General features: G+C 40.5%; 4 protein-coding genes across 5 annotated transcripts; 3 read left to right on the top strand and 1 right to left on the bottom strand.

The window, feature by feature from the left end:
* Positions 1 to 13619: 13619 nt before the first annotated feature.
* On the top strand, positions 13620 to 94851 carry flt3 (fms related receptor tyrosine kinase 3). Of its 2 annotated transcripts, XM_073043814.1 has the most exons (25): positions 13620 to 13757; positions 28134 to 28246; positions 29904 to 29994; positions 30171 to 30315; positions 32158 to 32273; positions 35422 to 35530; positions 37373 to 37527; positions 41186 to 41337; positions 41435 to 41585; positions 44619 to 44784; positions 48067 to 48173; positions 54520 to 54622; positions 57584 to 57768; positions 57917 to 58014; positions 62460 to 62592; positions 65290 to 65394; positions 71497 to 71607; positions 71692 to 71845; positions 76289 to 76425; positions 79879 to 79997; positions 80088 to 80210; positions 87706 to 87817; positions 87904 to 88003; positions 89501 to 89606; positions 90317 to 94851. In XM_073043814.1, exons 1-25 carry the CDS (start codon positions 13706 to 13708, stop codon positions 90452 to 90454), a joined length of 3081 nt encoding a protein of 1026 aa, XP_072899915.1. In that variant the 5' UTR covers positions 13620 to 13705; the 3' UTR covers positions 90455 to 94851. The 2 variants fall into 2 exon arrangements, with proteins under 2 accessions (XP_072899915.1, XP_072899916.1); XM_073043815.1 differs by lacking the exon at positions 29904 to 29994 and having other exon boundaries at positions 13645 to 13757.
* Positions 94852 to 120526: 25675 nt separating this feature from the next.
* On the top strand, positions 120527 to 137622 carry urad (ureidoimidazoline (2-oxo-4-hydroxy-4-carboxy-5-) decarboxylase). Its single transcript, XM_073043813.1, has 2 exons — positions 120527 to 120729; positions 137135 to 137622. Exons 1-2 carry the CDS (start codon positions 120555 to 120557, stop codon positions 137485 to 137487), a joined length of 528 nt encoding a protein of 175 aa, XP_072899914.1. The 5' UTR covers positions 120527 to 120554; the 3' UTR covers positions 137488 to 137622.
* A 36918-nt stretch (positions 137623 to 174540) lies between these two features.
* On the top strand, positions 174541 to 182842 carry LOC140726869 (homeobox protein CDX-1-like). Its single transcript, XM_073043812.1, has 3 exons — positions 174541 to 175301; positions 179843 to 179988; positions 181021 to 182842. The coding sequence occupies exons 1-3, from the start codon at positions 174875 to 174877 to the stop codon at positions 181213 to 181215; spliced, it is 768 nt and encodes a 255-aa protein (XP_072899913.1). The 5' UTR covers positions 174541 to 174874; the 3' UTR covers positions 181216 to 182842.
* Positions 182843 to 204881: 22039 nt separating this feature from the next.
* pdx1 (pancreatic and duodenal homeobox 1) lies at positions 204882 to 209708 on the bottom strand. The gene is made up of 2 exons (XM_073041879.1): positions 209216 to 209708; positions 204882 to 205929 (listed from the first exon to the last, which is right to left on the bottom strand). Exons 1-2 carry the CDS (start codon positions 209616 to 209618, stop codon positions 205514 to 205516), a joined length of 819 nt encoding a protein of 272 aa, XP_072897980.1. The 5' UTR covers positions 209619 to 209708; the 3' UTR covers positions 204882 to 205513.
* Positions 209709 to 227911: the final 18203 nt, after the last annotated feature.

Raw genomic sequence — 227911 nt, 5'->3', positions numbered from 1 at the left:
CATGAAATACAGATTGTGGTGGAATACAATCCTGCTGCTGTTGGCTCACATTGCTGCAAGGCTACCTGGATACGTGATGTCAATCTGTTAGAAATAAAACTAAATTACCTTCATGAAACTAGCTAAATGATAACATACTGAGGCCATTTAATACCTTTGGAAATGCAGATTAATAATAGATTATAAGATCATAAGACATAGGAGCAGATTAGGCCATTTGGCCGATCAAGTCTGCTCTGCCATTCAATCATGGCTGATCCTTTTCTCCCCCTCCTCAGCCCCATTCCCCAGCCTTCTCCCCGTGACCGTTGATGCCATGTCCAATCAAGAACCTGTCAAGCTCTGCCTTAAGTACACCTATCGACCTGGCCTCCACAGCTGCCTATGGTAACAAGTTCCACCAATTCACCACCCTCTAGCTAAAGAAATTTCTCCGCATCTCTGTTTAAAATGGATGCCCCTCTATCCTGAGGCTGTGCCTTCTTGTCCTAGAGTCCCCCACTATGGGAAACATCCTTTCCACGTCTACTCTGTCTAGGCCTTTCAATATTCGAAAGGTTTCAAAGAGATCCCCCCCCCCCATCCTTCTAAATTCCAGTAAGTACAGACCCAGAGCCATCAAATGTTTTTCATATGACCCTTTCACTCCCAGAATCATCCTTGTGAACCTCCTCTGAAGCCTCTTTAATGCCAGCACATCTTTTCTTAGATGAGGAGTCCAAAATTGTTCACAATACTCATGGTGAGGCCTTACCAGTGCCTTATAATGCCTCAGCATTACATCCCTGCCCTTGTATTCTGGACCACTTGAAATGAATACCAACATTGCATTTGCCTTCTTCACCACCAGTTCAACCTGCAAATGAACCTTCAGGGCGTTTTGCACAAGGACTCACAAGTCCCTTTGCATCTCAGATTTTTGGATTTTCTCTCCATTTAGAAACTAGTCTGCACATTTATTTCTACTACCAAAGTGCATGACCATGCTTTTTCCAATATTGTATTTTATTTGCCACTTTTTTGCCCATTCTCCTAATCTGTCCAAGTCCTTCTGCACCCTACCTGTTTCCTCAACACTACCTGCCTCTCCACCAACTTTTGTATCATCTGCAAATTTGGCAACAAAGTCATCTACTCCACCATCTAAATCATTGAAATACAGCATAAAAAGAAGAGCTCCCAACACTGATCCCTGTGGAACACCACTAGCCAACCAGACAAGGATCATTTTATTCCTACTTGCTCCCTCCTACCAATCAGCTAATGCTCTAACCATGTTAGTAACTTTCCTGTAATACCATGGGCTCCTAACTTGGTAAGCAGCCTCATGTGTGATACCTTGTCAAAGGCATCCATAAAGTCCAAATATACAACATCCAAACATCCCCTTTATCTATCCTTCTTGAAATTTCAAAGAATTTCAACAGGTTCGTCAAGCAAGATTTTTCCTGAAGGAAACCATGTTGACTTTGTCCCATCTTGTCCTGTGTCACCAAGTACGCCAATAACCTCATCCTTAACAACTGACTCAAACATCTTCCCAACCAGTGAGGGTGAGACTAACTGGTCTATAAAATCCTTTCTGCTGCCTTTCTCCTTTCTTAAAGAGTGGGGTGATATTTGCAATTTTTCAGTCCTCTGGCACCATGCCAGAGTCCAATAATTTTTGGAAGATCTCTACTGCTACCTCTTTAGAACCCTAGTGTGCATTTCATCTGGTCCGTGTGACTTACATACCCTTAGGTCTTTAAGCTTTTTAAGCACCTCCCTTGTAATAGTAACTGCACTACCCTTTCTTCACACACTACAACATCTGGCACACTGCTGGTGTCTTCCACAGTGAAGACTGATGCAAAATACTCATTTAGTTCATCTGCCATCTCTTTGTCCCCCGTTATTATTTCTCCAGCCTCATTTTCTAGTGGTCCTATATCCATTCTCATCTCTTTTTTTTACATGCTTGACAAAGCTTTTAATATCCACTTTGATATTGTTTGCTAGCTTAGAAACATAGAACACCTACAGCACAATACAGGCCCCTCGGCCCACATGGTTGTGCCGAACATGTCCCTACCTTAGAAATTACTAGGGTTACCCATAGCCCTTTATTTTTCTAAGCTCCGTGTACCTATCCAAAAGACTCTTGAAAGATCCTATCATTTCCACCTCCACCACTGTTGCCGGCAGACCATTCCACACACTCACCACTCTGCGTAAAAAAACTTAACCCTGACATCTCCTCTGTACCTATTCTCAAGCACCTTAAACCTATGCCTTCTTGTGGCAGCCATTTCAGCCCTGGGAAAAAGCCTCTGACTATCCACACAATCGATGCCTCTCATCATCTTATACACCTCTTTCAGGTCACCTCTCATCCTCCATCGCTCCAAGGAGAAAAGACCGAGTTCACTCAACCGGTTTTCATAAGGCATGCTCCCCAATCCAGGCAATATCCTTGTAAATCTCTTCTGCACCCTTTCTATGGTTTCCACATCCTTCCTGTAGTGAGGCGACCAGAACTGAGCACAGTACTCCAAGTGGGGTCTGACCAGGGTCCGATGTAGCTGCAACATTACCTCTCGGCTCCTAAATTCAATTCCACGATTGATGAAGGCCAATTCACTGTACGCCTTTTTAACCACATAGCCAACCTGCACAGCTGCTTTGAGCGTCCTATTGACTCAGACCCCAAGATCCCTCTGATCTTCCACACTGCCAAGAGTCTTAACATCAATATTATATTCTGCCATCATATTTGACCTACCAAAATGAACCACTTCACACTTATCTGGGTTGAATTCCATCTGCCACTTCTCAGCCCAGTTTTGCATCCTATCAATATCCTTCTGTAACCTCTGGCAGCCCTCCACACTATCCACAACACCCCCAACCTTTGTATCATCTTACTTACTTACTAAGTTACAAACTTACTAACTCATCCCTTCATTTCCTCATCCAGGTCATTTATAAAAATCACGAAGAGTAAGGGTCCAAGAATAGATCCGTGAGACACACCACTGGTCACCAACCTCCATGCAGAATATGACCCATCTACAGCCACTCTTTGCCTTCTGTGGGCAAGCCATTTCTGGATCCCATGCCTCCTTACTTTCTCAATAAGCCTTGCATGGGGTACCTTATCAAATGCCTTGCTAAAATCCATATACACTACATCTACAGCTCTTCCTTCATCAATGTGTTTAGTCACATCCTCAAAAAATTCAATCAGGCTCATAAGGCATGACCTACCTTTGACAAAGCCATGTTGACTATTCCTAAGTATACCTCATAATTCATAAATCCTGCCTCTCAGGATCTTCTCCATCAGTTTACTGAAGTAAGACTCACTGGTCTATAATTTCCTGGACTACCTCTATTCCCGTTTTTGAATAAGGGAACAAGATATGCAACCCTCCAATCCTCGGGAACCTCGCCTGTCCTCATTGATGATGCAAAGATCATCGCCAGAGGCTCAGCAATCTCCTCCCTCGCCTCCCACAGTAGCCTGGGGTACATCTCATCTGGTCCTGGTGACTCATCCAACTTGATTCTTTCCAAAAGCTCCAGCACATCCTCTTTCTTAATAGCTACATGCTCAAGCTTTTCAGTCCACTGCAAGTCATCACTACAATCACCAAGATCGTTTTCTGTAGTGAATAATGAAATATAGTATTCATTAAGCACCTCCAATATTTCTTCCGGTTCCATACACACTTTCCCACTGTCACACTTGATAGGTATTATTCTTTCACGTCTTATCCTCTTGCTCTTCGCACACTTGTAGAATGTTTTGTGGTTTTCCTTAATCCTGCCCACCAAGGCCTTCTCATGGCCCCTTCTGGCTCTCCTAATTTCTCTTTTAAACTCCTTTCTGTTAGTCTTATAATCTTCTGGATCTCTAATCTTACCCAGCTCTCTGAACCTTTTGTAAGCTTTTCTTTTCTTCTTAACCAGATTTATTACAGCCTTTGTACACCACGGTCCCTGTACCCTACCATAACTTCCCTGTCTCATTGGAACGTAGCTATGCAGAACTCCGTACAAATATCCCCTGAACATTTGCAACATTCCTTCTGTACATTCCCCTGAGAGCATCTGTTCCCAATTTAAGCTTCCAAGTTCCTGCCTGATAGCCTCATAATTCCCCTTACTCCAATTAAACACTTTTCTAACTTGTCTGTTCCTATCTCTCTTCAATGCTATTGTAAAGGAGATAGAATTGTGATCACTATCTCCAAAATGCTCTTCCACTGAGAGATCTGACACCTGACCCAGTTTCATTTCCTAACACCAAATCAAGTACAGCCTCTCCCCTTGTAGGCTTATCTACATATTGTGTTAAGAAACCTTCCTGAACACACCTAACAAACTCCACCCCATCTAAAACCCTTTGCTCTAGCGAGATGTCAATCGATATTTGGGAAATTAAAATCTCCCATCATGTCAACTCTGTTATTATTACACCTTTCCAGGATCTGTTTCCCTATCTGCTCCTCGATATTCCTCTTACTATTGAGCGGCATATTAAAAACACCCAGTAAATTTATTGACCCCTTCCTGTTCCTAATTTCCACCCACAGAGACTCCATAGACAATCCCTCCGTGACATCCACCTTTTCTGCAGCTGTGACATTATCTCTGATCAACAGTGCCACACCCCCACCTCTTTTGCCTCCCTTCCTGTTCTTTCTGAAACATCTAATGCCCGGTATTTGAAGTAGCCATTCCTCTCTCTGAGCCATCCAAGTCTCTGTAATGGCCAGCACCACAATATAGCTCTAAGCTCATCCGCTTTGTTCACAATACTATTTGCATTAAAATAGACACATTGCAAACTGTCGGTCTGAGCATGTCCCTTCTCTATCACCTGCCTATCCCTTCTCACACACCGTCTCCAAGCTTTCTCTGTTTGTGAGCCAACTGCCTCTTCCGCAGTCTCTGCAGTTTGGTTCCCACCCCCCAACAATTCTAGTTTAAACTCTCCCGAGTAGCCTTAGCAAACCTCCCCGCCAGGATATTGGTCCCCCTGGGATTCAAGTGCAACCTGTCCTTCTTGTACAGGTCACACCTGCCCCAAAAATAGGTCCTATTGATCCAGAAATCTGAATCCTTGCCCCCTGCTCCAATTCCTCAGCCAGGCATTTATCCTCCACCTCATTCTATTCCTATACTCATTGTTGCATGGCACAGCCAGTAATCCTGAGATTACTACCTTTGAGGTCCTGCATCTCAGCTTCTTTCCTAACTCCCTGTAGTCTGTTTTCAGGACCTCCTCCCTTTTCCTACCTATGTCATTTGTACCAATATGTACCATGACCTCTGGCTGTTCTCCCTCCCACTGCAGGATATCGTGAACACAGTCTGAAACATCATGGACCCTGGCACCTGGGAGGCAAACTACAATCAGAGTTTCTTTCCTGTATCCACAGAATTGCCTGTCTGACCCCCTAACTATAGAGTCCCCTATCACTACTGCCTTCCTCTCCCCTTCCCTACCCTTCTGAGCCACAGGGCCAGACTCTGTGCCAGAGGCACGGCCACTGTTGCTTCCCCCAGGTAGGCTGTGTCCCCCAACAGTACTCAAACAGGAGTACTGTACTTATTGTTCAGGGGGACAGCCGCAGGGGTAATCTCTAGTACCTGACTCTTCCCCTTCCCTCTCCTGACTGTTACCCACTTGTCTGTGTCCTGTGGCCCTGGTGTGACCATCTGCCTGTAACACCTTTCATTGAGCTGCAACTCCAGTTCCCTAACGCAGTCCCTTAGGAGCTGCAGCAGCTCGACACACCGCTGCACGGACAAGCGTGCTTTCATAATTAATCTTTTCCCTCCTAATGATTCTTTTAGTTGCTCTCTTTCCACTAATTTTTGTTTTGCTGTATGCCCTCTCTTTTGCTTTTACATTAGCTTTGACTTCCCTTGTCAGCTGCGGTTGTAGTATTTTGCCATTTGAATATTTCTTCATTCTTGGAATACATCTATCCTGCACCTACCTCATTTTTCCCAAAACTCACACCATTGTTGCTCTGCTGTCATCCCTGCCAGCATCTCATTCCAATTAACTTTAGCCAACTCCTCTCTCATAACACTAATTTCCTTTACTCCACTGAAAGCAGCAGTAAAAGCATCAAACCCCCACTGCCCACTATACAAGCAACAACAAAGCTCCTAAAGAGACCATGATCTGGAATCCATCAAAAACTACTGTCCATCCCAACACTCTGACATCTCAGACAGACTCTCTCTCTCTCTCTCTCTCTCACACTCGTGAGAGACAGGGAGATGGTTCCTGTAACAACAAGAGGGGAGACCAGCATCTCGCTGTTTCAGTGTTACAATCTGCCACGTCGCTTGTCCAAGTTCCTTGACTCAAGGACCAACAAACTCTTTTTGGAGCAATTTTTGGATTTAGCACATTTATGTTTAGCAAATGATTTCAGCCATCAATCTTCAAATCTGAATACAAATTGTAAATTTAACATACAGCTCTGAACAATAGGTTCCTAAGAGCCTTGAATCACAGCCCAGACAATGCTAATTAAAATTCATTTCAATGTCTTTGTTGTGGGTGCAAATCAGGAGGTGTGAAGTCTGTGTGTAGTTTCACAGAAAGCATTGTGGATGCATTGCAAATACAGAATTCTCCTTTGATGCTTAGCACATAAAATATTGAGCCCCACATTGGGCCAGCCAGACCTTTTAACTGAAAGTGCCTCAATATGATGCCTGCTGTATCTTGTTTTGCTGAATAAAGATGCTGCTTCATATCTACCAGTACCTTTATTTGATATGCCAAGGATGCGACCTAGGAGATTAGCTCACCTTCGGAGTCTCAGGATCTCATAGCTCTGGAGATGGGCGGACCGAAGGTCGGTGCCTCTGCAGGAATTCGGGTATTTCCTGGGAGAAGGAGTATCGAAAGCAGCAAGCTGGCTGCTGGCTGTGTGCCCAGAGACCCAAGTTCTTTGGACACAGAGCTCGGAAAAGGTGACGCAATGGACTTTTAACATCATAAATCAGTGAGTTGTTTGTTATGTCTCCCCTTTCGCTGTGAAACAGGACACCTCTTTTTCCCTTATTGGGGGGGAGGGGGGACAGAGACACACACACACGTATGTCAAAAGACCGGGTGAGTGAGTAGTCTTTGGGGTACTGCAAGTCTGTGTCTTCGCTGATGCTTTGCTGCACACTTGAGTGCTTGGTGGTGGGTGCTGATGCTTTTTTTTTGCCTGTGGAGGAGGTGTGATTGTTGCTTTGCTGCCACTTACACGTGGGAGGGGGCGTCTTTGGGGTTCTAACATTTAACTGTCAATCATTCTTTGGGGGGCACTCCTCTGTTTTCGTGGATGGTTGCGAAGAAAAAGTGTTTCAGGATGTATATTGTATACATTTCTCTGAAATTAAATGTAACTTTGAAACCTTTCTTCAGTGACTTCATTCATGCAACAACACTCTCGCAAGAGGTAGAGATATTGTTTCTTCTTCAACTGGAAGAAGTTGCCTGGGTCTGAAGAAATCTCTGACCCTTCAGTTCTCCAACTGGAAAAATGCCAATATAAGTTTGTCTTGTTGTTTAAGAATGTTTGCCTTGGGAAAGGTCTATAGGCAACTGGGTGAATAAAATTACATGCATCTTTTTATCACACCCTCAAGTAAGAAGAAGAGCTTACGAAAGGTTCAAAAAACTAGGTAATGATATGAATCTAGAAGATTATAAGGCTAGCAGGAAGGAGCTTAAGAATGAAATTAGGAGAGCCAGAAGGGGCCATGAGAAGGCCTTGGTGGGCAGGATTAAGGAAAACCCCAAAACATTCTACAAGTGTGCGAAGAGCAAGAGGATAAGACATGAAAGAATAGGACCAATCAAGTGTGACAGTGGGAAAGTGTGCATGGAACAGGAGGAAATAGTGGAGGTACTTAATGAATACTTCAGTATTCACTACGGAAAAGGATCTTGGCGATTGTAGGGATGACTCGCAGTGGACTGAAAAGTTTGAGAATGTAGATATTAAGAAAGAGGATGTGCTGGAACTTTTGGAAATCATCAAGTTGGATAAGTCACCGGGACTGGATGGGATGTACCCCAGGCTACTGTGGGAAGCGAGGGAGGAGATTGCTGAGCCTCTGGCAATGACCTTTGCATCATCAACGAGGATGGGAGAGGTTCCGGAAGATTGGAGAGTTGCAGATGTTGTTCCCTTATTCAAGAAAGGGAGTAGGGATAGCCCAGGAAATTATAGGCCAGTGAGTCTTACTTCAGTGGTTGGTATGTTGATGGAGAAGATCCTGAAAGGCAGGATTTATGAACATTTGGAGAGACATAATATGATTAGGAATAGTCAGCATAGCTTTGTCAAAGGCAGGTCGCGCCTTACGAGCCTGATTGAATTTTTTGAGGATGTGACTAAGCACATTGATGAAGGTAGAGCCATAGATGTAGTGTATATGGATTTTAGCAAGGCATTTGATAAGGTACCCAATGCAAGGCTTATTGAGAAAGTAAGGAAGCATGGAAACCAAGGGAATATTGCTCAGTGAATCCAGAACTGGCTTGCTCACAGAAGGCGAAGAGTGGTTGTAGACTTGTCATATTCTGCATGGAGGCCAGTGACCAGTGGTGTGCCTCAGGGATCTGTTTTGGGACCCCTGCTCTTTGTGATTTTTATAAATGACCTGGTTGAGGAAGTGGAGGGATGGGTTAGTAAATTTGCTGATGACACAAACATTGGGAGTGTTGTAGATAGTGTGGAGGGCTGTCAGAGTTTACAACGGGACATTGATAGGTTGCAAAACTGAGCTGAGAAGTGGCAGATGGAGTTCAACCCAGATAAGTGTGAAGTGGTTCATTTGGTAGGTCAAATATGATGGCAGAATATAGCATTAGTGGTAGGACTCTTGGCAGCGTGAAGGATCAGAGGGATTTTGGGGTCTGAGTCCATAGGACACTTAAAGCTGCTATGCAGGTTGACTCTGTGGTTAAGAAGGCATATGGTGCATTGGCCTTCATCAATCGTGGGATTGAGTTTCAGAGCTGAGAGGTAATGTTGCAGCTGTATAGGACCCTGGTCAGACCCCACTTGGAGTACTGTGCCCAATTCTGGTCGCCTCATATAGGAAGGACGTGGAATCCATGGAAAGGGTGCAGAGGAGATTTACAAAGATGTTGCCTGAATTGGGGAGCATGCCTTATGAGAATAGGTTGCATGAACTCAGCCTTTTCTCCTTGGAGCGACGGAGGATGGGAGGTGACTTGATAGAGGTGTACAAGATAATGAGAGGCATTGATCATGTGGATAATCAGAGGCTTTTCCCCTGGGCTGAAATGGCTAGCACGAGAGGGCATAGTTTTAAAGTGCTTGGAAGTAGGTACAGAGGTGATGTCAGGGGTAGGTTTTTTCTGCAGAGAGTGGTGAGTGCATGGAATGGGCTGCCAGCGGTGGTGGTGTTGGCAGAAATGATAGGGTTTTTTAAAAGTCTCCTGGATGGCAACATGGAGCTTAGAAAAATAGAAGGCTATGGGTAAAGCCTAGGTAGTTGTAAGGTAGGGACATGTTCAGCACAGCTTTGTGGGTCAAAGGGCTTGTATTGTGCTGTATGTTTTCTATGTTTCTAAGTTCATAAATGCACTTTTTAAGTAATGTGGTGTATAAAACTTTTGATTATCTGAAACTTCCATGTACTGAAGCTGTCAATCAGTACACTGTAAAAGATCATTTGACTATCACATCTATATGTGTGCTTACTTCCCATAAGAGTACTCCTCATTAACTAGATTACTAAAATGGTTTAGGTAAGTATGGCTACTCAGCTACTTTAGGTAAATATAGCTATTTACATTAATCCTATTTACCCTTTGTAACTGCAATGATGCAAGGTGTCATGCCCCAATGGTGTACCTGGTGAAAACCTGTGACAACTAAATAATAGGAGTGGTCAAGAACATTGTCAAGTTCCTACTGCTGCAGTCAGAGGTTCCCGCCTGCTTTCAAAGGGAAACAATCATACCAGTGCCCAAGAGGAGAAGGGTGACCTACCTCAATGACTATCAACCAGTTGCTCTCAACTTTAATGTGATTAAGTGCTTTGAGAGGTTGGTCATGGCCAAATTTAACTCCTGTCTAAACAAGAATCTAGACCCACTTCAATTTGCCTATCACCACAACAGATCTACAGTGGATGCAATCTCACTGGCTCACCACTTAGTCTAAGACTTAGTCTTAGACCACATGGACAATAGCAATATCTACATCAGGCTACTATTTACTGATTACAGCTCAGTGTTCTACACAATCATACCCTCAGAACTAATCAACAAGCTCTGAGTCCTGAGTCTCTGTACCTCACCCTGCAACTGAATCCCTGACTTCCTCATCAGAAGATTATACTCAGTGCAGATCCTCCTCACTGATAATCAACACTGATGCACCTTAAAGACGTTTGCTTAGTCCACTGCTCTACCGTCTCTATACTCATGACTGTGGGGTTGGGCACTCCTCAAATGCCATCTATAAATCTGGCAATGACACAACTATTTTTAGCAAAATTTCAGATGGTGATGAGTGGTCATACAGGAGAGAGGTAGATCAGCTGGTTGAGTAGCGTCACAACAACAACCTTGCATGCAATGTCAGTAAGACAGAAGAATTGATTGTAGACCAGGAAGGAGAAGTTGAAGGAATACACACCAGTCCTCATCAAGGGATCAGCAAAGGAAAGGGTGAGCAGTTTCAAGTTCTTAAGTGTCAACATTTTTGATGATCTATCCTGGGCCCGAGATATTGATGCAATTACAAAGAAGGCACGACAATGGCTATATTTTATTAGGAGGTTGAGGAGATTTTGTAAGACACCAAAGACTCCAGCAAATTTCTACAGGTATACCAGTGGAGAGCATTCTAACTGGTTGCATCACCATCTCATATGAAAGAACCTCTGCATAGGATCAGAATAAGCGGTAGAAAGTTGCAAACTCGGCCAGCTGCATCATTGGTACTAGCCTCCCCAGCATCAAAAAAATCTTCAAAAGGTGATTCCTCAAAAAACTGCATCCATTATCACCCAGGACATGCCCTCCCTTCTCATTGCTACTATTAAGGAGGAGGCACAAGAGCCTGAAGCCTCATGTTCAACATTTTAGAAGCAGCTTCTTCTCCTCCACCATCAGATTTCTGAACGGACAATGAATTTGTGTACACTACCTCACTGTTCTGGCTTCCTTTCTTTTTTGCTCCCTTTTGCACGACTTATTTAATTTTATATATATATATATATTTCTTATTGAAATTTACATTTTCATTATGTATTGCACTGTACTGCTGCTGCAAAACAGATTTCACAACATATGCCAATGATATTAAACCTGATTCTGATGTATTGCTTCTCAATACAATATATTCACGTCTGTTATAACTTAGGCTACCAATCCAAAAAGTAGAGGAAATTAGCTTTCCATGTGTCCTCAGAAACTATGGGATGAACTTCAAATAAATATTGCAACTATGTTGCAGAGCGAAGTTAGAAAGTTGTAAAATAACAAGTTTGTTAATTGCAGTATTTGCTGCATTAAAAAGGCATCTTACAGTTTTTACTGGTTACAAAAATTACATTTAATAAACAAAAAGAGAATGAATATATGTTGTTGGCGTCATGGGGTAATTGGCAGTAGACAGAATTAGCAGCTTTAAGTTCCTGGTATTAACATATTGGATGCAATCATAAGGAAAGTATGCCAGTGTCTGGAGGTTAAGGAGTTACGACTTAACCCAGCAAACCTCTACAGAACATGCATGTTCCAGTGTGGTTGCAGCATGGTCTGGTATGGCTATTCAAATGTACAGGAACTCAAGAAGCTGCAGAGAATAGTGGACTCTGGCCAATACATTATGGGCACATTTTAAAAAAATTTTTTAACTGAGAAAAAAGATTATCAGCCCTTCCCCCCCTCTCCCCTAACATATCCCTATAGAAAGAAAGAAAAAAAAAGAAGAAAGAATGCCTGGATATCGGAAGATCCCCACATGCTCCATGGAGTTCATAATAGCTTTAATATATATATTTGTTTCTTTTCCCAAATAACCAGTAATTTTATCTTCGGAGCACCTATATATTTAGTCCTATCATTTGTAAATAAGGGCGTCAGATTTTCAGAAATGTTTCATATTTATCTCTTAAATTATAAGTAATTTTTTCAAGTGGAATACAGCTAAAGATTTTGTTCTTCCAACGATCTATACTTAAGTATGAATCCGATTTCCAAGTAACTGCAATAGCCTTTTTGGCTACTGCCAATGCAATTTTTATGAATTCTTTCTGATATTTATTCAATTTGGGTTTCGGTTTTATTCCTTCAATATCGCCTAGTAAAAATAGTATTGGGTTATGTGGAAGTTGTGTTCCAGTAATTTGTTCCAATAAAACTCTTAAATTTGTCCAAAAAGGTTGAATTTTAAAACAAGACCAAGTAGAATGTAAAAAAGTACCAATTTCTTGATTACATCGGAAGCATTGATCAGATAAATTTGGGTTTATTTAATTTATTTTTTGTGGTGTAATATATAATTGATGTAAAAAATTATATTGCACTAATCTTAGCCGGATATTTGTTGTATTTGTCATACTCTTGACCAACTTGTTTCTTCAATTTTAATATTCAAGTCAGTTTCCCATTTTTGTCTTGACTTATGAATTCCTTGTTTAATTGCCTGTTTTTGAATCAAACTATACATACAAGAAATAATTTTTTTAATTTTTCCTTTTTGAATTAAAGTTTCTATTTCATTAGGTTTCGGCAATAACATTGTTTGACGCAGTTTATCTCTTAAATAAGCCCTTAATTGAAAATAACAAAAAAGAGTGTTGTTTGATAATCATGGGCACATCTCACCCCACCATCGGTAGTATCTATAGGAGGCGCTGCCTCAAGAAGGCAATATCCGTCATCAAAGATCCCCACCATCCAGGCCAGGCCATCTTTTTGCCCCTACCACTGGGCATTAGGTACAGAAGTCTCTGGTGCCACATCACTGGGTCTGCATTGAGTGGGAACTATAAAAAATGCAAAATTAAGTGTAACAGCTACATAGAAAATGCAGTGCAGATGTGCTTTCAGGCTTTGTATCGGGGCAGGAAGGTTTTTTGAATTTATTAAACTAGTCAGTACATTAAATATCCTGCAGGTAAGGAAACCTGGCATCTTCACCCCTTCTCTGGTTTATGTTTTACTTTCCTCCATTTCTTTGCTATGACCTGACTGGTTTATCAAGGTACTTGGCTTTACCACCAGCAGTATTGCTCACTACCATAAATTAATGGATTATAAAAAGCATCTTTTCTTTTTAATATACAAACGTTTGTAATTATGGAAAAATGGTTCCATAGATTCGCTTTAAAGCATAAATTATGAACCATGATGTGTGCGTTCTGTGACATTAATTCTATCATGAAACTTATGTGGCATAAAAATACTCACTTTCACCACTTTGGATATATTGCCAGATGAGCCATTGCAAATTTAGAAGTAACAAATGGTTTTTAACGTACAGTGTTGCCCTTTGCTGGTTCCTGTTTAGTGACGTATTACAGGCTTAAGCTACGGCAATATTATTTTGCGAGCAGTGCACTCGTAACCGTGGAGTATATGGAACACAAGAATCCTTTTATGTCGTGTTTTCATAAATTTTTTTGAAGCGGTAGAAATACAATTAATATGGAATTACTATCCGAGACGCCAATCAAGTCCAGTATTCTTCTTATTCTGGGTACGTATAAGCTTAATATACTTGTTTTAAAAAAATATTTAGACTCGTTGATAAACATTTGATGTGCTCATTTTAAAATTGTTTAGCATTTTTTCTAACTTTTAATGTTAACGAGGTTAGATGCTATTGTGATATTAAATCAAATTTCAAAAGTATTACATGCATTAAAACAACGCGAACCTTGATTTTTATTGAAATTATGTATTACTGATTTATGTAAATAAGCCACTAGCTCACCAAACCCACGTGCGTGCAAACTGCTCTTAACATGAGTAAACCTAATTGGCACTTGAGTTAGAAAAAACGTTTTCGCCGCAGCTGAGCTATGTTCTGTTATGTTATAATTACGTCGCTTTTGTTCAAATAAGCATCGCCTTTTTATTTAAAGGTTATTTTCAGTTTTCTAAAACACAAAGTCATTCTCGTGAAAAGAAACGGTAATATTTGTAAAATTTCCATGAAACTAACCTGTTGAAGAATTGCATCTGTAACAATCCCTGGGAAATTATCTGTAATAGTCCCTTTATTAGATCATAATCAGACCAGCCTTTTGGAAAATACCACAAAATGGATCAAAACACCCAGCGACTACGCACTGTTTCGGACATCGAATTCTTTCTATCGGCGCACCGTTATATTTTATAATTGTTTTGTACAGATGAGCTAATATGAACATAGTAACACCAAAATATTGTTTTAAATTTCCTCTCTTTTTTCATTTGGATGGGCATTTTACTTCCTGACTACAGACTTCGGGAGAAAAGTTTACGGTTGCGAAGTTTCCAAATTCGCACTACCCGCGGAATTGGATTTGCACGGAGCTGGTAGTTTACATGTGGTCCCGCAGACACCACTTCTGTTAACCTAATATTTTCACTTCTGTTTAAATTATACGTGATGCATTTAAAGAAAATGTATTTCCGGAACAAATTTGCCATGCAATGTGGTGGTTTGAAACCGAAATCCATCGATGTTTCTTCAGAATATCAAGCACTTCCCGAGAATAACGTAAGGAAATCAAGGTAAACAGCATGTCGAGAAGATGAAACTGCGAACATGCCGTGAAATTAAGTCTCTCGCAATGCCGTTCTGCGCGCAGGATAGGGACTCCGCGAGCGTCCTTTGATTTATTTCAGTAGTACTTGGGTGTTTTGCTTGCAATCAAACACGTGGGAGAGAAACGGAAAGAAGACATAAATATACACGAAAGTACAAGTGATATTTTCCCCTCGTCCTTAAACTGTCCTTTGTCCGTGCAGTGATCCGGAAAACAGTACAAACATTAAACCAAAAACAAGCAAACCCCACCTTTAGATTTAGCTAACCAATCGCGATATTTAACTTTCTAGCAGACGACTGCGTGGGTACTATTGTAATAATGCAAATAACTGCCTCGTGTAAATGAAACCTCAGTCAAAATTTGAATTCAAATACGCAATTGATCATAATCTGAGCAACACGCACAGAATGACTGAGAAACTCAGCAGGCCAGGCAGCATCTATGGAAAAGAGTACAGTCGACGTTTCGGCCCATACCCTTTGGCAGGCTGGTCTGCCCTGCTGAGTTCCTCCAGCATCTTGTTGCTTGGATTTCCAGCATCCGCAGATTTTCTCGTTTGTTATCATAATATGATTAGGCATCCTGTTGGTAATAAAATAACGCAATTTTGGCTCGAAAGTTACTTTGGTCCGAAGACAGGAAAATTCTTCCACAGTATGTAATAATAACGATAATAATAAAGCCAATACCCTACATTTTCAGGCCAAGCATATAACCTGAGTTGTATAGGAACCCTACATTTTCTAAACACCATGCCGTATGGCACTGGATATCTATTACTTTTTAGGACAATTTAATTTGATACAATTTCATAATTTTGCAAAAAGGGAACTCACCTAGGAGCAGACAAAACTTCAAACCACTAATCTTGAAACAGGTGAAAAAAAAAGCTATAAATTAAAATATTCAGTTATCGGACAACATCAATAAACAAACTATTCGAAGGATGAAATATTCTTGTGGAAATTCTGAAGACTAAAATGGAGTATTTTAGCAAATAGACTAACTTTTTATTTGAACTTTTTAAAAAGAGCATCACAATATTTCGGAGACTAAGATAGGCCTAAAAATACTTCCTCCTAGAAGCATATAGCATGTCCGGCCGCCTTTGTTCCAATACGCATTTTTAGATGCCTAATGTAAAAACCCAAGACCCAAACTAGCTGGCGGAGCTCGCCACAACCACCGCTCTCTTCAACGCCCAGTGCTGAAAACACAATACAGGAGGAATCCGGAATCTTTGCTTGACAAGTGCAAAAAGAAGCTTGGCGGATATTTTTTTTGCTAGCTTTGCAAAACCGGGATGCCCTGGAACAGCGTCGTTGGTCCAAGTGCAGCCCTCCCAGCGCAGGTTGAAGCGATCACCGGCAGCGGCTCTGAGCACAGTGAATTCGCTAAGATTCTCAGGCTGAAGACTAACCCGTACTTTCACCCACTGAGAGCTGACCCCTCTGCTGCTTGTCCCCTCCAATTACTCTTCTTCTCATTTCTGATCCTAACCAGTCCTTCGCAGACCCGTTTAGGGGCTGCTGGTGGCGAATATCCTGTCTGATCCTTTACTTCGGGTATCGCGTTCCTTCATTAACCCGTATCCCACGGTTCACAATTAATAATTTTATAAAATCGAAGCAAGTTGTACGGAAGGAGCCAAGGCACTAATTATATTCTTCCAAAGTTGTGCGAAAACGGCACGGTGCACCCTTGTTAGAGATATGACAATGGTTAACAGAAAATTATCGAGGATTTTTGACCAAACCCCAAATATAATATTTGTAAAAGTCGTAGCCAATTCTCAATTCAGTTTTGTTTTGGCATAGAGGCAGAATTAGATCATTTGGTCCATTGAATCTGCTCCGTCATTCCATCATGGCTGACTCGTGATCCTTCTCATCGCCATTCTCCCGTCATCTGTCCGTAACCTTTGATGCCCTGACTAATCAGGAATCTGTTAACCTCCTCTTTAAATATACTGCATGACTTGGTCCCCACAGCCGTCTGTGGCAATAAATTCACACAACCAACACCTGACGAAGGGTCTCGGCCCGAAACGTCGACATCGCTTCTCCCTACGCTTCTCGCAGCTCCACAGCTGCCTAGCCTGCTGTGTTCCACCAGCATTTTGTGTTTGTTGTTGCTTTTTATTATAATTCGCTTGTGATGAACTGAATAAAATGTATCAAACTCGCCCGACTTTCGGCTTGCATTGTCACTGAGGAATGTTGCCAAGTCAGAGAGTCTGATGCATGTGTCAAGCATTGAAGACTGGTTGAAAGAGAAACGCAAATGTGGTGGACGTTGGCTTGCCGTCTGCAGTCGGGAGAAATATTGGTCTATTATTTTGAGAAAGTGATAACAGGGTGCATAAGTAAACATAATATGATTAGTCAGAATGAAAGGAAGCTGCTTCATAAATCTATTAGAATTTTTGAGGATGTGATTGGCAAGCTAGATAAAGAGGAACTGAAGTGTTTGGAATATATAGATCTTCCAAAGGTATAGAATAAGATGGCACTTTTGTGCCAAAACCTCTTAGTGGGTGGTGGCAGTAGTAGTGGATATCCTTGTTTATAAAGAATTGGATTACAGAAAACAGGGGTATGGGATGGGTCTCGGCTGGAAGCGTTGACTGTTTCTTCATTTCTATCAATGCTGCCTGACTTCATGAGTTCATCCAGCATTTTGTGTACGTTGCTGTGGAATTAATAGGTACTTTCTCAATTGATAGAGTATAAGTAGTGATCTATTGATAGGGTCATTAGTTGAGTGTCATCTGGTGGCATCCACTAGTCTTGTGAGACCATGGATCTGCGCCTGGAATGGAATGGCCTGAGCAAGGTTGTAAGGAAGACCAGCAACTGCCCATGCAGTGAGTCTCCCCTCTCCACGCCACCGATGTTGTCCAAAGGAAGGGCAAGGGCCAATACAACTTGGCATCGGTGTTTTTGCAGGAGTTGCGAAAATGAGGTTGAAGGCAACATTGGACTACCTTAGGGACTCCAGCTCTGGATTTATCCTCAGGGTTTACTCCTGAAGCCTTTCCCATGAGTGGGTATGGTCGCAAGGCAGCAGAGGTTTGAAATCAGAGTTTTCCCTCACTTAAGCGGACTGCCTTCCCAGGCTGACCAGCTCCATCTACCCAAAGCACTGGTTTTAAGGCATCAGGACCCGCCTTCGTCCCTTCTCCTGTCAGTAGAAACAGTTCAGCTGGGTTTAGAGGCTAAGCCACATGAGAAGGTGAGGAGCTGGACTTGGATGTCTATTTGAGGCTATTTGAGTTGCATGCCATGAGGAGCACTTTTAGGTAGTGAGAGCTTGTCCCCACTACCACTCCTCGGCTATTTATGTTTTTACTGAATGCATACAGCACTGTGCAAAAGGCTGCCCAAGACCATTGCACAGTTCTGTAGTAATTTTATGCATTGCACTGTACTGCTGCTGCTGCAAAAAAGACAAATTTCATGATATACATTATGATGATAAACCTGATTCTGACTTGGGTTTTTTTTTTGTGGACTGAGAGTGGGAAGGGTGCAGTGAGAGGGAAATCATGGTTGAGAAAAGGGGAATGGAGAGGTGATGGAGTGGGACATGACAATATGGTGTCACAGAGACCCATCTGTAAAGATCAGAAAAAAACAATTGTTTGAAATCCAAGGACCTTGCCAGGTGTCTCAGGGTCGGGTGTGTCTGCGCCTGTGTCAGTCCCCCCCACCGCCCCGGTACTTCTTTGCTACCTGCCCCACATTCCTCTCGAGGTGCTCTACCCTTGCTATTCCCAACATTCTTTGCTCCCGCCAGATTTACAAACTCGCTCTTTGTTCCGCATTGACAAATACAGTACTGTGCAAAAGTCTCAGGCGCTCTGGCTATATATATGTGCCCAAGATTTCTGCACAGTACTGTAGATGAAGGTAAAACTCCCAACTTTCCCCAAGGATTGCTCCCTCCATGATTCCCTTGTCCATTCACCCCTCCTGACTAATCTCAATCCTGACACATATCCCTGCAAGTGGCCAAAGTACTACTCTTGCCTAGTCACCTCCTCCCTCACCTCCATTCAGGCCCCCAGACAATCTTTCCAGGTGAGGCAACGTTTCACCTATGAATCTGTTGGGGTTGTCCATTGTGTCCAGTGCACCCGGTGTGGCCTCCTCTACATTGGTGAGACTTGTTTGGAACTTGGGAGACTGCTTAGTTAAGTGTCTCTGCTCTACCTGCCAAAAGCAAATCTTCCTGGTGGCCCAATAATTTAATTCCCATTCCTGTTCCAAGCTGTCAGTTAATGGCCTCCTCTTGTGCCACGATGAGGCTTCCCTCAGGGTGGAGGAGCAACACCTTATATTCCATCTGGGTAGCCTCCAAGTTGATGGCTTGAATATCGATTTCTCCTATCACTTAAACAAATTGCTCCCCCTTGCCTCTTCTTCTATTCCCCACTCTGGCCTCTTACACCTTCTCACCTGTCTATCACCTACGCCTGGTGCTCCTCCTGCTTCTCTTCCTCCTATGGTCCACTCTCTTCTATCAGACTCATTCCTCTCCAGCCCTTCATCTTTCCTACTCACCTGGCTTCATCTATCCCACCTTCTAGCTATCCTATTTTCTCTCCCCTACCTTTTTATTCTGGCATCTTCCCTCTTCCCTTCCAGTCCTGAAGAAGGGTCTTGGCTCAAAACATCAACTGCTTCTCCATTTCCACGGATGCTTCCTGATCTGCTGAATTCCTCCAGCATTTTGGGTGATTTGATTCAGGGAAAGTTGCTGTCTAGGCACCATGCCGCTAAGCTCTGTATCTCCTTCTTCTAAGCTGTCTTGTTGTTTGGCATCCACCCACTGCAGTAATGGCATTTGCAAACTTGTAAATCGAGATAAAGCAGGATCTGGCCACACTGTATGTAATCAGTATATCGAGGGTAAAGCCAAGGGTTGGGAACGCAGTTTTGCTGAGCACCAGTATTGAGGATTATTGTGGCAGAGATATTGCTGTGATGTTGCTGTCTATTCTTACGGATTAAACTATGAGGAAGATGCAGGTTGTAAGATGTAAGTGGCCAAGGTGATGACAGAATAGTCATAGTTTGTAGAAATGTGAGATAGTTCACTTTCATAAAACAGTAGGAAAAAAAAGAACATTTAAATGGACAGTAACTACTTTGCAGTTGGATTCATGTCCTTGTAAATGAATCACAGAAAGTTAGGCTGATGCAGCCAACAGGAAAATCAAAACTTTGCATCTGATGGGAATCTGAAATAAATATTCCCAGGGTTTCTAATTTTTATAAAATTTTTTGGAACAGCTAGGACATGAGAGCCTTTGTGGCAAGTAGATTGGATGCACCTTTAACAAATCTCCCTACAAATGTTCTGAGAATATCATATACTGCTTTGGTCTCCTTATCTCAGTGAGTTTATATTTGCCTTAGGCACAGAGCAACAATGGTTTATCAGATTTATTCCTGGCATAGGATGGTTGTTGCATTAAGATATTGAGTATAACAGACTTAGATGAAGGAGAAACAGACTCATTGTATGATTCTGAAAGGGTGGATGATGAGAGAGGATGGAAAGTTTTGAACTGCAGTGTATGTTCTTACAGTATACAATAAGGACAGGGAAAATTTCTCTAAAAAGTGTTTTGAAGATCTTTGGAATTCTCCATCTCAGATGGCTACAGAGGTTCAATCACTGTGTATACTCCAAGCTGAGGCAGATATATCTTATAAAAAAAACCAAGATAATCGAGATTAGGTTAGAAAAAGCGGAGTCTATGTTATTTTTGAATGGCAGAGAAGGCATAAGGGGGAGTGTGGCTTTTGCTTCACCAGTTTAGTATGTTTTTATGTTAGCATAGACAGAACCAACTGAACATCCATTGATCTAAATCAAAATTAGTCAGGCTCAGCATACCATTTTCCAATATGCACATGTTAAAGTGAAAGGATTTGAGCCTCTCAGTTAATAACTCAAGAGGGTGTCACTGGTGTTACACCAGAATGACAATAGATTGGTATCCAACCCAAAAATCTGCAACATAAGCCAAATGATGTCTTCACGTAACATCCGATCTTGTCTTTAAATAGTACAAAACAAATTACTACTAACATGCTGAAAGATAACCATTAATCATCAGGTACCTAAGATCTTCATTGAATGTGAAGGTTAAGACTACATTTCATTTAAGTGCCATAGTACTGATGCAACAAATAGTAACTCTGAGGTTAAATCAATGTTATGACTGTGAAATAGCATTACTATGCAAATGCAATTTAACTGGAACTAGGATGTGAACTGTCCCCAGAAACACTGTAGTTAATGGTCTTACAGTGTTTATTATTGTTTGACTTCCTCAGTAATAGGTCAAAAAATTAGCCGTGGACCCCTTTAGATTCCTTAAATATTTGTCAAGTCCACTTGGAATTAAAGTAAATTATTAGAAAGTGAACCCTCATCTCCTTGTTTAAACAGTTAAATGTAAATGCTGTGATAACACTGCCTACATGTATTTAAGTTTTTTGCCACTTCAGAAGAGAGTTGGATTTTCAGCCAGTTTGTATGAAAAGGGCACTGTCTGGATATATACAACATTAAAGTCAATAAAGAGCGATTAGTAATTACAGTACAAATGCAGGCAGCTTGCTGGACATTGAAAGCTGAATATAGGTATTTAAGCACTATTAAATACCTACTACCTTCCCTTTTCTAGCCCACTTCTTATTTCCATGGCCTCTCAGTCTGTCACAGACTTCCCCCTTTCCCTATTCTCTCTCGCTTTTTTCAGTATCTCAAAGCTTGCTTTATCTATCCCCAGATCTGATGAAAGCTCACCAATCTGAAACAAAAGCAGTTTCTCTGTTTCTGAATGCTGCAGACCAGCCAACTGTTTACAGATTTTTCTGTTTTATTTTCATTTCTTTTTTTTTTGTTAGTGGAAAAGGGTATACCAGACATTGGAATTTAATTAGAATCAAAAGCCAAGAGTGATTTCCCCTTCCTAAGTCTACAGAGATAAATTACCCTTTTTAAAGACGTGTTCCAGATATTCTTTAAGCTATTTGAAGGAACAACCTAACCTATTGTAAATAACAAGTGAAAATGGTCTGAACCAGAAATCCAGAATGAATGGAGATCCTGACAGAAGCTGCAAATATTCTGTGTGAACATAATTTTGACTTCATTTCCAGGAAGCTCCAGTTCTAGTCTGGTTCAATGAGAATGACCAAAGGTGCAAGAGTTATTTAATCTCAATCTCAATCTCTCTCTCTCTCTCTCTCTCTCTCTCCCTCTCTCTCCCTCTCTCTCTCTCTCACACACACACACACACTAAAAGAAACGAAACAGACTACAGACACATGAAAGTTGAAATGCATTCTGTGATGATTGGTAGTAAGAGGACATTTTGCAACTTACTAATAACCATAACAGCCATGGATTCTTTAGTACTATCAAGACCATCTATGTGTCTAAAGCTTGTTCTGCAGAAAGTAAACAATGGAGGAAAGCTTCTTAACAATAGGAGGCAGTGGTACCTGCTGGAAAGAGCATTTTTGAAGAACTTTGCAACAAGACTCTATCCTTGGTGCATATGTTCTTGTTTCTATTCCACACAAACTACCTAACCAACTCTTGCCGCTACCCAAACCAACAAGAGATGGAGAAGAATGTGAATCAACTGCCAAACAGCAAGAGCAAATAGTATCCCCACTGAAATCTGCAATTTTAGTAGACAAATTCCTAGGCGCATCTCCACATCTGAAGAGGACAGGAAGTGCCAGGAGACCCTAGATAGAGTAATGGTGAGCTTCTATACGAGAAGGTACAATGCAAATGCATCAACCTCAGAGGGGTTTCCCTGCTCCCTGCTACAGGGAAAGTCTGGGCCAATCTCCATCTCAAGTTCTTACCAAGGGCTAAAGAATTGCCTCTTGAATGAGTTTGTGGATTCCACCTATGCATAGCGTTAATGAATATATATGCACTGCACAGCAATTCCTAGAGGTGTAAGGAGCAGTATATGCTGTGCATGCCCCTTTACTGACTGCATGAAAGCCTTTAATTCTCCCAGTTGAGATTGTATATGTAGTGTCCTTCTCTTTACCACACGTCCTCTACGTGATAATATAGAAATCATAATTTTCAGTGTAGGCTGGTATCATGCAAAATTGCTTTATTACCACCAAGCCATCTCAGTCTGTCTTGTTCCAATATTGCACCTCTATCTATAGAACAAAATGGAAACTGTTCAATTTACTTGGCTTCACTCTAAATCCAAAGCCATTCTAACCTTGGTCGCTCAGCTGAAAGATGCAGACAGCACTTGCGCACACTTGGAGGCCAAATTACAAGTTGTCACCCACAAATTCACTGAGGCAAGTGAGAGACTGAGCCTTGCACTAAAGGCAGACATTGAGAGTGAAAGCCACAATCAAGTTCATTCTGCCAGGGAGCCATTTGAGGTAAAGAGCGTTTGAAGATCAGGATCTTAGGTTCATGGCCTATCAGATAGCAATGATACTGTCCTCTCATATATTTCTGATACATGGACAGCCCCAGCAGATACCTCAAATCCCAGGAGATACATCACCAATGTCTTCTCTGCAAAACCTCCATATTCCTTAGCAGACACCGATATCAACATGTTCTCTCAGCTCAATGCACCTGCCTTGGATGAGCAGACTAGGTCATTTCCATGGGTGACATCAGATGTGCAAAATTGGCACAATCCAGGATTTGAGTAATTATAAGGAGGACTAGAGAAGTAATACAAGGATGTTTTAAAACCTCCTGAAGAAATGTAACATCCTCCCTCAGTTGTGGGAATCTTTGGTTCGATGGTTGTTAACAGTGGTGAAGGATCATTTGTCATGATACCATGAACCTTACACACTTTCACCTAGAGTTCAAAAAGCTCAGAAAAAGAGACCACTACATCCCAAACTACACACCTGTCTATTTCATCAATACCTCTGTTCCTCTTTCCACAGATGCTGCCTGGCTTGCACCATTTTTACTCCAGAACCCTTAAAACATATCTATTTATAAAACATGTGTGAAAAGATATTAGCTTCAGGAACAGTTATGTTTTCTGGTTAAATCTTTTATGCTCTGCATGCAGTTTTACCTTGGTTTGAGGTTATTGTTAAAACATACAGAGAATAAAGATGCTACAGGAAGAGCTGAATACTGTAGGTAACGGATATTTTTCCATCATTACATAAGACTACTGACTAGTGGTTCAAAACAACACTGCACAATCCCCATGCAAAATTACCTCATCTGGCATTAACCATAGGAGCAGGGCATATAGACAGTTGGCTGTTGGTAAACCAGGCATATGCTTTGAAGCATTAATGGTTAAGGCAACATCAAATCCCTCTAATTCAAAAAACATATGTGATGACTTGTGCATTACTTTGAGATATTAAAATTAGAAAATGAAATCATATGTGTTTTGCTAAATGTAGCAACTTGAGAGGAATCCACTGAAACAGAAAGCATTCCAGAGGAGCTAATGAAGTAGGAGAATGATTGCCACGGTAGTGACCAAAATCTGTTAAAGTTTCTGCAAAAGGTCCACAGATGCTGGAGAATGAAACACAACCAAGAAGTAGTGAAAGTGCTCGATAAGTCGGGCTGCATCTGCATTAACCTGAAATATCAGTTTTGTTCCTCACTCTATCAATGAGGTCTTGATGAGCATGCCAAGCTTTTCTGCTTTGTAACTCACACAGAATCTACAAACTGGGTAAATTGTCCATTATCTGCACAACTGTCCCTATATTTGCCTCTTAAGCGAAAGGTCATTTGTTTCATTGGGCCAAAAAATCATTGCTGGCCACTCCAAAGTCAAGGTAATCAGTTTATTTTTCTGCTGCATCTTAAATTAATGACTCTTAGAATTCCTTCATAATAATACAGGGCATTTGCTCTAATCTGTTTGATTCTTAAAATTCCTTCATAATCTGTCATTTGCCTTGATAAGAGAAGCAAGTAGCTTCCGGTAGAAGTGGTAGAGGCAGGTTCGATTTTGTCATTTTAAAAAATTGGATAGGTATATGGACAGGAAAGGAATGGAGGATTATTGGCTGAGTGCAGGTTGGTGGGACTAGGTGAGAGTAAGTGTTCGGCACAGACTAGAAGGGCCGAGATGGCCTGTTTCCGTGCTGTAATTGTTATATGGTTATAAGTGTGTCTATATGCTATTTAGGAATGGGAAGCACATGATACTGTATTTTCAAAACAAAGAACATAGATTTAAGTTGATTGCAAAAGAATCAAGGGTGATGTGCGGAAAATTATTTTCCAAGCAGTGGGTAGTCTTGAGCTAGATGTCACTTGCTGTAAAGGTGATGGAAACATTTAATTGAAGCTTTTGAAGAGAAATTGGTTCAGCAAGAGAATTGCAGGATTGCAGAAAACAAACTGGAGAATGGATGAACTGGTTTTCTCTGCGCAACACAATTCTCTGCTATGGCTCTACAACTCGCTCATCAAGGTCACAAACTGGACTTCGAACCCATGTGAACATTTTGGTTACATACTATTGAAATCTGGATCCCTCTTTGCATTCCTCTGATGTGGCCATCTGTGAAAGGCAGACACATTTTCATTTTAGGGGTGAACTTCTCATTTCACTAATGCTGACTGCAACTTGGAAACCATCAGAGATTTGTATTGGAACAGATCTTTGACAGTATCCAAATAAACATACAAGATATGATCAGGAGTAAGCTACTTGCTACCTAAAATCTGCACTGCCATTTTTATTAAGACCATATATAACTATTATGCATTTATACATCAATTACACATTTCTTTCTTGTTATCTTCAAAGGCTCGGCTTCTCTGAGAGAAAATATCTAGTGATTCCTAATTATAGATTATCCAACATGGAGGTAACCTCTTCACATCCACCCTCAGGATCTTGGAATGAATTAACATCTCACTCTTCAAAAATTCCAGTAGATAAAAACCTCAATTGCCCACAATTTTAACTATTATTCCAATGAACTTTCTCTGACTGCTTCTAGTGCATGGACTGAAAAAATACTGTACTCTAGTTGTGGGCTCACAAATGTCCTATATAACTAAGCATAAATTTGAGCAATAGCAATAAATATTCAATTCCCCTGGCAACAAACAATAATATTGTATTAGTTTCCTTATTACCTGCAAAAGTTTCTCCTGGACATGAATTCCCTTTGTGTCCCCTTCACAATTTAGTTGTTTCTGTACAAAAGTCTTGGACACACATATATAACCAGGGTGCCTAAGACTTTTGCACTGTAGAGAATTTTACACTTAGCCATACTGTATTTCACTTGGCAGATCTTTGTCCACTCTCCTAACTTATCTCGTCTTCTCTGGCCTTCTTTTGTCTTCTTCATACCTTACCTCCAGTTTAAAAAATTGTTATTTCTCCTACTACTGTTGATTCTTATTGAACACTCCCTGCAAGCTGGACAAAGTAATCTGACATAATTGAAAAGTTTGCATGTTGTATACCCACTTTAACTAAAATTTTAAAATGATAGCTATGGAGTAACTCTCTTTGGATTATACTGTGAATCTGCTAGTAAAGCTGTTGCTTGTTGGTTATTAACCCCAGTATGCTGCAAAGAAATGGTTCTATCTCCAAGCATGAAGACACTCTCCTCTTTCTTATAGGAAAATCTAAGTTGTCACTTTCTCAAAGATAACTGCTGGCATGGACCTAATGGTACCTTGAATCATTTGTTTTGTCGCTGTGTTTATGTATATATGTTTTACCTGTGAAATATGCTCTGTGGGGTGGCTGCAATGTCTTTGGGTCCCTTCTTGGTGAATTTAAGTAAATTATCCTTATTCCATTCTCGTAGTTGCTATCGAGTGGCAAATATCAACATCCTAGAAAAAAGAATAAAATTATCAGATCCAGAATCAGAATTCCTATCACTGACATTTGTTGAAAAAGTGTTGTTTTGTGGCAGCAGTATAGTTTAATACATTAAAAAATGTGGCAAATTTGCAACTTGTTGCAAATAAGCTTCTAAATTGAGAAATCCAATTTGAAGCTGACAGTAATAATTTACCTTAAGATACAATAAGAAATATAAAATTAGTGCAAAAGGGAGCTAAATAGTGAGGTATTGTTCGTGGACCATTCATAAATCTGACAGTAGAGGGGAAGAACCTGTTCCTAAAAAAATGAGCATGTGGCATCAAGTTCTTGTACCTCCTCCTGATGGTAGTAATAAGAAGAGGGCAGTCCTGGGTAGTGGGGGTCCTTAATAATGGAAGCCATCTTTCTGAGGCATTGCCCTTTGAAGATGTCCTTCATAGTGGGTTGAGTATATCTCCTATTATTTATCAGTGAAGAAATTTTGTCACAGAACTAACTAAATTCATCTTGCAGATATAGTAGAGTTCATAAGTACACAGACGATTTATGTCACAAGTTGCTTCTCTGATATCATGACCACTGAAATTCAAACCAATACTCAGAGCAACTTGATGTTGACCAAAATCAATCACTTTCAGTGTTGTTCACTGGAGTAAATCTTCCAGAGCTGCACAAAATCATTTAACATTGAGGAGTTGGTAATTATTACTGGCAGCTTCAAAATGGATTTCTCAATGTAGAAGCTTTCTGCAACAAGATCCTCAATGTAAATTTGCCAATTATGTTGCTTGGTATTGCACAATCAATAGCACCTGAAATGCAGATCAAATGGTAATGAGGGTTCCTAATCAATATTGTAATTGCAAATTTTGTTGTCAATAAATGAACAAATTTCATTTGATTGCCATTCCCCACCTAAGACTTTGTTGTACTATGAGTTGGAAATATATGTCTGCTTATGTACTGAAGCTATACATTAGCTTCACTCACCTAATGTACTGAGCTGAAATTTCTTGATTTATCTCGGTTACTTCTAGCTTCATATCCAAGACATCTCAGCTTGGTTTGTGTATATTTTGTCCTCCAGCTTTGGAGGAAATGGGGATAGGAGATTGTGGTAGGCATTGGTTTGGCAATGGAACCTTTTCCCTATTAGTTGGTTCTGTCAAATGATTTCTTCCTCATTTTTTATGGAGTTTTGATGATCAATGGAGAAAACATCTCCTAAACAAGGGGTTCCCAACCTGGGGTCCATTGACTGTCTCGGATAATGGAAGGACCCAAGGCATAAAGAAAAGTTTGGGATCCCTTATTTAAATGGAACTTTTGTAAATTGTTCAGAATCAGATTCTGATTTATTATCACTAACTTGAGATCATGGAAACTTTACAAGGTGTAAATGTGGGAAAGTACTTAAGAACAATTTTACTTTCCACAGTTCTTAATGTTGCACTTCCTGTGATTTCTGAACAAAGAGTGAAGAAACAATCATCTCATACAAAATGCATTTTGATCGATCTTACCGATATGGATCATCTAGAAGCATCACAGGTATTAACCAAGTTAAATCATTGTGTTCATTGCAATATAAGTTATTTTTCTTCTGTTTTTAATTTGGTTTTCTTTTCAATTTATGAAGTGACGTGTATCACAGTTGACCATAGTCCTCTTAACTTCAAAAGAATTGCTATAATTCTAAAGTAATTCAATTGAAGTTACCAATTAAACAATTAAGGCATGAGGCATTACAGATAACACTGAATCTTATTCTGAACTAATGTTCACCTTAGGCATTTTACAATAGTGATCATAGGCTATCTATCAGAGAGTATTGATTAAGTTTGATTCAGTCACACAAAAGTAGAAACTTTGTTACTGCCTAAGCCAATGCTAATGCCAATGCCTATGTTATTTTCCTGCAACCTACGATGAAACCAAACACTTTTCAGATTATCTCCTACATTGACAGTTAATTTATAAAGAGACTATCAACCAGATCCAATACAAGGCTCAGAATTAAGTAAAGTGATTACTTGAAATCTAAGTTGCTGATAACTACTGATGTTTTGAAAGGATGCCACCAGTAACCACTTTAATTTTTCAAAACACGCGTGAAGGTTCAGTCTTTAATGTATATAGAAAATTATTTTTGAAACAAATCTCTTTGTCTCCTTGCCTTGCCTATATATTTCTGCAATGACCTTGGCAGAAAAAGGTCGCTTAATCAAGTACTGTCCAAATTTACGACTTGAATTGGTGAAAACTTTGCATAATTCTGATCCTGAGAAGGAACTGACAAGAAGGCAGGATATCTTGATGAGACCGAAACAGAGAGCAACTGTGCTGGTGGAGAGGAGTTGCTGGGGGAGCAGACACCTTTCTCTTTAATATAGAGAGGACTCCCTCCCTGCAATTGTTTGATTTTGCTCTTTGCATTTATTTTCATGCTACTAAATAAATAAAAGCTTGTAAAGTCTTCCACAGTTAACTTTATTAATTCAGTACAACAATGGCAAAAGCAATACCAATACTACATACAATCTTCAGATGGCAATTGAATCTAGCTGATGATATCCCAGAACATGAATGAGTCCATCATGGAAAACAAAAAAAAATTGGAATCAACATTTGTGGAACAGCCTGGTCAGTGGTTTGAAGGAATATAGCTGAAACAAAAAACATTATTTTTCTGCCTTACTTGTCCCATTTTTATTTTGCCTCTTCCAGGGGATAATTTGGCTGCAGTAAAAAGGAATTTATGGTCTTGTTGTGATGCTCCAGATAACATGAATTTGGGAAAACTTGAGTGATGTCCTTTTCCAATCTAATGTTTTCTTATGCTCTTATGCTGGCATGATGAATATTAAAAGTCTCTGGTGTTAGGAAATAGTTGTATGTTGTATCAAATGGAAACCATGTTGTCTAAACCACAAGATTTAATGGATGTAGAAAGCAATTCAGCCTATCTGATATCATTCCTCCAGAAGAAACTTTAATGCTTCATTTGAAAAAAACTTGCTGTTTTTGAAGTAATTTCTTATATTTGTTTATTTTTCATTTCCTATCTATAAGCCCACTCTATGTGCTGAACATTAAGTATTACTGATTATATTTTCAGCATTCCTTAGTGTTACAAATTCACTAAAGTTACACCAGGAAATTATATAGATTAAAAGTATATATGAAGCATTCAACTTATTTTTTGTAGATATTTTCTGATGAAAATCAGACCCAAACTCAAAGCTTTTGTGATGGCAAAAAATCAACAAGAAGAAAATCTTTGGTGAATAAAGCCAATGGTATGAATTCAGATATTTGTGATTCAAAATTATTTTCTTTGTCCAATATTAACTAGTAATATTTATAGTACATATCAGCATGTTTCTTCTATGACATATTTTAACAAAATAACTTTATTTCAAATTTGCCATTTATTTCCTTTTTACAAATTACTTTAGTATGCAATATGGTTTAGAATTTCAGGTTGATACTGCAGAAGTTAATGTTTTGGATGATATAACCCTAAAAGCCATCATGAATACTACTGGGAACATGTCTTGTCATTGGAGATTTAAGAATAGCAGAATTCCATGTAATATGAAGAACAACACATTGTACAGGTATTTTCCTTAATTTGCTTTTATACATTAAATGTTGTTGTGTGACATTCTTCATTTGTAAATGAGCTAAGCAAAATTTAGAAGAAAGATTTCTTCCTGCAGTGTGATTCAGAGGAATAGGAATAAGCCATTCATTGATTCCTTTGATTTAATGGGATTTGTAGTTGAATCTGTTTTACTTTTGATATATGTTATTTTGGTCCATTTGCCCTGCACTCAAGTGTACTTGAGCCACTGAATAACAAGGATAATCCAATGGTGACATAACTGATGAATCTAAATCATAACATAAGCAAATGGAGGCAGGATACATGCATAGAAAGCCACGCAGAAGCAAAATCTGAGATGAAGCAGACCACCGGCCTGCTGAAATGAAGCTTCCATTCCTAGGATTTCTCTATGGGAGGCCACAGTATTAAGCAGGACAAGTGCTGAAACTTGTGATAACCGGGATATGTTAGACAACTTTGCTGATATGAGCAGGTAAAAGAGGAAAGAGCAACATCTATACACTTTATCTATGGAGTCTTGTGAGCTGTTTTGGGCCCCTCATCTAAGAAAAGATATTGAAAGGCCTCGATTGATTAGTGTGGAGATGTTTCCTATAAAGGGGGAGTCTAAGACTAGAGGACAGAGCCCCAGAAGAGGGATGTCCCCTTAGAAAAGAGATGAGGAGGAATTTATTTAGCCAATGTGAGGTGAATCTGTGGAAGTCATTGGCACAGATGGCTGTGGAGGCATAGTCATTGGATATATTTAAAGTGGAGGTTGATAGGTTCATGATTTGTAACGTTACAGGGAGAAAGCAGGAGAATGGGGTTGAGAGAGAAAATAAATCAACCTTGATGGAATGGTGGAGCAGACTCGATCAGCTAAGTGGCCTAGTTCTGCTCCTATGACTTATGGTCTTATCTGAGCACAATTTCTTCAATGGCAATTCCAGATCCCCATTCACCAACAGTCCCATGCATTGTTTCCTCTGTCATAAGATCTGCTTGGCTAAAATGCTGAAATAAAATCCAAAACAAAATTAAAATTCCACCAAAACATGGAGAATAGCAAACCAACACTAATGAATAAATCTTGTTCAATTTGGTAAAGTTTGCTGCCAGTGCTATCCTAATAGTTGCAATATGGTTTATGAAAGACAGCTGCCTTACTGTAACAGAAACTACTGATAGATTTAGAAGACCATTTGGATTAGAAATGGACTTAGGAAGCCTCAGTATGGACTGGACCATTTAACCATGGGAGGGTAATTTGGGTAGATGAGGGGCCTTGCAAGACAAGGGATGTTAGAGGTGTGGTAGAGCAAGATGAATTGTATTCCTGAGAGGGAATGTCAAATTTGTGTCCCTAGAACCACAGCTATTCCTCAGTGATCCCCATAACCTCAGGAAGACAGGTTTCTCCATTGTTACTGTACTTTAAATCTTAGCTACATTTGTCCTTTGAAAGAAGCCAGATACTTGATAGGAAATCCAAGTTGATTTTTTGATCAAAATGAATAAAATTTGTTGAGTAAATGCAATAGAATGTACAGTACTTCTCTGAAATCAAAGCATTTGATAGGTATGGTGCTGGTCATAGTTTTGGTGATTCATCTTCATTTACTGTGTAGTTCTTGCACCTGCATTTTTAAATTTTAAATGATAAGCTAACTTGTTTGGCTATATTTACAATTGTATTGCTTTTCAGTAGCAACTTAATCATTTTCTGATTTTAAGTTATTACCCGAAGAGAAGAGGTAAGTACATACGGGATTAGTAATGCACAACAAAGAACAATCTCTAATTACTTTTCCTGTTGCTAAATTGATCTGATTCTTATTTTTCTTTTCAGTCAAGTTACGAGTTTTACAATTTTGCAAATCAGGGAAAGGCACTCTGGTGTATATTCTCTTACAGTCAAAAACGGAAATAGAAATTGGACAATTAATTTTAAAGTTGTTGTTAGAGGTAAGTAATGAAATAATGAAGTATAATTTCCAACATGTGAGGAAGTAATGGTCGCCATTTATCCACAGACCCGTATCAATAATATTCAACTTCACAGGTTTTTTCCTAATATTAGGGTACAATTGAGGAGGGAATACATATTAACATCTCTATTGTAAGAAAGTGTGAAATTGAAGTCACACTTTACGTTGAATATAAAACCTACGGTGACATTATTTAAAATATTCAAAATGTAACTGAGAAGATTAGCAGCATCCTTAGTGTTTTCCCTACCTGGACAATTAGAGAAGGGAAAATGTCAGAAATATGTATTTGTGGTAAGCAGGTTGTAAATTAAAGGCTTGTATTTGGGTTTAAGCTGTTCACCTAAGGTAACATTCTAGTTCAGTACTGAAGGAGAGCTGCATTGTGGGATGTTTTGCATTTGAATGAGGCATTAATTGAGGTTTGATATGCTTATTCAAGAAACAGATAATGGGGAATGAAATTGGATCTTCTATGGGTTAAGACCATAAGACATAGGAGCAGAGACAAGCCACTCAAGCCTGTCGAGACTGTTCTGCCATTCCATCATGGCTGATTGATTATCCCTCTCAACCCCATTATCCTGTCTTTTCCCAGTAACATTTAACACCCTCACTAATTAAGAATCTATCAATCTCTGCTTCAAATATACTCAATGACCTGGCCTCCACAGCTGTCCATGGCAATGAATTCCACAGATTCACCATTCTCTGGCTAAAGAAATTCCTACTCATCTCTGTTCTAAATGGACGTCCCTCTATTCTGACTGTGCCTTCTGGTCTTAGACTCACCCACTGTAGGAAACATCTTCTCCATATCCACTCTATCTAGGATTTTCAATATTCAATAGGTTTCAATGAGATGCCTTCCCCCCCCCCCCACCCATTCTTCTAAACTCCAGTGAGTCCAGGATCCATTCCAGACTCTAGTGATCTCTGCTCCTGTGATGTGAGTCATGGTGGCTGCCACACTGATGAAGACATTAGCCCTGGCATACAAATGCCAACTGGTGATATACATAACCAGAGAATCGTGATACTACGTGACTGAAGAACTCACAATCATGGAGGCACGCCTTATAGAATGCAGATGACTCTCAAGAGTAGAGACTTTGGATTGTGACAGCTGCTGTGTCGGTTTGTTTAGCCGTACCTTGGAGCACGGCCTCCTGCATGAGCAAAGGCACTGACTGTGTAAAGTGAGTGTGAGGCCAAATGCTGCACTGCACAGAGAAATCAGCAGGTTCGTGCTCTACAAAACAAAAATGGCCACAGCTCACCTGATAACCTACGGGGGTGGGGGGGGGGGGGGGGAGGTAGTTTGTTGCACTTTCAAAATGCTCATAATTAACAGCATTGATGCAGCAGTCTGACCTGTGCTGTAGAACCCAGAAACTGGGTGTTGGCACTACAGCATAGAAGCAGGCCCTCTGGCCTATCTAGTCCATGCTGAGCTGTTATTCTGCCTAGTTCCATCAACCTTCACTTGGACTATAGCCTTTCATACCTCTCCCATCCATTCACTTCTCCAAACGTCTCTTAAATATTGAAATCAAACCCGTATCCACCACCTCTACAGTCAGCTGGTTCTGCTCATGCTGAAAATTTTGGTCTCAAAGCAGAATTCCAACCTCCTGCAGTATGTACCATGGACCTTGATAGGGAATGAACGTTTTCAGGTAGCATTCCCATTACACCACTTTGGTTTCATTTACCTGTCAATTTGACCATCGACGTTCTCATGTCAGCATCATTCAGAGAGGCTCATTTGTAACTCTGCTTAGCTGGAACTAATTATGTGCAGGTGTGCCTCATTGAGTGACAACTGATAAGGTGGCTGCATGTGAAATTTGACCATCAGGTTCCCAGACCAGCGTGGATAATTTCACTCACCTCAATGCTGAATTGATTCGACAACCTATGGGCTCACTTTCAAGGACTCCAAACTCATGTTCTCCATATTATTTACTGTATATACTATGTATTTATTATTATTATTATTATTATTATTATTATTTGTTTTTATTGTTAATTGCACAGTTTGAAAAATTTTGCATATTGATTGCCTGTTGTATTTCTTTGTTCTACCATGAATGCCTGCAAGAAAATGATTACATATACATATTTCAACAATAAATTTACTTTGAACCTTGAATGATTCTGCTTCTTCCTCATCACTGTCTTCGCCTGCACTTCCTTTCTCATCTTCCTTCACTGCCTGGCTAAGCTTTATCTCTCGGTGATACGAAATTAAACCAAGATAATATTGTGACTTGGGGAGAAGGGTGAAAAGGAGGAATGAAAGTTGAGACATTGTCGTTCATAACCTCTTTAGGTTGGAAATGAAAAGAGATTGTGATTGGAGATGAGATGGAACATGAGAAAGAGAATTAACATTAGGTTATAGCATCATCTTTAATGCTTTAAAGCTTAAAGTGTCATAGTTCTATTGGCGGCCTTCCCTGTACTGATCAGCACTGCTTTCTCTATAAGAGTATGTGGGCATGTTTGCATAGTTCTCCCTCTATTGTTTGTTGGTGAGACATCCTGTCATTCAGACTTGGATTGTTTTCTTTGGAGTGTTGAAGGTTGAGGGTTGATCAAAAAATGAGGGGCATAGATGGAGTATGTTTTCAAGAGTGAAAATATCATATATAGAGGGCATAGCTTTAGGGTGAGGGGGGAAATTCAAAGGAAATTAATAAGGAAAGGTTTTTAAAAAGACAATGATAGGTGCCTGGAACATGCTGCCGGGGAAATATGTTTGGGAGACACTCAGACTGACACATGAACAGGCAGAGAAAGAAGGGATATGGACCATGTGCAAGCAGGTGGGATTAGCATAGACTGGCACAATTGTTCCAGACATCAAGGGATTATTTCTGTGCTGTCCCGTTCGCTGTTTTGTGTTAAATGTTAGCATGATGGAGTCCCAGAGTCATACACTACAGAAACATCATGTCCATGCCAGTCAGCAACTGCCCATTTATAAAAGGTTGTCATCAGAGTTATTAAGTATATGGTTCTTGGTGTAAATTTTCACAGCAATTTGCAATATTAAAAACACTTGTTCTTAATTGTCTATAAAAGTATTAATTTTGTTATCCTACAATTTCATTTGACAGCAAAACCCAAGAAGCCAAAGTTGACAATGACACTAACGTCACCTATATTGCATTGCACAACAGAAAATTACTTTGTCCCTCAGCTTTCTTGGAGACTTAACTGCACAAGGTACTCTTCACTTTCATGTTTATCTCTTGCCATCTTCAATTGATCACTTTGTGGAATGCACGATTTGTCAACTTATAGGTACCAGGCTTCAATTTACTTGTGTTTCAAATAAAAAACAGGAGACGTAAGAAGAGATTGAATGGGATGAAATGTACAATTCACCATGTAGTAGGACCAGGAAGTTATTACATAGAACATGATACAGTGCAGCACAAGACCCAAGATGTTGAACTGAACTTCTAACCTTCCCTCCTTCAGAACTCTCCATTTTTTCTTTCACCTTATAAATGCCCCTGATGTATCTGCCTCTAAAACTACCCCCCAGCAGTGCAATCCACATGCCCACCAGACACTATGTTGGAAACCTGCCTTTGAAAAGTTCCCTTGTACTTTCCTCTAATCACCTTAAAATTAAGCCTCCTGGTATTAGCCACATATGCCAGGGGAAAATGGCATTGGCTGTCCATTCTATCTATGCCTTCTATCATCTTATACACCTCTATCGTTACCTCTTGTCAAGTGAAAAGCCCTAGCTTGCTCCATCTGTCCTCATAAGACATGCTCTCTAATCCAGGCAGCATCCTAGTAAATCTCCTCTGCACCCTCTGGAAAGCTTCCTCATCCTCCCCATAATGAGAGGACTAGAACTGAATACAATGATCCAAGTGTGGTCTAACTAGAGTTTTATGGGGCTGCAACATTCCTCATGGCTCTTGAACTCAATCCCCTGACTAATGAAGGTAAACACACCATACGCTTTCCTAATCACCCTAACAACCTGCCTGACAACTTTGAAGAATCTATAGATGTGGGCCCCAGGATTCCTTTCTTCCTCCATACTGGTTAAATTCCTGTCATTAACCCTGTACTCTGTACTCTGAAGTTCAATCTTCCAAAGTGTATCACTTCACACTTATCCAGATCTGTCACCAGCTCTGCATCCTATCAATTCCCTGTTGTAATCTATCACAACATTCTACACTATCCATTCTACACATCTAACCTTTGTATTATCTGCAAACTTGCTAACCCAACCTACCACTCCCTCATCCAGGTCACTTATAAAAATCACAAAGAGCAGGGACCCCAGAACAGATCCCTGCAGAACATTACTAGTCGCTGATCTCCAGGCAGAATACTCTTCAAGTAAATGACAAAACTTTGGTGCCACACAGCTTCCACTTAGTGATTCAGCTCCAGAAACACTAATTGAACGGTGCTCTATGTCTTTTGCAGGGACTTGAAAGTTTATGAAGCTTGTATCTTAATAAATTTATTTAAGTATACTAAGTTTCAAGTCACAGATTAGAATGCACAAAGGAAACAATTACATACCATACTACGTTCATACTGCTCTCAGACGGGTTTAGACAAATATTAAGAACGTAAAGTTTCAACATCTTTTCCTACTCTCCTGCTATGACATTGCAGTTGCGCTTTGTTAAGGATTTCAACAGCCCTTCTGCTTCTATTACAACTCACAATGGAAAGAATTCCATCAGAAATTATCTCCCAATGTCATTTTCTGAGCTTTCTTTGCTCTTCCACCAGAGTTACTAGGAATAACTTGGTGGGCTGATCCCTACAGAAACCAGCAATGTTTGTAGAATGAGTCAGATAGAAATGCTTTATAAAGGCAGAAAAGCTATTTCTAATGGTGGGGTTGCAAAGGGATTCAAGAGTCTCAACTGTTCAGTAAATTTCATTTATGAGGAAAATTTAATAAGACAAAATGCTTTAACATAGTTCTATAATTGTTCACTTTGTTATAGTACAATGCTCCCATAAACTTTAGGAGGATTTGGTAGATCTGTGCATTAACAATACATTTTGATATTACAGTTCTTCACTTATTCACGGTGATAAACATCATGAATCCATTGGATCATTTGGAGTGACAAGACTAACCAAACTGATTGATGCAATCAGTCAAGATATTGGATGTTGTTGTGCAAGTAATATCCAGGGGTCAGAGTGTTCAAGCCTTCACATCCTAGGTAATTATAATCAATTGTCCACATCAATAATAGATATTGAGAGTGGATTTTTTTGAGTCAAAAATGCCATTATATTTTATAGAACAATGTTGAAAATAGCTGTCTCTTTCTTTCTGATATTTTATTTAATGTTCAGCATCTTACAGTCTTGCCGGCTGGTGGTATAGCAGCATCAGCACTGGACTTGCAGGCAAATCAGCCCCAAGTTCAAATCTGGCCAGCTCCTTGCATGCTTTCCATGCGTGCTGGGCTGAGCGTCGACCTAGCGACTTGGCCTCATAAAAAAAAGTCAAAATGCTGTGGAAACAGCAAGAATACTGGCTGATGCGCCACAAGGCACGAAAATGAACAACGATGTTACAGACTGAGCCTAAAATTCATGGAACTCGAAATGCCAAAGAACTCATTTAGTGACAGGAGTGAACATGGAATTTATTGTCTTTTTATTTAGAGATACAAGCCCTACCTGACCAACGAGGCACAACACTAGCCCAATCACAGGACAGTTTACAATGACTAATTACCCTAACCGGTTTGCATTTGGGAGGAAACTGGAACGCCCAAGGAAAACTCATGTGGTCATGGGGAAAACGTACAAACTTCTAATGGAAGGCGGCAAAATTGAACTCCAAAGCCCCTAGCTGTAACAGCATCATGCATACTGCTATGTTACCAGGGCGCCTAATGGAACTCAGTTACATGATATTCCATCCCATATACTCTGACATTTTAAACTCAGGTGATCGGGTTTCGAATCGGGGGTTGATCACTTCCGTAAATCTTCTTCTCGCAACACTACTTCACGATGACGGGTTAGCAGGGATTTGCATGGTAGGATTAGGTAGGAGCCGAAACACAAACCCTTGAATAATCATTAGGGATGCATGCAATTATGCACATTTTTAAAATGCACCTCCAAAAAATATTCAGGTTTTAATTTTTGTGCACTGACTCTCATTGCCTCAAATTTAAAATTCTCATCATTGCATTTAATTACTCCCATATCTTATTTCTGTAATTCATTCATAGAAATGTAACATTTAGGGAGGACAAGCTAAACAAGGGAATATACAATAAATGGTAAGTTACAAAGGAGCAAGAATCCTATAGTAATATTATTGCACAAAATTGCATCAAGATAAGTTTTAAATATTTATGTTGCTGTTTGGGGAAGAAAATATTTAAAGAAAAAAATTGCAGTGATTATAATTATTAAAAACCTCTATTGAATAGTATTGTTAACAAACTGCCTGTCAATCATGTCAATGACTGTTGATAGTAAATGATTACACAACCATGTTTTAGAATTCCATCGTATGAATGTTGCTTTATTAATAAAGCAAGGTTGTTGCTTTTCTAGTTCAACACCTGACAGTCGTTATTTATTTGGCTTACCCAAAGAGCAAAGCTATAGCAACAGAAAATTCTGGATGTTAACAGCGGAATTACTAACAGCAAAAAAATAAAGGTTAAAGTTTCAAGTGTGTCTTTAATTATTGCTAAATAGCATTGTGTAATTCCCTGACAGTGCTAGGAAATTCAGTGCTCACATTTTAACAAAGCTGATCAATCAAATTAATATATTCAATTTCGGGGCTATTGTAACTTGGAAAACTTTATTTAAACACACATATTCTGGCTGATGATGCAGAGGCACAGCTGTTAAATGCTGTTAGCAGGGGGCCTAGTTTATTATGAACGTTTAGCCTCGTTGCTGTGCCGTACAGAAGTTACACACCAGTAACCATTACCCCGAGTAGGTTGCCAGCTCCACCGGTGTGAATATGCAACACCCTGAGCTTCACGAGTTAAGAGGTCTAGAGACTGGGAAGATGTTCAAGATGGCTGTTTCTTGGCCACCACAACTCACTTCAAAAATCAATGGTTTTCCCGCCAAAGCACAGCGCAAACGTTTCAAGTTATACCAAATTGTCCTTCAAAATTGCAATTGGGATCATATATTCCTCACATGTATGACCAAAACAAATAGGCTGCATCCTGTGCATTCTGATTGCTTAACAGAAAGCCCCTGTGAGACTTGTGACAGTAAAATTTCAGTCTGTGCACCTACTACTGTCATTCAGAATGTGGTGATTGATTCAAAAAGCTGCCATTTATCAAAACAACCATACTCAAATTATCAGTCAGTGGTCTTTATCTTCTGAACAATTTGTTCTGATCATAAAAGATGATCACCATATTGTTTAAGTAATATTACATGATGTAGAACATAGAACAGTACAGCACAGGAACAGGCACCTCAGCCCATAATTAAATTAGCAATCTAATGTCAACCTAAAGTAATTGCTTCTGCCTACACAATGTTCATATCCTTCCATTTCCCTTACGTTCATGTGCCTATCTAAACATTTCTTAAAAATCCCTAATGTATCTATCTGCCTCTACCACCCTCCCCAGGTGGAGCAATCCACGCACATATGGCTCCCTGGGTAAAAAAAAATCTTGCCCCTCACATCTCCTTTGAAATTACCCCCTCTCACCTTAAATCCATACCTATAATCTTGTTAGAATGTGTAGATGTGTAGTCTATAAGCTTATTTGAAATTTTGCAGAGGGTAACTCTAAATTGATGTTTCCAATTGTTTGGAGTCAGAACCCAGGTAATTACATATATACTGAATATATTATTCCTCTATACCATTTACTACTTTACAACCACTTCCCTCTCTAAAATCATAATCACTTCCCTTTCTGCCCCCACTTCTCTTTTCTGAGACTACCCCCCACTTCTGCCTCTTAAGACAATACTGCTTCCCCTCTTGAGGTTACCCTCCTTCTGTCTCTGAGAGGACAAGCATATTCCTTCTTTTCTGAACAGCAATTCCCAACACAGTTTGGACAATTTCATACTATTACCAAGTACACAACCAAAAGACCAATAAAACCAATTGGCACACCGAAACAAACGATACTTACAAAGGGGCAGTACACGATGGTGTGGCTGGTGGAGCAGCTGACTCACATTTGTCACAGCCTTGTTTCAATCCTAATCTCCAGTGCTGTTTGTTGCAGGTTTCTTTTAGATGCTTCTTGTTTGTTTTCACATCATAAAAATGTGCAGATTGGTTCTAGATGGTGCCACTTTGTTGGCAGCTAACAGCAATGTATTTTCATACCTGAGATGAAACTTTTTGAACCTGACAATGTCAGTGGAAACAACTGCAGGAAATAACATATTTCTAAGCCATTTAGATGAACTAGATCACTTTGCACTAAAATTGACTGAAAAGGAGCAGTGGCCAGTTTAAAGTGGAGAGGGAGAGTGGTGAGACAGGAGCCTGAGGTGATTGGTGCAGTGAGGAAGGATCACTCCAGGTTGGGGGAGGGGAGAGATGGGTGGAGCTGGGAGATATTAGCAGCAGGCCAAAAGAGGGGCAAAAAACAGAGGCAATTTGACAACTGCTAAAGGAGGATAAGCTGGAACACAAAGGGCTACCAGTACTGAACTCTGATAAGTAAAAAAGGTGCACATTGGTAGATAGAATGGAACCATTGGGGGAGAGGTGAATGGCAGATGGAAGGAAGGGGAGGAGTGGGTGGGTATCCTCTTTGTGAATTGCGTATGCAGTTTTAAATTCAGTAATGTGATGCTTGTTACATCACTGCCTATAGTAAACTTTCTGTGTTTGAATTGTAGATCTTAATACCACAGCAGATAACAGAAGTTCAGTCACGTATGTTTACTTGAAAGTTGGAGACCCATTTCTGATAGAATGTAGAGCTTTATATCGCAATTACAAATTCAAAATATTCTGGAAAAATGACACAAAAGCAGGAAATACAACAGAGGTATGACGCCTACTTGAAATTGTGCATTTCCTTAGTGTGTATTAAGTTTTATTCAATAAACTTCAGCATTGTTGTTATTATTTCAATACTGATACAGGTCTTGAAGAAACAAAATGTATTATCTCGAAGAGATGGATACAGAAGACAAGAATTTGTGTTTATTAACTCAGTAAGCTTGAAAGACAGTGGATCATATACATGTTCTTCAACACAGCATCCAAGCAAGACAATCAACTTAATGGTATTTGGTAAGTTTGTTTCTTAGCTGAGCACTGGAATATTTGGAATTGTGAAGTGATACAATGGGCTAAATCTTAATAACAGCAGCAAGCATCTCCAATGCAATCAAGTAACCCAAAGTGCTTAGCAGGAGGGTTATCAAAGAAAATTTGACAAATATACTGAGTGATCAAAATACCTATCAGGACAGATATCAAAATCTTTGACAAAGAGGTTGGATTTAAAGTATGTTTGGAAAGAAGGATGGTTCAAATATATAATAGAGGTGTTGATAAGTGTTTCAGTAGCAGAGAAGCAAATAATTGGGCATAAGAACATAAGTGACAGAAACAGGAGTAGTCTATTCAGCCCTTCTTGTCTACCTGGCTACTTAGTCTGGTCATGAATGATGTTTTACACATCACTTGATTCGGTTAATTTCCAGAAATCTGTAAGCCTCTGTCATAGAGTCAAATAGTCAAACATCGTTTATAAACTGAAGGGATTATTTCCAGCTTGTTCTGACTCTGTGAAATGAAGAAAAATGAATACAGATGTTAGATTTTTGAAGTAGAAAGTGCAGGAAATACTCAGCAAGTCAGGCAGCATCTGCAGAAGCTGAAGTGGTTAATGTTTTAGATCAAAAGCCCTTTGGGAACAGAAATATAACACTAACTTGAAATTTATGTTTCTGGAAAAGTGAAAAAATTACTTTACAAAGCAGGTAGGGGAAGAAATATGTTGCTTCTATGTATTTATTTATTGTCTGTATTTGTGTTATGCATCCTCTCTCTGGGTTAAGGTAACTTATTATGGGGTTTGGGTGGCAGTAGAAATAAGTGAATATTTATTTACCTGTTCACCTGCTTGGCAGCATAGAGACGGGGTGAGTAGGGAGCGTATACCTTTTGTTGACTGGCTTGTCTTCATTTAACCTTCAACCAATTACGCTTGTCTTTAACTGCTCATCTTTGTTTGAATTTGATCCAATTATGTTCATCTTACTCATCTTTTTTTACGTGAATTACAGAAGAGTTGAATGATTTTAATTGTTGGTTTGTAATAAAGGATTAAATGCACTTTTCAACTTGGAATTTGGTTAGTTGGAAGTGCGTCATACAATGCAATACTCCCTCATTTAGCTTCTCAGCGACTTTAAGTTTGTTTTCAAGTAGTCACTATAGAATAGATAGAATAAACAGAATGTTTGAGGTTGAGCAAGGTCAGGGTTGCTAAAAGCATGAGTAGTATTTGATGGATTAATAGCAGATAACTCTTTAAGCAGAAACAGGTAATTCTGATGCAGAGAGAGAAAGTGATTGAATTTGGATTTAATACTGAATTTAATAACCTTGGTTTCATCAGATCTCTCAATAATTCAAGTACGACATCCCTCCTCTATGAACCAATGTAATTTTGCCCCCCCCCCCCCCCCGTTTGCGTGCTGAATCTGGATATTTACTTGCACCAGTTCATATAAGAGGACACCTAACTCCTTCCGAATACCAAGGCCTTTCAGTTTCTCACCATATAATAAAATACTTTACCTTTCTATTTTAAAGTCAATAGTTTGATCACTAGAGTATTAAATGGGCTAGGGGTGGATTGCAGAGATGAGATGTGTTTGGAGAGAATAGGCATGAAGTGGGCAGAAACAAGTGAAAGATATTCTATAGCTTAGCAGGGTCTAGTGATCATAAAAGTTACATTTTAAAAAAAGACATTGACACCTTTGGTTGGCCACTGTGTCCGAATGTGTCACTATCTTACATGGAAATAGTGTGACAGAGGCCATAAGAGAAGTTGCAATGCAAAACGTCTGGAACAGGAAACACATTTGCCTCAAGGCTACCCTCTTCTGGTTTTAATGTAGGCAAAATAAAAAGCAGGTGACAAGCTGATTTGTGGAATGTAGCATTATGTTGTAATGACACTGATTGCATCATTCTATTTTTAACAACAGCTAATACCTGAACAAAGGTATTAAAGGCAAAGTCTGTGCAGTGAGAAAATTAGTCACTCTTGAGGAGCAAGAAAGCTTACTGTTACACTGCCCTAAAGTAACCTCGTTCGCCCACTTGTCAATATCTGATACCCTGTTTCATTCCTGAATTGAAAATCACCATTTTCTAACCCCATTGACTGCCATCTTCTCCACTGTCAATGAGTAGTTCAACAGCCAGTGGATCTCCTACCATCTACAATTAGATCTAATCAGTGCAATTGGGCCACATCTTATACCACCATTCAACTTCTCACCAACCTACAACAATCAGACCATCTGCCACATTCACAGTTTCCAATGTTATTGCCTCCTTTTTATTATTCCATAAGTTTGTCTCATCACTTTAGTTACACATGCTTTATTTTTATTTTAGTTATGGTAGTTTTGTATTATTGTATTTTAATTATAAATGTCTGTACTGATTTCATGTTTCATAACACATTTCATAATATATTTGATAACCAGCTATGGCACCACTCATTTACCTTGGCCACAGAATCAGAAGAGTGAAAGAACTTCGGCAGTATAATTTTAGGACTCTAATAAAACAATTTGCCTGCAAAGTTGCCAGAGAGAGCCCCTTTCATATTTTAATACTATTAAAATATGGAAGAGCTATATATATAAACTTTTTACAAATTACATTTAGGTGTTTATAAAAATATAAATATTTGATGGGACAGTTTGAACTATTAAACATTTTAAATGGTATTATGGGATGCTATCAGTGAGCCAAAATAAAACAAGTATTTTGAGGAAGGACAATGCCAAGTAACTTCCTCTTGTTTTATGTTTGCATGTGGACCATCCAAATTAGAACACTTGCTCAACTGAAGCACAGGAATGGTTTCATTAGAAAAGGAAAGTCAGAGGATGCATATTTTCTTCTAAATTGTACTGTAACTAACTATATTTTTATTATTTAATATACTATACGTTACTGATATTAACAGTATGTGAGTACATTTTATTTCCATTTTTATATGTTAATATATGTAGAGGCTTCAAAAAATAAGGTGTGATAAAGCAATAAATATGTCACCTGTTCTTTTCGCAGAGGAAGGCTTTATAAATTCATCAACTGTAAATGAAGTTTATAGTATTGGTAAAGATGAAAACTTCTGCTTTGAAGCCAAACTTAATGCATTTCCACTTATAAGATGCCAGTGGTATTTTTCCAAAAAAGTCTTCCCATGTGAACCTACAAATTTATTTGGAAACAGGTACAGTTTTTAGAATTTGCCGGATGGTGTAGAGAAAATTGATGTTTTCTAGAATATTTATCACCATACATATTGTCTTTAAGTATTCTGTGTTAAAGCTGGTCATAATTCAAGTTGTGCAACTGACTTTTAAATGCTAGTTGCCTCCATCATTTGCAGCTTCTATACTCTGCTTCTGAACCATCTAGATACTGCTTTTTCATGCCAGAATTACTCTTAATCAACAGCCGCTTTCAACTCACCTCTGGAATATTGATTATGGGGAGCATAGTGACAGTATACCATTGAATGTCAAGGGTAGGTGCTGGGTTCTCTCATTGTTAATGACTATTGCTTTGCACTTTAGTGGTGTGAATTTTGCTTGCCACTTAACAGTTTGTGCCTGAACATTGATGCCTTAGTGCATGCTGGCATGAACTGTTTCATTTGCTGAAACAGAATTCAACATCATGTAGTCATCTGCAAACCTCCCCACTTGTTGAAAGAAAAATCATGCTGATGAAACAACTGTGGATGTTTATGCATCTGAAGGGATAATGCAAAACTCTTGCAGAGATGTCCTGGGTCTGGTACAAATCACCCACAGCAGCCATCTTCCCTGATTTAACTTATGGCTTCAGCCAATGAGGTGTTTTCCCTTTGGTGCCTACTGTGGTGAACTACATATACCTGTCTGGACATTCCCCCCCCCCCCCCCCCCCCACCCGCTGACTGCTCCTGTGGCTCCTCCCACTGACCGTGGCTCCTCCCACAGACCCCGGTATGAAGGCGATTGGAGCCACAGACCCTTCCTCAGTCTCCAGGATGTTGTGTGATGGTCACTTGCTGCTTGTACTTTCTTCCAGCCAATAAAAGCCTACCTTAACCCACGTCTCAAGAGTTATTGATGGTGCATCACCTACCTTACTAAGGCTCCTTGACGTCATGCCAAAGACAGCCACTTTCAACTTTAGAATTCAGTTCATTAATGTGGACTAATACTCTGTTAAGATGTCAAGTGAGATGTTCTGGTTAAACTCACACTTATTTTTGTTTAGCATATATCTAGTCTGGTATTGTTAGGTATGCACAGTATACTCCTGTCTTCATTTCTCATTGAACCATAGTTAATCCCATGCTTTAAGAGTAATGGCAGAGTGAGGGATGTGCTAATCCATATGATAGTAGATTGTGCAACTGTTTCTGCTAATTTTAATTGACACTTGATTTTGATCTCCCAGAACTGCTCTGAGTCTGTTTCATTTAGTACACTTGTGTTGTCAACCAAGTAGAGGATGAACAGATATTAGATATAAAATTAACATATCATGGACAGAGGCACCTGCCTCAAATAAATTGGAGAGGCAATGTCGATTATGGAGCATGCTATGTCATTCACTTTGTTAGCTGTTTGAACATATTGGCAACTCAGTGTTTTGCTAGACCATTTCTAGGTGGGCCAGAGTCCAATTTTCTGCCTGGCCAGATAAGGACTTCATATTTCCTGCCCTGAAGGAAATGTTCTACCCACAAAACTCAGCTGCGGCAAGTCGTTCACACAATCTATTCTTAACTTTAGAATACGTTGTTCGCGTTTATACTTATATTGAAGATTTGACCATAGCTATTTATTATTAGAGCATAGAACGTTGAACAGTACAACACAATGAGGCCCTTTGGCCCACAATGTTATGCTGATCTTTTAACCTTCCCTACCACATAGCCCTCCATTTTTCTTCCATCCATGCACTTATCTATGAGTCTCTTAATGTACCTGCCTCTACCCATCTGTATGGCCTTGGTTTGTGTTTCCATGGATCCATCACCTCAACTGTGGCTTGAGTAGAAGAACTTAATGCCGCCAGGGGAAAGGCAATGGTGCCTTCATTCTGCACAACATCGTGCAAGATATGTTAAGATGAACTCTTAGTGCATTTCATCTGACAGGCCAGAAAATGTGTGCCATACATTTCAGTATGCATCCCCTAAATGTTCCTCACAATGGATCAGTGCTACTGTGTGGAATCACCAACTGCACACTGGGAAACTAACTGAAAGCAGCTGGTTTCTGCTATTTAACAATCCCCAAAGTGTCCAAACGTTTGATAATTTTAATGTTATTATTAGCATACAGGGAAATCTATTGTACATCTTATGTGCAATAACTGCTTCTAAGAATAAAATTGAAAATTTTGCTACAGTATTATAGGTACCCTTACTGGCAGAGAGCGCTAAATGTGTTGTAGTATACAGACCTATGTGGGGTGATTGATATGTTCGTGGCCTAAGGTAGGAGTCAATTTTAGAAAACCTAACACATTTATTTTTCAACCTAGTCATCTCCTACATTTACACACTTAGTCCAGCGGTCGTGGTGCATACGGATCTTGGACCTCCAGAAAGTGTCCACAGATGGGTGATTGATAAGTTCATGGCCTAAGGTAGAAGGAGATGAGTTATACAGTTCTTGTTACATGCACATGCAGGTCAACTCTTTGAGTGATTATGCAGAAAGTTTGAAGTTAATAACTCATCTCCTTCTACTTTAGGCCACAAACTTATCAATCACCCTGATGAGTTATTAACTTCAAACTTTCTATAATCGCTCGGTGTTGAACTGCATGTGCATGTAACGGGAGCTTTATAACTCATCTCCTTCTACCTTAGGCCACAAACTTATCAATCACCCTGATGAGTTATTAACTTCAAACTTTCTATAATCGCTCGGTGTTGAACTGCATGTGCATGTAACGAGAGCTGTATAACTCATCTCCTTCTACCTTAGGCCACAAACTTATCAATCACCCCCCCGTTGTGGACACTTTCTGGAAGTCCAAGTTCCATATGCACCACAACCGCTGGACTAAGTGTGTAAATGTAGGAGGAGACTATGTTGAAAAATAAACGTGCTAAGTCTTCTAAAATTGACTCCTTCTACCTTAGGCCACAAACTTATCAATCACTCCATATTAATGGATAAAAATGCTCTTTGCACCATTAGGGAAAGAAGCAGAGTTTGCAATGAATTTCGGGATTGAATCACATCGGACTTTGTTGTCAATCTCCTATTGTACAATAGTTTTAATAGAGATGTAGCCATAGATTGATTAATTTCATAGGTTAGAGAATATTAGCACAAATGAAGATCTATAATGGTATAATAATACGATGTATGAATTGACTTTGTACAGCTCTAAATTTCTAATTTATTTTAAACTTTTTAATTTTTAGATATTTTTCTGCTTTGAATCTGTTCATACATTGCACAATATTTTCATTCTCTTCTTTTTCATGATTTCCTAGCTTTTCTGCAAGATTTTGTGATCATGGACATAAACCTGGAATCTATGAATTATTTGCCGAAAATGAGGAAGCAGAATTTCAGACATCTTTTACCTTATATATAAAGAGTAAGTTAAAACTACAAAAATGCTGGCCTGTGGTGTTGTGGCATCCGCCTCAGAATTTGAGGCAAATGGACTTAAGATCGAATCTGGCTGGCTCCTTGCATGCTTTCCATCTGTGATGGTTTGAGCATCGAGCTGGCAACTCAGCTTTGTAAGAACCGTCAAATGCTACAGAAACAGTAAAAATGCCGCCTGAGCTGGCAACTCAGTCTTGTAAGAACAGTTAAGTGCAACAGAAACGGCAAAAAATGCCACTCAATATGGCACAAGTTGTGATAAGGAACTACAAACAAAAATCTACAGAGCCAAATGCATAAATTTTATTTGTAAGCTGACAAGATGAAACAATAATTTGATATTTCAAACAACCTTTGTGATCACCCAAAGCACTGGATGAAATATAAAATGTAGATTTTTTTTGTTAAGAGAAGGTCATTGTTCAGAATCAAAATCAGAATCTGGTTTAATATCATTGACGTATATCATGAACTTTGTTGTTTTGCAGCAGCAATACATTAAAAAAAACTATAAATTTCAGTAAGAAAAATACATTAAAATTAATTAAATATGTAGTTCAAAAAGAGAGCAAAAATAGTGAGGTAGTGTTCTTGGGTTGATTCAATGTTCATTTAGAAACGGAGGGGAAGAAGCTGTTCTTAAGATATTGAGTACTTGTCTTCAGGCTCCTGTACCTCCTCCCTGATGATGACAATGGGATGAGGAAATGTCCCGGGAAGTAGGAATGTAATGTTTCAATTCTATAGCAAATTGCTGAGGTCACATCTGGAATACTGTGTACAGTATTGATCTCCTTACTTCAGTTGATTGTCCTGTGAGGAAAGGTTAGATAAGCTAGGCTACACCACAGTGACATAGCTAGCCGAGACCTTACCTGACAGCAGCAAATTCATAAGCTCAATCCTGTCAAAAGGAACTATCTCTGTATTGTTTGCAAAATCTCACTGTGACCATATGGGTTTCATGTGGGTGTTCTGGTTTCCTCCCATACCCCAAAGACATGTGGATTGGTAGGCAGTTTTGACACAGTAAATTACCCTTAGTGTGTAGGTGAGTTGGTAGAGTCCTGGGTGGGGTGGTGGTAGCTGAAGAGACTGTGAGGAGAATAGATCAGTGTAAATGTCCCACTGGGGGTGGTGGATGCTTAATGGGTGAAAGGGCCTATTCCTATGATGTGACGCCCTATTACACTCAGGTTTTTAACAAGAGTTGGCAATTATATTGGTATGAAGGTGAAGTTGTCTCAGGTGGAACAAGAAAATAAATAAGATACAGGTCTATATATGAACAGTGGCACATACTCAAACAGCTGGTCCATGGCACTCAGCAGGTATTTATCCTAATTAGAAAAAGTGAGAAAGAGGGGCAGGGATAACGTTAAATTGAAAAGTAGGGCATGCAAAATGGCAGGGGCTAGTGGTTGACCAGAAGACTGGGAAGGGTTAAGGATTCCAGAGAGAAAGATCAGAAAGTTCATCAGAAGGAAGAAGATTGATATTGTGAGAAAACCTGCATAGAATAACCAAAACAAACAGTAAGAATCTCTATAGATATATAAAAAGGAAGAAAGCAATTGAGACATGTATGGGATCTCTATAGAGAACAGGACTGGTGAATTAATCATATGACACAAAGAACTGACAGATTTGTTAAATCAATTTTTTAGATCACTCTTCCAATGGAGGACACTGCATTTCTCTAAGATAATGGGTAGGTTAATTTCAAATAAAAGTGAAGAATTTGTTAAAATCCAGGGTGGACAAATTGCTGGGTCCTGTTGGCCTACACCAGTGGCTGCAGAGATGGTGGATCCATTGATCAAACTTCCCAAAACTCTTCAAATTTCAGGAGGATACTAGAAAGTTGGAAAACATCTATTGTGACTCCAATATTTAAACAGAAGAAGACAGAAGTTAGGGAACTATAGACAAGTTAATTTAACATTTATTGTCAGAAGATGAGAGTCAATAGAGTCAATAATCAAAGAGAGAATAACCAATCAATTAGGGGAAATCAATAAATCAAACATGGTTAAGACAGCTTTATGAAAGGTAAAATGTGTTAGACCAATTTGCTCAGATTCTTTCAGGATGTGACAGGGAAAGTTGATAAAGGGGAACCTGTAGATGTAGTCTATTTAGGCTATTGAAAAGGCATTTGATAGGTGCCATTTTAAAAGCTGCTACATAAATTGAGAGCCAACATACAGGGAGAAGTCAAGGAGTCATAGAGTCATAGAAAATTACAGCACAGAAGTAGGCCCTTCAGCCCATCCAATCTGTGCTGAGCCATTTTAACTGCCTAGTCCCCTTGACCTGCACCTGGATCATTACCCTCCATACCCCTCCCAACCAAGTACCTATCCAAATTTTCCCAAACATGTGAAATTTAAATCCCATCCACTACTTGTGCTTGCAGTTTGCTCCACATTCTCATCACCCTTTGAGTGAAGTGATTTCCCCCCCATGTTTCCCTTAAACATTTCACTTTTCACCCTTAACCCATAACCTTTAGCTGTAATCTCACCTAACCTCAGTGGAAAAAGCCTGCATGAATTTATCCTGTCCATACCCCACATAATTTTGTATTTCCCTATCAAATCTCCCTTTGATCTTCTTTGTTCTAGGGAATAAAGTTCAAACCTATTGAATCTATGCTTATACTTAGTCCTCCAGTCCCAGAAGCACCCTAGTAAATTTTCTATGTAGTTTTTCAGTCTAATTTACATCTTTCCTGTAGGTGGGTGACCAAAACTGCACACAGTAGTCCACATTAGACCTCACCAATGTCTTATACAACTATAATATAACGTCCCAACTCCTGTACTCAATACTTTGATCTATGAAGGCCAATATGCCAAAGCTTGCTTAATGACCTAATCTACCTGTGACATTACTTTCAATGAATTATGGACCTGGGTGGCAGGCTGGAGATACAATTCTGTCAAAGAAAGTTTAAGACACTCCTTCCTTGCACTAACATTCAGGTTATACTTGGCCAAGGTGTAGCACCTGCCTACCTTGCTGATCAGGGTCATGTGAAGCCATGGGAGCAGGCAGTGGATGGTTGTATGAGCAGTTGGCACATATTGTAAGTCCTGGTTATGTGATCACTGATACCAGGCAGACAATCTCTGAAGAGTATTGATAATGGCTGAGGTCATCTGTCTTGTAAAGACACTGCCCAGAAGAAGACAATAGGAAACCACTTCTTTAGAAAAATTTGCCACATACAATCATGGTCAATGACCATGATCACCTATGACATCTTGACTGTCAAGTGAAAGAACCTTATTGACCAACCTCCAATACGGGACCTGGTCAAATGCCTTGCTGAAGTCCATGTAGGCAACATCCACTGCCTTGCCTTCATCAACTTTCCTGGTAACTTCCTCGAAAAACTCGAAAAGATTGGCTAGACATGATTTACCTCACACATAGCCACGCTGACTATCTCTATCAGTCACTGCCTATCCAAGTACTCATATATCCGTTCTCTTGGAATGCTTTCCAATAACTGTCCCACTACTGGTGTCAGGCTCACTGCCTTATAATTTCCTGGTTTATTCTTAGAGACTTCCTTACACAGCCGAACATTAGTTACCCTCAATCCTCTGGTACCTCACCTGTCACTAAGAATGAATTAGATATCTCTGCTAGGGCCCCTGTAATTTCTGCACTTACCTCCCTGAGGATCCAAGGGAGCACTTTGTCAGGCTCTGGGAATTTGTCCATTCAGATTTGCCTCAAGACAGCAAACATCTCCTCCTCTGTAATCTGTATAGGGTCTAAGAACTCATGGCTGCTTTGCCTCACTTCTATAGACTCTGTGTCCATCTCCTAAGTTGATACAGATGCAAAAATTGCATTTAAGATCTCCCTCATCTTTTTGGCTCCATGTATCTTTTTAGACCATGGCCTATGGCCGCTCACCCTCCCATTTAAGAATGCTGAGGACTTGATTCAAGATGTCCCAGACCCTGGTACCTGGGGGGCAACGTACCATCTGGGAATCTTGTTCTCGTCCACTGAACTTCCTTTCTTTTACCCTATCTAATGAATGCCCTATCATCACAGCATGCCCCTTCCCTCCCCTTCCCTTCTGGGCCACAGAGCCAGACTCAGTGCCAGAGACCTGACCACTGTGACTCTCCTCTCCTAGGTCATACCCCCCCAACATTATCCAAAGTGGTATTGCTGTTGTTCAGGGGGAAGGCTACAGGTGTAGTCTGCATTGACTTTAACCCCTTTCACCCTTGTGACTGTCACCCAGTTTCCTGCATCCTAGACCTTGGGTGTAACTACCTCTCTATATATTGGCCACTGCATCAAAGGTTATGGGGAGAAGGCCAGGGAGTGGGATTGAGGAGGGGAAAAATAAGGATCAGCCATGATTGAATGGCGGAGCAGACTCGATGGGCCAAATGGCTTAATTCTGTTCTAAGTCTTATATATCCTGTCTATCACCCCTGAAACCTCCCATGATTCCACTTACCAAAGTACATGACAGGACACTTACCCACATTAACCTCCATTGGACAGATTTTGGCCTATCCAAATTGACTGTAATGTAGAAAACAAAGAGCTGGAATAAATATGTGTTTTGTAAAGTTTGCAAGTTTGCCGATGATCCAGAAATAAGTGAAGGGCATACTGTGATGAGGACATTGAGATTCTGCAACACAATTTGGATAGGCCAAAATCTGTCCAATGGAGATAAATGTGGGGAAGTGTCATGTCATGCAGTTTTGTAAGATGAATCAAAAAAACAGATTATAGTCTAAATAGAAAGAAAATGAAGTCAGGAAGGATCTAGATGTTCTAAGTATGTGTCATAAAATGTTGACAGGCTGGTTCAACAAGTAGTTTAAAAAGTCAACAGCATGTTTGATCTTTATTGTGAAGGGGTTAGAGTTTAAGAATAGGCAAGATTTGTTACATTTGTGTGAGATGTGTTGTGACTGGAATACCGTGCATAGTATTCTTATCTAAAATCAATATAATCATGTTGGAACCAGTCCAAAAGAGATTTATCAGGCTGATTCCTGATATGATACAATTGCCTCATCAAAAAGAAGCTGGGCAGTTTAAAATTGTATTCCTTGGAGTTTAGAAGGATGAGGTGTGACCTTCTTTGAACAAGTAAGATCTTCAGAGAGCCTGACAGGATAGATATTGACATGTTTTCACTATTAGGAGACTCACAAACAACCCAACATAAGTACAAAATAAAGGGTTGGCCATTTAAAACTGAAATGCATAGAAACCTCTAGAATTTTCTGTTACTGTGGGTGGTGGAGGCCAGATCACTCAAAAAAGTGTGGTGGATTTAGATAAATATTTGAAAGATCTGTGAATTAAGGGATGTGGGGTACTAGCACAGAAGAGTTGAGGGTAGCATAAATCACCCAGGAGCATGGTGGGGCTGGCTTGAGAGGCCTGGTGGCCTACTCCTGCTCCTATTTTCTTGTGTTCCTATGCATGTATACTTCATAATTTAGAAAATTAACACATTTTTGTAGACACTGCAGTGTAGATCCACTGTAACATAACGATTAGTGCAACATGTTACAATGCCAGCTATAAAATTGATTGGGGAAATCAACTGGGATCCAATTCCCACTGCTGCCTGTAAGGAACTTGGACATTCTCCCCAGTTCCACGTGGGTTTCCTCGTGGTGCTCTGGTTTCAACCTAAAGATATACAGGTTAGTAAGTTGAGGGCTTGCTATGTTGGTGCCAGAAGCGTGTCCACAACATTTCATTCATCTTTTGAAACTGGAAAGCATAGAACATTTTTATTGTGGAAACACATCTGTGGTGACAGTAATTTACTTCTGAAATATTATATTTAATTGAATCTGTAATAATACTTGTTGTGGAAGTGGCTTCATATTTACTTAAGTTCACTACATGGGTGTCCTGAATGGGCACCAGAGTCAGGATAAAAAGCTACAACAAAGATTGAATCTTTCAGTGAAATTAATTTACTTGGTGCCCTACTCATTATGTAATAAATTCTGTGCTCTGGAATCACTAATATGAGTTACTGACAACAAATTGTCTTAGTTCTTGTGACCATATGAGTTGGACTATGTCTGTTTAAGGACTAATTGAACTTTACCTATGTTCAATGGGTCACTTTTACTGCTATTCAAATCTAAACAAATTGTGTGTACATCTATAATACTCAGTATTCAATGAACTGAAATGTACAAGATGGCAATTTTATCTGTAAGATAGGTTATTATTGCTACGGGTAGTAAAAATGAAGCTGATAATTTAAAATATTCATTAAATATGACTAAATTCATGAATTGCACTTTTTACAGCAAAACCATCTGTGGATCTTTTAATGACAAAAACACATATTTCATGCATGTCTACAAGTCATCCTCCAGCCAGATTAAATTGGAGAAAATGCACTGGAGAGCTGTAAGTATAAGAAATAACAGCCACCCGATGCTACTATTAAAATAGCAAACTGGAAATTACTCCATTAACTGAATTAATTTCAGACCTGATAATTTTCATTAAGTTCCCACAGCAATTGTATATTTTGCTTAACCTGACTTCACTTCCAATAGGCATATTTTAGTATATTGTGAGGTGCATTGATTAGAAAGATAGACATCAGTGAGCAAGCGATAAAGAAAAGTCCAGGGCAATGGTGGAGCTCAGCAGGTCAGGCAAAATCTATGGAAAGGAATAAAGATTTGAAGTTTCAGACTGAGACTTAGGACTCCTGAAGATAGATAGTGAAACGGGGAAGGGGAGTCACTTGCTCCGAGAAGCAGTCTCACCCTTTGGCTCATTGGTTGGCATCCGTCTGTCTTGAAGGACAATGGATGATGATGATCATCATAAGCTTGGGCGGAAGGTACGGAGATACTGAGATGCCCAGTCGTCCACCTTTTGGCCTCACCAGTGTAGTCCAAAGGAAAGCTTATGAAGCAATACATTTGGCTTCAGCTTGGCTGCAGGAGCTGTCGGAAGGATGTTCAAAGACATCGAGCCGACTTTAGGGGCTGCACTCTGGATTTGCTGTCTGGTTTCACTCCCATAGCCTTTGTCTCTCCCAAGGCTGCCCTCAAGGCAGTGGGGCTATTTACCCATAGCTGGGGATCCAGTTCATGAGCACCAGGGCAAGTCCACACAATGGTGGGCCTGTGTGCTATGTGTGCAGGGGCCAAACCCTCTCCCTGTCCTCTGGAGTTCAGCCTGAGTCTGAAAGGAGTTCAGTTCTGTGTGTCGCTAGCATGGAGGCACTACATGAGGCTTGCTGTTGGAGAGGCTGTGTCCTGGCAGACAGAGACTTACACATCAGCTCTCCTTCTCATGAGACTGCTAGCCAATGGTGGAAGCTGAAAGTGAGAGCGACAAGCACTACCTACTACACTACCAACTGGATGCATCACAACAACCATTTTGACTCCTTTAGATTATATAATGCAAAATTAATCAAATAATAGATCCAGGAACAGGCCAAATATAAAGGTCTGTCACATCAGAGAACCCTCAACCCTTACACTTTATTTTATTTTCTGTAACAAGAAAAGGGTAATTTATTTGTTCAATCTATAACCCAAGTCTTAAATCTTTACAGTTAGGGAACTACGAACTAGTTACAAAAAATGCTGGAGGAACTCAACATCTCCAGCATCTGCAGATTTTCTCTTGTTTACAAACTAGTTAGTCTGAAATCAGTTTCTAGGGCTTGTTTAGGAAGCAGTCACTGCTCACTTAGTTGTGCCAACCTGGATTTATAATGAGGAAATTATGCTGGACAAACCTGCTAGGGATTTTTTGTTGAGGTTGTAGCTAGCAAAATAGGTAAAAGAAACTAGAGGGCACAATATATTTGGATTTGTAGAAGCTTTTGATGAGGTGCTATATAAGAATATTAAACAAAGTTGAAGTATAAGGGACTGGAAGTAATGTACTCGCATGGATTGACCTGCTGCTGCAGTGATCATTGCCGTTACAGTGGCTCATTTCAATCTGATTCAATGATTTGGATGAGGAGACCAAATGTACAAATGCATGTTTACTGATGTTACTTGGTATGGTTAATAATGTCAGTTGAGAGGAAACTTCAAAGAGACTTTGAGCAGAAATACATAGTCTAAGTGATTGAGTTAGGACAAGGCAGGTGGAATATATTGTGAAAAAGATGTGAAGTCATGCACTTTGTTAGGAAAAAATGTATAAAAGTAGAATATTTTAAAATTGTAAAAATGATAAAATGTTGTGTCCAAAAGTTCTGGCTGTCCTCGTTCACAAATCACAAAGTTAATCTGCTGTTTCATCAAGCAATTAAAAAAACAAAAAAAAAGTTTTTCAAGATGATTTCAGTGAAGATCCCAGTCTCTTTATTTAATAATGGATATACTTGCCACTGTGAAGAATGATGTACTTACCAAAGAGTAACAAATGTTCACCAGAATAATTTAGAACCTGCTTCTCTCCAATATTGCTACCAAATCACCATTTCTATGATTGGATGAAGCAGAGTATATGACAATCCTATCAGCGCTGCTGCTAATATATATGTTATTGGACACATGACCAATAATAGTCCATGCTTGTCAAAAGTATTCAGTAGGAAACCAAAAGACAAAATTCTTTACTGATTGTGAAAGCAATCAGCTAGTGTATGTTGTGAAAGAGATGGTAACTGAGCAGCAAGAGATGTTTTCTCATCTCACCACTTTTCTTCTTTTGTGCCCTTTGCTGGAGTTTTCTATCCTACTAAGTTTATTTTTACCTTTATGTATTTAGATAAAAATGTCAGTCTTATTCCTTTCACCAAGAATCACTGATTATTTCTACTACTTTCTTTACTTTTTCTTAACTCTGTTTTATTCTCTGATCTTCGGTTGCTGTACTGCTGGGAAATATTCTTCTGTCAGGCTATTCCAGTTAAACCAATTTGAGTTACATTTTATCAGATGCTCTCATTTACCTTTATATATTTGATTTGTTGTGGAACATCCTCTAACCCTCTATACCAATACTCGTGCATTATGAACAAGGCGCTGGAAAAAGTTGATGCAATTTTTAAAAATATTTTTATAGTCCTAAATGCATTTTGATAATGTTATTCAATGAAGAAGTCAAGTACTGCAAATAAGTCTCAATATTACCAGCATAGCGTGCTTCTTCTATTTTTAGCTAATTTTATTTAAATTCTTATGACTTGTAACACTTTGCTGAAACAAGTTAAATAAAAATGCTTTGAAGTGTAATCATATGATTAAATGTCTTCTGTCAGAAGACATTTCAGACACTTGGATGGTACGTAAAGCTGATATATCGGTATAATTAAATATATTAAGTATGTATATGATTCTGCAATATAGTTTTCTAATTTGGACTTATTTTGTTGTGTTTCAGTTGTATTGAAGGTGAACCTGTCACAGAAGGTATTCAGACTGATCAGTCAGAAGGAGAAGAATTTGGCTCCAATATCACAACAAGTGTACTGGACACACGCACCATGGTGGGTGGGTGTGTGATGAGGTGCTGTGCAGAAAATGTCGTAGGTTCAACCTGCAGGGAAATTTTCCTTCCAAAGCAAGGTAATGTTATAGGATGTACAAGGAATAACAATGCTGGTACTACAGGATTGTTGGAATTGTATGGTGCAGAAGTATGTAGATCTTCCAACTGATTGAGTTGATGTTAATTTAATATCTTAATACAAATACATACTCTTTTCTCCCCCAGATATGAAATTCCTGCAATCTTCTTTCTACATCACAGCTGGAATTTTTATTCCATCTACGATTCTGTTAATCATTTTCATATTCTACAGATATAAGAAGGTAAATAATATCCATATTATTAGTTATTGTTTCATGTGCATTGTGAAAAGGTTGTTCAGATCACAGACAGTTTAAATCCACTTAACAAGCTGATCTGGGGGTTTAGGAGACCTGTCTCAAAATGTTTATCAAGTGGTTTCCATTTCCTGATTCGTAAAATATGTTCAAAGTGCGGCTTCGAGGGAATTAAAAAATATGTGGGCCAGACATTGTTGAAATTTACTGGAAACGCTGATTAGAACTGACAGCTTTCAGATATTGAAACTGCAAGAAATCCTGGAGATCCTGGAGTACCATGGAAGGGCTGTGAAGCCTGGATATCCAGAACTTAGTGACAGATTTGAAAATCGGATTTGCCATGTTTTGATTCTTTGCCTGGTCATACCTGCCCACAAAATGAAATCCCATTGGTTTCAATCAGGATTTGCGATCTGCTCTCAGTGTACACATCAGATGCCTGGGAAATACAGGCCTTATTTGGTGACAAAACATAGCTTTCAATTGTTTGTTAAGCAAACACAAGGAAATCTGCAGATGCTGGAAATTCAAGCAACACACACAAAATGCTGATGGAACACAGCAGGCCAGGCAGCATGTACAGGGAGAAGCGCTGTTGACATTTCAGGCTGAGACCCGACGCAGACTGGGAGACTGTTTTGCTGAAAACCTACGCTTCGTCCACCAGAGAAAGCAGGACCACCCAGTGGCCACACATTTTAATTCCACGTCCCATTCCCATTCTGATATGTCAAACCATGGCCTCCTCTACTGTCAAAATGAATCCAAACTCAGGTTGGAGGCTGGGTAGCTTCCAACCTGATGGCATGAGCATTGACTTCTCTAACTTCTGTTAATGCCCCTCCTCCCCTTCTTACCCCATCCCTGATATATTTAGTTTTTCTCCCCCCTCCTTTTTTTCCTCTCTTTCTGCACATCACTCTGCCCATTCTCCATCTCCCTCTGGTGCTCCCCCCTCCCCCTTTCTTTCTTCCTAGGCCTCCCATCCCATGATCCTTTCCCTTCTCCAGCTCTGTATCCCTTTTGCCAATCACCTTTCCGGCTCTCAGCTTCACCCCACCCCCTCCAGTCTTCTCCTATCATTTCGCATTTCCTCCTCCCCCTCCTACTTTCAAATCTCTTACTATCTTTCCTATCAGTTAGTCCTGACGAAGGGTCTCGGCCCGAAACGTCGACAGCGCTTCTCCTTATAGATGCTGCCTGGCCTGCTGTGTTCCACCAGCATTTTGTGTGTGTTGTTTCAATTGTTTGTTACATGTTCCTACTTAGCAATTGAAATGTCATGTGAAGTATGTAGATATAATTATAATGAAGACAAAATTTGCTGGAAATGGAGCGTGCATAATATGTGCAAAGGAAAAGAGTTAATGTGTCAGGTCAAAGACCTTCAGAATTGGGAAGGAGAGAAAATAAGTTAATATTAATTTGAAGACAGGGAAGGATTGGATGAATTGAATATAAACTATAAATTAGGTAATATGGTTGTGGTGAACTACATATACCTGTCTGGACACGCCCCCTGATGACTGCTCCTGTGGCTCCTCCCACAGACCCCTGTATAAAGGTGATGGAGGTCTGAGCCCGGCCTCTCAGTCTTCAGGATGTAGTATGGTGGTCACTCACTGCTCGTTCCTTCTTCCAGTCAATAAAAGCCGATACCTCGCTTTTACATCTCAGAGTGAGTTATTGATGGTGCATCAATGGTCAAAAGATTAAAATGGTCATTTAGAGAGAGAGCAATGAAGTGAAGACAGTTACAGAGTGAGAAGACAGACAAAGGTTGTGAACAGAGCTGTGAGAAATACCCAGTGGATCAGGCTGTGCAAAAGGGGAGAGGTAAACTATTGGATGACTTGGCCTGTTCTGATACACACAGAGAAAGCAAATTACCTGTAGCGGTAGAATTCTGTATTGAGTTTAGAAAGGGAGCAATGAGGTTTTCTTCCTCAAGCTTGCACTGGTCTCTTATATATAAGAGTACAGGAGGTGATAGATAGGTTAGAGTGGAGTGGGACAGAGACTTCATGTGACAGGAAGCAAGAAGGTCAGGGTTACCCTTGCGAACTGAATGCAGGTTCTCTGCAAGGAAGTGGCTGAATCTGCACTTTCCAGTGTAGCAGAGACCCTACAGTATTAGGAAAATTTGAATGCAATACCCCAGATTAGAAGAAGTGCAATCACAATATCAATCATAAAGACTGTTCAGCTGCCGGGTAATGGGAAAGGAGGAGGTGAAAAGAGAGGTATTTCAATGACAGTGATTCTGTGAGAAAGCCATAAGAAGGGAAAGGTATAGTGGAGATGGAAGAGTGGACCAGGGAATTGCAGAGAGAATGGTTCCTTCAAAATGCTGTGACGGAAAGTGTGATTAAGATGTGTCTGGTGATGAAATCTCGTTAGAAGGTGACAGAACTTGTGAAGGATGGTCCTTTGAATGCAGAGGATGGTTGTGTGGAAGGTGAAGATCAGGAGAACACTCTGTCCGAAAGGAGAGGGTAAAGAATAGAGTGCAGAGAGTACTGTAGATGAGATGCATTATTGCAAACTGTCCTAGCGGGGAAGCCATTATTCAGAAAGAAAGAAGGCTTCTGAGAAGTACCTTTTTGGAAAATTTCATCAATGGAGCAAATACAACAAAGACAGAAGAAATGGGAAATTGAAATGGTGTTCTTACAGAAGTCAAGATAGGGCAAAAAGTGGTCAAGGTAGCTGTAGAGGTAAGCAGGCATGTAATGAGTACTTGTCAGTGCTCTGTGCCTTGAGATGAAGATAGAGATCCAGAAAGAGAAGGGAAAAGTCAGAGATGAATGGGGTGAAAGTGAGAACAGGGAGAAAATTGATGATATTTTTGAATTCTATACAAGTGCAGAAAGCAGAGCTAATACAGTCATTAGTGTACCAGAAAAGGTAGTGAATGAGAGGTCTCAGGCAGAACAGCAATAAATATAAAAACTATTAAATGTATCCCACAGAAAAGCAATATAGGCTCATGTGAGTCCCACATGCCTTTGCAAACATTTGGAGTAGCAGTAACTTGAAATTGGGCAAACAAAATTGTTCAAAGGAAATAGCCTTTTAAGTACTGTAGGTCTGAAACACTAAGTCTTTTAGTGACTGATTAAGATAAAAATTATATATTCTATTGCCAAGGATGTACATTAGAGGGCAAATTGTCATATTAACAAATACGTTTGTATATTCAAGAACTCCGTTCAAAAATTTCACTGCCCTTAAAGAAATAATCTGAGATATTCACAATGAAGATGAGAAATAAATCACCTGTACTTAGAAGTCATCTTAAAAATCACTTGTGTGTTAAATTTAAATAATATACAGTATGGTTTTTAATAGCTATCCATAGAGTTTCTATTCATATCGAATGCACACCCTTGAATATGCTTAATATTAAACCAGATAATTAATAATTAAACAGAGGTGAATGCAGCTTTAAAAACAATAAATGCCATGAAGTGTCTTATTGAAATGATTTATATCGATCTTGATTTTTAAATGATAAGATTTATCAGAAAATGCCCAAATGAAAAAAAAATTAATATCAATCAAAGACTACAGGAGTTGTTTAAACACACAAGCTAAACAGATTCCAGGTGGTGCAAAAGAAAATATCTTCATGTTTTTTATTATATATAATAATTCAGAGAATATTTATATCGCAAATTTCTGAAATATTAATATTAAGAACAAACATTTTAGCACAGGAGAGACTGCCTGACTTTGATTGCTTGCAATAGATCTAGACAAACTCAGAGAGTGATTTTTTTCAAGGGGGATTCTATTTTTCTGCTTTATTTCCTTGTCTGTTTTTCTGGTTTCTTTGAACATTCCTCTGGTTTCCACGAAAAGATTTTAAACTTGCCTGAGAAGCAATATATTTTGGTGCAGAAGAGGCCCTCTGAATATAATATTGACTTCTTGGTTAAGAATTTGACTTCTGGCATAATAGGATCTGCATCTGTATAAATCTATCTGGCGCTTGTCTGAAAAATCAGCAATGTACTTCCCAAACAATTAAATTCCCATGTTTGTCAGTGGAGGGGAGTGTTGAGTGCAGACTGCACGTACGTTGGAAAAGGCAAAATCAGTAGAGCAGGCATTGTCTTTGTACCTTCAGGCACAGCTATGTACATCACATGGAACAAGTTCACTTGTTCCATTCCTTAGATTCCATTATAATAAAAGAAGAAAATAAAGAGCAATCCTATCCTCATGAAAAGAGATTAATACTCTTTTCAGTGGGTGCTCTTTTCAAATAGGAAATTATAATAGAATAGAAAGTTCCAATCTAGTGTTCCACACGGTGTTTATATTTCTTTAGTTATGTAATTAATTCTTCTTCAGTACATCTGCTTTTAGTAATAAAGAGAAATTTATAGTTGAAATAATGATTATTCTGGTCTTCATTTAAGCATCCTGGCTATGAAGGACAACTTCAGATGATACATCAAATTGGATCTTCTGAGAATGAATATCATTATGTAGATTTTAGCCAAGTTTCATATGATGTGAAATGGGAATTTCCTCGAGAAAACTTAGAACTAGGTGAGTAATCAGTTCCAAAATCTAAAAACAAAATATGTACTTCCTCTAGAATACCATAGATGAGCATGAACTAAGCAACTTCTTAAAATTTAATATCTTCAATGTGATACAATCTGTTCCTTCATATTTTGCTGAATGCATACAGTAAAAGAAACATTATTACATTATCTTTCAAAATATTTCTTATTAGAAAGCTAAATTTGTTTAAATTCAAAACATAATGCAGCAGTATTGACAATCTAGGACTAACAGCATAAACTGTTCAACCTGCTTAGCAGTATTGATGGGAATTGTGTTAAGAAGGTCATGTTTGTTCATAATTTGATAATTGCTTCCTATAAGGGCAAGAACAATAAACCTTATTAGTAATTCATTGTAAATATATAAAAAAACAGAAAATGCTTGGGATACTCAGCAGGTTAAGCAGCACGTTTGGAGGAAGAAACAGATTTAGCATTTCAGGTCAATGACTGTTTATTAGAACTAGAGAAGTGATTAAACAAGTGAAACTGAAGTTGCAAAGTGGGATAGGGCAGGAGAGAACCATCTGTGATTGTATGGAGACTGATGTTGTCCAGATAATGGAACTGGTTTTGGGGACATCTAAGAGAGGAAAATGAATGTAGGTTAATCAGAGCTGATGTGTCTGGGGAAGAGTAAATAGAAAGAGATGAATTAGGGCTTTTCATACTGAAACTTTGATACATGGAACACAACAGTTGCTGGAAAGATGAAATGGGAGAAAACTGGTTTAATATTAAAGGCTGTACCAGGAAAGACTGCTTATCCCAAGTTGTTAAAGTAGTATGGAGGCCCAAAGGGTACAGTAGGTCTAGGCTGCTGATCTTTAATCTTACAATGGGCCTGAATGAAAAAAAACATAGACAGTCAAATCTGGAGAGTTCTGGCTGTAAGTGGGATGATGGTGAATTAAAGTGGCAGATAATTGGAAGCTCAGACTCATCCTTGCTAACTGAGCAGAGGTGTTCAGCAAAGTGGCTGCTCAATCTGCGCTTGGTTTGTCAAATACAAAGAGCAACGCCTTGATCACCAAATCCAATGTATTCAATTGGAAGAGTTGTGCATGAATTGCTGTTTCACCTGCAGCAACCGTTAGCTACATGGATGGTGGGGGTGTGGGTGGGATGGGAGATGGAAGAGGTGAAGAAGCAGTTGGAGGTTTTGTGGTGAAAATGCCACGAGAAAGAATGATTGTTGGAGATGAAAGAGCACATCAGGGAGTTGCAAGATGAACAATACCCGAAGAGTGCGATGTGGAATGGAGTGGAGAAGATGGCTGGTGGAAACTATGGAAGATAGACTGTCAAATATGGAGGCTTCTGGAACTGAAACTGACAGAAAGAGAACCTTAACTTTGGTGTGGCTGAGTGGAGAGGGATGAAAGTTGAAATATAGGAAAGAGAGATACAATTGAGAGCCCTGTCTACTATGACTGAGGGGATGTCTTGGTTCAGGAAAAAGGATGACACCTCAATAGAGATGATGCAGTCCTGATTACACTTCTTCCTCTTTTGCTTCCTGTGAGCTCAGTTTCTCCATTCCCCCCACATCTGGCATCATGACAGGCATTTCTGGCTGCACTTACTGCTGCTTGGTGGAAACAACTAACAAAATCAAGAACCACTCCCACCCCTGTCATTCTTAATTCTCCCCCTCCCATCTTCTACACTAAAGATGAAGTTTTGATCTCTCAGTTTGTCTTATCACAGCCCTTGCACTTTATTTGTCTAGCTGCACTGCACTTTCGCTGTAACTGCTACACTACATTCTGCATTCTGATTTATCTTCTTGTACTATCTTGATGAATGGATTGATCTGTCTAGATGGTACACAAATAAAAGCTTTTCACTGTATTTCAGTATTTGTGACATTAGTAAACCAATTACCAATCTTTCTCCACATCGGTATTTCTGAGATATCTTCATTGAAGTCAATGGGCCAGGGAAAACAGTCTCTGAGGGACAGAGAGGGTTTGGAAAAGGTTTAAGAGTGGACAGGCAGCACACAGTGGCTGGGACTGGGGAGAAACCTGACCTTGGGCAGTGAACATTGGGGAATCAGGCTGGAGGTAATGTTTGTTTGGATGGTGTGATTGTGATAGGGCAAGAATAAAGGCAAATAATTTACTTACCTAATAATTGCTCTAATCTGGCATTGTCATAGTCAAACCATGTTGTCCTGGCTGTGCCCAGTGATAGACAACATGGTCCAAATTGCCTTGCAGTAATCCACTTCTAGTGTAGGATTTTTGATTGTTATAAAAAAGGATATGAAAGTTGCTGTCATTGTGTTTCATTCTTTTAAATAAATGTGTCAATTTCCTATGGTATATCACAGAAAGAATGTATTATGCAATTCTCGGTAATTATGTATTCAAAATGTGTTTATTTTTAATACAAAATTAGTGTAATCTAAAATAAAATACTGTAACTATGCAGCAGGTCAAATAGAATCTTCAAAAGAAAGAAAAATAATGTTTTTTTTGTATTTATTTAACAGATATTCAGAACCACAAATCCAATTTCTTATATACAAAAATAATCATTTTTATTTAATATCATTGGCCAGTATATATGTGTGTGTGTGTATGTATATATATACAGTATACAGTATATACAGTATATAACTGTAAACAAAATTGGGTCCATTTCTTTGCTAATCGACTTTGTCCTGCAGGGAATGTACTTGGCTCAGGTGCATTTGGAAAAGTCATCGAAGCTACAGCGTATGGAATTAGTAAAGTAGATGTTCCTGTTAAAGTAGCTGTGAAGATGTTAAAGGGTATGTTCAGTTTATAATTCGGTATACAGTACAAGTAAGATCTTTATGCTCAAGAAACCATTCAAAAAAGAAATGTGCATGGGATTATCCACTCACATGCATTTATTTATGAAATTTATTTGATTATTTTTAGCTTATATATGTTCATGTAATAAATAAACTATAACATAATACCATTGAGAGAAGCATTATGTCTTATGTTAACAAGTTAACATGAAGTTAATACAACCATGTCTTCTTGTTTTTGTATCTTGCATTTGGAATATTATTTTTTTATCATGATTAAGTTTGCCAAGATCATTTTATAGAGTTATGAATAAAACTCAATGGACCTGATATATCTACATGATATCTTGCTCGACATAACAAATTTACTTTAAAATTTTAAGAAGAAGAAATAATTTGTACAATAATGAACACAATTAGAACAAAAATAGTTCATTGTAGTGCAAAGTAGTCATTGTGCTACTAAACAGTAGTGATTAGGGTTTTGTTGGTTGGTTCAAGAAGCAAATAAGACCATAAGATATAGGAGCAGAAGTAGGCCATTCATCCCATTGAATCTGCTCCACTATTCAATCATGGGCTAATCCAATTCTTCTAGTCATCCCCACTCCCTTGCCTTCTCCCCATACCCTTAGGTGCCCTGACTAATCAAGAACCCATCAATCTCTGTCTTAATTGCACCCAATGGCTTGGCCTCCACAGTCACTCATGGGAACAAATTCCACAGCTTTACCACCCTCTGACTAAAGTAATTTCACCGCGTCTCTGTTCTAAATGGACATCCTTCATTCCTGAAGTTGTGCCCTCTTGTCCTAGACTCCCCTACCATGGGAAATAACTTCACCATATCTAATCTGTTCAGGCCTTTTAACATCCTCTCTCATTCTCCTGAATTGCAGGAGAACCCTTTCATTCCTGGAATCATTCTGGTGAATCTTCTCTAAACCCTCTCCAATGTCAGTATATACTTTCTAAAATAAGGAGCCCAAAACTGCTCACAATACTCCAAGTGTGGTCTCATGAGTGCCTTATAGAGCCTCAACATCACATCCCTGCTTTTGTATTCTGTATCTCTAGAAATGAATGCCGACATTGCATTTGCCTTCTTCATCACCGACTCATCCTGGAGGTTAACCTTTAGAGTATCCTGCACAAGGACTTCCAAGTCCTTTTGCATCTCTGCATTTTGAATTCTCTCCCCCATCTAAATAATAGTCTGCCCGTTTATTTGTTCCACCAAAGTGCATGACCATACACTTTCCAACATTGTATTTCATTTGCCACTTCTTTGCCCATTCCCCTAAACTATTTATGTCTCTCTACAGGCTCTCTGTTTCCTCAACACTACCTGCTCCTCCACCTATCTTTGTATCATCAGCAAATTTAGCCACAAATCCATTAATCTCATAGTCCAAATCATTGACATACATCGTAAAAAGCAGCGGTCCCAACACTGACCCCTGTGGATCTCCACTGGTAACTGGCAGCCAGTCAAAGTAGGATCCCTTTATTCCCACTCCCTATTTTCTGCCAATCAGCTAATGCCCCACCCATGCTAGTAACTCCCCTGTAATTCCATGGGCTCTTATCTTGCTAAGCAGTCTTGTGCAGCACCTTGTCAAAGGCTTTCTGAAAATCCAAGCACACCACATCTACTACAACTCCTTTGTCTACACTGCTTGTAATTTCCTCAAAAAATTGCAGGAAAAAATACCACTGTGAAGAGTGATGCAAAATACGCATTCAGTTCCTCTGCCATCTCTGCGTCTCTTTACAATATCTCCAGCATCATTTTCTGTTAGTCCTATATCTACCCTCAAATCTCTTTTACCCTTTATATACTTAAAAAAAGCTTTTAGTATCTTCTTGGATATCAGTTGCCAGCTTCCTTTCATAATTCATCTTTTCCTCCTAATGACCTTCTTAGTTTCCTTCTGCAAGTTTTTAAAAGATTCCCAGTCCTCTATCTTCCCACTAGCTTTGGCTTCCTTGTATGCCCTCTCTTTTGCTTTTGCTTTGGCTCTGACTTCACTTGTCAGCCACGGCAGCATCCTTCTTCCATTCAAAAATTTCGTCTTGCACTTCCCTAATTTTTCGCAGGAACTCCAGCCATTGCTGCTCTGCTGTCCTTCCTGCTAGTGTCCTTTTCCAGACAACCTTGGCCAGTTCCCCACTCATGCCATTGTAATTTCCTTTATGGCATGATGGTTGATGGGACATAGCTGGTGGTGTAGGACTTGGGGCTTCTGTACTTCCTGCCTGATGTTCGCTGCATAGCCTGGAATGTGGAAATCTTTAATGATGGATGTTGCCTTCTTGAGGAAGTGCCTCCTGTAGATAAAAGCCATGGTGGGGAGGGAATATGCCTGTGTTGTATTGTCATTTAAATATGAAGTAAAAGGACTGAGCTATTTCCAAGATTTACAGATTACTATAATGACACCAATTTATCAAAATAGATATAGAAGGGGTACCTGACCCTGGCAGGGTACCTGGCCAAGTACTAATGCCCTGTGCTGTTCAGTTGGCTGGAGTGTTCACTGAGAACTTTTAACCTTTTACTTTGGCAATCTGAGGTACCCGCCTGCTTCATTTATACCGACTCCTAAGAAGAATGTATTAACCTACCTCAATGGCTATCATCCAGTAGCACTTACATCCAAGGTGATGGGGTGTCAGGGAGGGAGGGGTAGTACCTCTGGTGGGGGAACATGTCACATCCTTTTTCAGGCGGTTTGTCCACCTTTGGTCCCCACCTGGCACTCAGCTCTCACCTGTGGCTCCCCGTGGCTGTTTGCATGTGACAACGGCCACACCCCGGGCAACGGCTTCGACAAGCCGGCTAAACCAGGCGAGGGTAGCCGACGGGTCTCAAACCCTCGGTGAGATAGGGAGTTACCTATCCCAGCATGTGAAGACAGACTCCGGCAGATTGAGCTGATGAGACCAATGGAAGGCCCAATGGTCAAGAAGGCAGTCTCTGCAAGCGTCGTGGAATGTGTAGAGCATGACAAGACACAGAAGACATCCTGGTCATCCACTGCACCTAGTCCCATCTCCAGCCGTCTTGATTCTTGTCTTGCCATTGGATCCAGATGGGAATTGGGAAGAGAGAGTGAGGCTGACGCTGCATAACTCTCCCTCACTGAAATCCAAATCAAGCACTAGTCTCGACACCATCAAATAATAATGGTGTCGAGGTCTTCATCAATGACAATGGACGAACAACAACAACAACATCCACAGAAATTAAGAGTTTTGAGAGGTTGGTGATGAAACATATTAATTCCTGTCTGATAAGCAACTGGAATCCGTTCTAATTTGCCTACCGTACAGTATTAATAGTAAAGCGAACCAGAGCAACAGGTCCACAGCAAATGCTATCTCATTGACTCTTCACTCAACCCTGGAACATCTGGACAGCAAAGATGCATACATTAGGATGCTCTTTATTGACTACAACTTGGCATTCAGTACTATCATCCTCTCAAAACTAATCAATAAGCTTCAAGACCATTGGCCTCAATACATCCTTGTACAACTGAATCCTTGATTTCCTCACTTGCAGACTCCAGTCAGTTCGGACTGGCTACAACATCTCCTCCACAATCTCTGTCAGCACAGGTGCACCACAAGGCTGTGTGTTTTGCCCCTGCTCTACTCACTTTATACTTACGACAGCATGGCTAAATACAGCTCCAATGTCATATCTAAGTTTGCTGATGACACCACTGTTGTTGGCCAAATCAAAGGTGGTGACAAATCAGCATGTAGGAGGGAGACTGAAAATCTGGCTGAGTGGTGCCATAACAACAACCTCTTACTGAATGTCAGCAAGACCAAGGAGCTGATTATTGACTTCAGGATAAGGAAACCAAATGCCCATGAGCCACTCTTCATCAGAGGATCAGGGGCAGAGAAGGTCAGCAACTTTAAATTCCTCAGAGCTATCTTTTTAGAGGACCTGTCCTGGGCCCAGCATGTAAGGGCAATTACGAAGAAAGCACAGCATCACCTTTACTTCCTTAGGAGTCTGCGACGATTAGGTATGATATCTAAAACATTGACAAATTTGTATAGATGTGTAGTGAAGAGTATATTGACTTGCTGCATTGCAGCCTGGTCTGGAAACACCAATGCCCTTGAAGAGAAAATCCTACAAAAAGAAGTGGATACAACCCAGTCCATCACTTGTAAAGTATTTCCCACCACTGCATGAAATGTCGTCGCTGGAAATCAGCATCCATCAACTCAAAATCCCCACCACCCAGGTGGTGGTGGTCTTTTCTCACCATTGTCATCAGGAAGAAGGTACAGAAGCCTCAAGACTCACACCACCAGGTTCAGGAACAGTCATTACCCCTCAACCATCAGGCTTTTGAACTAAAGGGCATAGCTTCACTAAACTTCACTTGCCCCAACATTGAAATGTTCCCACAACCTATAGACTCTCTTTCAAGGATACTTCATCACATTGCTTATTTATTTATTATTATTATTCCTTTCCTTTCGTATTCGCACAGTTTGTTGTCTTTTACTAGTTGAACACCCAAGTTGGTGTTTTCTTCTGCTGATTCTATTATGGTTATTATTTTATTATGGATTTATTGAGTATGCCCACAAGAAAATGGGTTGTCTATGTTGACATATATGTACTTTGATAATAAATGTAGTTTGAACTTTGAACTTGAATACATTTATCCATTTGGTTTGATAACTCATAAGTAGCAATTTTATAAATGATTCATTTTGAAACTTTGACCATACAAATTCAAGTTCAAGTTTAATTATCGTTCATCGTTGCCCATGACTACAGCCAAACAAAACGATGTTACTCCAAAGCCAAAATGCAATAAACAATGCCAACAGTCAAACACAGAACAATGCACATATAGCACATATCAGACAGCAGTAAATACTGTCACACGCAAAAAAAAAGTCCAAGTCCATGAATGTTGCAGCAGTCTGCAGTCAAATACAACACATCTTATCTTTTGCTGAGTGAACACTGGAGAGCAGGAGTGACTCCAGCATGAACACTGCGACACACTGCCTCTGGCATACCAGTGGAGCACACTGACTCTGATCCCTCTCTCTTGGGTGGCTGCAAACAAGCAACATTGCAGTTTGAGGCCCAGTCTTCGCCATGACCAAGGCCACGCATCTCCCCACCGTTTGCCAATAAACCAATGAACTGGACTTGAAGTACTCATCTCCATCAGGGATTTGCAAACACAGAAAAAGTGACTAAGATGATCACACAGTGTTAGACTACACAACTCCTTCGTGCACAGACTCCTTTCTGTCACAGGCAGCATCACAGTCTGAACCATTTCCAGCTCCTTCATTTTCTCTACCAACAAGGAACTCAATGCTGGGGTAAATTTTTAAAGTCCAGCAAGGTCTTGCAAGACAATAACACCTTTGGTTGACCCCGTAGAAGCTTCTGTTTCCAAGCATATCACCATTTTACCAATAGTTGGAGGCCACAACAGAAATAGTGCAAGTTTTGAAACCTTCCTTTCTGTGAGTTAATTTCACTAGTGGGGCACTAATGAAAACATTACACTTAGGTTGAGTTCACTTGCATCAGAGCAATTGGCATTGGTGCATTATTCATTTTAGCAACAAACTAGCAAGGACCATATTAGACTATTGACTATTTGAATATAGCAACACTATTAGAAAACTATCTTAATACCTTCCATCTGGTCAGTTGTTTATTGTCATTTGGGGCTGAGAATGATACCAGTTTTGTGGGTTTGAGGTGGTCAGTGCTGTGGGATCATCATACTGTTCCATGTAGAGCAGGAAATGCTTGGCTAGTGGAAGCTTCTGTACTGCTTATGCCATTGTTCTCGGAGTCCATATGCCTTTGAAGTTCTCTGCAGTTTTAGACACTTTTTCTCCTTTCATTGAGCAATCGTAGGTAAGTGATTCCCATGTACTGAAGACAATGTCACAAGTTTTCAAGGAGTGTTTGTCAATGGCCTTGAAGCATTTACAATAACAGCTTAGAACACACACACACACACTTACTTCATGATCTAAATTAAAACAATAGACTCACAAATATTTTCATTCTTCATTTAAAAGAGAAGTGCGAATCTTCTGAAAAAGATGCCTTGATGTCTGAATTGAAGATGATGATTCACATGGGGAATCATGAGAACATTGTGAATCTTTTGGGAGCTTGCACTCACTCAGGTAAGTAACTGCATCCTAAGTATTGACACTATACATATATCTAAATTATACTACTTACGTATGTTTTAATTTGTACTGTTTCAGGTCCAGTTTATTTAATCTTTGAATATTGTTGCTACGGAGACCTTCTTAATTACTTAAGAAACAACCGGGAAAAATTCCATAGGACGTTAACAGATGTCTTCACACTTAACAACTTCAGCTTCTATCACAACCTTCACAATGACCCGCAGTTAAGGTAAAATGCATTTTTACTGAAATTATCTGGTCTATGGCGTTATTTTCTAGAGTCTTTTTAAATTTCTTCAATGTCTGTTAACAAATGGCATTAGATGCTTTTAAAAATATTTTAAATTAGATGTAATCACATTGTTGATCTGCTGTCTATAGGTGTTAACTTAGCTCACAAAATGTAATTTTCTGAGTTAAGTTTTAGGTTCAATTTCTACTTCAAATCTCGCATAACATTTCAGGCTGAGAGAATGCTGAGGGAGTGTCAGAGATGTTATGTGTTTGATATAAAACAAAATCCATTCTGTTAGTTTATACACCACAGACCTTGGACTGACTCCACCTCCTGTTATGCCTGAACATTGTCATTCAATCCAGTTCTCACCCTTCTACAGCTGTCATCCTGCACTCTCAAAGTGTGCCCCTGGTCTGCTGTGCCAGCTCATAATTGTGAGAGGTATTTGAGTGGACACTGCATTAGTCAGGCCTTCTTGGATAAGTGTGTGGAGTAGTCGTGAAATGAATGCAAGTGGGGGTGCGGTGGGTGAGTGAGGGTGAAGGGTATGCTGAGACAGTGGGTGAGTGCAATAATAGGGTCATGGTCACTGTATGTTTCTGGGACAGTGAGGCTGGGATCTCACTGAGTTGAGGCTTACATTGTGTGCGAGTATGTGAGCATGCACGCGCATGTGGGGGCAGAATGTCACCGTCACAACATTACCTCATGGGCCTCAGCTCTAAGCTCTGCAATTCTGCACAACATCACTAGTTCTGCAACCATCTAATTCCTGTATACCTTGCAATGTGTCTTCTGTTGTCCCTCAATTACTTTTGTATCCAAGATACGGTTTCCAAAGTTCAAAGTAAAATTTATTATCGGAGTGCATACATGTCACCATATACAACACTGAGATTCCTGAGTCCTGCAAGCATACTCAGCAAATCCATAGAACAGTAACTGTAAACAGGATCAATGAACAAAAAACTGTACAAATGCAAATATAAATAAATAGCAATAAATAATGAATATGAAATAACAAGATAGAGTCCTTAAAGTGAGATCATCAGTTGTGGGAACACTAGAAATAGAATGAGTGTGGTTATCCCCTTTTGTTCAAGAGCCTGATGGTTGAGGGGTAGTAACTGTTCTTGAACCTGGTGGTGTGAGTCCTGAGGCTCTTGTATCTTCTGTCTGATGACAGCAACAGGAAAAGAGCATGGTCTGGTTGGTGAGGATCTTTGATGATGGATGCTGCTTTTCTATGACGTTTCTTGTAGATATGCTACTCATTGGAAAGGCTTTACCAGTAACATACTGGGCTGAATTCACTACCTTTTGTAGGATTTTCCGTCAAAAGGCATTGGTGTTCCCATACCAGGCCGTAATGCAGCCAGTCAGCACACTTTCCACCACAAATCTATAGAAGTTTATTAAGGTTATTGATGATATGCCGAATTTCTGCGGGCTCCCCTGAGGAAGTAGAGGTGCTGTCATGCTTTCTTTGCAATTGCGTTTATATGATGGGCCCAGGACAGGTCCTTTGAGATGGTGACACCCAGGAATTTAAAGTTACTGACCCTCTCCACCTCTGCTCCTCCGATGATTACTCACTCATGGACCCCTGGATTCCCTCTTCTGTAAACTTGGTCCTTGGTTTTGCCAACACTGAGTTGTTGTTATGACACCACTCAGCCAGATTTTCAGTCTCCTTCCTGTATACTGATTCATCACCTCCTTCGATACAGCTCACAACAGCAATGTCATCAGCAAACGTAAATATGGTGTTGGAGCTGTACTTAGCCACACAGCCATAGGCACTAAGCAAGTAGAGCAGGGGGCTGAGCACACATCCCTGTGGTGCACCCTGTGGTGACGGGTCTGCAGTTGCGGAAATCCAGGATCTAATTGCACTGGGGTTTACTGATTAGTTTTGAGGGGATAATGGTGTTAAATGCTCTTCACTGAACCCTAGAATACTGGAGAGTGAAGATGCGGACATGAGACTACAGCTCTGCATTTGATAGTATCATCCCTCAAAGCTAATCAATGATCTCTAAGACTTAGGCCTAAATACCTCCTTGTGCAACTGGACCCTCAATTTCCTTTCTTACAGATTTGGATCGTCAACATCTCTTCCACAATCACCATCAGCACAGGTGCACCACAAGACTTTATACTCCTCCCCCTGCTCTGCCCACTTTATAGTTATGGCAGTGAGGCTAAGTAGAGATCCAATGTCATATTTAAGTTTGCTGACAACATCACTATTGTTGGCCAAATCAAATGTGGTGACAAATCAGCATATAGGAGGGAGATGGAAAATCTGGCAGAGTGGTGTCATAACAACAACCTCTCACTCATTGTCAGCAAGACCAAGGCATTGACTATTGACTTAAGGAGGAGGAAACCAAAGGACCATGAGCCAGTCCTCATCGGGGGACCAGAAGTGGAGAAGATCCGTTACTTTATATTCATTGGTGTTATAATTTCAGAGGATCTGTCCTGGGTCCAGCATGTACAAAAGTGCCATTACAAAGAAGACACATGCTTTTACTTCCTTAGATATTTGCAAAGATTCCTCATGTCTTTAAAACATTCATAACCATTTCAAAGTAAATTTTATTATTAAAGTATGTATAAATTAAAATTACCTTGAGATTCGTCTGCTTACAGGCAGTCACAAAACAAGAAACCCGAAAGAACCCAATTTAAAAAAAGAACAACACCCAATACTCAGAGAGAAAAAAAAATCAAATCAAATTATGCATGCAATAAAGCAAGCATCAGCATTCAGAACAAAATTCAGTCCATAAACCCGAAGCCGGGAGCAGCTGGAGGAGGCCTCAGTCTCAGTACGTCACACAGAGGCATCCTTAGATGCACACTGGAGAGTGTAGTCACTGGCTGCATCACAGCCTGGTATGGAAACACCAATACCCTCGAATAGAAAAGCCTACAAAAGTAACTACCCAGTCCATCACAGGTAAAGCTCCCCCCCGCAACTGAACATATCTACAAGGAGTGCTGTCGCAAGATAGCAGCATGTATCATCAAGGAACCCCACCATTCAGGCCATGCTCTCTTCTCGCTGCTGCCATCAGGAAGGAGGTACAGGAGCCTTAGGCCCAACACTACCAGGTTCGGGAAAGGTTAATACCCATCAACCATTAGGCTCTTGAACGAGAGTGGATAAGTTCACTCACCCCAACACTGAACTGTTTCCACAACCAGTGAGCTTGCTTTCAAGGACTCTACAACCTAAGTTCTCAATAAATATTTATTTGTTTGTTTATTTATTTATAATTTTGTTCTTTTTTAAACATTTGCACAATTTGCTGTCTTTTGTATGTCGGTTGTTTGTCCATCTTTGCTTGTGCGCAGCTTTTCATTGATTTGTATTTACTGTGAATGCCTGCAAGAAAATGTACCCCAGGTAGTATGTGTTGACATGTATGTACTTCGGTAATAAATATGAATGAATTTGAAATTTATTAAAAACATCTCTGTTGTTTGCAGAGGACAGGCCCTGAGATTGCACTACTACCTGAGACCCCCCTTCCCTTCTTCTTATTCCCCACCCTCACCTTTTATCCCTTCTCACATACCGATCACCTGCACCTGGTGCCCCTCCTCCTTCCTTTTCTCCTATCGTCCACTCTGCTCACTTACCTTCCTCTCCAGCCCTTTACCTTTCCTACCCAACTGGCTTCACCTATCACCTTCCAGCTATCCTTCTTCCTCCCCCCCCCCCACCTTTTTATTCTGCTGTCTTCCCCCTTGCTTTTGTGCCCTGAAGAAGGGTCTCAGCCTGAAACGTCAACTGTTTGTTCATTTCCTTGGATGCTGCCTGATCTGCTGAGTTCCTCCAGCATTTTGTGTGTGTTGCTACTAGCAGAAAGACTAGGTGCAATGAAAGAAGTTGAACACAGGCTCTTTGGGAGGGAAGATGTGAGATATTAGAATAATAATCAGAGAAACATGGAGGAATGGGTGTGGGATGAGATTAGCATATGGAGAGAGATACATATATGGAGAGCATCAGGGGAGAGATTAGCTGCAATGTGATATCAGAGAGAGGTGAAGAGAAGAGAGTAAAAGCAGCTTGTGTGCATGTGTACATACATGAGTATTTGTTTGTGTGTGTTTCTGTATGAGAAAGTTTAAGTCCATTGTAAGGAAATATATCTGATGAATCTGTAAGGTGGGGAAGGAATGAACTCTAAATATAATGTGAAATCACTTTGCTTGAAGTTGTGAGATTACATTTTGGTTACAGTACCAGTCAGCAGTGTTGCTTCTGATGAAGACCTCCCTTGCCAGTATTACTTTCAGATAAGTCCGGAAGGCCAATATTGCCCCTGTGAATACAAGACATCCCTTCTGCAAAAGATGTGATCCACGTATCTGTCTGGGTATTATGATAATACCTTTATTTCATATTTTGATTAGGTACGATAGTGGAAATTTTCTGCAAAATGGATCATATATACCAATAAACAGAAAGACTGGTACAGATACCTTCTCACATACAAGTGAACATGATTTGTTATTCAGTGAGAATGAACTAACTAGTCCCAGCAATTCAGGTAAGAAGTTCTGCATGCAGGAAACAAACATGCTCCTGATTCTTTGGCACTGTGTATAAAATATAGAAAATTAATATGTGTGTGAACAGTATCTTTGTTTTGTGTAGATGGAATAAAAACATTGTTGAGGTCAGTGCTCTGTATATTAAAACAATATTAAGTTCTCAATTCCTAGATGCCCATGTGTAATGATATACATAAAAGACATCTTTGACTACGACTCAGTAAAGATGTTCAGCTGGGGAGTAAGTCACACTCTGGTTTTTTTTCCATGGCTGAAATGTGGTAGAATATAGTAATGCACGAAGCCAGCTTTTTAGATGTCTGGCGATTGGTAGTCAGGAATATCTAATACAGAGCAGTGGCTTATGCAGCAGAGTTCAAGAGAAAGAAAGACCTTGATATCAAATCAGAAATGGAGTACTTTTAATAATTCTAAATGGTTGCAAGTATGATAATGTGCAAAGTATTGAAAAAGATGATATTGATAAAGAAATTTGCATTGATTATTATTACTGTCTTAAAATAATCATAATCAGTTTGTGGCTACCATGCCTTGATTATTGCATTATAATACATTTAAATGTGGAACAAAATTTTGACAGGAGGCATAAACTCTTCTTGGGATTCCAGCCTGGTACAGGTGTCGATTTTAACTGACATTTCGATGACAAACTCCACTATTTTCATCAGGGATGATACCTAGGTGTGTCTAGTCCAGTGGGATATATACTCAGCTCCTGTTGGCCTGATTGGTTAGTCCTCAAACAGTCAGTTTTCTGTTGTTCCACCTTGTTTAACATCATATTTCAGTTCTTACTTAGAGTGAGACCTTCATCTTTGTTAAAATTCTTATTCTCTAGCCTTTTTTCAATAGCTTCCTTCACCAGGCGATCCCAAAAGCCATTGGCGCAGCACAGTAATTTTGTGTCATTGAAATCAATCCTGTAGTCATTGTGTAATCAATGTTCTGCTACCACCAATTTCTCTGGGCAACCTAACCCAAAATGCTTCCTATGCTTCTTGATGCGGGTTTTCACCGTGCACAATGAATACAGGATTGACTTCAACACCACAAAACTACTGTGCTGCGCCAATGGCTTTTGGGACTGCCTGGGAAAGAAGCCATTGAAATAAGTCAAGGGAATAAGAACTCTAACAAAGAGGAAGGTCTCGCTCTCATTTAAGAACAGGAATACGATTTTAAACAATGTAGAACAATCAGGAGGGATGGACGACAGAGTATATATACCATTGCAGCATAGTGGGCCATTGAAGAGTTTATGCGTCATATAAGCTGGGACAGCACTTCCTGTCTGACAGGAGATCCGAACTCCATACCTAAGAGCCTAAGACCATAAGGCACATTCAGCCCATCGAGTCTGATCTGCCCTTTGATCATGGCTGATTTATTTTTCCCTCTCAACCCTATTCTCTCCATAACCTTTGACACCCTTACTAATCAACCTGCGTTTTAAATGTACTCAATTACTTGGCTTCCATAGTCTGTGGTAAAGAATTCCACAGAGTCACCATCCCTCTGGTGAAAGAAATTCTTCCTATCCTCTGTTCTAAAGGGATATCTTTGTATTCTGAGGCTGTGCCCTCTGGTCCTGGACTTTCCCACTAAATGAAATATCCTCTCCACTTGAACTCTGTCTGGGCCTCTCAATATTTGCTAAGTTTCAATGAATGTAGCTGTGGTTTGTGCTATGCTTTAGAGTGCTGCTGCCTGTAAGAAATTTAGTATGTTTAGGGTTAGGATTAGTAAATTGTGTTGGCACCAAAAGCATGACGATACATGCAGGCTGTTTCCGGCACATCCTCAGACTCAATGACACATTTCACTGTATGTTTTGATGTGCATGTGACAAATAAAGCTGTTAAAGCTAAGCTAATCTTTGAGATTCCCCCCTGACTCATCTTAACTCCAGTGAATACAAGCCCAGAGTCATCAAATACTCCTTATGCTTTAAGCCTTTCATTCCTTGAATCATTCTTGTAAACCTGCTCTGGACCCTCTCCAATACCAGCACATGCTTTCTTAAATAAGGGGCCCAAAATTGTTCACAATATGCCAAATGTGGTCTGACCAATACCTTATAAAGCCCCAGCATCACATCCTTGCTTTCTTTTATTATAGTTAGCTCAAAATGAATGCTAACATTCCATTTGCCTTCCTTACTACCGACTCGAATTGCAAGTTAACCTTCAGGGAATTCTGCACTAGGACTCCCAAGTCCCTTTGCATTTTTGATTCCTGAATTCATTCACCGTTTACAAAAACTGCATCTCTGTCTGTTCTACGAAAGTGCATGATCATACACTTAACTACACTGGATTCCATCAATTCAATCATACAGATTATTAACATACAAATAATTTCTTCTGGGGCTTCCAGCCAGGTACAGGTATTGATTTTAACCGATGTTTCAATGATAAATTCCATCATCTTCACCAGGGATTATGCCTAGGCACATCTAGTCCAGTGGTATATACCCCCATTGTTTGTCCCTCCTGATTGGTTAGTCCTCAACCAATCAGCTTTCCGTTGTCCCACCTTGTTTACAATCAAATTCCAGTTCTTAATTAGAGCGAGACCTTTCTAACCAATCAGGAGGGACGGATGACAGGGGTGTATATATACACTGCTGGATTAGACATGCTGAGGCATCATCCCTGATGAAGAAGGTGGAGTTTGTCATTAAAGTCAATACCTGTACCAGGCTGGAAGCACACAAAGAGACTATTCGCCAAATACACTGGGATAACACTAGATTAATTTTGATTAACATATACCATAAAAAGTATCAAACCCAATACCAACCTCTGTTTTAATGTCATTAGTCACTGGTAGCCAACCAGAAAAGGCCCCTTTTATTCCCACTCTTTGCCTTCTGCCAGTCAGCCAATCACCTGTCAATGCTCATATCTTTCCTGTAACACCATTGGCTCTCATGTTGTTTAGCTGCCTCATGTGCGGCACTTTGTTAAATACATTCTGAAAATCTAAGTAAACAACATTCACTGACTCTTTTTTTCTATTTTGCCTGTCATTTCTTCAAAATAAATTAATTATTGTCTGGAACTAATTTTTATTCAAGCTCTGTACAAATATCAGAGAAAGTATTCTAAATTCAGTAACTATTCCTCCAGTACTATAAATATTATAATAACACATTCAGATGCAATTTTTTAAAAAAAGCTATTTTAAACAACTAATACTGACTCAAATAAAAGAGGAAACGCCTATGTTCTCAAATAGCTTAATGCTGTTAGTTTATCTGCTTTGAAATACGAGTAGTTATGGTACATAACAGAAGTGATATAAATTTTCAAACAAAGAACAAATACACTTTTGTTCCCAGGAAAGAGCATTTAACAGACTGTACGACTTACCACTTAGTCATAATTGTGACATCATTACAATTTTGGGCATTTTTTCCTCTATAGCTGTATATCAGAATACCAATAAATATGAAGATGATGATCTACACGTCCTTACTTTTGAAGATCTTCTCAGCTTTTCATACCAAGTTGCCAAAGGGATGGAATTCCTCACTTCACAAAGTGTAAGCTTACTTAAACCGACTTTGCGTTGAGCATTTAAAGTTTTTCCATATGAAATTAATACAATTAAGTTAATCACTGGTTCTTTGTAGTGTATTCACAGGGATCTGGCAGCTAGAAATGTGTTAGTGACACACGGGAAGGTAGCAAAAATATGTGACTTTGGATTGGCAAGGGACATCATGCAAGATTCTAATTATGTCATCAGAGGCAATGTAAGTCAATATTAATGTTCTTTGTTCCCTTACCCAATCTCACATCCACACATGCTGGGAATGATTTTAAAACTAGATAACAATGTATACCTGACAAGAGAACCATTTGCCTGTTTATATTTATTGCAATTCTCCTTCCCAATTTTCACCTTAGCCCAAGTGAAGAGCAGGAGCTGTTTAATGGAGAATGAATCTGCAGTTGTCTTTTTTAAACAAGAGGAAAAGTTCAAAAATATTTATTTTCCCTCCAACAGCAGTTGGTAGCTGGCAAATGAGAGCACAAACTGTACTTTTCCACTCCATAACAAACATGAAATGTTAATCATTGTCTCTGGCTACTGTTGAAAATATGATCTAACTCTGCACATGCTCAACTTTTTTGTCTGCTCACCTTTTTACAGATAAAATTAAGGAATATTTCTGGGGAAACATTTATTTATACATACTTTTATTGAATGCATGCAATTTTTGGGTATCTGGCAAAGATGGAAAATACTAGAAATGCATACTGGATCCATCAATTTTAATGAAATCAATTAATGGTGCTGATATGACTCTTCATCAGTTCTGCTAAGCTTTCAAGGAATTAAATAAATTGATTCTCACCTCCGAAGCCACGTGAATTTGTCTTTCCTAAGCTTGTCTTTCACAAGCGACACACACAAAATGCTGGAGGAACTCAGCAGGCCAGGCAGCACCTATGGAAAAGAGTAAACAGTTAATGCTTCGGGCCGAGACCCTTCTTTCCAGCAGCTTCAGATTCTCTCGTGTTTGTGATGTCTTTCACAAGCATCAGTTCTTCTCACCACTTATTTTATTAGGTCTGTTGTGATATTTTACCAACTCCTGTGATGTACGTGTGTCTCTCACATTCTATCCTTCTGCTAAACCTGTTTCTATCTGTCGCTGTTTTCTTAACTTTTCTATCCTTTGTTCCTGGATCCACTCCAACCTTTTCATTTCCTTATTGTTTGACTGAACGATAGTCAGTATTTCTGGCTTGACACTTCATTTTTTTCTGTATGGATCTCTTGTTCATGTAGCATGTAGATTTCCTTCAATGGTCAGTCTCACCCTTGATCTTTTCTCTTATCTCTTATAACCATATAACAATTACAGCACAGAAACAGGCCATCTCGGTCCTTCTAGTCCGTGCTGAACGCTTACTCTCACCTAGTCCCACTGACCTGCACTCAGCCCATAACCCTCCATTCCTTTCCTGTCCATATACCTATCCAATTTTACTTTAAATGACAATATCAAACCTGCCTCTACCATTTCTACTGGAAGCTCGTTCCACACAGCTACCACTCTCTGAGTAAAGAAATTCTCCCTCGTGTTACCCTTAAACTTTTGCCCCCTAACTCTCAACTCATGTCCTCTTGTTTGAATCTCCCCTACTCTCAATGGAAAAAGCCTACCCATGTCAACCCTATCTATCCCCCTCATAATTTTAAATACCTCTATCAAGTCCCCCCTCAACCTTCTACACTCCAAAGAATAAAGACCTAACTTGTTCAATCTTTGCCTGTAACTTAGGTGCTGAGACCCAGGTAACATTCTAGTAAATCTTCTCTGTACTCTCTCTATTTTGTTGACATCTTTCCTATAATTCAGTGACCAGAACTGTACACAATACTCCAAATTCGGCCTTACCAATGCCTTGTACAATTTTAACATAACATCCCAACTCCTATACTCAATGCTCTGATTTATAAAGACCAGCATACCAAAAGCTTTCTTCACCACTCTATCCACATGAGATTCCACCTTCAGGGAACTATGCACCATTATTCCTAGATCACTCTGTTCTACTGCATTCTTCAATGCCCTTCCATTTACCATGTATGGATTATTCCTACCAAAACGTAGCACCTCACACTTATCAGCATTAAACTCCATCTGCCATCGTTCAGCCCACTCTTCTAACTGGCCTAAATCTCTCTGCAAACTTTGAAAACCTACTTCATTATCCACAACGCCACCTACCTTAGTATCATCTGCATACTTACTAATCCAATTTACCACCCCATCATCCAGATCATTAATGTATATGACAAACAACATTGGACCCAGTACAGATCCCTGAGGCACACCACTAGTCACTGGCCTCCAACCTGACAAACAGTTATCCACCACTACTCTCTGGCATCTCCCATCCAGCCACTGTTGAATCCATTTTACTACTTCAATATTAATATCCAATGATCGAACCTTCCCAACTAACCTTCCGTGCGGAACCTTGTCAAAGGCTTTACTGAAGTCCATATAGACAACATCTACTACTTTACCCTCATCAACTTTCCTCGTAACCTCTTCAAAAAATTCAATAGGATTTGTCAAACATGACCTTCCACGCACAAATCCATGTTGACTGTTCCTAATCAGACCCTGTCTATCCAGATAACTATGTATATCATCTCTAAGAATACTTTCCATTGTTGTTGTTGTTGTTCGTCCTTCGGAGTCGAAGACGACCACGACTTCTGACAGGTGGACGGTTTGTGATTGGTGAGGCCAATCCGGGCCCCTGAAAGCTCACCCACATGTAGGACACATGAGGGTAGGTGCTGCAGTGGAAGTGGAGGTAGCTTGAGCCTTGCGTGTGGCGCGTTTCCTCTGAGCCTCTGCGGTGCGTCTGATTTCTGCTGCATATGCTCCTTTAGTGGTCCTGCTCCACCAGGTTGGGCGGTCCACAGCAAGCGATTCCCAGCTACTGGGATTGATGTTGAAGTCTTTGAGGGACACGACTCCAAACTTTCCATTAATTTACCCACCACTGACGTCAAACTGACAGGCCTGTAATTGCTAGGTTTACTCTTAGAAACCTTTTTAAACAATGGAACCACATGAGCAATACACCAATCCTCCAGCACCATCCCCATTTCTTTTTTCTTTTTTTTTGTGATCTTTTTTATTGAAGTTCATCATCAAACAAACATTTCCATAAGATGTATTTCAGACATTGTACATATATATCATATAATCATATATATCACAAATCTCCACAAAGTATTTATCTGAGATATACACTTATAGAAAAGAGTGGAATGAAAAAACAAGCAAAAGGAAAGAACTATAATGAAAGAAGGAACACTGTTCAGTTTTGAAATGCTTAAAGAGAAACACTTAATAGAAAAAAGATTTTTATCGGTATTTACAGATGTGACAATATGTTAATAAGATGCTTAGAAATGTAACTAAGGCAAGTACATGCTTAATAGAACTATTTAGAAAAGCATATAATTCAGATAATGGTAGTAGAATCATTTCAAGCATGTATAAGGGGTTGTCAAATCTTAAAACACATTCGACTTCATACATTAAAACAAAATGGGAGAAGGAAGGAGGGATAATTATATCTGAGGAAGAATGGACAACAATATGGAGGTATCAATGGAAGTGTACCAGTTCACAGAAATGGAGGGAGTTTGGATGGAAAAACTTGATAAGATATTTTATTACACCCTCTCAGAAATCCCATTATGATAGTAACCCTGTTTGCTGGAGAAATGGTGGAAATCAAAATGCAAATAATTATCATATTTTTTGGGACTGCCCTGTTATCAAAAACTATTGGAGGGGGATACATAATGCCCTACAAGGCATCTTTAAATGTGAAATACCCTTAGAGAGTAAGACCATATATTTTGAATATATACCTCAAGAATGGTTTAAAAGAGACCATCCCCATTTCTAATGACATTTGAAATATTTCTGTCAGAGCCCCTGCTATTTCTACATTAACCTCCCTCAAGGTCCTAGGGAATATCCTGTCAGGATCCGGAGATTTATCCACTTTTATATTCCTTAAAAGTGCCAGTACTTCCTCCTCTTTAATCGTCATAGTTTCCATAACTTCCCTACTTGTTTCTCTTACATTACACAATTCAATATCCTTCTCCTTAGTGAATACCGAAGAAAAGAAATTGTTCGAAATCTCCCCCATCTCATTCGGCTCCACACATAGCTGTCCACTCTGATTCTCTAAGGGACCAATTTTATCCCTCACTATCCTTTTGCTATTAATATAACTGTGGAAACCCTTTGGATTTATTTTCACCTTACTTGCCAAAGCAACCTTGTTTCTTCTTTTAGCTTTTCTAATTTCTTTCTTAAGATTCTTCTTACATTCTTTATATTCTTTGAGCACCTCATTTACTCCATGCTGCCTATATTTATTGTAGATATCTCTCTTTTTCCTAACCAAGTTTCCAGTATCCTTTGAAAACCATGACTCTCTCAAACTTTTAACCTTTCCTTTCAAACTAACAGGAACATAAAGATTCTGTACCCTCAAAATTTCACCTTTAAATGACCGCCATTTATCTATTACATCCTTCCCATAAAACAAATTGTCCCAATCCACTCTTTCTAAATCCTTTCACATCTCCTCAAAGTTAACCTTTCTCCAATCAAATATCTCAACCCTGGGTCCAGTCCTATCCTTCTCCATAATTATATTGAAACTAATGGCATTGTGATCACTAGACCCGAAGTGCTCTCCAACACATACCTCCATCACCTGTCCTATTTCATTCCCTAACAGAAGATCCAACACTGCCCCTTCTCTAGTTGGTACCTCTATGTATTGCTGCAAAAAACTATCCTGCACACATTTTACAAACTCCAAACCATCCATTCCTTTTACAGTCTGGGCTTCCCAGTCAATGTGTGGAAAATTAAAATCTCCCACAATCACAACCCTGTACTTACTACAAATATCTGCTATCTCCTTGCAAATTTGCTCCTCCAATTCTTGCTCCCCATTAGGTGGTCTTTAATACACCCCTATAAGTGTTACTACACCTTTCCCATTCCTCAATTCCACCCAAATAGCCTCCCTAGACAAGCCCTCTAATCTATCCTGCCAGAGCACCGCTGCTATCACTTTTGCTTACCTTTCAAAATGGACATAAAGCATCTCGTGACACTACTCGAAGCTGAGCAGGGATCCAACATTCATCTCTCAGCTGCTGCCACAAAATGCATACTCGTGGCACAATTATCTCATTGATATCTATGGAGTCTTGCCATGTTGACAAGTGCATTTCTAGGAACTGTAATACATATGTGAAAGACACAATGCAACTGCAAGTTCCTTCTATATTTCTCAGTGAACATCATTCATCACAGCTGATCTGCACTCTCTAATGTCCTGTTTCTTTCCAAACGCTTCCCTTATGTGTCTTTATGATTACTTTCACACATATACTAACAGACCCACCACAATGCTACGCATGAGAAGTAGAGATCTCTTCTATTCAGATGAACAGGTTGAAGAAGGAAGGCATTTTAGACATAACCTTTTTAACCATGTTTTATTTCTGTCCTTATTACATTATTACAATAAAATGACAATCTGGAAAGCTGGCATGTGAAAGTTAGCAGCTTCTTTCCAGCATAAACTGAGGACGGTGTACAATGGTCCACTATGCTTTAAACATTGTGAGTGGATATATTTTACATGACCAAATTACAAAGACAGTTTCCATTTAAACATTGACTTCAGAAGCATAAGCTAATATGACATATATAGCATTAGTAAACTATCCTCTCTATTATATTACTATCTCTTTTAAATTACATAATATGCGATCTTGCCCAATGAAAGATTGGTTGCAAGCTGGCTACTTTAAGCACAGTGCCCATTTGAATTGACTTCATAACTTACATCCTTCATATCCATGAGGAATAAATATCTTTACGTCTCCATCTAATGTGCAATGTGCAATTTATAGTCATTTGTAATAAATAGTATGTACGTAAGACAGTCAATATAACATAGAAATACAACTGTATCAGCATGAATTAATCAGTCTGATAGCCTGGGGGGAAGAAGCTGTCCTGGAGCTTGTTGGTCCCGGCTTTTATGTTGTGGTACCGTTGCCCAGATCGGAGCAGCTGGAACAGTTTGTGGTCGGGGTGACTCGGGTCCCCAATGATCCTTCGGGCGCCTTTTTACACACCTGTCTTTGTAAATGTCCTGAATAGTGGGAAGTTCACATCTACAGATGCACTGGCCTGTCCACACCATTCTCTGCAGAGACCTGCGATTAAGGGGGGTACATTTCCCATACCAGGCGGTGATGCAGCCAGTCAGGATCAGAATCAGAATCAGACTTTAGTCGCCAAATACCTATGCACATACAAGGAATTTACTTCCGGCAGATGTTGTCTCTCTGCTCATATCAATAATAATGATAAATATAAATGAAAATATAGATTATACATACAGGTAGTGCAATCCAAGTAATAGTTAGCCGACAGTTAACCGGCAGTTAACTGTTCAGCAAAGTGACCGCAGTAGGGAAAAAACTTCTCCAGTGCCTTAAACTTCTCCAGTGCCTATATTTGCTCTCAGTTGTGCCCCTGTAGAAAGTTCTTAGGATGTGAGGACTCATGCCAAACTTCTTCAACCATCTGAGGTGAAAGAGGCACTGTTGTGCTTTTTTCACCACACAGCCGGTATGCGCAGACCTTGTGAGTTCCTCTATGATGTGTATGCCAAGGAACTTAAAGATGTTCACCCTCTCAACCCCAGATCCATTGATGTCAATAGGGTTAGCAGTGAGATGAGGATTTGGACTATAACCTTGCCAATACAGTGAGTGTAAACAATTGATGGGAACTAGCATCACACACTTTGTAGGTTGACAGACTGCCAATATAAACCACCTATAATATTAAATCACTTTTTTCTCTGTCCACAGATGTTACCTGAATATTTCTAACATTCTAATTAATTGCAGATTTGCAGAAGGTACTGCATTCTATACCTCACAGTTCCAGCATGTTTATTCTTTTCCACTCAGTCATTTCCTTCTATTTACTTTCCTACACACATTAATTTCCCTTTTCTAATTAGGACTGTCTGTCACCTAGACAACCTTATTCTAGTTTCTACCATAGATACCCTCTCCGCCTTGGACACTAATTTGCTCTCTTCCAACTCTCTCAAAAGTGTTTTCTCATTTTTTCAGTCTGATGCAGGCTCTCAATCCTGATACACTAATTCTTGTTCCTTTTACACAGAGGCTGCCTGACCTACCGAGTCACAGCAGTATTTTCATTTATTTGTTCTTATTGTTATTTAGAGATACAGTGCAGAATCGGCCATTCTGGCCCTTTGAGTTGCAATGCCCAGCAACCCCCAATTAACCTTATCCTAGTTACTGGGCAATTTGCAATGACTACTAACTGGTACGTCTTTGGACTGTGGGAGGAAACTGCAACACCCAGAGAAAGCCCACAGATTCCACAAGGAGGATGTGTACAAACTCCTTACAGAAGATCCTGGGATTGAACTTGGAACTTCAAGCTTTAGTAGTGTCGTGCCTAGCATACAGAAAAAAAATCTGTTTTTATTCAAGGAAGCATTGATGTGCCCTGCAGAGAGATCTGATTATCATACCTTTCATTATACTGGGAAAAAGTTACTAAGGTAGCTTATTATCATGTTAATTGTTTAATTTTATTTCTCTGTTATATGCAGGCACGTTTACCTGTCAAGTGGATGGCTCCTGAAAGCTTGTTTGAAGGCAGTTACACAACCAGTAGTGATGTCTGGTCATATGGAATCTTACTATGGGAAATATTCTCACTTGGTAATCATGGATTCTTTTGTCCATTTGTTTTCCCAAGATTTTTGCTTAATTTTCTTGCCTTAATGCCCCATATTGAATATCTTCAGGTGTCAATCCATATCCTGGAATCCAAGTAGATTCGAACTTTTACAAGTTAATTAAGAGTGGATTTAAGATGGAGCAACCATTTTATGCAACAGAAGCAATGTAAGTCTTTTTATACTCAGTTTTGCATAAGAACTTAATTTGTAGGAATCACTCTGGCTACACACTTCTGAAAGAGTAAGAAGATCACAACAATTTGAAGAGCTCGAGGAGAGCAAGCTTTGTGCATCATCGTTGAGGCTATCTATTTCTAATATGTTGGTCCTTACCACGATGAGGACACTCTCAGGTTGGAGGAGCAACACCTCATATTCCGACTGGGTAGCCTCTAACCTAATGGCATGAACATTGATTTCTCTTATTCCCAGTAATTTCTCACTCCCCTTCCCCCCTCCTCTCTTTTTTCCATTCTCCCCTCTCATCCTTCCTCTTCTCCTCACCTGCCTATCACCTCCCTCTGGTGCCCCTCCTCCTTTTCCTTCTCTCATGACCTTTTCCTCTCATTCACATTCTTTCTTTTACAGCCCTTTACCTTTTCTACCTATCACCTCCCAGATTCTCACTTCATCCCTCCTCCCACAGCCCCTACCTTCCTGCTATCAACTCCTTCCTCTCCATGTTATTATTCTGGCTTCCTCCCTTCCTTTCCAGTCCTGATGAAGAGTCTTGGCCCAAAACAGTAACTCTTTATTACTTTCCATAGATGTTGCCTGACCTGCTGAGTTTCTCCAGAATTTTTTGTGTGTTGCCATCTCTAACTCTATAATGTTGCTTCAGTTTATCTGTAGCTCAAATCTTCCTTCAATCTTTGTTTACTAAACCTTGAGTTATATGCATTCCTGTCTAATATCCTTCTAGATATTAAAGCTACCATAATATCTATTGTCAAAGTCATAACTTGCATCAAGTCCTCTTCACTCACCATTCTGTGTTTCTGAGCTATATTGGTTGTGTGCAAAGCAATAGCTCATTTTAGTATTCTCCACTCCTATTTTCAGTTACCCATACCTTTAAGTTCCCTTCTTCCCTGACATCCATGTCCTTCACCAATCCTAGCCTCTTGATCAATTAAGTAAAAAGCATAAATCATTAATGTTAATGAGTACACTGGCATAAGACAAAGGTTCCATGCAGTGTAAGTCTAGTCAATGCAAAACCTAGTTTTTCACTTCTGCATATGACTGTCAAGTGAAAGCCAAATACAAGCGAAGAAACAAATCCAAAATGCAGGAAAATAAACTGAAATGCCCACAATTCTGAAACTGGATGCTGCTTGGTACAAAATGTAATTGAAGCATTTCCTTACAAGTTAAGCTGCTCAGACAGCTCCAGCTTTTGATCATATTTTAGCAAATACTGCAGGACCAATCTAAAGAATGTTAAGTATCCTTCAGATGAAGAAAATCAATAAATAATTGTTGTGTTGCAATGTGTAGCAATAGAACCTCATATCTTAGCATCTCACCAGTACAAACTTGCAAATGCAAACATTTTAATTTGAATATTTTGTATATAGGATTCAAGGACTCCATTTATCTTGGTGCAATGTTTTTAATTTTTTTTCTCAAGTTCCTAATATCCTTCTCCATGTTTCCACAGCTACAATGTGATACAATCCTGCTGGGCTCTTGATCCAGGGAAAAGGCTCACATTTTCAGACTTGGTTTCTATTTTTGAAAAGCATCTTGCAGATGCCGAAGTAGCAGTAAGTGAGCTTAGACCTTCTGGGGCAATTTTTGGCATAGTTATTGTATTTGATTAGAAGGGTTTTGTAATCACCTAAAATAATGAACTTATATAGCCCCAGAACATCACTGGTCATTTTACTAGTCAGTAACTAACTAGTTAATTAGTCACTGTTCTTACATAAACAAACTTGCAACCTGTTTGTCCATGGTCAGGTTTCACATCTGGTAAGTAATAAGCGCTGAGCTTGAGCAAAAGCTTGAGCTTTTGTGTCTTCTACCTGAGAAGACAGAATGGGGTCTGTGATTATGTTGGCAGCTTTCCTGGGGCAGTTGAAAGTGTAGGTGGAGCCAATGCAGAAGGAACTTATACTTTATGAAAGTGTTAGTGAAGACAATATGTTGAAGTACAACATTTTGTCTCCCAAGTGGGCAGTAATTTTATTAGATCAAGATCTAAAAACTTGCTGTTGTTAAATTGGCTTATTATTTCCCCAATAGAGTCATAATCTAAAATGTTATGTTTTTAGTTTAGTGTGAATGGGGCTTGTGCTGTGTTATTGTTCATTCAATTTGTAAGAGTTCTTGATCTCCTAATCTGATTATAATTCACATTGTGAAATGCTATAACCTCACACATGTATTATGAATTGAGATCTTTTTACATAAATAGATTCTATTGACAGTATAATTTTACACTAACTTACAATTTTGCTTTATTAATGTTCAGCTTTACCACAACAATATGGAGTGCAAATGCAATTCAAACTATAAAAACCTACCCATTAATTCCCAGAAGAGTGTCCTGAACCAGTCTGCATCATCACTGAATGGAAACATTCTACTGGATCAAGACATCAAAGACTAGTCTTTCTTCTATACTGACCAATAAGAAATGGGTAGCTTCACTGGATTCAGTGTATTTTTATCTTTAAACTAATCATGAATTTCAAAGCTGCTAACATGTAATGCTTCAAGCTATTTGATTTTTGTTGTGTTGCAACTAAATTGTTCTGGAAAGTAGAGTTGTCACAAATTTGCATTCAGATTCATTTTATTATCACACGTACATCAAAATATCTGATGAAATGCGCCACTTGCATCAACAGCCAACACAGCCTGAGGATGTGCTAGGGCATCCCGCAAGTGTCGCCATTCTGGGGTCAACAAATTACACACAGAATACTCAGCAAAACAGCACAGAACACAACAAGCAACAACACAACAACAGCAAAAGAAGCCCCATTCCTACCTCCCACCCAGCCACCCATGCACCTACACAGTCCTCCAACCCAGAACAGGTTATCTCCAGTCCCCTTGCATGTTCCCCTTTGTATTACAAACTAGTAGGTTTAATATCTTTCCCAAAATTAAGTGGATTTTAAGTCATGAAAGCTGACAGAATTTATAATGGAAAACTGAAAGCTGAGATATTTTTGAGCTGCTTACTTGAGGAGTTAGATTTTAAAGAATATTTTAAAGGCAAAGAGAGCAAAATAAAACCCAAGAAAGAGGTGAATGAACTAGGGTTTTTTTACGGTTCATCATACTGATATAAAGATACAAAATCTGGAAAAACTCAGCAGGTCAGAGCCATATGTGGAAAGAGAAACAGAGTAAATGTTTCAGGTTGAAGACCCATCATCAGACACTCTGTTTATAATTTAGAGCGTGGATGACTGAAGGTACAGGTGCCATGGAAGGGTTCGGTGCACTGGGCTATGTGGAGAAGTGCAGGCAGCAGGAATGTATGTAGAAACCCTGAAATGTTATAGGGCTGGAAGAAGTTACAGGGATAGAAAGAAATGAGGGTATGGAGTATTTTGTAAAAATAACAACACTACTAGGGTACATAGAAGAACTTCTTGTTTCCTTTCCATAGAAATTAATAGAAGTGAGTAAAATCCATAATGGAGAATATTTTGCATGTTCTGTGAGACAAATTAGGGTAAACACATGTGTTTATGTTATAGTCAGAGTAATGTCATTCTTTCTCTCTTTATCATATTATTTGTTTAATCCAGTCATTAGATGTTGGTCTTATTGACAGAGGCTTCAATTAATCCCATCCTTAATTGATTTTCAGCAGAGTGGCTTCCTAAACTAACTCAGAGGTAAATTCAAAGTCAAGCACATTGCTGTGGATCTATACCGGCACAGAAAGCAATAGATTTCCATTTTTTGATGTTTTAGAGAGTTGCTGCAATCTTAAGCAAAAAAAAAATACTGCTGGTTGAACTCAGCAAGTCAGGCAGCAACTGTGGAGGGAAATGGACAGACATCATTTTGAGCTGAGACCTTTTACTTGGGCTTCTTCCAGCATCGTTCTTGGTGTTTTAGATGACTTCTGAAGTTATAAGTGTCTTGTCATGCATTGTATACAAGCAATTATTATGAAGTATTTAACTCATGACTATGTGTTGAACAAAAGGACATGTTCAGTCAGCTGATTGTATTCAGAGCTATTAAAGTTAAAATCTGTGATACTGGGACGATAGTGAGTAATAGGCTGCACATCTTGCAAGCTTTAGACTGTGGCATCAGGAAAGGCAAAATGCAGAAATTTCAAGTTAATGTTAATTATGTCTCCAAAATATAGAGTTCATTCTTTGGATTATTAAATTAGGTTTGATGGTTTCTTTCCATCATGCATTTTTTAACTTTTTTCATTTTTATGTCTTTTCTGACACTTTCTAACATTACCCAGCCAAGCAAACAAGTAGGTGATTAATCCGCTGCTATTATGGAAGCCAATGAAGTTAAAAGGAGCTGAGAGTTTCTCATATTCCATGTGGCAAATGGCTGTTCTTCAGGCAACACCTTTCTCTAATGACAGCCAATATCAGATGCGCAAAGGGGAAATCAGCAGGTGACAAGCCATGACCCCAATATGACACTGAGGGAGTGCTCTAAATGAGAAGTCGGTGTTGCACTATTGATCAATATAAATATGTAAAATATACAGTATTAGAAGCAAGACAGTAGCTAGGGAAAGAGGAGGACCCATTGGGGACCCAAAGGAAAGTCTTTTGAGTGAAGCCAGGGGACGTGTGAGTCCTGAGTGAACACTTTGTATGAGGAATGTTTGGCACCTCTTGGACTGTATTCCCAGGAGTTGAGGAGAATGAGGGGGGGAATCTCATAGAAACATTCCGAATGTTAAAAGGCCTGAACAGATTAGATATGGCAAAGTTATTTCCCATGGTAGGGGATTGTAGGACAAGAGGGCACGACTTCAGGATTGAAGGACGTCCATTTGGAACTGAGATACGGAGAAATTGCTTTAGTCAGAGGATGGTAAATCTGTGGAATTTGTTGCCACGAGCGACTGTGGAGGTCAAGTCATTGGGTGTATTTAAGGCAGAGATAGATAGGTTCTTGATTAACCAGGACATCAAAGTGTATGGGGTGAAAGCAGGGGAATGGGGATGACTGGAAGAACTGGATCAGCCCATGATTGAATGGCAGAGCAGACTGAATGGGCCAAATGGTCTACTTCTGCTCCTATATCTTATGGTCTTATGGTCTGATCAGAAGAAGACATTAGATAGACTATGCTTGGAATATTATGTGTATAGGAGCAATGTCAATGCTAGAAAGAGTGTAGAAAAAATTCACCAGGACGTTGCTTAAAGTGAGAGATTTAGAAACGAGTTAAGAAAAGAAAGAAGCTGGACTTGATCTTATTGGAGCAAAGTGGCTGAGGAGTGATCACATAGTGCGTTACAAAATTGTGAGAGGCGTAGGCAGGGTAGATACTCGTAGTCTCTTTCAATGGACAGGGGAGCTTAAAACTAGATGACACAAGTTTAAGGTGAGTAGGGAATGATTTAAAGAAAATCAGCTTTTCTCACAGAGAGTGGTGGGTATATGAAACAAGCTGCCAGAGGAGGTTATAGAGGCAGGTGCAGTCATAACATTAAAAAAAAACATTTGGACAGGTACACAGATGGGAAAGTAATAGAGTGCAGGAAAATGGGATTAGTGTATTTAGGCATCTTGGTCAACATGAACTAGTTGAACCAAAGGCCTGATGTGTGCTGACATACTCTATGGCTATATGTTTTCTAATATTCTTTACTTTTGAATTTTTGCTTCTGTATTTTAGAATTAGTAAAAATTGTATTTATATTACTATGTGATCATGTTCTCTGGAAGCATTTCACCATTGGGGTATGTATCAGTACTACTCATTAAGCACACTTCATTACAGGCTTACTGAGTAACACCAAACATTAGTAGTCAAGGCTGGCACAATAGCACCATTTTATTTGGAGGTGCAGTCCAAAGAAAGACAACTTTGGATTATTGGAATCAAAAGTAAAACACAATATTTTTACCAAGCTGGTCAGTTGCTTACTGATTCTGAAGATTTTGTAAGAAATGGATATGGCAAATTTGCCAAGAGTTTTGATCCCAGATTTACATTTGAGTTCAAAACCCATATGTACGGAACATAACAATTTTGCACTGGACCTTACTGATTTATATATCTGGTTTGCTTATATTAAAAATAAGCATTATAAAACAGAATATCATTGAAAGTAATCTCTTGTCTTTGTACAAATTGTTTCCAATACGTCTCTACTAGCAGTTTTAGATTTAGGATCCTTGTAATTAAACAGTGCTGCTGGTTTCCCCTACTGCTAACTTCCTCATTTTGAGTCTGCGACTTGCTATATCTGAAATACAATGTAAGTTTTCTAGTATTCTGAGTTTATGGAAGGATTGTTCAGTGTGCAGCCAGATTCTTTTCTGTAGAAAGAGGAAGGAAACTGAAGGGAGAAAAATATCAATGTTGTTTCCATGTCCATCTGAGCAGCTGGCTACTGTTCAGCATGCTAAGCCTGTATGATGAGAGCTTATGGGCATGAAAGTGCAACGTACTGCTTGGGCACTGAAGTAAAAGGAATTAATTATTGAGATTTGCAGTACAGGTGAAACATGCCATACTGTTGGAATATATCTGGCTTTAATTACTAAGTGTGAAATGGGGAAATAATTATTCCTACACTCCTCAGCTTGATGTGCTCCCATCTTGAAAAAGCAGAAAACCTACTTACCTACACATCATAGCTGCAAGGATGATTAGAAGCTATAACATGATATACTGCTGCTGTAACATCTTGAAAATAACTTTTAATGACTCCATTTCCATCTTCTTGTTCATTATTATATTTATACTAATGGCTATTTGAAAATTGTATTTTTAATAGAGCACTTCTCTTTATATTACATTTGAATAAAATTTGATGTAAAACTTCATCTGTCGTCTTAATGCATTTGTTTTATTTACCAGCATTAAAGTCATACACCTTTAACAAGTTTTTGGATCTTTAAATATGTCTTTCTTTTATACTGTTATTTTCACCAGCACAGTTTTGGCAGCAGTTGTGCAGATGGCTTTGCTACAGATTGTGGTGTAATTTTACATAGCAAATCGAGCCTCAGAGCAAAGCATTATGAGGCGTTGTTAGATACGAGCAAAGTTACATCGTTAGAACTAATCAAAGTATCAAGAAGACACTCTAGACTTGGCAAAGAGGAAATTGGTTGTGTTTGTTGGAGGCCATCACAAACGTGACCTGTACCTTATAAAGTCTTTGAGTATACATCAGGAAATCTGCAGATGCTGGAAATTCAAACAACACACACAAAATGCTGGTGGAACACAGCAGGCCAGGCAGCATCTATAAGGAGAAGCACTGTCGATGTTTCGGGCTGAGACTCTTTGTCCTTGTATTTCAGAAGTGTGACTCATAACCAGATACATATGCACATAAGCTGCCTTTGACTTCTTTAAAGCCATAGTGTTTGCAGAACTGATTCAATTAAATTTCTGGCCAACAATCCCAGGATACTGGTGGTGCAAGACGTAGTAATGGTAATGCCAAAACATGTCAATTGTAGACGATTGGACTGTTTGTCTGACATGGGTCTATGCCTGGCACTTTTGTGGCACAACACTGCAAAAGTCTTTTGGTTTTGTGTCTTAGGTCCAGGCATCAATGATCTTAAGGTTAGAAGTGGGAATTTTTGATGATGCACAGTTTTCGACTCTCAACTATTTAGCAAATAAAAATTTCCAAGGTTGCATGCAACATTACTTAGAGAATGTTTGTGCTTGCATGGATTGAGGGCACTGTGGCAGAGAGTAATATTACTGTCTCATAGCTTAATGAATGCAAGTTTGATTTTGACCCTGGGTACTGTCAATGTGGAGTTGGAATGTTCATTTTGTGACTTCATGGGTTTTCTCCTACAGCCCTAAGATTTGCTGTTTGGTAGGTTAATTGACCACTGTAAATTGCCCCGAGTGAGGGTGACTAGAAGGAAGATCAGGGTGAGAGGAAATTGATGGGAATGTGAGAGGAAAAGTGATATTAGTGTAGATGGATGCCTGATAGTTGAACACAGAACACTACACACACTACAGGCTCTTTGGCCCACCTTATAACTTACTCTAAGATTAATCTAACCTTTCCCTCATACAGAGCCCTCCATGTTTTCTATCATCAGTGTACTTATCTAGGAGTTTCTTAAATGCCCCTAATGTATCTGCCTCTACCACTACCTCTGGCAGGGCGTTTCACGTATCCACCACTCTGTGTAAAAAGCTTTCCTCTGATACCAACAACCCCCCCATACTTTCCTCCAATCACCTTAAAATTATGTCCCCTCGAATCAGCCATTCCCCCCCCCCCCAGGAGAAAGCCTCTGGCTGTCCACTTGATCTATGCCTCTTATCATCCTGTACACCTGTATCAAGTCAACTGTCATCTTCCTTTGCTCCAGAGTGAAAAGCCTCAGCTCACTCAACCATTGGTGGAGATCTAATGAAGCGAAAAGTTCACTTCCAGTGCCCCATGACACTGCTTTATGTGTGCCAGACATTGACCAACTCAGATAAGGAAGAGTTCAATCATTTATGATTGACATATGTTATGGCATTACCACTGCCAAGCCTTGCACCAGCTGGGGTTATTGACCAAAAACTTAAATGAATCAGGTATGTAAATACCGTGGCTATAAAATACATCAGAAGTTGCTTATGCATTCAGTTATGAGTGACTCATCTGACACTCAAAGGGCTTTCAGTTATCTAGAAGGTACAAGTTAGGCTTATGATGGATTGTTTTTCATTTGCCTGGATGAGTGCTGCTCTAACAACTTTCAAAAAGGAGAGAGCAGCCTGCTTGATCTGTTCCCCACCCATCATTCATTCTCTCCTCCACCAGTGCACCATGTGTGCAATGTACAACGTGCTGTGCATTTACTTGCACAGCAAGTAAATGTGTACCTCTCAAACCCTTAACCTTTAACACCAGGAAGGACAAAGTCAGCAAACACACCACCCACATGCATCCTTTAAACTTTCCCACCATCCTGATCCTGGCTAAGAAATGTATAGCCGACCCTTCATTATCAGTCAGTCAAAAAATGATGGTCTTGGCAGCTGTGCCTAGATTCTAAAAAAAGATGAGTATGCAAAACAAAACAAGGGAGTGAAGGTAAGTTGAAGGGCAATTCAATTTCCTTACTTTGATCATCATTCTCACACACACACACAATTTTACCTTCAGTAAAATGTCACCTATCTGGTATTGACTTAATGAGCCAAAGGCCTTACTGTGGGATTGTGTAACAATTATATAAGAATAGTACAAGTCTTGTTCAGAATAAGAAGGGCCAAACCTATAGGGTGTATTTTCTAAATTATTAATGTTTTTGTAATTCCACCACTGCTTGTTGACTGAAATCTTCCAATGAGGGGCCAGGGAACAGCTTTCCTGTCGGTCATGCAGATGGCTTCTGGCAGAATTGCCTCTGTAGCTACCTCAAGGCACAACAGACATCATCCTCGCAATCCCTTCCATTTGCTTCTGGTGCCCTCTTCAGAGTACTGACATGTCATTTAGCAAGGCTTAAATTCAGAACTGCATTCAAATATTCTCAGGAAACAGACCATAGGTTTATGCACAAGATACATACAACCGATTTAGATTAAATCAGCTGAATTTCATTTTAGTAAAAGAAAACAGGCCTCATCAAAATACTGTAAAATCATTGAGCACAATGGACTATTTCAAATTAAACATTCTGCTAACAAAAATCGAATGTGAGGGAGATGAATGGAATGTGGGAAGAACATAAAAAGGGGTGATGTAGAATTAGTGTAATCCTTTATAACGTGGCTGATAGTTGGTGCAGATGCTATGACAAAGGGCATGTACCCTATGACTCCATATGAGAATTGTACCATCCAGATAAAACTTCTTCTGAGAAATAAAGCACTTTATTATAAATAGGCTGAAATCTCAAGACGAGGAAAAGAAGCACAAAGAAAACTACCGGTAAATGCTAGATAATACTTAACTTACTCTGTTCAAAGAGACTGCCAATAAAATTTGTGGTACACCTACAATCCAGTTCTGGCACTTGAGAAATAATGATATTCAAGGAGTGGATGCTGTACAGAGCACCAGAGCTGAGCAAAAATAGAAAATGAGGTTTTCAACCTGGAGAAAATGTATTACAGAGATGATAAGATGAAAGAGGGCCATGCATTTATAAAGCACTTTCATAATTATTTCTGAAATGCTTGTAAATTACTGTCATAACAGGGAAACTTAATGTATGTAACAAGATTGTTAAGGATATGAAGTGAATCTCACTTTAAAGTTCAAAGTAAATTTATTATCAAAGTACATATATGTCACCATATACACTATCTTGCATTTTTGGCAGGCTTTTACAAGAAAATAAAGAAATACCATATAATTTATGAAGCATAGTTTTATGAAAAACTACACACAAACAATGACTGATTCAGGAGCCTGATAGTTGTAGCGTAATAGTTGTTCCTGAACCTGGAGGTGTGGGAACTATGGCACCTGTAACTCCCGCCCGATGGTAACAGTGAGAAGAGAGCATAGCCTGGATGGTGGGTGTCCTTGATGATGGATGCTACTTTCTTGTGGCAGCACTCCTTGTAAATGTGCTCAATGGTGGGGAGGGCTTTGCCTGTGGTGGACTGGGCTGTGTCACCACTTCATGTTTACTGTTTAAAGTGAAAAGGATCCAGACCACCTTTTTTTACAATGTATAAAAAACTGCAAAGGCAAGAATTTTTGAGCCACTTTTGAAAAACTTTGATATTAGTATCGGGTCATAGTTTGATCTGTGTGGATCTTTCATTTAGATGTGTTGTTGAAACACATGGGCCTTAAACATTAAGTTCTGATTGACAGGAGAGATACAGAGATGCTCTAGGTGGGGTGTCTAGAACCAGGGGTTACTGTCCAAAATAAGAAGTTGTCCATTCAGGATAGTGATAAAAAGACATTTCTTCACCCAAAGTATAATGTTTCATTGGAATTCTCTACCCTAGAAGCTGTGGAGGCTGAGTTACTGAGTATACTCATTAAAGGGACTGATAACTTCTTTATATGTTAAGGAACTCATACAGTTTGTGTGGGAAGTAGCACTGATATAAAGAATCATAAATGACCATGAATGGTGGAGCAGGCAAAAGGGTTCAGTAGTGTTCTCCTGCTTCTATTCCTATGCTATTAAGTGTGAACCGCACCACCCACCACTTTGTCCTATATGACCATGTGGATCCCTTCCCTGTGATTGGTTGGGTACTATGGGGGGTGTGGTCAGTGCTGAGACCCCAAGTACGTTCAACTTTTTTAATTGAATCTGCTGAAAGGATTGAGAATTTTGTAGCCAAAATTGATACAAAGTTAAGTGGGAAAGCAAGTTGTAAGGAAGGTGTAAAGATTCTGCAAAGAGTATTAAAAAGGTTAAATAAAGAGGTAATGATTAGGCAGATGGCAGGTAATATGCGGAAATATGAGGCTGACATCTTTTGTAGGAAGAATAGAAATATGCAGCGAGAATCTAAAGAATATTGTGGTATAGGGTTCTGGTAATCTTGCGGATAAAGCACAGGAAATTAGCATATGGGTACAGCTAATCATTAGGAAGGTAAGTAGGACATTATTACAAGTCAGATGAAATATGTAAGACTTTCTACACAAACACAAGAAAATCTGCAGATGCTGGAAATCCAAGCAACATGCACAAAATGCTGGAGGAACTCAGCAGACCAGGCAGCATATATGGAAAAGAGTACAGTTGAAGTTTTGGGCCAAGACCCTTCATCAGGACTTTCTACAGCTGTGCGTGGTGCTGGTGAGACCACTCCTGGAGTTCTGTGTAAAGGTTTTATTCTTCCTTTTTAAGGAGCCTGTATTAGCACTGGAGTCAGATTAGAGAAACTTCACTTGGTGGTTTTCTGGGATGAAGGGGTTGCATTATGGGGAAGGGTTGACAGTTTGGATCTCTATTCATTGAGGTTTAGAAGAACGAAAGATGATTTTCCATGGAACAACAGATCATAGAGAGGTACAACAGGGAAAGAAGCCCTTCAGCCCACCAAACCCGTGCTGACTCATTTACGCTAATCCTACACTAAACTCCCAGCATTCCCATCAGCTCCCCCAGTTTCTACCACTGACACCCTAGGGTCAATGTCCAAAAGGCAATTAACTTAGCAACTTGCACGTACTTGAGCTGTGGAAAGAAGCCAGAACTTCAGGAGAAAGCTCATATGGTCACAGGAAGAATGTGCGAAACACAGAGAAATGAAAATCTGAATCTTTTCAAATAGGGAACACAAAGTCAGGATTGAATCCAGATCTCTAGCTCTGTGAGGCAGCGTTTCTGCCTACTGCACCACTGTACCGCCACTTTTACATACACACAAAGAGAGATACAGCACAGAAAAGGCCCTTCTGCCTCTGAGTCTACAAAGATCATCAACAAGCTCACAAAATTCTGTTGCCGTTTGACAAGGCGAATGCTGAGAAGGTATTTTCCATCATGAGGAAAGATATATCTAGAGCACATTGTTTCAGAATAAAAGTCTCACACTTAGGACAGAGATTTAATGATAAAGATTAGCTTTATTCGTCACATGTACATCAGAACATTGAAATATCAAATGCTCCGTTTGCATCAATAAACAACACAGTTCAAGGCAGTGCAGGGGTCAGCCTGCAAGTGTCACCGTGTTTCCTGCGCCAACACAGCGTGCCCACAACTTACTAAGTCATACTAACCTGGACATCTTTGGAACGTGGGAAGAAACAGGAGCACCAAGAGGAAATCTATGCAGTCACGGAGAGAATGTTAGAACTATTTATAGATGGCGATGGGAATTGAACCCCGTTTTATAATTTCCCACTCTAAGGTGCTACAGAGAAGTATGGGGGATGTAGGTGAGACAAGACTGAACCAAGGGGGATAGAATGGAGTCGAGGTATGAGGGCATGAGTTCAGTGGGGCAGCAGCAGGCAAAGACAATGGGCCTACCTGGACAGTCAGGTTTGTGGGTAGGAAGTAGAAGGAAGCAGTGTGGGATAAAGGAACAATTAGTTTGGTGGCAGTGGGTGGGAGTTCTCCAGAACTGATAAGGTCAGTGATGGTGTCTGATTCAATTTTCTGATGGGCTGCTAATCAAGGTGTAGGTATGAGGAGGTTTCTGAGAGTTGACGCCTGGCCTCAGCAAGATAGAGGTTAGTCCACCACACCAAAGCACCCTTTGTCTCCGGGTCTGATGGTAAGGCTGAGACTGGTGAAGAGACAGTGAAAGGCAGTGTGTTCAGAGGAGGTAAGATTCAGGAAGAGAGAGGAGTGCTGAAGTTGAGCCTGTTGATGTCTCACCAGCAATTAGATGCCTCTCTCCCAGATGAGCTAAACCTTTTCTACACTCGATTTGATGTTGCCAACACTGATAAGCACCTGAAGAGAGCCACTGATGCAACTTGCAGCTTGGTCATCTCTGAGGCCGAAGTACACAGGTGTTTCCAATGGGTGAAGAGTTGCAAGGCTATGGGACCAGACGGCATCCTTGGGCGGGTACTCAGTGTGCGCAGCACAACTGGCAGGTGTGTTTACAGACATTTTTAATCTCTCCCCTTCCCAGTGTAGAGTGCCCACCTGCTTCAAAACATCCACATTGTTCTTGTATCTAAAAAGACCAAGGTAACATGTCTGAACGACTGGCATCCTGTGCAATCACCTCAATAATAAGCAAATGCTTTGAGAGGCTGGTCAAGAATTACATTTGCAGCATGCTGCCACCCACACTGGACCCTCTACATTCACCTACTGACTCAACTGATCGACAGATGATGCGATAGCCACAGCTCTACATACCATCCTTACACATCTGGAGAAGAGGGATGCTTATGTGAGAATGCTGTTCTTGGACCACAGTTCATCATTCAACATCATAATTCCCTCCAGGCTCGACAGGAAGCTCAGAGACCTCGGCCTTCATCCTGCCTTGTGTAGTTGGATCCTGGACTTCCTGTCAGATCACCGGCAGGTGGTAAGAGTGGGCTCCCTCACCTCTGCCCCTCTGACCCTCAACACAGGTGCCCCTCGGGGCTGTGTCCTAAGTCCCCTCCTTTACTCTCTGTATACCCATGACTGTGTTGCCACACACAGCTCCAATTTGCTAATTAAATTTCCTGATGACACTACACCGATTGGCCTAATCTCAAACCTACAGAGAGGAAGTCATCACCCTGACACAGTGGTGTCAAGAAAACAACCTCAATGTCGCAAAAACAAAGGAGCTGGTTGTGGATTACAGGAGGAATGGAGACGGGCTAACCCCTATTGACATGAATAGATCTGGAGTTGAGAGGGTGAACAGCTTTAAGTTCCTTGGCATAAACATTACCAAGGATCTCACGTGGTCTGTACATACTAGCCGTGTGGTGAAAAAGTACAACAGCACCTCTTTCATCTCAGATGGTTGAAGAAGTTTGGTATGGGCCCCCAGATCCTAAGAACTTTCTACAGGGGCACATTTGAGAGCATCCTGACTGGCTGCATCACTGCCTGGTATGGGAACTGTACCTCCCTCAATCGCAGGACTCTGCAGGGAGTGGTGTGGACAGCCCAATGTGAACTTCCCGCAATTCAGGACGTTTACAAAGACAGGTGTGTAAAAAGGGCCCGAAGGATCATTGGGGACCCGAGTCACTCCAACCACAAACTGTTCCAGCTGCTACCATCCGGGAAACGGTACCGCGGCATAAAAGCCAGGACCAACAGGCTCTGGGACAGCTTCTTCCTCCAGGCCATCAGACTGATTAATTCATGCTGATACAATTGTATTTCAATGTTATATTGACTGTCCTGTTGTACATAATGTTTATTATAAATTACTATAATTTCCACATTGTACATTTAGATGGAGATATAATGTAAAGATTTTACTCCTCATGTATATGAATGATGTAAGAAGTAAAGTCAGTTCAATTCAATAGAGATGAAAAGATTCAAGAACCAACATGGGGTGTCTAAGAAGTGAAGGAGGGTTGGAGACAGAAGAAGGGATTATCGGAGTGGTGTGGGAAATACTTGCAGAGGAAGTGGACTTGGGGATGGAGATGATGGCAGAAGAACTCAGCATTGTGGCAGGCACGGAAGTCACTGAGGTGCGGTGAAGGGGACAAAGGTAAGCCCCTTGCTGAGGACAGAACGTTCAACCTCAGAGAGGGGAAAGTCAGTGGAAGTGGTGAAGACTCCGCAGGGATGAGAGCTGGGATTAAAGTAGGGAGGAGAGTTGGAGGCGTCAGAGGAGGGGGGAGAGGTGGGTGTTTAGGAAAGGTAGGGTGGGAGGAAGATAGAGGCTCCAAAGACCCAAGAGGTGATGGTGGATCCTGAGGAACCTGGGATAGGAGAGTGGTGATGAGAGAAAGGGAGTCCAGGGGCCCAGTGGCAGAAAGGATGGCCTTGGCCTGGGGGTGTTAAAATTAAAGTACAAGTTAAATGCCAAAAGATTAGAGGTAAGAAAGTAAAAGAACAAGGGGTACTCAGGAACTGTAGCAAGGGATGTGGTAAAGGTATGCTGACTCATAAAAGGTTGTTCAACCATATGAGGAAACATGAAAAGGAAAGTGAGAACACAAAGAAGGAACTCACTGAAGTTCTGCTAACCAGTTAAACCTAGAAAGGTTGGAAAAGATTGCATTAAGGAAACACCTGTGTATGATGGATGGAGTTAGGCACGTCAGACAAAAATATGGAGAAGCATGTTTTGAACGGTATCTTTTTGTAGAATTGATTAATTGCATTTTCTTTTGTAAAGATGTAAATTGTTTTAATTGACGCTCCAGTTTCAGTGTGCCATGATTGGACAAAGGGTGATACCCGCTGCTGAGCACAACTGCTTTGCTTGGAGAGTCTCAAAACATGGATAATTTGAATCATGGCATCCAAATTCAATCCGAAAGGTCAAGCAGGAGGATGATGTCTGCTTGGATTTCCAGAAGGCATTCAATAAAGTTAAGATAGAGGCAAGAAAGGTGTTTCCTTTGGTGAGAGAGGCTAGAACTAGAGGACATAGCCCAGAATCTGGGGAAATAGATTTAGGACAGAGATGAGGAGAAACTGCTTTTTCTAGAGAGTAGTGAATCTGTGGAATTCTCTTCCCAGGGAAGCAGTAAAAGCTACTTCATTAAATGTATTTAAGACATGGTTCAATGGATACTTGCATGAAAGGGAATGAATGGTTATAGGGAAAAGGCAGGTTGGTGGAGCTGAGTCTCTGTCCAGATCTGCCATGGTCTAATTGAATGGTGGAACAGGCTCAAGGAGCCATATGGCCTCCTCCTCATCCTATTTCTTATGTTATTACATCTGACTGAACCAAGCAATTATCTTCAGGTGCTTGAAAGGGTAGATTAAGGCATAACTTTTCTCTCGGATGAAAGTTCCAGAGTCAATAGCAGAACCTCAAAAGTAAGGAGTTGGGTACTCAGGCCTGTAATGAGAAATTTCTTCATGCAAGTGATGTAACTTTGAACCCAGGGGAGATGTGAGGACTGTGTTGCTCAGTATTGTAGAGAACAGAGGCATCTGAGGTAGCATAGAAAAATGGTGCTGAAGTAAAAGATCAGCCATGCACTTAATCAACACTGGAGCAGACACCCGGTGGTGGGTGGGATAGGTGAAAGAAGGAAAGGAGAAGCAAGTATACCTCTCCTGCTTCTACTTTTATTCTTCTGTGCCTATTCCTGCTACTGAGAGTAATTGTCTGACCATGATTCCTGACTGGAATGAAAGTAGGCTTATTGCTGGTAATACAAGAGGGACTGCAGATGCTGGAAATCTTGAGCAACACACACAAGTTGTTGGAGGAACTCAGCAGGCCAGGCAGCATCTATGGTGGTAAATAAACAATCAATGTTTTGAGCTGTAGCCTTTCATCAGGAATGAAGTCTCCTCTCCTAATCTTCTTTATAACTAGTTTTGCAACCTTACTAAAGGCACAATTGTGTAAAGTATAGAAGAGAGAAACTATGCATTGGACTGAGAGAGGTTGCCAGGAAGTCTGTTTCACACACTTACAATGTTCCATCTAATTCTATTCAGATGTCCAAGTATTCCTTTAGTGCATTCATTTATATCTTCTCTCTATTGCTTCAGTTATTCCATGAGATAGTTCTTCATACTAATGGTTTTCTTGGGTGAAAAACATTCTCCTAAGTTTTCCTTTTGGATTCATCAATGGTTATCTCATGCTTTATATGAAAGTAAGGAATAAGCAAGGTAGCTCCTTAAAATTCATTTGGATTATGACTAAACATCTTGCATAAACTCTGTTTTCATCCCTTAACCTCTTGATTTCCTTAGTGACTAAATTAAAATCAGTTTCAGTGTTGGATATACTCATGAATGGACATTCAGAGTTTACTGGGTTAGACAATTACAAGATCTGTGATTCACAGTGCATTGGGTGAAGAAATGTCTTCTCTCAGTCTCAAATGGCTGATTAGTTTATCTATGTCAAGGATACCTAGTTCTATACTTTCCAGGCAAACAATAGGCCAGGGCCACTGCTTGGAATCATCAGCCCCAGTGCCCATGCACTTACCAAAGCCAGTTGTTAAGGGGCTACATAGTTCACTGTTCATTCACGCCTCCACCTAGTGAAGGAAGCCCATATGGAAATTAAACCTCAGGTACAAATTCCCACCTAGAATGCTTCTCATTGAACTACAGAATGGTTAGAGCATTGAAGGAAGCCTTTCAGCCCATCACATTTGTATCAACTCTACCAACGCCACTCTCTAGTACTTTTCCCCATAGCCTTACAAATTTAACTTCAACATATATGTACCCAGCTTCTTCTTGAAGGCCGCCCTGGATATTACCTCTACCGGCAGCATATTCTGTGTTCCGACCACAGGATAAGTAAAAATAAGTTCTTCCTTGTGTCACTCTTCCTCTTTGTTTTATACCTGTGACCAGTAGTCCTTGGTTTTCTCAACAAAGTGAACAGCTTCCCTGTATCCTCTCTGTCCGGAACCTCGTCACCTTATATTCAGTGCTTCCATTAAGGCTCCTTATTAACTTCTCTTCACTGAAGAAAACAAGCTTCGTCTTTCTAATTAATTCTTGTAACTGTGGTCTCTCATTTCCTGCAGATTTTCTCATAAACCTTTTCTGGTTCCAAGAGTGTTGTCACATCCTTCCTTAAACTCGGTGACCAGACCATAATTGGACACATCAGTGCAACTGATGCAGCATCAGCTCCTTGTTTATAGAAATTATACAACACTTGATAAAGTACAGATATGCATAGGCTTCATTAATCAGCTTCTTAACCTACTCAACTGCTTTCAATGATTTGCTCCCCTAAGTTTCCCTGTCCTGTGTCTCTTTCAGAACATATTTTCTCTTCCTTTTTTGCCTCTTATTCTTGCTTCTCCTTACTCTTGACTGAGACAAAGCTGAAAGCAGATTTGTTCCTTCTCAAGACAAAACATAGGTATCCACTTTTTTGTATATTTGTATCTCTTGTATCCTTAGATATCCGGTCTCCTGTATATTTCACACAGTACTGCCTTTAGCAAGGATGTAGAAGTAGTTATAAAGACAAAGCATAGGTGTCCCTGAATCAGAAGACCTTCCTCCTTGTCAAAGGTTAGATAGTTAAGATTTGGTGACTCTCCTTTGGTGAATTGTTTATTGCTCTTAGAATGCAAACAGTGCAAGAAGCCTGTGCTTAGTGCAATGGGAGAAAGAGGTGGAGCATGGAACATAGAACAGTACAGCACAGGCACAGGCCCTTTGGCCCACAATGCTGTGCCAGACCAAATAAATTAGTAATCAATTGGCCAGCTAAGCTAATTCCTTATGCCTACACAATGCCCGTGTCCTTCCAGTTTCCTCACATTTATGTGCCTATGTCAATGTCTCTTAAAAGTCTGTCATGTATCTGCCTCTACCACTATTCTATGTAAAAAGCTTGCCTCTCACGATTCCTTTAAAATTACCCCCTCTCATCTTAAATGCATGCCCTCTAGTTTTAGATATTTCAACCCTGGGGAAAAGATACTGGCAGTCTACCCTTACTGTGCATCTTGTAATTTCTTAAACTTTTATCAGATCCTCCCTCAGCTTTTGGCCACTTCAGAGAAAACAACACAAGTTTTTCAACCCAAACCCTCTCATGATAGCACATGCCCTCTAATCCAGGCAATACCCTGGTAAACCTCTTCTGCACCTTTTCTAAAGCCTCGACATCTTTCCTATAGTGGGGTAACCAGAACTGTATGCAATAATCTAGATGTGACCGAACAAGAGTTTAGCAACATAATCTCCTGACTTTTGAACTCAGTGCCTCAATTAACAAAGGCAAGCATGCAAAATGCCTTCTTAACATCCCTATCGACCTGCATAGCCACTTTCAGGGAGCCATGTACTTGGATACCAAGAGTCATCTGCTCACCAATACTGCAAAGGATTTTGCCCATAACAGTGTACTGTCTCTTTACATTTGATCTACAAGGTGTAATACTTCACATTTGGTTGGGTTAAACTCTACCTGCCATTTCTCTGCCCATATCTGCAAATGGTCTATATCCTACTGTATTATTTGCCAGTCATCTGCACTATCCACAACACTACCAATCTTTGTATCGTCTGCAAACTTTCTAACCCATCTATGTACATTTTCATCCAAGTTATTTATATAAATCTCAACTGCAAAGGTCCCAGTACAGATGCCTGCAGACCTTCAGCTAGAGTAAGTCCCTTCGACCACCACACCATCTTCTATGACCAAGCCAATTCTGAATCCAGATGGCCAATTCATCGTTGAGCCCATTCACCTTAATCATCTGGATGAGCCTCCCATGAAGGACCCTGTTAAATGCCTTAATAAAATCCATGAAGACAACATCCATCAGTCACCTTTACCACTTAGTCAAAAAACTCTATCACATTAGTATGATCAGACACCTGAGAAGGTGTAGTTCACTCAGGTTTGCTGATTGAGTAGAAAAGGCAATGACTCATGGCAGTTTGGAGCTTTAAACAGCAGCCAATCAGAGTTTGGGATTGATTGGCAAGAACAAATTAAAGTAAGGCAGGGACAGGCAGAATGACCATCATTGGAGTGGTCAGAGTTGGAGTGGGAATTTTGAGGCTTCTTCACTTTGAGACTTTGGCAAGGAGAAGATTCAGCAAGAGAAGGCAAAAAAAAGCTGTAGTAGAGATTTTTCTAGCTGTGGTGATAGGGGATTCGTTAGTTAGGGGAATGGAAAGGAAGCTCTGTGCATGAGAATGAGATTCCCATGTGGTATGTTGCCTCTCAGGTGCCAGGGTCCGGGAAGGATTGCTTGTGCTGCAAAAATGGACTTTAAACCAGAGTTAAAGGGGGATGGAAACCAGCGTGCCAGAACAGTGGTTGTGAAGCCAGATGTTGTTGAGACCTCAGATAAAGTCAGGAACCAAAAGATGGACCCTGATGCGACAAGTGTCCTGAGCTGTGTATTTTTCAATGTAAGGAGTATCACAGGAAAGGCAGATGAGCTCAGATCATGGACCAACACCTGGAATTATGATATTGTAGGCATGAGTGAGACCTTGTTGCAGGAAGGGCAGAACTGGCATCTGAATATTCTGGGGTTCCATTGTTTTGGACGTGACAGAGCAGGAGGGATTAAATGAGGAATCGTGGCGTTACTGGTCAGGGAAAATGCCACAGCAGTGCTCTGTCAGGACAGACTGGAGAACTCATTGAGCGAGGCATTATGGGTGGAACTGAGACATAAGAAAGGTATGACCATGTTTATAGGGCTATATTACAGTACACTCAGCGATTTAGAGGACCAAATTTGTAGAGAGATCATGGACTGTTGCAAGAAGCATGAGACTGTTAGTGTAGGTGCTAAGTAACTTCCCACATATTAACTGTGACTCCCATACTGCAAAAGGACTAGATGGGACAGAGTTTGTCAAATGTATTCAGAAAATCAGTACTTAGAAATCCCAACAAGAGAGTGTGTGATATTTGATCTCCTAATAAGGAATGACACAGGGCAGGTGATAGTAGTTTGTGTAGGGGAACACTTTGCATATGATGATCGCAATACTATTAGTTTAGAAAATATGCAGAAAGAGATCTGGTCTACAGGCTGAGATTCTAAATTGCAGAAAGGCCAACTTTGATGGTATCAGTAAAGATCTGGCAAGTGTGTATTGAGGCAGGATGATTTCTGGCAGAAGTGTATTTGGTCATTGTGAGGCCTTCAAAAGTGAAATTTTGAGAGTACAAAGCTTGTAATGTGCCTGTCAGAATAAAAGATAAAGATTGCAGGTTTAGGGAACCTTGGCTTTCAAGAGGTATTAAGGCTAAGGGAAAAAGAAGGTGCATAGTAAGTATAGGCGGGTAGGAACAAATGAGGTGCTTATGGAATATAGGAAATGCAAGAGAACACTTTATAAAGAAAGCAGAAAGGCTATAAAAAGGCATGAGGCTGCCCTAGCAGACAAGGTGAAGGAGAATCCTAAGGGCTTCTACAGATATGTTCTAAAGCAAAGAGATTGCAAGGGACAAAGTTGGTCCTCTAAAAGATCAGAATCGCAGTCCATGTTGGAGCCGGAAGAGATGGGGAGACCTTAATGAATTTTTTCTATCAGTATTTACTCAGGAGAAGGACACAGAATCTATAGAGGTGAGGCAAAACAGCATCACCTTCATTGACACTGTACAGATTACAGAGGAGGAGGTGTTTGCTGTCCAAAGGGTAAGTCCACAGGGCCTGACAAGATGTTCCCTCAGACCCTGTGGGAGGCAAGTGCAGAAAATGGCAGGGCCCTGGCAGAGGTGCTTAAATTATCCTTAGCGACAGGTGAAGTTCCAGAGGATTAGGGGTTAGCCATTGTTGTTCTGCCTAATGCTCTTGTTATTTGCCCTACTTCAGTTTAATGTTCTCTCACAAGGTCCATGCTTATTCTTATCTGTAGCATTATCTATATCCATATCTATATTATTGAACAATGATGATAAACAGTGCAGAACTTCTAAATAATACTTAAGATGCTGGGCAGGCAAGTCTCTTTGGAAACAGGAGACAGCCAGTTCTTCACACAGACATATTATGCACTAAAGTACTTCTCTTTTGAAGAGCTTTAACAGGGACCGAGAACACAAAGAAATGCAATGTCCGCCGGATACTCTAAATAATTCCTATTACTTTGTCTGACTTCACCAGTTCATTGCTTCCCTAAGATTTTGCACAGGCATTCAGCAGAGTGGTGGGAGTTGGTTGGAGCGAAGTAATCATGGGTTTGGCTCTTACTGTAACATCAACTTTCATTTAGACTGTATCTTTAATTTGATAGAAAATGCCAAGCTGAAACAAAAGTGAAGATATTAAGAAAAGCAACCAAAAGCATGATCATACTTGGGAGAGGTTGCCGAGTGAGAATTGACGTTGGAGAAATTAAAAATGAGAATGCAGATAAAGAAAGTAAAGTTAAGGATGGTTACTTCCTTCTTGAGACACCACTCTTTGGCAATGTCCTTGATGGTGGGCAAAGAGGGGGAGAGAGGTTTCAGCAGAAGGGGCACTGAATTATGAGCAGTGTTATATATTTGTAGATGTAAGATCTGTGTGGGAGAACATATGACATCCAATGACAATTTAAATTCAGTTTGTGTCATGAGCATTTCAATATGATCTGAGACAATTTGAAGGGGATGGACAGAGGGGGATGAGGGCTGTGATGTTCCAGGTATTTCCCTTCAAGGCTGCATTCTGAGTGCATCAGAACTAGTGAGATGGAACTGGATGCTGTTGTTAAATATATGGAAAGAATCTGCAGATGAGGCCTCAAAAGCCATGGAAAGCTCTCCAGTGGATTACGGATACAAAACTACTTTTGCTAGAAAATAATTTATGGGTATAAATAAAAGTATGAAAAAAATAACCAGAGCCCCCATTCGGAAAATGGAAGAGAGGTCATTGTACCGACTGAAAGCAAATGCTGAGAACCACATTGCTAACGATCCCACAGAGACCAGTAAGACATCCGCAACACTGATGTAGTGATAGAAAACTCTGCACTTCTCTTTATGCACATGTTGTCTTCTCTGTACTTTAACTTGAAGGGAGTGTCCCCAATAAACTTCTGCTTTTGTGTGTATTGAATTCCTGAATTAGTATGTGAGGAGACTTGTTCCACGGCAGGAATCAATAAAGTCTTCAATTTTATTTTCTCCAAGACATATAGTACATACATGTCATCCTTTTAGGTATTGCCATCTTTTTCTTAAGATATCATTTGGGATTTAGGATGACTTGTTTTCACTCCTGTGGGTTCTGCGATGGCTAATTATATGTGGGATATTCAGACACAGGCACCAGTGGGGCATTAGTTGGATGGGTGGGTAGGTTGTTTGGGAGATCATTCCTTTGTTTTTGAATGGCCTCTGTGCATTTCTACTGAAGAGATTTGAATTCCTCGTTGCCTTTCGGGAAACTCCTTAATGTTCATGAGCCAGAGATTCCCTTGAGAAGATGAGGATCTTTTCTCAGGGACACCATGTGAAGTATTTATCCTATGCTTCAGAAGATCTCTTGCTGTGACACAGCTCGTGTCAAGGTCTAAGCTGCAGTTGTAATGAGTTTTATTCCCAAACATGTCAATGGATCCCTAGTAGTTAGTGGAATAGGTATACACATCAAATATCTATAAACAAAAATATTACAACAAAAGCAGCATCTCCTCTATTTTTCTGCACTGTCTGGTAAAATGTTCTCTGTTTTATTTTCTGGTCTCCATTCTTCTGGTTTTTTTTTGGTTTGCACCTTCAGAACCAGAACGACGATCTCCCATCGCAGGATGATGACACTGATGACAAATAGGATTTCTGGGGATTGGGACCTGTGTCACCATTTTGTTACTCTCCATTCTCCCCTGTGAAGTTCCCTATAACCTGCCTCTAATTGGCCCAATATCTGTGGTCGGTGGCAATATCACAATGTTTCCTATTACGTCAAAATCGACATTTCCCAGAAAAATATAATGTGCTCTGTGGTAAGAACTTCTCTATTCCGGACACTACTGCCATCAGGAACCAATTCCCAACAGTTGTGCTGTCACAGGTTTGTCAATCGGAAGAACATACAGAGGGCGTGAATGAGGAAACACTCTTAAATCATGGAGCACATGTATCACCAAATTGCAATCTGAAATTTTACAAATATATTTTAAGTTAATACAATATTAAAGGCTCTTTTATTTTGAAATATCTGTGTAAGGAAAAATAAAGCATAAAGCAGGATTAACTTATAGAATAATAGAATCAAAGAATGTTTTAATCTTAGAGGGACTCAATTTGAACCATTAATATATTGGACCTACAAAAGACAAATCCACCTAGTCTCACTCTCTCCTTTCCACTAGGGCAGCGGATGTTATCTATATGGTCTTTAGCAGGCCTTTGACAATTGACGAAATCCCACATGGCAGACTGATCTGGAAAGTTAGTTTGTTAGGTATTAGCTCAAGCAGAGTGGCCAGTGAGTGAGTGGGCCAGTGAAGGAGTGGAGCTTTGAGGCTTTGGCTTGAGAGGTTTTGGCAGTTCTGGCAGTTGGATTGTGCAATCAAGTCAATCAAGATTTGAGTAGCTCAGACTCATCAGAAAGCAGTTCACTGGGCGATCAAGATCTGAATAGCTCAGACTCAGCAGAAAGCAGCTGATTGGGCAATCAAAAATTGAAAAGCTCAAACAAATAAAAAGAGGGGTAGCTCAAGCAGAGCGGGCAGTGAAGGCGTGGAGCTTTGAGGCTTTGGCTCAAGAGGCTTCGGCAAGAAGAGGCAGAGAACGAGCTTGCTCCCAGTGAGGTAAGGCCAGGTAAATTTCTTTAATTAATTTAATTAACTTAGGAGTTGGTAATGGAGGCAGTAGATAGGGCAGTCCAGTGCTCCGATTGTAGTATGTGGGAAGTCAGGGACAGCGCAATTGTCCCTGATGACTACACCTGCAAAAGGTGCATCCAGCTGCAGCTCCTGACAAACCAAGTTAGGGAACTGGAGCTGGAGCTGGATGAACTTCAGATCATTCGTGAGGCAGAGGCAGTAATAGATCGGAGGTTCAGGAAGACAGTCACTCCTAAAATTCAGGAGACAGGTAAGTGGGTGACTGTCAGGAGAGGGAAGGGGAATAGACAGAAAGAGCAGAGCACCCCTGTGGCCATTCCCATCAGCAATAAGTATACTGTTGGTGGGGGCGACCTACCAGGGACAAGTTGTAGTGGTCGCGTCTCTAGCACCAAGACTAGACCCTCAACTCAGAAAGGAAGGAGGGAAAAGGGGAGAACAGTAGTGATAAGGGATTCGATAGATAGGGAGACAGATAAGAGGTTCTGTGAGAGAAATCGAGGATCCCGGAAGGTCTATTGCCTCCCTGGTGCCAGGGTCTGCAATATCTCGGATCGAGTTCTCAGTATTCTCAAGAGGGAGGGTGAGCAGCCAGATGTCGTGCTCCACATGGGGACCAATGACATAGACAGGAGTAGGGATGAGGTCCTGAAGAAGGAATATAGGGAGTTAGGAAAGAAATTAAAAAGCAGGACCTCAAGGGTGGTAATCTCGGGATTGCTGCCTGTGCCACGAGACAGCAAGGGAGGAAGAGGAAGTTATGGCAGATGAATGTGTGGCTGAAGAGTTGTTGCAGGAGGCAGGGGTTCAAATTTCTGGATCATTGGGATCTCTTCTGGGGAAGCTCTGACCTGTACAAAAAGGATGGGCTGCATCTGAGCTGGAAAGGGACCAATATCCTGGCGGGCAGGTTTGCTAGAGCTGTTGGGGAGGGTTTAAACTAGTTTGGCAGGGGGGTGGGAATCAGAATGTGAGTGCAGAGATTAGGGTAGAAAGACAAGGGCATGATGCTATGTGTTTTGAGTTGATGAGGAAGGACAGGCAGGGGACAAAACATAAATGTAGCCAGTTGGAGGGGTTGAAATGTGTCAATTTCAATGCTAGGAGTATTATGAATGAATGGGATGAACGTAGAGCATGGATCAGTACGTGGAACTACGATGTTGTGGCCATTACTGAAAATTGACTGGAGGAAGTGTTCACTGAGTTGGTGTGGGTGGAAGTCAGAAATAGGAAGGGATCAATCACTGTGCTGGGAATAGTCAATGGGCCCCCAAATAGCCCTCGGGACACCAAGGAGCAGATAAGCAGGCAGATTTTAGAATGGAGCAGGAAATACAGGGTAGTAGTTATGGGTGATTTCAACTTCTCTCATATTGACTGGCACCACCTGACTGCAAGGGGATAGATGGGGCTGAATTTGTCAGGTGTGTTCAAGAAGGATTCCTGACACAGTATGTGGACCGGCCGATGAGAGGAGAGGCCATACTGGATCTGGTTCTGGGTAATGAACCTGGTCAGGTGGCAGACCTCTTGGTGGGGGAGCATTTTGGTGAGAGTGACCACAACTCCCTTAGCTTCAGCATAGCTATAGAAAAGGATAAAAACAGACAAAATGGGAAAGTGCTTAACTGGGGAAGGGCTAACTTTGAAGAGATGAGGCAGGAACTAGCGAGAGTAAATTGGAAACAGATGTTCAAGGTGAAAGCACAGAAGTAATGTGGAGGAAGTTTAGGGACCACTTCAGCTGGGTTCAGGGTAGGTTTGTCTCACTGAGACAAGGAAAAAATGGTAGGAAAAGGGAACCGTGGCCGATGAAACACGTGAGGCAACTCGTCAAGAGGAAGAAGGAAGCATATGTTAGATATAAGAAGCAGGAAGCAGGAGGGGCTCATGAGAAATATAGGGTAACCAGGAAGGAGCTTAAGAAAGGACTTAGAAGAGCTTGAAGGGGGCATGAGAAGGCCTTGGCATGTAGGATTAAGGAGAACCCCAGGGTGTTCTATGCATATAAGAAGAACAGAAAGATGACAAGAATGAAGGTGGGGCCGCTAAAGGATAAAGAAGGCAACATGTGCCTGGAGGTGGAGGAGGTTAGGGAGGTCCTAAATGAATACTTTGCTTAAGTATTCACAAGTGAAAAGGACCTTGATCAGTGTGAGGTTGAAATAGAACAGGCCTGTGTGCTGGACAATGTGAAGATTAAGGAAGAAGAAGTGTTGGATCTTCTTAAAAACATCAAAATTGATAAGTCCCCAGGGCCGGATGTGATATACCCCAGGTTGCTGTGGGAAATGAGAGAAGAGATCGCTGGAGCAGTAGCTATGATCTTTGAATCCTCTTTGACTGCAGGGGAGGTGCCAGAGGATTGGAGAAAGGCAAATGTAGTTTCCTTATTTAAAAAAGGTAATGGGAGAATTCTGGGAACTATAGAAGTCTTACGTCGGTGGTCTGCAAACTATTGGAAAGGATTCTTAATGATAGGATCTACAAGCATTTGGAGAAGTACAGTCTACTCAAGGATAGTCAATATGGCTTTGAGAAGGGAAGGACATACCTCACAAGCTTAATTGAGGTTCTTAGAAGAAGTAACAAAAGAAATTGATGAGGGTAGGACGGTAGATGTGGTCTGCATGGATTTTAGCAAGGCATTTGGCAAGGTTCCCCATGAGAGAATCATCCAGAAAGTCATGAGGCATGGAATCAGTGGAACCTTGGCTGTTTGGATAAAAAATTGGTTTACAGGAAGAAAGCAGAGGGTAGTTGTGGAAGGAAAGTATTCTGCCTGGAGATCGGTGACTAGTGGAATGCTGCAAGGATCTGTCCTGGGACCCCTGCTCTTTGTGATTTTTATAAATGACCTGGATGAAAAGGCCGAAGGATGGGTGAGTGAGTTTGCAGATGACGTGAAGATTGGAGGAGTTGTGGATGGAGCTGTAGGTTGTCAAAGGTTACAAGAGGATATAGACAGGATGCAGAGTTGGGCTGAAAAGTGGCAGATGGAGTTCAATCCTGATAAGTGTAAGGTGATGTATTTTGGAAGGACAAACCAGAAGGCTGAGTACAGGGTTAATGGTCAGTTACTTAAGAGTGTGGATGAACAGAGGGACCTTGGGGTTCAAATCCATACATCCCTCAAGGTCGCTGCACAGGTTGATAGGATAGTTAAGAAGGCCTTTGGGGTGCTAGGCTTCATTAATAAGGGGATTGAGTTCAAGAGTTGAGAGGTCATGTTGCAACTCTACAAATCTCTGGTGAGACCACACTTAGAGTATTGTGTTCAGTACTGGTCACCTCATTATAGGAAGGATGTGGAAGCTATGGAGAGGGTGCAGAGGAGATTTACCAGGATGTTTCCTGGATTGGAAATCAAGTCTTATGAGGCAAGGTTAGCAGAGCTGGGACTTTTTTCTTTAGAGCGTAGAAGGATGAGAAGGGACTTGATAGAGGTCTATAAGATTATGAGAGGCATAGATAGGGTGTATAGCCAGTACCTGTTTCCCAGGGCACAAATAGCAAGCACCAGAGGGCATATGTACAAAGTTAAGGGAGGGAAGTTTAGGGGAGACATCAGAGGTAAGTTTTTTACACAGAGAGTTGTGGGTGCCTGGAATGACTTGCCAGGGATGGTGGTGGAGGCTAAAACATTAGGGGTATTTAAGAGCCTCCTGGACAAGCACATGGATGAAAGAGAAATAGAAGGTTACGGGGTAGTGTGGGTTTAGTACTTTTTTAAAGGAATATATGGGTCGGCACAACATCGAGGGCTGAAGGGCCTGTACTGTGCTATAGTATTCTAGTGTTCTAGTGTTCTAATGTCACAAAAGATGCAAGAATACAAGAATGCATTAAGATCTGCAAAGTTGGAAATTATACCCAGTACAACTATCCAAATTAATAATATACATTCAGAAAAACATCTTCTTCCAGTCCATTAAAAAACTTACACTGCCGTTCTTTGATTCCTTTGCCAATTTTCTATCCATGCTCTTATTATTTAATGGCCTTCAATTTTGCTGACAAGCCAATTATATATCATCAAATCAAATGTCATTTGAAACTCTACACACAGTTCTACGTCAGCTGCATTTCCTCATCAACACTCTCAGTAACATCATCAAAGAGGTTAGTGAGACGTGACTTGTCTTTCATAACTGAGTTTGTGTGATCATCCAATGCTTGTCCAGGTAAAAGCCAAATCTCTCTCTTAATTATTTCTAGAATTTTCCCCATCACTGAGCTTAGACTGTCTTTCAATTGTTGTGTTTTCCTACATTCTGCAATGTCCCTGTCCCCTGAGACCATCCCTGCAAACATAAATGCTTGGAAGATTATGACCAGGACAACTGAAATTACCTCCCTTACTTCTCTCAGCGATCCTGGACTGTGTGTTGTTTCCACTTTCAATATAGTTAGGCTTTCCAGTAGGTCTTTGTCTTTTGGTCTACCCCAGATTTCAACCACATCTTCCTTTGCTGAGCCAGCAGCAACATTTTCTTTGATAAGGGCAGCAACATCTCAGAGGATCTGCCCTGGGCCCAACACGTTGATGCAATCGTGCAGAAGATGCTCCAGCAGCTACATTTCATTTGGAGTTTGAGGAGCCTTGGTATGTCATCAAAGGCTCTTGCAAATTTCAGCATATGCATAGTGGAGAGAATTCTGATTGGCTGCATTACTGTTTAGTATTGAGGCTTCAATGCACAGGATCAAAAGAGGCTTCAGAAGGTTGTAGACTCACTCAGTTCCAGCATGGGCTCTATCCTGCCCACCATCAAGGACACTGTCAAAGAGTGGTGCCTCGAGAAGGAAGCAGCCATCATGACAGACCCTCACCATTTGGGACATGTCCTCTTTTCATTACTACCATTGGAGAGGTGATACAGGACCTAAAGAGCCACACTAGCCATTTCAGGAGCAGTTCCTTCTCCTCTGCCACTAAATCTCTGTATGTTCCATGAACTCACAAACACTACCTCACTATTCCTCTTTTGCACAATTTATTTATTTTTAACCTATGGTAAGTTTTATGTTTTGCACTGTGCACCTGCCATTAACAGCAAATTTCCTAACATATTTCAGTGATGATAAACCTGATTTTGATTCTGATGGAGAGTACTCATTCACTAACTCACCTGGGACTTCTTTCTTCTGAGTAAATATTGTTATTGGCTTCTGAGTGGCTGTGCTGTTTCTCTTATAACCCTTTTCCTGTTCATGTCATGGTTTCTATTATAAACTTTGATCACTGTTTCCTAAATGTACCCTCCTGAAATTTGCTCCCATTTCCCAGAACCCAAGTCTGGAGATTCCACTTTCCTCATCTGACTAGAAACATAGAGATCAATAAAATGTTCCTGGACATACTTAAGAAATTCCTCTCCTTATTTGTCCCTTAATCGATTGCTATCCCAGTCTATATTTGGAGAGTTGAACCCCTCCATTGTTTAAATTCTCTGACTCATCACATCATTTCAACTGCTCACCAGCAGCAACTATTCTAAAGGTTGTTGCTAATGAGAATGCATTTGGGTTATCACACCTCTGTTGTTTAGGACTTCCAACTCTAAATCCTAATTATAGACATACTGAGCCAGGCGGCATGCTGAATAGAAATTATCACTTTGTACAGACATCTTTGGGTTATGAATGCCCAATTTATGGGCACCATTCATACGAATGAGCACATGGGATTTTTGCAAGGCTGCCTGGCCATTTCCCCATGTTTTTACTCCACAGCGCCACGCTCACCACTGAGCCCCAGCAACTGAGGTGTGGGGTGTTTGCATTGAGCTGAGCTGAGCAGGCTCAGTCTCACTCACTGGGTTGGTGAGGCTGGCTGCCGGCCGCTCCTCCCATGCCCACTTGCTGTTTCTGTCATCCTCTCCTGCACGTTGGTTTTGTTCATTCCCAACTTACAGAAACAGATCTCAAGGCCCTTTTGTAACCTGGGGTATTCCATAAGACCACAAGACTATCAGAAATAGGAGCAAAATTAGGCCTTTCAGCCCTTTTGGTCTGATTTATTATTTCTCTCAACTCTATTCTCCTACCTTCTCCCTGTACCTTTTAATCACTGTATTCATTAAAGTAACTAAAACATAACATTTTATAAACATGGGAGATTCTGCAGATGTTGAAGTGTTATGGAATTTTACAGAGTGACTAATTCATAATTCAATTTATATCCATTGAATGATTCATTCTGGTTAAGAAATCGATTAGCACTGCAGTCTGTGAAGTTACACCGGGTTTCTGAACTTCCAACTTAAACTAATTGTAAAATTGAGGCCAGAAACTTTTCTTCATAAGGTTAAGTGCCACATTTTGTTGGAAACAGCTTAAAGAAGAGTACCTAAAACCATTTGACATAAATCAGATTGTTACCAGCGCCCTTTTCCAGGATTTCCACAGATCTTCCGCTGCAGTGATTGTAGGAGTTTGGAAGTCCCCATGTGAAGTTTGAGGCAGCTGAATAAATGTCAATTCCCTCTAAAATGCAGCAGGAACTTTAGTTTCCTGACTGCACTCTTTGTCCTGTAGGACTCCTGCACTCCTAAATGACCAGCTGATTATATATCAGAGGACACCACTGATAGATAGATAGATAGATAGATAGATAGATACTTTATTCATCCCCATGGGGAAATTCAACATTTTTTCCAATGTCCCATACACTTGTTTTAGCAAAACTAATTACATAAAATTACTGTAAAAATATGATATGCATCTAAATCACTCTCTCAAAAAGCATTAATAATAGCTTTTAAAAAGTTCTTAAGTAGTTTACTTAGATACATTAAATACAATCAACCCCGGCACTTTAACATATCTTACTCCTGGCGGTTGAATTGTAAAGCCTAATGGCATTGGGGAGTATTGACCTCTTCATCCTGTCTGAGGAGCATTGCATCGATAGCAACCTGTCGCTGAAACTGCTTCTCTGTCTCTGGATGGTGCTATGTAGAGGATGTTCAGGGTTTTCCATAATTGACCGTAGCCTACTCAGCGCCCTTCGCTCAGCTACCGATGTTATACTCTCCAGTACTTTGCCCACGACAGAGCCCGCCTTCCTTACCAGCTTATTAAGACGTGAGGCGTCCCTCTTCTTAATGCTTCCTTCCCAACACGCCACCACAAAGAAGAGGGCGCTCTCCACAACTGACCTATAGAACATCTTCAGCATCTCACTACAGACATTGAATGACGCCAACCTTCTAAGGAAGTACAGTCGACTCTGTGCCTTCCTGCACAAGGCATCTGTGTTGGCAGTCCAGTCTAGCTTCTCGTCTAACTGTACTCCCAGATACTTGTAGGTCTTAACCTGCTCCACACATTCTCCATTAATGATCACAGGCTCCATATGAGGCCTAGGTCTCCTAAAGTCCACCACCATCTCCTTGGTCTTGGTGATATTGAGACGCAGGTAGTTTGAGTTGCACCATATCACAAAGATATGGTACAGATTTTGTTCATCTAAACTTCTCACAGACCGAGCTGACCACCAATTCCACCTGCCTCACAGAACTGAAAATGTGCAGGTTTAGAAATAGCAGATTGCCCAAACATTGCCAGCTCCAGGGCAAGAGGTGATTTGCTCTCTGAAGGGGCATTAGCCTCACGTTCACAGTTACTGAAAGTAAATAGAGTTCATTTCGGGCTCTTTGCATTCTGCTCTGTGAAACAGCCAGGCAACAGTCATGGAGATACACATCTTTAACTCTATGGATTATGAAGAGTTTGTTGACAAGTTTGGGAACGCGATTGAGAGATGCCCACTGATTGCAGCTACAGTTTGGACTAATCGTCCTTTTACAAGTTTGGATGCTTTGGAAAAAGCATTTGGAGACTTCATAGATTTATTGCCTTCATCTGGTAAGTAAACAAGAATGTTCTACCCCATTTATTTAAAATCTGAACTTATGCACGTAAGATCATGTTAAATAGAAACTCCCCAAATTTCCAGCTGAACACCACTGTGACAAGGTTTTATTGTTTATCATGAGGGTTAAAATAAAAGCAAAATAATATTCTGTACTAAAACTGAAAGGAAAATCACAATTATTTACATAGTCAGCAGAGCCTCAGAACATGATAATCATTTGTTTGCAGCAAGAGCCAGAACAAAATCAATATTGAATGCACAAAGTTAAATATTTCTTACTAAAGGTAAGAGAAACCATGAATACTAGAAACCTACATTCAAATTTCAAGATTCAAGATTGTTTATTGTCATTTTACAATACACAAGCGTAAACAAGAATAAATTGATTGTTAACTTAACCTAGGAAGAAATGAAACACCTGTTTCATTTTGAATTACCATGGTTTATCACTATTGAACACATGTAGACACTTGGCTATGTAATTCTGGTGCTTGTGTTCTGCAGAAGTCTTGTAATTAAAGTGATGGACTGGGCCCTATCCTCTACTTTTTGTAGGATTTTCTGTTCAAGGGCATTGGTGTTTCCATACCAGGCTGTGATACTCTCCAATATACATCTACAGAAGTCTGTCAAACTTTTATGTGTCGTGCCAAATCTTTGCAAACTCCTAAGAAAGTGGAGGCGCTGCTGTGCTTTTTGTAAATTGCACTTACATGCTGGGCCCAGGACAGGTCCTCCAAAATAATAACACCAAGGAATTGTAAGTTGCTGACCCTCTCCACCTCTGATTCCGTGATGAAGACTGGCTCCTGTTCCTCTGGTTTCCTCATCCTTAAGTTAATAATCAACTCCTTGGTCTTACTGACATTGAGTAAGGGTTGTTGTTGTGTCACCGCTCAGCCAGATTTTCAATCTCCTTCCTAGATACTGTTTTGTCACCACCTTTGATTTGGTCTATGACAATGGTATCATCAGCAAAATTGAATATGTCATTGAAGCTGTCCTTAGCTGCACAGCGATAAGTATAAAGTGAGTAGAGCAGGGGGGTAAGGACACAGTCTTGTGGTGCACCTGTGCTGATGGAGATCATGGAGATGTTGTTGCCAATCTGAACGGACTGACGTCTGCAAGTGAGGAAATGGAGCATCCAATTGCATGAGGATGTATTGAGGCCAAGGTAGTGAAGCTTATTGATTAGTTTTGAGAGGATGATGGTATTAAATGTCAAGCTGTAGTTAATAAAGAGCATCCTGGTGTATGAATCTTTGCTGTCCAGATGTCCCAGGATTGAGTGAAAAGCCAATGAGTTGGCATCTGCTGTGGACCTGTTGCTCCAGTAGTCAAACTGGAACAGGTTCAAGTCACTTAGAACCATAGAACATTACAGCACAGAAACAGGCCTTTTGGCCCTGCTTGGCTGTGCCAAACCATTTTTCTGCCTAGTCCCACTGACCTGCACCTAGACCATATCCCTCCATACCCCTCTCATCCATGTACCTGTCCAATTTGTTCGTAAATGTTAGAAGTGAGCCTGCATTCACCACTTCAACTGGAAGCTCATTCCACACTCCCACTGCTCTCTCTATGAAGAAGCTCCCCCTAATGTTCCTTTTAAACTTTTCCCTTTTCACCCTTAACCCATGCGCTCTGGTATTTTTCTCCCCTAGCCTCAGTGGAAAAAGCCTGCTTGCATTCACTCTATCTATACCCATCATAATTTTATACACCTCTATCAAATCTCCCCTCATTCGTCTACACTCCAGGGAATAAAGTCCAAACCTATTCAACCTTTCTCTATAACTCAGTTTCACAAGTCCCAGCAACATCCTTGTAAACCTTCTCTGCACTTTTTCAACCTTATTAATATCCTTCCTGTAATTAGGTGACCAAAACTGCACACAATACTCCATATTCGGCCTCACCAATTTCTTATACAACCTCACCAAAACATTCCAACTCTTATACTCAATACTTTGATTTATAAAGACCAATGTGCCAAAAACTCTCTTTACGACCCTATGACGCCACTTTTAGGGAATTATGTATCTGTATTCCCAGATCCCTCTGTTCTACTGCACTCCTCAGTGTCCGACCATTTACCTTGTATGTTCTACCTTGATTTGTCCTTCCAAAGTGCAATACCTCACACTTGTCTGCATTAAACCCCATCTGCCATTTGTCAGCCCATTTTTCCAGCTGATCCAAATCCCTCTGCAAGCTTTGAAAACCTTCCTCACTGTCCACTACACCTCCAATCTTTGTATCATCAGCAAATTTGCTGATCCAGTTTACCACATTATCATCCAGATCATTGATATAGATGACAAATAACAATGGACCCAGCACTGATCCCTGTGGCACACCACTAGTCACAGGCCTCCACTCAGAGTAGCAATCCTCCACTACCACTCTCTGGCTTCTTCCATTGAGCCAATGTCTAATCCAATTTACTACCTCTCCATGTATACCTAGTGACTGAATCTTCCTAACTAACCTCCCATGTGGGACCTTGTCAAAGGCCTTACTGAAGTCCATGTAGACAACATCCACTGCCTTCCCTTCATCCACTTTCCTGGTAATCTCCTCGAAAAACTCTAACAGATTGGTTAAACATGACCTACCATGCACAAAGCCATGTTGACTCTCTCTAAGTCCCTGTCTATCCAAATACTTGTAGATCCTATCTCTTGGTACTCATTCCAATAATTTACCTACTACTGACATCAAACTTATCAGCCTATAATTTCCCGGATTACTTTTAGAGCCTTTTTTAAACAATGGAACAACATGAGTCCTCCAGTCCACCAGCACATCACCCGTGGATATCGACATTTTAAATATTTCTGCCAGGGCCCCTGCAATTTCAACTTTAGCCTCCTTCAAGGTCTGAGGGAATACTCTGTCAGGTCCTGGGGATTTATCTACTTTGATTTGCCTCAAGACAGCAAGCACCTCCTCCTCTTTAATCTGTATAAGTTCCATGACCTCACTACTTATTTGCCTTATTTCCATAGACTCCTTGCCAGTTTCCTTAGTAAATACAAATGCAAAAAACCCATTTAATATCTCTCCCATTTCTTTTGGTTCCATACATAGCTGACCACTCTGATCTTCAAGAGGACCAATTTTATCCCTTACTGTCCTTTTGCTCTTAATATACCTGCAGAAGTTCTTAGGATTATCCTTCACCTTGACTGCCAAAACAACCTCATGTCTTGTTTTAGCCCTCCTGTTTTCTTTCTTCAGTATTTTCTTGCACTTTTTATACTCCTCAAGCACCTTATTTCCTATACACATCATACATCTCTCTCTTCTTCTTTATCAGAGTTCCAATATCCCTGGTGTTGGCGTGTGGCCTAGTGGGCAAGGCATCAGACTAGTAACCTGAAGGTCACTGGTTTGAGTCTCAGCTGAGACAGCGTGTTTGTGACCTTGAGCAAGGCACTTAACAACACATTGCTCTGTGACAACACTGGTGCCAAGCTGCAGGGGTCCTAGTGCCCTTCCCTTGGACAACATCGGTGGCGTGGAGAGGGGAAGGCCTGCAGCTTGGGCAACTGCCTGTCTCCCATACAACCCTGCCCAGGCCTGCGCCCTGGAAATTCCAGGCGCAGATCCGTGGTCTCTTGAGACCGACGGATGCCACCACCAATATCCCTAGAAAACCAAGGTTCCTTATTCTTATTCACTTTGCCTTTAATCCTGCCAGAGATTAAACCAATATCCTTTAAGCCAACATACAAACTCTGCACTCTCAGAATTTCTCCTTTGAAGGCCTCCCACTTACCAATCACATCCTTGCCAGAGAACAAACCTGACCCAATCTACGCTTTTTAGATCCTTTCTCATTTCTTCAAATTTGGCCTTTTTCCAGTTTAGAACCTCAACCCAAGGACCAGATCTATCTTTATCCATGATCAAGTTGAAACTAATGGTGTTATGATCACTGGAACCAAAGTGTTCCCCTACACACACTTCCGTCACTTGTCCTAACTCGTTTCTTAATAGGAGATCTAATATTGCATCCTCTCTAGTTGGTACCTCTATATATTGATTTAGAAAACTTTCCTGAACACATTTTACAAACTCTAGCCCGTCTAGACCTTTAACAGTATGGGAGTCCCAATCAATATGTGGAAAATTAAAATCCCCTACTATCACAACTTTATGTTTCCTGCAGTTGTCTGCTATCTCTCTGCAGATTTGCTCCTCCAATTCTCTCTGACTATTGAGTGGTCTATAATACAACCCCATTAATGTGGTCATACCTTTCCTGTTTCTCTGCTCCACCCATATGGCCTCAGTAGACAATCCCTCTAATCTGTCCTGCCTGAGCACAGCTGTAACATTTTCCCTGACTAGCAATGCCACCGCCCCCCCCCCCCCCACCCTTCATCCCTCTGCCTCTATCACGTCCTGAAACATCAGAACCCTGGAACATTAAGCTGCCAGTCCTGCCCCTCCTGTAGCCAAGTTTCACTAACGGCTATAATGTCAAAATTCCATGTGTCAATCCACACCCTCAGCTCGTCTGCCTTCCCCACAATACTCCTCGCATCGAAATAGACACACATCAGAACATGATTACCACCACACACAACTCTTCTATTTGTGGCTCTGTATGAACTTTTAACATAATTTATTTTCACCCCCCGCTCCACTATCTGCTCTGTCACTCTGGTTTCCATCCCCCATGCAAATCTAGTTTAAACCCTCCCCAACAGCACTAGCAAACCTTCCTGCAAGGATATTGGTCCCCCTGTAGTTCAGGTGTAACCCGTCTCTCTTGTACAGGTCCCACCTGCCCCAGAAGAGGTCCCAATGATCCAAAGATCTGAAACCCTGCCCCCTACACCAGTTCCTCAGCCATGTGTTCATTCTCCAGAGCATCCTACAATTACCCTCACTGGCACGTGGCACAGGCAGCAATCCTGAGATTACTACCCTCGAGGTCCTGCTTTTTAACTTCCTACCAAGCTCTCTGTCTCACTCTGCAGGACCTCCTCATTCTTTCTTCCTACGTCATTGGTACCAATTTGTACCATGACATCTGGCTGCTCACCCTCCCACTTCAGAATGCTGTGCACGCGATCAGAGACATCCCTGACCCTGGCACCCGGGAGGCAACAAACCAACCAGGCATCTCTGTCGCGACCACAGAACCTCCTTTCTGTACCTCTAACTATCGAGTCCCCTATCACTACCACTCTCCTCTTCTGCCTCCCTCCCTTCTGCACTGCAGAATCAGAATCAGTGCCAGAGATCCAGTTGCCGCAGCTTGTCCCAGGTAGGTCATCCCCCCAACAGTATCCAAATCGGTATAGTTGTTGTTGAGGGGAATGGCCACAGGGGAACCCTGCTCTGCCTGCCCTTTCCCCTTTCCTCGCCTGATGGTAACCCAATTAGCTGTGCACTGCTCCCTTGGCATAGCTACCTCCCTGAAACTACTATCTATAAACTCCTCATTCTCCTGAGATCATCCAGCTCCTGCTCCAGTTCCCTAACGCTGTTTGTTAGGAGCTGCAGCTGGATGCACTTCCTGCAGGTGTCATTGCCAGGGACACCAGAGGTCACCCCGATTCCCACATCCTGCAAGAGGAGCATTCCAACATCCTGCCTGCCATTCGCTCTAAACTTACTAGTTAAAAAAAGAAATTGAATGAGATAAAAAAACAACAGCAACTTACCGGAACCTACCCTCGCCTCTGCCTGTTCACACCGAAGCCTGTTGAGCCAAAGCCGTCCCACTCTGACTCAGTCCACTCTGACGATGGCTACCACGATGATGGCCACTTTGCTAGACGAACCTTCTTTTATAGTGCGCTAGCTGGCCGGCTGTCTTCAGCTCCTCCGCTCCCAATTGGTTGGTCACTTAAAAACTCCTTAGGCAAGAGTGGAAGTGGATAAAATAGGGTCTTTTAAGAGCCTCTTAGTTAGGTACATGCAACTTAGAAAAATAGAGGGCTATGTGGTAAGGGAATTCTAGATAATTCTTGGAGTAGGTTACATGGTCGGCACAACATTGTGGGCCAAAGGGCCTGTAATGTGCTGTAGATGTTCCATGATCCTCGGGGGCTGTGAGAGTTTGTGTTGGTTCCTCCATGTTTTGATGGTCAAAGGAAGCATTGAGTTCATCTGGAAGCCAAGCCCTATTATTGCCTATGTCGCTTGATTTAACTTTATAGAAAGTGATCGGTGGAGCTTTATAAGAGCTCCAAAGCATTTTGGGAATTCTTTTGCTTACTAAGTGTATTTGAAGATGAGCCTCACACTAAATATCCATAGTACAAGGGTCTTTCATCAGCTTACCCTAAACATAAGACTGCTTTGTGTTTCTAAAAATCAACATCCATGGACAAAGTATTATGTATTCATGTATATTTTGCCCCTTACTGTTTGCTGTCAAGCTTCCCTGTGTATTACATTCTGATTGTAATGAGAGAGAACATTCTGGGTAGATGACTTCCAAGCGAAATAAACATTAGCACATTTGTTCCTCACCTCTCTGTCTCTCGTGTGTGTTATTCACGGCCACCCGGCTTCCCAGTGCCACAAACATAATACCTGGCAACGAGGTGACGTCCTCACATAATATTTTTTGTTTTGCTTCCGATGGCAAGAAAAATCTGGGTACAAGGCTGGTGGTGTGCTGCTGCGTAATGTGGGTGAGTGAAGAGAAGACACTGCTCTCCATAAGAAAATGGCTGCAGGAAGCATGGTGAGGGGAGAGAATGAAAGTGGGATGGATAAATAGAACAAATAAGAGGGGGGGGGGGAGAGAGAGAGAGAGAAATGGATAAGTCTAGTCAACTTTTGTGAAATGTAATTGTGTTTGAAAATTGTGACAATGTTTGGAAGTATGGGGCCAAATGACAAAATGACAGAGTCTTGGAATTCATATCCCGAAAGATTTGAAAAATTTTGCACGCAGATCGGATTTCAGATGATAGTCATGTTCCAACATTTCTGATTGTGATGGGTGATAAAACATTTAATTTATCATGCAGTCTACTTTTGTTATGTTTTATAATGCCAGAAACTAATTGAAAGAAAAACACAGGAGCCAGGATGAATGTATCCACTTAGTTTCTATTTAGTGAAACACGCACATATAACATGGTGACATAATGACATATCTCATTCACGTACTTCTTACATATAACCCATTATGAATTACGCAAATAAAGAATGTTTAATCAAACAATATAGTTATGCAATTACTGAAAATACACCACACTCCTCCCTGAATGGCTATAAACCCAGCTCATCCATGGAGATGGCAGCTAAAGAAGAACAGCTATTAGGTGCATCTTCCCAAGTTTATAAAGTTTCTACTGACTTTAAGAATAAGACACCTGTTGGTAATCAATGTTACCATTGTGGCAAAACTGGGCATTCAGCAAAAGAATGCTGGTATGAGGATTAAAATTGCTGAAACTATGGCAAAAAGGGACAAATTGAACATGTCTGCAAAAGTAAAAAGACACTGTAATGAAGAGAAATGGCTTTTGGAAAAACAAAAAGATAAATGTGAACAAGATGCAGCACACTGAGGATGAACTGAGTGACTCTCACTCTGTGGTAGAGAAGCGTTGTGTGTTTTATCTGTTTCAGGACACAGAGATAGCTATTGGATGACCCTGCAGCTGGATGGGGCCACAGCGAGGATGCGGGTGCTGCAGGATCGCTGGTGCCAGAGACAATTTGCAAGGGGAAATTGCAGCCTCTTACCCCAGAAAAGACAAGGTTTACCCAAAAGACTTCCACTGGTGCGATTGCTCCAGTGAGAGGAATAGTGCGTGTTACAGTGGAGATTAACAAACAGAGAAAGAAACTTCCATTCCATTGTTAAAGGTCGTTATCCAGCACTTCTGGGCCGCTTGTGGAGCAGCTCAAGCTCAGCCTGATTGGTGGGAGCACAAGACTACAAGAGGTGTTGAAGAGAACTGGACAGTATGGCAGGAATCACTGTTAAGCTGGCTTTTAAGTTTGACAGAACACCCAAATGCCTGAAAGCAAGATGTTTTTCATATACTCTCAAACCAAAGATAAAGGAAAGACTGGTCCAGAGTAAGGTATTGGAACCAGTGTGTGTAAGTAAATGGGTGACTCCAGTGGTTCCTGTCCTAAAAAGGAATGGGTCATTAAGGGTTTTTGGAGATCTCAAGGTAACCATTAGCCCGGTTCTTATGGCTGATTAATACCCTCTCCCCGTCACTGATGACCTTTTTGCACAATTGTCAGAGGACAGACATTTAGATAGATAGATAGATAGATAGATACTTTATTCATCCCCATGGGGAAATTCAACTTTTTTTCCAATGTCCCATACACTTGTTGTAGCAAAACTAATTACATACAATACTTAACTCAGTAAAAATATGATATGCATCTAAATCACTATCTCAAAAAGCATTAATAATAGCGTTTAAAAAGTTCTTAAGTCCTGGCGGTTGAATTGTAAAGCCTAATGGCATTGGGGAGTATTGACCTCTTCATCCTGTCTGAGGAGCATTGCATCGATAGTAACCTGTCGCAGAAACTGTTTCTCTGTCTCTGGATGGTGCTATGTAGAGGATGTTCAGAGTTTTCCATAATTGACCGTAGCCTACTCAGCGCCCTTCGCTCAGCTATCGATGTTAAACTCTCCAGTACTTTGCCCACGACAGAGCCCGCCTTCCTTACCAGCTTATTAAGACGTGAGGCGTCCCTCTTCTTAATGCTTCCTCCCCAACACGCCACCACAAAGAAGAGGGCGCTCTCCACAACTGACCTATAGAACATCTTCAGCATCTCACTACAGACATTGAATGACGCCAACCTTCTAAGGAAGTACAGTCGACTCTGTGCCTTCCTGCACAAGGCATCTGTGTTGGCAGTCCAGTCAAGCTTCTCGTCTAACTGTACTCCCAGATATTTGTAGGTCTTAACCTGCTCCACACATTCTCCATTAATGATCACTGGCTCCATATGAGGCCTAGATCTCCTAAAGTCCACCACCATCTCCTTGGTCTTGGTGATATTGAGACGCAGGTAGTTTGAGTTGCACCATATCACAAAGTCCTGTATCAGTTTCCTATACTCCTCCTCCTGTCCATTCCTGACACACCCCACTATGGCCGTGTCATCAGCGAACTTCTGCACATGGCAGGACTCCGAGTTATACTGGAAGTCTGATGTGTACACTCGCAGATGCACGTGGAGCCAGAGTGACAGGAATTGTTGAGTAAAGTTTCTCACAAAGGAATGTTCAGGTATCGAAGGCGACCATTTGGTATCTCCTGTACTTTTTCAGTGAGCAATGGACCAGATCCTGAGCAGGCTAACAGAGTGCAAAGCAATTGGGATGACTTACCCATTACTATGAAAAATGACTGTGAGCACCTTCAAACCTAGGATGCTACAAGACCAGCACAAACTGACCAGTCTAGATCCAGTTGTGGAAATGGGACAGGATTCTGAAACAACTGAAAATCCTCCATTACAGACATCCCACCTCTCCCGGAAGTTCCGAGAGTCTCCCACAAATTGATAGCGGCTCCCTGACGCCTGCAATTTATATACAATATCCCGAAAATAGATTTTTTTTGAGAGCGAGCGAGAGGGAGAGAGAGAGTGACAGATGTAGTGAGAGAGTGATAGAGGGAGCATCTTGATTGGTCTCTCTTTGTGCTAAGTAGACCTATCAGTTTTCTCTGTGGGCGGGCTTTACAGTCGACCTCTCTCTCTCTCTTTCATTGTCCATCAGTTCAGTTTAATGTCCTGCAAAATTAACAAACTCATTGAAAGAAACATAGAAACAAAGAAAACCTACAGCACAATACAGGTTCTTCGGCCCACAAAATTGTGCCAAACATGTCCCTACCTTAGAAATTAATAGGCTTAACTATAGCCCTCTATTTTACTAAGCTCCATGTACCTATCTAAAAGCCCCTTAAAAGACCCTATCGTATCTGCCTCCACCACCGTTGCTGGCAGCCCATTCCATGCACTCACCACTCTCTGAGTAAAAAACTTACCCCTGACATCTCCTCTGTACCTACTCCCCAACACCTTAAACCTGTGTCCTCTTGTGGCAACCATTTCAGCCTCTGACTATCCACATGATCAATACCTCTCATCATCTTGTACACCTCTATCAGGTCACCTCTCATCCTCCGTCGCTCCAAGGAGAAAAGGCCAAGTTCACTCAACCTATTCTCATAAGGCATGCTCCCCAATCCAGGCAACATCCTTGTAAATCTCCTCTGCACCCTTTCTATGGGTACAGAGACTATTGACACAGACTGCTATGAGGTTGAGACTTCCGGCAAAATGCTCAAATCTGCCAAGCAAGCCACATCACAGTACAAGGAAAGTTTGAGCCACATCACAGTACAAGGGAAATTTGCAAAAGAAATAGAAAAGCTATTTGCAATATGTGATCAAATAAATTGTTGTGTTCTTACATAATCAAATGTCCTGTGTACATACACCCTTGGAGGCCGACTGGGGGAGGGGGATATGGGGTTGCAGGAGGCGGCGGTGGTGGGGCTACCTCCCTGAAATGAGTTTTTGCAGGGTGGGATGTCTGCCATTAGGAACAACTGACACAGCCAGTGCCCCTCCAGCACCTGTGCTTTCTGTGCTGCCTAGTGCAGTATCCAAGCCAAGATATATACAGACACCACCAGGAGATAGAATGAATTTGGCGTCATCCCCAGGTTTTTAGTACCCTCACAGGAACAGGCGTCTGCCAGACAGATTGAAACTCTCAGTTAGTGACTAAACCTCATCACATCGGGCAGAATAATTCCCAAGGTCATGTCAGGGAATAGAGGCAGTCTGCCCTCTGCCTGGTTTGGAAAAAAAATGTCTTTTGTTGCTGGTTGAATTTGATAACTACTCCATTTAATGTTAATAGTTCAGGAGTTGGCCTGTATATGAGAAGGGGTGAAAACTTTAAAATAAAGGGGAAGGTACATGTTATGTATTCATGTATATTTCGATCCTTACGGGTTGCTGTCAAATTTTCCTGTGGATTACGTTCTGAATGTAATGTGAAAGGGCATTCTTGGTAGATGTCTTGCAAGCAAAATAAACAGCAGCACATTTCTCCGTCTCTCATGTGTGTTATTCGTGGCCACCTGGCTCCCCAGTGCCACAAACATAACATAGAGTCTGGTTGAATGGATCATTACAAATACTTCAGGAGCCAATTCATAGAAAAGCAGACGTTAGTGATGAAATCCATCCAACTGCCAGTGTGCCAGTACCACCATCTACCAAACAGAAGGCAAGACTTCATACACGGCACGAAGCCCATGGTCTTCAGATTGTATCCCCTCCTATGTACGGCAAGGGCATTGTCAGCCTGTAATAAGCACATTGAAATGGAGGAAACTAGCACCAAAATAAAATTCCATTGGCAGAATCAGCAAACCTACCTTTGTGATCTCTTCCGGCCACAACATCTGATCAGATTCAAACAACTTCACTGCAGACACCTTTGACATCAAAACCATGAAGCAAACCTTTTCCAAGCTCCATCACAGCGAGGGCTTTCCAGGAGAACGGAGAAATTGTTTCAAGGGTATTCTTAGAATCTGGGGGGAAAAAATGTCACACCCTCACAGACTTCTGGGGAGGCAACAAAAACTTTGAGTATCTTTGATGGGAGCTGTGCACAAACAGACAGTAAAAGAGAAAAAAAAGCACAGTCCTGTCTTAATGAGATCCACCTCTCACATAATGGCCTTAACCCATCAGATTTCCATCATCACATACTGTATAGCTCTGATCAGATCACTGATTTTCATCAAACATCGGAATTCTTTATTGATTCCCAGAAAAGTATCAGATTGGTAATCTTAGAATCCGGATATGCAGATTTTACCAAGTGCTAAATCAGGTTATTGAGACATAGGAAAGCAAAACAATTCACTTCATTTTTAGAAGAAGGGAACAAACTGAAAAATATAGGAATTATGTCAAACACATAGAATCCTGGAGCACTGATTACAATAATGGAAATAAGATTGAGGCACTGAAAGATGAGTTAAAATCATGGTCAAGAATAATACTGGAAGTCAGTATCTTGGATTAATTTGGATGATGGAATTGATGGCTTTGTGGACAAGTTCATGGACAATGCAAAGATAGGTGGAGGGGCAGGTAGATTTGAGGAAGTATTGAGGCTATAGAAGGACTTGGACAGATTAAGAGAATGGGCAAAGAAGTGGCAGATAGAATACAGTGTCCGGAAGTATATGGACAAGCACTTTGGTAGAAGAAATAAAAGCATTTCTCTCTAAGCGGAGAGAAAATGCAAAAATCTGATGTGCAAAGGGACTGGGTAGTCCTCGTGCAGGTTTCCCTGATAGTTAATTTGCAGGGTGAATTGGTGTGAGGAAGGCAAATGTGATGTTAGCATTCAGTTCATGAGGACTAGAATATAAAAGCAAGCATGCAATGTTAAGCCTTTATTAGGCGCTGGTGAGGCCTCATGGAGTATTGTAAGCAGTTCTGGGCACATTATCTAAGAAAGGATGTTGAAGAAGGTTCACGAAAATAATTCCGGATTGAAAGCCTTGTCATATGAGGAGTGTTTGGTGGCTCAGGGCCTGTATTCACTGGAATTCAGAAGAGTAAAGGGTGACTTCATTGAAACTTATCAAATGTTGAAAGACCTCAATAGAGTGGATGTGGAGAGGATGTTTCCAATGGTGGGAGAGTTTAGGACCAGAGGACACAGCCTCAAAATAGAGGGGAGTCCTTTTAGAATGAAGATGAAAAAGAATTTCTTTAACCAGAGAGTGGTGGATCTGTGAAATTCATTGCCTTTGGCAGCTGTTGTGGAGGCCAAAGCAATGGCTATATTTAAGGCTGAGGCATTTTTGATTAGTCAGGACATGATGGGTTATGGGGAGAAGGCAGAAGATTGGGGCTGAGAGGGAGAATGGTTAATAGATTAATGAAGGCAGATTCAGAGAGAGATTGGAACAAAGAGACAAATTAAAACTGCAAATTGTAGCCATTGCTGAAACTGAAACCAAAAGGAGAATGTTGGAAATGCCCGATAGATCTGTTACCATCTGTGGAGGGAGCAAACAATATTAACTCAGGTTTTCTCTCTCCACACGCATTGTCTGATCTGTTGGGAATTTCCAGCAAATCTATATTTTTATGTAACTGTATGTTTATTCCACTATCTTGTATGTGCTATATATGCCTTATTGTGCTATACGTGCTATACTGTGTACGGCTGTTGTTACTATGTTTGGCACCTTGGCCCCAGAGGAACGCTGTTTCGTTTGGCTGTGTTCATGGCTATTCATGTATGATTGAATGCCAATTAAACTTGAACTTGAACTTCTGCATCTGGTTTCCTGTTGCTGATCTCATTAAACAGTTTTAATGTGTCTTTTGATTTATTTGCACTCTCTCCAATGAGATGGCCCCATAAAATATTGCAATTACCTGGACAAATCTGGCCTCAGCTGGTCAGCAATATTCCATTCAGCCCATCCATCTCACTCTCGCCCTTCAAGCAGCTTAAAACTTGTCTCTCACTTTACCAATGTTGATGAAGGATCTCTGGCTTGAAACATTTCTGTGTTCCTCTTTCAATAGATGCTGCCTGACATGCTGAATATTTCCAGCATTTTTGGTATTAACGCTACAATGTGGAATTTGCTGCACAGGAATAATTGGGGCAAGCAATTTAATATATTCAAATAGAAGTTAAACTGTTGCAGGAGGGAGAAGGGAGTGGACTGATATTTTGACAATATTCATTACAATAGGATAAAAGGAGCCTTATGTGAATCATGATCACTTGCTCCATCTGCTGGAACATGGGACCTATTTTATTTCTATACTCACATATACCTGCGCAATGCCTTGGTTAAGATTTATACTGTTGTGCTGTAGGTATTTCATTTCAGCAGTTTTCTGCAAAAGCAGTGTGTCCTGCTGGTAGAATGTTTTGGTTTTGGCTAAAGATAAGGACCCTGCTGTTCCGCTTAGGAATGTTGTGTCAGCCAATCAGGTTGGTGGAATCAGGGAAAAGTTCTAGTGAAAACAAGGCGGAGAGAGTTTTGACGATGGATAGTATGGCTCACGGGGCTTTTTAGCGGAAGCTGTGAGGTACGACAGGAGGGAAGATGGCTGAGAATGCCATGGGAAGGAGCATCCATGTGGCGCGAGGCGCTCTGTGCAGATTAATGGCTTCAAGGAGGAAGGGCCAGTTGTCCCAAGAGAGAGCCCATTTGTTCAAGATGGATTTCAAGCGAAGTTCGGAACGTGGTGTGTGCTTTCGTGCAGCGTGTGAGTAAAATGACAACTCAAGGATGAGCACCAACTTTACGTGTACAATTGGACTGGTTTAATTATAATAGGCCCTTTTATTTTTTTTCTTTTCTTTTCCTACTAGCTGATCAGTAAAGCTAAAACTTGCAAATTCACTTTCTTTATAATCCTATGCAGTGCTCTATCTGTTATTTCTTGCTGACCGACAATTGTGTACAGGCAGTACTTCCACAGCTTTCACTTGAATTGAGGTTTCTTTAATTGGAACATCACTATGTTCCTGTCTGGTTGAACCCCAAAACATACCAACCCGAGACATATATTCAAATCTCAAACAAGAGAAAATCTTCAGATGCCGGAAATCCAAGCAACAAAAGGTCCTGCCGAAGGGTTTTGGCCCAAAACATCAATTTTCCATAGATGCTGCCTGGCCTGCTGAGTTCCTCCAGCATTTTGAGTCTGTTGCCTAGACATATATTGTTTATGAAAGGTGGCCTCCTCACCGCAGAGTCCCGTGGCTGTTAGCAGAGCAAGCCAGTGAGCCAAGTTTGCATATGAGCCTGGTGAGGGAGTTACACTTGGTTGAAAACCAACACTATGATTTAACAATATATCAGTTGTGGTTTTCACACGACGACAGTTGAAGGCAGTGTGATGAACTGAGAGAAAACCCAAGACTATGGAGTGAATGTTGATAACGCTGAAGTGGAGTAAGTTGAAGCCAGGTAGAAGAGACCAGAAACACCAAGTCAACAGAGTTGGGAAGTGGTCTGAGGGTGTGAATGAGACTTGAGCTCTAGAAAGAGACAAGCAGCAATTCCTGGGATGATATGAGGCCTAGTCAGCAGCTGAGGAGATCAGTCTGGGTATGTTATTAACCTACAGAATTTCTATCCAAGCATCACCCACTGAAAAATAAACAGTGGAATTAACACAAAACAGTTATTGTCTGAAATACTTTACCATGCAGGTGTTCTAGAAAAAACTTAGTCTCTGACACTCTGCTCATGAAAACATTCTTCTCTGCAAGAAGTGGTTCAACATTTATTTCAACTATTACTTCAGTACAGAAAAATAGGCTTCATTTTGATCTCATCCAATAGATGAAGTTAATCACCAAATGTAATAATTATAGAGAATTATACATTTAGTATTTTAATTTAATTCCATGAATATATGTAATATATTCTCCTGATTGCATTAAGCACTTGAATATAAATTCGAGAAATCTTGTCCATAAAATGTTAATCGGCCAGCAGGTGGTGCACTGTTCCTATTACATGGCAATAATTTGCATTGCCTGAGTTTTGCAGAAAATTGCTAACAGCTCCTAAAGAACGGCTGACATTTCACCCAGTAAGCACCACCAAGGCCGAGGTTTCCACACACGCACACCAAGCAAAAGTGCCACATTTCAAGCAGCTATTCAGAGAGCCTACTGAATAGTGGGCATGGCACAGAATTACAAGTTATTCAACACATCGACAGAGCCTCTTACCTTGTTGTATCTGGTGCCGAGAATTCTCCTCCACTGACTTCAGTGGAGAAAAATGGCTACGTTGGATTTTCCAACAGTACTTGCAATTACTTATGATTTTGTTAAGGTGTTTTAAGTCTATTTAATTTCAGAATCAGGATCAGGTTTATCATCACCAACAAATGCTATGAAATTTGTTATTTATGGCAGCTGTACAGTGCAAGACATAGAAAATACAAATAAATTAAAATACATAAATAAATGAATGGATAAATAGTTAGTAAGTAAGTAAATAAATAAATAGATAGATAGATAGATAGATAAGAGAGAACTAGAGTATTAGCAAGGTAAGTTTATAAGCTCATGGACTGTCCAGAAACCTGATGACAGAGGGCAAGAAGCTGTTGCCAAAGTGTTGAGTGCCTTCAGGTCACTGTAGCTCTGCCCAGGTGGTAGTGGTGAGAAAAGGGCATGTTCCAGGTGGTGATGTTCCTCAGTGATGCACGCCACCTTCTTGAGGCATTGTATGTCGAAGGCTGTAGGACTGCGAATCAAATAAAATTTTGAAAACTATATCTTAATAAATGTCAGATTTTTAACTTTCTACCACTTCCATTTGTGTTTGATAGGGAAAGAGGGACTCTTGCGATGTCATCCTGACCTGGCTGGTAGAGATCTGTTCAGAGGAATACTCTCATCTGAATCCCAGGGTGAGCAGACTCAAGCTGGATTAACCAATCTCACTGCAGAACAGAGATCCCAGCTTACTGAGTTAAATGTTTTGTATAAGAAAAAATTCCATTTTCCATTCGTGATCTGTGCCAGGATGAATGACAAGGACACCATAATCAAACAACTCAGCAGCAGGATTCACAACAGCCCAGAGCACGAGCTTAAGACCAGCATCGAAGAAGTTAAAAAAATCTGCCACCTGAGGCTTTTGGATATCTTCAATCAAGTACGCCATGGAACCAAGCTCTGACCGGACTACGGGAAAGGAAAGCAGAAATACGTCATTTAGTGCCTTCTGTTTGCTCCACCATTCAATAATATCATGGCTAATGTTCAGACTTAAACTGAAGAGATTCTGCAGATGCTGGAAATTGAGAGTAACACACCACAAAATGCTGGAGGAATTCATCGGGCCAGACAGCATCTATGGAGTAGAACAAACAGTTGATGTTTTGGGCTGAGACCTTTCATCAGGACTCAACGTCCACCATTTATTCTCCTCTATAGATGCTGTCTGATGTGGTGAGTTCCTTCAGCATTTTGTTCAAAGTTCAAAATAAATTCATTATAAAAGTATATATATGTGTCACCAATTACAACCCTGAGATTTAATTCTTGCGGGCGATCATAGCAAATACAAGAAACACACCAATGACTACTGTTCATCCCTGATTGCAATTTTAGAGAATATTTAAAATTCAACCAAATAATGGAAGACGACAGCAATATATAGGCCCAGAGCAAAGCTGCCAGATTGGCACTATGGCAGGAGGTGAATGAATGAATGAGAGTGATAGACTTACCTGATCTAGTCCCCACTATACTACTTATGGCAGGCACATTCATCCAACATAGCACAGGTAGAAGAGACCACCATTGTCCATGGATCTGTAATGGTGCTAAATGAGATATGTTCAGAACAAGTCTGACAGTTCAAAGCTGGGTATTCCTCAAACACGTGGACCATCAACTACAGCAGGAAGTACACCACCAGCAGCATTAAGGTCACGTTGCTATCAAGCTAGGAGATGAACCATAATTCAGTCAGGAATATAGGAGGGAATGCTGGTGCCAGCACCAACCATTCCTTAAGATTGCTGAAGTGCTAGCTAAGTGAAGTCTCAACTCACAACTACATGCTTGCAAGGCAAAATAAAGTAGTTCAAAGTTCAAAGTAAATTTATTATCAAAGTATGTACACATATGTCACCATATACAATTCTGAGATTCATTTTCTTGTGGGCATACTCAATAAATCCAATAACCATAACAGAATTAATGAAAGACTGCATTAACTGGGCATACAAGCAGTGTAGGAAAGATGAAAAACTGTGCAAATACAAAAGAGAAAAAATAATAATAATTAAACAAATAAGCTACACATATCAGGAACATGAGATGATGAGTCCTTGAAAGTGATAACATAGGTTGTGGGTTTTAGGGTATATTTTGAGGATGCAATATTGCAAATATTAATTTCAACAGCAACCGGCCTTCAAATCTGAATATGGATTATAGATTTAATTTTAAATGCATTTCTGAACAATGGTCTTCCTGAAGCTGCATTTAAAATAAATTACAGACCAGGAAATACACAATTAGCTGATATGTCTGCATATGCATGAATGCAATCAGCACCCCAATGCATAAATACAACTCAGGCACCACAGAAATTAATACTCATTTTGGGTGCATTGGTAGGAAAACGTAGAAATTTGAAAATACAGGGATTCATATACAGATGGCTCGATAGCCTGCTCTGCTAACAGCCACATGACTCAGTAATGAGAAGGTGTCCTTTCATAAACAATATATGTCTAGGGTCGATATGATTTGGGGTTCAACCAAACAGGAACCTCGTGATGTTTCAATCAAAGAAACCCCAGTCTGAGCAAATGCTATGTAAGTACTGCCCATACACAATTACCAGTAGCCCAAAATGACAGATCACGCACCAGCATAAAATTATAAAGAAGATATATTTACCAAATTGTCAACTTTAACAAGCAGTTACAGAAAAAGAAAAGAAAAGTTAAAGGGGCCATTACAGTTAATTCAGTCCAATATACACAAAACTTTGGAGCTCATTCTGGAGTAGTCTGGGGTGTATCTCTTATTCACATGCTGAACTCATGGTCTATGTGAAAGCACCCGCCACACTCCAAGCTCTCCTTGAAGACCATTTCAAACAAACTGGCCCTCTCTCAGGAGTACTGGCCTTTCCTCCTTGGAGTCGTTCATCTGCACAAGGCCATTCTTGCAACGAAGACTCCCCAATCTAATGGCATCCTGAGGCATCTTCCTTTGTGTCCCGCTCCACAGCTCCCGCCAAAAGACCCCAAACCAGACTACTGTCCTTCAGAAAACTGTTCCCCACAGCTCTCTCGAACCTTGTCTCACATCCCACAATCCTGATTGGCTGACACACATTCCAAAGCTGGACAACATGGGTCCTTATCTCAGTCGAAGCCGAAGCACATTTTTTAGCATGGCACCCTGCTTTTTACAATAAACTACCTCACAGCATAACAGTGAAATCTTAACCAGGACATTGAATATGTAATTCAAAAAAATCATTATGATGGTATTGTAACTATAGACATTGCCCTGTTATCTTTGTTCTTTAGCATATAAAAATGTGCAGTGATGTTGGAACAGAGAGCCTCTCTCTTGAGTGACTCCAAAGCTATCAGCTTGTGTGTACCCAAATAAAGACTGAAAATTACAGGTTGCTGTTGGAATTAATATTTGCTGTATTGTATCTCCAAAATATGCCCTAAAAGTGGGAACAGTTAAGTGATGGGGCAAGAGAAGTTGAGTGAAGTTATCCACTCTGGTTCAAGAGCCTGATGGTTGAGGGGTACCAACTGTTCCTGAACCTGGTGGCGTGGGTCCAGAGGCTCTTGTACCTTCTTCATGATGGCAGCAGTGAGAAGAGAGCATGGCCTGGATGGTGGGGGTCTTTGATAATGGATTCTACCTTCCTGCAACAGTGCTCCATGTACATGGTGGGAGGGTTTTATCTGTGATGGATTGGGCTGTATCCGTTGCTTTTTGTAGGATTTTCCATTCAAGGGCATTAGTGTTCCCATTCCAGGCCATAGTGCAACCAGTTACTGTACTCTCCACCACGCATCTATAGAAGGTTGTCAAAGTTGTAGAAGTTGTGCTGAATCTTCACAGTCTTTTAAGGAAGTAGAGACACTGCTCTGCTTTCTTTGTGATGCTTTTGCGTGCAGGCCCCACAGCAGATCCTCTAAAATGATAAAAAATGAGAGATTTGAAGTTGCTAACGCCCTACACCTCTGATCCCCTGATGAGAACCACCTCAGGGACCCTGGTTTCCTTCCCCTGAAGTCAATAATCATCTCATTGGGCTTACTGACATTGAGTGAGAAGTTGCTGTGGCACCACTCGGCCAGATTTTCAATCTCCATCCTATATGCAGATTCATCGCCACCTTTGATTCAGACAACGGCAATGATGTCATCTGCAAACATGAATGTGGCATTGGAGCTGTGCTTGGCATCACATTCATAGGTGTAAAGTGAGTAAAGCAGGGGCTAAGCACACAGTATCAAGGTGCACCTGTGCTGAGGGAGGCTGTGGAGATGTTTTTGCCAATCCATAATAATGGAGAACTAGTTGATCTCACAACCAGCAGATTGGATCGAGTCTATATTATTAGTTAAGTAGCCACTGGGAGGAAAATTAGAGGCACATTCAGTGAGATCCTTCTCAGCTTCCTCCTAAGATCTCATCACACAAGCCATTCTTGAACCACTTTGATTCGCTCCATTGAGGCACCATGAAATGACTAAAGGCACTGGATGCAGCAGCAATACAGGACCACGTATCATTCCAGCTACAGGACGGAAGAAAACTTCTCCAGAAATGAGGAATGCCAAGTAACATTCATGTCACAAAAGTGCCAGGCTATGATCATCTTCAAAGAGAGAGATTAGCCATCAGTTACAATGAGCCCCCATCGTCAATATCTAAGGGGGTCACCATTTACCAGAAATTCAGAACCCAGCTACAGAAATGAAGAGGTCACACAGTAGATCAGAGACAGCCCAAAGCCTTTTGTAGATGTGTGTAAATCATCTCACAAGATTATCTGAAGCTAACATAGTCTGTTATTTATAGTTGTGGTACACTTGGCATATCTAGTAAACCATATTATTCATTTATTAAACATGTTTTTACATCTTCTTTAATTAAATATCCAGGCTGTGATGCAAGAATTAGTTCCTAGGTGGCGCTATAAGCGCACATTCAGAGGACCAGCTCCGAGTTGCAAGTATGGAATAAAAAACTTCCGGGTTCTGGAAATGATCAATAAGTCAAAAACGGCAGCTGTGCAGAGCAAAACAGAGGTAATGTTTCAGATCAATGGCCTTTCATTACTGACTGATTCATTTAACATCAACAACATAACAGTCCTCAACCAAATTACCACCAATGCACAACACTGGCTAACATTAAAGATCCATAACTATCTTCAGGTGCCACCTCACAGTGAGAGCAGACATTGAAAGTTAAGTGTGGTGATTTCATCATTGCACCAATGTAGCCTTTGGTATCTGGTGAAGAATGCCAGATTAAGGCCCCAGATCCAACATGGTCTACTGGGCGGCAGATGTCTTCCCTGTCCTCTTATGTGTTTCAAAGACATGGACTAGCTACAGAAGGCATCAGAGGAGACAGCTAACACAGTTTAAAATCCTCCAAAGCCACTGGCAACATCAACCCATCTCACGGGCTCCAATCACACATTAGTCTGCTCTGATGGATGATCTACAATACTGACACCAGACTGTCCCAATCTCTATTGTTCCAAGAAATTTCCAGGTATTCTGTTGAAAAGTTTCAAGTCTGTTTTCAAAGCCTCAAAGAAGTACGACATTCCCATTCATGATGGGAACCTCTGGCTCATTACTACTCAGAACTGAGGAGGGTCATTCGGGTCAAAGACTGTTTCGTGTCATTTCCTGTACACATGTGTAAAGGAGAACAAAATAATTGTGGCTCCAGATAGCAATGAGAATCTGGAGTCCATTTCTTGGGAGCATACAGAAGCCCAGCATAGATGGCAGAAGGAACACACGAGTGCTCGGTGATGGGTTCTGATGCTGTTTTTGCTAGTAGGGGGAGGGGGGTCATTGCTTGCTGCCGCTTACTCGCGGGAGGGAGGAGAACTGGGGGGGGACTTTGGGTTTCTTATGTTTAATTGTCGTTCATTATTTGGGGCACTCCTCTGTTTTCATGGATGTTTGTGAAGAAAAAGCATTTCAGGATGCATATTGTATACATTTCTCTGACATTAAATTGGACCTTTGAACCTTTGAATCTACCTCACAATCCATCGGCTTTCCTTGAGGTCCTGCCCAGCTGTGGTGTGGTCTGAGGGTATTATTATTACGTGAGAGTCCTGAGAACTGCAGAGCTAGCAAGATATCTTCAGTTGAGGAAGAAGAGTCAATAGGTGGCACTGTAAGCCTTTAAATTACAGCCGTCTACTATAGTTCTATATAGGATTTTATTATTGTGCTTTAACTAGAATACATGTAATTATTTGAAATTATTCTAAAATGTTATTTATTAAAGTATTACAAGTTCTACCAGAAGGTACCTGCCAACAAACAGAAATAATTGAAATTAACTTGCTGGGTTGCTATTAATATTAATAACCAATAACTAATATTAATAAGCAATAGTAATAATGAAGCTTGAAAATCTGGACCTCTGTACCTCCCTCTACAAATATATCTTCAACATCCTCATTGGGGGACCACAATCAGTGTGGATAGGTAATAACATCTTCTCACTGACTATCAACAAAGGAGTATCTCAACAATGCGTGCTTAGCCCACTGCTCTACTCTCTCTATACTCATGACTGTGTGGCTAAGTACAGCTCAAGCTTTATCTATAAACTTGCTGATGACACTGCAGTTATTGCGGAATCTCAGATGGTGAGGCGGAGGCTTACAGGCGCAATATAAGTTGACTGGTTGAGTTGGTGTCAGAGCAACAACCTCTCACTCAACATCAGCAATACCAAGGTAATGACCGTGGACTTAACAAAAGGGAAGTCAGAACAAACACCAGCCTTCCTTGGGAGCCAGCAGTAGAAAAGGTGACCAGCTTCAGGTTCCTTGCTGTCAACATCTCAAAGGATTTAGATTGGCCCCAGCACATTGCTGCGATCATGAAGAAGGCATGCCAGGGATTCTCCTTCATTAGGAGTTTGAACAGATTTAATATATCACCAAAGCCTCTGTATTTCTATAGGTTATAGTGGAGAGTGTTCCGACTGGTTGTATAACAGAGTGGTGCACAGGATCGCAAGAGGCTGTAAAGGGTTGTAGGCTCAACCAGCTCCATCATGGGCACAATGCTCTGGACCTTTGAAGATAGCTTCAAGAGGTGGTGCCTGAAGAAGCCACCATCCATCATTAAGGATAGTCATCATGAGGGCCACTTCCCCTTCCCATTATTACCATCAGGGAGACGGTACAGAGGCCCAAGGACCCACACTCAACAATTTAGGGACAACTTCTCCCTCTTGCCATCAAATTTATGAATGTTCCATGAACCCAAGTGCTCTACCTCACTATTTCTTTATTGGACTATTTACTTACTTATTTAATTTATAGATTTCTATGCCATCGCACTGTACTGCTGCCACCAAACAACACTTTTCATTTTATCATTGACTCTTAAAACTAGCTGTTTTGCAGCAGCAGTAATACAGTGTAAAGACATAATACACATCAGCGATGGTAAATATGATAATGATTCTGATTGTGATTCTGGGAGCCAGGAATTTAAATTTGATAGCTTTCAGAAGAGTGTGCATAAACTTCCTTAACATTAAGTGGGTGTCATGTGTGCAGGCATGTCTACAGTCTCAGGTAGAACAATTTTTTAAATGATTATTGAAGACAGAGATTGTCAATTTTACTTGCCCCTTGCACACGGGGAACTATTTATCATGGTATTTAATTGTGTTCTCACGAAGCAGTTCATTGGATTGCCACTTGTGTGGCAAGTAATTAGTAATTGCTGATGAAGATTTGAGCTCTACTCTGCTGACCTACCAGCCCTATCTTTTAAAAGCTGATCATAGTGACTAAACTCGAGATGGCTTCTGAAATCATTGGGGCGGCAGAGGAGGAGCGGAGGATATGGAAGGAGGCGGGACAAGCAACCGGGTTTTCCTAATGGATGGGCAAAATCTCCAGTGCATGTGTGCTAGAGAACAAGCAATCTGAACCAAAGCTATAACATGTAGCTTTAACCATGAACTTGCTGTCAGTCCATGCTTCCTCTCCTTCCTGATGAGCCCACTCTCAGCACCACCTCATACTCAGTCTAGGTAGCCTCTGACCTGAGGGCATGAACATTTAATTCTCCAACTTCTGGCAATTTTACCCCTTTGCCCTTCCCTCTTCTTCAATTCCTCACTTTTCCTCACCTGCCTATCATCTCCCCCTGCCCCTTTTCCAATGGCCCAATCAGATTCCTTCTTCTCCATCCCTATACCTTTTCCACCTATCACCTCCTAGCTTCTTACTTCATCCCCCTTTCCCACCTGGCTTCACCTAATGCCTTCCAGCACATCCTCCTTCCCCTCCTCCCTCCACCCCCAACCTTCTAGTCTGGCATCTTCCCCCTTCCTTTCCAGTCCTGATGAAGGGACTCAGCCCAAAACATTGACCGTTTATTCATTTCCATAGACGCTGCCTGACCTGCTGAACACCTCCAGCATTGTGTGTGTGTGTGTGTGTGTGTGTGTGTGTGTGTGTGTGTGTGTGTGTGTGTGTGTGTGTGTGTGTGTGTGTGTGTGTGTGTGTGTGTGTGTGTAAAAAGTTACATTAATTATTGCAACAAAAAGGAAATAAAGAAGTAGGGTAGCATTCATGGGTTCAACGTCCATTCAGAAATCTGATGGCGGAGGGGAAGAATCTAGTCCTAAATCATTGAGTTAATGCCCTCAGGCTCCTGTACCTCCCACCACCAACCACTCCCCTAACCCCTGCCACAGAAACCTTGTTCCATACTTTACTTATTGTAGACTTGACTTATTTGATTGCTTCTGGAGGTCTTAACATGTAATCCTCAATACAAGTATTTCATCTTGCAAACTAGAGGCCTTATAATGTGGTGCAAATGTGTGGATGTGATTCAAATGCAGCCCAAAGCTGTTAATCAATAATTAACAGAAAGGGGTGTTTTATGCAGTGGATTAGGAGTAGAAAAGTCAAGCTTATTGTCATATGCACAAGTACATGTATGCAGAGGTGCAATGAAAATCTTATTTCCAGCAGTATCACATCTACATAGTATCTCATAAGCAGCACTTAGAAGAAAACATAAATTAAACACAATTTTTACAAGATAGAACAAAACATCAAAGATCAATTTAGTGCACAGTGATCAAAATGGTCATGGTATTACTAAACTCTGATGATTAGGAATGTTGCATTTGGTTCAAGTAGCTGTTATTGAACTCGGTGGTGTGGGACTTCAGTCTTCTGTACCTCCAGCCCAACGGCAGCTGCAAGAAAACATCAAGGCCCTGATAGTGGGAGTCTTTGATGACAGATGTTGCCTTCCTTGAGGCAGTGTCTCCTGTAGATACTACCACTGATAGGGAGGAACGTACTTGTAATGTATTGGACTGAGTCAAAGACTCTCTCCAGCTTCCTGCTTTTCACCATATTTGAACTGCTCTACCAGACCATCAAATGTTCATGAGTCTGAAATCTGAAATGGAATTCACTTTACAGAAATATAATGTAAGCTAATCCATTGCAGAATGTTAGAGTGATTTTTGGATTTAGGTCATTTACACTTAGTAAATGGTTTTGGTTACCAGTCTACTGTTCCTTGACAATGTATTGTGGATTTAATTTGTAGCAATGCATTTCCTAAAAGCTGTGGATCCCAGTCCACAGACAGTGCTGGCGTCTGTGGGATGGATATGAACCAGAAGGTGTGAAGTTTGCATGTAGCTTCGAAAGAAAGCATTGTCTATACTTCGTAAATATGGAATTGTCCTTTGTGTTCAGCAAATAAATATCAAGCCCCACGCTGGGCCAGCAGACCTTTCCACCAAAAGCGTCTTGGTATGATGCCTGCTGTACCTTGTTTTGTCGAATAAAGAAGCTGCTTTGTATCTAGTGGTAACTCTCTCTCCAGTGATTTCATTCATGCAACAACACAGAATCCACATGAACTAAGTCATGGAATAATTGCAACACACACCAGAAAAAGCAGGATCTCCCAGTGGCCAGCCATTTTATTTCCACTTCCCATTCCTATTCCAACATGTCCGTCCATGGTCTGCTCTGCTGTCGCTATGAGGCCACAGTCAGTTTTGAAAAGCACCACTTTATATTCCATCTGGGTAGCCTCCAACCTGAAGGCATAAACAATGATTTCTCAAACTTCCGGTAGTGCCCCCCCCCCCCCGACCCCTGCTCCTTCACCATTCCCCATTCCCATTTCCCTTCTCACCTTATCTCTTTACCTGCCCATCACCTCCCTCTGGTGCTCCTCCCCCTTTTCTTTCTTCTATGGTCTTCTACCCTCTCCTATCAATACCCTCTTCTCCAACCCCTATATCTCTTTCACCAATCAACTTCCCAGCTACTTGCTTCACTAACCCCCCCCCCCCCCCGCTTCACCTATCACCTTGTGTTTCTTCCTCCCCTCCCCTCACTTTCTTATTCCTCCAGTCCTGATGAAGGGTCTCAGCCCAAAACATCGACTGTACTCTTTTCCAAAGATGCTGCCTGGCCTGTTGAGTTCCTCCAGCATTTTGTGTGTGTTGCTTGGATTTCCAGCATCTGCAGATTTTCCCTTGTTTGTGAATGGAATAATTGCTTTGACTTTCCGTCAATTGTGTCCAATCCATTGGCAGAGTTGTTTGTTCAGTGATAAGGGAATGGTGATTACCACAGATGTCAAAAAAAAACGTATCTGCAAATCGTTTGGAGTCATATGAGTTCTATGTTTCCAGCAACAATGAGGTTATCCCATTGGCTGAGTAACCAGTTAGAGAGTGGTGTTCAAATAAGCTTACCACCATAAAATTTCCTTTAACTTTGATGTAAGTTTTACTCAATTTCTGGAAGCCAATTAAAAAAAAGACATACAAAAATGTATTGAGGTAGAAATTAAAAGATCATTAACAAACTTGATGACTAGTTATAAAAAATCTACTGTATTTATAAACAATATATGCTAATGAAAGTACATGCCTTGCATAAATTCAGTTCCTCAGGACTACTGAGATTATCAACAATAATTATGACTTAGGATATTGTTTAAAAACTTATTGCATCTCATTCAACAAGATACATCTTTTTCAGAGGCTCCACCTTCCAGAAAAGTGAACAAAATAGTCATGATGATTCATTAATTCCACATTGATTTTCATAACCAAAATTATATCAGTGCACCCTCTGATGAGGAGAGGAAAATCTTCTTTTACATATACTGTATACTCTGGACTTACAGCCATTTTCCCAGTATGATGATGCATGCAAATTTCAATCAAATGTTGTCCATTAATATTTTGAATAAGTACCAGCAGCCTTGTAGATTATTTAATAATTTTAATAAATGGATATTTTAGAAACATAGAAAACGTACTGCACAATACAGGCCCTTCGGCCCACAAAGCTGTGCCAAACGTGTCCTTACCTTAGAAATTACCTAGGGTTACCCATAGCCCTCTATTTTTCTGAGCTCCATGTACCTGTCCAGGAATCTCTTAAAAGCACCTATCGTATCCACCTCCACCACCGTTGCCGGCAACCCATTCCACGCTGTCATCACACTCTACGTAAAAATCTTACCCCGACATCTCCTTAGTACCTACTTCAAAGCATCTTAAAACTGTGCTCTCTCATGCTAGCCGCTTCAGCCCTGGGAGAAAGCCTCTGACTATCCACATGATCAATGCCTCTCATCATCTTATACACCTCTATCAGGTCACCTCTCGTCCTCCATCGCTCCAAGGAGAAAAGGCCGAGTTCACTCAACCTATTCTCATAAGGCATGCTCCCCAATCCAGGCAACATCTTTGTAAATCTCCTCTGCACCCTTTCTATGGTTTCCACATCCTTCCTGTAGTGAGGCAACCAGAACTGAGCACAGTACTCTAAGTGGGGTCTGACCAGGGTCTTATATAGCTGCAACATTACCTCTCAGCTCTTAAGCTCAATCCCATGATTGATGAAGGCCAATACACCGTATGCCTTCTTAACCACAGAGTCAACCTGCGCAGTGGCTTTGAGTGTCCTATGGACTCAGACCTGAAGATCCCTCTGATCCTCCACACTGCCAAGAGTCTTACTAGTAATACTATATTCTGTCATCATTATTTGACCTTCCAAAATGAACCACTTCACACTTATCTGGGTTAAACTCCATCTGCCACTTCTCAGCCCAGTTTTTGCATCCTATCAATGTCCCACTGTAACCTCTGACAGCCCTCCACACTATCCACAACACCCCCAACCTTTGTGTCATCAGCAGATTTACTAACCCATCCCATTATAACCCATACTAATATATCCCAGTCATTTATTTGCATGTAACTCTTAATGTGCCCATTTATACGTAATGTGTTTTATGAGGGATCCCTGAGTCCATCAGCCATGTGTGAATAGTTGACACAGGTGCCAGCACCTGTCCTGCCGTGAGAGGCTGCTTGTCCATGCCCATTCCAATTTGCTCTGACTGGATTCTGGATATTCAGGCATCTAGAGGGGGAGGTGGGGACAGGAGACAAAAGGGGAGAGGGTGAGTTATGGCCTGTGAAAATTTCTAATGTGCCTCAGAACTGAAAGGGTCACACCCAGCCTTTAAAGTGGATGCTTTGCTATTTAGCCAGTGGAACGGCTGGACTCCACAGACTGAATTATGGGAGAATGTAGAACTGAGGGTGAAGGGGTGATTTGCTGTTAAGGGGCAAAGTAAGTATGTTAAAATCATTTCCTTGGATTGGGGAGTCAAAGATAAGGGCAGATGTTTCAAAAATGAGAGCCAGGCCATTCAGGAGTGGTCAGAAATGCTGTATGTTCATACATGAAAAGGATGACAGAACTTGAGAACTTTTTCCATAAGTAGCAATTAACTTTTGATTATTTGTTCATTTTAAGTCTAAAATTAGAGCAGGAAAATAGTAGAAGATATGAAGAAAATATGGATGAACATATGATCAGTTGAATCAATATGGTCAATCGATCAAGCATCATTTGTTATATTGCTACTTTTAATACTGGTCTTATGGCTGTCATGCATCTGAGTTGCGCTTTTGTACTGCTGGACATTGCTTGTACTGGCTGATTACTTGATTTTATTTATTGCTTATTTATTTGTTGTTTTATAGCATTGAGTATGAGAGTTGCAAATGCATTTTCGCTGTATTGGCGCATGACAAATTGTTCTATGCAATGACAATAAAGATATTTCATTTCATTTCATGTGGAGCCATGTACAAAAAGTGGAATCTGTACGAAAAGGATGGGTTATACCTGAACTCAGGGGCCAGTAGCCTGGTGGGCAGGTCTGATAGAGTTGTTGAGGAGGGTTTAACCTAATTTATTAATTTGGCATGGGGACGGGGCTAGGGCTAGGGCATGGTGATAGGGCTAAGGATGGAAAATTAGTATGCAAGTAGATACAGTGTGTAATGAGATGCGAGGAAAGACGAGCTGATGATAGGGAAAAATTGCAGTCAGTGGGATGAGTTGAAGTGTAATATGTGAACAAAATTGAAAAAAGTGATGAGTAGAGGACTGAAGGTGTTATATTTGAATGCAAACAGTAGACAGAAAAGTGTAGATGATCTTGTAATGCAGTTAGAAATTGTCAGGTATGACATTCAGAGAATCTCTGAGTTGTGGCTGAAGGAAGATCATAGGTGGGAGCTTAACATCCAAGGATACACATTGTATCAAAAGGACAGGCAGGAGAAAGGGGGTGAGTTGGTTCTGTTGGTAAAAAAAAATTAAATCAAATCCTTAGAAAGAGATGACATAGGATCAGAAGATGTAGAATCCTTGTGTGTAGAGTTAAGAAAATGCAAGGGCATAAAGACCCTGATGGGATTTACATACAGGCCTCTAAATAGTAGCCAGTATGTGGGGTACAACTTACAACGGATGATAGGAAAGGCATGTAAAAAGGGCAATGTTACAATAGTCATGTGGGATTCAATATGCAAGTAGATTGGCAAATTCAAGTTGGTGCTGGATCAAAGGAGATGGAATTTGTAGAATGCCTATGAGATGTCTTTTTAGAGCAGCTTGAGGTTGAGCCCTCTAGGGAGAACGCAATTCTGGACTGGGTGTTGTGTAATGAACCAAATTTGATTAGGGAGCTTAAGATAAAGGAAAGCTTAGGAGACAGTGATCATAATATGATAGAATTCACCCTGCTGTTTGAGAGTGAGAAGCTAAAGTCCAAAGTATCATTATTACAGTGAAGTAAAGGGAATTACAGAGGCATGAGAAAGGAGCTGGCCAAAATTGATTGGAAGGGGACACTAGCAGGGATGATGGCAGAAGAGCAATGGCTGGAGTTTCTGGGAGCAATTTGGAATGCACAGGATATATATTGAATTGAATTGACTTTATTTATTACATCCTTCACATACATGAGGAGTAAAAATCTTTATGTTACGTCTCCATCTAAACGTGCCATGTGCAATCATAGTAATTTATAATGAATAGAACGGTCAATGTAATGTAGAGTACACTCAGATCAGTGTGAGTTCATCAGTCTGATGGCCTGGTGGAAGAAGCTGTCCTGGAGCCTGTTGGTCCTGGCTTTTATGCTGCGGTACCGCTTCCCAGATGGTAGCAACTGGAATAGATTGTGATTGGGATTACTTGGGTCCCCAATAATCCTACGGGCCCTTTTTATACTCCTGTCCTTGTAAATGTCCGCACCACCCTTTGCAGGGTCCTACAATTAAGGGAGGTACAGTTCCCATACCAGGCAGTGATGCAGCCAGTCAGGATGCTTTCAATTGTGCCCCTGTAGAAAGTTCTTAGGATTTGGGGGCCCATACCCAACTTCCTCAACTGTCTGAGGTGAAAAAGGCACTTTTCAGCACACAGCTGGTGTGTACAGACCACGTGGTGATCCCAAAGGTGAAGAAGTATTCTAAAGGGAGGACGATACACCTGTGGCTGACAAGGGGGTCAAAGACTGCATAAAAGCAAAACAGAGGTCATATATTAGAACAAAACTTAGTGGGAAGTTACAGGATTGGGAAGCTTTTAAAAACCAACTAAAGTCAACTAAAAAAGCCATAAAGAGAGAAAATATTAAATGCAAAGGTAAACTGGCCAATACTATACAAGAGGATACCAAAAATTTTTTAGATATATAAAAAGTAAAAGAGAAGTGAGAGTGGATATCAGACCACTGGAAAATGGTGTTGGAGAGGTAGTAATGGGGAACAAATGGCTGATGAAGTTAATAAGTATTTTGCATCATTCTTCTCTGTGGAAGACACTAGCAGTATGCAGAAGTGAGTGCAGTTGCTATTACAAAGGAGAAGGTGCCTGGGAAGCTGAAAGGTCTGACTGTAGATAAGCCATTTGGATCATATGGACTAAAGCCCAAGGTTTGGAAAGAGATAGCTGAAGAGATTTTGGAGGCTCTAGTAATAATCTTTCAAGAATCACTAGATTCTGGTACAGTTCAGGAGGACTGGAAAATTGCAAATATCACTCCACTCTTTAAGAAGTGAAAGAGGCAGAAGAAAGGAAATTATAGGCCAGTTAGCCTGACTTCAGTAGATGGGAAGATGTTGGAGTCCATTATTAAGGATGAAGTTTTAGGATACTTGGAGGCACATGATAAAACAGGCCAAAGGCAGCATGGTTCTTTTAAGGGGAAATCTTGCCTGATAAATCTGTTGGAATTCAATGAGGAAATAACAAGCAGGATAATCAATAAGAGTTAACGGATGTTTTTAATTAGACTTTCAGAAAGTCCACACATGAGGCTGTTTAACAAGAAAAGAGCCCATGCTATTATGGAAAGATACTTGCATGGATAGAAGTGGGAATAAAGGTGGCCTTTTCTGGTTGTCTGGGTGGTGACTAATAACATTCAACAGGGGTCAGTATTGGAACCACTTCCTTTCACATTATATGTCAATGACTTGGATGATGGAATTGATGGCTTTGTGATACAAAGATAGATTGAGGGGCAGGTAGTGTTGAGGATGCAGGGATTCTGCACAAGCGCTTAGACAGATTGGGAGAATGGGCAAAAAAGTGGCAGATGGAATATAGGGTAGGTAAGTGTATGGTCATGCACATTGGTAGAAGGAATAAAAATGTAGACTATTTTCTAAATGCAATGTAGCATTCGATATGAGAGGACTAGGAAACAACAGCAAGGATGCAATGCTGAGGCTTTATAAGGCATTGGTCAGATTGCACATAGAGTATCATGAGCAGATTTGGGTTCCTTATGTAAGAAATTATGTGCCGGCATTGGAGTGGGTCTAGAGGAGGTTCTCGAAAATAATTCCAGGATTGAAAGGGTTAACATATCAGGGGCGTTTTGATGGCTCCAGGCCAGTACTCACTGCAATTTAAAAGACTGAAGGGAATATAATTAAAATATATAAAATATTGAAAGGCCAACATAGAGTGGATGTGGAGAAGATGTTTTCTATAGTGGAGGAGTCTAGGACCAGAAGGCACAGTGTGGTGAATTGATGGAATTCATTGCCACAGCTGACTGTGGAGGGCAAGTCACTAGGTGTGTTTAAAGCGGAGGTTGATAGATTCTTGATTGGTCAGGACACCAAAGGTTATGAGGAGAAGGCTGGACAGTTGGGTTGAGAGTGATAATATCTCAGCCATGATGGAATGGTGGAATGGAATCGATGGGCTGAATGGCCTAATTTTGCTCCTATGTCTTATGGTTTTATGGAATAAAACCCATTCTTATTGGCTAATTACAGATGGTCAATGAATGCAGGCCTTGCCCCCAATATCCACATCCCAAGGCCCAGAAGCAAGGGATTTCAGCAGTTCCTCATAGGAATCCATCTAACTTATAATTGACAACAGCCACAGAGACTCTACTAGTAACCAATGACAGAGGAAGAGAAAATCTGCAGATGCAGGAAATCCAAGCAACACACACAAAATACTGGAGGAATTCAACAGGCCAGGCAGCATCTATGGAAAAGAGTACTGTCAACATTTCAGGCCAAGATTCTTCAGCAGGACTGGAGAAAAAAAGATGGGGGGTAGAGTTAAAAGGTGGGGGGAGGGGAGGGAGAAACACAAGGTGATTGGTGAAAGCAGGAGGAGAGGGGTAAAGTAAAGAACTGGGAAGTTGATTGGTGAAAGAGATACAGGGCTGGAGAAGGGGATATCTAATAGGAAGGGACAGAAGCCAATGGAAGAAAGAAAAGGAGGGTGAGCACCAGAGCTGGACAGGCAAGGAGATAAGGTGAGAGAGGGAAAAGGGAATGGGGAGTGGTGAAGGGGGGGCATTACCAGAATGCAGGGGGGCATTTCCACAGCCTCCTCTACTGTCATGACAAGGCCACACTCAAGTTGAAGGAACAACACCTTATATTCCATCTGGGTAGCCTCCAAACTGATGGCATATGATGGCACACCAATTTCCCAAATTTCTGGTAATGCCCCTCCACTCCTTCACCATTCTCTATCCTCTTCTCCCTCTTTCACCTCTAAACTTCCCAGCTCTTTACTTCACCCCTCCCCTCCCAGTTTCACCTATCACCTTGTGTTTCTCCCTCCCCTCCCCCCACCTTTTAATTCTACTCCTCATCTTTTTTCCCAGTCCTGCTGCAGGGTCTCAGCCTGAAGCATCAACTGTTCTCTTTTCCATGGATGTTGCCTGGCCTGCTGAATTCCTCCAGCATTTGGTGTAGATTGCAGTGACAGAAGTTCATGTTGGATTAGTCTAATTTGCAATTTTAAAGTATTTTTCTTGTAGTTCAGCTTCCTTCATATACTTGAATGATATCCTGTTTGTTTGCAAATTTTTAGTAGATTTTTAAGTTTCTTTGCCTGGTAAGCCTGAGATGTCAAGGCAGCAACTGTCTTTGGAATTCATCGATTGTTCCAATGAGAGAAGACTTCCTTATCTAACCATCTTAAATGAGTCTGCAGCATAAAGGGAAAACACAAACTCTCCAGTCCTTTCTTACTTGTTCTACTTGCTTTTCTGGACTTGCTGGCTGTACTAGCTTTTATGTCGTGTCACCTGCTGTTTCAGGCTGACACAGCTTGTCGTGATCTTTGAGGAGCTTCTGATAGAATGAATGTAACCACACTTCATTCTTGACTTCTGAAGAACAGTTTGGACAATATCATCTCCAGATCCAACTGTCTTCAGTCTTTAAAGATACACTAAATAAAGCAATGGAGGCATTTTAATTTTAAGGGAAATCATAACAACTCCTTTATTTATTCCTAACACAGAACTTAAAGTACAGTAAAAAAATCTTCACATCATTACATCATCACGTCACACTAGCCTCTTAAGGGGAACCCCAACTCAATATCGCTGGTTGTAGGTTATTCATCTGGTTCCTCCTGTTACATTACCCTACACAGGCTCCCCCAGAATTCACCAAAACCGGCATCATAAGCCTGTCCAGAGCTCGGACAAGCTGCCTGGCTCCGGTCCTATGTTCCCTGGGTGGAGGAACAGCAGGTGCCTCTGGTTCATACAGAAGTGTGTTGACACGCTCATGGCCATGTCGTGAAACCAGGGGCATGGTAGCGGAATCCTCCAGATCTTGGTGGGCCTGTTTAAGATGATCAACCAAAACACATTCAGGTTTACCCCTCCTGTCTATGATAACAGTCTTTTCTCCCCATTCCAAAACCCGGAATAAGCCGTCGTAAGGGGGCCTAAAGAGATGTTGGTGTGGCAGACGAAAATGAACGAGGTGGAGTGTAGATCAACAGGAACCCAAGAATGCTTTATGCCATGATGGGGGGGTACACAGTTGAGAGGCCAACAAGACAGTTGTGGCATCAGGAACAAAGTCAGCTGGCACTTGTAATGGCTGCCCATATACCACTTTGGGACCTGTTCTGAGCCCCAGCAGCACCCACAGGAGACAATCGTGCCAACACTCATTGGTCAGGCAAGCCCTCAGAGCAACTTTTAAGGATTGGTGAAACCACTCATGTATGCCATTGGACTGCGGGCAATACACTGTGGTGTGATGTAACCTAACACTGAGGTTCTGGGCCATCGCTGTCCAGAGATCTGATGTGAACTGGGGCCTGCAATCAGAGGAAATATCAGATGGAGTGCCAAGCTGAGCAACCAGGTGCTGATGAATGCCCAAGCCATGTCTGTGGCCATCATTAATGCTAGAGGGACAACCTCTGCCCACAATGGTAAGGAGGCGTGTGAAATTGCAGGAGGGGGAGAAGAAAACCAACGAGGTTAAACCTTCGCTCAGGAATCTCAAAAGGTGCCAAGGGTGTCCGAACATGACAGTTAATGTTTGCCCACTGGCACTCAACACAGGCTGCACTCCAATCACGCACGTCCTTTCTAAGGCCATGCCAAACAAACTTTAGTGCAACCAGTTTCGGTGAGGCCTTCTGGCCCAGATGCGAGAGGCCATCAATGGTGTTAAAAACAATATGCCTCCAGCTTATGGGCACCTTGGAGCGAGGGCAACCGGTTGAGATATTGCACAGGAAAGAAACCCCAGCTTCCTTGAACTTAATGTCAGCCAACCACAGGCATGTGACTGCTGTTCGGTATGCCTGTACCTATAGATCAGTAGCTTCATCAGCTGACACGGCGGCATCATCAACACATATACGTATGGCTAGCCATGAGAGGCCATCAGCAAGGGTATTATTTTTCCCCTTGATGTGTTGTCTTTCAGTTGTGAACTCTGATATGTAGGGCAATTGGAATTCCTGCCACGTAGAATAATGGACTGATTTTCTGGCCATTGGGTGCACGAAGGGTTTGTGACCAAGAAGCTTGCAGTCAAACGTGCTGTCCCTCTTTTCAGGGAGACAGAGCTGCCGGCTGGAGAAAGCAAGTGGCTGCCCCACACCTCCGACCTCTGCACAGCACCCACGGCATAGTCTGAAGCATCAGTGGTAATGTACGTTGGGGAGTGGGTGTGCCAGTAGGGTCACATTGGAAAAAGCTCACTCAGTATCATCAATTGTTCTGGTCATATCTGCTGACCAGACAAGCACAGGACTAGGGCCATTGCCTTGAAGAGCACTATGCAGGGGGAGCATAAGCTCAACAGCTGGCGGAATGAAGCAGTGACAGAAATTCACCATACTTTAAAACTCTCGTAGTCTTTTAGTAGTGCAGGCTGGTGGGAAATCCATAATAGCCGACACTTTTCATGGGAGAGGCTTTTGCACCTTCTGCGGCAATGCGACGGCCAAGAAAGTCAACGTTCGACAACCCAATCTGGTAGTTAGCAGGGTTAATAATCAATCTGTGTTGGCTTAAGCACTCACAAAGTGTGCGAAGATGTGGTACATGGTGCATTGGCGACAAGTATGTCACCCAAATAAACAAAAAGAAAATCTAAGTCTTTCAATACAGAGTCCATCAGCCGTTGAAAAATCTGTGCTGCATTTTTCAACCCCAATGGCAAGGGCAGAAACTCAAGAGGCCAAATGGGGTTATCACAACCATTTTGGGAATGTCCTCCAAGCACACGGGCACCTGACAGTAGCCCCTAATTAAGTCAACTTTTTTAAAAAAGTAACTTTCCAGCTAATTGTGATGAGAAGTTTTGCGTGTGTGGGAGCAGTAAGGATCAGGTGTGGTGAACTCGTTAAGGCGTCGGTAATCAGCATATGGGCGGCCAGCACCATTGGACTTAGGGATGACATGAAGGGACAAAGCCCAGGGGCTATTCAACCTGTGATCAGTGCCAGAGCTTCCATGTCGGCAACTCATCCTTCATGGCGGCCAGCTTTTCTGGGCATGCGTGCCAGTTGTTGAAATGTGGTGCCCAGCCCCACGTTTTGAGACCGTAGTTGAGAATGTGAGCCTGGTGAGGTTTGCGAATTCACCTAGCAGTTGAGTAAACTCACATACGGTGGTGTATGTGCTTGACAGAGTCGTTGCAGGGAACTTACTGGGGAGCGGGGTAATGACCCAGAGTCCTTGACATCCACAAGCTGCCAATTCTTAAGATCATCTAATAGTCCTTTGGCACACAGGAAACCTGCGCCGGGCAGAGATCTAGCCACTTTAGCCAGGACAAAGTCCCATGTGTAACATTGCCCACCGAAGCAAAGTGTCACCCGTTGTGTCCTGTAAGTCTGGATCCTGCTGCAGTTGGCAAAGAAGCGTCACCCTGAAAGGGTGTCTGTAATGAACAGTAGATGACCCTGGCAGCTGGAACCCACGGTGTTCACAGACCGGTGATGTCCTGATGCGCTGGCTCTGTTGAAGCTGCAAGGCGGTCAGCACTTCCTAGTGTTCAAACCAAAGCGAGTGTGGTAAAAGCACAGGCCTGGTGTTGTCTCTTTTGCAGCCGTAGACGTCCGTATGTTGGAGGCCCAGCTGACCAGGCTTACTGAGGCAGGGAAAGGGGTGGACCATACGTGTCCACATGGCTGAGTGTAGACCATCAGCCATTTTTGCAAGCTCCCTATAGTCCTTCACGGGTACATCAGAGGGGGCTATGCCAACCTGATCAGGCATTTGCTGCATAAAGAGTTCTTTAAACATAAAGCAAAGATGGTGATTTCCCAGAAGAGACAACATGTGATCCATTAGCTCCGAAGGCCTAGCACCCCCAAGGAGAGCAACTGATCGGCACTCTCGGTCTCCAATAATCCAAGATTCTGTAAAGGTGGGTTTTCAATGTGAGATATCTATCGTGTTAAGGTGGGTGTTCAGGCAGAATCTCCACTCTCGCTGCCTACTGAGTGACACTACTATGTAGTAATATTTGGCATCGTCCATAGAGATTTCTCACAGCGCGAATTGGACTGATGACAAAATGCGATGGCATTTTGCTCCCAAAACTCTGGCAATTTCAAAGAGATTGCATTAGTCAACATGCTGAATAATTCTGGAATCATCCCAGGTTTTTGTAAGTAAAATAGTGGAGGTGTTTTAAGCTTACAGGAAACAGTATCAAATCCTTTATTGTCCTCCAAACACAGAATTTAAAGTGCAGTAAAAAATTTCACGTCATTAAGTCATCAGCCTCTTAAAGGGAACCCCAACTCAATGTCACTTGTTGTGAATTATTCCTAAGTTTCCACCCATTACATTACCCTACACGGGCTCCCTCAGAATTCACCAAAACCAGCATTGTGAGTCTGCTCCTATGAGCCGCCTGGCTTGGGTCCCATGTTCCGTGGTATATCAGTATCTTTCCTTGCTTCCACTTAGTCAAAGTCAGTGAGAAATAGGAGGCTGCCTTTACAAGAAGGACTTGCAAGCAGGATCAGCTTGCAAATCATTTCAGAAGCAAGTGTCACCTGGGAACTGCCCATTATACGCACTCAGAGTAACGTGAGAGAATCCAAAGATGCTGGAAATCCAGAGCAATACACACAAAATGCTGGAGGAACACAGCAGGTCAGGCAGCATCCATGGAGGGGAATAAGCAGCTGATGTTTCAGGTGGATACACTTCATCAGGACTGGAAAGGAAGGGGGAGGATGCCAGAGTAAGAAGCTGAGAGAGGAGAGGAGTACAAGTTAGAAGGTGATAGACGGGACAGGGGGGGAGTGAAGTGAGAAACTGGGAGATGATAGGTGGAAAAGTCAAATGGCTGGGGAAGAAGGAATCTGATAGGAGAGACTGTGGAAGGGGGAGGGGCAGCATGAGGAGGTGATTGGCAGGTGAGGTGAAGTGGTAACAGGCCAGAGTGGAGAATTGAAGAAAGGGAACGGTGATGGGGAAAACTTACTGGAAGTTGGAGAAATCAATGTTCATGCCATCAGGTTGGAGGCTACCCAGACAGAATTTGAAGTGTTGCTCCTTCAACCTGAGAGTGGCCTCATCATGGCAGAAGAGGAGGCCATGGACCAGTAAGTCAGAATAGGAATGAGGACAGCAATTAAAATGTTTGGCTAGTGGGAAATTCCATTTCTTGTAATGGAGCGGAGGTGCTCGACGGAGTGGTTTGTGGAAACACCAGCAGTGTTTTGACAAAGCACATTAGGAATATTTCTTTGTGACCACTACGTCCCTGACAACAAGCAGACACTTTCATTATCATGTGTGCCACTGCACACCTTAACATTTGGCCGCAGCTTGCAAGTGCAACGGTGAGACCGGACGTAGATTTGGGGACCATTTCATCAAGCACCTTTGCTCCATCCACCACAAAAGGCGGGATTTCCTGGTGGCCACCCATTTCAATTCGACCTCCCATTCCCATTCTGGTTTGTTACTTCATGGCCTCCTCTGCTACCACAATGAGGCCACACTCAGAATGGGACACCTCTTATTTGATCTGGTCATCTTCCAACCTGATGGCATCAACATTAATTTCTCTAACTTCTGGTAATTTATTCCACTCCCCCTTCCCTCTTTTTCCTCCTGTCACCTCTCTTCATCTTACCTGCTCATCAATCTGGTGCCCCTCCTCCTTCCCTTTCTTCCAAGTTCCACTGAAAGTTCAAAGCTCAAGGTAAACGTCACCATATCTAACCCCGAGATTTGTTTTCTTGTGTGCACACTCAGTAAATCCAAGAACCATAATGTATGTGGGGAAGATGAATTTCAGGGTTGTAACTATACGTGCTTTGATAATAAATGTACTTTGAGTTGTTGAATTTTTTATCGTTGGAACTTTGAATTAATGTAAGACCGCACCCAACAGGGCAGACAAACAACCAACGTGCAAAAGATAACGAACTCTGCAAATACAAAAGAGAAAATAATAATATAACAAAGATTGACAAATAAGTAAATAAGCAAGCAAGCAATTAATATCAATAACATGAGATGAAGAATCCTTGAAAGTGAGTCCACAGATTGTCGGAAAATTTCAGTGATGGGGCAAGAGAAGTTGAATGAAATTATTCCACTAGTTCAAGAGCCAGATAATTGAGGTGTAACAACTGTTCCTGAACCTGGTGGTGCAGGTCCTGAGGCTCCTGTACCTACTTCCTGATGACTGCAGCAAGAAGAGAGCATAACCTGGGTGGTGGGCGTCCCTGATGATGAATGATGCTTTTCTGCAACAGCGCTCCATGTAGATATGCTTTCCCCTTTGAACCATTTCCACTGCTTATTGTAGGACACTTCTCTCCTATCAGATTCCTGCTCCTTCAGTCCTTCACCTCTTCCTCTTATCACTTCCCTGCTTCTTACTTCCTCCTCCCTCCCCCACCCACCTTCCACCTCACCTGGTCTCAACTACCACCTACCTGTTTGTACACCTTTCCCTACCTTCCTATTCTGGCTTCAGTCTTTCCAGTCCTAATGAAGGATCTCAGCCCAAATTCTTGACTGTTCATTTCTCGCCATAGATACTGCCTGAATTGCTGAGTTCCTCCACACTTTGAATTCCTAACATCTGCAGAATCTCTTATATTAGTAAAGTGCAAATGTCTTTCTGTGAAGTGATTGGGTAAACCACCGGTTTCTCCATCCCCAAAAGTTAAGTACATGGAACAGACAAAGAAGGAAGATTGAAAAAAGCAGAGCAGGACAGTAGAGACATTGTTCAGGAAAGCATGACGAAAGTGAAACCAAACGGCATAGGTGACAAAAAGGCTTCATTCCCAGATGAGTTCAATGTGTCCTATGCTCACTTTGACCATCAAAAACATGGAGGAACCTTCATGAACGCCCACAGTCCCCGATGACCCCATGATTTCAGTCTCTGAGGCTGACGTTAGTACATCCTTCAGGGGGGTGAGCCCACAGAATGAATCTAGTCTTGACGAGCTACCTGGCCAAGTACCAAAGACCTGTGCTGATCAATTGGCAGGAGTGCTCTTCGATATCATTAACTTCTTGCTTCAAGAGGCAGAGGTACCCATCTGCTTCAAGCAGGCTTCATTTATACCGGTGTCTAAGAAGAACACGGTAGCCTATCTCAACGACTCACATCAACTGTGATGAAGTGCTGTGAGAGGTTGGTGATGAAACATACCAACTCCTGCCTGAGAAGCAACTTGGAACCACTCCAATTTTTTCCTATAGTCACAATACGTCCACAGCAGATGCCATTTCATTGACTCTTCACTCAACCCTGGAACATCCCTTCATCTACAGCAGCTTGGCATTCAACACTGTCATCCCCTCAAAACTGATCAATAAACTTCAACATCTTGGCCTCAATACCTCCTTGTGCAATTGGATCCTTGATTTCCTCACTTGCAGACCCCAATCTGTTTGGATTGGCAACAACATCTCCTCCACAATCACCATCAAAGTAAGTGCACCACAAGGTTGTGTGCTCAGCCCCTGCTCTACTCACTTTATGCTTGTGACTGTGAGGCTAAGAACAGCGCTAATATCATATTTAAGTTTGCTGACGACACCATAGTTGTTGGCCGAATCAAAGATGGTGACGAATCAGCATATACTGTAGGATGGAGATTGAAAATCTGGCTGAGTGGTGCCACAACAACAACTTCTCACTCAATGTCAGCAAGTCCAAGGAGCTGATTATTAACTTCAGGAGGAAGAAACTGGATGTCCATGAGCCAGTCCTCATTGAGGGAACAGAGGTGGAGAGGGTCAGCAATTTGAAATTCCTCGGTGTTATCGTTTCAGAGAATCTCTCCTGGGCCCAGCACGTAAGTGTCATCACAAAGAAAGCACAACAGCACCTCTACTTCCTTAGAACTTTAAGAAGATTTGACATGGCATCTAAAACTTTGACAAATTCTATAGATTTGTGGTGGAGAGTATATTGATTGGTTGCATCACAGCCTTGTAGGGAAGTGTCAAGGCCCTTGAATAGAAAATCCTACAAAAAGTAGTGGGTATGGCCCAGTCCATCATGGGTAAAGTCCTCTCTACCATTGAGCTCATCTATGCAGACTGATGTCACACGAAAGCAGCACCCATCATCTAGGACACCCAACACCTAGGCCATGCTCTCTTGCTGCTGTTGCTATCAGGAAGAAAGTCTAAGAGGCTCAAGATCCACACCACCAGGCTCAGGAACCGTTATTAACCCTCAAACATCAAGATCTTGAACTAGAAAGGGTAAATTCACTCACCTCATCATGGAACTGTTCCCACAACCTAAGGACACTTCATCTCATGTTCTCAGTAATTTTTGCTATCTATTTATTATTATGATTTTTCTTTTATATTTCACATCTTGTAGTCTTTAGCACATTGGTTGTTTGTCCGTCCTGTTGGGTGTGATCTTTCATTGATTTGATTGTGTTTCTTGGATTTGCTGTGCAGACCTACAAGAAAATGAATCTCACAGTTGTATATGGTGACACATGTGTACTTTGATAATAAATTTACTTTGAACTTTGAACCTTGGCCCTCTACTGTGACTATCAAATGCTCTTCTTAGCTTAGGTTCAGCAACAATCCCATTGCACAGCGCCCCTTTTTTAGACACCAAGCACAAAGACTACACAAAATAGCTCTCTGCTTCCAATATGCCACTGCAAAGGCTGGGTCCTGCCATCGTTGTACTCTAAGGGACTGGCTCCAGGGTAACAACCCCTCAAACATTTCGTAGGCACATTGCTTAAAGAGAAAACCTGAAGGTGAGTGCCAGTTGCCTGCCTTCTGATTGCTGGTGGGATCGCTCCACTGCCGGAGAGGGGAGCCTGTGTGGCTGCTGCTGTGCCCGGAGGACGTTACCAAGGTTCCTCGCGTTGTGGGTATAGATATGGATATGGTTTCGGATTATGGACTGTGGATTCATTTTCAGTCTTATAGTTTTTATATATTCTGTGTTTTACACCCGTTTTTTTAGTTTATTTTTGTGTGGGGGGTGGATTTGGAGGCCGATACTCTTGTAGTGTTTTGTGCCATGGAGGGGGATTTGGAGGCTGATACTCTTGTAGTGTTTTGTGCCATGGAGGGGGATTTGGAGGCTGATACTCTTGTAGTGTTTTGTGCCATGGAGGGGGATTTGGAGGCTGACGCTCTTGTAGTGTTTTGTGCCATGGAGGGGGATTTGGAGGCTGACGCACTTGTAGTGTTTTGTGCGATGGAGGGGGATTTGGAGGCTGACGCTCTTGTAGTGTTTTGTGCGATGGAGGGGGATTTGGAGGCTGATGCTCTTGTAGTGTTTTGTGCGATGGAGGGGGATTTGAAGGCTGACGCTCTTGTAGTGTTTTGTGCGATGGAGGGGGATTTGGAGGCTGATGATCGCGTTGCCATTCTCTTTTTTTTCCTTAGTTTTGTGGCTACCTGGAGAAGAAGGATTTCAGAGTTGTATACTTTGACTGTAGTGTAGAAATGAGTATGTACACAATAGCTAAAAAGATGTGTGATGATTGTATTTACTGGATCTATAAATGGTTGCGATGAAGTATTTCTGCCTATGTGCAGTCTCGCCCTGATTCAGGTAGAGGTCCAATATGTGCCAGAAGGAAGCAGCTTGAAACACTAAAAGAACAATGACATGCCACCAGGGAGCAGCATGGTGTCCCCGTCAAGCAGATTGCTGTTCTCCCTGGTGACAGTGCGTGTTGGCAGATGTCTCTCCCGCCACAAGAGGTACGGCACAGGAACTTGTTGCTCCTGTACAATAGCAGCAACATTCCACCCACGGCCCTCATTGTTGCAAGCAGTTGTGCAGAGAGCTGACAGTGAGAGGAGCTCAAGACAGCTATGGTTCAAGATCTGTCAGGTGGCTCAGCTCCAGGCCAGGAAGTTAAAACAATGAAGGAGCAGTGCGTCAACAAAACACTGGTCTACCCAGTCCTCTGAGAAGTTGCCTGGTGTATGGGTTCATGATCCTGAAGTTCCCTATCATGTGGTCAGCAATTCTCCTACTACCCTCAGGTAGAGCACACTCATTTCTGTCCCCCAAGGCTCTTCAACCTGAAACTTTATCTTCCACTCTCTTGCCAGCGGTGCAGCCTGACCTTCAGAGCGTTTCTACTTCTTAGAGAAAAGGGAATGTGGAACATAATTAAAAGTTTATCATATGGCATCAAGTTTACTAAAGTTAAAAGTTTATCATATGGCATGTAGAGTAATTAATTGCCAGTGCTGGAAAAAAAATTAAAGTAAACCAGTTGCAAAGGATGTCACAGAAACTTGGGTTACACAGTGTGAAGGTATGGGTTGTAAGAATGCAATAAATTTTGCCTGGGAACAAGCAGCAGATAAGATATTGAAGCTGCTAAAAGCTACAAATAAGTTAATGCACACAGTTCAATTTGCTGCTTAGAGAGATGACTCAATGAGAATGGAATGCAAAAGAAAACAGAAACGCTGCAAAAACTATTTCAAATAGTTAATTAAATTTGTCATGGTGCGATGCAAAGCATATTAACAAAAAATGAAACTGTTTTAAAGTTACAAGTACATCTAAAAAATGGCATTACACCTGATGTACTGATGGCAGGAGTCAGGAGTAAAGAAAGCAAGAAACTGTAGAAAGAAGAAATAAAGAAGTAACTCACATGGAGTAATTTAAGAGAACTGAGAAACAGCAAAGAGGTGCACCACACTCAGGGAATACACTTCACGGAATGTTCCAAAGGCAGAATGCAGTGATAAATATTGTCAATGTAGGCTTTACATAAAGGAGATCAGATAATATTAGAGTTAGTATTACTTTTCAGCAGCCTGGTATGAAACATAATGCATAATTCAATAGAAAAAGTTGGAAGCTGTCACAGATGAGACATGAAAAATATGTGAGTGGAACTAATTTTAGTAGCTGCAGGATCTCAATACTGCCTGTGCGTGTGTCTGAAACTTTGACCATGAATGGCTAAAATGTTATAAAATTCCTTATTTGAATGTATGATTTCAGTATTACTCACAGTTCTGCTTACAGAATTAAAATCTGTATGTCCTTCAGTAATCTCTATCATTGTAAATGGTAAGTCTGCAATTATACACATGTTACTTGTTGGAGATACTTAAGTGATTAACTTATTTAACAAATATGTATTTTTTCATTGATTTGCAAGACCAGATTATCCATTGAGCGTTAGCATACTTTTAAGTTTTGAACCAAGTGAGGTATACAAAATTATAAGGGGTATAAATAGGGTAAATGCAAGCAGGCTTTTCCCACTGAGTTTAGGTGAGATTACAACTAGAGGTCATGGGTTAAGGGTGAAAGGTGAAATGCTTAAGGGGAACATGAGGGCAAACTTCTTCATTCAGGGGGTGGTGAGAATGTGGCTCGAGCTGTCACCACAAGTGGTGGATGTGATTTTGATTTCAAAGTTTAAGAGAAGTTTGGATAGATATATGGATGGGAGGGGTAGGAAGGGCTATGATCTGGTTGCAGGTTCATTGGTTCAAGCAGTTTAAATGGTTCGGCACTGACTAGATCGACCAAAGGGCCTGTTTCTGTGTTGAGGTTTTCTATGATTTTATTACAATTAGCGATTAATACTTCCAAGGTAGTTGAAAGTGTAAGTAGTCATTTATTGTTTAAGTGTCTGTACCCAGGGACATATGCATGTGTTCTAAGTTAAAGACACTAGTATGGATCTTATTAAGATTGAGACTTATTGTGCACTAAAGAAAAGGAAGAATTTTCACAGAGAATGAAGTTGAATATTGGGATGAAAAGTCTTAGATACAAGATTTCTTGTGGTGTCAAATCAAATAAGCATTTCAAATCAAATAAGAAAAAGAGAATGCTGGAAAATCTCAGCCAGCTATGCAGCATTTGTGGAAGGAGAAACAACATTTTTGCTCCCAGTTGAAGATCTTGAATAACTCAAGCATTAACTTTCTTTTTCCATAGATGCTAGCCTTCAGTTCTGAATGTTTCCAGTGACTTTTATCTTGGTTTTAAATCTCCAGCCTCTGCATTTTTTTTCATGAGTATTCCAAAATATTCTGTATTCACTAGATTATGGCCAGAAATTATTGCTACATGCATTTCAAGTTAAAATGAGTGGTGGTGTTTAATATTAACTTGAACATTGACTAAAGTTCTGTTTAATTTGATTACTACAAGTCTGAGGCCTGATTACCTCCTTCCACACCCACACACTGGGATTTTGTTGAATGGGAACAAGGAAGAAAATCAATGTAGACAAACAGCGAAGAAAATCAATGTGACAGAGTAAAAAAAATGAGATAAAGGAAATATTCCATTCTTTTCAAAGCTATAAATGGAAGGACTTATTTTCTATTTTCAGAACATCTTGGTGTAAATGTCTCAGAATCTGAGTGAAATTCCATCTTCTTCTTTAGCTCTTCTGTGAATGTGACAAATACTCGTCTGTTTTTTTCCATATTTTTATGCTCACAACTTAAAAACATTCGAAAATACAACATGAATTACGTAATTTTCCAGGGTTTGTTTATAAGCACTTTGCAAGCTTTCTCACACTTTCTCCCATGTTCATTTTTCTTTTGTTACCTGTTATTGGCACGCAAGTCTGAATTTAAATATAAATCTGATCTCAACAATAAACATGTGTAGCTTTTGTAGCGTTTCTTGTACCTTTGTCTTTCACAAACCACATTGTTCTTTACCTATTTCAGCTTGCATTTTACTTTTAGCTCTTGTCATCAAAATTCTTAGAAGTATCTTGGTGATATGACTCATTAAACTTAATAAAATGTAATTTACATTCTATTGTTCTGGGTTTCTTGGGAAGACTGATAAATACTGATAATTTTTTGAAAAAGTGAAGCACAATAAGTCATTCAAAATATTACAGGAAACTCTAGATCTAGATTCAAAAGACCTCCACCTAATCAGAAATCTGAAATGGGAACGAACAGCCGCTGTAAGAATAGGTGGAGAAGTGAGTCAGTTTACGAAAATCGAAAGAGGCGTTAGACAAGGATGTGTTTTCTCCCCTGATTTGTTTAATGTGTATAGTGAAACAATATTACAAAAAATAAGAGACATCTTGGGAATCAAGGTTGGCGGTGAAAACATCAAAAATTTCAGATATGCGGATGACACTGTGTTAATTGCAAGTATGGTGGAAGAACTACAAAACTTGATTGATATAGTTGTTGAAGAAAATGCAAAAATGGGTCTATCAATCAATTGCAAAAAGACAGAATGTATGGTGATATCCAAAAAGAAGGAGAATCCTCTCTGCACGCTGAGAATAAACAGGGAAGACATAAAACAAGTAGTGAACCTTTGCTGCTTAGGAAGTTGGGTGACATCAAACGGCAGGTGCAACATGGACATCAAAAGAAGAATGGGATGGCAAAAGACACCTTTACGAGAATGAGGAGTATACTGACCAAGACTAAACTAGGCATGACAACCCGCCTCAGAGTACTGAAGTGTTACGTTTATCTATTTATGTTATATGGCTCAGAATGTTGGACAATATCTAGTAACATGAGGAAACAAATTGAAGCAGAAGAGATGTAGATTTTGAGGAGGATGCAAGGAATATCATGGATGAAATGAATATCTAATGAGGATGTCATGAACAGGGCAAGCACAAAAAGAGAAATAATGTATGAGATCATGAAAAGGCAACGTAACTTCATTGGACATGTGATTAGGAAAGAGGAGTTAGAATGCAGGGTAATTATGGGAAAGATTGAAGGGAAGAAAGCAAGAGGAAGACAAGGACAAATGATGATGGAGACAGCAGTCAGAGAACTGGAAATGAATACCAATGACCCGAAACAGGAGTGTGGGGGCCATGGCATTCAAAGCTCAAACTGGGCATGGCACCTGATGATGATGAACTTCTGTAGATTTTCAATCTCTACTCATAGAATTTGAAAGACCTTGGAACAATAACAATAAACTAATGGATTAAAAGCAAGAATCATATCATTCCAGAACATTTTTAGCTGTGACTTGTATTTGAGAGTTGTAGAGTGCTTCAGGACAATGGTCTAATTTCATCAGGAAAGCAATTAAAGATCTACAAAATACAATGTAATTTGAACATAACTCATTATCTTCCATTGTACACACAGTCAGTTTGGGTAGTGAAAGGAATTTAGAAACCTTCTAAAGGACTTTCACATAGAGCATAGCATTCAATGTTCCAACATATTTCTAATATGTCAACTTGTAACACAAGCCCATTTAGCAGTTTTAGAACTCACTTTATCATGCTATCAGATGCTCACTCCTACATACCTCAAGATATCATCTGATAGAGAAAATAAGCAGCTTCCACAAGAGATAAAATGTTTCATTGAGAATACTATATGTGTACTAACACTGTTCAAACCAATCACATCTAGTAATATTTTGTAAGCTGACAAAGAAGTTAACCCTCCTACAGACAGCTTCTTAAGTTCATTTCAGAACTTTCATTGAAGGAAAATATAAATAATGTTCAATATTATGAGTCTTAACTATTGGAGTAAATGATTCTGCACGAAAAATTTAAAAGAAAAGTTAAGCTGAGTTTTGGGCCCTTAAGTAGACACACAATTGAGTCTTGTCACCTTGTCTAAACAAATCACAAGGCAATTTTACATTCATAAGTGCATTACTATGGTGAAACAAAAGAACTAGCTGCTTTGGAAATGTAAGGTTTGTTTAGACTGCATCAAATATTACTAGAGAGTGATCATTTGAATTTAAGCCATTTACCATCAGAGGCTTGGACTTAACATATGCAAGGGTGCTTGTTATTTTCCAATACAATATACACAAAGTAGCTGAAGCCTAAATGAATGATGAAATCTTGAGTGAAAGGAAAAATAGGAAAGTATACATTGATTGTTTGCTGTTCATCAAGAAATATAGTTTAATTGAGAATAAAACTGACAAAATCTGGCAGCCCGGCGATGTTTAGATTTGGGATAGTTTTGAAATGTAAGATTGTACAAAAGTGCAATATATCAGGATAAAATGCATCTCTCTATGATGTAAAATAACCAACAGAATCTTAAGCAACTTAAAAACTGATGATGAATATCTGAAAAACACTTTAAAAGTTTTATGGAATTTATTTATAAGTCAGGAAAAATTTTCCAGGCTCCAAATAACATTATAATTTGTATTGTGTATCCTCAAGCATAAACAAGGATAAAGCACTACCTAAGAGGAAATTTACTAAAGTTATGTCTAAACTGGGTTAAATTATCTGTGTGGAATTGCCACGAGTACGATAGCATAAATAACTAAAAATGTTCTGTATTGAGGTAACCTTTGAGGAATTGACACATGCCAGTGATAATAAACCTGATTCTGATTTTCAGAGCCTAATTATTGCCTGTCATTAGAAAATCGAGACAAAAGTAGAGATCTGAAAGCTCCCAGTAATTTATTAGTAACAATCACCTGAAAGGTCTAAATGCCCTGTACTGAAAGGCACCTTTAAAATTCTTTTTGGGGAAAAAACTATGATTGGTTACAATTGAGTCAGCTTGGATACAGAGATGCATAGCAAATTTGTACCTTTGAATTGATTTAACTGAGGGGAAGTTATTTAAGAGAGTGCCCTGAAATTGTTAAACACAGAGCCAATTGGCTAAATAATCACACGTTCCTCAAACAGAAACTGATATTGAACCAATCAGACAGAGTTGAATATATTATTTTTGGAAGAATCAAAATCATAACTATGAATAGAATATTGGGGCAATGTAATAACAAACATAATATCTTCTATGATCAAGATGCATTTAAAAGAACCATATGGATTTTTATATCAGCAATTCTTGGGTTTCTATATAACTTGTTTTGACAATACATTCTAACAATAAATGCATAGTATCAAGCATCAAAGATTAACTTTATTCACATTAACTTTATTTACATGTATTGGGAATTTGCTGTGGTGCATTAGTGCAATATGCAACAAAAACACGACTCAATTATAAAGAATAAAGAATTATATAAGACAACATGTTAGAGGTTAAAATATGGATGTGGAATACATATATATTAGCATGAATTTACAACGTAAACAGCATTATAAAAAGAGGTTTAAATTGTTTACAGTTCAGTGCAATGACTGAGGTAATACAGAGAAGGAGGTAGATGGGAGGAGAGGCGTAACTACAATGGCTGATCAAATTAACTGAACAACCAGTGCCCTGTTTTTGGAATAGCGAAATAAGGACAAGTAAAGGAAAAGCTGCTCTTAATCATACTGGTGACAGTTTGAAACACTGACTCCAGGATAACTTTTGATCTTCGCATAAGATCAAATTTTATATGTTACTGAATGATTAGGGAAATTATTTTCATAGCAAATTGGTAGGGAACCAGAAGTCATAGATTTAAAAGAGGGAGCTAGACAAATAGGTATGTTTTGTGCTGTGGAATGATTTGAGTGAGAGTTAGAGAAGAGGAATAAAGAACAATGGAGAGATGATGAGAGACAGAGAAAGGGGAGAGAAATAGGGAATTAGGGAGAGGAAAAGTAGAGACAGACAGACAGTCAGAAAGGCAAAGAGTGTGAAAGAGGAGTAGAGATAGAAAGGGAGAGGCAGAGAGGTAGAAGTAGAAGCTCTAGTAATTGAGTGGATCCTGCTTACTAGATTATGGACAACCTCTAAATCATATCTGGTCATCCATAGCATATATTATCAAGAGCTATCCATTTGCACTGTGACTTTTTCAATGGACCTCCTCTCAGTATCTTCTTTGGTAGAATGATTTTAAAATATTCAATACTTTTTTAATAAGTATATTCATGTGCTTTCTAACTTCATCACTGAAAAATCCGCCTCCGATATTTAGCTTAACGCCCTTTGTTTCAGTCACTACGTGAAATATTTTTCTGCATACCATATCAATTCGTTTTATCAGCTTCATTCTACAAACCGACCATTCATTCATTTCATATACTTGCTATTTAGCTCCGCATTCACCTGAGTGAATGGTTAGCACAAGGAACAGTGTTCAGAACTGACAGCAGCCGCCCAAATGTGGCCCAACTGTAAATTTCTACAACTATACACAGGCTTGCATTCCGACAGGTAATATATTATAAACCGTCAGTGTCTTCCCACCAAGTTTAATGACCACACTTTTGGTAAGCTTTATCAGCTTCTTACTATTTAGAACAAGCTATATCGATTTTTGTTTTCATTTTTATTTATTCTCTGTTTTAGTTGATTGCTAAAATTTAACCTGGGACGTATTTAAATCAAAGAGAGTGCATTTTGAAATTTGCATCTGTGAAGGAACCCCGCCGCTCTGTGCTGACCTTACGGGGATGCCCGGATACTGGCCGGACCCCATCGGGAGCAGAGGCCGATCTGATTTAACCGTCCTCTATCCGAGCCAGAGCCAGAGTTTGTGGAGTAACGGCGCTTAGGAGAAGAGATTCGCCAGGCTGAATTATTGGGACACCATATTCATAACGATCACCCGGTTGGATTCCTAACATGCGAGGAATAAGGTTAACAATGAGGAGCATAAATTATCTGCCCGTGTGCCTTTTGAATACCTTTATCCACGTAGCCCTGGCCACCAAATGAAATATAGATTGTAAGATACTTCCGAAATATCAAAAAAAACAGTAGGTATCACGAAATCACATTGCACTCTGAATGAACTATGAGAACACTTGATTCCAGAAATGTAATGTCGGCAGTCGAAGTTCATAATGTCGGTATGAACTTGTTAATAATAAGCGTGGCGAGACGAAAACTTGTTTGGCTTGTTTTAATTATTTTTGCACTCATAAGAAATATACTTATATATTGACTTTACCGTATTCCCACATGTTAGAATATTCGTTTCACTGGCGCTGATGGATATCCTTTATTGAACATAAAGACCGTTCAGACATGTCCTTGGATTTGGTTAGGGTGTTTTACATAGTAAAATATCGGTAAAATTCTCGAAAATAGTCGGAATCTGATTAAACTGGACACTAACCTACAACGAACATTCGCCAACCCTCAGTCCCAGAAGCGTCTTTCGAATACGCTTTTCAGAACTTGACGAAAATAACTCGTGTATTGTTTTGACAAAATGAATTACAGCAGATTAAGCTGCAGAGACCAGAGTCACGTTAGTCTAATAAATAGCCATGATTATAACTCGTCTAGTTAATGGTCATATATCACTTTGAGATTGCTTAATCTAAAAGCTATTTACAGAGCAGACAGCTGCGAGCTGAAATTTATGAAGCACAATCATGCAATATAATTCAAGTTACAGCAACTTTTGTCAGTTTTATCGCCTTTTTAAATTGTATTTTAAGTTTATTGCTTCATCGAATTCGCGATTTAAAATTGGCCATTAACATGTCGTTGACATCGACCAGAAGGGAGCTGTGGAGACTTCGATTCGGTCGCAGCTTTACCTAAAAGCGGTGAAGAAGATTGGATAGTTTATAAAACCCAAAATGAATGGTAATAAAATTCTGGGTAGGATTGTCCGACTCAGGTTCGCACCGGGATAAATGCTGGAGCCGAACCAGAAATGGCCCATTGCGGTTAAATAAATGGTTGCCGCTAAATATTTCCTCGAATCACCGTTATCTCTAATAAAAGACTCAACTTTTGTTATGGCCAATTTGTCGGCATTGACCGAACGAACATTATTGCCACGGTTTCTATTATCATTCGTTCACACACTTGCGGCGCGGAAGGTAGTAACAAGCAAGAAATGAAATTGCCCTTTAAAATAATTTCTGGTACTAGACCGTATGTAATTACACCTCTTGTACAACCTCTTCTGTTCCGTACAAACATTCATTCAAAGCTTGAAACGTAACGATTTAATACGTATCATTGGAATCGGCAGGTTGATGGCCGTACTTTGTAAGGTTAAACAGGATCTCTTTGCTAATATCGTCCTCCGTTTAAAATGATTAACGTGCGTGGGATAGAATATGCTATGTAATTCGGACATTTAGTATCCTTTATAATATTTGAATAATAATGAAAACTTTTTAATGGCAGCTCTCTATGCCCATTGCACATCGAAGAATCCTTAAAATGCTTTGGACAAGTAGAGCCAAGAACGTTAGTGCTATTTGTGTGACTGTATTAGCAACTGTGAAGAATAGTCAGGTTCGATTCTTGTAATTTCCTGACCCGAGTCTGAATATCGTTCATAACGATGACTCGCTTTGTGGAGACATGAAAACTTAAACAATAAACAGTTATTATCATATCATCCCCATCTGGATTTCAGTACACTAAGCGGTCTTTCATAGGACACAAAATATTATACCTTTCCGCCTTCCGATAATCATTTCCGTGTTTCTGGCATTTTCATTTGTAATAATAACCTAAATCGTTGTCAATTCCTTGTTACATATATCTTCTTCTGGTATGGGATATGAAAAATTTTGAGAACTGTCACGGAAGTTCTTTGATACTAAATTATAAAAAGCAACGAAATTCGGAATCGTACATTTATAAAACACTGATCAATCTCCGGTTGTTGTTTCAGGTCCGAGGGGTGAGGGGGTGAAGGTGTATGCTTTGTATATTTATTTGTATTTCCATTTTAGCTATTCTTATTTCGATTATTTTCAACATTTCAGTATTATTAACCCAGAATGTTCCCTATGGTCTTATTAGGTTTAAATTACCGACAAATGTCATTTATATTTATTTTATTTGAAGTCAAATATATCATAGATGTAAAATGTCTTACATGAAAATAACGATCCTAAACTGTACAGTAAAAGTACACTTTCATCTGTGCTGCCCTGAATATCTTCAAACATGATTTCAGTCCATTGAACATTTGGCATTTGACAAAGTAATTGCATGGTTCTGCACTGCTCATTTGCTGCCCTTGGCACTGTCAGTTTGGCTAGTCTCAACCATCTTCAAATCATTTGTTAAAGCCTCCGTCTGGGGAGTTTCGTTCATGCATTCTGGGCTTTGAATATTGAAACGCCAGAAGAAGCTGCATTCTAACATTCTAAAAAAAACCCACACACATTTCATTAGCACTTAGTTTTAGTATAATATGTTTGGGGTTAACTTCTCGGAGTTTGTCATTTACAAAACTAGTGTACGGGACTAGATATTTGCCTGCCTTTTCTCGCCGTCCCTTAAAAAGTGACTGGACTACGTGTCTCTGATGCGATATCCAAGTGGGCGAATCTGCCGCCTTTTGAACTTTGCGTGTCGAATCACTTCCGCGATTCTTGTTCGGGTCATCCTCGCTACCGGCAGAACCAGTAAACCTTTCAAATCTGTGCTTTTTTTTTAGTTTCTAAATGATTTGACCGTCGAGAGCAAGAGGTTAAAGTGCGGAAGGTTGAAGTAGAAGGAGGAAGCTTTTCGAACAATACTTGGTTGAATATGCAGGTCTTGATCGAGTCGCTCCTGTCTCCTTATCTTTTTAAATGCAAATCTTTGGCTGTATGAATTAGTTGACGTCACCTACCTTCAGTTTGCCATTACTAATAGAAGCTTGTAAACAATCGTTAATCATGTGGGACACGGGCGGATCGCCCTGATCGCTTTTGGAGACACAGTGGCAAACCAGGAAAAAGAAAGTCTTGGAACTACAGTAATCTGGATTTCTCCAAAGCAGCATGCCGATTGCGCTCAGCCGCCAACATGTACGTGAGCTATCTTCTGGATAAAGACGTGAGCATGTACCCAGGGTCCGTCCGGCATTCTGGCATCAACCTGGGCGCTCAGAATTTCGTCAACCCACCACAGTACCCGGAGTATGCTGGTTATCATGTACCCGGCGTAAATTTGGACAATCACCCTCAATCGTCAGGATCTTGGCCATCACCTTATGGGCCTCCCCGGGATGAATGGAGTGCGTACGCAGCACCTACAGGCACGGTGCACGCCATCAACTCCTCGCCAGGGACTCTGTCTTACAACCCTGCAGATTACAACTCCGTTCAGACCCCGGGGCCTGGCGTGATACAGCCCTTAAACAATAATCTTTTGGAACAGCATTCCCCCAATAGCCAAAGGCGCAACCCTTACCAATGGATGAGGAAGCCAAGCCAGCAGCTATCAGGAACAGGTAAGATTGTAGTTTAGACCCTTAACCCTCCAGAGCAGAAAATGATTAGACAGATTGCTACCAAGGTTCCATTTTCACATTACTGGCAAAATCGCATTCTCTCTTCAATACCGACCATCGAGTAACTGTGCAAAAAGAAACCCCGAATATTTTTAAGCAACTACTGTTACGTTTCTATTGTATAAAACTTCCCGTGCCTCAGTGCAGTTTGTGGTAAAGATTGCTCCTTCTATCTAGAGGGAATAGCCCGAACACTAAATACAAAAGAGAGGTTTTCTTCCGGACAATTCTCACCCTACCCTACGTATAGAAAATATGAACATAAAATAATTCGTCCAGAAGAAGGAAAAACTTTGAAAACAAACCAATTGTTGCGCGCATCCTCCCCTTGAAACTTAATATTACTTTGAGGAATTGCTCACGCTTTTATTGTACAAGCACCTGAAATTTCTTCGTGAAGATGAATATAAACGTCTTTAATTTTGAGATTTTGAGAAAGGATACCGTAATAGATTTTAAGTAATAATCCAGTTCCCGTTAACAATTGAACAATTAACCCAAGATGTTTTAACTCCATTGCACCAAGACGCCGACCAGATCTGCAAAGTCTTAAGCTCTGAAGTAATGTGCACCTCCTAATATATGTACCTTAATGTCTGTTTATGTTTCGTTTATTGTAAATCTGTCACAAAATCCTGCTCAAATAATGGCAAATGAAGAGGTCAGAACGCTTTTTGAACCGTTACCATGCGTGCAGTATTTATTGGTCGGTTTCTTCTCATGTGAACAATGTCACTATGAGGCAACTTACAAATATAATTAATGTCTAAATGAACGACAGGAGATTGGTAACGCAGTTTGTGACAGCTATTTATTTTGCTTTTTTCAGCTTAATTTATTCATTAGTATTCGGATAAGCCTCTTGAATTGTGGGGACATACTTTAATTGTAATAACAAATTCTATTATCGATTGATTTTATAACCAATTTCGACCATATAAACCATAATAACAGTGTCGAGTAACAATAGTTTCTGAGTCATTAAGCAAATACTTCTATGAGTACCCGCTGTTTTCCAAACACTAAACTATTATTTTATAAGTAGCCAATCTGAAAATCGCTTTACCGCTCGTATCGAGTAGAATGGTTCAAACAGCCCTCCTTGCCCTGCGGTACCCAAAACTGCTCGCAACCGAAAATGTTGATATAATAGAGTAGAACTGCTGCGTTCTCAATCCCTCAGTAAAATTAACCATCGCCAGACACCCGCTCTTCGATCGGTGTAGCACTGCCATTCCATGTACTGTACACACATGGCTAGGGCTACCCTCATAATTCCTTAACCACGATCTCAGAACTCTTACAACAGATCGACCCAAGTGAACTTGGGTTCACTTGGAAAATAGCTAATCTTCACAAATCTGCGCGATTATACGTCCCGGACATTCAAGAATATCTTGGCCTTAAGTAAAATAAAAACAGGTCTTGACCAACAATGTCCTGAATCTATTCCGAGCGGCTACAAATGGAATTCTGCCGTTGCAACATCAAATGAAGCTTGCAGTCCCTTCTAGTTTTGAAACGGAAGATTATCGGTTATTTTTTCATTACGGTCCTCCGTATAGGTGAAATGCTAACCTGAGATGTAACTGAAGTGGCAGCACGAACAGGTGCCGGCCGTTGTTCTAATGTAAATTAAAGATTTATATGGAGTGCAAATCTCTTTAATTTATTGTATCTCCTCCCCACCCCCGCTCAGTCTGATAGTCAATCTCTAATGTGTCATGACCTTTTAACATGAAGTGCTTTGATATACACCTTCTTTTTCCAGCAACCCCAGTCTATTGTTCCGTCCATCTCCCGGAAAAGGTGGCGAGTTTCGCAGCAAATAAAGAATTTTGACGTTTCTGCACGATCCTTTTCAGCTTCTTTCTCTTTCTTTTCATTCGTTTCCCAGGCCATCACGGAACAATAAATATTACTTATTCCAACTAACGAAGTGTTATCCGTGACATGCATACAAGTCGAATGACTGGAAAATAAAATATTTATGTGAAATCGTGACTTAATATATGTATGTGAAGGATTTTTTTTAATGCATTGCGGTTCAAATTTCAAAGTAATCACTAAACGAACACAACATGCTGTTTAAATCTTAAAACTGCAAAGGTTTGAATGGGAAATGCCATGGCTTGGTTCCACCAGCATTTTGTGTGTGTTGCTTGCATTATTATTTTTTTCATTTACAAAGGAATTTATAAAATGTTCCTTTCATAATGACCCTAGCAAGCATAAGCAATAAGTATCAGGCTATAAGGTTCCTTTTGTAATAACCCGAAAAAAAGTGTATAACAGTTTAGCGTGTGTGGAAGTTGGAAATTACATCATTTTGAAACGCGTGCCTGTGTTTCCTTTACTTTATCACGTTTATTCAAAATTTGGTTTTGGATGAACTCGCATAAAAATACATAATCAACAATCTGATCCCTTTCTCAGTGGGTTTGCTGACCCTTCGGGCGCCGGGGAATTATTTCAGTCGGTCGTGCTGCACGAGATAAGCTGTGTGTTTTAGATTATTAATGTTGTTTTTAAAGTATATTTGTCAGATCATTTTCTTGCCTCCTAAAAATGTCCGTCTGTGCCCTCCAATGGCCAATCTTCATCTTTGAAGCATATCCCCATTCAAATGCCTCAGCATTCTTCTTTCTTTAGGAATGGGGTTTTAAATGTAAATGTGCCGAGGTTTGAGATGAAAGGTTCAGCCGCCATTTGTTCCTGAGTGCCAATTCAAACAGAATGTGCTTGTTATTCCACCACGGGGAAAAAATCTCTTTGATAAGGTCGCATTGTACTGCATTGTTCGAGCCGTGTTCGCTTTTAACCAGCTGTATACATTTTCCCCGCATCAGGCTTGTTTCTACGTGGGGCTCTTTTGTTGAGGTTTGCAGCAAATTATCTGAACAAAGTTAGCCTGCTGGCGTTCAACGTCGAAATACAAGGGGAAAGAAATGTTTCTGGACACGGAGAGCTAATAGTGGTTGCATTCTTTATAAAATGCTTCCGGGGCACATATAAATAAATGAGGTTATTAATCAGATTCCGCCGTTAAACATTCGCTACACTCAGAAGTGAACAAGGTTGTACATCACGAACACACCTGTTTGTGGTATGTAAGTGGGAGAGTAGGTGCCCGAGTTTCCCTGCAACATTCATTTACGGCTGTTATTTGGCGAGATGGTAATTGCTCTCAAATGCTCAGATGTTGCATTTTTCCTTCAAGCGTTCGATGTGTGTTCAAACTCAATATTTTCAGACTTGTTACTGACACCTCCCGGCATTAGTTTAACAGCATCTGTTTGAGTTAGTTTGATTAACTTTTGGTGTTGGCTCAGCCTGGCCAGTATTTGACCTAAATTATCCACACAACACACTAGGATCGATATTTCCGCCGAACATACATTATCGATCAGCAAAAACAGTTTCAGCCATTAACTCTTATCGCCAAATTCCCGTCGCAGATTAATAAATATGTTTATAATTTTCTAAAATCAAGTTACTAAAATAACTTAAACATATCTGAATGATTGTGACTTTGATGAATTTCCTTCCATTCTGATCTTAGAAACCTAAATCGTTTTTACTGTCTTCGGGCTCCCCCAAGCATTTTTCGCCTCCATTGGCGCGCATTGTGGCCATGTTACACCCGCCCCTCAAATCTCAATTGAAGGATACATCTATTGGCGATGAGCCTGAGGACTCAGCTCTGACCCGAAGTTTCTGTGTTTATAAGGCAAAACACTTGCAATTCTTCCAGAAAACGAGGCATTTATTCTGCAAGTTCTCGTAACCCCATCTGATCACAGAAAGACATGTAGAAAAATACTGAAGAAAGCAGAAGAAACGTAAAATTTAGGGAGTTAATTGTAAAGCGTTAACAATATACTGAGCGTGGGGGGGGGGGGGGTGCAGCATTAGGAAATGTACAATTATAGCTACATAGTAGAACCCGGCCACGCTTCTAAGGTATAATCTTTTGATTTTTCCCTAGGGGATGTCTCTTTACAGCTCTCTGTAGGTTAGACGGGGCGTTTCCTGTGCTCTTCCACTCTGATTTAACATCTGAGTTCATCTATCGATTAACCCCATTTAACCTTTTATTCTAATTTTGAAATATACATCTTTAGTTTTTTTTAAATGTCTCCAAATCAATCATCCTTATTCGTTCTGTTATCACGGAGAAAGTAACATCTCTAGCATATTTATATGAACTTCACACATCTTACCTTGTACATTAATGTCACGGACAGGAATTATTTTGAGAGATCATCATCAACATTTAATAGGAATTGTTTTCAAAAATGCTGGTGCACAATTCAAGAAAATGAGCTTTTAAAAATACTTAACTAATACTTCAAAGTTGCTTAATAATAATTCCATCATGCATTTTTCAGGCGTTGGGTTAAGGAATTCGGGAGAAAGCACATCATACAAAGCAATTCGCTTTTATTATTATTTATGCGCCCTTACTTGTTCTTTCATAGATAAAACGAGAACAAAGGACAAATATCGGGTGGTGTACACAGATCACCAGAGACTGGAACTGGAAAAAGAGTTCCATTATAGCCGCTACATCACCATTCGGCGTAAAGCGGAGCTGGCTGCCAACCTGGGACTTTCCGAAAGGCAGGTAGGTGACGCCACTCAGACTAGCATCCTAGCCGACTCTAAACAAAATCTCAGAGCTGCCCCTTGGGTCGCACACACCATATCCTCAGAGCGGTTTGGGTATGTCACCTTGCCAGTGACTCTAATCCGATTTCTTCTTCCACGTCTGACTGAGGGAAAATTAATTTATAGATCACAAAATTGGTTTACATTTTATGAGCAATTTTCTGATAATTGAACAGTAAGGCTCATAGCGTCAAGCGAACTGTCTTTGTAATGTTACAGTACATGAAACGTAACTTCTATCAGAATATCTTCAAAAATAAAACGAGTTACAATTATAATTACGTTTCCAAATATATCGGGAGAGTCGGTATTTGTGCTATATAACACTAGAGAGCCAGAAGCGGAGACGGAGTGTTTAGGACAGAGATTCCAAACTTCCTTTCATCACCTACGATATGCAATAGCTGGCTATCAGATGGTTTGTAATTTCTCCCATTGAGTGGATAATATAATGTTAGTAAAATTAAAAGGTGATATTCGCGGATAAATTTAATAAATATAAATAACAGCTTGTCAAACTACTAGAAAATGGGTTAATCGTGTGTGTGCATGTCGTGAAAATAAATTAGAAACTTCCAGCTGAATGTTGTAGCTGATGTAACCGGATTTGTGATGTGTCACATTCCTGCTATTCGGTCGATCAGATCCAGTTGCTGAAATGATCATGACGCTGTTCCACGAGAAATCGGCCGCGCCTGCGAAGAGTTTGGCGACAAGTGTTGAAATCCAGCGCCAAGCGACCAAAAGCTGATTCCTTAGAAAGATATCCCCATCGCGTAATAAATCAGTTTTAACAGTTTGATTGGGTTGTTACTCGGTGAAAATAATTTATTTTAAAAATAAACATAAATTACACACATGCAATCTCTTTTAATTTTTTTCTCAGTTGCCGTAGCCTTAATTTCTACAAGCTATTATTTATTTAATCCAAACATTGAAGTGAAACGTTTTTACTATTCTAAATCGGTTTCCTTTTCGTCACTTTTAGGTGAAGATCTGGTTTCAGAATCGCAGGGCGAAGGAGCGAAAAATGACGAAGAAGAAGTTACAACAGCAGTCTCAACAGGCGTCGGCCCAGTTAAGCCCGGTTCCTCCCGGGACAGCCGGTGCTCTGTCGGTTACCAACGGCGGAGTGATGGGGGCGGCCAGCAGCGCGGTTTTACCTGGCACGGTCTCTCAGTGAACCCACACAGATGTTTACCTACACCCGAAGGGATGGAGGCAAAGCGTGAACTGGTGCCTATTCAAGCCAGGAATTCCAGACTCTTCCGTGTCCGAGAGGACATTTTACAGCACTCCACACATTCATAATGGCAGCGTTGGAGGTTTAGAATCAAACAATTTGCTTGGGCATTTTGTTTCGGACTTCATGCAGCAAGCGATCAGGGCCTCAACACTAACGGAAACTGAAGATGGCCGCGGACCTTCTGACAATGTGAACCAATTGTAATTGGGATATTTTTTCCAGGGTCTTTCAGGCTTTATATTGTTGAAATATTTTAATATAGTTGTCAAATGTTAGATTATATCCGAGTCTGTGAAACACTACCAGATGCATTTTGACATTTCAAATGTGAATTCCCTTCCCCAGAAATGCACCTAATTTACTGTACGTATTGTAATTGTTTTCATCTTTCGATGTAAATAATTTCTGTATTTTCCCCTATAGAGATACTACTGTAAATCTTTTGGGTTAGTTGTGAGTTGGCTAGTTTATTATAATGTAGATTTTGAAGCCTCTATTCCGAATCACAGAATCTGATTTATCTCTTTAAGTTTCAGAAAGTCAGCTGTAACTTTTCAGCACAATGTTTTTTTATTGACGGGAAGGACAAAGAGGCTCGGGTCGTTGTTGTTATCATGCTCCAGGGTACGGAGTAGTAAACCATCTATTTTAGTTGCATTTAGAAAGAGGGGAAAGCACTTTCTCAGAAATTTTAATGGATTGGTTTTACAATAGTGGGATCACCAACAATTGCTTAACGATCCGCTAATACTTAATCTTTACTGCACAAGGACATCCACATATTGAACCTTTGCGAGCTGCATTTATGATGCTCTGGCGCTTAGAATATGGGACTACATTACAATATGATTTGGCCATTGTACAGCCCAATCTTCATTTATAATAAATGCAAAAATGAATAGCGAAAGATAGAACCTTACAACATGTGCAAATGTGACCAAAGTCTTTTGATTTAATTCTGTTCCAGAATAAATTGAAACACCACTAGAGAAAAAATGATTAAGTACAAACTGCCATTCAGTCTTTTTAACCTTTGCGCCGATTGGCATGAGAAGATCCGTCGATTGTTTGCTAGAGTGGAATAGGTCACATTATCACTTTGTGCATTGTGCTGGAAACGTACTTTGATACTTCCTACATGCTATCGAATAAATAGAGCTAGATAATTGATCTTATTGCCCATGAGTTTACTGGTTGCTATGCGTTGCTGTGAAACAGCAGACCATAAACTGTGTTTGGTGGCGAACCCGATCGGAACGGTTGTTTGTACAGTGGTTTCAGGGCAAAAGTCAGCATGGAGATTAAAAGTTCGCAAAGAGTGAGACAACAAAATATATGTCCAACAAGCTAGTGTCTTTCTAATTGGAAGAAAAACAGAACGGCGTGAAATAAGAAAAGGTGTGACAAGAATCCTTTAATTAGGCCGTGGACAAATTGAGTAAGGAAGCACCAACATAAAACAAAATCGCTGAAAGTTATACAAAACAACTGTGGTAAATTATGCTCACTTGCCACAAGTGACAGATGTTAAAGAAATGTGTTGGAAATAAACCATTTATTGAAAGATTCCCTTGTTGAGCAATTTATCTTACTGAAATTGCTCATTGTCAGTTAAAGAGGACTGTGAAATACAATATGTATTTTAAAAAAAACTCACTCTATCTGTCTTTCTGTACTTAATTTGTATTGTCCATGGCCACGGACCAATTGAGATTTATAGGTAGTTATACAACATGGGTCAGATTTGAGGTCAAGTGGAATCAGTTCTAACAATTTTACCTCCCTCCAGTTTAACTTCCAGATTTAATGTTCCAATCCATGGAATGCAGTAAGTGAATTCACACCAACCTTACTCATGTTTGCTTGTTTAGTGTAGGCAATGCCACTGAAATCCTTATTGGATTCATTTTGCTTGTGCAACTATTTCTTTCCCCGATATAGTAAGCTAATTAGATTTGACAACTGGAGTTTTTTTCCTATCCAAGTACTGACCAGGCCTGAGCCAGGTGCACATCGCTGATACTTCGCTCCCCGATTCACCCGTGAATGATGAGGCTCACCATTTACAGGTCTAAGCAAGTGGCGAAGAAGCCCAAAACGTCAACATGTTGGGGAAAATGGCATAATACGGGAATATATGCATCCAAGCCGGTTGATGGCAACTGCCAAACTGTTCAACAGTGTAAGATTAGAGTTGGCATTTGTGAGGTCATTCAGAGGCATGAGACATCTTTCAGAAGAGTATTGAGGCTTCATACGGTCGTACACAGTTGTGTAATGTGTATGTTGCATTAATATATTAGGGCTGTTTCAGATAGTTCCATGCGTTATTTTAAAGACTCTTGACAGGTCAAGCACAGGAGCAGGACCATTCCCCACGTTACTTTCCAAATGTGTACACCTTTTAAATTGCTGCAAGGATTTCTTCGTCAGTACATTCACAGATGCGCATAAAGCTCTCCTTTGGTCAAGTCTGATTAAATCCAACCTAAGGGTGTATGCGGCTCACCTTCCCTGGCTGTACCGGACTGGAGTTGCATGTACAGTCCAGCAGCTGGAGCAAGCGCTTCGGTACCGTGCTCGGGTTTGGCACCACTCACTACACGCGATGTACTTGACTGGCATATCGCGCAGACGAAAGTCTTTAAGGCGCACCTCAAAGGTGAGAGCAATCAATACAACACACTGCAGGTGTCAGAAACCCGAGCTAAAGACAGAAAGAGTTGCCAACAAGAGATACGCATCCACGGAGGGAGAAGCTTTTAAAGTATTAGGCTCTGTTGAAAATCCATCAAGCTGAAATGTTAGTTTCCTTCCAAAATGTTAGTTTAGTTGACTTACCAAATGAGCATTGAACACAGAAATAATCAGCACATTACAGGCTCTATGGCCCAAAATGTTGTGCTGACTATGTAACCTATTCTAGAACTGCCTAGAATTTCCCTACCGCATAGCCCTCTATGTACCTATCTAAGAGTCTCTTAAAAGACCCTATTGTATTCGCTTCTACTACCGAGCTGGCAGTGCATTCCATGCACCCACCACTCTGGTACCTACTTCCAAGCACCTCAAGACGGTGCCCTTTCGTGCTAGCCATTTCAGCCCTGGCGAAAAGTCTCTGACTATCCACACGACCAATGCCACCATCTTGTACACCTCTATCAGGTCACCTCTCATCCTCCGACGCTCCAAGGAGAAAAGGCCGTTCGCTCAACCTATTCTCATAAGGTATGCTCCCCAAACCAGGCAACATCCTTCTAAATCTCCTCTGACTCTATCTATAGTATCCCCATCCTTACGGTAGTGAGGTGACCGGAAATGAACACAAGTGCGGTCTAACTAAGCTTTAACACTACCTCACGGCTCTTGAACTCAATCCGACGGTTGATGCAGCTCATCACACCATACGCCTTTCTAACAACACTGTCAACCTGCGCAGCAGCTTTGAGAGTCCTGTGGTCACGGACTCCAAGATCTCGCTGATCTTCTACACTGCATAGAGTCTTACCATTCATATTATACTGTATTCTGTCTTCAAATTTTAATTCCATCTGCCACTTCTCAACCCAGTTCTGCATCCTATGGATGTCCCGCTGTAACCTCTGATAACCCTCCACACTAACCACGAAACCTCACAGCATTTTGCGTTTTTTTTTATTGTTAAATGGAACAAGCTCCTGAGGATAAATAAAATATCATAAACTGGAATTTCACAGCAAAAGGCAAATTGGCACACATTCACTGTAGTTAACGTACAACACAAACGTGAGAACAAATTACAGTAACCGGAAACTACTAAAATTGAAACGCTAGGAGATATATTTTTACCCGAGGTCGTTTTTTAATAAATAATGTGTGAAATAAGGGGATGGAGTCCAAGTATCCCGACCCAGAAGGACAATTTAATAAAACGATGAAAGACAATAAACGATACAGAAGTTCCGTCAAAAAGTAATTGTTGCACACAATTCCATCCTCTCCAGTTAAATAATGACAGCGTGAGAACCATGTCCGTACGTTGACTATTCACTGGAGTCACGAGCACCTTTCGGGTGGGTCACAGACTTTGACAGATCTTGGGAGCATCCTGAAGGTGTTAGTATCTCGACCTCGGATAGAAAGCGATGACGTGACTGCAGTAAGCGGGAGAAGGGAAGGGATAGGACGACAGGCAGTCGGAGAATGGCCTCTTCCACAGCTGGGTGGGAGTTGGGAAAGTAGAGTGGGAAAGAACTGCGTCAGCGTAGGGATGGAGAGAGTAATCTACAGGTATTGGGAGGGTGGGGGAGACGATGAGAGTTTAGCGGGGCCGGGACGGAGACGACATGGGTTTGGGGAAGGAGATTTATAGAAGGTGGGAAGTTCGGGGGTGTGGAGTAAGGGGGGATCGAAATTCGGGGGAGCAACTGAGGGAGGCTGAACTTTCTGAAAAGTCGAGATCTAGAAAGTGGGAGTTGGGGAAGAGGGGAGAATAAAACATAGGACGGAGACTGAGGAGTATGGAGGCAGGGAGGGGACTGAGAGAAAATGGGGGTCAGGGGAGTGACAGGAAGAGTGAGAGAGAAAGAGAATTGACGTACCGTGGGGATGGGGAGAGGGACAGGGAGGGTGGGATGTGAGGAACGGGACTGAGGGAGACCTAGGCTGGCGAAGAACTGAGCATGAGTGGGGGTGATAAGGGGACATGGAGAGTATGGTGATGGGGAAGGGGTCTGAGGGAAAGGGAGTGAGGAGGGACAGGAGAGTGGCAGTGAAGAAGGGGACTGACACTGAGTGGGGGCAGGGAAGGGGATTGTGGTGAAGTGGGATTTAGGGTGATTGAGGATGGGTGGCAGAAAATTGAGAAAGGAAAGAGTGTTGAGGGGGTAAATGAGGGAGAGTGGAAGTTGGAGAATGTTGATTGAGTGAATCATCAGGTTAGGAGAAGGAATTGGGGTAGAGGACTAATAGAAATCATAGTTCAGGGGAAGGGTGTATACTGGAGAAGGGGCTTGAAGGAGGAAGGAGTTTAGGGGAAGGGAAAAGGTGGTGGTGGGACTGGGGAAGAGGGCCGGACATGGGAATGCATGTTTGGTCACAGTACAGACTGTACTCCCTCTGAATGGCTAAGGTCTAACCATCATAGATAATTGTTTGAATTTGGCCGTTTGTACACTTCTCTGGTTTGTGTACTGGGTTTAGTGAAAATGGTGACCAAATAAAGTGATTTTTAAAAAAATTGTATTTAATAAAAGTAATTAATAATTCAGAAGGAGAACATCATGTTTGGGGTAAAGCTCTGTCAAAGGAAAGCTTAAAGACCATTGACCTGAGGCTTTATTTAGCAATGAATCATCAAGGATAATCTTTGGTTTTATCACCAATCTCCCAGTGAATATCTAAAAGCAGTGCTTTGACTGTGAAACAATTAAGATCAAGCAAGGGTTCATTTTAGTTTGTGGTAGTACTTGAAAGTACCACCTTATAAAAAAATGGAGGCCTAAATACAAAAACAAATAGACCAAACAAACAAAAAAAGACCAACCCAATGTCGACTGTACTCTTTTCCATAGATGCTGCCTGGTCTGCTGAGTCTCTCCAGCATTTTGTGTGTGTTGCTCGGATTTCCAGCAGTACCAGTTTTCTTTTGTTTGATATTGACCAACCCTCTAGAATTCAAGTAGACTGCAGAGGAAAATAAACCGAGAACACATAGGTCGAGGTTAAGGAGTAAAAGGTTTAAAGGGAATCTGAAGGAGACCTTTTTCACCTAGAGAGTAGTGAGTACTTGGAATACAGTGCTGGAGACAGTGATGGAAGCAGAGTCACTGACAGCAATTCAGAAGTGTTTGGACAAGGATTTACATTGCCAAAGCATAGAAGAAGATGGATCAAGTGCTGGAAGATGAGAATAATATTAATAGAATGCAGTGGGCTGAATGGCATGCTTCTTTGCTATATGACTCTGGTCCATAGGGTTGAACATAGCACTTTCTCATTATCCTTAAACCAAGATATTGTGGCTAGCTTGATATTATTTTACTTTTAGTAATTAAGTAATCTTCCTCTGGCAATCCAAGGAAACCACTCAGCCTTGAAAACATCTTACCAGGTTAGTTTACGCATATCAAAGGAGAAGAAGCACCACAGTGCAAACACGGACATCAATGCAAGGTAATGCAGGAAGCAATTTACTTTTGAAACAAGGATAATGACGGGATCCTGAATTTCCAAACTTCAGCAGGAAAATTTCTTATGCATGGTTATGAAAACCTGTAAATGTACTTCTGGATTTTAACAATTTAAGCAACTTAAGAAAGGTGTAGTGCCATTTGACACAGTTGAAAAGAGATTCCTGAGCTGACCATGTTGGCCGATCACCAATCACAAAAGAAATTGGATCAACATTCTTTGGAGTTTGGAAGAATATGTGGTGATCTCACTGAAACATTTAAGATCCTGAGGAGTCATTAGAACAAGGTAAATGTCAAAATATTTGCACTAGTGGGAGAAACTCAAACAGGGGATGTAATTATAAGATTATTGGACATTTTTAACTGACATGTGTATATCTCTGGAATTCTCATTAGGGGTATTTAAAGAGGAAGTAGGCATATTTTATTGAAAGTTCAAGGGAGTTTAAGGGCTTTGAGGAGCTGGAGCAGATGAGGAGATGATAGCTGGGATAGATCAGCCATGACCACATTGAATGATAAGACAGGCTTGAGGGATTGAACCTGATGCATTTTTTATATCCTTATGTTTTGTGTTCTTAAAGGCTTGTGTGAATCTGTTTTTCCCACTCTGGCATAATTGAAGATCAATATCTGGAATCAATGCCTGGACATAAACTCAGACTGATCACAACAATGACCAGACCAAGAAAAGACATGCGATAAGCCAATTTCCAAGAGCCACCCTCAGACTTATTTGAATATTATTAGAAGTATTTGATTAGCATTTTAATTAATTCTTTACATTTTCTTAGCAACCTCTCCCTCAATGTCACAAAAACAAAGAAGCTGGTTGTGGATTACAGGAGGAATGGAGACCGGCTAACCCCTATTGACATCAATGGTTCTGGGATTGAGAGGGTAAACAGCTTCTAGTCACTCGGCATCCAGATCACCGAGAACCTCACGTGGTCTGTACACACCAGCTGTGTGGTGAAAGAGGCACAACAGTGCCTCTTTCAGCTCAGACGGTTGAGGAAGTTTGGTACGGGCCCCAAAATCCTAAGAACTTTCTGCAGGAGAACATGTGAGAGCATCCTGACTGACTGCGTCACTGCCTGGCATGGGAACTGTACCTCTCTTAATTGTAGGATTGTGCTGAGAGTGTTGCGGACAGCCCAGCGTATCAGTAGTTGTGAACTTCCCATGATTCAGGCCATTTACAAGGACAGGTGTGTAAATAGGGCCCGAAGGATCATTGGTGACCCGAGTCACCCCAACCGCAATCTTTTCCAGCTGCTACCATCCAGAAAGCGATACTGCAGCATAAAAGCCAGCACCAACAGGGTCCAGGACAGCTTCTTCCACCAGACCATCAGACTGATGAACTCACATTGATTTGAGGGTACTCTATATTGCATTGACTGTTCTATTTATTATACATTATTATAAATTACTATGATTGCATATGGCACATTTAGATGGAGATGTAACATAAAAGATTCTTACTCCTCATATATGTGAAGGATGTAAGAAATAAAGTCAATTCAATTCAATATTTTGACCCTACTCATTTTGAACCACACTTGTATGTTTCTATTCAGTTAGAATTCTAATATAATTAAATGTAATCTTAAATGAAAGCATCTACAATAGTTGAAGTACTGAAAACAGCTAAATGGGTCCCATTATTAGTATTTTAAATGAAAATCAATTAACTGAATTTTTTAAAGATGTTCAGTGGACATAATGTGTTGACACAAATATGATTGGACAACCGTATCATAGTGAAATATATGAAATTTTAGAAAGCAATGGTTCTTTGTTTTGGTGTGTTGACATAGAAAAGTTTAAAAAGCTTGCAAGAAAGGCAAGTGCATGAAGATATTTTAAACAGTTTCCTGAAGGAGACCATACAATTAGACAGGGTTGTGAGAAAGGAAATAGGCGTGCCTGCCTTCATTGGTCAGGCTTTGGTACCAGAGTGAGGGAGAGAGGGGTGGCAGCTTTTACACAGGCAGCTTTGGAACAAGCTGCCACTGAAAATGCTAGAGATGGATTTAATGACAACATCCAGACAGGTACATGGACAGGAAATGTTTAGAGAGTTGTGGAGCAAACGGGACTAGCTCAGCTAGGTATCTTGGACAACATGGATGAGCTGGGCTGAAGGGCCTGTTCCATGCAGTACAATTCAATGACTCTAAATTCACAACATCTGGTAAACTACAGTCCTACCAGTTATACTTTAATTGACATATCTAGATCAAATACTAACATTCAAATGACTTATGTTTCTGAATTTATGGAAAGTTTATTACGTAATAAGCCAGCTCAAAAGGTATCGTTCTGTTGGTTCATCTAAGATTGTGTGGTCCTGTAGTCATTCCTATCATCTTAATAATTGCAATGTTCTTCTACATTTGCTGTGTTTCCATTTTAGTTCTAATGTAAACAATATAGAAAAAGACATGATTCATTTACTTCTTTGCTTATGAAAAAGGTTATAGAATTTTTAAATATTTTTTATACACAAATGTGTAATATTTTTCAATGTATTTATGTTTTAAGGATTTGGTCGTCTCGGTGAAGTCAGAATTTACGGTCTATTCTTCATTGCCCGTACAATCACATTATATCGAGAGAAGCTTTAAACGTACAAGACAGTGTAAAGACTTTTCTAAATGCTTCACCAGCTTTAGGAACATTACCCCAGTGAAGGCTCTTTAGACAATTTAAGAACGATAATTAGAACTCTTCGAACTTCCATAAGTTCTCTATGATCTCTATTTTGAATTGAATCTATTCACATTCTGTTTTCCATGTTGTTAACGGTCACTCGTGCTTTGGAAATTAATTGTCCCAGTTCCACTCCAAATTATGTCCTCATGCCAATGTCTGCAACGATAGCGTAGTGATTTAACGCGACGCCATTACAGCTCGGGACGTCGGAGTTCCAATATGTAAGGAAGTGTTACGTTCTCCCCGTGGAATGCGTGGGTTTTCTCCGGGTGCTCCGTTTCTTCCCACACCATAAAGAAGATTAATTGGCCATTGTACAATAAATAGTCCCGTGGTTCGCTTAAAATTAACTCGTGGGTCGCTGGACGCCGCAGCTCGAAGGGCCAATTCCACGCTGTATCTCTAAATAATAAATAAAAACATAGAAACATAGAAAATAGGTGCAGGAGTAGGCCCTTCGGCCCTTCGAGCCTGCACCGCCATTCAGTACGATCATGGCTGATCATCCAACTCAGAACCCTGTACCTGCTTTCTCTCCATACCCCCGATCCCTTTAGCCACAAGGGCCATATCTAACTTATGGAATACCAATGCTGTGTCCCCGGCGCCACCAGGACTTGCAACTGTTTTAGAAGGAAACATTCCCACTGAATATCGTCACATTTAACTATTTGAATTTTCCCCGCAAGAAGTGAATTCTAGAAAATATTAACTCAGTTGCTCAAAGGGTCTGCCACTACTTCGACATTTACATTTTTTCACGAACTGTCTTGATAACCTGACTAGGAGAATGAGCTGGCTCGTTCAGAATCTGAAACTCTGCAACTCCTTCTGTTGTACACATCCGTATCACATCACATAGGGCACGTTCCCGTGCATAAATATCATTGATATGGCATCTCCAAACGATGTCAAGATGTCAGGCGCAGAATTCGTAATTACTCATTTTTAGTTATGTTAAATCAAGTGCACTAGTGGCACTTTATAATGCGTGGATTGCATTATAAATGTTTAATATTATATATTCACACGAAATTGCGCGGAACGTTTTCGTTACAAGGTAATCGCAGGTGGGAATTTCTCAGGCTCCCAGTTTTTCATCTGTAGCCCAAATCAATTTTAACCAACAGGTGGCGGTATGGGATGAAGCATGTTATTGCATGTGATTGGGTTTAAATGGTATCTCACAACATTCATACATAATAATTAATATTAGCTCTAATAAAGAAACAGTCTTACTTATTGACAAATCATTAAATATATATCAGGTAACATAGAGTTTATGAATATTGAACTGATATACCTGGGAGTCAGAAGACATTTGCAAATTTGGGACTGACAGGGAAAAAAAGAATTTCTTTATTCAAATTATTCAGAATCATAGGAATTCTTTCATGCAGAGATCAGTACCTGGCCACTGTCTTTAAATTGAACAACACTTGGAAGAAGCATTGAAATCAGCAAGGACGCAAAATATACTTTGTGTATCAGGACTTTAATGTCCATCACCAAGTGACCTGCTGACATGAGTACCAGGCTGCAGTGTATTGAAGGGCCGAGCTAGCAGACTCTGTCTGCATCAGGCAGTGTTAACCAACAAAGGGATTAAACTCATATTCATCACCCTGCCGGAGAATATTGATTAAAACTTCCATTACAACTCCTTATGGATGAAATGTTTCACCTGCACTCCAAGGACACCTTTATCATTTTGTATGGTTGTGTCAAATGGAATAAACTCAGAACAGATCTGGCATCTCAGAGTCGGGCATTCATGAGGTGCTGCGCTCCAGCAGCAATAGAAATGTAAATGATCACAATATGTAGCCTCGCGTCTCCCTCGCTGACCGTCACGCCAAGAGGTCAATCCTGCTGCAATGAGGAGTGCTGGCTGCTGCACGAGGAATACCTAGAAGGATGTGTCAACCTGGCGAAGATGCAGGTCAGCACCACGTGCTTGCAAAACAGCAAACAAAGCAGATAATAAGACAGGACAAATTTATCCCTCTGCCTTGTGCAGGTACAGTAAATGACATTAGTTCTGACGTGACTGCGGATAACCAATTGATCAGATTGCAGCTGTGAAGACCTCCCCATTGTGAAAGGTGGTGAACAATTAAAGCAGTGAATGGGAGGAGGCTCCAGCTATGGTAAGTCCCAGCATGCAGTGAGAGTGCTAAATATAAGACAAAAGCAGTCATTGCAATGTTCACTCAGGAGTTCTGAGTGGAAGATCATCCTGAGAATTGGGCAAGCAACTCTCCGGCCAATTTGATTTATTTCACCCAACGTTGAGACAACATACAAGTCTTATTACTGAAAAGTTGTGCTTTAGAACCTGCTGTATCTCAGGCTCAGGTATTCCAGTAAAGTGACAACACTGACAGCCACCCAACAAAATCAAAAACTTGAACGTTTACAAGCTGCAGCAAAAATCTAATCTGAGTAATTCCCAACCAGTTTATTCTCAGTCATCAGCTAAACTATAGAAGGTGCCATCATCAATTACCCACAAAGAAGTTTAGTCTCCAGAATCTCTGATCTATTCTGCCCCTAAGGGTGACAGAGGCCAGATTGGATGCTGTATACTTAAGGTAGAGCTAAATAAATATTTGTAAGACCCAGAACTTTAGAGTGAAGAAGAGTTAAGGCCATAGTTGATCAACCATGACAGTATGAAATGGAAGGGCAGGCTTGAGAGGCTTGGTGCCCTACACCTGCTCTTACCTTCTTGTGGTCTTGCATATTTCAATCACTTCCCTTGATATTCATTTTCTTTACCATCAATATTGAAGGGAAATTCAACAAAATTTCAACCAGACTGTGACTAATCATTGAAATGCTGGGAATCTAACCTTGAGTGAGAGACTCTGGACAACTCTAAGACTTTCTACCAACAAAATATACACTTCAGGAATGTGATGAAATACTTTACGCTTCCCCGCACATTTGCTTAAAATAAATTGAAATTATCCAGGAAAACACAGTCCTTCTGACTGGCATCCTATTTCCCTTATTACAAATTTACATTTCCACTATTGGCACGTGATAGCAGAAGTATACATTATCAGCAAAATGTACTGAAGTTAGTCATTTGAGCTAGCTACTCTAATTACATGTACAAACAAGCTGGAGGAACTCAGCAGGTCAGGCAGCATCCGTGGAAACGAGCAGTCAGGATGAAGGGTCTTGGCCCAAAATGTTGACTGCTCGTTTCCATGGATGCTGCCTGACCAGCTCAGTTCCTCCAGCTTGTTTGTATGTGTTGATTTGACCACAGCATCTGCAGGGTACTTTGTGCTAGCTACTCTAATTACATCATTGGAATTCATGACTTGTGCCACAAAGGGTAATAGTTGCATGGCCACCATCAACTGCAAGCTCCTTTCTAACTTCTATATCATTCTGATTTAGAAATGTATCTCTTTTTCTTGCTTGCTAAACTAATCCTGGAACACCCTTCTCTACAGTACATTTTCATTGGCAGATCTAAAAGGTGGTTCATCCTCACCTTTAGAAGGGCAATCAGAAATGGCAATAAAGGCTGTAAGTAAATAATGTAATAGCTTGTCTGAGGTCCTGTACTGGACAAGCAGACATTTCCTCCTATTAAATTTGAGAAGATCAAAGCTATTGCTCACATTCCCATTCACATATTACCACCTTGATCACTTTGCCCAGCAACTGTTGGATGTGCAACCTTGACATCACATTTGAGACTGATTTTTATTTATTTATTTGTTTTTTGATTCTAATCATATATCCACAAAATTAAGACCATCTCTTTCAACATTGACAGCATCATCCAATCCCATCTGTAAACAATTCCTCCATCCTTTTTTTTACCTCTGGACTCAAGTTATACCTATATTCTCCTGGCTAGTTTGCCACTTTCTGTAGCTTTGAGTAATTCCAAATCTTTATAGCCTATGCCCTAATTGTAAAAAAAAATCATTGGCTAAAGTCATATTCTAATTGACTTATGATGAACAACTTGATTTTAAAATTCTCATTCAGAATCAGAATCAAAATCTGGTTTAATATCACTGGCATATGTTGTGAAATTTGTTGTTTTGGTAGCAGTAGTACATTCATTGAATAATAATAAAACTGTAAATTACAATAGGTATATACAGTATCTATATTAAATAAGTACTGTAAAAAGAGGGAAGATACTGAGTTAGTGTTCATGGGTTCATTCTCCATTCAAAAACCTGATATCCAAGGGGAAGAAGCTGTCCCTGAAATATTGAGTGTGTGTCTGCAGGCTCCTGTGCTAATGAGAAGAGGGCATGTCCTGGGTGATGGGAGTCCTTAATGATGGATATCACCTTTTTGAGGCATTGCCCTTTGAAGGTGTCTGTGATGCTGTAGAGGATAGTGCCCATGATGGAGCTGGCGGAGTTTACAACTTTTTGCAACTTTTTCCGATCCTGTGCAGTGGCCCTTACATGCCAGACAGTGACGCAATTAGTTAGAACGCTTTCCATGGTACATCTGTAGAAATTCACAAGTGTCTTTTGTAACATACCAATTCTCCTCAAACTTCTAATGAAATATACAATAGTTGCTGACATGCCTTCTTTGTAATTGCATCGACATGTTGGTCCCAGGATGATTCTCAGAGATGTGGACACTCAGGAACTTGAAATTGCTCAAGCTTTCCACTGTTGATCCCTTGATGAGAACTGATGCGTGTTCCCTCAACTTCCCCTTCCTGAAGCCCATAATCAATGTCTTACTGACATTGAGTTCAAGTTTGTTTCTGTGACACCACTCAACCAGCTGATCTCTCTCACTCCTGTACACCTCCTCATCCCCATCTGAAACTCTGTCAACAATAGTTGTATTGTCAGCAAACTTATAGATGTCATTTGAGTTGTGCCTAACCACACAACTGTGGCTGTAGAAAGAATAGGGTAGTGGGCTTCTTATGCATCCTTGAGGTGTGCCAGTGTTGTTTGTCAGTGTGGAGGAAATGCTTTTTCCGATCTACACAGACAGTGGCATCCAGGAAGAGGAAGACAAGGATCCAGTTGCAGAGGGAGGTACAGAACCCCCATGTTTTGGAGCTTGTTGATTAGAACTGAGAGGATGATTTGTGTTGAACACTGAACTGTATTCAATATACAGCGGACTAATTTTAGTATTACTATCATCCAGGTGATTAAAGGCCAACTGAATAGCCAGTGAGCTTGCATCTGCTGTAGTCCTACTGTGGCAGGAGTTGATTTTAGCCATGATCATCCTCTCGAAGCACTTCATCACAATAGATGTGAGTGCTACTGTGCAATAGTCATTGAGGCAGCTTGTCTGCACTTCTTGGGCAGTGGTATGGTTGTCGCCCTTTTGAGGCAGGTGGGAACCTCCATCTGCAGCATTGAGAGATTGAAGATGTCCTTAAACTCCCCACCAGCTGTTTTGCACAGGTATTTAGAGCCTTACAATAGACCATAGACAATAGACAATAGGTGCAGAAGTAGACCATTCGGCCCTTCGAGCCTGCACCGCCTCTCTGAGATCATGGCTGATCATCTACTATCAAAACTCGGTTCCTGCCTTGTCCCCATATCCCTTGATTCCCCTATCCATAAGATACCTATCTAGCTCCAGGTACACCATCAGAGACTGACACCTTGCGAGGGTTCATCCTCTTGAAAGATGTTTTAACATTGGCCTCCAAGACAGAGATCACAGGGTCACCAGTTTCATGACTTTAACCCTCTATATCTCTGAGACCTCTTCCAATTTTAGTCTTGCAGCAGTAGTGGAATGTGAGAGGTTATACTTCAATTAACTTGAAACTGATGAACAGTAAGGGATATCAGTTTATGAATTGGATTTGTTATCAAGTGGTAATGAAATTATAGATGAGTGGTTTGTTGACAGTGGGATTATAGTGCAAATGAAATTGGCCAATAATGTGAGAGAGTTTGGATAGGACTTAGCACATGTGGTTGAAAATTCACTTCTGAGATTAACTGAGTACCAAAATTATCTGTAAATAGAATAACAATGAGTTTGCATCCAGGGAGCAACTTGAATTATTGAGGAAAAGATGAAGTTTCGCTCTGAGAATACAAATAAGGGTTGGCTCATGTAATAATTTTATCACAGAAAACAGCCAATGATCTTCAATATATTGTTGTGCCAAGAAATTCAGTTAATCATAAATCAATTTATTCTTGTGCATTTTCACATTCTGTCTGTACAATCTGTAGCTATTGCTATTTATGGAACATTGTATTTCTACCTAATAGTTGAGACAGTATAATGTTTTGCAAGGAATTACTGAACATCTTTTTCAAAATTATTGATAGTGAAAACAAGAAGGTCTATATATAAACATAACAAAAGGCTTAATAGGATAAGACCAACTAGTTTATCTATCTGAGAGATTTGATCCTGATGGTTTATGCATTAAATTCTGATATTTCCTTCCCCCGAGGATGAATATTCTTTCCAGTAGTATTGAAGATGCTTAAATGTTCCTCTGTAACTTCAGCTGTGTATGGAACCAAGAGGAACTACTGTAATCATCCACGTGCATGTCTCTTGCGGCCATTTTCCAAGTCTTGCCCTAGTGCATTGCTCTCACAGTGGTTAGTGGAAACATGTTGACTTTCAATGGCGGAGACTGCTAATGGCCTCAAGCAGCTTGGGGCCTACGTTCAGACTGTACTTTATTGGCAGATTAGCTGAGGGGAAACAAGGCCACTGATGGAGTGGTGATGATGGGATCACAAATGTTGGCATCCTGAGAGATGTCAACAGATTTCAGTTCCACTGAGGTGCTTCCCAAGGGCAAACGTCAGCAGTCCTAATATCCAACTGGAAAACAGATACTAAACAGATGGGAAAACCTGCACACATTTTGAATATTAGTATCCAGTGATAAGATGCTAGAAGTTCAAACTGAGTTTGTGTGACAGAGGTTTGAGTATTCACCTACTGTACCAGGACACTGGACAGCCTCTGCTTGAGCTGGAATGAAATTTGAGATGGTGGTCATCATGAGTCCATGTCAGGTCACAAGTTAAAAAATAACACCACCCACACCATGTTTCCCACACCATCGTCTGTCTGATTGACTTCTCAAGGCAATACAGTATCAAGAAACAACCAGAACCTGAGTGAACAGGAAGAAACATTAGCACATCCACTTAACTTGGGCGATAACTGGTGTGGGCAACACCTGTACCTGGTAAGTTTTTTCTTGCTCATTATTCATCTATAAGCGTATAGTTGGGGCAGTAAGAATGGCTCCAGGGGCTGTGTTTTGTTCTGTGTGTGAGATGTGGGAATGCTGGAAGATCTCCAGCCTCCCAGATAGACACATTTGCATCAGGTATACCAAGCTGCCTAAGTAAAGTGGGGATTATGATAGAAGCAGTGGACAGGGAAGGCGATGTCAAGGAAGAGGATGAGTGAGATCTGGTGTGTGCCCATGCATGGTGCATGGGCAGAGTGTATCTATGCATGCTGTGGGATAGGTTGGAGGAGCAACACCTCATGTTCCATCTGGGTAGCCTCCAAATGAAGGCATGAAGATTGATTTCTCTAACTTCTGATGATTTCTCCCCCTTCTCTTCCTCTCTTTTTCCATTCTCCATTCTGGCTCCCCTCCTGCCACTTCTTTTCTCTTCACCTGCCTATCACCTCCCTCGGGTGTCTTTCCTCCTTTCCTTTCTCCCATGGTCTACTCTCCTCTCCCAGCAGATTCCTTCTTCATCAGCTCTTTACTTCTTCCACCTATCACATCCCAGATTTTCACCATTCCCCCTCCCCTCCCCACCCACCCACCTTCCCATCTCCTGGTTTCACCTATCACTTTCTAGCTTGAACTTTCCTCTCCCACTTTCTCATTCCGGTTTCGTCCCCCTTCTTTACAGTCCCGATGAAGGGCCTCAGCCCGAAACGATGGCTCTTTATTCCACTTCATGGATGTTGCCTGACTTGCTGACTTCCTCCAGCATTTTGTGTGGGTTACTCTGAATTTACAGAATCCATAAGATCATAAGACATAAGACATAGGAGCACAATTAGGCCATTCAGCCCATCAAGTCTGCTCTGCCATTCCATCATGGCTGATTTATTATCCCTCTCGGTCCCATTTCCCTGCCTTCCTCCCATAACCTTTGATGCAGTGATTAACCAAGAACCTATCAACCTCTCCCTTAAATGTACCCAATGGCTTGGCTTGCATAGCCGTCCGTGGCAACAAGTTCCACTGATTCACCACCCTTTTAGAGAGCCCTCAAATTCTGAGTCTGTGCTCTCTGGTTCTGGACTCCCCACTATAGGAAACATCCTCTCCACGTCCACTTTATCCAGACCTATAAATATTTGCTAGGTTACAGTGAGATTCCCCCTCATTTTTCTGAACACCAGCGAGTACAGGCTCAGAGCTGTCAAGTGCTTGTCATATGTTGGGATCATTTTCATGAACCTCCTCTGGACTCCTCTCATGTCAACACACCTTTTCTTAGATATGGGGTCCAAAACTGCTCGGAATACTCCAAGAGCATTTTGATCAATGCCTCATAAGGCATCAGCATTATATCGCTACTTTTGTATTCTAGTCCTCTTGAAATGAATGCTAAAAATTGCATTAGCCTTCCCTACCACCATTTCATACTGCAAGTTAAAAATTAGGGAATCTTGTGCAAGGACTTCCAAGTTCCTCTAAACCTCTGATTTAAAAAAAAATAGTCCATGCCTTTATTTATTCTGCCCACCCACTTCCCTGCATTATATTCCATATGCCACTTCCTTGCCCATTCCCCCAATCTGTCTAAATTCTTCTGCAGACACTCTGCTTCCTTAACATTACTTGTCCCTCCACCTATCTTAGTATCATCTGAAAACTTGGTCACAAAGCCATCAATTCCTTCATTGAAATCATTGACATACAACGTGAAAAGAGTGGTTCCAACACCAACCATGGCAGCACACCACAGGTCACCTGCTACCAATCAGAAAAGGCTCTATTTATTCCCACTCTTTGCCTCCTTCTATCCGTGCTAGTACATTTCCTGTAATACTTTGTTAAGCAGCCTCATGTGGGGCACCTTGTCAAAGGCCTTCTGAAATCCAAGTTCACAACATCCACTGACTCCCCTTTATCTACCCTGCCTGTTACTTCCCCAAAGAATTCCAACAGATTTGTCAGGCAAGATTTCCCCTTTAGAAACCTGTGCTGACTCAAGTCTCTCCTAGTACCCTGAAACCTCATCATTAATGATAGACTCCAACAACTGAAGTCAGGCTAACTGGCTTATAATTTCCTTTCTTCTGCCTCCTTCCCTTTTTAAAGAGTGGAGTGGCATGTGCAATTTTCCAGTCCAGCTGAACCATTCCAGAATCTAGTGATTCTAGAAAGATAGTTACTAATGCCTCCACAATCTCTTCAGCTACCTCTTTCAGAACCCTGAGTTGTAGTTCATCTGGTCAAGCAACTTAACTTCCTTCAGGTTTTTCAGCTTCTCAAGCACCTTTTCCTTAATAATAGCAATAACACTCAGCTCTGTCCACAGCACTCTTGTGTTTCTGGCATTCTGCTAGTATCTTCCACAGTGACAACTGTCACAAAATACTTCTTAAGTTCCTTTGCTATTTCTTTGCCCCCCCACTACTACTTCTCCATCATTATTTTTCAGTGGTCTGATGGCCACTCTCAAATCTCTTTTACTCATTATCTGAAAATAATCTTTTGTATCCTCTTTTATATTATTGGCTAGCTTGCTTTCATATCACATCTTTTCTTTCTTTATGGCTTTTTAGTTGCCTTATGTGGCTTTTAAAAGCTTCCCTATCCTCTACCTTCCCACTAACTTTTGCTATATGATATGCTCTCTCTTTTGGTTTTATGCTGTCTTTGACTTCCCTTGTCAACTATATTTGCCTCATCATTCCTTTAGCATACTTCTTCATCTTTGGGATGTATCTTTCCTATGGCTTCCAAAATTTCCCCATTATCACCAGCCATTGCTGTTCTGCCATCATCCCTGCTAGTGTCCCCTTCCAATCAACTTTGGCCAGATGCTTTCTCATGCCTCTATAATCCTATTAATCCACTGTGATACTATTACATTCAACTTTATCTTCTCCTTCTCCGGGGGGGGGGGGGGGGAGGGGGTTGTGAATGATATCATATTATGATTACTGTCTCCTAAGGGTTCCTTTACCTTAAGTTTCTGAATCAAATTTGCATCATTACTTAATACCCAATTCAGAATTGCCATTCCCCTAGTGGGCTCAAGCACAAGCTGCTCTAAAAAGCCATCTTTCAGGTGTCTACAAACTCCCTCTCTTGGGATCAACCACCAACAGAATTTTCCCAATCTATCTGCACATTGAAATCCCCCATGATTATTGCAACTTTGACCTTTTTAGATGACTTTTCTATCTCATGCTGTAATTTGTATCCCACATCCTGGCAATTGTTCAGAAGTCTGTATATAACTCCCATCAGGGTCTTATTGCCTTGCTGTTTCTTAATGCTACCTGCAAGGTCTTCTGATCCCATGTCACTCCTTTCCAAGGATTTGATTTCATTTTTTACCAATAGAGCCACCCCCATCCTCTCTGCCTACTTGCTTGTCCTTTTGATACAATATGTATCATTGGATGTTAAGCCAACTATGATCTTCTTTCAGCCATGACTCAGAAATGCCCACAGCATCATACCTGCCAATCTCTAACTGTGCCACAAAGTTGTCTACCTTAGTCCGTATACTGTGTGCATTCAAATAAAACACCTTCAATCCTGTATTTATTACCCTTTTTTATTTTGGCCGCCTGTTATACTTTAACTCATCCCACGGATTGTAATTTTGCCCTAAAATCTACCTGCCTTTCTTCAAAGCCTCACTACACACTGCATGTAGTTGTACACCAATTGCCCCATTCTCGGCCCTATCACTCCAGTTCCCTGATAAACTAATTTAAACCCTCCCCAATAGCTTTAGCATCTGCAGAATCTCTTGTGTTTATGACACTAAGAGAGAAGATTGTTCAGGCTGCTTTCTATTCATCATGATCCTCATGTCTTAGGACCAAAACTTCACCATCAACTCCCAACAGAAACTGGTGCACAACAGCTAACACACAGTAAAAATAATCCTAGCACAGGCACCATTCAGTCCTCACAACTGGAGTGAAAGCATCCTCAACTCTGAGGGGTGGCAAAGAATAAGTGTTATATAGTTACAGAACCTACTGCTAGTGGGAGCATTTTCTTTTCAGTGTATGCTTTGCCAATTTCATTTTCTTGAGTAAAGAGACTTGGAGTGATAGAGGTGTTTAAAGTCATGATTGGATAAACTCAATCTCACTAAATGATTGGACTTGTGGTGCACCTTAATGTACTTGGACAATCAACTCATACTCTAAGAAGGACAAACAATTCTCATTACTTTCTTGACATAATTAGTTGCTCATATCTTGTTCCATTTTATTAAATCTCCCAAAAGCATTAACTAAGGATTTAGTTTTAGTAAGGACAAAATGCTCCAGTTAACACCTAACTTTAACTCTGTCAGCTCATTATTGCCTCCAAATATAATTAAACAATTATATTGGATACCTGTACTAGCTTCTACCACCCTCATACATTATTCTGGAATGCATACCATTTGAGATAAGTGACATTTGTACTCGTAGTTCCATCTTTTTTATTTAAACATTGTATCATTTTCTTTTAAATTTAGATGTTTTAATGTTTATTGGTAATTCAGAGTTTCCAACCTCCTCCTATATACCCTACAGATGTACTTTGGTTTCATTCCATATTTGCATAATTCTTTCAGTTCATATTGGAACTGTCATTCAATAAAATCTTGTGATTTTTTAAGCATGTACAGATTTATCTTCAACTAGTTCCTTGTCATTTATTGAAGCAGAGTGATATTTTTGAGCATGTTTAGGTAAATGTTCCCATAAATGAGTTTCCAAAAGATAGTCATACATTCAACGAAAGATAATTTGGTCTGCAAATGGACAGTTTAGCATCATTTGATGCATTTAAGTGAAAAAAAGTGACTGAAAACATTGTGAATAATATTTCTGAAATTCTTAAATCCATAGTCACAAAAAGGGATTATAATTGGAACGTTGTTGAGAAATCAAAGGACAAACTACTAGAGGAACTCAGCAGCTTAGACTGCATCTGTGGAAACAAAGGGATAGTTAACAATTTCAGATGAGACCTTACATCCCTTTGATTATCCCTCTGCCTCAATAGATACTGCCTGGCCCCCTGAGTTGCTCCAGCATGCTCTTTTTATACTTTGCTCCAGATTCCAGTAACTGGAGTCTTCACCATGACTGAGATTCATAATCACGATTATTAAATGTCAATCTCAAAAGCAAAAATCTGGATCAAAGGCAATCTATCAAAGAAAAAACAAATCATATTCTTACGTATGCTTTGTTTATATTTCTTGCTGTCCATCATCTAAATATGATAGTGATATTATGATAATTTAAGTGACCATTGGCTGTGATAACAGATTCATTATTCAAATATATAAAACATCTTGGTAACACAATATATTTGTTTTGAAAGTATTTGTATTTACACTTAGCATCCATAATACTCACAATAATGGCATTTTACAATTATAGTAAATGGTTCACTTCCTTAGTATCTCTACAATATTTGGCTATAATAGTTATTTATTAAAAATGCAGTGAACAATCTTAAACACAAGGGATTCTGCAGATGACGTAAATCTTGAGCAACACACACAAGAGTGATGGAGGAACTCAGCAAATCAGACAGCATCTATGGAAGAGAATAAACAGTGGACATTTTGTGCCAAGGCCCTTCATCAGCACTGGAAGGGAAGGGGGCAGAAGCCAGAATAAGAAGGTGGGAGGAGGGAGAAGAACTACAAGCTTGCAAGTGATAAGTGAGACCATGCGAGGAGAAGATGACTGGTAGGAGAGGGGCAGAGTGAAGTAAGAAACTGTGCAGGGATAGGTGGAAGATGTGAAGGGTTGAAGAAAAAGGAATCTAATAGCAGAAGACAGTGGACCATGGAGGAGAGAAAAGGAGGGATGGAAGCAAATAAGCTTCATATTTCTATAAATTTTGCAATTTATTTTTGAATTTACATCTACAGTTATGTGCAATTTCTTTTTTTCTGTGTCTACGTACCAGAGAACAAATTGTCTGGTGACTATGTTCCTACAACCTAAACATATGTGGCATCCACTGAACTCCCTACCTAAAGACCTATTATCCTGGTTCCACTTACTGAGCACAATGCAGCACAGTCTATGCCATCTAGTCTCAGCTTCAATGATATCATGCAGTTTAATAAGAACTCCTGTTAGATCTAACAAAATAACTCTTGTAATAAGTGTTTGTGCAAGGAATGTAGTAAAGATACAGCGAGACACCTATCCGTGGAACTGCCAATTCCAGTCTAAGGAAGTGAAATACAGAATGAACACAATGACAGAGTGGTTCTACATCTAACAGTATGTAATGGAGGAAATCAGCTTGAAAGAAGTTTATTTCTCATGCCTTTTATTTGCTGTATAGGTGTGAATGACAGTGGTGGTTTCGAGGGGACAGTATTTGACAGACAGAAGAGAGGTGATATATCGTTGGTAACCTGCTGGTTACATCTGATCTATGTTGTGTAATCTAGCTTGAACTTCCCATAACTATCAATATCTCCACAACTACTGGCCAAAGGACAGTGATGGGGTAAGCATCATAGAATTGACTGCTGGATGCAATATAGATCCATGCTGGTGCTGGCACTATTGGCAGCTTTGAATATTACATTTCCATCAGGCATCGAACCGCTCACACCTTTCACATCAACACACAGTGAATACCCCAGGCGAGTAATGATGTCTGTCTAAAGTCAGGATCTCTTCTGCAGCCTCCCAATACTGTCAAATACCACTACCTCCACAACGAGTAAAAACTTCACCCTATTTCCAAAATTCCACAGATCTTGGCTGATTCTAAACTTCCAGCATACCAAGTGTATCAAAATGTTGCCCGAACACCTAGCCATAGACTTAAAGTACAAGTTCCGGTACATGAACTCCAACTTTACCCACACACTTTGCGCTCAGAGAAGCATTGTTGAAATAGAAGTTCCCAACAAAAAAAAAGCCAATAATCTAACCATGCACCTTCAAGTTAGACGGACCACGATCAAATTCAATTCAATTAACTCGAATTCTGTTTGACGATATAACAAATTCCAAGAATAAATCAAATGCAAATTGCCGGTTGTTGGCTATTTTCCCTATACCCATCAGATGAGCATTTCATTTCATCGATCATACATACATGGTGGATTCATTAACAAATTCAAATCCTAGTTTTGATCCACTCTAATTATATCAGACGAAAATATCCCTTTATATTAAGTCTAAGATTCTTCAGTGAAATCAAATTCGCCAGTGTCAACCTAATTACCGACGGTGAAATGTTTATGGAACAGTATTTTCGCTAGTTTGTCGATTCCATTTAGAGAGCTTGCTGCAGTCATTGTACTGATTCAAGACAGGAGGCGTGGTTTGTTTTGCCCTTAATTTTCCAAGCTCAGAGAGTCTAAAATGTGAGTAAAGTTTCATTCTGATAAATAAGCCATGCATTTTCAAAAACCTTCCGAGCAGAAACGCATTAAATTCAGTCAAGGCTATCCGCGTATACATTCACGATGAGCTCCAGTTTTGAAGCGTCTTTTATTGAAATGGCTGTTGAATTTTCGGGCAGCTATACTGGAATCGCATGCAACAAAACGCTTAATCGTTACAAGCAGCCTGTTTCCTGGAAGGATTAGTTAAAATCTTCGTCTTAACATCCAATGGAAAATACACAAATTGAAGACAAAACGCAAGACATTACGATATTTGTATACATACGACTACAAATATACAACAATTATTTTAACCCGATATGAAATTTGATTTATTACCGCAGGAAAAATACGTACCATGCAAACTATTGAAGGCATAACGTTCAATGACTAAGGCCTTTAAACTAACAGTTCCATAACTGGCAAAATGGGAGAACTAGAAACAGTTAACTACAGGTGTATACAATATTAATAATACAAACAAAAACATCACATGACTGTTGTTATCTCTGACTGACCCCAGTCACTTTCAATTACTGACATTTTAAGCATTGCATTTCAGTATATTATTGCATACGGCCATTAATGCAATGACTATAATTGTCATTAGACGTTCTCGGTGTAGCATTTGTCGTGATTTGCAGAGTGGATTTACCTTTTGAATTTTTCTTCCTGTTATGAGTACCGATTAAATGATGTGCGTCGTGATGCTGGCCTTATGGCAAGACTTTATGAATTTTTCGTGGAGTCTCTCGCACCTGCGCCTTGGCTCCTTAAAGATGAGCCGGAGATGTTGGCTGGTTGCGACGAGGAGACACTGACAGATAATGGATCTCTTCCAAATGGGGTATTGGGAGCACAGCAATCCTCTTTGAGATCGCCGGAAGAGACGACCGAGTCCTGCTCAGGGGCACCATTCCTCCCTCTTTTCTTATCCTCCTCCTTCTTCCATTTCATCCTCCTGTTTTGGAACCAGATTTTTATATGTCGTTCGGTTAGGTTTAACATGACGGCCAGCTCCACCCTTCGGGGCCTGGAGATGTACTTATTGAATAGAAATTCTTTCTCTAACTCCAGCAGCTGGGCCCGCGTATAGGCAGTACGTGTTCGCTTACTGTCTTCCTGCTCCACCATGAATGAACCTCCTAAAGAGAGAGACAACATTAACATACGGACAGTTTTCGTTCAATGCGGCACATTTTTAAAATTAAGTGATACGGGAAATTACGCACAAAATTCTAGCAAACAATTCTCAACAAAAAGAATTGAAATAATAACTTGCTGGCTCCACCACATCTGAGATAACGGAATTGCGGCTTACGCCTGTCGGGAGTGTCGGTAGTTACCAGCAGGTTAATGGCACTTCCTCCAACTAGCCTTCTATCTATCGAAATGCAGATAACTCACTGGTGATAACACGGTTCAGAAGCACACCAGCTCCTCATTTCCGACCATATAAATTACTTCGAAAATAAAGAACTCCGCCAGAAGATTTTCCTCGCAGACGACGTGTTCTCCATTCGCGTGGTTTGAGGTTAAAATCGGGGAGCTGAAGAATGTAAGACTGACCGATTCAGTCAACATTTCAAGCGGTAAGTATCAAAATAACATTTCCTTTAAGGAACTTTATTTCTGATTTTGGTCCTAATGATGTAATCAGTATAAAATTTGAGCAAATTGGGACCGAAAACCATAGCAACACTCATTCTGTTTGAAAAGCTGGAGTTACTTGCCAGAAAGAGACATTTATTTTAAAAAAAGGTCACGGTTCTTGCCACACAGTAGACCTTTCACGGTGAATCGGAATACATATTACTACATGAGAATTGTCCATTCAGTAAAAGGCCCATTTTGCCGAAATATCTTCTTTCATTTCAACTTCTAAGTACTGAATACCCCATTCTTGAATTTCTTTAACAACCAAGAGTAATCTTTAAAAAAGCCTCCGGCTTTAAAAGAGTTTAAATTCAAACCACTGCAAATATACCTATATTGAGGAATCTGCATTCCATATTGACTTGAATAACGGGAGAGGTTTTCTGTGAGAGATTTCATTTTTTAAAAGCCGCGCAGAACAATGCGTTATCTTACCGTTTCTATTTCAGTTTCCTGCCCCAAGTTTTAAAAACTACTCCATGTAAGGCTGAGATAAAGGCAAACATAACTTCTTAAACACTCCTGTCTGACTATTATTCGCAGAATTAGGTAAATTATACGCCACATTAGGTTTAAATCATTAGTTATATTTTATTTTCAAAATCAAAATCTTCTCCGTTTATTATTGTTCATGTAACTGTTTACCAATTTTGAAGTACTCATTTGCTACGGGGGGAGGGGGGTGGAATCTAATATATACGCGATAATCTTTTAATTTTGTTGTAAAAATAAAAACATTAAATTTAAATTCATAATATTTTGCCAGTCTCAGCAACTGGGAACTACATGTATTTTAGGGTAAAAAAAACATTTTGTGATTTACACCTTTTTGATCGATGTCAATTTTTATTTATTCTGAATTTAAGGCAATTACATTTAAACTTAATCACCTCGAAATAATAGATTTTAGAAAGACTTTAATACCAAAGTAAATTTTTGTCACTTGAAATCTCGAGTTTACTATAATATATACTGTTCATTCCACTATGAATATTCTAAAAATATTGTGAATTTCTCAATATATTTTGATGGTATCACTTTAGAACCAAATTAATTTGATGAAGTATGGGCGTTCAGATTTTTTAAAATCAAGCTTAATACATTTTCACAAACAAATTCGTAGATTCAATTAATTTTATAATTACTTTTAATTTTTACAATTAATTTTTGTAATTCACAGAAAAGAGTGCTCTAAATGTAGTCTTGTGCTGCTGGGCATGGTAACTATACTGCCGAATGGAAGCCCCTGTCTTTATTGGAAATTGTTTGTCCCCCATAGCTTTTCGGTTACCTAATACCGTCATATACTCTTACCGTAAACCAAATTACGGTTTGAGAAATATATTCCGAGTATAATTGAGCAGAAGAAAAAATGCACTCACTTTACTTTCGCCGTAAATCATTTTTAACCTACTTATGGTTCTTAGAAGACAGATTACCTCCCAGACCAGTGTTCGGTGGAGGGGTGGGGGATCTTTTTTTGGCGATAGATTTCTTTTGAAGGCGCATAATTTGCTCCAGAAAGGTTATAAGATTTATTGCAATTGCTTTGACATTACTCAAATCTCTTTATATGCCAATAAATAAATAGTTTAATTTATCTGTTTGGTGAAATGTTAAGCATTTGTTGAGAATCGTGTTCCAGTCTGCCTGTAATGGTTTGCGATTTCACTTTTACAACTTAATACAAACAAATCTAGAGTAATTATGCCCGGATAGATCCCTTTACGACTGCAATCATATCATCAACCAGGCGCGCAGCTACTGTGGCTGAGTTCATCTCGTAGTTTTCCACTAGGCTTTAAGTTATCGTTCACATTTAATAAGCCTGGGCGTTTCACTATATACCTGTATAAATGTAATGATTTGTTGAAGTTCCTATGCACTTTAATAATTAGCTCTGGGCACACTTTAATTCTGTGTTTTATTTTATTGCAAAGCATTTGCCTCGTCTGGGTCTCAGCTTAACACCAAGCAAAAACAATTGTGTTGAATTATGTGTTGTCTGAGGTAGAAAATCCTTTTAGCACAAAATGAAATGCTCATTTCAATATATTACCACGTGTTTGCACAAGGCGGCCATTTCCCTGCTGACTTTTCACGATGTTTTTAGACATTCTTCGTCATACAAATTTTCTTGCAACTTTGATTCTGTTGCGGCAATATTGGTTACACAACTCTATTCTATTAGTTCCTTTAAAAAATCTTAACGTTAAGTATTTCCTTGACTTCCTTAGAAAATGTTCCCAGATGTAGAAGTATTTGTTTTGATGGAATTTGAAGGTTGAAGAAAGAGCTGATTAATAAAAGTGAGATTGAAATATCTAATGCTACTGTTGTTATTTCACAGACTCGATTACAGACTTTACAGGTTTACAGACTCGATTAACTTTGCTTATGAAAAGGTGGAAAAGTTCGTTTAAATCATAGGGAACAGAATAATCTATTCGTTTTCAAAGGAGAGGAAGTCGGTACAAATTTCGATTCTGATGTGGTGGAGAGATGGCCTAGTGACATTTTCATTGTCAAACTGAAGTATTGATGGATTATACTAAGCAATGCCAACAACGATAATTAGAACATCAATATATGTATATCATATCAGCGATATCGATATCATTGACCAAGGTGAAATACCCAGTAGGAATTCCTGTTATGGCATGTTCCCCAATCACCTATGCCCTAATTTGAGGTATAATTATTTTCTTGAGTTGTCATCAGTTAAAAAAAACTCTCATCGTCAGTAGAAAAATAATTGCCTTTGTTGGCACTTACCTGGCCATTGTCCTTTCCAGAGGTGAGCGTGCGACTTGGTAGATTTCATCCAAGGGAAGGGCAAGTGGGTTCTGGTGTGCTCTTCCAGGCTACTGATTTCGGAACTGCTACCAAAACAAGCCCCTTGGTGGGTGTGCGGATTCGGGTGCTGTTGCTGTGGATGGTGAAGATGCGAGACGGTAGGATCCTCCGAAATCGCAGGTACTTCGAAAGGTGAAATGTCAGCGGGGCTTCCTTGTTCAAGTCCTGACAAGGAAGGATTAGCGTATGAAGTCTGCGGCTGTCTCCCTACGTAGAGACACGCTGGTGGGCTTTGATTATATTCCTGGACTTGTGATCTTTGATAAGCACATGATTCGCTATAAATCTGAGCCGGCGCATAATAACGTTCCTCGCTATTCATGCTGCAAGTTGATCAGCAACCGAAACATACAGTGCTACTGTAATTTTACAGTTTAATAGCTCTGCCTTGCTTGATTCACTAATCAAAATAGCACCTGACACTCTGTTATGCTCCGTGGAGTATTACGGACATGTCACGTGACTCGAGCCCTACAGCCGATTGGACTGTAAATTCACGATAAGAGCACTTGGTCAACTTCACCTGCCTGCAGAGTCCATTTACTTTTCATGTAGTTGAGTAACAATGGAAACTTGTGTGATTGCCAGGCGATGTCCCTCTCTCTCTTCCAAGAAATACTTGATTCATTCAAGAACAATTTCAGTGTTTTCTCAATCGAAGACAGGTATTTTGGTTAGAATTAATTCGTTACCTTGTTCCAGTTTAATCAGAGAAGTTACACAAATATGTTGAATTTTAAACATTTAACTTGGAGAATGTATGAGCAGATGTGAATAGTATCAGTGATAGATTACACAGGGCAGCCTTATCACCTTCTCAGCGACTTGGGCCTGGGAACCACAGATAGCAACGCTCAGTATTATTTCTACCAAACGTAGATTAGCTACTGTTTTCTTCACTGATCCTACGTGAGTGACTGGGATTAACACGTCTGGGATAAATACCTCTGACGGCAAATCCACATGGCATTTTGCGCACGTTCCATCCCTTTCAGTTGAGTTTGAAATCACGTGTTATGTTCGAATCGTTCTAGTATAAGACTTTAGAGTAGTTTTCTTCTTAAATTTACGTTTGCATTTTTAGCAACTCGGGGGTTAATTCTGTTTGCCCTTTCCTTTGCCTTTCTATTTCCTCAACAAATCTCTTTGTTAACGTTTCTACCGAACAATTCATTTATTTCATACTGCCTTATTTTAACTTTTCTTTCACTTTAGCTATCACATGATTCAACGTCCGTTTCAAACTTCGACCAGATTAAATATTGACTTTTGATTAGAAGATTCGGTAAAGAAATCCTGTCAAGAATATTATCTGATGACATTTACAGAATTTGCCATCAATTCATAAGAACATTTCAAAATAGCAGTTTTTAAAGTTAAAACGAAAATCGCCTGGCATCCGTTAGCGGCCGATTGATTATATAGAGATTTTTTTCTCTATGTAATTCACAGCGCATGTTGACATTTCTGATTGATATGGTAGGACCGGCTGCTGGTTGACTTGGTGACAAGGCTATGAGGAGGCGGGGAGCTACTGGAAAGGACAAAGATCGTTTCACTACCTGTGATCACTCATGCTTTCTCACACAGTGGTTATTTACTTTGCACTCCTGCCGTAATTGCACATTTCTGCAGAATTTTACCCATTTAAACGCTTCATTTAACTCTATGTTCTAACGAATAAAAATGAACCATTTTATTTAAAATGATATTCTTCCTTCAAAAAAGCGAGAAAATTTTAGAGCTTTATTTTGCTTACTTTTAAGTCGGTCGTTTTTCTGAATAAGGCAGTATGCATTTCTTAATGATGCTTTTGACGTAAATTTTACGCCATTCTGCTTGATCAAGATCCCATCAGATCAAATACTTTTTGCCAATTTCAGGACAGCATACCTCTCTCTGTAAAAGCTTTATCTATGAGTTAGTAAATATTTGCGAAGTATCTGTTCTTCCTGCCTTGCATGCTGACAGAATATTTTGAAACAACATTCGGAAATGCGCTTTTTTTTAAGCGAATTTACACGAAAGCTTCAGGCTATGAATTGTAATCTTACGTTTTATTTTGCAGTTTGATATGATCATAAAAGTCGAGCCCATTATGGCTAAGTCTGTTTGGGCCATCTTACTCCATTCTGCTTCCCTGTAAAACGGGACACTGAGCATTTGACTCAGTATTGACCCATTAACCAATTGCCTTCCCGAGCCATTAAACAGCAGCTCTTATGGATAAATAAACAGTAAAGGTCATAAACCAATTACAGCGGATAGTAAAAAAGTATTTTATTAGCACGAATTACAGATAGCCAGCCACTCCAGGGTAAATTCTACACAATTCTTCTCTCGCTCGAATGATGAAGAAAACTACTACAAAATTGTTCCTGCACTTAAAAAGAATTAAACGTTGCTTGTTAGAGTACGGGATCCAGTTACAATGGTTTATTACTCTGTCAGTTACAAAATAAAATTAATACTTTGATAGACTCACTGAACCCTACCGTTGACATTCTATCCAATCTATATACACATTCATACTATGCACAGTGTTGTAAATGAGATATAGTTACAGTTATGCTCGACACATTTTGCAAAAAGTTGAGGTGATCTGTGAATTAATATCTCCGCTATTGACAAAGGAATAATGTATAATCTTAGGCTGGCGATAACAAAAAGGCCAAATGCAGTTAAATTTGGTTCAGCTGGTCAGTGAGTACTGTTAACACACTTGTTGGCCTTGCAGCAGTTGTAATGTGACTTGTCTCCAAATATGTTTGTTTTTAACGAGAAGTGCCTGGCCTCAATATGGCAGCTGTAAAGTGAGAGGAGGCAGAAATATAGCAATGAGTAAATTATAATAGGGATCTTAGGAAACGGACGGGCCGGTTAGAAAACTAATGACGGGAGGCAATAACTTTTGCAGCAATATCAGCGCATGTAGAAACCGCCATAACTGGGACTGTGAAGCTCTTCGGAGGATCAGTAGCAGCAGAACGAGAGTTTACGTTTATTAAGAATAATTATGGTGTCGCATATTTCACATTTCTTCCAGTGCTCTCGGGCGGTTTCGCGTGTGCTCGTTCGCTCAGCGGCTCCGCGCAACTAATTAGTTAGTGGCAGACTGATACATGTTTAAAATGGTGTATACAATGTTTTGTTAAGTTTGGAGTTCATCTGTGAATTGGTATCGTCACTTATTGGCCCAAGAATCTAACAGCCAACGCAAATTTGCAAATTTGTAAATGAAATATTCTAGGAAAATTGGCTTTGAAAAGAGTTCGGGAAACTGAGGAGTATATGTGCGCTGTATTATAAATCCAATAATAAAGGAAAATTAACGAGAGTGGAGAAAGATTACCTTAGTTCCAAAAAAACCCAATAATTGAATCCATTTGAGTAGAGCTAAGAAACAACGAAGAGCACTATCTCCGGATGGAATCGTATGGGATTACTGAACGAAGAGTTGTGTTGGCAGATTTTTGTAGACAGGAAATTAGAAGTGTCTGCCAAAAAAAGTGATATTGTGGGATACAGAAATTCATACGATTGGGCGAAACAATGTGCAGTGGAAGCGGGGAGGACAAGTCATCGAATACGTTCAAAGGTGTTTTCCGGGCTCTGTGTTAATTACCGCGCAGGCCTTTTTTTTGGTGCGATATAGTATTGTGCAATAAAACACTGGGAATAAATCGCTTTGGACTGAAGGTGGCTGTAGGGGGCTGTGGGCATAATGAGATGGAACTCGATATTAACATATGTCTAGAGCTAATTTCATAAATTTGAAGATAGCCATCTATGAAGGAAGAATTGGTTGAGGTGGATACTGAAAATGGATTACAGATAAATAATAAAATTTGTTCTTTTATTAAAAGTCTACAACAGAATTTTGCCCCAAAACTTTGTTTAATACGTCTGTAAGAAGTATACAGTATATCTTCTGAACCATCTGAATATAGCACAGTATACTGTACCTCACACAAATGTTGAATGTGACTATTAGATACATGTTATATAGTGAACCACCCTCTACAGATGAAAGGATGACAATATACTTCATTGCAGGTTAAGGTACATTCAGCAAAGGTACCTCCTGTATCCTCATGAAACCTACTCAAATCATGTCTGACCACAGGACTTGGATTAAGGGAAGAATTATAGAATTAATAGATTTCAAGAATATATGAAAATGGGAGCAAGAATAGGCCAAATGAGTCGGAATCAGGTTTATTATCATTGTCGTAAGTAGTGACGTTTGTTGTTTTGCACCAGCAGTACAGTGCAATACATAGAAAATGCTAAGAATTACTATAATGAAATAGATTGATATAAATTTTAAATTAAGTTGGTAGTGCAAAAAGAGCAAAAATAGTGAGGTAGTGTAGATGATTTGGTTCTTTTTCTGTTCAGAAATCTGGTAGCGCAGGAGAAGAATTTGTTCCTAAACTGAGTGTGTGTTTCAGGCTCCCGTACCTCTGCTCTGATGGAAGTAATGAGAAGACGGCATGTCCTGGGCGATGCAGTCCTTAATGGCGGATGCCGCTTTTTTGCGGCCTCGCCTTTTGAAGATGTCCTCGATGTTGTCAAATCATACAGACTGCCCATCATTCAATAAAACCATGCTGATCTGACCTCAGCTTCAGAATAGCTTTCTGCCTGTAACTAACGTTGCCTCATTTCACATATGGAACACTTGGAAATAACAAGCAGGATAAACAAAGGAGAGTCAGTGCATGTTGTTTACTTGGATTTTCAGAAGGCCTTCAACAAGGTGCCACACATGAGGCTGCTAATAAGGTAAGAGTCCATAGTATTACAGGAAATATACTAGCATGGATAGAAGATTGGCTGACCAGCAGGAAACAAAGAATGGGGATGGGGATAAAAGGGAATCTTTACTGGTGATTCCTGGTGTTCCACAGGAGTCTGTGTTGGGTTCAGCTACTTTTCACTTTACATGTTAATGATCTGGATGATGAAACTGAGGGCTTTGTGACCAAGTTTGCAGATGATACAAAGATAGATGTAGGGGTATGTGGAGCTGAGGAAGCAGGACTGGGACAGATTAGGAGAACAGCCCAAGAAGTTGCAGATGAAGTACAGTCTGGGGAACTGTGTGGTCATGCACCTGGGCAGAAGGAACAAAGGCATAGACTATTTTCTAAAGAGATAGCAAATTCACAAGTCAGAGGTGAACAGTCCTAGTTCATGATTCTCTGAAGGTTAACTTGCAGGTTGAGTTAGTAGTAAGGAAGGCAAATGCAAAGTTAGCATATTCATTTTGAAGGACTTGAATATAAAAGCAAGGGTGTAATGCTGAGACTTTATAAAGAACTGGCAGATTGTGAGCAGTTTTTGGTCCCTAGTCTAAGAAAGGATGTGCTGACATTTGAGAGAGGCCAAGGAGATTTACACAAATGATCCTGGGAATGAAAAGGTTAATGTAGGTGGAGTGTATGATGGCTCTGAGAGTGCACTATGTGGAGTTCAGATGAATGGGGGGAGGGATCTCATTAAAATCTGCTGAATATTGAAAGACCTAGAGAGATTGGACATGGAGAGGATGTTTCCAATACTGGGGGAGTCTGAGTACAGACCTTTAGAACAGAAATGAAGAGGAATTTCTTTAGGCAGAGTATGGTGAGTCCAGGGAATATTTTGCCACAGACAGCTATCGAGGCTAAGTTATTGGGTATCTTTAAGGTGGAGGTTAATAGGTTTTCAATTAGTAAGGGCATAAAAGGTTACAGAGTGAGGACAGGAGAATGTGGTTGAGAGGGAAAATAAATTAGCCATGGATCAAATGGTTGGGCATTTATTTTGGTTTTGGATGAACTGACTAAACAAGAAAAGATCATGACTCAGAATTAGAGCTCGTGGGCCAAAGGGTGTGTACTGATGACTAGTTAACAGGCTGTAAACTGGAAGTAAGAATGATATGACCAGTTTAAAGTTGGTGATAACGTTCAGCAATTATTAGGCCTTAAGCAATTTCTGTCTAAGGGCTAGATATAATTAAGTGTAATAGGTATGTGTAACACGGTACAAAAGTGCGAATGTGGAAGAACTTCAAAAAAGGGTTCAAAGGAATTTGGACAGGTTACACGAGGTAGCATGGATGAGAAAGAAAGAAAAGAGTATAGATAAAAGTGAAGTTTTTCATTTTGTTAGGAGTTATCTTTTGAATTTATGTTTTGAATTGTGAGAGATTGAATAATGATGCACTCTGATGTGAGAAATGAGGTGATAATATTTATATGGTGAATCCGGACATCAATCAGAGAGACTCCATGTAGGTTTAGCAAACAATTAGAAAAGCAAATTATTCTCCATTTGGTCTATAATAATTTGTCTTTATTACAGAATCAATAGTGTGAAGAAGTCATATTACAGAAATATAGGATCACAACTTTACTGCAGTAAACAGATTTTGTCTCCTTAATAGGGGAAACAAATGAACATCTTGGATGGAATTAAATAGGCATTCCAAACGAATTGTTGTGACTAGGTCTATGTTCTTTACAGTTTTGAAGAATAAGAAGGTACATACTGTTTTCTATATATATATTTGAAAATATAAATTCTTTTGGAGTATTGCTTATTTCCAATGAGCCTCAAACTGATTCGGACAGGGGTTGAAATAGCACTGAAATGAGGAGAAACTTTTTCACCCATGTTGTTGCAAAGCTTTGCAAATTTCTATCCTAGAGAATCGTCAATGCTCATTTGCTAATATCTTTAAGAGAGAGACTAACAAATTTATGGATACCAAGGCATTGAAAGAATTTTGTTATAGTGGGTGAAGCCCGAGTTGAAAACTTTGATCAGTCGTATTCTAATTCATTGTGAGAGCAGTCTTGAAGACCAAATATTCTGTTCCATTTCTATTTCTTATTTTTTTTTATTATTAAATGTAACATTTGCTAAACAAAAATACAATGTGCTTCATTTGCTTAAGTTGGATTCAATGTAGCTATTCACTGAAGATAGGTATTGAAGATCCAAAGCATCAGAGCTTGCTCTTTAAAATAATTGCTTAATTTCCTTTGTAGAGAATGCTAATACACTGCTGTTGGTGCATGTGTGGACATGAAAACATAATAGTGAGTAGTTAGCATGGATCCTGGAAGGGGAATTTTTGCTTGGCTAAGCTCATTGATTTCTTAAGACAGATGAAAGCAAGTATAAAAATGTTAACATATATGAAATAATGTTATTTATGATAGGTTGTTGATTAGTAAGGGTGTCAAAGATTATGGGGAGAAAGAATGCAAGAGAATTGGGTTGAGAGGAATAACAAATCAGCCATGAACAAATTGGCCTTGTTGGACCAAATGGTCTAATTATGTTCCTATGTCTTATGATCTTATGGAAAACAGAGTGGGAGCAAAGGCACAAAAAATATTAATAGACAATAGGTGCAGAAGTAGACCATTCAGCCCTTTGAGCCTGCACCGCCATTCTGAGATCATGGCTGATCTTCTACTATCAATACCCGGTTCCTGCCTTGTCCCCATATCCCTTGATTCCCCTATCCATAAGATACCTATCTAGCTCCTTCTTGAAAGCATCCAGAGAACTGGCCTCCACTGCCTTCTGAGGCAGTGCATTCCACACCCCCACAACTCTCTGGGAGAAGAAGTTTTTCCTTAACTCTGTCCTAAATGACCTACCCCTTATTCTCAAACCATGCCCTCTGGTACTGGATTCTCCCAGCATCTGGAACATATTTCCTGCCTCTATCTTGTCCAATCCCTTAATAATCTTATATGTTGCAATCAGATCCCCTCTCAATCTCCTTAATTCCAGTGTGTACAAGCCCAGTCTCTCTAACCTCTCTGCATAAGACAGTCCGGACATCCCAGGAATTAACCTCGTGAATCTACGCTGCACTTTCTCTATAGCCAGGATGTCCTTCCTTAACCCTGGAGACCAAAACTGTACACAATACTCCAGGTGTGGTCTCACCAGGGCCCTGTACAAATGCAAAAGGATTTCCTTGCTCTTGTACTCAATTCCCTTTGTAATAAAGGCCAACATTCCATTAGCCTTCTTCACTGCCTGCTGCACTTGCTCATTCACCTTCAGTGACTGATGAACAAGGACTCCTAGATCTCTTTGTATTTCTCCCTTACCTAACTCTACACCGTTCAGATAATAATCTGCCTTCCTGTTCTTACTCCCAAAGTGGATAACCTCACACTTATTCACATTAAACGTCATCTGCCAAGTATCTGCCCACTCACTCAGCCTATCCAAGTCACCCTGAATTCTCCTAACATTCTCATCACATGTCACACTGCCACCCAGCTCAGTATCATCAGCAAATTTGCTGATGTTATTCTCAATTCCTTCATCTAAATCGTTGATGTAAATCATAAACAGCTGTGGTCCCAATACCGAGCCCTGTGGCACCCCACTAGTCACCACCTGCCATTCCGAGAAACTCCCATTCACCATTACCCTTTGCTTTCTATCTGCCAACCAGTTTTCTATCCATGTCAATATCTTCCCCCCAATGCCATGAGCTCTGATTTTACCCACCAATCTCCTATGTGGGACCTTATCAAATGCCTTCTGAAAATCGAGGTACACTACATCCACTGGATCTCCCTTGTCTAACTTCCTGGTTACATTAATGTTTTATGAAACATTAATGTTTCATAAAGACAAATGGTGAGACCACCACCACTACCCTTGCAGAATAGTCAAATCATTAGACGATGAGGTCTAATGCAAATAAATGAGAGCTACATTTTGATGGAAAGAATAAAGAGGCAACTCTGCTACTTCAACACTTTACATTAGGATAGGGTATAATGCAAAGGGATTCCAGGGTATAAATATGCTAGTTGTTGAAAGCTGTGTCACTGTTTAACAAGGCCATATAGAAAGGAAACAAATCATGAACTTCTGTTTTCAGAAGGATAAAGCTGAAAAACAGAAATGTTGTGCTAAATCTACATCAAACATTGTTTTGATCATACATGAGTTATTGCATTTTGGCACCATATTGCAGAAAAGTTAGAGGGCTCAGGGAAGATGAACAAAAATGATATCAGAAATGTGAGGAAGAATGAATCAAGAAAGGATGAATTAGCTGAATGTCTCCTTCCTTGAGAAGTAAAGGCTAAAATCTAATCAACAGCAGTCTTTAAAATGATGGAAAGCTTTTAGAGACGGAATGCAGATAGAATATTTGCATTTGAGGGGAAGGGCATAAAAGAGGGCAACAATATAAGGCAGTCATCAGGAAATCCAATAGGAAATATAAAAGCAACTTCTGTACACAAAGAGCAGTGAGAATGTTGAACTCAATAAGTGGGTGATGGGAAGAACATGCATACATTTGAAAGCAAGATGGACAAGCTTGGGAGGTAGTGCTAAGGGAATAGAGGGTTATGGTGATAAATGTAGCTGAGGACAGATGGGAGAAGGCTCACGTGGATGGGACTATTTAAGTAAATGGCCTGTTTCTGTGCTGTGTGTCCTAGGCAATTATATATAACAGCCCTCAAACAAACCTGTTACAGCGTGGACATTCATCACCTTGCTGAATGCTGTCAGAAATTTTATTTAAGCAACTACAGTGAATTACTTTTCAAGAATAGCAAAGCAGAAATCAGAAGCAAGGTATTATGTACATGCATTAATTTCAGAATATATGGTTTAGCCCTTTTCAGTACTTTCTCTAATCACAATTCAGAGAAACTGTAGAATTTTTAATGAAGTTTCACTTTTTGCTGTTTGGCTGTCTCTGGTAAGTAAAGCATTTATTGCCTATCTTTTAATCTACTCAAGAAGTTGGTGGCTAACTGTCTTCCTGAAATGCCGCCGGTGAAAGTACTCCAACAGCACTGGGTAAGGAATATATGGTTGCACACAGTGCTACAGAGAGGGACAACAATGTAGTTCCAAGTCAGAGGGGAAGCTGTATGCAATCTCTTATCCTACCTGCCCTTGTCCTTCCTGATGCTCACTGTTATAGGTCTGGATGTTGTCATCGGGGAGCCTGAGAGTAACTGCAATGCATTCTGAAAGTGAGGTACACTGCCACACCGTGTAGATTGAGGGAATAAATGTTTAGACAGATGCATAGATGCCAATCAAATGGGTTGATTTGCCTTCGATGGTGCTGAGCCTCTTGAGGGTTGCTGGAGTTATACTTATCCAAGTAAAAATAGCCCAGTGCAGCATCTCACCTGGCTTGTTCCTTGTGGATAGTAGAATGGCTTTAGAATGTAGGGAAGTAATTCACTTGCCATGGGATGCCCAGTCTCTGATCAGCAGTAACATAACATAAAAACATTCAGGTGTTCAGGTAGCATCTGTGGAGAGGGAACGAGATAGCATTTCACATCAAAGAACTGTGCTGTTGGTTTGCCAAGCATTTCCAAGCTTAAAATTTTCTTATTTTTGATTTACATCATGTGTTTTTTATTACTTCCATTTACTTTGATCTGCTTGTGTTGCCAGATTATTTATGTGGCTGGTCCAGTCAAGCTTCTGATCAATAGTACTGTGAGGATATAAAGGTGAAGGACCTGGTAAAGACAATGCCGTCAAATTTGGTGGCATATGGGCACCACAGTATTATAGCAGATAGTGTGACTCTATTACAGCTCAGGGCATCAGACTTCTGTGAGTTCAATCCCTGCATCCTCTGTAGGTCTTCCCACAGTCCAAAGACGTACTGGGTAAGTTAATTGGTCATTGTAAATTCAACCGTGATTTTGTTAGTGTAAAATTGGGTTTATTGAGAGATGCTGGGGCGACAAAGCTTGAAGGGCCAGAAGGACCTATCCTGCACTGTATCTCTAAATAAAATAAATAAATACAATATCAAGGGTAAATGGTTAAATTCTCTCTTGTTGGAGACAATCATTACTTGGCAACTTGGGTAAGGAGTTTCAAGATTCAGAACCAATGACAATGAAGAATCAAGTCAGTAACTTCTGTGGTGCAAATGGAATTTGTCACTGAACATGCTGAACTTTGAATCTAGTTATGGAGTGATTCATTTGCTGATGAGCTGTTAAACTGAAAAATGTCAATGAATCTCTCCAAAAGGAGGAACAAAGGTATGGTGGTTTGCACAACATCTTACAGGACCAGTAGCACTGATTACTGATGGTAAGGAGTTTGTATGCTCTCCCCATGGCCACATGAACTCCCTCTGGTTTTCTCCCACATTCCACAGTGGTGGGCATGTTTTGCTGGTGCGGGAAGTGTTGCGACACTTGTGGGATGCCCAACACAATCCTTGCTGATTTGATTTGACACAATCAGACAGACAGACAGACATACTTTATTGATCCCGAGGGAAATTGGGTTTCGTTACAGCCGCGCCAACCAAGAATAGTGTAGAGATATAGCAATATAAAACCATAAATAATTAAATAAAAATAAGTTAATCAGTTAATCATGCCAAGTGGAATCAATGCATTTCACACTATGTTCCAATGTAAATATGACAAATAAAGTTAATCTTCTTTTCTCTTTAAAGTCACTCTAGTCTTATGAATGGAAGGTAATTTATGATGCAGTTGAAAATGATTGGGCTCAGTACTTTGGCCCGAGGAAATTATGAGTGACATTCTGGAACTGAGATGGATTAACCAGCAACAGCTACAACCACTTTCCTTTGTGTAAGTTACCTCTCCAACTTTGGTGCCCATTGACATTAGTTTTACTAGGGTGCCTTGCTGTTAAGGACAGTTACTGTCATCTCATCTCATCTCTTAGTTCAACTCTTATGAGGCCTGGAGTCAAGTAGTCCAGGCAAAACCCAAAATGTCCATCAGTGATCAACGAACAAGTGCTGCATGCTAGCAAGGCACTCCATCACTTTACAGATGATAAAGAGTAGACTGAACGCTAACTAGTTAAATTAGATTTGTCCTGCTTTTTGTGAATGGGACATAACTGAATAATCTCCCTCATTATTAGGTAGATGTCAGTAGTCCCAGCTGTACTGAAGCAGCCTGGCCAGAGGCATAGTTGCTATGTGAAGTGCATGTTTTCAGTATAATTGCTGTGGCGATGTCTACCCTTATAGTCTTTCCTACATCCAGTACACTCAGCAATCACCTGCTACCTTGTGGAGTAATTTATATTGGTTGAAGGCCGGCATCTATAATGGTGGGCATCTCAGAAAGAAGCTGAGATAGACTGACCACTTCTGGCCATTCAAGTTTGTAAATACTTCAGCCTTGCTTCCATTGCAGATGGGGATGTGCCTGCAGCTTCCTCATCCTGTTGCTCATGTTGGAATCTGTGCTGAGTCAGGTCAGTTCTGCTGTTGATGCTGCACTCCAGTGTTCACTGGGCTGCCCTTTGGAAATGAGGAACTGCTCTGTGCTTGTTCTTGCAGAAACGTGGCTCTAGGGCAAAATCCCAGGCATCATCAATCTTCAGACCATGTCACTCAGGGACTTGTGCTAATATTATTTTGTGACTGTATGCGCTGTCGTATGTGTGTGCTGTGTGTGACTGTATGCACTGTCGTATGTGTGTGCTGTGTGTGACTGTATGAACTGTGTTTTGCACCTTGGCCCTTGAGGAACTCTGTTCCACTTAGCTGTGTACATGCGTGTGGTTGAATGACAATTAAGCTTGAACATGAACTGTCCAGCATTAATAATTTGATGTGGTAGGACCACAGGCCTTTAATCTGGTCCATTGACTGTGAGAATGCTTAGCTTGGCTGCTGCGTAATGCTCGTGCTGACACCAGGCATATAACCTATCTTTTCCTCATCTCCATTTTATGTTCTCTCCAGCTCAAATTGAAGTCGACTGTGTGTGAAATCAGAATCAGGTTTATTATCACTGACATATGTTGTGAAATTTGTTGTTTTGCAGCAGCAAGACATAAAAATTACTGTAAGCTACAATAAGAAATATAAATAAATAATGTAGATCAATGGATAGACAGTGCAAACAAAAAGAGAGAGCATAAAGGGAGCCAGTGTAAACGGGTTCATGGTCAGTAGGTCAGTCTTGTGAGTGGCAAGCAGTTGAATTGGGCTTGGCACTCAGGGCAAGATCATGTGTGCTGTGCTGTCACTGATGTGATCACGTGTAGCAACATCCCAACTACAGCAGCAGGAATTAGACTCTGAAAGCTCAGGGTGAAAAAATTGTGCACCCAAGTACAGGCATTTCCCCTTGAGAAGTTAAACTATCAGCAATTAATTGAAAGCAGACTACTGTAAATAGAAACCAAGCAGAAGGAACGGCACAACCCCTTTAGTACTGCAGACTTCTTCCAGTTTCAGGACCTGGAACTGTTATGCTTTATTTTGATAAACTCTCTAAAGGTACCATGCACTAAACAAACTATATAGTAAGTAGCATTTCTCAGTCAAGGAAATACGCTTCACAGCCGTATTGAATACTTTGTTTCATTTTTCAGAAAGCTAAATATGCTTCATCTGTACGGTAAATACAGGGCGACTAAAAGCGGAATTTGCAAGCAAGCTGCCTGATATCATGTCATACTTCGCAAGATTGCGATAAACCTGTGGATGAAGAGGGCGATGAAACGGTCGGCCGGCTCAGGTGAGCAGCGGGTAAATTGTTTACTGAAGACAGGAACGTGCGCTGCTAGAGTGAGAACGCATTGTTCTATCAATCCAAATTGCTGGATTGGTAAGAATAACAACATAATTCCTTAACAGCCATTTAGATAAATATTCCAACAAATTGCATCCATGTTCTAATTAACACAATAATGAAAATATACACGGCAATAAAGTCAAAATCATCTGATTTAATTGGAAATTATGTTACCACATTTATAATGCAGTAGATATAATCTGAAGGGCGGTTGTAGCGTTGAAACGTCTTCGGGAATCGGTTTTATAATGTACTTTGTACCCCAACTCTCAGCAAGCAGTTTTGTTCAGACTTTATAGTCTTTTGTTTTTTTTTGGCCAAAAGTGCTGGTCCACACTCGACATTAACCAATACTTTCTGCTATGCTTTCAGTGAACAATAAACGATTACGTCATTAAAACCTTAAGACATAGGAGTAGAATGAAGGCGTTCGGCCCATCGAGTCTGCCCCACCATTACATCGTGGCTGATCTATTCAGTCTCTCAAACCCATTCTCCTGCCCTCTCTCCGTAACCTCTGACGCATTTACTAGTTAAGAACCGATCAGCCTCCGCTTTAAATATACCCTACGGCTTGGCCTCTGCAGTCATCCGTGATAATGAATTCCGCAGATTCACTACAGAAATTACTCACTCGTCTCTGTTCTAAAGACAGACTTTGTATTTTGAGGCTGTGTTCTTTAGCTTGGGATAAGAATATGTGCGTGGAGTGGATGCAGGTGAACTCGTTTTATTTTTAATTTCTAGATTTAAGGAAAGTCTTTGTTATTTCGGTACATTGCAGAATCAGGTTTACTATCACTGGCATATGTTGTGAAATTTGTTGCTTTGTGGCAGCAGTATATTGCAATACATATTAATAAAAGCTATAACAAAAGTATACGACTAGTGGGGTACCGCAATGCCCAGTTGTTTACAATATATATTAATGATTTAGACCAGGGAATTAAATGCAGCATCTCCAAGTTTGCGGATGACACGAAGCTGGGCAGCGGTGTTAGCTGTGAGGAGGACGCTAAGAGGATGCAGGGTGACTTGGATAGGTTAGGTGAGTGGGCAAATTCATAGCAGATGCAATTTAATGTGGATAAATGTGAGGTTATCCACTTTGGTTGCAAGAACAGGAAAACAGATTATTATCTGAACAAGCAAAAGGATTTCAGTACAGGAGCAGGGAGGTTCTACTGCAGTTGTACAAGGCCTTGGTGAGACCGCACCTAGAATATTGTGTGCAGTTTTGGTCCCCTAATCTGAGGAAAGACATTCTTGCCATAGAGGGAGTACAGAGAAGGTTCACCAGATTGATTCCTGGGATGGCAGGACTTTCATATGAAGAAAGACTGGATTGACTAGGCTTATACTCACTGGAATTTAGAAGATTGAGGGGGGATCTTATTGAAACATATAAAATTCTAAAGGGATTGGACAAGCTAGATGCAGGAAGATTGTTTCCGATGTTGGGGAAGTCCAGAACGAGGGGTCACAGTTTAAGGATAAAGGGGAAGCCTTTTAGGACCGAGATGAGGAAAAACTTCTTCACACAGAGAGTGGTGAATCTGTGGAATTCTCTGCCACAGGAAACAGTTGAGGCTGGTTCATTGGCTAAATTTAAGAGGAAGTTAGATATGGCCCTTGTGGCTAAAGGGATCAGGGGGTATGGAGAGAAAGCAGGTACAGGGTTCTGAGTTGGATGATCAGCCATGATCATACTGAATGGTGGTGTAGGCTCGAAGGGCTGAATGGCCTACTCCTGCACCTATTTTCTATGTTTCTATATAAAAAAGAAAATTATTTTAAATTAATATTGCTAAAAGAGAGGAAAAATACTGAGGTAGTGTTGTTGGGTTTTCTGTCCATTCAGACATCTGATAGTGGAGGGGAAGAAGCTAAAACATTGATAGTGTGTCTTCAGGCTCCTGTACTTCCTACTTGATGAGAAGAGGTCATGTCCAGAGTGATGGGGGTCCTTAACGACAGATGCCGCCTTTTTGAGGCATTGCCGTTTGAAGGTGTCCTGGATGCTGGGGAGGCCAGTTCCCATGATGGAGCTGGCTGATTCCAGCTTTCTTCAGCTTTCTCTGATTTTGTGCTGTGGCCTCTCCATACCAGATGGTGATTTAAGCAGTTAGAATGCTCTACATGGTACACCTGTAGAAATTTTTGTGTGTCTTTGGTGACATACCAAATCTCCTCAAACTCCTAATGAAATAAAGCCACTGTCGTGCTTTCTTTATAATTACATCAATATGTTGGGCCCAGGATAGATCCTTAGAGATGTTGATATTCACAAACTTGAAAGTGCTCACCCTTTCCAATTTTGACCCCTCGATGAGGACCTGTGTGTGTTCCTTCTACTTCCCCGTCCTGAAGTCCTCAGTCAACTCCTGTGTCTTACTGGCATTGAGTGCAAGGTTGTTGCTGTGATAGCACCCAACCAGCTGATCTATCTCTCTCCTGTATGCCTTCGCGTCACCATCGAATTTTTGGCAAATTTATAGGTGGCGTTTGAGCTGTGCCTAGCCACCCAGCCATGGGTGTAGAGACAGTAGACCAGTGGGCTAAGCACACATCTTTGAGGTGTGCCAGTTTTGATTATCAGTGAGGAGGAGATGTTATTTATAATCTGCGCGGACTGTGATATCTCAGTGAGGAAGTCAAGGATCCAGTTGTTGAGGGAGGTACAGAGGCTCAGATTTTGGAGCTTGTTGATTAGAACTGAGGGTATGAGCTGAGCCTAGTCAATAAACAGCAACCTGAAATAAGTATTGGTGATCCAAGGCCAAGGGGGGAGCCAGTGAGATTGCATCTACTGTAGAGTTATTGTGGTTTAAGGCTAATTGCACAGGGTCCAAGTCCTTTTTTAGGCAGGAGTTGATTAGCCATGACCAACCTCTCAAAGCACTTCATCACAGTAGATATGGGTGCCACTGGGTGATGGTCATTGAGGCAGCTCACCCTGCTCTTCTTGGGCATTGGTATGACTGTCACCATTTTGACAGAGGTGTGAACTTCCGACTGCAACAGTGAGAGTTTGAAGATGCCCTTGAACACCACTGCTAGTTTGTTGGCACAGGTTTACGAAGCCCTAGCAGGTACACCATCAGGGCCTGAAACTTTTTGAGGGTTCCCTCTCTTGGAAGATGTTCTGACATCAGCCTCTGAGACAGAGAGCGCAGGGTCACCAGATGCTGCTGGGATTCGCACAGGTGTAGTTTTATTCTCCCTTTCAAAGTGTGCATAGAAGAAGTTGAGCTCATCTGGGAGTGAAGCATCACAGCTAGTCATGATGTTAGGTTTCACTTTGTTGGAAGTAATGGTCTGCAAGTCCCATCAGAGCTGATGTACATCCAATTCTGTCTCTAACCTCCATCAGAATTGTTTTTATTTTGCTCTTAAAATAGTCTTCCATATGTCCTTATCTAGACTCCTTGTATAGTAATGGATCACAGATCTTGAATACCATAGGTCTAGCCCTCAGCCAACTATAAATCTCCTGGTTCATCCATAGCTTTTGGTTTGGATATGTCTGGTATGGTCTCAAAGACACACACTCATCCACCCAGGTCTCAATGAAATCAGTGACAACTGGTGTAGTCATTCTGACTCAAAAGTGAATCCCTGAATATTGTCCATTCCACCAATTCAAAGCAGTCCTGTAAGTGCTTCTCTACTGTTCTTGACCATACCTTATTGGTTCTCACCACTGATACTGCAGTCTTTAATCTCTGCCTATAGAAGAGGCTTAGAAGTACAGCCAGGTGATCAGACTTTCCAAAGTGTGGGCATGGGATGTTAATGGAACAATCTCCAGAATCCACAAAATGAGGTTAATAGGCAAGAGAAGAAAAAGGAGTTTTATGAAGGTAAATCAAAGTCAAAGTTGTCTTTATTGTCATGTCCACAAGTACATTTTTTTTGTACAAAGTACAATGAAAAATTTGCTTGCAGAAGAGTCACAGGCAGATTGCATCATGTAAGCAGCAGTCACAAGAAATACAGTTTTTTTTTTACAAGAAAACACAATGAGAAAAAAATATACCCAGCTCATTTTAGTGCAAAGTGGTCAGAGTGTTCAGAGTGGTGCCAAACTGTCCTGATTAGCATTTTACTGGCTGGTTCCAGAACTAAGTAGATGAAAGGAAGTGGGTCTGCCAGCAGAAGTGGTGGATGCAGGTTCAATTTCAACATTTTTAGAGAAATTTGGGTAAGTATATGGATGGGAAGGGTATGGAGGACATTAGGCTGGGTGCAGGTCAATTAGACAAGGCAAAATAGTAGCTCATTATGGATGAGATGGGCCAAAGGGCCTGTATATGTGCTAAATTGTTCTATGACTCTAAGACTTTATAGGAAGTAGCTGAAGCTGATGGTGTGGGACCTTAGGTTCAGCTAGTAGCTATGAAAAGATGGTGCGAACCAATTGGTGGGGATCTTTGATGATAGATCGAAGATAGATAGACTCCCTGGTTCATTCTCCCTCATAACCACTCCCCATTTCATGGCACTTTCCTATGCAGCTGCAAGAAATGCAACACCTGTCCCTTCACTTCTCTTCCTGACATGCAGATTAACAAACAGCCTTTCCACATGAAGCAGTGATTCTCTCAATTTAGCTTACTGTACTGATTGTTCACAATGTGTTGTCCACTGCATTGGAGAAACCAAATGAATGCTGGGGTGACTGCTTTGTGGAATACATGTGTTCAATCTTCAAAGGCATTCTGAGCTTTCTGTTCCTTTAACTTTCTACCCCGCTCCACTTTGACCTAACTCTCTCTGTGTTAAGAGCACCTTCTTGTCTGGGCTCATTGCCGCCTCTAGTCTTAATATCAAATTCAATATCTGTGAGTAACTTACCTTTTTTGCTTCCATCAGAATTTCCCATTTCTCCTGGAAGTCGTCCGTCTGTAATATTGGCTCAGTTTTTCTCTCTCTCTGAGCACAGCCTATCCTACAGCCCCTCATTTTGAGACCTATATGTTCTTCTGCGTTCTCACTCTCTCAC

This window comes from Hemitrygon akajei, chromosome 4 (assembly GCF_048418815.1).
Source record: "Hemitrygon akajei chromosome 4, sHemAka1.3, whole genome shotgun sequence".
Classification (NCBI taxonomy): Eukaryota; Metazoa; Chordata; class Chondrichthyes; order Myliobatiformes; family Dasyatidae; genus Hemitrygon; species Hemitrygon akajei.
This window is presented reverse-complemented; position numbering and strand designations above follow the sequence as displayed.

What these genes read in the sequence shown, in the direction of transcription:
- urad (XM_073043813.1), top strand. Translation starts at nt 120,555, where the DNA reads ATGGAGATACACATCTTTAACTCTATGGATTATGAAGAGTTTGTTGAC. An exon ending in AGATTTATTGCCTTCATCTG is followed by an intron (nt 120,730 to 137,134) that starts GTAAGTAAACAA and finishes TGTGTTTGATAG; the next exon opens with GGAAAGAGGGACTCTTGCGA.
- flt3 (XM_073043814.1), top strand. Translation starts at nt 13,706, where the DNA reads ATGGAATTACTATCCGAGACGCCAATCAAGTCCAGTATTCTTCTTATT. An exon ending in AAGCAGGAAATACAACAGAG is followed by an intron (nt 41,338 to 41,434) that starts GTATGACGCCTA and finishes ATACTGATACAG; the next exon opens with GTCTTGAAGAAACAAAATGT. An exon ending in GGGAGCTTGCACTCACTCAG is followed by an intron (nt 71,608 to 71,691) that starts GTAAGTAACTGC and finishes GTACTGTTTCAG; the next exon opens with GTCCAGTTTATTTAATCTTT.
- LOC140726869 (XM_073043812.1), top strand. Translation starts at nt 174,875, where the DNA reads ATGTACGTGAGCTATCTTCTGGATAAAGACGTGAGCATGTACCCAGGG. An exon ending in CCAGCAGCTATCAGGAACAG is followed by an intron (nt 175,302 to 179,842) that starts GTAAGATTGTAG and finishes GTTCTTTCATAG; the next exon opens with ATAAAACGAGAACAAAGGAC. An exon ending in TGGGACTTTCCGAAAGGCAG is followed by an intron (nt 179,989 to 181,020) that starts GTAGGTGACGCC and finishes CGTCACTTTTAG; the next exon opens with GTGAAGATCTGGTTTCAGAA.
- pdx1 (XM_073041879.1), bottom strand. Translation starts at nt 209,618, where the DNA reads ATGAATAGCGAGGAACGTTATTATGCGCCGGCTCAGATTTATAGCGAA. An exon ending in CTGGAAAGGACAATGGCCAG is followed by an intron (nt 205,930 to 209,215) that starts GTAAGTGCCAAC and finishes CTCTCTCTTTAG; the next exon opens with GAGGTTCATTCATGGTGGAG.